At 40.0% G+C, this 247096-nt stretch overlaps 1 protein-coding gene, 1 long non-coding RNA gene and 3 pseudogenes across 6 annotated transcripts; 2 read left to right on the forward strand and 3 right to left on the reverse strand.

Moving 5' to 3' along the window:
* LOC112132312 (NADH-ubiquinone oxidoreductase chain 5-like) overlaps nt 1-2338 on the reverse strand; it is a 3061-nt pseudogene extending 723 nt beyond the window's left edge.
* Nucleotides 2339-4648: 2310 nt separating this feature from the next.
* LOC134759541 (ATP synthase subunit a-like) lies at nt 4649-5434 on the reverse strand (annotated as a pseudogene).
* A 28648-nt stretch (nt 5435-34082) lies between these two features.
* On the reverse strand, nt 34083-215088 carry EPB41L5 (erythrocyte membrane protein band 4.1 like 5). Of its 5 annotated transcripts, none has more exons than XM_024243164.3 (25): nt 214437-215088; nt 208377-208564; nt 185574-185678; nt 154791-154833; nt 153830-153908; nt 152488-152532; nt 152255-152307; nt 150925-151045; nt 150705-150792; nt 149453-149541; nt 140812-140881; nt 137540-137709; nt 136387-136493; nt 134792-134819; nt 127764-127806; nt 127240-127355; nt 94600-94763; nt 90759-90856; nt 79383-79511; nt 70105-70169; nt 52204-52297; nt 48247-48321; nt 45651-45692; nt 45163-45290; nt 34083-38289 (listed from the first exon to the last, which is right to left on the reverse strand). In XM_024243164.3, the coding sequence occupies exons 2-25, from the start codon at nt 208554-208556 to the stop codon at nt 38223-38225; spliced, it is 2199 nt and encodes a 732-aa protein (XP_024098932.3). In that variant the 5' UTR covers nt 208557-208564; nt 214437-215088; the 3' UTR covers nt 34083-38222. The 5 variants fall into 5 exon arrangements, with proteins under 5 accessions (XP_024098932.3, XP_024098931.3, XP_063568798.1 ...); XM_024243163.3 differs by having other exon boundaries at nt 45163-45293; XM_063712728.1 differs by lacking the exon at nt 185574-185678.
* Nucleotides 60168-83436, forward strand: LOC134759581 (uncharacterized). Its single transcript, XR_010135963.1, has 2 exons — nt 60168-60656; nt 80384-83436. It is a non-coding gene; the product is annotated as an uncharacterized LOC134759581 (long non-coding RNA).
* Nucleotides 215089-238324: 23236 nt separating the features above from the next.
* On the forward strand, nt 238325-238729 carry LOC100432576 (large ribosomal subunit protein eL27-like; annotated as a pseudogene).
* The last annotated feature ends 8367 nt before the right edge of the window (nt 238730-247096 follow it).

Raw genomic sequence — 247096 nt, forward strand, 5'->3', positions numbered from 1 at the left:
GCGCAGGTGCTGGGCGGGGCCAGCAGTGGGCGCGGTCTTTCCGGGCCCGGGATTGGTGAAGGCTCCGGGGCTGACGAGGCGAGGCCGGGGCACTCGCCAGTTTCCTGCTCTCCCGAGCCCGGCGGCTAGTCCAGGATACGGAGCCCGGCGGTCACGGGGGAGAAGGTAGCTGTCAGGCATTCCCCTGGCGCTGAAGGGCGGATTGCTGTAAGTAGGGTGGTAATAGCCCCTAGACATAATGTAAAGGTTTGGATTAATAGGTTATTTTCTATTAAAGAGTAGAAACGGATGAGTAGGAAAACTGCTACAACTACAGTGCTGGAGTGGAGTAGGGCTGAGACTGGGGTTGGGCCTTCTGTGGCGGATGGGAATCAGGGATGGAGGCTGAATTTAGCTGACTTTCCTGCTGCTGCTAAGTAATTAATGGAAGGGGGTCGGGGATAGGGTTTAGAATAAACGCTTGTTGAACGTCTCATGTGTTGGAGGATAAGAGAAATCATGCTATAGCTAAAATAAAGCCAGTATCGCCGATGCGGTTGTACAGAACTGTTTGGAGGCCTGCTTTTGTTAGCATCTGCTCGGCCGTATCATCAGCCAGTTAGACATGATTCCTACGCCTTCTCATCCGATAAAGAGTTGAAAGGGCCGGGCGTGGTGGCTCACGCCTGTAATCCCAGCACTTTGGGAGGCCGAGGCGGGCGGATCACGAGGTCAGGAGATCGAGACCATCCTGGCTAACGCGGTGAAACCCCGTCTCTACTAAAAATACAAAAAAATTAGCCTGGCGTGGTGGCGGGCACCTGTAGTCCCAGCTACTCGGGAGGTTGAGGCAGGAGAATGGCGTGAACCCGGGAGGCAGAGCTTGCAGTGAGCCGAGATCGCGCCACTGCACTCAAGCCTGGACGACAGAGCGAGACTCCGTCTGAAAAAAAAAAAAAAAAAAAAAAAAGTTGAAAGAGGTTGTTGGTGGTGACCAGAATTAATACTGTGATGAGGAAAATAAGTAAATAACTGAAAAATTGATTGTTAGGGTCTGAGTTTATGTATCATATTGAGAATTCTACAACAGATCAGGTAACAAATAGTGCTACTGGGATAAATATTGTGGAAAAGTAGTTTGAAGCTTAGTGAGGGTTTAAGAGTTTGGACTGTCATTCAATGTCAGTTTGAGATAATGACTTCTTGGTCTGTACGTATAAACATTGTTGGGATGAGGCTAATGGTGAAGGCGCATACGATAGATATTTTTACGTAGTTTGGGTATGAACCTTTTTTGCAGGGGTTGACTAAGGTGATAATAATTGGTAGGATTAAGGGGGATTAGGGCTGTTATAGTAGTGGAAAAAATACATATTTGTTACTTTTATTTGGAGTTGCACCAATGTTTTTGGTTCCTAAGACCAATAGATAATTCTAATTCTTTAAAAGTTGAGAAACCATGTTGTTAGGCATCGGGGCACAAGTTAGCTGTCCTTGAGTACTTTCTTGGTAGATAAGTTGCAGGCTTCTATTATTAGATCCACAATCTAATGTTTTGGTTATACTATAGCTACAGCATGTAAACCCCATAATAATTTTAGGGTTTAAGGGTAATACAAGGGTAGGTGCGACATGTATAAATATTAATGTATTTTCTCGTGTAAAGGAAGGTTTAATACTGTCAGTGTAATATGTGAGTGTCCCTTGTTGTATCATGATTAATACATATAGGGAGTAGAGGGCTGTAATTAGTATGTTAAGTCCTGTAAGCGTAATAGTGACATTTGATCAGGAGAATGAAGCTATGGTCACAAAGAGTTATCCTACTAGATTAATGGTAGGGCGTAAGGCAAGATTAGTGAGATTTGCTAGAAGTCATCAAGAGGCTATTAGTGGAAGCAGTATTTGAAGGCCTCAGGTAAGTAATATGGTTCGGGTATGGATTTGCTTGTAGTTCAAATTTGCTAGGCAGAATAATAAGGATGAAGTGAGTCCATGGGCAATTATAAGGGTGACTGCACCTGTAAAGCTTCAAGGGTTTTGGATGAGGATAGCTATGATAACAAGTGCTGTATGGCTTATGCAGGAGTAGGCAATAAGTGATTTTAGATTGGTTTGTCATAGACAAATAGAGCTTGTCATAACTATTCCTCATAGGGATAGTATGAGGAATGGGTAGGCTATATATTCTGTTAGGAGGCTGAGGATAAGGGTAAGCCATATTACACCGCAGCCACCTAGCTTTAGGAGAACTGCTGCAAGTACTATTGAGCCGTCAATAGGGGCTTCTACGTGGGCTTTGGGGAGTCACAGGTGAAGTCCGTATAGAGGTATTTTCACTATAAAAGCCATAATACATGCTAGTCATATAAGATTATTGGATCAGGAGGCTAATAGTTCTTGGGTGGTAAATATCATTACTAGCATATTTAGTGAAACTGAGGTATTTTGAATGTAGACAAGTGTAACAAGTAGAGGGACAGATCCTACTAGTGTATAAATAGGAAATATGAGCTGGCATTGAGGCGCTCTGGTTGCTTACCTCAGCGGGTGATGATAATCAGGGTAGGAATTAGTGTAGCTTCAAAGAGGATATAAAATATAATTAGTTCTGCGGCTGTGAATGCTATAATTAAAATCTGCGGGGAAACCAATATAGAAATATAGAGCTTTTTTTCATGGGGGTGATTCATTGGGCAGGTGATATTGGCTTGCTGGAGTTTGTAGTCAGGCTGTTAAGATTAGAAGGGGGGATGTCAGCGGGTCAGAAAAGATTAATGAGGAGTTGGGTGAGTTATCGTTGAGTTAGTTAAAAAATAATAGGGTAATGAGGCTGATGAGTAGACTGTGGGTAGTCATGTTGATTCAGATTATAGAATTTTCAGAGAATCATGTTATTGGTAACAGTATAATTGTTGGAATAATAATTTCTAGTATTGAAGTAAGTGCAGGTTTTGTATGTAATCTAGACCATATGTGTTAGAGATTGAAACTAGTAAGGCAAGAACTGCGGCTTCACAGGCAGCAAATACTAGGAGGATGATGGGTGTTACGGATGCTAGAAGGAAATGTATATTTAAAGTTGTAAGAGTAATTATGATAAATATTGATAGTATGATGCCTTCTAGGCATAATAGGGATGATATTAGGTGGGATCGATAGACTAATACTCCCAGTAGTGCTATGGTATATGCCAATATGATATTGATATAAATAGAGGGCATTTGGTAAATAAGGCCTATCATAATCTAATGCGTCAAAATCATTTATTTTGACTTAAACTACTTACCAATTCAACTCAGTCTAATCCTTTTTGGGTTCATTCATAAGTTAAGCCTAGGATTAAAATGATAACTAGTATAAGGGCTATGCTGATTGTTAGTGTCAGGTTGTTTGATGGGCTCATGTTAGGGGCAGTAGTAGAGCGATTTCTAAGTCAAAGAGGAGAAATGTGATGGCTACTAGGAAAAATTTTATGGAAAAGGGGAGGCGGGTGGAGGTTATTGGGTCAAATCCGCATTCATAGAGGCTATATTTTTCTATATAAGTGTTAAGTTGTGGGAGCCAAAACGTAATTATTATTAGTAATAGGGCCAGTAAGATGTTGGTTACTAGGGCTAGTGTCAGGTTAATTACTCTCTTTCGGATACTATGGAAACTAGTTGTTTGGAAGTCAATGGTACTATTTATACTAAAAGAGTAGGATCCTCATCAGTAGAAAGAGACATATAAGAATAGTCATACTACGTCTATGAAGTGTCTGTCAGGCGGCGGCTTCAAAGCGAAAGTGGTGGTTGGATGTAAAGTGGAATTTTAATTGGCGGAGGAGGCAGATAGTGAGAAATGTTGATCTGATAATAACATGAAGTCCGTGAAAACCTGTGACTATAAAGAATGTTGGGCCAGGCACGGTGGCTCACGCCTGTAACCCCAGCACTTTGGGAGGCTGAGGCAGGTGGATCACGAGGTCAGGAGATCAAGACCATCCTGGTTAACACAGTGAAACCCCGTCTCTACTAAAAATACAAAAAGATTAGCAAGGTGTGGTGGCGGGCACCTGTAGTCCCAGCTACTCGGGAGGCTGAGGCAGGAGAATGGTGTGAACCCGGGAGGCGGAGCTTGCAGTGAGCTGAGATCGCGTTGCTGCACTCTAGCCTGGGCGATACAGTGAGGCTCCCTCTCAAAAAAAAAGAGAATGTTGAGCTGTAGATTCCATAAGAGATAGTAAAAGGGGTCTCGAAATATTCTGAGATTTGTAAGAGGGTGAAGTAAATACCTAAGGTGACTGTGATGGAGAATGCTTGAATTATTTGCTTTCGATTACCTTCTATTAGGCTGTGGTGGGCCCAAGTAATTGAAACTCCTGATGCAAGTAATACAGATATATTTAGGAGGGGTACTTCTAAGGAGTCGAGGGGAAAAATGCCTGTTGGAGGTCAATGTCCCCCTAATTCTGGAGTCGGGGCTAGACTTGTGGTAGAATGCCCAGAAGAAACCAGCAAAGAAGAATATTTCTGAGATCATAAATAGAATTATTCCCTATTGGAGGCCTTTTTGGACAATTGTTGTATGGTGGCCTTGGAATGTACTTTCTCGGATAATGTCACGTCATCACTGGTGTATAGTTAATGTGTTGATTAGTAGGCCTAGGGTTAAAAGAGTGATAGAATTAAAGTGAAATCACATGGCCAGGCCAGATGTTATTAGGAGGGCTGAGAGGGCTCCTGTCAGTGATCAGGGGCTGGGTTTGACTATATGGTAGGCATGTGTTTGGTGGGTCATTATGTGTTGTCATATAAAGGCTTAGTAGTAGTGTCAAGACATAAGCCTGAATAAGGGCTATGGCGAATTCGAGAATGGTTAGTAGTATTAGAATAATGAAAGCAATTGAAGCTATGGGAAGACTAATAGTTGATAGTACCAGTGTGGGTCCTCCGATTAAACGTATTAGCAGGTGGCCGGCTGTAATGTTGGCTGTTAATCGCACAGCTAATGCTATCGGTGAATGAATAGGCTAATGGTTTCAATGAGTACTAGTATAGGGATAAGTGGCATAGGTGTGCCTTGTGGTAAAAAGTGAGCCAAGGAGATTTTTGTTTTAAAGTGGAAGCTTGTAATTACTGCACCTGCTCACAGGGGATTGCTATACCTAGATTTATTGATAATTGAGTAGTTGGTATAAATGAATGGGGTAGAAGCCAGAGGAGGTTGGTTGAGGCAATGAAGATAATTATGGATATCAGTATAAGGGATCAGGTTCATCCTTTAATGTTATGGGTAATTATTATTTGTTTTAGTGCAAGTTGAATTATCATTGTTGAATGGAAATTAATCGATTACTAATTAGATGACTGGAAATTGGAAACAGTATGGCAGGAAATAGAATGATGAATATTTCCGTGGGTTGACCTAGAATCATCGGGGTAGTAAAAGAGGTGAATAGATTTTTGTTCATTTTAATTCTCAGGGGGTCTTATGCTTTTGTGTTTTGACTATTTTTGGTGCAGGGGTAATATGATAAATGAAATTTGATAATTTTAACTGAACAATGGAGAATAAATTTATGACAAGATAATAATGGATCATGTGGAAGTGTCTAGTTGAGGCATTCACTGCAGAGAGGTATAGATCCCTTCAGTCTTTAACTTAAAAAGTTAATTATTCAGGGCCTAGCAGGGAAGGAAAAACACAGGTGACCGTCCTTATTTCTGCAACATAGCACAGGACAGCCTCTCTCCACTCCTGATCCTTGTCCTCTGCAGCACCTCAGTTAGTCAGGTCACTGAACACAGCAGGATAACTCACACCTTCATTTGGGCGTCCTGAGCCCTTTGCTGGTCCTGTTGGCATCTTCCATTTAATCTCAGCACGAGACATGGATGTTCTCAGAGGAGCCTGGGGGATCCCCTGGAAGCTGGCCATGAGCCTCTGTCTTTGTTTTGCAGTGGCAACGCTATTTCCCCATGATGGTCTGTCAAAGGGGGAGGTGGGGGTTTTCCCGTGGGCTGGGGTAGTTGATCCTGACTACCACGGGGAAACAGGTGGACAGTCACACCCAAAGCCCACTGGCCACCTTCTCTGTTTTCAGGATGTCCTGTTTGTTAAACAGCGTCACTGCGGGGAAGGGAGGGTGGAAGTGGGTTTTGAAACCTTCCTCCACCGCAGCAGCTCTCTCGCTCCCTCCCAGTCCCTCTGCCTGTACCCCTGCTCCGCCCCTGGCTCTGGAGCCCCGGTACCCTGTGGTGTGGCCGTGTTGGCCCCTCGAAGCTGGGCTGTGTGCTTCCAGCAGCACATCAGCAACACTCTGGGACAGGATCTTGGACCACATGTTTCATCATGTCTCTTGTCCCCTCCCAGCCCTGTCATAGGCCTGCCCTCTTGGACGTGTGGCTGCCTTCCTTCTTCTCTCCACACCAAGGCCCCCTACACTGGCCCCCTCTTGGCCTGAGCAGCAGAGCTGAAATATGACTGGCCACTCATGTATGGCAGAAGTCCCATCCCTCACGGCCATGCTGGCATTTTGACCTGGCCCTTTCAGGCTTTAACCCAGTGCCAGGAGTAGTGTGGGAAGTTCAGACTCATTCACCAGCCTGAGACCCTCCCAGGCCAGCCCCCTACACACTCCATAACCAGTAACCAACGAGAACAGGCCAGGGTTCCAGGCCAGTGTGACACATCCAGCCAGGGCTTCCCCTCAGGACCCAAACCCCCACCACCCAGCTGCCCACCACTCCCGCCACCCCACCTCCCACTCTGCAGCCTGTTTAGTGACAGGGCTCCCTGGTTGGGGCTCTTGCTGTCTTGAACATCACTTAAGGTTCCTTGCTGTACTCAAGGCCTGCCCTGCCCTCCTCTCCTCTGGGTTCCAGCTGGGCTCAGCCTCACATCCAGTCCTTGTTCCCTGCCCACTTCTTATCCCCTTGGATGGGACACCTGAACCTGGTCTCCCAGCTGACCCTGAGAATCAGACTGGACTCTGCTCTAGCCCAGAGGTGCATGCTATGACCCACAGGGGCTCTGAAAGTGTTAACCACACTCTCAACAGCTGAGGGATCAGCTGGGGCCACCTAGACCCAAGCCTCAGCCTCGGGAGGCCAGACAGGGCCAGGGTGTCTGGTCTAGCATAGTCCCTGATGGCTACCATCCTCCCAACAGGCATCAGGCAGAAGCCATTAGTGGGAAGGAGGGCCTTGCCTGGGAGGTCCCTGGAGAACTGTTTGAGGGCCCTTGGCAGAATTTAGCACAAGCTGAGACATTTCATGCAGGCCACCCAGGGGTCCATGGCTGGCCTGTCCAGAAAGGAAAAAGGTGCAGGTGCGGCCCTCAGGAGGGCAGCCAGGCCTGTGAGCCTCCAGTGATACAAGTACAGTGACATGGGAGGGACCACCTGGAACCAGGCAGGACCTGTGGACAGCTGCCTCAGGGAGGAAGAAGAGGTAGTGCTTCAGTGTGAGGTGAGCTTGGTGCAGAAATGGGGTATCACAGCATGGGCAGGCCCAGGACAGTGGAGATGGACGATGAACGCACCAGTCAGGCTGCCTTTGGAGATCACTGACAGTGACTTAAACAATAAGGAACGTTACAAGAAATCCAGAGGCAGAGTGGCCAGTGAGCAGGGTTCCTTGTTCAATAATTCTCCAGGGGTCTCAGTGCTGTCTCCCGCCTCTTTGTCATGTCACCCTCATCCTCAGCTGTTGGTGATAGCTGCCCAAGTCATCTGACACAGCTGCAGGTGTCCCCTACAGATGAGGGGATGGCCAGTAGAAGGGAACAGTTTACCCAAGCATCTCCTTTAATCAGGGAGGAAAACCCTCCGCAGAACCCCTGGGGATTCTTCCTTTATTCCCCTAGGTTGAAGTCAGGGCTCAGACAAATCCCGGCAAATGGGGTACAGCCGCCACAAGGGTGCAGGCCTGCCATGGTTCCCACCTGACGGTGTGGAAGATGAGCTCCCAAGCTGAGGGCTTCCACGCATGGCAGGGGAAGAGTGGGGACTGCCAAAAAAAAAAGGAAAAGAACCTAAATGCCCAGGAATTGGGGATTAGTTAAATATATTATACACACATATGCTGGAATTTTTTGTTTGTTTGTTTTTGAGTCAGGGTCTTGCTGGAGTGCAGTGGCACAGTTATAGCTTACTGCAGCCTGAAACCTCCTGGGCTCATGATCCTCCCACCTAAGCCTTCCAAGTAGCTGGGTCTACAGGCACGTGCCATCACGCCTGACTAATTTTTGTCTCTCTGGTAGAGACGAGGTCTCTATGTTGTCCAGGCTGGTCTTGAACTCCCAGGCTCAAGTGATCCTCCCACCTCAGCCTACTGAGTAGCTGGGACTATACCACTATACCCAGTTAAATTTTTATTTTTCATTTTTTGTAGAGACAGGGTCTTGCTTTGTTGCACAGGCTGGTCTCAAACTCCCGGGCTCAAGCGATCCTTCTGCCTTGGCCTCCCAAAGCATTGGGGTTACAGGTGTGAGCCATCGTGCCCTGCCTAGGCAGTCTTTTAAAAAGATGTTTTACACAGAACTTGGTAAATTCTTTGAATATTGAATATTGAGTAAATTCTTTGAATACTGAGTCCAAGAAAACTCAATATTATGCTAAGTGCAGCTGGGGGTGGCAAGACGGGCGCTAAGGAGGGAAATGCGGGCTAAAACACTTTGTTAAGGTGTGTGGGAAAAAGAAGTCTGGAAGAAAATAAGCCAAAGTGACACCAGTGCTTTATTTTTCTACTTTTCTGTATTGAACCGTTTTTCTATAATGAGCGTGTCTTAACTTTTATATTCAGGCAGGTAGTTTCTAGAATGACTGCTCCAAGGCCAGAGAGTACACAGAGGAAGAAGGTCTGAGCCACGTGTGTGGCAGATCTAATAAGGTGGAGGGGGCAGGGTGTGAAGAATGAGGAATTTAGCACAAGCTGAGACTGAGATGTGACCCAAGTGCTGAGGCGGGGGACAATTCAGGAGCACATCCTGGTGGGGAGGCAAAGGGGCCTCCAGAGGGACCACCTGCAGGAGGGCAGAGGGCAGCAGCAGCCCCGCCCCAGGCCCCCGGGCCCTTGGTCCTTGCCTCAGGCTTCCCCTTCCGCTCACAGCAGGGCCTTCCTCTCCCCCTGCACTGCGCCTGACACAGCCAGCCCCCTGGTGACAACCTGCATTCATTTTTCTTAAATTCTTTTGTATTAATTTTTAGTAGAGACGGGATCTCCCTATGTTGCCAAGGCTGGTCTTGAACTCCCAGGCTCAAGATATCCTCCCACCTCGGCCTCCCAAAGTGCTGGGATTGCAGGCATGAGCCACTACGCCTGGTCACAGCCCACATTCAATAGCTGAAAGGGGGTCTCCCCATAGGCCCCATTACTTCCTGTGTGGTGTCACCTGGAACCTGAGCCCACCCTGAGCAGCCTCAGATTCTTACAAGCCCTGTGGGCATTGGCCCCCTGCCCCAACAAAGACTGCTCCCAGGTCCAGCCATGGGGCTTGTTTCGGCTCTGGAGGAAGTGGCTGCCATGGTTGTCAGCACTTTCGGAGTGAGAGAATCCAGGGCGTACGGTTCTCTGGTGCAGACTGGCTGTTCCCCTCCATTCACTCTGGCACTTTGAAATCACACAGATGTGGCTATCAGAATGCACTGGCACCATCCTAGAGCCAGAGCCAGAGCCAGAACACACCTTGACAGCAAAGGTCCCGGGAAAAAGAGCTCTCTGCTCAGGGAATGAGACCTGGGTTTAAATACCCACAAGGGAGCTGTGCCACCCAGGACAGGCCACTGACCACTCCCAGGGTCATCTTTGAGGGGTGAACTTTGTGAAATCACCAGCGTGGTCACCATTGTGAGCAAAGACGGCCTGAGACACAGAGGAGCCAGGCTGAACTCCGATGTTCCTGAGTGGGGTTGGATTACCCCAAGGGTTTCCCACCAAGCACCCCCAGCCAGCCTTACAGGCATCCCCTGCAGCTGTGCCGGCCCTCAGCTTGCAGCCACCTTGGTGGCCCATGATGCCCTGGGTCAGAGCACCCCTGCACTTGCTCACAGGCGCCCCCAAGTGGCTTGCCCTGGGTGGACCACAAACATCACAGGTTTTCTCGTGCTCTCCTCCCCCAGCCTGAGTGTCAGCTGGGCCCTGCCTGTTTATAACCCCACTGTGCCTGGTGCCTGGTAGGTGATCAACAAATGATTCCTAAGCAATGGAAGCAAGCACTGGGTGTGGGCCCCCAGGTGACAGACACACCCCCAACCCCTGGCTGCTAGGACAAGGGACAGAGGCACAAGCCAAAGGCAGTTCACCCAGGGATACAGTGCGTTGGTCTCCTGTAGTGGCCACAGCAATACCATAAACTGGGTGACTGAACACAGGTTTGTTCTCCCACAGTTCTGGAGGGGAAAAGTCCAAAATCAAGGTGTCAGCAAGGCCCTGCTTCCTTGTCAGCCTCTGGACGAGGGTCCTCTCCCGCTCTCTCCTCGTTTGTGGTGGCGTCTGCCAATCCTTGTCCTTCTTGCCTTGTGGCTGCAACACTCCAATCTCTGCCTCCGTCCTCACATGGCCTTCTCCCCCCATATGTCTGTATCTGTGTCCAAATCTTCCTCTTATAAAGACACCAGTCTCTAAATTAGGGCCCAAACAAATCCAGTATGACCTCATTTTACCTTGATTATATCAGTAAAGACCCCATTTCCAAACAAGGTCACAAATGTAAGTATCAGGGGTTAGGACTTGGATATATCGTTTGTTGGGGGTGAGGAGGGAACACAATTCAACCCCAACAATAAGGGTCACAGGGCAGCTGCCCTAGAACCTGGCCACCCTCAGCCCTACCTTAGCCCAGGAGGAGTGAGCCTAAATCCAAAGCAGGAGGATTCCTGCCAGCCTGGGGACACTTTCTCAGCCACTGGAGCAGCCACTGCCCTCCACGGCCATCTGGGAGCCTCCCTGCTGCCTGTCAGGACTTCTCTCCCAGACTTCGGGCCAGGGTGACCAGGGTCCTTCTGCTGCCAAGAACCCCTCGTGGCAGTGTGGGGTCACAGAGCGCTGAGCGGGAGGCTCGCCTGACGGAGGAATGCACAGCTGACCCAGAAACCCCCTGACTGGTCCCTTCCCCAGGAGTCAGTGACTGACGGCAGCGTGTCCACAGAAGCTCTGGAAGCACCAGAATGGAAAAGCGCCGTCACACTCATCCCCAGCACCACTCGGTGCCAGCGGCAGTGGGAGCTTCTGTTGGCAGAGGGAGGAGACGCCCTCTGAACTCTTCCTCCTTGGGGTTCTCAGCAGCCTCTCCCCTTTGTGAATGCTGGCAGCTTCCAGAATCTGGCCACGCCTTCAAGGACCAAGCTAAACTTGCAGTCCTCACCCTAGTCCATCTCTCTGTTTGGGGTTCTATGAAGGTCTGTAGCTGATGGTAAAATTCCTGCTCTTCCCTCAAGTCTTAGTTACAGTGCCACCTCCTTCAGGAGGCTTTCCTTGACACCTCCGATCTCATGGGGATGGATGGGTGGTGGGGGGGTCCCTGGCTTCCATCTCATAGCCCTTACCCTGCGGCCTCAGCACAATCTGTTTCTACGTCTGATTCCGTCACAGGACTGTGACCTTGAGGGTTGGGCTGCGCTGGTTTTCCCTGGTTCCCTGATAGACCTGGCATATTGTAAACGTAAGAAAAAAGTGGATGGGTGAATGAGTGTGTCTGCCCATCCTCCTGAGCCAGCTTCTGGATTGTCCAAAGGGGATAAGGGGTGAGACTCTAGAGCATAGAGAAGGGAAGTTGGTGGCCAGCTGGGGCGTGGGTGCAGTGACAAGCACCCGGAAGCCCCTTGGCAGGGAAGTTGGGCTGGGCAGCCACAGCAGGGCAGCTGCTGGGAGTGGCAGCGGAAGGGCAAAGTTTCCAAGGCCACGGAGAGAGACAAAGCCCAGCCAAAACCACTGTGCTTGCTGGACCATGGACACATACGTGCTGGGCACAACCAGGGGACCTCATCCCATGGCTGAGGTCAGAGGGTGCAGAGCTGTAGCCAGCATGGCTCTGGACCCTGGGGCTCACTGCTTCTACCCACAAGAGGCCAGCCAGAAATAAAAAGCTCTGTTCCACACCCACAGTAGACAAAGCCCAGTGCCCTCTTGGCATGGCCCAGATCTTCCCTCTCCCTGGACAGTGCAGTCTGTGCCAGAGGGACATACACCCTTTCAGCCAGAGGGAGCTGTGGCTGGGGCCATGAGCTGAGCTGGCCCTCTGACCAGCAGGAGCCTGGCCTGGACAGCGCAACCCAGTCCTCCAGAACGCGCCATCCACCTGTTAGCCATGGCTGAGAACTCCTGAGCTCTCCAGCCCAGGGTGGCCTGAGGCTGCTTAGCTCCCCCAGCGGCGGGTCCTGGCTGCCCTCAAGCCCTGGGGCTACCTCTTTGCCTTCCACCCTCTCTAGAGCAGACACAAACTGTCACCCTCGCAGGCCGAGCACCTTCGTTTCCCAGTGGCCCTCTCATCCCAGAAGTACCAGGAGGCTGGAATCATGGAATCCTGGCTCAGTGCAGTGGTGTGGGGACCTGGACCGACTGCAGCAGCCCCTCCTCACTCCAGTGCTACCCCAGGGGGACCTACTATACCCTCTTTGGGCTCACAGGCTGTCCTGAAGTGTTTTTATGTGGCAGGTTGGGCTCAGGTCAAAGGCACAAGCAAAGCATGGGAAAGTGATGGCTGGGATCTAGAAAGGGAGGGAAAGGCTGTGTGTTCCCCACCACACAAGCCCAGGCAGGAAGTCCTGCTGCCACCTGTGACTTGGAGGGGCTGGACTGACTTCCTGGTCACTGAGGCAAGTTCAGGACAGAGGCCCTTGGCTAACCTCAGTCTTTCCCACTTCGGCCAGGGGAGGCGGGTCAGTGCCTGCAGTGGAGGGCTAAGCAGCGGCACTCCTGGGCAGCTTCCTGTAGCCTAGAGAAACAAGATGCCCCAGAGCCACTCAGCCCTGTCCAGGTGCCCGGGTCCCTGTAATGATCCATGACGCTCACGCTAGGAAGGTACATAATTGTACTTCATCCGCGGGGTGCCCTATAGGTTCTCTTTCTGGAACACTCTTCAGTCTTTACCATAATCACTTGTGTAATTTCTGACTTCCCCCAAAGTCACTCTGGGAATGCAGGGACTGCTTGCTGCTTTGGAAAGACTGAACATTGGGTGAAAATTCATTTCTTTTTCACGAGTTCAGAAGGGACTTGAAGTTTCTGCCAGAATTGTTTCTGCCCCTCCCCTTCTAACTGTGCTTTTCTGACTGCAGTATGGATTTCTTGGTTTGGAGATCTTTTTTTTTTTTTGATGGAGTCTTGCTCTGTCGCCTAGGCTAGAGTGCAGTGGTGCGATCTTGGCTCACTGCAAGCCCCACCTCCTGGGTTCACGCCATTCTCCTGCCTCAGTCTCCTGAGTAGCTGGGACTACAGGTGCCCACCACCACACTCGGCTAATTTTGTTTGTATTTTTTGTAGAGACGGGGTTTCACCATGTTAGCCAGGATGGTCTCAATCTCCTGACCTCATGATCCACCCGCCTCAGCCTCCCAAAGTGCTGGGATTACAGGCATGAGCCACCGCGCCCAGCCTACACATATTTTTTTAAAACTGCTTTTGGTTCATTTTCTAGGTCATCTCTCCTTCGATACATCCAAACCCAAGCTCCTACCCCCTAGCCATTCCTTCTGGGGCCTAAGCTTGCTCATTCTTCCTCTCCATTCTTTGGGGCCTTGCCAGAGGGCAGTGCCAGGCTTTCCTGAAGAAGGGACTTGGCCTCCAAAGCATCTTCTTCTAATGTTGTATACACTTGCTTTTTTTTTTGTTTTTTTTTTTTTTTTGAGACAGTCTTACTCTGTTGCCCAGGCTAGAGTGCAGTTGTGTGACCTTGGCTCATGGCAACCTCTGCCTCCTGGGTTCAAGCAATTCTCCTGCCTCAGCCTCCCGAGTAGCTGGGACTACAGGGATGCACCACCACGCCCAGCTAATTTTTGTATTTTTAGTGGAGACGGGGTTTCACCCTGTTGGCCAGGCTGGTCTTGAATGCCTGACCTCAGTTGGTCTGCCCGTCTTGGCCTCTCAAAGTGCACTTGCTGTTTCTTTTGATGGATTTTGAAGGTTGCTTTGGTTGCAGCTACTTGAAATAGGTTTTCATTCATCTTCTTGATCTGGTAAGGTCAGACATCAGACCAATTTGTCTAAATATTTGGATTTCTCATCTTTCAGGTTTTTTTTCTAAGTTCTCTATTTTAAGCTTAAGTAAAGAGTTGGACTTCTTGAGTTCTTATTTTTATTTATTTTTGTGAGTCAGAGTTTCGCTCTGTCTCCAGGCTGGAGTGCAGTGGCGTGATCTCAGCTCACTGCAACCTCCGCCTCCTGAGTTCAAGCGATTCTCCTGCCTCAGCCTCTCCTCAACAGGAGAGACCATGTCTCAGCCTCTCATGTAGCTGAGACTACAGGTACATGCCACTACACCTGGCTAGTTTTATTTATATTTTTAGTAGAGACAGGGTTTCACCATGTTGGCCAGGATGGTCTCGATCTCTTGACTTCGTGATCCGCCCACCTTGGCCTCCCAAAGTGCTGGGATTACAGGCATGAGCCACCGCGCCCGGCCAAGCTCTTTATTAATTGCCTCCAACACTTCCTTTTTTTTAAATAAGAAAATCATCTTATGAAACTATAAAGCCCAGATAGGACTGACTTCATAGCAGTCCACTGGTCCAGTAGCATTTTTTGTTTTTTTTTAATAGGATCTTGCTGTGTCGCTCAGGCTGGAGTGCAGCAATGTGATCATGGCTCACTGCAGCCTCAACCTCCTAGGCTGAAGCAATTCCCCTACCTCAGTATCCCAAGTAGCTGGGACCACAGGTGCATGCCACCATGCCCAGCTAATGCTTTTGATTTTTAGTAGACACAGGTCTCACCATGTTTCCTAGGCTGTCCAGTAGCTCCATGCATCCTCAGGTACCCACATCTATCTGTCTGTGGCTTCCTGTTGGCTTAATTCTTAGTCTGTTCACAAGATGGCTGCAGCAGTTCCAGAGGCCAGGTCCAGAGAAACAGGAGACACCATGTCTCATCCATCAACTCACACTAGGAACGAGGAAACATTCCCCAGAAGCCCTTAGTCGGTTTCTCCCATCTCACTGGCCTCAACTGAGTCACATACCATTATGCGTGCATGCGTGTGTGTATTTTTATTTATTTATTTTTTTTGAGATGGGGTCTTGCTCTGTCACCCAGGCTGGAGTGCAATGGCGTGATCTTGGCTCATTGCAACCTCTGCCTCTGGGGTTCAAGCAATTCTCCTGCCTCAGCCTCCCGTGTAGCTGGGATTACAGATGCGTACCACCACACCCAGCTAATTTTTTGTATTTTTAGTAGAGACGGGGTTTCACCCTGTTGGCCAGGCTGGTCTCGAACTCCTGACCTCAGGTGATCCACCCGCCTCGGCCTCCCAAAGTGCTGGGATTACAGGCATGAGCCACTGTGCCTGGCCGAGTAGTTTTATATGTACACACTCATGTATACATGTATACGTGTGTGTGTATATATAAAATTACAAAATTTGCCATTTTAAGCATTCTAAGTGTATAATTCAGTGGCATTGATTATATTCACATTGTTGTGCGACTATCAACACTATCCACTTCTAAAACCCTTTCATTATCCCACACAGAAACTGGGTTCCCATCAAACAATAACTTCCCATTCCCTTCCTTTCCCAAACCCTGGTAACCTCTATTCTACTTTCCATCTCTATGAATTTCACTATTCTAGATATTTCAGACATGTGGAATAATACAGTATTTGTCATTTTGTGTAAGGTTTATTTCACTTAGCATAATGTCCTCAAGATTCACACACATTGTAGGATGTAAATGTGGTATATCCATTGTATATTTATCCATCCATCCATTAATGGACATTTGGGCTGTTCTTACCTTTTGGTTATTATGAATAATGCTGCAATGAACATTGACATACAAGTATCTGTTTGAGTCCTTGTTTTAAATTCTAGTGAACATATGCTTTGGGGGAGGATTGTTGAATCATATGGAAATTCTATGTTTAGCTTTTTAAGGAACTGCCAAACTGTTTCCCACACTGGCTGCACCTGCACCATTTTACATTACTACCAGCAATTTATGAGGTTTCCCATTTCTCCACATCTTCATCAACATTTTCCTTTTTTAAAATGTGTAGCGGCTGGGCCTGGTGGCTCACACCTGTAATCCCAGCACTTTGGGAGGCCGAGGTGGGCGGATCATGAAGTCAGGAGATCAAGACCATGTTGGCCAACATGGTAAAACCCCGTCTCTACTAAAATACAAAAAATTAGCTGGGCATGGTGGCGCGTGCCTGTAATGCCAGCTACTTGGGAGACTGAGGCAGGAGAATCACTTGAACCCAGGAGGGAGAGGTTGCAGTGAGCTGAGATCACGCCACTGCACTCCAGCCTGGCAACAGAGCAAGACTCCATCTCAAAAATAAAATAAAATAAAATGCGTAGCTATCCTAGTAGATGATGCAGTTGTATTACTGTGGTTTTGATTTGTATTATCCTAATGATTAAGGATGTTGACATCTTTTATGTGCTTATTGGCCATTTGCATATCTTCTTTAGAGAAATGTCTATTCAAGACCTTTGTGTTTTAATTGGATTGTTTATCTTTTGTTGTTGAGTGTTGTTCTTTATGCATTTTGGAGATTCATCTCTTATCAGTTACATATTTTGCATATTTTATCCCATCTGTACTTTGTCTTTTAACTTTCTTGGTAATGTCCGTTCATGTACAAAAGTTTTTAATTTTGATAAAGCCCAATTTTTCTTTGTTGGTGTTGCTCATGCTTTTGGTGTCATATGTAGGAACCCATTGCCAACTTCAAGGACGTGATTTATCCCTATGCTTTCTTCTAGGTGTTTTAAGTTTAGTTCTTATATTTAGATTGCTGGTCCATTGAGCAACAATTTTATGAACATTTTATTTACATGATTTTATGAACCAGGTAGGGGAGAGGCCAACCTCATTCTTTTGCAAGTGGAAATCCAGTTGTCACAGTACCACTTGTTGAAGAGATAGTTCTTTCACCATTTGGCACTCACGTCAAAAATCAGTCATAGACATATGAGCTTATTTCTGGACTCTCAGTTCCATTGGACCATACATCTATCCTTATGCCAAACCTGTTTTGATTATTGTAGATTTGTAGTAAGTTCTGACATTGGGAAGTGTGAGTCCTATGACTTTGTGCTTCCTTTACAGATTGTTTTGGCTACTTCGAGTTGTGTGTGTGTGTGTGTGTGTGTGTATGTGTGTGTGTGTGTGTGTTTAGTGCCTTGCAGAGATTTTTTTTTTTTTAATGAATTTGAGAATGAGTTTTTCTATTTCTGCAAAACCACTGTTGGTATTTGAGTAGGATTGCACTGACTCTGTAGATAGCATTGGGTAGTACTGACAACAATATCAAATCTTCCTATGACCATGTGATGTCTTTCCATTTAATTAGGTCTTCTTTAATTTCTTTTAGCCATTTTTAAAAGTTTCACTGTGTAAGTTTTCATCTTCTTGGTTAAAGCCATCTTTTGGATAAAATTTGTTTCTAGGTATTTTATTCTTTTAGGTGGTATTATTAAGTAAAATTATTTTCTAAATTTCATTTTCAGATTGTTCCTTGCAGATATATAGAACCACAATTGATTTTTGTATGTTGATCTTGTACCCTTGAACTTTGATGAATTCATTTATTAGCTCTAGTGGCTTTCTTATAGATTCTTTGGGATTTTCTATATATGGAAGCTGTTGTCTGCAAATCGAGTTTTACTTCCTCCTCTCCAATTTGGATGCCCTTTATTTCTTTTTCTTGTCTAATTGCTCTGGCAAGAACTTCCAGTACATTGTGGAATAGCAGTGGTAAAGTGCGCATCTTTGTTTTGACCCTGATCTTAGAGGAAAATCTTTCAGTCTTTCACCATTGAGTATGATGTTAGCTCTGGGTATTTCATATATGGCTTTTACCATGTTGAAGAAGTTTCCATATACTTCTAGTTTTCTGAGTAGGTTTTTTTGTTTGGTTGGTTGGTTTTTTGAGACAGAGTCTCACTTTATTGCCCAGGCTGGAATGCAGTGTTGTGATCTTGGATCACTGCAACTGCTACCTCCCGAGTTCAAGGGATTCTCATGCCTCAGGCTCCCAAGAAGCTGGAATTACAGGCAAGCGCCACCATGCGTGGCTAATTTTTGTATTTTTAGTAGATACGGGGTTTCACCATGTTGGCCAGGTTGGTCTTGAACTCCTGACCTCAAGTGATCTGCCTGCCTTGGCCTCCCAAAATGCTGGGATTACAGGCGTGAGCCACCGTGCCTGGACTTCTGAGTGTTTTTATCATGAAACGGTGTTAGCTTTTGTCAAAGGCCATTTCTGTGTCAGTTGAGATGATTCTGAGGTTTGTTTTTTTTTTTCATTCTACTAATGTGATGTACTACACTTTGATTATGTTTCTGATGTTGAACCACCCTTACATTCTTGGATAAATTCCACTTAGTCATTGTGTGTGATCATTTTAATATGCTGTTGGATTCAGTTTGCTAATATTTCTTTTTTTTTTTTTTTTTCTTGAGACAGAGTCTCGCTCTGTCACCCAGGCTGGAGTGCAATGGCGCGATCTCGGCTCACTGCAACCTCCGCCTCCTGGGTTTAAGCGATGCTCCTGCCTCAGCCTCCTGAGTAGCTGGGACTACAGGTGTGTGCCACCATGCCTGGCTAATTTTTGTATTTTTAGTAGGGATGGGATTTCACCATGTTAGGCAGGATGGTCTCGATCTCTTGACCTCGTGATCTGCCCACCTTGGCCTCCCAAAGTGCTGGGATTACAGGCGTGAGCCACCGTGCCCAGCCTCAGTTTGCTAATATTCCTATGAGGATTTTTGCGTCTATATTCTCAAGGGATATTGGTCTGTAATTTTCTTATGATTTTCTTTATCTGATTCTGGTATCAGGGCAATGTTGGCCTCATAGAATGAGTTAAGAAGTATTCCCTCCTCTTCTATTTTTTGGAAGACTTTAGAAGGACTAGTGTTAATTCTTCTTTAAATGTTTGATAGAATTCAGCAGTGACACCATCTGATCCTAGACTTTTCTTTGTTCTTTTCTTTATTGTTTCAGTCTCTTATTAGTTGTAGATCTATTCAGATTATCCATGATTTTCTTCATGATTCACTTTTGAGGAGTTGTGTGTTTCTAGGATTTTGTCCATTTCATCTAGGTTATCCAGTTTGTTGGCATACAATTGTTCATAGCATTCTCTTATAATCCTTTGTTTAATTAGGTTGGTAGTAATAGAACTGTTACTGTTCCCACTTTCATTTCTGATTTGTTATTTGTGTCTTCTCTCATTTTTACTAAGTCTAACTAAAGGTTTACCAATTTTGTTGATCATTCAAAGAACCAATCTTTGATTGTGTTGATTCCCTCTATTGTTTTATTTATTTATTTATTTATTTATTTTTTTGAGACAGATTCTTGCTCAGTCGCCCAGGCTGGAGTGCAGTGGCGCGATCTCAGCTCACCGCAAGCTCCGCCTCCTGGGTTCATGCCATTCTCCTGCCTCAGCCTCCCAAGTAGCTGGGACTACAGGCGCCCACCACCATACCCAGCTATTTTTTTTTGTATTTTTAGTAGAGACGGGGTTTCACCATGTTAGCCAGGATGGTCTCGATCTCCTGACCTTGTGATCCACCCACCTCGGCCTCCCAAAGTGCTGGGATTACAGGCGTGAGCCACCGTGCCTGGCTAGGTTTTCTATTCTCTTATTTATCTCTACTCTAATTCTCATTATTTCCTCCCTTCTGGTAGCTTTAAGTATAGTTTTTTCTTCTTTTCCTACTGCTTCAAGCTATAGAGTTAGGTTATTGATTTGAGATCTTTCTTCTTTTTAAATGTAGGCATTTACAGCTATACCTTTCCCTCAGAAATTCTAATTTCCCTTGTGATTTCTTCTTTGACGACTGGTTGATTTTAAAGTGTTTTAATTTCCACGTTTTTACATTTTCTTCTATTATTGATTTTAGCTTCATTCACTGTGGTCAGAGAAGATATTATTTCAGTATTTAAAAAGAATTTTAAGAGACAGGGTCTTGCTCCATCACCCAGGCTGGAGTGCAGTGGCACAATCATAGCTCACTGCAGCTCAAACTCCTGGGCTCAAGCAATCCTCCTACCTCAGTCTCCCAAGTAGCTGGGACTACATGCATGAATGCCTGGCTTGATTTAAATATTTTTAAATTTACTGAGATCTGTTTTTTTTTTTGCCTGTCGTAGTCAGTTTGAATTGCTATAACAAAGGACCATAGACTGGGTGGCTTTTACGCAACAGAAATTTGTTTCTTACAGTTTGGAGGCTAGAAATCTGAGATCTGGGTACCAGCAAGGTTGGATTCTGGTCATCTAAGTTGCAGACTGACTGCCAAATTCTCATTGTATCCTCACATGATGGAAAGAGGGCTAGCTAGCTCTCTAGCTCTCTGGTCTCTTCTTGTAAGGACACTTAATCCTATTTATGAGGGCTCCACCCTCATGACCTAATTACCTCCCAAAGGCCTCACCTCCAAATATCATCACACTGGGATTAAGCTTTCAGCATATGAATTTGGGAGGAACATTCAGTCAACTGCATGGCCTAATATATGGTTTACCTTGGAGAATATTCCATGTGTACTTAAGAATGTGCATTCTGCTGCTGTTGAATGGAATGCTCTGTATATGTGTGTTAGGTCCTATTGGTCTATTTTGTTCTTCACATCCTCTGTTTCCTTATGCTATTCTGTCTAGATATTCTATTGTTGAAAATAGAGGTTTTTTTGTTTTGTTTTTTGTTTTTTGTTTTTTTGAGACAGAGTCCTGCTCCGTCGCCCAGGCTGGAGTGCAATGGCGCGATCTCGGCTCACTGCAACCTCTGCCTCCCAGGTCCAAGCGATTTTCCTGCCTCAACCTCCTGAGTAGCTGGGATTACAGGCATGCACCACCACGCCCAGGTAATTTTTTGCATTTTTAGTAAAGACAGGGTTTCACCATGTTGGCCAGGCTGGTTGCAAACTCCTGTCCTCAGGTGATCCACCTGTCTCAGCCTCTTAAAGTGCTGGGATTACAGGCATGAGCCACCACACCCAGCTGAAAGTAGAGTTTTCTTATTGCTATTCTGTCCAGTTATTCTACCTATTACTGAAAGTAGAATATTGAAGTCTCCAATTATTATTGTAGAATTTTTTACTCCCGATTATTCTGTCAGTGTTGCTCCATATATTTGGGTGACCTCTTGTTTGGGGCATATATGTTTATAGTTGTTATACTAATATATTCTTGATGAATTGACCATGTTATTAATATATAATGTCTTTGTCTCTTGTAACAATTTGCATTTAAAGTCAATTTTTTTCTGGTATTAGTATAGCCACCCCTGCTCTCTTTTGGTTACTATTTGCATGAAATATCTGTTCCCATCATTTCAATTTCAATCTATTTGTGTTTTTGAATCTAAAGTGACTCTTTTGCAGATAGTATATAGTTGAATCATTTTTTTAATCCATTCTGCCAATCTTCTTTTTGACTGGAAAGTTTAAGCTATTTAAAGTAATTATCGATAAGGAAGAACTTAATTCTGCCATTTTGCTATTTGGTTTTGTTATATCTTATATCTTTTTTTGTCCTTCATTTCCTCTATTACTGCCTTCTTTTGTTTGGTTGACTATTTGTAGTGAACCATGTGATTCCCTTCTCATTTCCGTTTTTGTATAATTTTTAGATATTTTCTTTGTGATTAGCATGGGTATTACATTTGGCATCCTCAATTTATAACAGTCTATTTTTAAATTAATACCAACTTAACTTTAATAGCATATAAAAACTTGGCTCCTAGAGAGCTCCATTCTGCCCTCCTTCATGATGCTGTTGTTGTCATCACAATTAACATGTTTATATATTGTGTGCTCAGTATTGATTTATAATTATTTTTATACATTTAAATTCTACAGGAAATAAAAAGTGAAATTACAAACCAATGTTATAATAATACCTACTTTTATATTTGCCCATATATTTACCTTTACTGGAGATCTTTACTTCTTCATATGACTTTAAGCAACTGTCTGGCATCTTTCCTCCCTGTCCCCCACTTTATTAAGGTATAATTAACAAACACAAATTTTGTATATTCACAGTGCACAAGGTGATGTTTTAATATAGCATCTTTTCCTTTTAACCTGAAGGACTCCTTTTAGCATTTCTTGTAGGGCAAGGCTAGTGGTAACAAACTCCCTCTAATTTTATCTGGAAATATCTTAACTTCTTCCTCATTTTTGAAGGACAGTTTTGATCAATATAGAATTCTTGGATGACAGTTTTGTTTTTTTTTTCTTTCAGCCATTCAAATGTCATACTGCTATCTCTGGCCTCCATAGTTTCTGATGAGAAATTGGCCATAAATCTTATTCACATGGGCATAATGAGTCACTTCTCTCTTGCTGCATTAAAGACTTTTCATTTGTCTTTTGCTTTTGGCAATTTGATTATAATGTGTCTGATGTGGTCTTATTGAGTTTATCCTACTGAGAGTTCGTTAAGCTTCTTAGGTTTGTAGGTTTATGTCTTTCATTAAATTTGGGGCATTATGGGCATTATTTCCTCAAATATTATTTGACTCTTTCTCTCCTCTTTCTGGAATTCCTACTTGTTTTTTTCTTTTTTCAAAAAGACTAGTCAAGTACAGTAGTGGGAAGGGAAGAAAAAGTAGAACAAGGATTTCAATCTGTGACTGACTGTGAACAATCATTTGAGATGAATCACTACCTTCAGGCCAGCCAGGAACTCCTATTTGTATATTGGTCTGCTTGATGGAGTCCCATGGGTCCCTTAGGATTTGTTCACTTTTCTTCATTCTTTTTTCTTTCTGTTCCTCAGATGCAGTAATTTCAATTGTCCTATCTTCAAGTTCAATGATTCTTTATTTCATCTGTTCAAATCTGCTATTAAACACCTCTAGTGAATTTTCATTCAATTACTGTACTTTTTCAGCTCTAGCATTTGTTTGGTTCCTTTTTATTATTTCCACCTCTTTACTGATATTCTTATTTTGTATACATAGTTGTTCTGTTTTCCTTTAGTGTTTTGTCCATGTCTTTAGCTCTTGGAGCATATTTAAGAAAGTCTAGAATTTCTGATGTCTAGCCTTCCTCAGGGATAATTTCTGTTGTATATTTACTGCCTCTGAATGTGCCATACTTTCCTCTTCGTATGCCTTGTGATTTTTTTTCCTGAAAACTGGACATCTAAATATTATAATGTATTAACTCTGGATATCAAATTCTCCCCTTTTTCTTAGGTTTTTCTATTTTTGTTTTTTTTTAATTGGTGAAGGACATAGTAGTCCATTTGTTTAGTGACTTGCTCAAAATATTATTGGAAAGACTGTAATAATTCTTGTTGGGTGTGGTCACTTGTGTTCAGCTAGTGTTTTGACAGATTTCTTTGAATGCCAGGAGCTAAAACAAACAGACAAAAAGTATCTCTCCCAGGCCTTGTAAATTCACTGTGTCCTAGGACCCTCCTTTAATGTTTAGGCATTTTCTTTGCACTATGGCTTGCACTATGACTAGGAATAAGCCCCAGGTAAAAATTTAGGTCTTTTCTGAGCATGGGTCTTGCCCTGGGCACGTGTGTGGCTTTCTAAATTCCCCAGTATAAACGGCTGCTTTGAATGTCCTAATTAGTTTTGACACAGGCAGTCTATTATATGTTTCAACTATTATCTTTGACTCCAGGTGTCTGAGGGTTGTTAGTTCTGCTTGAAGAATTTCTGAGTGGTGCTCACTGCTCTTCTGGCCTGAATTCCAAGTTAGGTAAAACAGAGATGAGCACCTTACATCAGTCCCTCAGGTACTTTGTGTCTTTCAAGGAATATGTTGTTTATTCTAAGTTGCCAAATGCATTGGCATAAAAGGTTCATAGTACTCCCTAACTATCCTTATAAGGTCTGATGATTCTGTAGTTCTATCACCTCTCATATTCCTCATGTTAGTAATTTGTGACTTCTCCTTTTTTTTTCCTGATTTAACTCATGAGAGGCTTATGGATTTTATTGGTCTCAAAGAACCATCTTTGGCTACTTTTATTTCCTCTATAAATTTTCAGTTTTCTTTTTCACTGATTTCTACTCTTTAGTGTGTCCTTATTTCTGCTTATTTTGGATTTCATTACTTTCTCATTTTTCTGTTTTCATAAGGTAAGAGTTGAGGTCATTGATTTGAGACCTTTCCTAATATAAGCTTTTATTGCCATAAGTTTTCTTCTGTGTACTACTTTAGCTGCTGCCTGCAAATTTCGAGATTTTTGTGTTTTTATATTCATTCATTTCAAAAATACTTTTAATTTTCCTTTTAATTTCTTCTTTGACCAGTAAGTAATTTAGAAGTGGGTTATTTCATTTCCAAATACCAGAGGATGTTCCTGATACCTGTCATTGATTTCTAGTTTAATTCCATTATCATTAGATAATATACTTTGCACGATATGAATCTTTTAAAAGTTATTGAGACTTGTTTTATGGCCCAGAACACAATCTATCTTGGTAAATCTTCAATGTTTACTAGAAAATGATGTGCATCATAGTGCTAGTAGGTGAAGTGTTTTATAAATGTCAATTAGGTCAGGATGATTGCTAGTATTGCCCAAGTTGTCATATCCTTACAGATTTTCTGTATATTGAGAGGGGTGTTGAAGACATTTCTGACTATAATTGAGAATCTGTATATTTTTCTTTACAATTCTATCAGCTTTTGCTTCCTGTATTCTGAAGCTCTTTTGTTTAGTGCATACCCATTTGGGATTATGTCGTCTTGGTGAATTTACTCTTTCATCATTATGTAATGTCTGCCTTTCTTCCTGGTAATTTTCCTTGCTCTCACTTCAGTGTTTTTGTATTATTGAGGTAAAATTCACAAAACATAAATTATTTAAAAGTGTACAATTCAGTGGCATTTAGTACATTCACAGTATTGTACAGCCATCACCTCTATCAAGTTCCAACACAATTTCATCACTGCCAAAGGGGACTCATTAAGTACTTGTTCCAAATTCCCCACACTTCTGCTTCTGGGAACCAGTAATATACTTTTCTTCCTCTATGGATTTGCCTACTTTTCATATGTCATATTATCAGAATCATACAATATGTGACCTCTTGTGCCTGGCTTGTTTCACATAGCATAATGTTTTCAGGGCTTATCCATGTCGTACCATTTATCAGTACTTCATTCCTTTCTGTGGCTGAATAATAGTCCATTGCAGATACATCAGATTTTGCTTATCCATTTATCCAGTGATGGACATGTGGGCTATTCTGACCTTTAAACTATTGTTAATACGGCTGCTATGAACTCAGGTTTAATTTTGGTGCTTGCCTATCTCAGATTGTTTCTATTTTATGAACTTCAGTATCCTCATCTGTTTCAAAGTCTGTCCTCTATGATACTTTACCAAGACTGCCCTCCCTTCACAAGGCACCAGGTTTCAATATGGCCTGATCATCGCCCCCCCCACCAACCCCCCATCCCTACATAACCTGTGTCTACATGCAGGCCAGGGAAGGGCTTCCTCCTCCAGTGGAGTGGAACTTTGTGTGTCACCCTAAGGCCATGTCATCCAGGAAATAACTGATGAAAGAAGAGCCTTATTAAGCCAAGTAAATCTTTAGCTTTATGGCCTTTTAAGCAATGTGACAACAGTGAAAATTCCACACACTTCTGTGAGCAGCTGTTTTGACCCTTTTGGACTCAAATTCCATAAAATCTGTTTTTCAGAGCTGTTTCCATTTTTCCGATTCCAAATCTTCACTTCAGGCTCTCTCAAACCCCCACCAAATGGCAGTGGACTCCTCTTACAGCCTGGTGCCATTGCTCTTGATTTGCCCCAAGGTGCCCAGTTTTACCCAACATTGTTTTTGTGCTATCAGTGCAAATGTCAACAAAATGAAGGAAAAATATATTTCATTATGCTAATAAGTTCCACCTCCCATATCCCCAGTTTCTCTGAACTAATCTCTGGAAAATAGACTGAAGCATCTCAAAGCCAGTGACAGGATTGTTCTCTCAAAATCTTAGCATGTCTTGGAAGCCTCTTCCATCTTGTGCTCCAGGCGTCTCACTTATTTTACCCTAGACCTGGCCCTGCACAGGAGAGGAAGTCAGAGAATACTGTGAAGCCATGTGCACATACTCTTATGCTGAGCTGCAAAGCAGGTTATCTGAGTGGGTTCAGTGGAGGCAGGACTTTCTATAGTGTCTCAGAAATGGACCTGGTGGAGAGGGCTGGTGTGAATGCAGGCAGTTTTCAGTTGATGGGAAGTGTCAAGGCAGAGGTCAAAGAGCTCAGGACAACAGCTGTAGACCATATTTGAGAAAAAGTCAGATGGAGAGTTCCAAGGCTAGCCCAAATCAACCTAGGCCTGCCCAAGAAGCTATGCCCATGCTTCTGGCCTTGCCTGAGATAGACCATGGCTGACCCGGGTTCATATACTGAATGTGATAAGCACCATCCATGTTGCCCCGGACAAGCAGCTTACCAACTGTCCCCCCCTGCCCCCAGGTTTAGGTTGCTCATCTATGTCTTTGTGATAACCACCTTTGTGGAGTGGCTGTGACCACTGAAAGAGCTAATCTACGTATCATAGCAGGCACAGTGCTGACACTCCAGCTACAGAAGGGGCTAGCACAGTGCTTCTGCAGGAGAGCTCAGAAGCAGGAAGGAAAAATAGTTCACGGGCCTGGGGCAGTGCATGGGTTGGCCAGGGTTTCCCAGAGTGTGGCAAGCCAGCCCCTGGGGATGTTTGAGATGGTTTTATGTGATATACAGATGGTTTTATGTGATATACAGATGAAACATTTTTCATTTTAATAATTGTTTTTAAATGCATATTAGAAAAAATACAAATAGCCCATTAAAAGCTGCAATTTACATTTTAGGGTGAGGCTATATGAAAGCAAGTTGATAAAATATAAAAATATGGGCCGAGCGCGGTGGCTCACGCCTACAATCCCAGCACTTCGGGAGGCCGAGACGGGTGGATCATGAGGTCAGAAGATTGAGACCATCCTGGCGAAACCCCGTCTCCACTAAAAATACAAAAAAAAATTAGCCGGGCATGGTGGCAGGCGCCTGTAGTCCCAGCTACTCAGTAGGCTGAGGCAGGAGAATGGTGTGAACCCAGGAGGCAGAGCTTGCAGTGAGCAGAGATCACGCCACTGCACTCCAGCCTGGGCGATAGAGTGAGACTCTGTCTCAAAAAAAAAAAAAGCAAAAATATAAAAATATGAACATTAAGTAACTAACACATATGTGGCAAAGATTGTGATGGTGGTGAATAGAGTGACAAATGGTCCCGGGTATGCCCTGGACATTCCTGTTTTTGTGTGTGTTGAAAGTCCCATGTCCCAGGAACCCTCTCAGCCCAGGGGAAATCAGGATAACTGCTTACTTATGTGTGAATGCCTGATGTTTGAGAAATGCTGAACTCAGGCATTAGAGTCAAACAGACCTGTTCAAATCCTGGTCCAACACCTACTGGCAGCAAGACTTGCTGGCACTTTGTAAGCACCTAACATGTTTTGATAAAGAGTACCAAATGGGGAAACCTAAATTAAGTTCCTAGTAGGAAACAAAGAGGAACATAGTGAGTGCTTAATCAATTCAGCATTCATTTGACAAATATGTGAGCACCAACTGCATGGCAGACAGTGTGCTGGGTACCCAGATGCTGCAATGGATGAGCTTATATGACTGAGGAAGACAGTTAAACAAGTAACAATTGCAAAGGGGGACAGGCTGATATTGGGGTGCTCAGAGGGACGTCTGGAGAAGTGACATGTGACCTGACCCCAAAACAAGGACCCTTGAGGGTAATACCTTGGAGAACCAAGTTCTTGGCAGAATGAGGAAAGGCCCAGTCATGAGGGAGAGCTGTAGAACATGCCGTGGAAGCCATAGAGAGTCTGGATTCTGTTTTCAAGGCAATGGGAAGCCACTGAAGGAGTTCAAGCAGAGGAGGATCATGACCTATTTCTGGCTATAGACTGGAAAATGGATTGGACTGGCTGAGTGCAGGGAGACCAATGGGAAGGTAACTGCAGTAGCTCAAGCCAGATGCTGACTTACTCAAGGGATGTAGCTGCAGAGATAAGGAGGTATTTCAGAGACAGACTCAGTGGGATTTGAAGACTGATCAGACAGGGGAGGAGAAACACAAATCAAAGTCAGTTCAGATAGTTCAATGAGATCAGGCCACTGAGAAGTAGCAATTTTGGCAGGTGGAGGGGAGGGGGGCTTTGGCAGAAGTCTTTTAAGTTTGGCTTAAGATATACTGAGTCTAAGGTGCTTTTGTGAAATCCAAATGGAACTAGGTAGGAATGGGAATCCAGGCAGAGATCTGGGTAACAGGGATTTAGGAGGCACCAGCACATGGATGGATTTGAAGCTTCAGGAGTGTGGGAATGAGAACAGGTAGGACCGAGAATGAGGGTCCCTAGCTTTGAAGGAACAGGCAGAAGAGGAAAGTCAGACAAAGGATACCAAGTAGTGGTCAGACTGGCAGAATAACCAGGAAAAGTTGGTGTTAAACCACATGTAGGATGCTATATTACTTTACCAAAATGGTCAGTGCCCTGCCCACCTTTTGAACTCAGACACACCCAAGTGATTTGTTCTGGCCAGTAAAATGCAAGCAACTGTGTTGTGTGTCACTTGTAGGCAAAAATGTGACAAGCCCGAGTGTGGTTCCTTGTCTCTGAGATCATAAATACACGTCAAGTCTCTTGGCATGGGTCTCTACGTGGCTTTGAGCGGAAAGCCCTCTTGTCACTTGCAGTGGAAATGTGGCAGGAGAAATGAACTTCGTCGTAAGCAGAGCTGGCTCTGTGGATGTCTGTCACTGAGAAGGGTCTTGGGTTTGGTTTAATGCTCTGCTGTCACCGTCTTGAAATCCTCAGTAATTTTTAAATAGGGCTCTGCATTTTCATTTTGCAGTAGGCCTTGCAAATGACATTGTTGACGCTTGTAAGCCACTGAGATTTTCTAGGTCATGACTACAGTGTAATCTACCCTCTCCTAACCAATAAACCAAGAAAAGAGGGGTAGTTGAAAAGAGGACATTGAATGCTGTCATGAGGCCAGGCCAAGAAGGCCTGAATACTGTGGCTGTACTCAGGACAGCGGGTAACCCATTCAGGAAGTGTGGCTGTGAAGGAGAGAACACGGAGGACACCAGAGGGAGCTGTGAGAAAGAGAACTTTCTTTTTTTTTTTTTTTTTTAATTTATTTTTATTTATTTATTTATTTTTATTTTATTTATTATTATTATTATTATTATACTTTAGGTTTTAGGGTACATGTGCGCAACGTGCAGGTAAGTTACATATGTATACATGTGCCATGCTGGTGCGCTGCACCCACTAACTCGTCATCTAGCATTAGGTATATCTCCCAGTGCTATCCCTCCCCCCTCCCCCCACCCCACAACAGTCCCCGAAGTGTGATGTTCCCCTTCCTGTGTCCATGTGTTCTCATTGTTCAGTTCCCACCTATGAGTGAGAATATGCGGTGTTTGGTTTTTTGTTCTTGCGATAGTTTACTGAGAATGATGATTTCCAATTTCATCCATGTCCCTACAAAGGACATGAACTCATCATTTTTTATGGCTGCATAGTATTCCATGGTGTATATGTGCCACATTTTCTTAATCCAGTCTATCATTGATGGACATTTGGGTTGGTTCCAAGTCTTTGCTATTGTGAATAGTGCCACAATAAACATACGTGTGCATGTGTCTTTATAGCAGCATGATTTATAGTCCTTTGGGTATATACCCAGTAATGGGATGGCTGGGTCGAATGGAATTTCTAGTTCTAGATCCCTGAGGAATCGCCACACTGACTTCCACAAGGGTTGAACTAGTTTACAGTCCCACCAACAGTGTAAAAGTGTTCCTATTTCTCCACATCCTCTCCAGTACCTGTTGTTTCCTGACTTTTTAATGATTGCCATTCTAACTGGTGTGAGATGGTATCTCATTGTGGTTTTGATTTGCATTTCTCTGATGGCCAGTGATGGTGAGCATTTTTTCATGTGTTTTTTGGCTGCATAAATGTCTTCTTTTGAGAAGTGTCTGTTCATGTCCTTCGCCCACTTTTTGATGGGGTTGTTTGTTTTTTTCTTGTAAATTTGTTGGAGTTCATTGTAGATTCTGGATATTAGCCCTTTGTCAGATGAGGAGGTTGCGAAAATTTTCTCCCATTTTGTAGGTTGCCTGTTCACTCTGATGGTAGTTTCTTTTGCTGTGCAGAAGCTCTTGAGTTTAATTAGATCCCATTTGTCAATTTTGGCTTTTGTTGCCATTGCTTTTGGTGTTTTAGACATGAAGTCCTTGCCCATGCCTATGTCCTGAATGGTAATGCCTAGGTTTTCTTCTAGGGTTTTTATGGTTTTAGGTCTAACATTTAAGTCTTTAATCCATCTTGAATTGATTTTTGTATAAGGTGTAAGGAAGGGATCCAGTTTCAGCTTTCTCCATATGGCTAGCCAGTTTTCCCAGCACCATTTATTAAATAGGGAATCCTTTCCCCATTTCTTGTTTTTCTCAGGTTTGTCAAAGATCAGATAGTTGTAGATATGTGGCATTATTTCTGACGGCTCTGTTCTGTTCCATTGATCTATATCTCTGTTTTGGTACCAGTACCATGCTGTTTTGGTTACAGAACTTTCTATTGCCTGTCTTAAAGGGGGAAATATTTGGTAAGGTGTCAATTTTATAGTGAAACGGTGTTTAGGGAAGCATAGCATAACGATACAGGAGACAGGAAAAAGATCCACAGAGTAAGTCCCCTTAGAAGGGAGATGGTCAGGGACCCAGGGCACAAGCTGTGGAATGAGCACGTCCATTTGAACAGGGAGGGAAGAGGAAACGTGGGTGCAGACACAGGAAGGGCTGCTGAGAGTGCTCCCACCTGATACTTTCTGCTTTAATCTGCAAGGTAGACATGAGGTCATTTGCTTAGAGTGTGAGGGGCCCCTGAAGAGGGACAGAGTGGAGACTATGAGACAGCTGCCATGGAGCCCTGGAGTACAAACAGACCAGGCAACCGAGTCCTGGAGGTGAGGTGGATCCAAGAAGTTGTGACCAGGAATCCACTCTGTGGGTGCTTTCCCTCCTGCAGCTGAGACCAGGCCCTCAGAAATGGTGGCTGGATCTCTCCAGCGATGGTTAATTCACCATTTGGGTGGGAAGAACGCAAAGAAGTTAAGATTGGCTAAGAACAGACCACCACCACCATAAATAATGGCAAGAGCTCACACTCAAAACATTTGTTAGCACTTTTACTTATAAGCACTCTGCAGTATTAACTCACTTAACTTCCCACACTGTGAGGAAGTATTAGAATCATCCCCATTTTACAGGGATAAGGCAGAGGGATTAGTGGATGGAGTTCCAACAGGGTGTAGTATGTTGTAATTCAGTACTAATTCATATAAAATGGCTGGCCTAAAAGTGTTGTGTGCTTTAATCTTTTAGGCAGAGAACTTTTTATGTTTTGAAGGCTTCACTGAACATGCGTTTCTTGATCGTCTATTACTCACCAAAGCTAAGAGGAGTTGCCAGCTGCCCCAGAGGGCTGCCTGTTTCTCTGTCCACTCCATCCCAACAGCTCCTTGGCCTGACATTCTTGTTGTTAGTCCACTGAGCAGGGCTTGCAACCTGAGAATCCCTGGGGGATCAATGAGTACATTAATTTTTTTTTTTTTTTTTTTTTTTTTTTGAGACAGGGTCTCACTCCATTGCCCAGGCTTCAGTACAGTGGATTACAGCTCACTGCAGCCTCGACCTCCTGGACTCAAGCGATCCTCCCAGCCTCCTGAGTAGCTGGGACTATAGGTGCTCACCAGTATGCCTGGCTAATTTTTGTATTTTTTTGTAGGGATTATAGGTGCTCACCAGCATGCCTGGCTAATTTTCGTATTTTTTTGTAGGGACTATAGATGCTCACCAGCATGCCTGGCTAATTTTTGTATTTTTTTGTAGAGACAGGGTTTCACCATGTTGCCCAGGCTGGTCTCAAACTCCTGGGCTCAAAAAATCCACCCACCTTGGCTTCTCCAGAGTGCTGGGATTACAGGTGTGAGCCACCATGCATGGCCGAGCACATGAAATTGCATGCTTCTGTATTTGCAAGAGTTCCTAACCTGGAACAAGATTAAGAATCAGCAGCAAACCAAGTGAGAGTTTCCAGGGAGATGGTGCAGCTTTCCCGTGAATATCTATGAATTCACCACCTAGATGGTACTCAGAGCTCTTGAGGGGACAGCACAAGGTAAACGGAAAGATCATTCCAAGGTAAAGGGTTATCAGCTACAACCCAGGCAAGAGGAAAGGCTATTTCAGGCCCTCGGGAACCCTGAAGGATGGCAGAAGCTCCCTCCAGATCCATGTTATGCTTTTCTTCTCCTTTGGGAGGCACTGCTCGGAGCCATGAGGGTTTGAATAGATTAATTTCCCCTGTGGAAATTCTGGATGCAGGCTGGAAGGGCCTTGGGGACATGGCAGATTCAGACTACTCTTTGCTGCAAGTCTAGTCTAGGGAGCCAAGACAAGCAGTGCTGAGGGAAAATGTCCTGGATGCTCAGACTTGAATTTCCATCCCTAGACGTGTGACCTAGGGCAAGTTCCTGTCCCTCTCTTGACCCGTTTCCTTATCTACACACTGAGGGGCTGGGACTGGTAATCTTGAAAATCAGTTCCTGCCCTAACATGATTTGCTAGCTTGAGAGCATGTGCTGACTGTTATCCTTGCCTGGTGCACTTCAAGTGTGAAGGATATGCCAGCCTGGGCTGCAGAGGGTTCCCTGCTGTGGGGGAGGGGCTGCTCTGCCACCCCGCTGGTCTCTCCTCAGGATGAGCCTGGGAATCTAAGCACAGTGGGCTGACCATCTGCTGGGACAAGGATGGGGCCAGAGACAGATCACTCTGACTCACCACCCTGCCACCAAACTAATGGTGAGTTATTTTTCTTGGGCCTGACAATAACCTTAGTGACCTGAGATCTGCACCCTCTTAGCCCCTCCAGGCCTTTCTTGGTGCTGGCCACAAAAGCCCATTGTGGGTGACATAATGGGTTTATTTTGTGGTGGTTTTGGTAGCCCAGTATCCATTCCCTTCTGGGGAACCACAGCCTGGCCAGGGTGCCCTCTAAGGCAGCGCCTGTGGAGACACCATCCACACTCCCTCCACCTCCACTGCTGCCCATCTTCCATCTTCCTGTCAGTCCTTATCTTTCCAGTGAGTTGTTTTCGCTACTTATTGGTGGCTTTCATTACTTATTGCCAAAAAATTCCTTTTAGAAGAGCTCCTGGTACAGGTGATTGAATCTGGGTTCTAGCCTCTCTCCATACATCTCCAAAAAGCAGAGAAAAGCTCCTTAGTTTCCAGGGCCCAACTGGGCCTCTCTCCCAGGCAGAAAACAGAGGGGAGAGGGAAAGAGAAGACTTTCAACTTTTCTCAGCTTTGCCAACACCCATATGGTGCAGTATGACTCTGCCCAGCAGAAGTCCTGAAACCAACCTAGGTGGCACTGTTCCTCACTGGATGGTGCAGTGCAAACCTACATAAGGCTGGGGGCTGGTGGGCGCCAAGGGAAGGAGAAGTCAACCCCTGCATACTCTCTACTACATGCTGTGACACATACTTCACGTGCCATTTCAGACAAAAAACCTGAGGTATTAAGCAGTAGAGCCCAGATCCGATGCCCAAAGCTGTGGTGATACTGCAGCATGCCGCTCCTTGGAATGACCACTGTGCCTTCCAGGATATGCTGGGGATGACCAATGAGGTTTTCAACCTTTGAAAATGCCCCTACTCCCAAATCTACACCACAAACACGGAAATCAACCTAAAAACAGTGCAGCTGCTTCTGCTCACTCCCTCAGGTTCGTACCAACAGTGGATCTGGTCTAACAACTCTGTTGAGGTCAGCATGTAGGAATCACAGTTCCAAGAAACAGAAACAGTGCACAAAAACATGAATGTCTCACGAAGTTTTATTTGAACTGAGTTACATCTAGACTTCTCATTTCAGTGTACAAACAACTCAGTGCAGTGTTTCTAATACAAGTCATATAAAACTGGAACACACTAAATGAATAGTGCACTTGATAGAAAAATAAATTACACTTTAAATGCTACTGCAAAGTTTTACACATATTAAAGGTAAACACAAAATAGTTAGTGAGACCCTCATAACCACTTATCATATCCAGATAAGGAGATAAAAGGGGCAAAGGGATCTGTGCTATAAAAAAAAAAAAAATCTCTCTGAAGAGGAGAAATCCTGACAAGTAACTGAATGATCATTTCAAGCAATGTGGTGACACAGGGACTTACAGATCCTATCTCTTAGAACTGGGAAGGAATCATAGCTCTACCAATGTGTTAACACAACCCAGTTCAGCTCAGGGCAAATTTCTATAATTCAAACAAATGTCCTCATCCTAACGCCTAATATGTAGGAAAAGTTTCCAACTTTCTTCTGACCACTGAAGAGGTACAGTGTTTAAATTTTTGAGAGGATAAAAAGGACAAATAATCTAGAAATGTGTCTTCTTCAGTCTGCAGAAGACCCCAGGTTTCCAAGCAACTACATGGCCAAGGGCATGAATAATTAAAAATCAGTGGGAACTCACAAAGACTCTCAGAGCTGAGACACCCACAACAGCACCTCGTTCAGCTGCCACATGTGTGAATGAGGATGCAATGTCCAGAAGTGTTGGCTGCCTCCAAGTGACAGGTAACACTGCAGAACCCATCTGAGTACCTGTTAGCCTCCCGTTTCACGCAGCCACTCTGCTGCTCTACAAAGTTTCACATCAGGGGTCAGCAGCTTTGTAAAGGAGACTCCATAGGAACACAGCTGTGCTCAGGCTGCTGCTGCTGCTGTGCTGCGCCAGCAGAGCTGAGTGGGACAGTATTTACCATCTCTGGTCCTTTACAGAACAAGACTGCTGACTCCTCTCAATGACAAGACAAAAACTCTACTTCTTGAGACTGTTACTTAGAAAAATAGCAGATTTTTCTCTCTGTGACTGATAAATAATTCTGCTAGCAAGACTTCTGAAGGAAATCTTCATTTTTGGGGCTTAGCTAAGAGAAGAAGAGGTGCAAGTTTTAGCCAGAAGTGAGAAGCATAAGATAACAAGTAGTCCAGATCCAAAAACCCAAGAACAACTCAGGGCTTTCATCCTTAAATCTCCATAGGATATCTGTGATTGTACAAAGGCAAAGGCTAGAGACAAATGTTAGGAGACTATAAGAAATATTTTTAAAAGTTTTTTCTTAAAATAATGTATAAATGTTAAGGAAGTAAGCACACAAGGAACAGAATCATTCCTCTGTTCAGCAGTGTCTCCTGAAGAGCAGGAATGAAATGACCATGACCTCCTGTGTGTCAAAAGATGATGCTACTGACATGTTACAAATTAGGTCTCACTGATTCATTCACAAGTTCTCAGGCAAAGTCTAGAGAAGATAACTGAAACCTTCACATCTTATTTTAAACCACCCTGTCAACTCCCACTTCCCCTATCAGGGCTACGAAATGGACTGAGTTGAGGTTCCTCTCCTGTCTGCCCGCAGGGAGGCAGCACTATCTGCTCCCCGCCACCCCACCGTGCTCAGAGGCGTGCACAGCAAACCCTCAGCAGTGCTCCTGGCTGCCTCTTCTCCAACCTCAGCCCAGTCTCACCAGCCTGCTTCTCACCCACTATCATCTCCAACCTCTCTCTTTGCCAGCATCCTTGATGGGTTCACACATGCTTCTCTCTGAAGAGACAGACATCTCCGCTTCCCTACCTGCCACATTCGTAGACCTCCTCAGCCCTGCCTCTCCCCACCACACTGTTCTCAGGGGAGCAGAACAGGAAGAGCTGTTACAGCAGCTCTGGGCATGGCAGCAGCAGCAGCTATGACAGGAAACCAATCCCCGACAGGCATCTAATCTGTTGGGACCAATTCAGCATTCAAGTATTAACTTCCGTGTTCGCCACTTCATGTCAGCGCATGAGACAAAATTTCCTCTTAGCTTGAAATTCAAGTGAATTTTAACAAAGTCCCTATCAATATTCTAACTGTCAAGAATACAGGTATCCAAAGACATAAAGGTCACAGACTATGTCCAACTACCTAATTCCTAATTTTATGAAGTTTAAAATAAGGATGATGTCACCTCCTGAACTGGATGGGAAATTTAGGTCTTCCAAGCCATAATGCCTCAGCTGCTCTGTGGTTAGCAGCACAACGGTAATCCTGCAGGACATCTACGGTTGCCAAGACACTGAAAATGTGATGCTCATTCCGTCAAGTCCTGGGTCAAGCCCCTGGTTCTAGGTGACACTTTCAGCTTTGAGAATATATGTCCTATAATTAAGAACTGGCAAGAGCCCCACCAGTGAAACTCAGAAGCTGTTTTTAGCGTAATGGCTAAGGGGAGGCAGCCAGCAATAAGTGTTGACTTTCCTTCTGCAAAAATGTTTTGTGCAAAAGTGGGTTCCAATCACTACAGCTCCCTGGGAAACAGTGCAAGATTAAAATTCCTGAGCTTTCCAGTCAGACACTAGCGTGTGTTTGCCCGGACACATGATTATGTTATAAGGAGCCCAGGAAAGTCCAATCCATGAAGTTTTAAAGATCTAAGACTGGATGTTCTTTTACGCTAAGCAGTACAAATTAGTGCTTAATTATATACATATTGCAGGACAGAAAACTAGAAAGCAAATTCCAGGAGGTACAGCTTAAGATCAGTTCTCCATAACAAAGGATTAACAACTTTACCAATATGGTTTCTACATCATCCTTCTTCCCCATGGCAACTGAGGTTTGCCTTGTTCATTCGAAAATTATAAAGCTAAATAGTGTTATTTCTGGGTATTAGAATTACAGATGGACATTGCTATACTTTATTTTTCTGTGATGAGTATATATTATTTTAACATCCAGAATTTCTTTGTACAGGCCCAAAGGGATGGGGAAGTTTTAGAGATCTCTTTTAAACTAACACAGAATTCCTAGTGCAATGCAAGTTCTTTCGGTATATGCTGTGTATAGCTGCTTACATGGTACGTATTTGAGAAACAACATCCCTTCACCCCTGTTCCTATTCCCTATTTTGGTCCTGGTGTATTTATTTTGTTTCATTTTTCTTTCCAGTTTGAAAGCTCTAAATTTATTCAGCTTATACTGAAAGGAAATAAGTCTATGTCCAAATAGGAACCAATGTGGAGTACAGCTGTGCTGTGCCTTCATTACCTGAGACTACAGCAGCCTGCATTCCCCACCGGGCTCAGAGGAGTGCAGATGCCTGAGGTAAATACCCCAGGGTCTCTTCAACAGTAACCCACCCCACTGATAAGTTACACGATATGTGTGTGGTGCCTGTGAGTGCTTCCTGTGGAAAGGCAGGCTGAAAAAAATATGACAGGATTTTATTTGATTTCTCTGTAGTTCTTCTCAGGGTTTATCTTGCGTAAACTTGAAATATTAAGATAGCCAGTACAGTAAGAAATCAAAAGAATGGGAGACATTTAAAAACTCTCTATATTCTAAACTTCTCTTTAGTATTGTAATAATTGTAAAAAAAAAAAAAAAAAAAAAAAAAAGTTGGCCCTAAGTCTGCCTTTATAGTGTCCACATTAATTTCCTAAATTCTTGATTTCTAGGTAAGTCAGGGAAAAGTGCAATTTCTCTAACAGGCAACCAGATCAAGGATGCTCACCCTGATACTAGATGGAAATAGCTTTCAAAAGGCTGTTGACTACCAGAGGCAGGCTTGTTATGAAGTTGTTATGAACAAATAGAACCGCTAGGTGGAGCCAAGAGTTTGAAGGAAACCCCAGAAAAAGAAATTCCCTTGTTTCAGGAATTTGTAACATTTATAAAAGTATAGAAAGTTCAAGACCAAACACTCTCGTTTGGGCAGCTATGCAGTGTGATTCAACACTTCCAGTTGGACGGAAAATACAGCTGTCTTTTTTACGGAGTTGAAGTCAAATCTACGTGCAGCTTTTTTTTTTACCTACAAATAATGGACAAGCTCCTGAATCCAACATATTCTAGCTGAAATGGATCCCAGGACGGAATGCTGGAGAGATGCGTATTCCAGTTACAGGCCCTTAGAGCTCAGTGGTCAGTAAACACTTCTGCTTCAGGACAGCTTCTTCCACCAAAGTGGGATCAGAGCTGAAAGGAAGAGAGAATGGGTTACTCAGGGAACCCCTGGGGTTTGGGGGAGGACATTCATGTCTCCATTAGTGCCACACAGAGCATTTTGAGGGTACAGCAGATTACAGACCTAAGTCAATATGTAGTAACACCTAACCTGGCAATGAGATAGTCCATAGAAGGGAAATTTCTGGATAAACACTGCTTATTTCATTTTGAAATAAAATATAAAGATAGCACAATTTCTCCTTCTTAGCAAATATGCTAAACACACACTTAACCATTTCTTAATGAGTCAAGGTTAGTATGAGTATCAAGAACAGTGCTGTGCTGAACACAAGGGCAACACACTCAGGCTGTTCTCTGCTGCTGCTGCTCCTTTTTTTTTTTTTTTCTGTGAGACGGGGTCTTGCTCTGTCGCCCAGGCTGGAGTGCAGTGGCATAATCACGGCTCACTTGCAGCCTCAGCATCCTAGGCTCAAATGATCCTTCCACCTCAGCCTCCCAAAAGTAGAAGTAGCTGGGACTATAGGCCTGTGCCAACATGCCTGGCTAATTTTTGTATTTTTTTGTAGAGATGGGGTTTCACTATGTTGCCCAGACTGGTCTCAAACTCCTGGGCTCAAGCCATCTGCCCTCCTCAGCCTCCCAAAGTGCCGCGATTACAGGCGTGAGCCTCTGCACCCAGCCCTGTGTTTCTTTACATATTCCTAGATGGCTGTGTCTGTGTTCCTACCAGTTAATCTATTTTGTTAGAGCTGCGTGAAAAATAAAAAGACATGGGCTCTGCATGAGGGTTCATGAGTTTCTGCTATCAGTGAACTGCTGAGTTTAGATGCAAGGAAGTAACGACATCTAATTTGGTTTCATAAAAACTTAAAACATGCTGGGTAAGGTGGCGCACGCCTGCGATCCCAGCACTTAGGGAGGCAGGAGAATCGACAGACCAGGAGTTCGGGACCAGTCTGGGCAACAAAGTGAGATGACGTATTTACAAGAACAACAACAACAAAAATAGCCAGGTGAGGGTGGTATATGCCTGTAGCCCAGCTACTCAGGAAGCTGAGGCAGGAGGGTTGTCTTAGCCCAGGAATTGGAGGTTGCAGTCAGCTATGATCATGACACTGCACTCCAGCCCAGGTAATGGAGAGAGACACTGTCTCTAAAAAAAAATGTTTAAAGACATAAAACGATATCAAAGTACCTAATACAAAGGACATAATTTAAAATGTCAAAAGTGGTAACAAGATTTATAAATGAAACAGCAGTCACCTGTACCACTCTCTATTCCTACTTCGAGGGACAAACACTTTCAACTGGTTCTTTTCCTGGTATTTTCGTTCACTTTTCTGTGTCCCTAGTTCTCAAAGTGGGGTCTCTAGAATTTGGGAGAAATGCAAATTCTTAGACTCCACCCCAGATATACTGAATCAGACTATGAGGGTGGGGCCCAGCAGCCAATGTTTAAACAAACCTGCCTCCAGAGATTCTGCCTCACAACCCCCCAAAGTTCTGACTGTTCTGGGTGATGTGTTTATACAATGACTTCCTCCTATGGACTATGAAGGCTTACCTTTCTTCCACCCTCTCCCCAGCCCCACAATCCTGCCTTCTTATCTTTTCAGCACAGCTATAAGACCAATTTTGATGATGTTAAAATTCAGTGTTTGTTGTAATTACGTAAATATTTTCACAACTATCAGTATATTTCATGATTTATGCAACTTTTATTTTCCCTGAATAAGTGCCTCATTTTTTTGTTGTTTTGACGGCTTAGTGGGTTTTTTTGTTGTTGTTGTTGTTGTTTAGAAATGAAGTCTCAGTATGTTGCCCAAGCTGGTCTTGAACTCCTGGTCTTAAGCGATCTCCTTGCCTCAGCTTCCCGAGTACTTCTCAGTTTTCTATACAAATCTCTCATCTATCCCTAACCTCTCAGGTAAACCATGGATCTCTTCTCAGTACATTCAGACATGTAATATAATTTTTTAAAAACTGGAGGGTGAGGAGCCTGTTTGTGTTTTTCTTGGCAAACTCCTTTCTGCAACTCTATATCCTCCTTTTTGAATCTGGACAGGTTCCTTTCTAGACCCATTGGGCAGCTACCATCTTGGAACTTCCTTCACCTTTCTCTGGGTAAATCCCTGCACCTCTCTACTGCCTCCTGGGTCCCACGACTTCTTTTTTGGATAAAAAAGAGGAACATATCTTCCATTTTAGATGGAACACATCTTCCAGTAGCTTCCTGAGGAAGGCTACGTGGAAAGTATATATTTTAGGGAAACTGTATGTCTAAAAATGTATTCTAATCTCACACTTCACTGATAGTTTGGGAAAACTCTGGGTGAGAAATTATTGCCCTCCAGAATTCAGAAAGCACACTGCTCTATTATCTCCAGCTGTCAGTAAAGCCTGCTGCCATTCTGATTACCAATCCTTTGTACGTACTCCATTTTTCCCCTTTGCTGGAGACTTACATCCTCTCTTAACTTTGACCTCCTAAAGATTCATGACGTTCCTTGGTGCAGTCTATTTTCATTCTGTGTTGGGTACTCAATAGACCCCTTTAATCGAGAAACTCAAGTCCTCTGTTCTGAGAACGCGTGATTCCTTTCTTTGACAATTTCCTCCCTTCCATTGACTGTAATCTTTCTAGATCTCCTATGATTCATATATAGGATGTCCTAGGCCAATCCTCCAATTTTCTTTTCTCTCCCAGTTTTCATCTTTCTGTTCTACACATTTTGGGAGATTGTCTCAATTTTATCTTTTACACACTCTTTGGATTTCATTTTTAATACAGTTAATAATTTCTAAAAATGCTTCCTTGTTTTCTTTTTTTTTTTTTTTTTAGTTTCCTGTTATTGTTGCATGGATACAGTGTCTTCTCTCTAAATTTAGATACTATCATTTTGTGACCTTTTCTTTTGCTATTTACATTGCCTTTTTTTCCTACTTCTATTTGTCAAAATTCACATTGCCTTTATTTCCTTCTTTTTCAGTTTACCTGTTCTGGTCTTTCCTCACATATCTGACAATCGTTAGCTCTCTTTGTATTTCAAAGAAAAGCTCTGGAATCTGTCTGGGACCTGTGTATATATGGGCAAAACTCATCAACGAATGGGTTCTCTGGTGATTATTTGGCAGATTCCTGGCAATTTCATCAGAGGATCCACAAATGAATGTGCAGGCCTTTTTCTCTTTGGTTGGCTGGTTTCTCCAGAGAATAAGCCTCTTACTTTTTCAACTCAGACATTTACACTTAGCTAACAGCATTCAGAAAACTGAGAAAAGAAGGAACGTTGGAAATTTCACCCTTTAGTGTGTGGACTTTGAGTTAGTCTTCCCGTGTTCAGTCTAGAGCCTTACTCCAAATGGAAATTCCCAGATCCAGAGCCTCTCTGGCCTGGCTCCTCCCGAGGGAAAACTTCAGAATTATGCTAAAATGGGCAAGGGTGGTGGGATGGCAGATGGGTGAAACAGGCATAAATACTTTCAACCAATCCCCATATTCTCAGCCCCACCTTGTACCCCATCTTCACAAGTATCTGGTACCTACAATTTCGTTGCCTTTTCAGGGTTCTGCAGTGTGAACTGGCTTGCTTTTTATTTTCTGTTTCTACTCCCCCCCATTCAGGCTTAGATTTTATTTTACTCCACTCTGCTAAACTGGTTACTACTTATCATTTAGCTGCTTCCCAAAACTTGTTGAGGTCTCTTAATTGCTGATGTCTCCTCTCCTGTTCTTTGTCCTCATGATTTGATGCCTTTGAAACACAGTATCACACAGAGAACCCTGCAAAGTAAATCTAAATCTGCGGAGATGGGACCCAGTCATCATTTTAAAAAATTACTATAACATCCATATATTAAAGCACATAAGGCATGAGTTTACAGCTTGAACAACTTTTTGCAAATTGAATACACCTCTGTAATCAGCATGTAGACTATGAAACGGAACACTACTAGCACTCCCAAAGCTGCTTTTGGGCTCTCTTCTATTCACTAGCACATCAAGGGCAACCATTATAGAGTTGTGCTTCTGTTTGAACTTGATTTTGTTTATCCTTATTACAGTGAAGAAACTCCAAGATGAACCCCAAACCCAAAGATCTCCATCTCCAGCTGTTCACACTCCTATGTAATCTCTAGCCCTTGGGTGTGGAAAGGACTTGTGACTTGCTTTAACCAACAACAGAATATAGCAAAGGTAAAAGGATGACATTTCTTTGATTAGACTATACAAGATTGTGACTTCTGTCTTGCTAGCAGACTCTACTGCTTTCTCAGTTTGCATGCTAGAATAAAGTAAGCAACTACTTTGGAGAGGCCCACATGGTAAGGACTGAGGGCAGCTTCTTGCCAATCACCAGCTAGGAACTGAGTTCCTTAGTCTAACAGGTCTTCAGATCCTGAATCCTGCCAAGAGCCCTGGCTGGTGCCTCTTCTTCCATTGAGCCTTCAGATGAAAACCTGGCCTTTGCCAATATTTGACTGTAGCCTGTGAGAGACCCTGAAGCAGAGAACCCAGCTCAGCTACATCCAGATTCCTGAGCCACAGAAAATGAGATTATAAGTGTGTATTGTTTGAAGCTGTTAAGTTTTGTGGTAAGTTGTTGCACAGAAGTAGAGAATTAATACAATTATGTTTATGTGATTCATCTATACTGCTATATTTTAGTTGTAGTTATTAATTTTCACTGCTCTTTTCTAATATTTATCTAGTCAACTGCTAATGTGCAGTTGGAAGGTTTTCAGTTTGGACTATTATGAATATAGGTGCTATAAAAATTCTTGTACATGTCTTTTGATGGACATATATTCATAGTTCCATTGGGTATTTACATAAAAATAGAATCACTGAATCACTGGATATGTTCAGCTTTAGTAGATATTGCCAAACCTACTTCCAATGTGATTACTCCAATTTACAGAGTTTCAGTTGCCCCATATCTTCACCAACACTTGGTACTATGTGTCTTTCATTTTAGCTGACTCATTTTAGCAGACTCATTTACTCATTCATTTTAGCAGACTCATTACTATGTGTCTGGTGATAATGTAGCACTGTGACATGGTAGTTTGAATTTACATTCCCCACAGACTAATCAAGTTGCACACTGTCTAGAATGCTTACTGGCCATTTGGATATTGGTTTGTGAACTGCCTATTCAAGCTTTTTGCCCATTTTTCTATTATGCTGTCTTTAGCTTACTTATTTGGAGGAGCTCTTTCTAAATTCTAGATATGAGTGGATCCTTTGCCATACAAAGTTAAGACTGAGGTTGGGGAGGAAGGAGAAGGGAAGGGGTGAGAGAGGGAGACAGAGACAGAAGGAAGGATGGAGAACAAATGTTTTCTCCTATTCTGTGGCTTCCCCTTCCATAATATCTTGAAATTACATCTTTTGATGAACAAAATTTCTTGATATAATCCAAGTGATTTTTTTCCTGTAAGACTAAAGCTCCTTGTGAGCTGTTTAAAAGATCTTTGCCTATTCTAAGGTCACAAGTAAGTTCACTCATATTTTCTTCTGTAAGTTTATTATCTGATGTTTCATATTTGGATCTGCAATCCATCCAGAATGGATTTTTGCGAATGGTATGGAGTTGGGTCAAGATTATTTTTTTTCCCCCACAGGGACAACTATCTGTCCAGCTGATTTACTAAAAGACCATTCTTTCCTTATAGCATTGCATCATCATTTTTTTCATAAACCAGAAAACTGTATAACGTATGAGTTTGTATCCAGACTCTATTCTGTTCCACTGGTTTATTTGTAATTTTTATGTCTTTAAGCCCTTTATTACTCCTTTCCATGAGTTCTAGGAAGAAAGAGATAAGCTCTGCTTTCATCTGTAATTTTTAATTTGAAAGTCCTTAAGAGCTCACATTTTATTGTGTAAATTCATTTACAAAGGATTACCATCGGGTTCTCTGTATGCAGCTCTATTTTTACAGTGATCATTATTAGGCACACAAATGCTTAGAAAAATAATCCATTACATTTGTATAAAGTGCTCTTTTACTAGATGTAAGCTTCCCAAATGTAGGTCTCTCATCTGTCTTGTTCACTGTTATCCTTAGTGTCAGATATCAATCAATGCCTGGTACATCACAGACATTCAATAAGTGTTTGCTGAGTGAGTAATATGCTACTTTGAACACTGTGGAGACAAGAGAACAATTTTGAAATTAAACTGAATTTCTTTCAAGTTAATGATCTCTAATAATTCACCCCACCTTTCTCTAATTAGGAAAGCATGTATTTCAACCAACCCACATTTTCAAGGAGGATATGTGAAACGTGGGATATATTCAGAAAAAGGGTCTGAGGTAGGAGTGAAGGCAATTCTAAATCTTTGGTAAAACAGGTGCAGTTATGGTTCTAGCAATCAAAAGTTGAAGAACCAGATGCTGAACAAAAAGCTCTAGTTTGAGTCTAGTTTCTGTCTGTAGCAAGCAACGCGTTGCAATGAGCTCACAACATGTATCGGTAAAGCCATCTCAGGGCTCTCACCCTGGGAGTATCCTAACTTACCCATTTATACTGCACCTCTTCACCTGTGTTGACGGGCACCATCATTCATCACTATTACAGTAGGCATAATCATAATAGTAAAGCATCAAAGGAAACAATACAAATTGATTTTAAAACAAATATTACAAAGATAAGCCTGTTAATATCTTTAGCAAAGACTTGATAAAGAAACGCTAATACAATCTACTTCATAATTTTGTAGAAAATTGCTACTGACAAGACAAAGCCACTACACTAAATAACAAACAGAAAAAAGATTTGTCCAATTTCAATATAGTTCAGTTAGGGAAGAAATGACATTGCTGCTTTAGAGATGATGCCTAAGAACTGCAATTGAGAAATAATTTTCTCACCTGGTCACAGCATCTACCAAGAATGGCGCTGGGGGAGAGATGAGTGAGAGTCCATCCTTATTACCATGTCCCTCCTTCCCTGCCGAAAGCACTGCACATCCCGCAAGTCCATTAGACATGGCACCACTCTGCTGTGGGGATACACACATCTAAATACAGAGGTAACAATACCTGCCTGGTCAGCACTTCAGCTCCAAATCAAGCTTCACTAATGACTATTAGATTAACGAAGATGGTTTTGATAATTATGACTGTTTTGTTTTCTTAACTATTCTTCATCTGAGACTTTTACTTTTGTTTCTGCCAGCATCCTGACAAACATTTACAACCAGAAAGGGTAAGCCACTAGCTTGAAGCCATTAAGTTCAATTAACAAGGCTTTGATAACAACCCTCATGTTTTTAAGGAAAAACAAAGAACCTAGTAATCCTTTAGGCTTTACCCTGAGAAAGTAGCCAGAAGAAAAATCACAAATAACATGAACTTACCGGAACAATCCACCGGGGTGTGATCATGGATGTGGAAGACACCTAAAATAATTTTATGTATGTATTTACTTTTTGGAAAGACTGACTTATTTTCATACTTATAATACTTATATCTATTATGAAATCCATTCTAGGAGGGCAATTCTTAATTCTTAATGGTGGTCCTTGAGCTGACATGAACTTCTAAATCCAAGACCCTTTTCTATTATACAACACAGATGCCATCCCTCACCACTTAAGAAAGTGTCATAACTTTGAGAATCTCTTATCTAAAAATTTACCATTCAAGAATCTATTACTACTTTCAGTTCACTTAATAGGACTGCCCCTACCCCACACCCAGTATTCAGTTTAACATTTTCTGAAATTTCAGTTAATTACAAATAATGATAGCCTTCTTGATAGCAGCCTGAACAATGGATTGTGACCAATCCAAATAAATGGCAACAAGAAAGTACACAGAAAAATAATCTGTTTAGATACAGATCATTCTCTAATTATCATGTATGCATGAAGATAGCGCAATAAAAACACCCATATTGCTCCTGGTTCACAGGGCCTTTGATATATTATTTTTAAATGTTTAACTTTCTATTATAGGTCATCTATGTGTAGAATTATAAACTAAGGAAACCCACCCATTTTACTAGTAATTTAGACTAGTCCTTGCATTGGTGGCCTTACATACTCATAAGAAAAAACTAGTGTTAAGTCCAGGTATTTATTAATAAATTAGATAACCACCAAAAGAATAAAAACACAGGCTGGGTGCAGTGGCACACGCCTGTAATCCCAGCATTTTGAAAGGGCGAGACGGGCAGATCACGAGGTCAAGAGATCAAGACCATCCTGGCCAACATGGTGAAACCCTGCCTGTACTAAAAATAAAAAAATTAGCTGGGAATGGTGGCATGCGCCTGTACTCCCAGCTACTCGGGAGGCCGAGGCAGGAGAATCGCTTGGAGGCGGAGGTTGCAATGAGCTGAGATCGCGCTACTGCACTCCAGCCTGGCGAAAAAGCAAGACTCCATCTCAAAAGCCCCACAAAATATGACTTTCCTACCAGTACTTTTTAGATGCATGTTAACAGTAGGAAATGAGAGAAAAAACATCATCAATAGTAAACGAAAAATAGTTTGACAGACTTTTCCACACTTGCAGTTAATTCTTATCCTTGGTGAAGTCTTTGTTTATTAATCTAAGCTGGTCATTCCCAACGGGTGGTTCCCAGACCACATCTGCACCACCTGGGAACATGTTAGAAACACAACTTTTCAGACCCCACCCAAGATATACCAAAATTAGAAACTTGGAGGTGGGGCCCAGCAATCTTGTGTGTTAACGTCCCCTCCAAGTGATTCTGATATACACAAAAATTTGAGAATTAATGATCTAAGCAAACATTCAGTACCACAGAAAGTATCATGTGTATTTCCAAGCCTTCAGGATGGCATCTAGCCCCTACAGCAATTCTCGTCATATCACTCATAAGGTATAAAGTTAGTCATTTCTGGTTTTTTTTTTTTTGAGATGGAGTCTGTGTCGCCTAGACTGGAGTGCAATGGCGCTATCTTGGCTCACTGCAAGCTCCATCTCCCAGGTTCCAGCAATTGCCTTGCCTCAGCCTCCCGAGTAGCTGGTGCTACAGGTGTGCACCACCACCCCTGGCTAATTTTTGTATTTTCAGTAGAGACAGGGTTTCACCATGTAGGCCAGGCTGGTCTTGAACTCCTGACCTCAAGTGATCTGCCCGCCTCAGCCTCCCAAAGTGCTGGGATTACAGGCATGAGCCACTGCGTCCAGCAAAGTTAGTCATTTCTATCTCTCTCATCCCTGGAGGGAAGGAACTGTTTCAGTTGGCCCTCCATATCCATGAGTTCTGCATCTCTGGATTCAACCAACTGTAAATCGAAAATTTTTGGAGGGGGAAAAAAAGGATGGTTGTGTCTGTACTGAACATGTGCAGATTTTTTTTCTTGTCATTATTTCCTAAACAATACAATATAACAACTGTTTACCAGCATTTACACTGCATTAGATATTAGAGGTAAGCTAGAGATTATTTAAAATATACTAGAGGATATGTGTAGGTTGTATGCAAACGCTACACCATTTTATATGAGATTTAAGCATGCGTGGATTTTGGTATCCAAGGGGAGTCCTGGAACCAATCCCCCACAGATACTGAGGGACAACTATACTTAATACAGTATCTTCCAGACTGTAATAATGATTGATATGTTCAATGCCATTCTTACGCTCTCATCTTTCTATAAAACTTTTTTAAAAATTAAATATATCCTTATTGTCTTAAGAAACTGCTTGATCCCCATGTTTTCTCTCATGTTATTTAATATGATGTTGAATTATAAAAGGCTTATAGAGACATGTGATTTCTATACAGTGATACACAAATTCAAAGTGGTAAAATTTTAGGACAGAGAGAGAGGCAATGCTAAGTGGTTATTAAAACATAAACTCTTATCAAATGAAAAGTTTAACTGCGAATTATTAAAAAGGGAAAAACTGGAATCTAGCAGGAACATTTTTCAAAACAGAAATTTCTTTCCATCATACTATTTTAAAGCATATTTACCTGAGGTGCAACTGTGTGATCAATTAGATTCTCAGTTAGAGATGCAAGCAAGGCATCCAATTCATCTGTAGCTTCCTATGGAAGACAGGAATCTAGAGTTGTTAAATGACCCTTTATCATCAGATGTTAAGTTTTTTCCATATCCTCTCAATTTATAATTCTGACACAGGCCTGATTAGTGTTAATCCTTTAAACACACAGGGACACTCATAAATCATGGTTGTTAATGATTCCACTTCTGCATGGAGGGAAACCTGTACTACAATCAGGATGTGAAAAAGCTAAAGTGCTATGTAAATTTTCAAATAGCTATTCTCCTTTGGTAAGACAAAACTTGGGTACGGTTATGACTATTCTGGCTCTTAACTTTTTCTTTTTAATTACAAAAAAATTTTTTTGGCTGGATGCAGTGGCTCACACCTGTAATCCTAGCGCTCTGAGAGGCCAAGGCGGGAGGATCCCTTGAGCCTAGGAGTTCGAGATCAGCCTGGGCAATATAGTGAGACCTCATCTTTACAAAAACTGAGCAAAACTAGGTGGGCACAGTAGCACTCAGCTGTAGTCCCAGCTACTCAGGAGGCTGAGGTGGGAAGATCACTTGAGCCCAGGAGGCAGAGGCTGCAGTGAGCCAAGATTACACCACTGCACTCCAGCCTGGGTGACAGAGCAAGATTCTGCCTCAAAACGAATTTTAAAAAAGTAAATACAGCCGGGCGCTCCTGGCTAACACGGTGAAACTGCGTCTCTACTAAAAATACACAAAATTAGCTGGGCGTGGTGGCGGGAGCCTGTAGTCCCAGCTACTTGGGAGGTTGAGGCAGGAGAATGGCGTGAACCCGGGAGGCGGAGGTTGCAGTGAGCCGAGATCGTGCCACTGCACTCCAGCCTGGGTGACAGAGCGAGACTCCATCTCAAAAAAAAAAAAAAAGTAAATACAATAAAAATAATTAAAAAAAATTGAGACAAGATCTTACCCTGTCCAGGCTGAAGTGCAGTGGCACAAGCATAACTCACTGCAGCCCCAAAATGCTGGGCCCAAGCAATCCTCCCACCTCAGCCTCCCAAGTAGCTGGGACTACAGGTGTGCACCACCATGCCCAGTCAATTATTTTTTTATAGAGACAGGGTCTCACTTATGTTGCCCAGGCTGGTCTTGAACTCCTGGGTTCAAGTGATCCTCCTACCCTGGCTTCCCAAAGCACTGGGATTACAGGTGTGAGCCACTGTGCCCAGCCTTTTAACTTTTAGACTAGATGAGAATGGCACTACTCTGTATGGTAATATCACACTTTGAACTTAAAAAAAACAAACAAACAAAAAAAACCAGTAACAGGTTCAGCACAGGAGATAGTGGATAAAGGAGGTGCCTAAATTCCAAATGCTCCTTTATCTAGACTTACGGGTGCTTCTGTTTGTAAAATAATACAATATGAACCCTCTCCCTGTAAATGTTAATTAATACTTTTTGTTTAACCAGTATTTGAAGTACCTTATAAAGGACACAGTTCTCTACTGTGAGGAAGCGGGTCTGGCAGAATTTTAAAACAACAAAAGATAAAATGCCAATATGGCAATAAACAATAGGAACCTAGGGCATAGCACACAACAAAAACGGGCCCTTCATTCATACATTTCTTTCTTTTTTTGGGGGGCGGTGGGCAGGTCGGAGGGACATGGTCTTGCTCTGTCACCGAGGCTAGAGTGTAATGGTACAATCATAGCTCACTGCAGCCTGAATTTCCTGGGCTTACACGATCCTCCCACATCAGCTGCCCAAGAAGACAGGACTACAGGCATGCAAAACTATGGCTGGCTAATTTTTAAAAAATTTTTGTAGAGACGGGGTCTCCCTATATTGCCCAGTCTCATCTCAAACTCCTGGCCTCAAACCATCTTACCGCCTTGGCCCAAAGTGCTGGGCTTATAGGCGTGAGCCACCACACTTAGCCACCCATTTACACATTTCCATTTCTGCCTATATGCCTTCAGGTCTTGGAGAATGTCCTATTCATATTTCAACATGCAACTTAATTTAAATCACAAAAACATGAAAAATTGTTCTCTCCTCTCGCATCTTCCCACCCTGCTGCCTGGACTAAGTGCACCATAACAGCTTGTGCAAGTCTACCACAATGTATTATGATTCTCTCTCCCGCTAGACTATATGCAGTTAAGCTGAGACCACGTTTCATTCATTCATTTTTGAATCTTTAATGCTTAACAAGTTGTCTGGTGCATACTATATATGCAATAAATCTTTGAACTAAATGTCCTTCTCTGCTTCAAAAACATCTCAGGTTCTGCTTAATGATTTCCAATGATTAGTCAGTGTATCTTTTCATATTTTCATCAGCAGAAAAGAAATGCCTGATTGAAGATATTTTAGGTTGGGTTTTCTCTTTAACCCTAAAAATCTGAAAGATACTTATATACCTAAATACCAACTATACACTTTCATTGAGTAGTGAGAATACAGGTGATCTTTAATTTTTCCTTTTTGTGAAGTATTTGGCAAATTACAATAGATGTACATTATGCAATAAAAGAGACAAATGGTAAGTGTTCATGCAAGGGCAATTTTCAATTTAACTTGCAAATTAAAACATTCATTGGCAATAAACTGGGTTTCTATGATTTCCAAATTGTTAAGGGTTTAGCAAGTGGATACAGAAAAGGCAGAAGTTGGGATGAGGTGGTTATGCTGCAATGCAATTAGTGATAGGTCCCTGTTATTTCAAAAAGTTTGTTTCAATCAACAAATATTTAGTGCCTACTAGGTACCAGGTACTATTTGAGACACTTAGGCTGCCTATAATCCCAGCACTTTGGGAGGCCAAGGTAGTAGAACTGCTTGAGGGCAGGAGTTTGAGACCAGCCTGAGGGATACAGCAATGAACAAAACAGGTCAAGTCTCTCACACAGCTTACATTCCCTAGAGCAGCAGTCCCCAACCTTTTTGGCACCAAGGACCAGTTTTGTGGAAGATAATTTTTCCAAGGACCAGGTTTGGGGGTGGGGTATGGTTTCGAGATGAAACTGTTCCACCTCAAATCATCAGGCATTAGATCCTTATAAGGAGTGAGCAACCTAGATCCCTCATGTGCACAGTTCACAGTAGGGTTTGCACTCCTATGAGAATCTAACACCACAGCTGATCTGAGAGGAGGTGGAACTCAGGCGACAATGGTTGCCTGCAGCTCACCTCCTGCTGTGTGGCCCAGTTCCTAACAGGCCATGGACCAGTACCGGTCTGAAGCACAGGGATTGGGGACCCCTGCCCTAGAGTAAATGAAACTACTAATTCAACAAGATCCCTTAATTCTTTCATCTAAGAAGCACTTAGTCACTATTTGCATGCAACACTGTATCTTAAAAGGAAATATGAGTGGAAGCATAGCCAACATTCAAAACCACCCCCAAAATATAAACAAAGTACATACAAACTGGAGAAGAAACCCTAAGATCCTCTTGTGAGTGGTGTGGCAACAGGATTCTCCCTAGAGAACTGTGGCTCAATGCTTTTATCACTTTTTTTTTTTTTTTTTTTTTTTTTTTTGAGACAGTCTCACTCTATTACTCAGGCTGGAGTGCAGTGGCGTGATCTCAGTTCACTGCAATCTCCACCTCCCAAGCTCAAGCGATCCTTCTGTCTCAGCCTCCTGAGAAGCTGGGACCATAGGCACATGCCACCATGCCCAGCTAATTTTTTGTATTTTTGGTAGAGACAGGTTTTGCCATGTTGCCCAGGCTGGTCTTGAACTCCCGAGCTCAAGTGGTCCGCATGCCTCGGCCTTCCAAAGTGCTGGAATTATAGGTGTGAGCCCCTGTGCTCGGCTGCTCTTCTCACATCTTAAGTCCCAGTGTCACTCAGTAATCACTAGATGCCCTTGGTTATACTGCAAGATTCAATTCAAAACTGTCTTTGGCAAAAATTTTAAGAAGTAAAAGTATTCTTACCTTTAGAACAGAACCACTGTCAGCAGGTGTGATAAGCGTCAGAGTCTCAAGAGACTCTTTGGGGAGGGGCACATTATTCTCATTTAACACAGCACTAGGAAGAAAAAGATAAATTCACATCATGTAGGACCTGTACAGGTACAGGCAGGATTTTCAAAGAAAGGGCTTAGGAAACAAGTGCAACAAATTCATGTAGGGGAAGGTATATGAAAAAATGCTCAACATCACTAATCATCAGGAAAATGCAAATCCAAACTATGATGAGACATCATCTCACTCCAATTAAAATGGTTTTATAATAAAAAAGATAGGCAATAACAGATGCTGGTGAGGACCCATAGAAAGGGTAACCCTCTTACGCTGCTGGTGGGAATGTAAATTAGTACAGCAACTTTAAAGAACAGTATGGAGGTTCCTCAAAAACTAAAAAGAGAATAACCATATGGTCCAGCAATTCCACTACTGGGTAAATATCCAAAAGAAAATCAATATATCAAAAAGACATCTGCACTCCCATTCTCATTGCAGCTCTACTCACTACAGTCAAAATATGGAACTGACCTAAGTGTCCACCAAGTGCTTAACGTATTGTCACATGTACCCTGAAACAAAGTACATCTATAGTGCATCAATATTTTAAAAAGTTAAAGAAAACCATGGACAAAGTAAAGGAAACCAAGAAAACAACGTACCAACAAATACAGAATATTAAAAAAATTATAAAAAGGAATTAACTTTGAAGCTGAAAAGTATAATTTTTTTGTAACTTCAGAGGTACATGTGCAGGTTTGTTATATAGGTAAACTTGTATCATGGGAGTCTGTTGTACAGATTATTTTGTCAGCCAGGTATTAAGCCTAATACCCATTAGTTATTTTTCGTGATCCTCTCCCTCCTCCTGTGCTCTACCTTCTGACAGGCTCCACTGTCTGTTTTTCACCTCTATGTGTCCATGTGTTCTCATCATTTAGCTCCCACTTCACGCAATATTTGGCTTTCTGTTCCTGTGTTAGTTTGCTAAGGATAATGGCCTCCAGCTCCACCCATGTTTCTGCAAAGGACACAATTTCATTCTATTTCATTCTTTTTTATGGCTGCATAGTATTTCAAGGTGTGTACATACCACATTTTAAAAATCCAGTCTGCCATTGATGGGCATTTAGGTTGATTCCATGTCTTTGCTACTGTGAATAGTACTGGAATGAACATATGTGTGCATATGTCTTTATGATAAAATTATTTATATTCCTTTGGTTACATATCCAGTAATGGGATCGCTGGGTTGAATGGTGTTTGTTTTAGGTCTTTGAGAAATCACCACACTGTTTTCCACAATGGCTGAACAAATTTACACTCTTGCTCTCCCTCTCCCTCCTCCTTTTTTCGGTCTCCCTCTCCTTTTTTCAGTCTCCCTCTGTTGCCGAAGCTGGACTGTACTGCCATGATCTCGGCTCGCTGCAACCTCCCTGCCTCGGGCTCCTGTGATTCTCCTGCCTCGGCCTGCCGAGTGCCTGGGATTGCAGGCGCACGCCACCACGCCTGACTGGTTTTTGTATTTTTGGTGGAGATGGGGTTTCGCCGTGTTGACCGGGCTGGTCTCCAGCTCCTGGCCTCGAGTGATCTGCCCGCCTTGGCCTCCCGAGGTGCTGGGATTGCAGACGGAGTCTCGCTCACTCAATGCTCAATGTTGCTCAGGCTGGAGTGCAGTGGCGTGATCTCCGCTTGCTACAACCTCCACCTCCTAACCGCCTGCCTTGGCCTCCTAAAGTGCTAAGATTACAGCCTCTGCCCTGCCGCCACCCCGTCTAGGAAGTGAGGAGCGTCTCTGCCTGGCCACCCATCGTCTGGGATGTGAGGAGCTCCTCTGCCCGGCTGCCCCGTCAGGGAAGTGAGGAGCGCCTCTGCCCGGCTGCCCCGTCTGGGAAGTGAGGAGGACCTCTGCCCGGCCACCCCGTCTGGGAAGTGAGGAGCGTCTCTGCCCGGCCACCCCGTCTGGGAGGTGAGGAGCGCCTCTGCCCGGCCACCCCGTCTGGGAGGTGAGGAGCGCCTCTGCCCGGCTGCCACCCTGTCTGGGAGGAAGTGAGGAGCGCCTCTGCCCGGCCGCCCCGTCTGGGAGGTGAGGAGTGCCTCTGCCCGGCCGCCCCGTCTGGGAGGTGAGGAGCGCCTCTGCCCGGCCGCCCCGTCTGGGAAGTGAGGAGCGCCTCTGCCCGGCCGCCCCGTCTGGGAGGTGAGGAGCGCCTCTGCCCGGCCACCCCGTCTGGGAGGAAGTGAGGAGCGCCTCTGCCCGGCCGCCCCGTCTGGGAAGTGAGGAGCGCCTCTGCCCGGCCACCCCGTCTGGGAGGTGAGGAGCGCCTCTGCCTGGCTGCCACCCTGTCTGGGAGGAAGTGAGGAGCGCCTCTGCCCGGCCGCCCGGTCTGGGAGGTGGGGAGCGCCTCTGCCCGGCCGCCCCGTCTGGGAGGTGGGGAGTGCCTCTGCCCGGCCGCCCCGTCTGGGAGGTGGGGAGCGCCTCTGCCCGGCCGCCCTGTCTGGGAGGTGTACCCAACAGCTCCAAAGAGACAGCCACCATTGGGAGCGGGCCATGAGGACGATGGCGGTTTTGTTGAAAAGAAGGGGGGAAGTGTGGGGAAAGGAAGGAGAGATCAGATTGTTGCTGTGTCTGTGTAGAAAGAGGTGGGCATAGGAGACTCCATTTTGTTCTGACTAGAGAAGTTCTTCTGCCTTGGGATGCTGTTGATCTATGGCCTTTCCCCCAGCCCCCTGCTCTCTGAAACATGTGCTGTGTCAACTCAGGGTTAAATGGATTAAGGGCGGTGCAAGATGTGCTTTGTTAAACAGATGCTTGAAGGCAGCATGCTCTTTAAGAGTCATCACCACTCCCTAATCTCAAGTACCCAGGGACACAAACACTGCAGAAGGCCGCAGGGACCTCTGCCTAGGAAAACCAGAGACCTTTGTTCATGTGTTTATCTCCTGACCTTCTCTCCACTATTATCCTATGACCCTGCCATATCCCCCTCTCCGAGAAACACCCAAGAATCATCAATACTTAATAAAAAACAAACAAAAAAAAACAAATTTACACTCTTACCAACAGTGTATAAGAGTTCCTGTTTCTCTGCAACTTTGCCTGTTATTGTTTGATTTTTTTTTTTTAATAATAGCCATTCTGACTGGTTGAGATGGTTATCTCACTGTGGTTTTGATTTGGATTTCTCTAATGGTGATGTTGAACATTTTTCTTTAAGCTTGTTGGCCACATATATGTCTTCTTTTGAAAGATGTCTGTTCAATTCCTTTGCCCACTTTTTAATGGAGTTGGATTTTTTTTTTCTTGTAAATTTGCTTAAGTTCCTTACAGATGCTGGATATTAGACCTTTGTCAGATGCATAGATTACAAAAATTTTCTCCCATTCTGTAGGCTGTTTACTTGGCTGAGTTTCTTTTGCTATAGAAGCTCTTTAACTAGATCTCATTTATCAATTTTTGCTTTTGTTGCAATTGCTTTTAGCATCTTCTTCATGATATCTTTGCCTGTTCCTATGTCCGGAATGGTATTGCCTAGATTGTCTTTCAGGGTTTTTATAGTTTTGGGTTTTACATTTAAGTCTTTAATCTGTCTTGAGTTGATTTTTGCACATAGTATAAGGAAGTGGTTCAATTTCAATCTTCTGCATATAGCTAGCCAGTTATGCCAGCACCATTTATTGAATAGGGAAGCCTTTCCCCATTGCTTGTTTCTGTCAGCTTTGTCACAGATCAGATAGTTGTAGGTGTGTGTCACTATTTCTGGGCTCTCTATTCTGTTCCATTGGTCTATGTGTCTGTTTTTATACCAGCAACATGCTGTTTTAGTTACTGTAGCCCTGGAGTACAGTTTGAAGTCAGATAGCATAATGCCTCCAGCTACCTCTTTTTCCTTAGGATTGCCTTGGCTATTTGGGCGCTTTTTTGGTTCCATATGAATTTTAAAATAGTTTCTTCTAGTTCTGTGAAGAATGTTATCAGTAGTTTAACAGAAATAACATTGAATCTATAAATTGCTTTGGGCAATATGGCCATTTTAATGATATTGATTCTTACTTTTTTTTTTTTTTTTTTTTGAGACGGAGTCTCCCTAGGTCACCCAGGCTGGGGTGCAGTGGTGCGATCTCGGCTCGCTGCAAGCTCCACCTCCCAGGTTCACTCCATTCTCCTGCCTCAGCCTCCCGAGTAGCTGGGATTACAGGCGCCTGCCACCACGCCCGGCTATTTTTTTGTTTTGTTTTGTTTTGTTTTGTTTTTTTAAGTAGAGATGGGGTTTCACCATGTTAGCCAGGATGATCTCGATCTCCTGACCTCGTGATCCACCCGCCTCGGCCTCCCAAAGTGCTGGGATTACAGGAGTGAGCCACCGTGCCCAGCCAATATTGATTCTTTCTATCCATGGCCATGGAATGTTTTTCCATTAGTCTGTGTCATCTCTGATTTCTTTAAGCAGTGTTTTGTAGTTCTCCTTGTAGAGATCCTTCACTTCCCCAGAAACCAAGAAAATCCTAGGTATTTTATTCTTTTTATGGCAATTGTGAATAGGACTGCATTCCTGATTTGGCTCTCGGCTTGACTATTGTTGGTGTATAGGAATGCTAGTGATTTTTGTACACTGATTTTGTATCCTTAGACTTTGCTGAAGTTGTTTATCAGCTTAAGGAGCTTTTAGGCTGAGACTATGGGGTTTTCTAGATATAGAATCATGTTGTCTGCAAACAGGGATAATTTGACTTCCTCTCTTCCTATTTGGATGCCCCTTATTTCTTTCTCCTGCCTGATTGCTCTGGCTAGGCCTTCCAATACTATGTGGAATAGGAGTGGTGAGAGAGGCTATCCTTGTCCTGTGCCAGTTCTCAAGGGGAATGCTTCCAGCTTTTGCCCATTCAGTATGATGTTGGCTGTGGGTTTGTCAGAGATGGCTTTTATTATTTTGAGGTATGTTCCTTGAATATTTATTTTATTGAGAGTTTTTAACCTGAAGCATGTTGAATTTTGTCAAAAGCCTTTTCTGCATCTATTGAGATAATCATGTGGTTTTTGTCTTTATTTCTGTTTATGTGATGAATCACATTTATTGATTTGCATATGCTGAACCAACCTTGCATCCCAGGGATATAGCTACTTGATTGTGGTGGATTGATGTGCTGCTGGATTCAGTTTGCCAGTATTTTGTTGAGGATTTTTGCATTGATGTTCATCAAGAATACTGGCCCGAAGTTTTTTTTTTTTTGTTGTGTCATTGCCAGGTGTTCGTATCAGGAAGGATGATGCTGGCTTCAAAGAATGAGTTATGGAGGAGTCCCTCCTCCTCAATTTTTTGAAATAGTTTCAGCAGTAATGGTACCAGCTCTTCTTTGCACATTGGGTAGAATTCAACTGTGAATCCATCTAATCTTGGGCTTTTATTGTTTGGTAGGCTGTTTACTACTGATTCAATTTTGGAGCTCATTATTGGTCTGTTCAGGTTTCAATTTCTTCCTGGCTGCCTTGGGAGAGTGTGTGTGTCCAGGAATTTATTAATTTCTCCTAGATTTTCTAGTTTATGTGCACAGAGGTGTTTGGTAATATTCTCTGATAGTTATGTGTATTTCTATGGGGTCAGTGGTAATATCCCCTTCGTTGTTTCTGATTGTGTTTATTTAGATCCTCTCTCTTTTCTTATTAGTCTACCTAGCGGTCTATTATTTTTTCAAAAAGCAACTCCTGGATTCATTGATCTTTTGTGGGTTTTTTTGGATTTTTTTTTTTTTTTTTTTTTTTTGAGACAGTCTCACTCTGTTTCCAGGTTGGAGTGCAGTGGTGCAATCTCGGCTCACTGCAACCTCCGCCTCCCAGGTTCAAGCTATTCTTGTGCCTCAGTGTCTGAAGTACCTGGGATAACAGGCGTGTGCCACCCCGCCCAGCTAATTTTTGTATTTTTAGTAGAGATGAAGTTTCACCATGTTGGTCAGGCTGGTCTTGAACACCTGGTCTCAAGTGATCCGTCTGCCTCCACCTTCCTAAGTGCTGGGATTACAGGCGTGAGTCACTATGCCCCGCCTCATTTTTTGAATGTTTTTTTTGTGTGTCTTAATCTCCTTCAGTTCAGCTCTAATTTTTTTTTTTCTTATCTTCTGTTAGTTTTGGGGTTGGTTTTCTCTTGGTTCTCCAGTTCTTTTAGTTGTGATATTAGGTTGTTAAATTGAGATCTTTCTAACTTTTTGATGTGGGCATTTAATGCTATAAATTTCCCTCTTAACACTGCCTTAGCTGTGTCCCAGGGATTCTGGTACATCATATCTTTGTTCTCATTAGCTACAAGTAACTTCTTGACTTCTGCCTTATTTTTATTATATACCCAAAAGCCATTCAGGAGCAGGTTATTTAATTTCCATGTAACTGTATGGTTTTGAGAGAATTTCTTCGTTTTGATTTCTAATTTGATCGTGCTGTAGTCTGAGAGAGTGGCTGTTCTGATTTCAGTTCTTCTGCATTTGCTGAGGAATACTCTATGTTCGATTATGTAATCAACTTTAGAGTATGTGCCATGTGGCGATGAGAGGAATGTATATTGTTGTTTTTGGGTGGAGAGTTCTGTAGATGTCTATTAGGTCCATTTGACCCAGTGCTGAATTCAGGCCCTGAATATCTTTGTTGATTTTCTGCTTCGATGATGTGTCTAATACTGTCAGTGGGCTGTTGACGTCTCCCACTATTACTGTGTGGGAGTATAAGTCTATTTGAAGGTCTCTAAGAACTTGCTTTACGAGTCTGGATGCTCCTGTATTGGGTGCATATATATTTAGGATAGTTAGTTCTGGTGTTGAACTGAACCTTTACCGTTATGTAATACAGGTCTGTGTGCTTTCTCTGTGCACTGCAGGCAGGGGTGGTTGCTCAGGATGGGGGAGAATCTGCTGTTCTCCACGCCTATTTTCACTCCTGCCACAGTGCTGGCTGGCCCTGTGCTTGCCAAGGTTGTGACTGCAGTGGCAGTTGGTGGAACATGGGAGAGACCTGCCCTCCTGCTGCAGCAGTGGCAGGGGAGGGTGCATGGACATAGGTGCACTGGTGGGGCAAGGAAACAAAGCCAGCCCATGCACACACATGCTAGCAAAGCAATGTGGGGCATTGCTGTAGCCCCAGGGGGAAGCTGAAGTGTGGGGAGGGTGTGGGCAGGCTGGTGCATGGCCGTGGGGACCGCCCTACAGGAACTCTCTGCAAGTCAGGCACAGTCTGCCAGTGCAAAAGCCAGGATGCTGGCTCCCAGGGCACCAGAGGCTTCCCTGCAAGCAGGTATGGCCAGGCTGGGGTCCCGAGGGACCAGCAGACCAAGGGGTGCTCAGTTCAGAGCAGCCCTGCCTGATGGACAAGATCGCCCTGCAGAGTTCAGGTCTGACAGTTCTCCTTGGGCTAAAGTTTCCTATGGGAGCAAGTTGACCCTAGCGGGATGGCTGTCCTTGGCCATGCTCCGCAATAGATGCTCCTGCACCAAACCCTCTCGGCTCCACATCAGCTGGCTTGCTGCCCCACTGCTTTTCTAAGCAGCTCTCCCTGCAACTTGAGTGTCCATGGTGGTGGGGCCTCTTCCTGCCAGGATTCCAGAGGCCCAGGGTGACAGCAGATTGCTACTTGCCAGTTAAATTCACTCATCCCCTTGGAGTCATTGGGGGCTGGGAGCAAGCCCCAGTGTGTGGAAGCCCCATGGGGGGTGCCCAGCTTCTGTGTCTCCATTTTTTTTTTTAATAAAAAAATCACTAGAGGATTTCAATAGCAGATTCAAGCAGGCAGAATAGTCAGTGAACTTAAAGACAGGTCAACTGAGATTACTGAGAATCAGGAGGTGAAAGAAAAAATAATGAAAAAAATGAACAGAGCTTGAGACACTTGTGAGACATAATCAAGCATATCAATATATGTATTATGGGAGTTCTATAAGGAGAAGAGAAAGGGATAGAAAGATTATTTGAATAAATAATACTTGAAAATTCAACAGGTTTGATAAAAGACACGAATCTACACATCTAAGAAGCTCAATGAACTCCACATGATAAACTCAAGAGATCCCCAACAGACATATTAATTAAACTGTCGGACGACAAAACAATGAGAGATTCTCAAAAGTGGCAAGAGAGAAATGACTCATCATTTACAAGGATCCTCATAAGAGTAATAGCCATCTTCTCATTAGAAACCATGCAGACCAGAAGGCAATGGGATGACATATTTAAAAGCACTGAAAGAAAGTACCCTGTCAACTAAGAATTCTATATTCAACAAAACTAACCTTCAAGAATGAAGGCGAAATTAAGACATTCTCAGATAAACAAAAGCCAAGAAAGTTTCTTACAGGTAATCTTCAAGCTGAAAGAAAAGAATACTACCCAGTAACTCGAAACCATATAAAGAAAAATAGAGAAAATTACTGTTAAAGGTAATTATACAGGTAAGCATAAAAGTAAGTATTTTACAATTTGGGTATAACTTCTCTTTTATTCCATTATTATTTAAAAGATAAATACATAAAACAACAATTACAAATTAACTTTAATAGGCCCACAATGTGTAAATATGTAATTTTTTGTTTGTTTGTTTTGATACAGAGTCTTGCTCTGTCACCCAGGCTGGAGTGCAGTGGCATGATCTCAGCTCACTGAAAGCTCCGCCTCCCAGGTTCACACCATTCTCCTGCCTCAGCCTCCTGAGTAGCTGGGACTACAGGCACCCGCCACCACGCCCGGCTAATCTTTTGTATTTTTAGTAGAGACAGGGTTTCACCATGTTAGCCAGGATGGTTTTGATCTGACCTCGTGATCTGCCCACCTCAGCCTCCCAAAGTGCTGGGATTACAGGCGTGAGCTACCACGCCTGGCCCATAAATATGTAATTTGTGACAATAACAATATAAAGGGACAGAAACACACACAGGAGAACAAAGGTTTTGCAGAGTATTGAAGCTATATATAGTATTAATTCAAACTAGGCTGTATAAGATGCTAATTTGATTCCAAAATAACCACTAAGGGATAAATTTTTAAATATAGGGAAGGAGGGGCTGGGCGCGGTGGCTCACGCCTGTAATCCCAGCACTTTGGGAGGCTGAGGCAGGCAGATTACCTGAGGTCAGGAGTTCGAGACCAGCCTGACCAACATGGAGAAACCCTGTCTCTACTAAAAATACAAAAAAAAAAAAAAAAAATTAGCCGGGCATGGTGGTGCATGCCTGTGATCTCAGCTACTCGGGAGGCTGAGGCAGGAGAATTGCTTGAACCCGGGAAGCGGAAGTCGCGGTAAGCCAAGATTGTGCCACTGCACTCCAGCCTGGGCAACAAGAGCAAAACTTGGTCTCAAAAAAAATAAATACATAAATAAATATAGGGAAGGAAATGCAAAGGAAATCAAGGGGTATGCTCATGAAAAAAACATTAAACACAAGAGAAGACAGTAATGGAGAAATGAGGAACAAAATTGACAAAAGACATACAGAAAACAAATACTACAATGGAAGAAGTCCTTTATCAGTAATCACTTTAGATGTAAGTGGATTAAAGTACAATTACGATGGTAGAGAGTGGCAGAAAGAATTTTTTAAAATGATCCCTCTGTATGTTATCTACAAGCCTCACTATGATCCAAACGTGAATAGATTGAAACTGAAAAGACAGAAAAAGATATTTAATGCAAATAGTAACCAAAAGACAGCTGTGGTTGCTATACTAATATCAGACAAATAGACTTCAAATCAAAAGATAAAGGACAAAAGACAAAGAGAAACATTATACATTGATAAAAGATTCAATCCATCAAGAAGATATAACAATTACAAACATATACACAACTATCAACAGAGACCCAAATATATGAAGCAAAATATGTAAAGAACTGAGGGGGAAAAATAGACAATTCTATAATAGTAACTTGATATTTAAATATTTCACTTCCGTTCATCATTATGGGTAGAACCACCGGAGAAAAGATCAATAAGGAAATAGAATTAAACAATAATATAAACCAATGAGCCCTAATGAACACATATAGAACACTCCACCCAATAACAGCGGAATGTACATGTACATTCTTCTCAAGAACATACGAAACATTCTCTACCAGACTGCATGTGTTAGGCCACAAAACAAACCTCAATACATTTAAAGAGACTAAAGTCATATCACATATCTTCTCTTACCATAATGAATGAAATTATAAATAACTTAATTGGAAAACTGGAAAATTCATAAATACAGAAATTAAATAAAACACTCTCAAAAAACAAAGGAAGAAATCACAAGGGAAATTAGAAAATATTTTGAGATGAATGAAAAAAACACCAAAATATTTGAAATGCAGCAAAAGCAATGCTCAGAATAAAATTTATAGCTGTAAATCCCTACATTTAAAAATAAGATCTTAAAATCAATAACCTAACTTTACACCTTAAGGAACTAGAAAAACAAAGAACTTAGAAAAACTTATATCCAAAAGTTAGTCCACTGAAAGATCAACAAGATTGACAAATATTTAGCTAGACTTATGAGGAAGAAAAGAGTCAACTAATTTTAGAAATTAAAAAGGGTGAAACCTCTCAGTAAAAAACAAATAAAAAGGATTTGAAGAAAATACTATGAGCAATTTACTCCAGTAAATTAAATCGCCTAGGTGAAATGCAAACATTCCTGAAAACAAATTACCAAAACTGACTTAAGACGAAATGGAAAATCTGAATAGACTTACAACAAGTAAAGAGATTGAATCAGTAATCAAAAACTTTCCAACAAAGAAAAGCCCAGGACCATAGCTTCACTGGTGAATTCTACCAAACATTTAAAGAATTAACAATAATCCTTCTCAATCTCTTCCAAAACACAGCAGAAGAAGGAACACTTCCTAAACCATGCTATGAGGCCAACATTATTGCCCTGTCACCAAAGTCAAATAAAGACATTGTAAGAAAATTACAAACCAGCCAGGCATGGTGGCTCACAGCTATAATCCCCAGCAATTTGGGAGGCTGAGGTAGAAGGACTGCTTGAGGCCAGGAGTTGGAGAAACCTACAGACCAATATCCCTTATGAATATATATGCAAAAGTCCTAAAAAAAAAATGTTATCAAACTGCATCGAGAAGAATATTATTAAAAAGCTTACATAACATGACCAAGTAGGATTTGTTCTAGAAGTGCAAGAGTGGTTCAACATCAGAAAACCACACCATATTAACAGAAAGAAGGAAAAAATCTCAATTGATGAGCATCTCAATTGATGCAGAAAAAGCATATAACAAAAATGCAACACTTTTTCACGATAGAAACAAACAGAATAGAAGGGAATTTCCACAGTATGGTAAAGGGCATATATGAAAAACATACAACACTCAATGGTGAAAGACTGAAAGCTTTCCCTTTATCCCTTTCAGGAATAAAATAAGAATGCCAGTTTTTGTCTCTTCTGTTCAACACTGTACTGGAAGTTCTAGCCAAAGCAATCAAGTAAGAAAAAGAAATAAAAACTTCCCAATTGGAAATAAGGAAGTAAAACTATCACTATTCACAGATGCCATAGTCATGTATAGAGAAAATCTTATAGAATGCAGAAAAAAATGGCTGGGTGTGGTGGCTCACACTTGTAATCTCAGTACTTTGGGAGGCCGAGGCGGGCAGATCACCTGAGGTCAGGAGTTCAAGACTAGCCTGGCCAACGTGGTAAAACCCCATTTCTACTAAAAATACAAAAATTAGCTGGGCATGGTGGCAGGTGCCTGTAATCCCAGCTACTCAGGAGGGTGAGGCAGGAGAATCACTTGAACGCAGGAGGCAGAGGTTGCAGTGAACCAAAATCACGCCATTGCACTCCAGCCTGGGTGACAAGAGCAAGACTCTGTCTTAAAAAAAAAAAAAAAAAAGGGCCAGATGCAGTGGCTTATGCCTGTAATCCCAGCACTTTGGGAGGCCGAGGTGGGTGGATCATGAGGTCAGAAGATCGAGACCACCCTGGCTAACAAGTGAAACCCTGTCTCTACTCAAAATACAAAAAATTAGCCGGGTGCCTGTAGTCCCAGCCTCTTGGGAGGCTGAGGCAGGAGAATGGCATGAACCTGGGAGGCGGAGCTTGCAGTGAGCCAAGATCACGCCATTGCACTCCAGCCTGGGCAACGGAGCAAGACTCCATCTCAAAAAAAAAAATAATAATAATGCAGAAAAAAGCCTATTAGATCTAATAAACTCAGCACAGTTGTAGAATACAAGATAAATACACAAAAATCAGCTGTGTTTCTATACACTAGCAGTGAACAGTTCGAAAACAAAATTAACAACTATATTACAACAGCATAAAAGATTTAAATACCTAGGAAACAATTTAACCAAGGAGACAAAAGACTTGCACACTGAAAACTACAAAACACCAATGAAATTAAAGAACACCTAAATAAATGGAAAGACATCCTACATCATGTATTTGAAGACTTAATACTGTTAAGATTATAGTACTAACCAAAGCAATCTACAGGTTCAACACAATCTCTATTAAAATCCCAGCAGCCTGTTTTGCATAAAGGGAAAAGCTGATTCTAAAATTTATACAAAATGGCAAGAGATCCTTAATTTTCAAAAGAATCTTGGAAAAAAAGTTGGAAGACTCACACATCCTAATTCAAAACTTACTACAAAGCTACAGTAATCAAAACAGCGTGGTACTGGCATAAGGATAGACATATAGATCAATGGAATAGAACTGAGAGTCCAGGACCAGAAGGAAATGGCCAATTGATTTCGATAGGACTGCCAAGATCTAGGACAGAGATACCCATTTAGCCACAACCAAAAGAATGAAGTTGGACCCCTACCTCACAGCATATACCAATTTTTTTTTTTTTTTTTTTGAGACAGGGTCTCGCTCTGTCACCCAGGCTGGAATACAGTGGTGTGAACATGACTCACTGCATCCTCAACCTCCTGGCTCAAGCAGTCCTCCCAAGTATCTAGAACTACAGGTATGCACCACCATGCTTGGCTAGTTTTTTTTTTTCTTCAATTGTAGAGACGGGGTCTTGCTAATGTCGACCAGGCTGGTCTTGAACTCCTGGGCTCAAGCAATACTCCCACATCAGCCTGGATTACAGGCATAAGCCACCATGCCCAGCTGAAAAAATTAACTGAAAATAGACAGAAGATCTAAATATAAGTTTCCTATACTGGAAGTTGTAGCCAAAGCTATGCAACAGTTAATCATTATGATCTTGAATTTGGCAATGGTTTCTTATATAAAACACTAAAAGCACAGGCAACCTAAGAAAAGTAGATAAATTAGACTTCATGAAAACAAAGAATTTTTATGCATCAAAAGGCTGATCACTAAGAAAGTGAAAAGACAATCCACAGAATGGGAAAAAATATTTTCAAATCATATATCTGGTAAGAGTCTAGTATTAAGAATTGATATTCAATCAAGGACTCCTACAATTCAACAATAAAATAAACCCAATTTAAAAATGGGTCATCTGTCACGGGATTAGAAAAAAAAAAGAAATAAAAATAAATGGGGTGGGCAGGCACAGTAGGTCACAGCTATAATCCCAACGCTTTGCAGGGCCAAGGTAAGAGGAGTGCCTGAGGCTAGGAGCTTGAGACCAGTCTGGGCAACTTAGTGAGGCTCCATCTCTTAAAAAAAAAAAAAAAAAAAAAAAACTTTTTTTTTTTTTTTTTTTTTTTTAAATTAGCTGGGCAGGGTGGTGTGTGCCTGTAATCCTATAATCCTAGCTACTCAGAGGGCTGAGGCAGGAGGATCACTTAAGCCCAGGAGTTCAAGGTTACAGTGAGCTATGATTGTGCCACTGCATTCCAGCCTGGGTGATTGAGCAATAATGTCTCTAAAAAATAAGAAAATAAAATAAAAAATGAGCAAAGGACTTGAATAGACATTTATCCAAAAAAGTTACACGAATGGCCAACAAACACATGAAAAAATCCCCAACATTCTTAATCATTAGAGAAATGCAAATCAAAAGTACACTGAGGCTGGGTATGGTGGCTCCCACCTGTAATTTCAGCACTTTGGAAGGCTGGGATGGGAGGATCGCTTGAGCTCAGCAGTTCGAAGACCAGCCTGGGCAACATAGTGACACCTTGTCTCTTCCAGAAATGAAAAAAAACTTAGCTGAGCATGGTGGCATGTGCCTGTAGTCCCTGCTACTAAGGAAGCTGAGGTGGGAGGATCATTTGAGCCTAAGTTTGAGGCTGCAATGAGTTGTGCTCGTGCCACTGCACTCCAACCTGGGTGACAGAGCAAGACCCTGTCTCAAAAAAAAAAAAAAAAAAAAAAGTATGGTGAAATACCACGAGAGTGTAAAGAAATAAAAACCCTCACTCATTACTGGGAGGAACAGAAAATGGTGCAGTGGTTGTAGAGAACAGTTTGGCAGTTCCTTAAAAGGTTAAAAACAGAATTACCGTATGACTCAGGAATTCTACTCTAGATGTGTAACTGAAAAACAGGTGTTCAAACAAAAAATTGTACATGACTATTCATAGCTGCAATATTCCTAACAGTCAAAAGGTGGAAACAATCTAAACGTCTATCAACAGATGAATAAACAAAATGTGGTATATCCATACAATGAAATATTATATAGCCATAAAAGGAAATAAAGTCCTGATACATAACAGTACAAGTATGGACGACCCTGGAAACATTATGCTAAGTGAAAGAAGCCAGACACAAAAGACCTCATATTACAGAGTATCATTTATATGCAATGTCCAGATAGGTAAATCTATAGAGACAGAAAGTAGAAAAGTGCTTCCTCAGGGTTAGGGGAAAGGCAGTGCAGGGTAGATGGGGTTCCAGTTAAAGAGCAGGGGATTTCTTTTTGAGGTGACGAAAATATTCTGAAATTTGTTACTGATGGTGGTTGCATGTACTAAATACAGAATGTACTAAATGTACAAAAATGTACCAAAAACTATTGAATTGCACACTTTAAATGGATGAATTGAGTGGTATTTGAATCAAATTTATCAATGAAGCTGTTACTACAAAAATAAATGATCTGAATAGACATTTCCCCAAAGAAGACATACACAAAAGGATGTTCAACATCATTAGTCCTTAGGTAAATGCAAATCAAACCACAATGAGACAAGACACACTTTATACTCACTAGGATGAGTATAATAAACAAGGAGAATAATAAGCACTGTCAATGACACGGAGAAATTGGAATCCTCATACATTGCTAGTAAGAACGAAAAATGTTACAGCCATTTTGGAAGACATTTGGCAGTTCTTAAGAAAGTTAAATATAGAGTTACCATATGACTGAGGAGAAATGGTGTTACTCCTAGGTATATACCAAGGAGAACTGAAAGTATATTTACAAAAAAAAATTTGTATGCAAATATTCATTTCTAGCTTTGTTCATAATAGCTAAAGAGTGGAAACAACTCAAATGTCCATCAACTGATATATGGATAAATAAATGTGGTATATCTATATAATGAAATATTATTTAGCCATAAGGAGGGACAAAGTACCAATATATGCTACAATATGGACAAACCTACAAAATATTATGTTGAATGTAAGAAGCCAGACACAAAAGGACACGTATAATTCCATTGACATAAACTGTCCAGAGTAGGTAAATCCACAGAGACAAAGTAGATTAGTGGTTGCCAGGTGCTGGGGAAGAAGCAGAATATGGAGTGACTGCTAATGGGTAAAGTGTTTCCAGACCTTAGGTAAGGTAGAAACCTTCATACTCACTATAATACTCATCCTAGTGAGTATGAAGACCTTAGGTAAGGTAGAATGAGGATGAGTATATATGAGAACTAGGATGAGTATTATAGTGAGTATGAAGGTTTCTACCTTACCTAAGGTCTGGAAAGGGTAAGGAGTGAGGGTAAGGAGTTTCTAGACCTATGGTATTTCTAGAACATTCTCAATGTTCTAGAATGTATTATAGTGGTAATGGTTGTACAATTTTGTAAAATTACTGAATTGTGTATTTTTAAAGAGTGAATTTTGTGGTATGTGAATTATGTCAGTAAAAAAAAGACAAATGATCTAAATCTATTATGGTAAAATGTTAAGATGTGACAAAAGCTTGATATCTGGTATACAGGTATGTATTATATACTTCTCCATAGTGTCTCCGTGCCTAAAATATTGCATTTTCAAAAAGGAGGTACAGTAAAACAAAACAGTGTTGTATAGCATGGGAAAATAGATTAACAGAGAAGGAAAAGATCTAGAAATAGACCATGTTTATACAAGAACCTAGTATATTTCAAAGGATGCATTTGAAATCCTAGGGGAAAAATAGGTTATTTAAAATATGAACAGGCATTTAGAAAAATAATCTGGATATATGTTCTAGGCTCCTTCCAGCTTCAAGAGTTCAATGAAACTCCTGATGAACATGGGGCAGTCCTGTTCCCATCATCCTTCTCCTGGCAAACAAAAAATTTTATTCTGAAAGACTTCAATAATAACAATAGTACTAAAAATGTTATTACTAACAGTGGTTATTAGAATTTTCTTTCCTTTTTTTTTTTTTTTTGAGACAGAGTTTCGCTCTGTTGCCCACGCTGGAGTGCAGTGGCACGATCACGGCTCACTGCAACCTCTGCCTCCTGGGTTCAAGCAATTCTCCTGTCTTGGCCTCCCCAGTAGCTGGGATTACAGGCGTGCGCCACCACGCCCAGCTAATTTTTGTATTTTTAGTAGAGACGGGTTTCACCATGTTGGCTAGGCTGGTCTTGAACTCATGACCTCAGGTGATCCAAAGTGCTGGGATTACAGGCGTGAGCCACCGCGGCCTGGCCTCTTAAAAAAAGAAACCAGGGTCTCACTCTGTCACTCAGAATGAAGCGCAGTGGTGCGATGATAGCTCACTGCAGCCTCAAACTCCTGGGCTCACGAGATTGTCCCTCTTCAGTCTTTTGAGGAGCTAGGCCTATAGCGTGGATCACCATGCTCGGCTAATTTTTTATTTTTAATTGTAGAGACAGGATCTCACTATGTTGCCCAGGCTAGTCTCAAACTGCTGGCCTCAAGTGATCCTCCTGCCTTGATTTCTGAAAGTGCTGGGATTACAGGTCTGAGACACTGTGCCTGGCAATTAGAATTAGTTACAAGGTCAAGTTGTAATTCTAGCTTTACCCTGATCACCAGTTAGTACTTTTGTTGAGTACTAACTAGTATAATATAAAGTGCTATATACTACGCATGCTATGTGCAGTACTATGTTGATTACGGTATCTGGAACTGAATATGATTAATCATAAAACCCTTGACTGAATAAGTTTTGAACAGTAAAAAAAAGAAACAGCATTTATTTGCTCAACATTTTTTAACACTAAGCAAAGAACATCAGATTCACAGTGATGAAGAAAGTCAATGGCCATAAAGCGTGGAATAAAAGCCTAACTAACAAGACAAATAAATGCCAAAATACTCATTAAAGGGAAGAAGGGCAGAAGAGACTTGGAGGGAGTAGCAAAGAAAGTTAACTCAGTTACTGTGAGAACCCATGGCAAGTAAGTTGATAAGAACAAGGCCATTGTGATAACAGGATGACATGAAAGTTTACTGTAAGAGAATAATACACACTCCTTACCAGGTGACTGAAAAGATTACACATATCTTTAAGATGGTTTCTGCTCTGTTGGTTCGGATCAGTTGAAGATAAATGGGAATGTTGGGAGACTAATTAGGAACATCTTCCAATAATATAAAACTAGGTACTAAGTGGTCTGTAATGGATACAATAGAGTGAATTCAAGCTATCTTTCAGACAGACATCCTGAAACCATGTAGTGACAGACTGAGAAGAAAAAAAAGACAAAAAAGATAGTAGATAAGAACATCAATTTAATTGTCTACCCAGAACTGTACCTGTTTGTGGCAGCATCCTGAACATTGGCATTTTTATGACTTAATAAGCTATCTTCTTTTGTAACCTAAGGAAAAGAAATATTAACAAAAGTAAATCTTTATTGAGGATACTAAAGTAACAAGAAATTTACATTTCTTTCTGGTAAAAATAGAAATACCAGTTTGCTTTAATTAAAGTAAGAGGTAATCATACCTTATCTATGGAAATATCAGCAGTGTACCTAGTACAATCTTACCCCATACCTAAATTAATAATCAAAGATTCATTTTTTTTATTTGGTATACAAATTCACACGATCTTACTAGATGGTTCTCAATAATGCACCCACTTTTTATTTTTTTTGAGATTGAGTCTCACTCTGTCCCCCAGGCTGGAGTGCAGTGGTACAATCTCAGCTCACTGCAACCTCTGCCTCCCAGATTCAAGTGATTCTCCTGCCTCAGCCTCCAGAGTAGCTGGGATTACAGGTATGTGCCACCACACCTGGCTAATTTTTGTATTTTTAGTAGAGACATGGTTTCACCATGTAGGTCAGTCTGATCTTGAACTCTCCTGATGTCAAGTGATCCACCTGCCTGGGCCTCCCAAGGTGGTGTGATTACAGGCATGAGGCACCGCACCTGGCATCAATAATGCACCAATTTTTTTTAAAGTACAGTTCAATAAATTTTTTTTAAAGGCATACAAGTGTTTAGCCAACATCATGTAACATTTCTACTATCTCCCCCACTCCCCGCCTCAATATTCCCTTGAGGCTTCCCACATAATCCCATGAAAAAACCCTTATTTGAGGTAAATGATGATCTATACTTTACACAGTTTCATATAATTGGAATCACAGTACCTATCCTTTCCATCTGCTTCTTTAGAGCAGCATGGAGATGTCTTTGAGATTCACTCATGTTGTTGTATCAATCACTAATTTATTCCTTTTTATTCAGACATTTCATTGTATAGACACATCACAATCATCTGTTTTTAGCTATTTCAGATAAAGCTGCTAGGAACATTCACGTACTAACATCTGTGTTAACCTGAGTTTTGATTTCTCTTGGGCATATATCTAAGAATGTAATTGCTGGGTTAGATGATATGTGTATGTTTGGTGCATTGCCAAACTCTTTTAAAGTGTTTATACCATTTTATGTTCTTACCAGCAATGTATGTGCACCGCAGGAGCTCCACCATCACCAACACAGGGATGGTCAGTGTTTAATTTTAGCTATTTCAGTGGACGTGCCTTTCATCATTAATTATGATGTTGTAGATTTTGTTCAAAAATGCTCTTTATCAAACTGAAGGAGTTTCATTCTATTGCTAGTTTGCTGAGAGTTTTTATCATGAATAGAGTTTTTATCATGAACAGGTGTTTCATTTTATGAAATGCCTTTTCTACATGAGACAATTTTATGTATTTTTTAATATGGTGAACTATATCTTGGGTTTTTTTTTTTTTTTTTTTTGTGATTATAAATTATTTTATTTAATATCCTTCACTTTTGTTTTCTTTTTTTTTTTCTTTTATTATTATTTATTATTATTAAACTTTAGGTTTTATGGTACATGTGCGCAATGTGCAGGTAAATTACATATGTATACATGTGCCATGCTGGTGCGCTGCACCCACCAACTCGTCATCTAGCATTAGGTATATCTCCCAGTGCTATCCCTCCCCCCTCCCCCCACCCCACAACAGTCCCCAGAGTGTGATGTTCCCCTTCCTGTGTCCATGTGTTCTCATTGTTCAATTCCCACCTATGAGTGAGAATATGCGGTGTTTGGTTTTTTGTTCTTGCGATAGTTTACTGAGAATGATGATTTCCAATTTCATCCATGTCCCTACAAAGGACGTGAACTCATCATTTTTTATGGCTGCATAGTATTCCATGGTGTATATGTGCCACATTTTCTTAATCCAGTCTATCATTGTTGGACATTTGGGTTGGTTCCAAGTCTTTGCTATTGTGAATAATGCCGCAATAAACATACGTGTGCATGTGTCTTTATAGCAGCATGATTCATAGTCCTTTGGGTATATACCCAGTAATGGGATGGCTGGGTCGAATGGAATTTCTAGTTCTAGATCCCTGAGGAATCGCCACACTGACTTCCACAAGGGTTGAATTAGTTTACAGTCCCACCAACAGTGTAAAAGTGTTCCTATTTCTCCACATCCTCTCCAGCACCTGTTGTTTCCTGACTTTTTAATGATTGCCATTCTAACTGGTGTGAGATGGTATCTCATTGTGGTTTTGATTTGCATTTCTCTGATGGCCAGTGATGGTGAGCATTTTTTCATGTGATTTTTGGCTGCATAAATGTCTTCTTTTGAGAAGTGTCTGTTCATATCCTTTGCCCACTTTTTGATGGGGTTGTTTGTTTTTTTCTTGTAAATTTGTTGGAGTTCATTGTAGATTCTGGATATTAGCCCTTTGTCAGATGAGTAGGTTGCGAAAATTTTCTCCCATTTTGTAGGTTGCCTGTTCACTCTGATGGTAGTTTCTTTTGCTGTGCAGAAGCTCTTTAGTTTAATTAGATCCCATTTGTCAATTTTGGCTTTTGTTGCCATTGCTTTTGGTGTTTTAGACATGAAGTCCTTGCCCATGCCTATGTCCTGAATGGTAATGCCTAGGTTTTCTTCTAGGGTTTTTATGGTTTTAGGTCTAACATTTAAGTCTTTAATCCATCTTGAATTGATTTTTGTATAAGGTGTAAGGAAGGGATCCAGTTTCAGCTTTCTACATATGGCTAGCCAGTTTTCCCAGCACCATTTATTAAATAGGGAATCCTTTCCCCATTTCTTGTTTTTGTCAGGTTTGTCAAAGATCAAATACTTGTAGATATGTGGCATTATTTCTGACGGCTCTGTTCTGTTCCATTGATCTATATCTCTGTTTTGGTACCAGTACCATGCTGTTTTGGTTACTGTAGCCTTGTAGTATAGTTTGAAGTCAGGTAGTGTGATGCCTCCAGCTTTGTTCTTTTGGCTTAGGATTGACTTGGTGATGCGGGCTCTTTTTTGGTTCCATATGAACTTTAAAGTAGTTTTTTCCAATTCTGTGAAGAAAGTCATTGGTAGCTTGATGGGGATGGCATTGAATCTGTAAATTACCTTGGGAAGGATGGCCATTTTCATGATATTGATTCTTCCTACCCATGAGCATGGAATGTTCTTCCATTTGTTTGTATCCTCTTTTATTTCCTTGAGCAGTGGTTTGTAGTTCTCCTTGAAGAGGTCTTTCACATCCCTTGTAAGTTGGATTCCTAGGTATTTTATTCTCTTTGAAGCAATTGTGAATGGGAGTTCACTCATGATTTGGCTCTCTGTTTGTCTGTTATTGGTGTATAAGAATGCTTGTGATTTTTGCACATTGATTTTGTATCCTGAGACTTTGCTGAAGTTGCTTATCAGCTTAAGGAGATTTTGGGCTGAGACAATGGGGTTTTCTAGATATACTATCATGTCATCTGCAAACAGGGACAATTTGACTTCCTCTTTTCCTAATTGAATACCCTTGATTTCCTTCTCCTGCCTAATTGCCCTGGCCAGAACTTCCAACACTATGTTGAATAGAAGTGGTGAGAGAGGGCATCCCTGTCTTGTGCCAGTTTTCAAAGGGAATGCTTCCAGTTTTTGCCCATTCAGTATGATATTGGCTGTGGGTTTGTCATAAATAGCTCTTATTATTTTGAGATACGTCCCATCAATTCCTAATTTATTGAGAGTTTTTAGCATGAAGGGTTGTTGAATTTTGTCAAAGGCCTTTTCTGCATCTATTGAGATAATCATGTGGTTTTTGTCTTTGGTTCTGTTTATATGCTGGATTACATTTATTGATTTGCGTATATTGAACCAGCCTTGCATCCCAGGGATGAAGCCCACTTGATCATGGTGGATAAGCTTTTTGATGTGCTGCTGGATTCTGTTTGCCAGTATTTTATTGAGGATTTTTGCATCAATGTTCATCAAGGATATTGGTCTAAAATTCTCTTTTTTTGTTGTGTCTCTGCCAGGCTTTGGTATCAGGATGATGCTGGCCTCATAAAATGAGTTAGGGAGGATTCCCTCTTTTTCTATTGATTGGAATAGTTTCAGAAGGAATGGTACCAGCTCCTCCTTGTACCTCTGGTAGAATTCGGCTGTGAATCCATCTGGACCTGGACTTTTTTTGGTTGGTAAGCTATTGATTATTGCCACAATTTCAGCTCCTGTTATTGGTCTATTCAGAGATTCAACTTCTTCCTGGTTTAGTCTTGGGAGGGTGTATGTGTTGAGGAATTTATCCATTTCTTCTAGATTTTCTAGTTTATTTGCATAGAGGTGTTTGTAATATTCTCTGATGGTAGTTTGTATTTCTGTGGGATCGGTGGTGATATCCCCTTTATCATTTTTTATTGCATCTATTTGATTCTTCTCTCTTTTTTTCTTTATTAATCTTGCTAGCGGTCTATCAATTTTGTTGATCCTTTCAAAAAACCAGCTCCTGGATTCATTTATTTTTTGAAGGGTTTTTTGTGTCTCTATTTCCTTCAGTTCTGCTCTGATTTTAGTTATTTCTTCCCTTCTGCTAGCTTTTGAATGTGTTTGCTCTTGCTTTTCTAGTTCTTTTAATTGTGATGTTAGGGTGTCAATTTTGGATCTTTCCTGCTTTCTCTTGTGGGCATTTAGTGCTATAAATTTCCCTCTACACACTGCTTTGAATGCATCCCAGAGATTCTGGTATGTTGTGTCTTGGTTCTCGTTGGTTTCAAAGAACATCTTTATTTCTGCCTTCATTTCGTTATGTACCCAGTAGTCATTCAGGAGCAGGTTGTTCAGTTTCCACGTAGTTGAGCGGTTTTGAGTGAGATTCTTAATCCTGAGTTCTAGCTTGATTGCACTGTGATCTGAGAGACAGTTTGTTACAATTTCTGTTCTTTTACATTTATTGAGGAGAGCTTTACTTCCAAGTATATGGTCAATTTTGGAATAGGTGTGGTGTGGTGCTGAAAAAAATGTATATTCTGTTGATTTGGGGTGGAGAGTTCTGTAGATGTCTATTAGGTCCGCTTGGTGCAGAGCTGAGTTCAATTCCTGGGTATCCTTGTTGACTTTCTGTCTCGTTGATCTGTCTAATGTTGATAGTGGGGTGTTAAAGTCTCCCATTATTAATGTGTGGGAGTCTAAGTCTCTTTGTAGGTCACTCAGGACTTGCTTTATGAATCTGGGTGCTCCTGTATTGGGTGCATATATATTTAGGATAGTTAGCTCTTCTTGTTGAATTAATCCCTTTACCATTATGTAATGGCCTTCTTTGTCTCTTTTGATCTTTGTTGGTTTAAAGTCTGTTTTATCAGAGACTAGGATTGCAACCCCTGCCTTTTTTTGTTTTCCATTTGCTTGGTAGATCTTCCTCCATCCTTTTATTTTGAGCCTATGTGTGTCTCTGCACGTGAGATGGGTTTCCTGAATACAGCACACTGATGGGTCTTGAGTCTTTATCCAGTTTGCCAGTCTGTGTCTTTTAATTGGAGCATTTAGTCCATTTACATTTAAAGTTAATATTGTTATGTGTGAATGTGATCCTGTGATTATGATGTTAGCTGGATATTTTGCTCGTTAGTTGATGCAGTCTCTTCCTAGTCTCGATGTTCTTTACATTTCGGTATGATTTTGCAGTGGCTGGTACCGGTTGTGCCTTTCCATGTTTAGCGCTTCCTTCAGGAGCTCTTTTAGGGCAGGCCTGGTGGTGACAAAATCTCTCAGCATTTGCTTGTCTGTAAAGTATTTTATTTCTCCTTCACTTATGAAGCTTAGTTTGGCAGGATATGAAATTCTGGGTTGAAAATTCTTTTCTTTAAGAATGTTGAATATTGGCCCCCACTCTCTTCTGGCTTGTAGGGTTTCTGCCGAGAGATCCGCTGTTAGTCTGATGGGCTTCCCTTTGATGGTAACCCGACCTTTCTCTCTGGCTGCCCTTAACATTTTTTCCTTCATTTCAACTTTGGTGAATCTGACAATTATGTGTCTTGGAGTTGCTCTTCTCGAGGAGTATCTTTGTGGCGTTCTCTGTATTTCCTGAATCTGAATATTGGCCTGCCTTGCTAGATTGGGGAAGTTCTCCTGGATAATATCCTGCAGAGTGTTTTCCAACTTGTTTCCATTCTCCCCGTCACTTTCAGGTACACCAATCAGACGTAGATTTGGTCTTTTCACATAGTCCCACATTTCTTGGAGGCTTTGCTCGTTTCTTTTTATTCTTTTTTCTCTAAACTTCCCTTCTCGCTTCATTTCATTCATTTCATCTTCCAGGGCTGATACCCTTTCTTCCATTTGATCGCATCGGCTCCTGAGGCTTCTGCATTCTTCACGTAGTTCTCGAGCCTTGGTTTTCAGCTCCATCAGCTCCTTTAAGCACTTCTCTGTATTGGTTATTCTAGTTATACATTCTTCTAAATTTTTTTCAAAGTTTTCAACTTCTTTGCCTTTGGTTTGAATATCCTCCCGTAGCTCGGAGTAATTTGATCGTCTGAAGCCTTCTTCTCTCAGCTCGTCAAAGTCATTCTCTGTCCAGCTTTGTTCCGTTGCTGGTGAGGAACTGCGTTCCTTTGGAGGAGGAGAGGTACTCTGGTTTTTAGAGTTTCCAGTTTTTCTGCTCTGTTTTTTCCCCATCTTTGTGGTTTTAACTACTTTTGGTCTTTGATGATGGTGATGTACAGATGGGTTTTTGGTGTGGATGTCCTTTCTGTTAGTTTTCCTTCTAACAGACAGGACCCTCAGCTGCAGGTCTGTTGGAGTACCTGGCCGGCCGTGTGAGGTGTCAGTCTGCCCCTGCTGGGGGGTGCCTCCCAGTTAGGCTGCTCGGGGGTCAGGGGTCAGGGACCCACTTGAGGAGGCAGTCAGCCCGTTCTCAGATCTCCAGCTGCGTGCTGGGAGAACCACTGCTCTCCTCACAGCTGTCAGACAGGGACATTTAAGTCTGCAGAGGTTACTGCTGTCTTTTTGTTTGTCTGTGTCCTGCCCCCAGAGGTGGAGCCTACAGAGGCAGGCAGGCCTCCTTGAGCTGTGGTGGGCTCCACCCAGTTCAAGCTTCCAGGCTGCTATGTTTACCTAAGCGAGCCTGGGCAATGGCGGGCGCCCCTCCCCCAGCCTCGCTGCCGACTTGCTGTTTGATCTCAGACTGCTGTGCTAGCAATCAGCGAGACTCCGTGGGCGTAGGACCCTCTGAGCCAGGTGCGGGCTATACTCTCCTGGGGCACCGTTTCCTAAGCCCGTCGGAAAAGCACAGTATTCGGGTGGGAGTGGCCCGATTTTCCAGGTGCCCTCTGTCACCCCTGGAAGGGGAACTCCCTGACCCCTTGCGCTTCCCGAGTGAGGCAATGCCTCGCCCCTGCTTCGGCTGGCGCACAGTGCGCTCACCCACTGACCTGCGCCCACTGTCTGGCACTCCCTAGTGAGATGAACACGGTACCTCAGATGGAAATGCAGAAATCACCCGTCTCTGCGTCGCTCGCGCTGGGAGCTGTAGACCGGAGCTGTTCCTATTCGGCCATCTTGGCTCCTCCCCTATCTTGGGTTTTGAATGATAAACCAACATTTTCCCCAAGATAAACCCTACTTGGTCATGATGTATGATCCTACTTATAAAGTTTTGAATATATTTTGTTAAGAACTTTTAAGTTAATGTTCAAGAGGAGTAGTAGTCTGTAGTTTCTTGTAATTTTTTTTCTGGTTTTGGTATTGGGGTGACACTAGTCTCATAAGATGAATTGGGAAGTGTTCCTTCCTCTTCTATCTTTTTGAAAAACTTTGTAGAACTGCTAATATTTCTTCCATAAATGTTTAATAGATTTCACAGTGAAGGTATTTGATCCTGGATTTCTCTTCATGAGAAGGTCTTTTCACTGTAAAATCAAATCCCTTTTCTTTAGGGTTACTCATGTTATTTCTCTATTCTTCAAGTCAAGAAAGATCCAAAATGATAACTGAAATGTAAGGTAATGATTTCTTAGTCCATTCAGGCTGTTCTAACAAAACAACATAATCTGAGTGGCCTATAAATAACAAATATTTATTCCTCGCAGTTCTGGGGGCTGAGAAACCGAAGATTATGGCACTGGCAGAATTAGTGCTTGGTGAGGGCCCATTCCTCATAGATGGCACCTTCTCACTGCATCCTCACATGGTTGAAGGGTTAAATAAGTTCCCTCTAGGTTCTTTTATAAGAGCACTAATCCTACTCTTGGGGGCTCTACCAAAGGCCCCATCTGTTAATACCATGGCTTTGGGGATTAGGTTTCAACATAAAAATTTTGCGGGGGGATGCAACCATTCAGACCATAGCAAATAATAACTATTACTACTACTGCTACTATAACTATTGAGGGTCAACACTTTCTAAATGCTCATTATGTGCCAGGCACTATTCCATGTCCTTTAATTACCTTATTTCACCTTTACAACCCACCTTAAGGTAGGTACTACCATTATCCTATTTTATACATAATTAAACTGTGGCTCAGAGAAATTAACTTGCCCAAGTCACAAAGCTAGTAGGTGATAGAACAGAAATGAGATTCTAGAGTCAATACTATCATATTTTATATTTATTTTATATATAAATATGTTATAAAACATGTTTATATTCTAGGGAGAAAATGGATAAAGAACATGAACAATATTCCTAAAGTCCAATCAGGTCTCTTCAAGGCTTGTACTTGAGGACAGGATGGGTAAAGTGCATCTTCTCAATAACAGGTGAATTTGAAATCCTGGTTGACAACTGACTTAGTGAGGCAGGCTTCTGTCCTGGTTTTAGGACAGAATGTAAGTTTGAAAGTCACAGAGAGCCAAGGAAAAGCTGATTTTGAGAACAAGGCTGCCGCATCTCTCATGGAAGCTAGTCCCTACCCACTCCATCCTTCACCATGGCACAGCTCACTCTTCACCTTGTACCTCACTCTTTTTGCTAATTACATAAACATATTGAGGGTAGATGGGTTGTGGGGAAAAGTGGATGGATAAAGACAGCCCTAGAATCATAGATTTAATACTGAAATAAGGCTTTAAAAATCACAAGGCTTTCTGGCTATCAAAGTGGCAAACATTGAAGGCTCACTTCTATACAAATTTGGCTTTTTTAACCTTCGTATCCCCCTGAGCAGCTTTACTCTTATTTTTTAATGCCCTGACTGCACCCTTAATATAGCTTGATTAGAATTTAGAGTTGGGGAAGGCAACTCTCTACATCCCATGCTCTTTTCACTTCACCAGGGCTATCTATCAAAGGCAGCTTACCTTATGCACTGCTTCTACTTGAGCCTTCAAAATGTTACTCTTGAAGTCAGGAGGAACTCTCATGGCATTCAATCCTGGGTTCTCAATGACATTATTAAGGCATTTCTCAGTCAACTTCACCACTTCCTCCTAGATATTTTAAAAATATACTGTAATCAACTCTGATGCACTATAGTTATATGGAAATAGGAAATAGACTGATGAAAGTTCATCTTCAGACAATCAGGAAATCATGTGTCTTAAGCAGCCATATCTTATTTCAGGCATAAGCAACTCTTAGAATCACCTATCTGTGAAGAGCTCTGGATTTAAAGGGAACAGCCTCTGTAGGGCCTAACCTAAAATTGTAGCAAACTATAACCCAAAGGGCAAATCTGGCCAACCACCTGTCGTATAAACACAGTTTACTGAAATTCAGCCATATTCACTCCTCTGTGCTGCTTTCATGCTACAACTGGCAGAGCTAAGTAGCTGTGAAAGAGACTACGAGGTTCTCCAAGACTAAAATATGTACTATCTGGTCCTTTACTGAAATAATCTGCCAACCTCTGGTCAAGAGAACAGTCTTCATGCCCTACTTTTCATCTTTTAGACCAAAAATACTAGTTGCTAAAGGTCACATATGCCTTAATTGCACCCACTGTCCTCGCTGAATGCAGTTGAGATTCTGTTCCTTTATGCTTTTAAAACAAAGTACTGCTCATCAAAGAACAAGAAAAACTGATTCCTGAAATAAAATTTGAAGATAAAGAACATTCTGAATTGCCTTAGGAAATTAAGGGGAAGGAAGTAATTGAAAAATCTATAGATCTTGATATGGCATAAATCCTAAAGGATTTCAGACATAGGTCAAGAGAAAACCGAAGTCTGGAAGGGGATAATGAAGGAGACAAATAAGTAATATAAATGTATTTATTACCACTGAACAATACACTTAAAAATGGTCAAGATGGTAAATTATATATGTATATTTTACCTTTTTTTTTTTTTTTTTTAAAAAGAGAAAGCACAGAGACTAAGTTGCAGAGAGGAGGAGGGATGAAGAAAGAGAAGAATCTTGACAACTCCTAGAATCACAGCATCTCAAAGTTGGAAGTTAAGAGAGTCCATCCAACGACCAAAATACTTCAAGAGGTGCGTAATTTTTAGTCCTAGCCTGAGAAACATCACACACTGGAGAACTTGCTACTTCCTTGGTCAGATGACTGTTAGGAAACACTTTCCTGTGTTAAGGTCAAATCTGCATACCTCTAACATATCCATTGACCTTAACTCTTCCCTGAGGCCATTAAAAAGCAAGTCACATTAATTCCTCTTTCACATAATAGCTCTTCATATATCTAAAGATGGTTAACATGCTCCCTCCTGAGATTTCTATGTGGCAATCATCTAGCTAATAATCCCAAATTGTAACTTAGTTTCAAGACCCTTCACCATACAGATCCTTCTCTTCTCAAACTGCCACTTTTCTATATCATTTTTAGAGTGCTATCCAGAAATGAAAAAAATAGTTGAAGCTCCCCTTCTGAACCCTTTGAATTAAGACAACATAGCTCTTTTGCAGCTGATTCATATTTCATTTACATATTCTTACTTTTTAAATACATGCTGCTGTAATATTCTAGTCCCCTACCCTAGCCGTGTACTTATGATGATTTGTCAGTCTATGTTCTTAAACCCAGTCTGTCATTCCAATCTATTCAAGCCTTCATGGATCCTGATTTTGTCTTTCAAAAACTGTGCTTCCCAGCTGTTATCATCTGAAAATTCAATTAGCATAATAGACCTGGGAAAGAAAGTCGTCACTGGAGATGGCCATTTGCAATATTAACTTCTGTGGGCTTTAGACAGGGCTAAAGTTTCCTGAGGGCCAAGAACTTGTCATTCGTCTGCGAATTCCACACAGTATTTATTATTTTATCTTACAAAAAGTAGGCAATAAACACATTTTTAGAACTGAACCAACAGTACATAAGGCATGTCTGGTGACTGTATAAATCCTGCATAATGCAGGCCGGATGTGATCTCTCTACAATGGGCTCTTACAACACTGTCAACTCTGCTGTCAGTAGTGCTAGTCTGAGCCTTAAGATTAGGTTGCTGGCTAAGACATTCTCAGTTCTTAGGGCAAGTCATCCAACAAATCATGCTTTACTTTAGAATCATGTATTTTATTTTCAGTAGGTTTTCTTCCTAAAATTACTTTAGTCAGGCTGACATTAAGATTAATTTGCATTCCTTAAGCAAACAACAACTGTTGATAGTAGAGGTAGAGAAATCAGCCTTTATTAAAAATGCATCACATTAATAAAACATGAATCAACTTTTTCACAATACAGGTTGTGCATCCCTTTTCCAAAGTGCTTGGGACTAAAAGTATTTCAGATTTTGTATTTTTTCAGATTTTGGGATATATGCATTATACTTACTGGTTGAGCATTCCTAATACGAAAATCCAAAATAAAAAATGCTCCAATGAGCATGTCCTTTGTGCATCACATCAGTGCTCAAAAAGTATTAGATTCTGGATCATTTTGAATTTTAAATTTTCAGATCGGGGGGCTCAACCTCTACTCAAGTTGACTAGAGTTAAGGCAAGGTAGTCAGATGTCCTTTATTAGTAGTACAATACTGAATTCTTCCTTCTATTCTTTATAGAAAATCTTTTCTATTTTTATGGGTACATAGTACTTGTATATATTTATGGGGTACACGAGATATGTAGATACAGGCATACAATGTGTAATAATCACATCAGGGTAAATGGAGTATCCATCACCTCAAACATTTATCATTTGTGTACAAACATTCCAATTATACTGTTATTTTTAAATGTACAGTAAGTTATTGACTGTAGTCACCCTGTTATGCTATCAAATGCTATATCTTATCCATTCTATCACTCTAACTATACTTTTGTAGCCATTAACCATACCCACTTTTCCCCACACCCTCCATACTACCCTTCCCATCTGGTAACCATCTATCTCCACAGATTTAATTCTTCGTTTTTTGGCTCCCATAAATGAGTGAGAACATATGAAGTTTGTCTTTCTGTGCCTGGCTTCTCTTAACATAGTGTTCTCCAGTTCCATCCATGTTGTTGCAAATGATAGTATCTCATTCTTTTTATGGCCGAATAGTGCTTCATTGTGTATATGTACCAGATTTTCTTTATCTATTCATCTGTTGATAGATATTCAGGTTGATTCCAAATCTTGGCTACTGTGAACAGTGCTGCAATAAACATGGGAGTGCAGATATCTCTTCAATATACTGATTTCCTTTCTTTTGGGCATATATCTAGCAGTGGGATTGCTGGATCATATGATAGTTCCATTTTTGGGTTTTTGAGGCACTCTGTACTTGCTGTACTAATTTACATTCCCACCAACAGTGTACAAGGGTTCCTTTCTCTCCACATCCTCGTCAGCATTCATTATTGCCTGTCTTTTGGATAAAAGCCATTATAACTGGGGTGAGATGATATCTCACTGTAGTTTTGATTAGCATTTCTCTGATCATCAGTGATGTTGAGCACCTTTTCATAAACTTGTTTGCCATTTGTATGTCTTCTTTTGAGAAATGTCTAGTCAGATTTTTTGCCCATTTTAAAATCAGATTATTAGATTTTTTTCCTATTGAGTTGTCTGAGCTCTTTATATATTCTGGTTATTAGTCCATTGTCAGATGGGTAATTTGCAGATATTTTCTACCATTCTGTGGGTCATCTCTTCACTTTGTTGATTGTTTCCTTTGCTGTGCAGGAACTTTTTAACTTGATGTGATCTCATTTGTCTATTTTTGCTTTGGTTGCCTATGCTTTTGGGATATTATTCAAGAAATCTTTGCATAGACCGATGTTTTGGAGAGTTTCTCCAATATTTTCTTTTAGTGGTTTCATAGTTTGAGATCTTAGATTTAAGTCTTTAATCCATTTTCATTTGATTTTTGTATATGGCAGAGATAGAAGTTTCATTCTTCTGCATATGGAAATCCAGTTTTCCTAGCACCATTTATTGAAGAGACCGTCCTTTCCCCAGTGTATGTTCTTGGCACCTTTGTCAAAAGTAAGTTCACTGCAGATGTATGGATTTATTTCTGGCTTTTCTATTCTGTTACATTGGTCTGTGTGTCTGTTTTTATGCTAATACCATGAGTTTTGGTTACTATAGCTCTGTCGTTATAATTTGAAGTCAGGGACTATGAGTTCTAAAGTTTTGTTCTTTTTTCTCAGGACGGCTTTGGCTATTCTGAGTCTTTTGTGGTTCCATATAAATTTTAGATTTTTTTTTCTATTTCTGTGAAGAATATCATTGGTATTTTGATAGGGATTAAATTGAATTGGCAAACTGCTTTGGGAAGTATGGACATTGTATCAATACTGAGTCTTCTAATCCATGAACATGGAATATCTTTCAAATTTTGTGTCCTCTTCGATATCTCGTACCATTATTTTGTAGTTTTCATTGCAGAAATCTTTCACTTCTTTGATTATTTTTATTCTTAGGTTTTCATTTTATTTGTGGCTATTGTAAATGGGATTACTTTCCTGATTTTTTCTTCAGTTTGTTTGCTGCTGGCATGTAGAAATGCTACTGATTTTTGTATGTTGATCTGTATCCTGCAACTTTACTGAATTTATCAGTTCTAATAGTTTTTCTTTTTCTTTAGGTTTTTCCAAATATAAAATAGTATCATCTGATGATAATTTGAATTCTTCCTTTCCAATTTAGATGCCCTTTATTTCATTCTTTTGTCTGATTGCTCTAGCTAGGTCTTCCAGTACTACACTGAATAACAGCAGTGAAAGTGGGCATCCTTACCTTTTTCCAGATCTTAAAGGAGGCCTTCAGGCATGATACTAGCTGTGGGTCTGTCATAACATGGCTTTTAGTGTGCTGAGGTATGTTCCATCTATACCCAGTTTTTTTAGAGTTTTTTTTTTTTAATCACAAAAGGATATTGAACTTTATCAAATGCTTTTTCAGCAACAATTGAAATGATCATATGGTTTTTGTCCTTCATTCTGCTGATATAAGGTATCACCTTGATTGATTTACATATGCTAACCCATCCTTATTACATCCTGGGATAAATCCCACTTGGACGTGATGACTTATCTTTTTAATATGTTGTTGAATTCAGTTTGCTAGTATTTTATTGAAGATTTTTGCATCAATATTCATCAGAGATACTGGTCTGCAGTTTTCCTTTTTTGAGGTATCTTTGTCTGGTTTTGTTATCAGGGTAATACTGATCTCATAAAATGAATTTGGAAATATTCTTTCCTCCTCTATTTTTTGGAATAGTTTGAGTAGGATAGGTATTAGTTCTTCTTTAAATATTTGGTAAAATTCAGCAGTGAAGCCATCACGTCCTGGGCTTTTCTTTGCTGGGAGACTTTTTATTACAGCTTTGATCTTGTTACTTGTTATTGGTCTACTCAGGTTTTGGATTTCTTCTTGGTTCAGTCCTGGTAGGCTGCATGTGTCTAGGAATTCATCCATTTCTTAAATGTTTTCCAATTTATTGGCATATAGTTGCTCATACTAATCCCTAATGAGCCTTTGATTTTTGCAGTATCAGTTATAGTCTCCTTTTTCATCTACAATTTTATTTATTTGAGTCTTCTCTCTTTTTTTTCTTAATCTGGCCAAAGGTTTGTCCATTTTGTTTATCTTTTCGCAAAACAACTTTTTGTTTCATTGATCTTTTGTATTTTTTTTGTTTCAATTTCCTTTATTTCTGCTCTGATCTTTATTATTATTTCTTTTCTTCTACTAATTTTGGGTTTAGTTGGCTCTTGCTTTTCTAGTTCCTTAAGATGCATTATTAGGCTGTTTATCTGAAATTGTTCTACTTTTGTGATGTAGGTGCTTATTGCTATAAACTTTCCTCAGTACTGCTTTTGCTGTATCCATAGATTTTAGTGTGTTTTGTTTCCATTTTCATTTGTTTCAAGAAATTAAAAAATTTCCTTACTTCTTCATTGACCCACTGGTCATTTGGAAGTATATTGTTTGATTTCCATGTGTTTGTATAGTTTCCAAAGTTTCTCTTGTTATTGATTTCTAGTTTTATTCCATGTGGTCAGAGAAGATACTGGAAATGATTTTTTTTTTTGAATGTTCAGACTTGTTTTGTGACCTAACATATGGTCTCCTTGAGAATAATCTGTGTGCTGAGGACAAGAATGTGTGTTCTGCTGCCACTAGATAAAATGTTCTATTAGGTCCATTGGTCTACACTGATTAAATCCAATTTTTTGAGTTAATTTTTCTGGATTATCTATCCTCTGCTGAATGTGGGGTGAATTTTCCAGCTACAATTATACTGAGGTGTATCTCTCTGTAGCTCTGATAATATTTGCTCTACATATCTGGGTGCTCCAGTTTTAGGTACATATATTATTTGTAATGTTATATCCTCTTGCTCAATTGACCATTTATCAATATATAATGACCTTCTTTGTCTCTCTTTTTACGGTTTTTGTCTCAAAATCAATTTTATCTAATATAAATAACCTGCTCTTTTTTGGTTTCCATTTGCATGGAATATCTTTTTCCATCCCTTTATTTTCAGTCTTTATGGGGTCTTCATAGGTAAAATGTGGCATCTTGTAGGCAGCTGATCATTGGGGGCTTTTTTTTTTTTTTTAAATCCATTTAGCCACTCTGTGTTTTGATTGGAGAGTTTAGTTTATTTACATTCAATATTATTATTGATAAGTAAGGATTTACTATTGCCATTTTGATCTGTTTTCTGGTTGTTTTGTGGTCTTCTCTTCCTTCTTGCCTGCCTTTTTGTGAAGGGTGCTTTTCTCTGATGGTATGTTTAAATTTCTTGCTTTTTATTTCTTTGTGTATCTGTTGTAGGCTTTTTTATTTGCGGTTACCATGAGGTTTGCAAATACCATCTTGTAACGTGTTATTTTAAACTGATGACAACACTGATAGCAAAAAAAAAAAAAAAAAAAATTAACAAGCAAAGAGAAAACTAATAAAAACTCTATACTTTAACTTCAAACCGCCACCCCCACCCCCAGCTTTTTAACTTCTTGTTGTTTCTATTTATGGCTTATTATATTATGTCTAGAAAAGTTGTTGTAGTTATATTTTTGATAGTCTTTTAGCCTTCCTACTCAAGATATGAGTAGTTTATACACAACAATTTCAGTGTTATAATATACCATATTTGTTAGTGTAGATACCATTACCAGTGAGTTGTGTACTGTCAGATGATTATCTTATTGCTCATTAACATCTTTTCCTTTCAGATTGAAGAACTCCCTTCAGCATTTCTTATAAGACAGGTCTGGTGAAATCCCTCAGCTTTTGTTTGTCTGGGAAAGTATTTCTCCTTCATGTTTGAAGGGTATCTTCAAACAAGGATATACTATTTTAGGATAAAAATTTTTACTTCACTTTAAATATGTCATGCCACTCTCTCCTGGCCTGTAAGGTGTCTGCTGAAAAGTCTGCTTCCAGACTTACTGAAGCACCCTTATATGTTTGTTTCTTTTCTCTTGCTGCTTTTAGGATTCTTTAACATTGACATTTCCCTCGTATGTTATTTGTTTCTTTTATCTTGCTGTTTTTAGGATTCTTTAACACAGACATTTGGGAGTTTGATTATTCAATATCTTGAGGTAGTCCTATTTGGGTTAAGTCTGCTTGGCGTTCTATATCCTTCTTGTACTTGAATATTGATATCTTTCTCTAGGTTTGGGACATTCTCTGTTATTATCCCTTTGAATAAACTTTCTACCACATCTCTTTACCTCTTCTTTAAGGCCAATAACTCTTCGATTTGTCCTTTTGAAGCTATACTCTAGATCTTCTAGGAGTGCTTCATTTTTTTCTTGTCTCCTCTGACTACATTTTCAAACAGTCTGTCTTCAAGCTCACTAATTCTTTCTTCTGTTTGATCAATTCTGTGGCTGAGAGACTCTGATGCATTCTTCATTACATCAATTGAATTTTTCAGCTCTAGGATTCCTGCTGATTTTTTAAAATTATTTCAGTCTGTTTGTTAAATTTATCTGATAGGATTCTGAATTCCTTTTCTGTGTTACCTTGAATTTCACTGAGTTTCCTCAAAACAGCTATTTGAATTATCTGCCTGAAAGGTCACATATCTCTCTCTGTCAATCTGGGATTGGTCACTGGTGCCTTATTTAGTTTGTTTGGTGAGGTCATGTTTTCTTGGATGATCTTGGATCCTTGTTTATGTCTGGGCATTAAAGAGTTGGGTATTTATTGTAATCTCTGCAGTCTGGGCTTGTTTGTACCCGTCTGTCTTGAGAAGGCGTTCTAGTTATTCAAAGGGAACTGAATGTTGTGATATAAGTTTTTGGTCACTCCAGCCATATCTGCATTAGGGGGAACCTCATGCCCAGTAAGGCTGTGACTCTTGCAGGCTTGTTAAGATACAGCCTTGGTGGTCTTGGGTAAGATCCGGGAGAATTCCCTGGATTACCTGGCAGAGTCTCTTGTTCTCTTCCCTCACTTTCTCCCATAGTCTCTCTCTTCTCGGTGAGCGGCATGCAGTTGGGGGAGGAATGACACAAGCACCCCTGTGGCTCCCCACTGACACTGTGCTGAGTCAGACCTGAAGCCAGTGCAGTACTGGGTCTCACCCGAGGTATGTGGTGACTATTGTTTGGCCAACACTGATGTTTATTCAAGGCCCAAATGTTCTTCCGTCAGCAAGTGGTGAATCCAGCCAGACTTGTGCTTTTCTCTGTAAGACTGCAGGTTCTCTTCTGGCTCAGGGCTGGTTCAGAAATGCTGTCTAAGGAGCTAGCGCCTGGAGTTGGGAACTGTAGGAATCTACTCAGTACTTTATTTTACCGTGACTGAGCTGTTACCCAAGTTGCAAGACAAAGTTCTTTTTATTCTTCCCTCTCCTTTCCTCAAGCAGAAGGTGTCTCTCCCATGGCCACCACAGCTGAAAATGCCCTGGGTCACACCTGAAGCCAGCATGGTACCAGGTCTTGCCCAAGGCCTATGGCAAGTACTGCCTGGAAACCACTGACCCAAGGATTCTTTTGTCAGCAGGTGATAGATCCTGCCAGGACTGGATACTTTCCCTCAAGACGGCAGGTTCCCTTCTGGCCCACGGTATGTCTAGAAATGTCATTGGGAGGTGGGGCCTGAAATGGAGGCTTTAGGACTCTGCTTGGTGCTTTATTTTACTGTGGCTACACTGGTATCCAAGCTACAAGACAAAGTCTTCTTTACTCTTCCCTCCCTCACCTTTCCTCAAGTGGAAGAAGTCTCTCCCAGAGCTGTAAGCTCCACTGCCTGGGACTGGGAGAGGGTGATGCAAGCACTCCTTTGGCTCCTCCAGCTAGTATCTCTCTAGGTCATGTGTATCCCAGGTCCACTGGCTCTGAGCCCAGCACAGTACCAGGATGTGCCCAGGAATTGTAGTCTTTGTGGCCTAGACTATCTTTCAAATTTATTTAGGACCTTACAGCACTTTAGCCCACAGCAGTGGGCTAGCTGGAACTCAGGTTCCAATTGCTGGGATGGATGATTCTTCTCTGGCTAGGGCTGCTCTAAATGCAGCCTCTGTGGGCACCAGCGAAATTGTGCCCTGTGTTGCTTTCCATTCTGACAGACAGACCAACAGACACTGAGTTCCAATACAAAGTGCCATAGTCACTGTGCTCTCCCTCCCCCAAGCACAGATTCTCTCTCAGCGCCACCCTCCTCCATAGGGGAGGGGTGGCATCAGCCATTCAAGACTGTCTTTCCTACCCTCTTCAGTGCCTCTTTCCTTGGTATAATGTTAAAACCAGGTACTATGATGGTTCACCTGATTTCTGGTTCTTATGAAGGTGCTTTCTTGTATGGAGAGCTATTTAATTTGGTGTTCCTGCAAGGGGGATGATCACTGGAGGGTTATATTTGGCCATCTTGCTCCATCCCCTCCTTCCTTCTATTCTTGTCTGGCATAGAGTAAACCCTCACAAAATATTGTTATTCTTCCTAGCTATATGATCCCCCAAATGTTCTTTGATGGCACTCTGTCCTTCACCTAAAGTGCTCCTTAACTCTCCTATCCTGAACCTACACTCCTTCTCATCTTTTCAAGGCTTCAAAACTAATGCAGCAGACTCTCTGCCTCAGAGGATCAGTTATATCATAGCGAGATATGCAGGACATTTTACAAAGGAAACAAGTAGCTGTTCAATAGATTTCCATGAACTCTGAGCACAGCCAACAATCGCCGCCCCCCACTCCTCCCTACCCCCAAGTTTTACCAGACTTCATTCTTTAGGGTCATTCCAGTCCTCCACTAAATTTCCATTAGTTATTAATCATTTAAAGCTTTTATCTAAAGTTTGCAATTTATCCTTCTGTCTCTGGCCCTGCATTCCCCTACTTTACAGAGCTATATTTAAAAACTGACACCATGAAAGCAAACAGACAAGTGGGATAGAATACTGAAAAGTCAAGAAAATGGAAAGCTATTTCTAAGAAAAAATATATTAGAAAGAAAGGGGGAAAAAAAGGCTTGGATCCAGAAAGACAGTTTTAATAATAACAGTGCAAGACAGAAGAAAATCACTTTCTACTCTATACTGGTCTCTAAAGAAATTCCAGTTAGTTATCCAAGAATGGAAGAACACTGTGAGTCAGCCGTTCTCCTTTCCTCTTTAAAACAAAAACAAAATTCATCTTGGTCATGTTATTAGTTGTCTACATGTAGAGAAAAAAGGCCATTTCCAGATCATTACCTAAAATCAACTCTTCCATTTAGTGGGGCCATCTGGTAGCTGATATGATTAATTCTAAAATTTCCATCTCATTCAATTTATTTTAGCTCTTTATGTAAGTTACTTAACATAGAAATAAGAAAATCATAGTCAAACTATAAATTGAAGCTAGATTGGTGTAACCGGTATGTATCCCCCACCCCACAACAAAAAAAATTCAAAGGGGACAGGGGAGAGAAAGGAATGATAGATGAAGTTAAAGCATCTGAAATTCTATTCTCTTTCTTGTTTATACCACAGAGCAGCTCTCTTTAAAACAAATCCTTCTATAATTTCAAAAGGCTTCAGCAAGTCTTCCAACTAGACTGGGTGAATCAAACGTTTAACGCTCATCTTGACTGTGTTGTTTTTTTTTTTTTAAATCATGAAATCAACTTACAATTCATTTTGCTGTGCAAGTTTCCCCCTTCCCTCCTAAAGATCTACATATTTCACCCTTTAAAATGAGAAAACAAGTTTATAAGAACTCAGCACAGACAGATTTCCCAGCTAAAGAAAAAAGAAAGTACTGTCTTTGGAAAGAAAATATTTCTGGGAGCTTTGGAGGAGATGTGTAACAGGTGTATACCCAGGGGAAATCTGAATACCTGGCTGTTTATGTTAACATCGATGTTGGATCGAGGGGACAGCAAAGGACTGTTCTCCATCTCAAGCTGTTTGAGCTTCTCTGAGGTGTCTTTTAATGCTGAAAAGAAAAAAAAAAAAAGGCAAAATAACCCCTCAGTCTGCCAGGCTGTCACAGCTAGCTGTGTGAGGGTATGGTTTTGTCTTGTCTTCTCAACATCAGTTATCATCAACTAAAAGTAATAAACACAAAATAAATATATTTTCTTTCCATAACCAGCTATCTGTCCATTAATTTGACTAAGAGTTAATCCTAAGTAGAAACACCACCCTATATCTGCAGCACTCCTAAAAAGCAAGTAGATGTGAAATCTCCATAGCATGTGTGGTTAAGAAGGTTTACCTAGCCAAGAGACTCAAAAGGCACAGAACACTTGTGACATGATCCTTTTCTTTCATAATCACAACCCAGGCTCATGTCTAACCTCAACACTTTGCCATCTTTGTTGCTTGGCCCTGACTACTGCCTAAAACTAAATTTATGTGGAACAAACTGATGAAGAATATATATTTATTCATTCACTGATTCAACATATTATATATTGGTACCATCAGGTGTGACGCAAGACAAGCATTTTGTCTTCATAATGTTCTTCCTCGTGACAAAATACATTACAAAGTCCTCTAACCACTGAAAAGATAATACATTAAACAAACACAATTCATCTTTAAATGAAGACTTTTAAAATTAACTGTCCTGAAATAATCATATTTGGCAGAGATTAATTTGATGTGCGCATAAAATTTTACACTGTCACTTGACAAAAAATGTTGAATGCCTAATAATTTCTATATAATCAGAAAGAAGAAAAGAGGAGAAAACTTTGAAATCATATCCTCTGGGTCGAAGGGATCTTCTAAAAGTGGCCATCAATTAACTGAGTGGAGGCCCTGGCTACACATTAAGAATCAGCTGGAGAGCTTTCAAGAAACACTCATTCCCAGGGCTCACACAAGAATAATTATAACAAAATCTTTTGAGGTAGGATTCTGGCACTGGTAGTTTTTAAAACTCTCCAGGTGATTTTAAGTACAACCAAAGCTGAGAACCAGTAATTCAACACTGGTCTTCTCAAAATCTTCCCTATCCATTTACTTAATTGCCATCTCCTGGTTTTCTTATGCTTCAAGTTACTCCATCCTGAATACTTTTTTTGTTGTTGTTAAACCTTTTTCTGCTACATTTTTTTGTCCAAGGAACATCCTGCCATGCAGCACAAGCTATTTTGGTTACCATTTGTAACTATTTACCTATGTGAATCAGGATTTTGACATTACAACCAAAATAAAATACACAATTGGATATCAAGACTGATGACCTTAAACTCTTAACATAAAAATGTTCTAATTATTCTCACTGATTGATTTTGAGCAAATGTTATAAGTCTGAATGGAGTAGGTCATATGAATTAAACTCCCACACTATGCAAGAATTTCCTCTGCCACAACCTCGACAACATTCAAGCTCCACTTTAATACCTTCTGTAATGAGGTGCTCACTAACTCTTAGGAACCTTTTTTTTTTTTTTTTTTTTGAGATGGAGTCTCACTCTTGCCCAGGCTGGAGTGCAGTGGTGTGATCTCAGCTCACTGCAACCTCTGCCTCTTGGGTTCAAGTGATTCTCCTGCCTCAGCCTCCTAAGTAGCTGGGATTACAGGCGCCTGCCACCATGGCCGGCTAATTTTTGTACTTTTAGTAGAGACCAGGTTTTGCCATGTTGGCCAGGCTGGTCTCGAACTCCTGATCTCAGGTGATCCACCTGCCTTGGCCTCCCCAAGTGCTGGGATTACAGGTGTGAGCCACTGTGCTTGGCCAGGAACCTATTTCTATTATACAGCATAAACAGTTAAAAAACTTCCCCTTACTGATCTACAATCTATTTCCCCATACTTGCAAATTGCTCATCCAAGGTTCACCAATAAAATGCCATAAAACTAATTCTTTGATATATCAGATTGCCAAATATTTGGAGAGTTATATTTCATTTGATCTTTTTTAAGCATCCCTAGTCTATGTAAATCCTAAGCTAATATATTTTGCAAAAAGTATGTACTCAATAAGGGATACTAATACAACACTATTACAGCACTGAAAAAAATAAACTTTGTGAATTAGTGTAATGGATATCAAATGGAATGTAAATAAAATCAATACTGCCATCTCTATAAAGGAGACTATTTTTATTTTTAACCCTGGAAATACTCTGCATTAAGATAGTCGTGGTTCTGGCTGAATCTAAATCCTGATGGCTTTGCTATGGTCTCAATTCTTTCTAGAAACAAAAAGAAAATTTCTTTTTTTAATTTTAATTTAACTTAATTTTTTCTTTTTTTTTTTGAGACAGAGTCTTGCTCTGTGGCCCAGGCTGGAGCTCAGTGGTACAATCTCAGCTCACTGCAACCTCTGCCTCCCAGGTTCAAGCGATTCTCATGTCTCAGCCTCCTGAGTAGCTGGGATTGCAGACATGTGCCACCACATCCAGCCTAATTTTAATTTTAGATTCAGGGAGTACATGCGCAGGTTTGTTATAAGGGTATATTACGTGGTGTCATGGTTTCGGCTTCTACTGATCTCATCTCCCAGAAAGTGAACACAGCACCCAATAGGAAGTTTTTCAGCCCTTTCCCACTCCATCCCTCCTTTAGGAATCCCCAGTGTCTACTGTTCCCATCTTTATGTCCCTGTGTAGCTTCCACATATAAGTGAGAACGAGAGCAAGCATTGCTAACAAGAAGTGGAGTCCAGGGCAAGGCTGTCAAAACTGGACTATTTGAAATAAATTACTACAGAGAAAGTACATAAGAAATAGTAATGGGGGATATTTTCTTAATCTAATAACAGACTACTACCTTAAAAAATCAAATTACTTTGAAATTACCAATGTAATAAGTGAAATTCTTATTTCTCTGATCTGAGACTAACAAGCACAATTTAAACATGTTAGATGTCAAAAAAAAAACCATGATGTACCAGAACATTTGTTTGTAGTGATTTCTTAGGAAATAAACAAATTTTTAGCACCACTTATCAGTAATACTTCAACATGTTCTATTAATCAGAAGCACTGTGTGACTTTTCACTAACATTTATTTCTAAATTACTAAATACTATTGTTGTATTCTACAGTCTCAGAGACAACAGCATACTTAGGGCAATTTTCTGAGTTGTTTAATGATGGTGGCTAATTTTAGCCTCCAATAGAAATCAAATTGTCAAGAGCCAAATAAATACAAGCTGCTTTAAAATGAACACGCATTACAGTCAGATTCAACCGGAAACTGCTGTTTATAAACAAGTTATGCTTTCATATCAAACTAAACTCACAAATACATAGACATTTTCAATGAGAGATTTACTGTCTCCTTTTAACCTTCAAAAATGTGTGTGTGTGTGTGTGTTTTAAAGCATCATTCTTTCTGTGTTATTTCTTTTTGTGGGCCTAAGCAATAATAATCCTCATTAATAACAAAATACTTTCTAAGAGCTAATGGGATGTTCAAACATTCATTCAATCCTATGCCCTAGAAAATGTTTCCATTCTAGAAAAAAAGCAAAAAGCAAGTTTGAAGACTCTTAAATGTTTAATGTCTTATAAATGACACACATGTTTAATGACCTCAATTATGTTATCTTAAATATTTCAGTGTTCCCTTAAGTCAAAAAGGCAAGAGGGCATAACTCTTCTGACTTAAATTTAAAAGTTGAACTAGGACAAAAAATATTATTGGAGAAGCTGATTTAAATATCTTATTTCAAAGGAAGATAAAAAGGTATTACTGACGTATAATGGAACATTTACTTACTCTCATATTCAACTTCAGGTTCCCCTAATCCAGGAAGCCTGGTGGCTACATTAACGTCATTCGGTGCTCGGGATGTTTCCATAGTGTCAGATGCCCCAATTACATCACCAATCGTTGTTTCCAATAAGTCTGGGCTATTCAGCAAATCAATATTCAGAGGAATGCTGCAATGGAAATAGAAAATTTACTTAGACCAAGAAATTTAACATGAAAAAATTGAAACACTACTCACCCTCTGTATCTGCAAGTTCCACCACATCTGTGAATTCAAGCAACCATGAATCAAAAATAAAACAAAAATTAAAATTTAAAAAACATAAAAAAATATAGTTTAACAACTATTTACATAGCATTTATATTGTATTAGGTTTTCTATGTAATCTACAGATGATTTAAAGTATATGGGAAGACACATGTAGGTTACACGCAAACACGACACCATTTCATATAAGGCACTTGGGTATCTGTGGATTTTGGTATCTCAGGGAGGTCCTGAAATCTATCCTCCATGTATACTGAGAGACTATACTAACAAGGTCTTTGTTGGAAAAAGATTCATGGAAAAGTTTTTATCTCAAATGGTTTTATTCATTTCTCACAACCCTTTGAGTAGACTTCTCCTCCCAGCCAAAATGGAGTGAAAGGGACTGGTTTGCCCTCCCAGCTGAAAACCTAAGGGAGAAAAATAACCTTAATAAGTAAGGTTAAATAAATAACCTAAATAAATAAGTTCCACAAAGTTGCAGAATACAAGATCAATATAAGAAAAATCAATTGTATATCTATACATGAACAATGAGTAAACTCATGAGGAAACTGAAGTTATGTAGACAATTTCATTCACAGTAACATCAAAAGGGATAGAAACTTAGGAATAAATTTAATAAAGGATATGTAGGACTTGTACACTGAAAATCACTTATAAAGGAGATCTAAATAAATAGACTTTTAATGTTCACAGATTGGAACACTTAATATTCAAGATGGCTTCTCCCCAAACTGATGTGTAAATTCAATGTATTCACTATCAAAATCCCAGCAGGATTTTTTTTTGTAGAATTGACCAGCCAATCCTAAGATTTATGAAAGCCAAAGCAGCTAGAATAGCCAAAACAATTTCAAAAATGAATGTACACTATTGAATTTGAAAACTTACTAGAAAGCCACAGTAATCAAGACAGGCTGATATTGGCACAAAGACAGGCATGTAAATCAACAGCAGAATTGAGAGGCTATATTATGGAATATAAGGAACTTTTGACAATATAAGGCTTTTTGACAAAATAAATCAGGAGAAAAGACAGACTTTTTAACAAATGGTACTAGGACAACCAGATATCCACATGCAAAAATATTAATTTAGACCCTATCTCACACTATACATAAAAATTGAATCAAAATGGATAAGCGACCTAAGTGTTAAGAGTAAACACTGTAAAACTTTAGAACAAATATAGAAGAAAAAAATCTTTGTGACTTTGGGTGGGTAAAGTATTCTTAGATATGATACCAGAATATCCATAAAAGAAAAACTGAAGATGAACTTCATTACAACTAAAAATGTTTCAGTGTCAAAGAACCATTATGAAAATGAAATGCCACAAATTGGGGGGAAATTTTTGCAAATCATGTATCTGGTAAGGGGCTAGTTATCCAAAGCATACAAGGAACTCTCTGTATATATATTAGTATAAGTTAATATAGTATACATATATTACTTACTATATTAAGTTGTAGTTAAGTTAGGATGAGGTGATACTACAGTAGGGTGGGCAGCTAATCTGCTATGACTGATATTCTTCTAAAATGGGGAAACTTGGACACAGATACACATAGGGAGAATGCTATGTGAAGACGAAGGCAGATATCAGGGTGATGCATCTACAAACCAAGAAACACCAAAGACTGCCAGCAAACCACCAGAAGCTAGGACAGAGGCACAGAATAGAGTCTTTCTCAGAGTCCTCAAAGGAAGCAACCCTGCCAACACCTTGCTCTTCGACTTCTAACATCTTCCTGAGACAAAGTTCAGTTTGTGGTACCTTGTAACAGTAGTCCTAGCAAACCAATACATCTCATATTCTAAAGACCTGCACAGGACTAAAGGAGAGCCTTAGAGCAGCACATCAGACCATAAAAGAAAAGACAAAAAAATCCCAAAAGGCATTCCATGAGGGAATTCAAAGGACTAAAAAGAACTGTGACTTTTCTCCTTCCTTCCCCAGGAGAATGGGGCATTGTAAAATCACATCAGGTAAATGGAGGCTCTAAAAGAACCTGTGAAAGTGGAGAAAGGCATCTTACTCTGTGGTGGGGGATTACTGAGCGGCAGAAACTACCAGGCGTATGTCAGGTGTGGGTGGCACAGGGAGTGTTCTTAGGAAGATTCAACATATGAATCTGCACATTTGGGAGCATATGTAAATATATTTCCCATGAGTTAAATGCCTCCCTTAGCAACGAGAGGTCCAAACTCAGTAAGTTGACTGGAGCCAACTTTACCAAGGGAGGAAAAAGGCCAGCAGTTGGACAAGCGGCGTTTCCACTGTTTGGCAGGGCAAGAATGCATAGACTCCCTAGAGGACGAGTTTGGAACAAGCTGCACAACAAAATGCATAATTACAGAAATAGATAATAACATGCTGAAAAAATCCATGAGTCTATGCTGACAACAAATTATTTCTTTTCAAGGTGGGAGAAAAAAGGAAAGTTGTTCTTTACAGAAGAAAACCAACTTCTCTCTATAGATGACAGAACATCACCATATTATAAATATCAAGTTAATAATGGATACAGGCAAAAATTATCAATGAATGCTAAAACTACAGGGTAAAAGACTGTTAGGGAATAAGAAATCCATTCGGTCTTAAAATGACACTCCACAGATTACACAGGAAAAAGTACTTTTACAAAGAACTCTGGTGATATCACCTTAACAAAACATTAGTAAAAATGTTTAACCTCAATCTCATCATGAAAAAACGATCACACAAATCTAAGTTGAGAGGCATTCTACAAAAGAACTGGTGTAGACTCCTTTAAAAAAAAGTCAAACGTTGTGAAAGGTAAAAAAAAATAGGCTGGGGGAACTGTTCATGAATAAAGAAACATGAAAAATGAACTGAAATCTTTATTATACGCTGGATCAGGAGGAAAAACAGCTATAAAAGGTATTGAAACATTTGGGAAAATCTTAATAGGTACTGTATATTAGGTAACAGTATCATACCAATGTTAAATTTTCAGAGTGTAACATAAAAAAACATATCTTTGATTTTTGGAGATTCATGCAAAAGTACACAGGAATGAAGTAATGTCATGTCTGCATTAGGATTCTCATTAGCCAGCCAAGAAAATGAAATAGATGCGAGCAAATATGGTAACATATTAAGTTGGTCAATCTAGTGGAAGGGCATATGGTTATTCACCCACCATTCATTCAACTTTTCTGTAGGTTTGCAGTTTTCCAAAATAAAAAGTTGAGAGGAATAAAAGAATGCATGTACTTCCCCTGGGCCAAGTGTTAAGTCCAACTTTAAGCCCAATCAATGAAACTCCAAAATGTACCAAGGTCAGATGATCTAAACAGTAAAAGGGTACTTGTGGGCAGGAGCTGAGCCAGAAATGAGGGGAGTGAAGAATGGTTTCAGAAGAGGTGAAATATGAAGTATATTGCCTGTGTTGGGGAAGTAACTGGTTCTGTGATGGCCTCTGAGAAAACACACTAATGAGAAGCACGAAAGAGCAAGCATTTGCACATACGCCATCACTGGATTACCAAAGAACCAACCAAGTAAGTCTTTGCCCCCTTTCCTCTTCTTTATTCTTCATCCCTCAATGTGAGCACCATAAGAGTAAGGGGAGAAAGTAAAGACTAAAAGAACAAACAGGCCAGGTGCAGTGGCTCACGCCTGTAATCCAGGCACTTTGGAAGACCGAGGTGGGAGGATTGCTGGAGTCCAGGAGTTTGAGACCAGCCTGGGAAACATAACAAAACCCCATCTCTACTGAAAACAAAAAAATTAGCAGGGCATGGTGGCGCACACCTGTAGTCCCAGCTACTCAGGAGGCTGAGATGGGAGAATCACCTGAGCTTGGGAGGTGGAGGCTGCAGTGAGGCGAGACTGTGCCACTACACTCTAGCCTGGGCAACAGGAGTGAGACCCTGTATCAAAAAGAAAAAAAAAAAAAGGGACAAACACTCCCCATCCCCATTCACCACTGCACCACTGTACATTTCGAGAATGGGGAAAGGGGAAACTGTTAAATTAGAAGTGGACTTTTTGTAATTTAAAGTATGTTTCAATGATTACAAGTAAGATGGTTCTTATATCTATAAATGATGAGCTAGAAATGGGGGAAAAGTTAGCTTTATATGGATCAATACAGTAAGAGACAAGTCAAGTGGGATATTCAGCCCTTTCTAAAAACAAGTGATGAACTCCTAGTAATGAAGTGTGGCTCAAGCGAGGGGGCACGTGAAGGGCTGAGAGTGAAAACAGGCACCAGGGTCAAAAATCCAGCACTGGGGAAAATGAAAACCAAAACACCTCATGTGAGGAGGCAGTGAACAACAGTCAGATGCACTACTTGAAACCAGGGGACCAGGTTTTCTAGACAGGAACAGGGGCTGAAAAAGTGCTATTTACAAGTTTAGAGTTTTAGAGTTTCAAGTGAAAAAAAAAAAAAAAACAACTTTGTCTGCAATGAAGGGAAGAATTAGAAATATCTGTGCAACCAACAATCAGACCCACCATATCCTGGGCTCAAGGACTGAAGGTAATTTTTCTAAAAGATCCTACTATAAAACCTTCAGAGCTGAGGATTTCAAAAAGTGAGGCTGAGGAAATTTCAAAACTAACTTACAGGGCAGAAAAAGCATGGCAAGAAGGAAAGAAAACAAACAAATCTGTTTAACATAAGACAATTTGAACTCACAAACAAAAAATTACAAAGCACATGTATCTGATGCTAAGACAGACAACCAACAAACCCAAGAAACAGGAGCATTTACAGTAAGGAAGTAGAAAGGATATAACACAGTCTAAAAAGGAATTTAAGTATATTAAATGTGCTGAAAGATATAAAGGAGGGATAGAATAAAACAGGAAAGCAGGCTGTGAAACAACAGCAGATTCTGAGAGGTGTCATCAAATTAAACATTGAAAAAAAAAAAAACACAGCAAGCTAGACCAAACATAACTGAATTAAAAGATATTAATAAAAATTAGGGAAATCACTAAGAAGGTAACAGAGATAAAGACATAGTAAACATGGGCCGGGTGCGGTGGCTCACGCCTATAATCCTAGCACTTTGGGAGGCTGAGGCGGGTGGATCACTTGAGGTCAGGAGTTTGAGACTAGCCTGGCCAACATAGTGAAACCCTGTCTCCACTAAAAATACAAAAATTAGCTGGGTGTGATGGTGCACGCCTGTAATCCCAGCTACTCCAGTGGCTGAGGCAGGAGAACTGCTTGAACCTGAGAGGCAGAGGTTGCAGTGAGCCAGGATCATGCCACTGCACTCCTGCCTGGGTGACAGAGCAAGATTTCATCTCAAAACAACAAAAACAAAACAAACAAAAAAGACATAGTAAACATGAAAAATAAGAAATACAGAAATTGACATGAATTGAAAGCTGCAACATACATTTAATAGAAATTCTAAAAGGAAAAACAGAAATGATGAAAGAGAAGCAATATTAGAGGGGATAATGATTATCCATTATAATCATGATACTGATTATAATTACCAAAAGAGAAGACATTCATGAGTGATTAAACATTGAATAATGAACACACAAGTTTGACTTCTTTCTCATAAAACTACTCTAGTGTGACAGTATAAGGACAAAAAAGAGCAGAAGAGATTTTTAAATATCTTCTGAAGGCAGTGAAACACATTAACAAGTGGCCATTAATTAGAAGGACTGAGTTAATCTATATCTAATCAAACAGTAGGGAAAGCTTAGAAAAAAGACAAATTTCTGTACAGAACAAGAAAAGTTGCAAATACTTTCCTCCCAATCCATGGGCTGTCTTTTCACTTTCTTGATGGTATCCTCTGAAATACAACAGTTTTAATATTTGATGAACTCTAAACTTAATCAATTTTTCTTTTGTCACACATGTTTTTAGTGACCTATCTAAAAGAACATTACTCTAAAACTTTCATCACTATTAAATTTACATCTGACTGCTTCTCTAAGTGGAACCCTGATCCATTCCTCCTCACTGGGTGGGGCCTCCCTGTGGGGGGGCTTCAGCCACTCTAGCCAGGGTTATACGGACAGAGCTCTAATATCTCCCTGGGACGGAGCTCCCAGGGGGAGGGGCAGCCACCATCTCTGTGGTTTGATTGACTCAGCTGTTCCAGCCTGCCAGCTCTGGAGAGTACAAATGGTCCAGATGAGGAAGGGTCCCCAATGCAGCACAGCTGCTTTGCTAGATTGTGGCCAGACTGCTTCTTTAAGCAAGACCCTGATCCATTCCTCCTCCCTGGGCAGGACCTCCCTACAGGGGCTTCAGCCACTCCAGCCAGGGTTATACAAACAGAGCTCTGATCTCTCCCTAAGATGGAGCTCCCGGAGGGAGCCATCTCTGTGGTTCAGTCAACTCAGCCATTCCAGCCTGCCAGCTTTGGAGGGTCCAAATGGTGCAGAGGAGGAAGGGTCCCCCGCAATGCAGCACACCTGCTCTACCAAAAAAGCAGCCAGACTGATTCCTTAAGCATGTCCCAGGTCCCAGATCCCATTCCTCCTGACTGGGTGAGACCTCCCAACAGGGGTCTTCAGACACCTCCTACAGGAGCATTTGGGCCAATAACAGGTCAGTGCCCCCTGGGACAGAGCTTCCAGAGGAAGGAGCAGGCTGCCATGTTTGCTGTTTCATAGCCTTCGCTGGTGATATTTCCAGGTATGAGAAAAACCAAGGCAACTAGAGTCTGCAGCAGACCCCCTGTAGCAGCCCTATGGAAGAGTGGCCTGACTGTTGAAAGAAAAACAAACAGAAAACAACATCAACCAAAAAGACCCCACAAAAATTCCATTCAAAGGTCAGCAATCTCAAAGACTGAAGGTAGATAAACCCACAGAGATGAGAAAGAATAAATGCAAAAATGCTGAAAACTCAAAAAGCCAGAGTGCCTCTTCTCCTCCAAATGACCACATCACCTCTCCTGCAAGGGCACAGAACTGGGCAAAGGCTGAAGTGGCTGAATTGACAGAAGTAGGCTTCAGAAGGTAATAATGAACTTTGGTGAGCTAAAGGGGCATGTTCTAATCCAATGCAAAAAAGCTAAGAATCATGATAAAAAGGTATAGGAGCTGATAGCCAGAACAGTCAATTTAGAGAGGAACATAACCGACCTGATGGAGCCGAAAAACACAATAAGAGAACTTCACAATGCAGTCACTCAATCAAAACCGCTCAACTACATGGAAACTGAACAACCTGCTCCTGAATGACTACTGGGTACATAACAAAATGAAGGCAGAAATAAAGATGTTCTTTGAAACCAATGAGAACAAAGACACAACATACCACAATCTCTGGGACACATTTAAAGCAGTGTGTAGACGGAAATTTATAGCACTAAATGCCCACAAGAGAAAGCAGGAAAGATCTAAAATTGAAACCCTAACATCACAATGAAAAGAACTAGAGAAGCAATAGTAAACAAATTCAAAAGCTAGCAGAACACAAAAAATAACTGAGATCAGAGCAGAACTGAAAGAGACAGAGACACAAAAAACCCTTCAAAAAATTAATGAATCCAGGAGCTGTTTTTTTTTAAAGGATCAACAAAACTGATAGACTGCTAGCAAGACCAATAAAGAAGAGTGAAGAATCAAGCAGATGCAATAAAAAATGATATAGGGGATATCACCACCGATCCCACAGAAATACAAACTACCATCAGAGAATACTATAAACACCTCTACACAAATAAACTAGAAAAATCTAGAAGAAATGGATAAATTCCTGGACACATACACCCTCCCAAGACTATACCAGGAAGAAGTTGAATCAATAGACAATAACAGGCTCTGAAATTGATGCAGAAAAGGCCTTTGATAAAATTCAACATCCCTTCATGCTAAAAACTCTCAATAAATTAGTTATTGATGGAATGTATCTCAAAATAATAAGAGCTATTTATGACAAACCCATAGTTAATATCATACTGAATGGGCAAAAACTGGAAGCACTCCCTTTGAAAACTAGCACAAGACAAGGATGCCCTCTCTCACCACTCCTGTTCAACACAGTGCTGGAAGTTCTGGCCAGGGCAATCAGGCAAGAGAAAGAAATAAAGGGTATTCAATTAGGAAAAGAGGAAGTCAAATTGTCCCTGTTTGCAGATGACATGATTGTATACTTAGGAAACCCCATCATCTCAGCCCAAAATCACCTTAAGCTGATAGGCAACTTCAGCAAAGTCTCAGGATACAAAAATCAATGTGTAAAAATCACAAGCATTCCTATAAACCAATAACAGACAGAGAGCCAAATCATGAGTGACTCCCATTCACAATTGCAACAAAGAGAATAAAATACCTGGTAATACAATTTATAAGGCATGTGAAGGACCTCTTCAAGGAGAACTACAAACCACTGCTCAGAAATAAAAGAGGACACAAACAAATGGAAGAACATTCCATGCTCATGGATAGGAAGAATCAATATCGTGAAAATGGCCATACTTCCTACCCATGAGCATGGAATGTTCTTCCATTTGTTTGTATCCTCTTTTATTTCCTTGAGCAGTGGTTTGTAGTTCTCCTTGAAGAGGTCTTTCACATCCCTTGTAAGTTGGATTCCTAGGTATTTTATTCTCTTTGAAGCAATTGTGAATGGGAGTTCACTCATGATTTGGCTCTCTGTTTGTCTGTTATTGATGTATAAGAATGCTTGTGATTTTTGCACATTGATTTTGTATCCTGAGACTTTGCTGAAGTTGCTTATCAGCTTAAGGAAGAACATTCCATGCTCATGGGTAGGAAGAATCAATATCATGAAAATGGCCATCCTTCCCAAGGTAATTTACAGATTCAATGCCATCCCCATCAAGCTACCAATGACTTTCTTCACAGAATTGGAAAAAACTACTTTAAAGTTCATATGGAACCAAAAAAGAGCCCGCATCGCCAAGTCAATCCTAAGCCAAAAGAACAAAGCTGGAGGCATCACACTACCTGACTTCAAACTATACTACAAGGCTACAGTAACCAAAACAGCATGGAACTGGTACCAAAACAGAGATATAGATCAATGGAACAGAACAGAGCCGTCAGAAATAATGCCACATATCTACAACCATCTGATCTTTGACAAACCTGAGAAAAACAAGAAATGGGGAAAGGATTCCCTATTTAATAAATGGTGCTGGGAAAACTGGCTAGCCATATGTAGAAAGCTGAAACTGGATCCCTTCCTTACACCTTATACAAAAATCAATTCAAGATGGATTAAAGACTTAAATGTTAGACCTAAAACCATAAAAACCCTAGAAGAAAACCTAGGCAATACCATTCAGGACATAGGCATGGGCAAGGACTTCATGTCTAAAACACCAAAAGCAATGGCAACAAAAGCCAAAATTGACAAATGGGATCTAATTAAACTAAAGAGCTTCTGCACAGCAAAGGAAACTACCATCAGAGTGAACAGGCAACCTACAAAATGGGAGAACATTTTCGCAACCTACTCATCTGACAAAGGGCTAATATCCAGAATCTACAATGAACTCCAACAAATTTACAAGAAAAAAACAAACAACCCCATCAAAAAGTGGGCGAAGGACATGAACAGACACTTCTCAAAAGAAGACATTTATGCAGCCAAAAGACACATGAAAAAATGCTCACCATCACTGGCCATGAGAGAAATGCAAATAAAAACCACAATGAGATACCATCTCACACCAGTTAGAATGGCGATCATTAAAAAGTCAGGAAACAACAGGTGCTGGAGAGGATGTGGAGAAATAGGAACACTTTTACACTGTTGGTGGGACTGTAAACTAGTTCAACCATTGTGGAAGTCAGTGTGGCGATTCCTCAGGGATCTAGAACTAGAAATTCCATTCGACCCAGCCATCCCATTACTGGGTATATACCCAAAGGACTATAAATCATGCTGCTATAAAGACACATGCACACGTATGTTTATTGCGGCATTATTCACAATAGCAAAGACTTGGAACCAACCCAAATGTCCAACAATGATAGACTGGATTAAGAAAATGTGGCACATCTACACCATGGAATACTATGCAGCCATAAGAAATGATGAGTTCATGTCCTTTGTAGGGACATGGATGAAATTGGAAATCATCATTCTCAGTAAACTATCGCAAGAACAAAAAACCAAACACCGCATATTCTCACTCATAGGTGGGAATTGAACAATGAGAACACATGGACACAGGAAGGGGAACATCACACTTCAGGGACTGTTGTGGGGTGGGGGGAGGGGGGAGGGATAGCATTGGGAGATATACCTAATGCTAGATGACGAGTTGGTGGGTGCAGTGCACCAGCATGGCACATGTATACATATGTAACTTACTGCACATTGGGCACATGTACCATAAAACCTAAAGTATAATAATAATAATAATAATAATAATTACAATAAAAGAAAAAAAAAAAAAAAAAAAAAGAAAATGGCCATACTGCCCAAGGTAATTTATAGATTCAATGCCATCCCCATCAAGCTACCAACGACTTTCTTCACAGAATTGGAAAAAACTACTTTAAAGTTCATATGGAACCAAAAAAGAGCCCACATTGCCAAGACAATCCTAAACAAAAAGAATGAAGCTGGAGGCATCATGCTACCTGACTTCAAACTATACTACAAGGCTACAGTAACCAAAACAGCATGGAACTGGTACCAAAACAGATATATAGACCAATGCAACAGAACAGAGGCCTCAGAAATAACACCACACACCTACAACCATCTGATCTTTGACAAACCTGACAAAAACAAGAAATGAGGAAAGGATTCCCTATTTAATAAATGGTGCTGGGAAAACTGGCTAGCCATATGTAGAAAGCTGAAACTGGATCCCTTCCTTACACCTTATACAAAAATTAATTCAAGATGGATTAAAGACTTAAATGTTAGACCTAAAACCATAAAAACCTTAGAAGAAAACCTAGGCAATACCATTTAGGATATAGGCATGGGCAAGGACTTCATGACTAAAACACCAAAAGCAATGGCAACAAAAGCCAAAATTGACAAATGTGACCTAATTAAATAAAAGAGCTTCTGCATGGCAAAAGAAACTACCATCAGAATGAACAGGCAACCTAGGCAACCTACAGAATGACAGAAAATTTTTGCAATCTACCCATCTGATGAAGTGCTAATATCCATAATCTACAAAGAACTCAAACAAATTTACAAGAAAAAACCAATCCCATCAAAAAGTGGGCAAAGGATATGAACAGACACTTCTCCAAAGAAGACATTTACGCAGCCAACAGACACATGAAAAAATGCTCATCATCACTGGTCATCAGAGAAATGCAAATCAAAACCACAGTGAGATCCCATCTCACACCAGTTAGAATGGCGATCATTAAAAAGTCAGGAAACAACAGATGCTGGAGAGGATGTGGAAAAATAGGAATGCTTTTACACTGTTGGTAGGAGTATAAATTAGCTCAACCATTGTGGCGATTCCTCAAAGATCTAGAACTAGAAATACCATTTGACCCAGAGATCTCATTACTGGGTATATACCCAAAGGATTATAAATCATGCTACTATAAAGACACATGTATACTGCGGCACTATTCACAACAGCAAAGACTTGGAACCAACCCAAATGTCCATCAATGATAGACTGGATTAAGAAAAGGTGGCACATATATACCATGGAATACTATGCGGCCATAAAAAAGGATTAGTTCATGTCCTTTGCAGGGACATGGATGAAGCTGGAAACCATCATTCTCAGCAAACTATCACAAGGACAGAAAACCAAACACTGCATGTTCTTACTCATAGGTGGGAATTGAACAATGAAAACACTGGGACACAAGGCAGGGAACATCACACACTGGGGCCTGTTGGGAGGGGGACTGGGGGAGGAATAGCATTAGGAGAAATACCTAATGTAAATGACGTGTTGATGGGTGCAGCAAACCAACATGGCACTGTATACCTACGTATCAAACCTGCATGTTGTGCACATGTGCCCTAGAACTTAAAGTATAATAAAAAATATATAAATTTTGGAGGGAAAGGGTGCAGCACAAACTTTCAGACCATAGTAGAGTCCCTTCAATGGCTTTACCATTTCAACTGGACAGATATTTTAGATGGAGTTTTTTAGATGGAGTTTTGCTCTTATTGCCCAGGCTGGAGTTCAGTGGCACAATCTTGGCTCACTGAGGCCTCTGCCTCCCGGGTTTGGGCGATTCTCCTGCCTTATCCTCCCCAGTGGCTGGGATTGCAGGTGCCGGCCACCACTCCCAGGTAATTTTTTGTATTTTTAGTGGAGACGGGGTTTCGCCATGTTGGCCAGGCTGGTCTCGAGCTCCTGACTTCAGGTGAACTGCCCGCCTCGGCCTCCCAGGGTGCTGGGATTGCAGGCGTGAGCCACTGCACCTGGCCTAAAATAATTTTAATTGAAGGAGCAATAAGAAGAAAAAGCTGGGACAGTTTCTTTCCCATCTCACTTGCAGTTTTTCAAAACTTACAGTTCTCAATCCCCTCATTATTTTAATCTTTAACCCCAAACAATACCATATGAAGACCTTCTTGGGTTTTTTTGAGCTTCCAGGTGTAACAGCCTAGATGGTCACCTTCTTTCTTTCTTTATACTAATTTTATGAATGAGAGGTTTTTTTAAAAAAGCACCTGCTTACATGTCTATGTTCACATCAATTGTGATTAGAATTAAACAATCCTAGGGTGTATGTTCCATTTTAGCAAACTTTTGGTAACTGCTTCTACTTGCCCACAGCTTTTTTTCTTTTTTTTTTTTTTTGAGATTGAGTGTTGCTCTGTCACCCAGGCTGGAGTGCAGTGGCGCAATCTGAGCTCACTGCAACCTCTGCCTCCTGAGTTCAAGCGATTCTCCTGTCTCAGCCTCCCATGTAGCCGGGACTACAGCCATGTGCCACCACGCCTGGCTAGTTTTATTTATATTTTCAGTAGAGACAGGGTTTCACCATGTTGGCCAGGCTGGTCTCGAACTGCTGACCTTAGGTGATCTACCCACCTCAGCCTCCCAAAGTGCTGGGATTACAGGTGTGAGCCACTGGGCCCAGCACCCTGTCACATATTTTTATCATATCCATCTCAGACAACTGAAGTTTTTCTTTTCCTCAAAAATCCAAGATGAGAGGTTATAATAAATACAGTGGAGCATATTTATTTGTATTCTAAACTGGTCAAATAGTCATGTAGATGGAATCTTAGAGGAAAAATTATGAAAGATTTTAAAATTAAAAATGCTTACTCATCTAGCGTACTCTACTGAGTTTTCTTAGCTTTTTATTGTCTTTGAGCTTAATATAATTTATTATGTAAATTATATTGAGCTGAAAATCATGCAAGTGCTTTTGCCCACAGAAATGCAAATTAATTGTCTCAAACAGACATGTATTTGATTATGCTATTGTGGATGTTGACTTGTTTTCATCTCTGTAAATTCATCACAGGTTTTTCTGATCGCCTACATTTATGTACGTTTTTAAATTCTCCTTTGGATGGGTTACACCGTCTTGCTGATTCTCTCTTAACTAAATAAATCTTCAGCATGTGTTAAAAAAAAAAGAAAGAAATGGAGAAAGGACTCCATATTTCATAAATAGTGCTGGGATAACTGGCTAGCTATAGGCAGAAAACTGAAACTGGACCCCTTCCTTATACCATATATAAAAATTAACTCAAGATGGATTAAAGACTCAAATGTAAAACCCAAAACTATAAAAACCCTAGAAGAAAATCTAGGCAATACCATTCAGGACAGAGGCATGGGCAAAGATTTCATGACGAAAATGCCAAAAGCAACTGCAACAAAAGCAAAAATTGACAAATGGGATCTAATTAAACTAAAGAGCTTCTGTACAGCAAAAACAAAAAACAAAAACAAACAAAAAAAAACTGTCAGCAGAATGAACAGACAACTTACAGAATGGGAGAAGATTTTTGCAATCTATCCATCTGACAAAGATAATATCCAGAGGCTACAAGGAACTTAAACAAATTTACAAGAAAAAAAACACATTAAAAAGTGGGCAAAGGACATGAACAGACACTTTTCAAAAGACATACATGCGGCCAACAAACATAAAAAAAAATCTCAACATCACTGATCATTAGAGAAATGCAAATCAAAACCACAATGAGATACCATCTCACACCATGAAGAAAGGCTATTATTAAAAAGTCAAAAAACAACAGATGCTGGTGAGGTTGTGGAGAAAAAGGAATGTTTTACACTGTTGGTGGGAATGTAAATTAGTTCAACCACTGTGGAAGACAGTGTGGCAATTCCTCAAAGACCTAGAGGCAGAAATACCATTTGACCCACCGATCCCATTACTGGGCATATACCCAAAAGAATATCTTTCCATTGTAGAAATACATGCACGCATATGTCCATCACAGCACTATGCACCTAAGACATGGAATCAATCTAAATGCCCATAAATGACAGACTGGATAGAGAAAATGTTGCACATTTACACCATGGAATACTACGCAGTCATAAAAAGGAATGAGATCATGTCCTTTGCAGGGACATGGATAGAACTGGAAGCCATTAAACTAATGTAGAAACAGAAAACCAAACATGTTCTCACTTATAAGTGGGAGCTGAATGATGCAAACACACGGACACAAGGGAGGGGGAACAACACACACTGGGGCCTGTCGGGGGTGAGGGGGAGGGAAAGCATCAGGAAGAATAGCTAATGGATGCTGGCTTAATACCCAGGTGATGGTATGATCTGTGCAGCAAAACGCCATGGCACACATTTTCCTATATAAACAAACCTGCACATCCTGCACATGTACCCCTGAGCTTAAAATAAAAGTTAAAGAAAAAATAAATAAATAAATAAATAAATTTAGATCTGAGACGGGGGTACAATTTTATTCTTTTCTATGTGGACATACAGTTGCCTCAGCACCATGATGAATTTCTTGAAAAGTGGGGTTGACATAATTGGAAAGCCATCTGGAAAATAACAAAATTAGATTTCATTACTCCTATCTTAAACCAAGTTTCAAAATGGATCTGAGATTCAAATGTAAGAAAATTAACCCATACAGTGCTGGAGGCAAGGATAGCTGAATTCCTCTAAAATGTAGCAGTGAGGAAAACTCTATTAAATTCCAGAAACTATTAAAGAAAAAAATGGATCAATCTGCTTATATAAAAACTTTTAAAACTTTTTCATAGCAAAAATACTAAAAGCAAAGTAAAAAGTGAAAAACTGAAAATATATTTTTGCAGCTTAAATAGAGAGTTAATATCCCAATTGTCCATAAAAAAAGCTTCTTAAAAGTAGAGAAGAAAAAGGCCGATGGCCCTGTTTAAAAATGGGGAGCGAGCAGGGAGAGGGGAACAAGCAATTTACGGAAAAAAATGCAAATGGCTCTTAAATATACAAATATGCTACTGAGAGGGATTTAAATGAAAACTACATGGAACATATTCATCATGAATCTTGATTATGGTGTTGGTTTCACGGGTGTGTGTCCAAACTCAAAACACTTTAAAGATGCACTTTATTGCATCAAGTGTACCTCGATAAAGCTCTAAGGAAAAAAAAAAACACACTTAGATACCATATATTGTTTTTCAGATTGGCAAAAATCTCAGTCTTTCTTGATCCTTTGTTGGTGAGGCTATGAGAGGTATGAGCACTCTCATACTCTGCTGGTCGAATGTAGAATCCTCAATGAAGGAGAGTCAGGCAATATCTAGAAAAATTAAAATTCATCTATGACCAAATAAATACCGTAATCACACTGAGGGGGAAAGGGAACTAATCCAAGTAAATTTAAATGCAATACTTCAATTATATACTCTGTCTAAAAAGGAGAACCATGAAGAAATACTAAACGTCACTTAGATTTGTTGTTGACAGTGGCATGGGTATAGCAATTCTGAAACTGTGTAGCACATATTATCCAAATAGAAGCCAGGTTTCTCGCAGGGAAGAAGGGAGATAGGAATAAGGAATTAGGGAAGGCAATGAACCCTGGGAATTCACTTGGGAGTTACAGTGTTGGCATAAATTTGGATTAAGAGAACAGAAGAACTTCTAAAGAAGTGGTAATTTCTATTTCTTAACCCGAAGAAAGATACTCAAACTGGAACTATGTTTTATAGACTTTTCTCTATATATTTATTTCACAATAAATTTTTAAAATAAAGGGCAAATGAAAAATACTTTCAAGGGTAACATCCAAGATGTTTTTATTATTTTCTAGTAGAAGCTTTAAAGGGAAAAATCCTTTTGGATTTTTATATTATGCAAATTCCTAGTTGGTACTGTTTTCACAAATACACTAGTCTATTTTGACATTCATTCTTTTTTTCCATAGTAGCATAAAGACTTACTACATTTAGGTAGATGTAGCGGCTCATGCCTATAATCCCAACACTTTGGGAGGCTGAGGTGGGAGGATCACTTGAGCTCAGGAGTTCAAGACTAGCCTGAGCAACACAGGAGACTGTATCTCTACAAAAAATAAAAAAAAATAAAAAAATTAGCCAGGTGTGGTAGCATGTGCCTATAGTCCTAGCTACTTGGGAGGCTGAAGTGAGATTACTTGAGCCTAGGAGATTGAGGCTGTAGTGAGCCATGATCAAACCACTGCACTCCAGACTGGAAGAGAGAGCAAGACCCTATCTCAAAAAACAAAACACCATTCATCATTACTTTTAAGAAAATTTTCCTTCTTTTGGCAAGAAACATTATTTTCATGTTTAAGTTTCCAGTATAAGGCTTTTCCTAATCTTCCTAAATTTGAGGGTAAGAACCAGATTGGTGCATAAGACTCAATTACCTCCTTCAATCATATAGGAAAAGGAAAGCGCACTGCAGAATCATTGTGAAAGCTGGAGGAAATTATGAGAATACTGGAAAAATGTTTTTTCTAAATTTTAAATCTATGTTGATGGGCATACAATGCACAGAGACATATTCTGTATGAGAAAAACAGCACAAAGTGGGAGACAAAGCTCTACAGAAGCAAAGTTTACATGTACTACTGACATTAAATTGGTATTTAATGTCCAATTAATCCAAACTAGATTGTTTTAAATGAAAATGTTAATTGTAGGCTGGGCAGTATGGCTCATACCTGTAATCCCAGCACTTTGGGAGGCTGAGGCGGGCAGGTCACTTGAGGCCAGAAGTTCAAGACCAGCATGACCAACATGGCAAAACCCTGTCTCTACTAAAAATACAAAAAATTAGCTGAGTGTGGTGGTGCATTCCTACAATCCCAGCTACTTAGGAGGATGAGGTATGAGAATCACCTGAACCTGGGAGGCAGAGGTTGCAGTGAGCTGAGATCGTGCCACTGCACTCCAGCCTGGGTAACAGTGCAAGACTCTTGTCTCGAAAAATAACATAACACAACATAACATAACATAACATAACATATCACATAACATCAGATCACAACATAACATAAAATGTTAATTGTAATCCCCAGGGTAACCATTAAGAAAACAATGTTTTAAAATAGTTAGAGAGGGCCAGGCGCGGTGGCTCATGTCTGTAATTCCAGCACTTTGGGAGGTCTAGGCGGGCGGATCACAAGGTCAGGAGTTCGAGACCAGCCTGACCAACGTGGTGAAACCCCGTCTCTACTAAAAATAAAAAAATAAAAATTAGCCAGGCATGGTGGTGGACACCTGTAATCCCAGCTACTCAGGAGGCTGAGGCAGGAGGTGGAGGTTGCAATGAGCCAAGATGGTGCCACTGCACTCCAGGCTGGGTGACAGAGTGAGACTCCGTCTCAAAAAACAAATAAATAAAATAGTAAGAGAAGAAAAAAGAACTGAAATGGTACACCAGAACATATCTACTTAACACAAAAGGCAGTAATGGAAGAAGTGAGAAACAAAAAAAGACATGACACAGAGAAACAAATGAAACGGCATAAGTCCTTCCTTATCAGTAAGTACACTGAATGTAAATGTTAAACTGTCCAATTAAAAGACAGAGATTGGCAAAATGAATTAAAAAACATGATCCAACTGTATGCTGTCTACAAGGGATACACTTCAGATTCTAACACACAAAAAGACTGAAATAAAAAGGAAAAAATACACCATCCAAACACTAACGAAAAAAGGGATGAAGTGGCTATACTAACATCAAGCAAAAGAAACTATAAGATAAAAATTGTTGCTAAAGACAAAGAAGGACATTTTACAATGACAAAAGGAAAATCATCAAGAAAATATTACAATTATAAACATACATGTAACTAAAACCAGAGTCCCCAAATACATAAAGCTAAATCAGAAGTTTAGAGATAGACAACAATAGTTCTTTCACTTTATGAGCAGAAAAACTAGATAAGTTTATCTTCTGATCAATAAATAAACAGAAGATGAACAGTATTATAAACCAAAGACTGAACAGGCATATACAGAATGCTCCACTGACAGAATATACATTCATCTCAAGTACAAACGGAACATTCTCCAAAACAGACCATACTGCACAGAATAAAAAAATTTTCAAAAGTATATATCTGCTAATGGACTTACATCTTAAATATATAAAGAACTCTCACAATTCAATAATAAAAGGACAAATAACCAAATTTTTTAAATGGGCAAAGAATGAAATGCAGGTGCTCTTCAACTGATGATGGGGTTACATCCTGATAATGTAAATTGAAAATGCACTTAATACAGCAAACCTACAGAGCATTATAGCTTACCCAAGCCTACATTAACTGTGCTCAGAACACTTAACATTAGCCTGCAGTTTGACCAAATCATCTAACACAAAGCCTATTTTTAAACAAAGTGTTCAATATCTTATGTACCACATATTACAGCCCAGGAAAAGATCAAAATTCAAATTTCAACATTATGTCAAAATTACAACAGTTTCACACCATCATAAGTCGGAAACTCTTAAGCCATTAAGTTGGAAACTGTCTGTAGATACTTCTCTGAAGAAGATAAGCAAAAAGTCAATAAGCAGATCAAAATATACCAACATTATCCAGCTCCACAATACACTACTTCACAACTAGGATGCCCATAATAAAAAAGACAGGTAATAGTAAGTGTTGGTGAAGATGTGGAAAAACTGGAACCCACGTGGTGTGGCCACTCTGAAAAACAATTTGGCAGTTCCTCAACATGTTAAAAATAGAGTTACTATATGACCCAATAATTTCACTCCTATGGATATAACCATGACAATTGAGAACACATGTTCATACAAAACCTACACCTGAATGTTCATAGCATTATTCACAAAAAGCAGAAATTCAAATATCTATCAACTGACAATGGATAAATAAAACACTGGGCATCATAGAAGGGAATATTATTAAGCCATTAAAAGGAATCAAGTACTGATACATGCTAAAACAGATGACCCTGAAAACATACTAAGTGAAAGTCAGACACAAAAGAACACCCATTGTATGATTCTACTTTTAGGAAATTTCCAGAATGGGCAAATCTATAGAAACACAAAGTAAATTAGTGTTTGCCAGGAGATAGTAGGAAGGAATAATTGATAGTAACTGCTAATAGGAAAGAGGTTTCTTTTGGGGATAAAAATGTTATGGAATTAAATAGTGGTGATGGTTGTACACCTTTGTGAATAAACTAAACCCACTGAATTATACACTTAAATTTTTTTAAATGTAGTTACACATAATATTATTCATCTGTGGCTTTGGTAATGTCTTAGTTCATATCCATCTCTCAAGAATGTATAAAGAAATATGTGAAGACATTCTTTCTTCTACCTATTTCCTTACTTTTCATGGACACTTACCTGTGTAAACTGAAGCAGTTTTTCTTGTCTCCTTCCATACTTTGGAGTAATTTATTGTTAAAGTTGTGAATGATAGATTAGAAAAGCAATGTTACCCTCACCCACATTCTCTGAAAGTCTATTTATCTAGTTAGCTTCTTGTGTTTGTGTGTGCACTTACTAATATATACATGATTTGGTTGCTTTCACAAAAACAGGAACAAACCTCAGACACTTAACAACTTAAGTTTTAAACTCAACAGTGTCACTGATATCCTCTAGTAACAGTACATGAAAACTGACCTGATTCTTTAACAATTACATAGAATGGAGGCCGCATATTTTTATAATACAATCCAGTCTTCCACCAATTGGAATTCATTCTTCACACTGCCTCCTAAAATAGAATTATTACATTCCTTTTTACTCTCTACAATCTGGACCCCAACAACCTTTACAGAGTTACGGAGGCAGTACAGTAGCCAAGGCTGGGTTCTAGGACTAAGCTGTCTGAGTTTGAAGCCCAGTCTCATTGTTCTGTGCCTTCATTTCTTCACTAGCCTGAATGCCTTATAGATCCTCAAAAGGATTAAATGAGGATGCTTTGCTAGAGTGAATACTTACTGCTGTACCTCCAGAACAATGTCTGGCACAGAAGCACTCAAGTATTAGCTATTATCATCACTGTAACTTCCCATAAATTCTATACTCTTTACTCAAACCTGATTCATCATTCCTGGACTACATCTTGCACTTAGCTACTTTAGAATTTTCTTTTCCTATAGGTCCCTGGGCCTGTAATGATTTATCCATTCAAAACTCCTCATTCTGTTTCACTGGAAACCTGATGCAAATGCCAAGAAGGCTTCTTAACTTCAACCACTTCTATTCTTCTTGCTTGCTGGATTTAGCACTTCATCAGTTATTTGTAAAACTGTTTATCTCCACAGTTTGAGTATAAATTTCTTGAAGCCAAGAACAGTATTTTGAGTATTTCTGCATCACCAGCTGTGCCAAGACATGCTTGGTATTCATTCAATCAAATAATATATATGGAGTGTCTGAGGATACAGAAGAAAACAAAATAAATGCTCTCCCTTAACAGAGCGTACATTCTGTTGAAAAACACAGATACTCTGACTTACCCAATAGGGTTATGTCCTGAGAAACCCATCGTAAGTCAAAAATGCACTTAATACTCTGATAAACCCATCATAAAGTTGAAAAATCCTAAGAATCATCATAAGGGACTGTCTGTATAGAGAGGACAAACAAACACATACTAAGATGAAAGGAGTGAGAAAAAATAAAGCAGGGTAAGGCAGACAGGAAATAAAAAGAAGACTGGGCAGGGGGTGGGGAACATGATTATTTCAGAGTGGTCAGGAAAGGCTTCTCCAATAAGAAACCTGATGGTGCCGGAATGAACCATAAGAGATTGAAGGGAGGAATACTCAGGAAGCAGTAAAAGTACAAACATCCTGAGAGAACATGCTTGGTATGTTTGAGCAAGTATAAGAAGATGAGTCTTTGGATGTAAGCAAGGTCAGGATTGGTAGAAGATAAAGGGAGGAAAAAGCATGTTTCTATCAACGTGAGGAGCTGAGGTTTTACTCTGAGACAAGGACACTGGCAGATATAAGCAGAGAAATGACATGATCTGCTGTTATCACTATAGCTGCTGAAAGGAGTACCAGACAGTAGAGGAGCAAGGGCAATGGCTAAGAGGCCAGGTAAGAGGGCAGGGCTGACAACAAACAGAAACAGGATGGGTGCAGTAAAGATGGTAACAAGCAGTAGACCTGGATACATTATGAAGACAGAACTGACAGAATTTACTGATTCTGAAAGACATCTGGAGTATGAGACAAAGAGGAGTCAAGATGACTATAAGGTGCTCTGGTCTAAGTCAGTGCTTCTCAAACTTCAGTATGCATTAGAATCTCCAGGAGGGCATGTGAAACAGATTGCTGGACCTCACTTCCAGTGTTTCTGATTCAGTAGGTCTAGAGTAGAGCCCAAGACACGCTTAGCAACACGAAAAAGAGAAATGCCACTTACAAAGCTACAAAAAGCACAAAGATGGAAAAAACTGCAGGGGTCAGAAGATATATGTGGTCCAATTTTGAACATATTAAATTCGGGATGCCCAATATCACCTCTGCAGTATTTTCTCCCAAATCCGTGGCCTCAAACCAATCATGTGAAAATACCACACAAACCCAAATCAAGGAACATTCTACAAGACATCTGGCCAACCATGAAAAACATGGAATGGCTGTCACAGGCTGAAGGGGACTAAATGTAACATGGGATCTCGGGTCAGATCCTGGAAAATTTGTGGAAAGACTAGTGAAACCTGAGTAAGGTCCAGTTTAGTTTGTGGTATTGTACCAATGTTAATTTCTTAGGTTTTGTTTGTTTGTTTCTTCTTAGGTTTTGACAATGTTTTGTCAAAACTAAGAAACAAACAAAATCTAAGAAATTAACATTGGTACAAGTTATGGAATGTATGTGGAATGTTAACAACAGGGGGCCGGGAGCGGTGGCTCACACCTGTAACCAGCACTTTGGGAGGCCAAGGCGGGCGGATCAGGATCACTTGAGGTCAGGAGTTCGAGACCAGCCTGGCCAACATGGTGAAGCCCCGTTTCTACTAAAAAATACAAAAATTAGCTGGACATGGTGGCACACTCCTGTAGTCCCAGCTACTCGGGAAGCTGAAGCTGGAGAATTGCTGAAACCCAGGAGGCGGAGGCTGCAGTAAGCAGAGATTGCGTCATTGCACTCCAGCCTCGGCAACAGAGTGAGACTTGGTCTCAAAAAAAAAAAAAAAAAAAAAAAATTAAGGGAAGGCAGGGCAAGAGGGTGCGGGAATTTCTGTACTATCCCTGAAACTGTTCTGTAAGCCGAACATTACCTCAAAATAAAGAATTTTTAAAATAAGATGCCTATATTAGATGCCTAAGTAGAGATGTCAGATAGGCAGTTGGATATGTAAGTGTGGAAATTTAAAAGTCCAGGGTGATGATATAAACTGAGAAATTGCCAGTGTGTATAGACAGCATTTAAAACCATAATGTTGGATGATATTACAAAGGGAATGAATTGTTACAGTAAAGTTCCTTAAACAGAGTTTAGGGGTTGGAGAGATAAGTAGGCATTAGCAAAGGGGATTAAAAACAATGGCTTGTTAGAAGACAATGGCGTGTTAGAAGGGAGGTTAGAAGACAATAAAAAATAGTGGCATCTCTAAGCCAGGTGATGACAATTTCGTGAAGAAGTGAGCGACTGTTCTGAATGCTAATTGAGCTGACTAAAAGATGGACTGTGGGATTAGAAATATGGAGGTCATTTGTGATCTAATAAAGCTATTTTGGTGAAGTAGCAGCATAACACTATTAGCTCAAGGCAGAGCCTTTATATGGATTAAAACAATGCTCCTCTTAAAAGACACTTCCATCTCTTGCAAAATTGTCAAATACACTAATTTTTTGGAACAAGACACTTAGTGCCATCTGCTGGAAAATTACTGTCATAAATTATGTGAACATCATTCTGCTAAATGTGGCACTCTTGTACAGTATGCAATCTGCACAATCATACCCAGTCCTTTGTGTCAGGGACAATGTTTGATTAGAATGGGTTCAAGAGATTAAGAGAAAGAAGAGATAACAACTATAGACAATTCTTACAAAGTTTTGCTACCAGTGAAACAAAAAAATGGAGGAATTGCCAAAAGAGGTAGATTCAAGGGATAGTTCTTTTTTAAATGATGTGAGCTATCTTAGGAAGTTTTTGTTCTGATGAGAATACTTCAGTAGAAAGGGAAAACTGATGCAGTAGAACAAAAGGGAGGATTGCTCAAATGATGGTCTTGAGTAACTTGAGGTAAGGATCTAAATGACTAGTGAGGACCTGGGCCTTAGAGTATGGATGGTTCACCTAGAGTAACAGCAGGGAAAGCAAGGAACAAATTCCCAAATGCAGGTAAGTTCCCTGATAAAATGGTAGGAGTATAGAGAAGACCTCTTCTGATTGCTTATGTTCTCAATAAAGTAGGAAGCAAGGTCATCAGCTGAGAACAAAGAGTAGGAAGGGAGGAAGTGGTTTGTAAGAGGAGAAAGTCAGCCCAGCATTGTAGGAGAACAAATAGATTAAGGAAATGTAATATGGTATCAGGGAGCATTGAAGGCTCACTTGAGCTTAGTGGTCAAAATTTCAAGACCATTCAAAAATTTTCTGTGTATTTCACATTCACCATCTATATGCAGAGTATACAGAGTTGGATTTAACCAGACGCATACAACAGGAAGAGGGTCAAGAAATTCAGGGGTATGTGGAAAGGCATAATTATAAGTGGCTGTGTATAAAGAAGACCCAATGAGGTACTCTGGTAGGTGTTCAACAAATGAGATGAATCAAAAAAAGAGATATCAATACAAGACTCCTGAAATCTTTCACTGCAACAAATGCCCCAGGCCTCCTTACCAAATGTGGATGACTCAGACTGATATTCAATGCCTTTACTACTCAAATATTTTAATGTTATTACTCCAACATGATTGTGAAATTTCAAAGTGATAACCTCGATATTCCAGAGAACCGAATCTTCCCAGGTCTTTCTAATTATCCAAGAGTTTTGCTGATGATGTCCCCAAAAAGATTTAATGCGAGTTATTAAACACAGGTCTTATCTCCAAACTTCTACAGAGTTTATAATTAAATAATTCCTGAAGCTATTGGCGGAGCTACAAATACAGTTTTGTAATAAGAAACTCTTCTCTGTTAATGGGTATAAATTCCAATGGTATTGTGCATCCTCTAATGTTTTCCACAATTTATCTGAATACTCCTCTAACTAGTTCCACAAGGTAAATCAAGCCAGCAATCATCTTCCTATTATCATAACCTCTTATTTTTCATTTTTTAACTCTACCCCTAATAAGTTAAAATATTTTGCATTTATTATTATCAATGATTAGTCAAATCTGTAGATGTGAGTTTTATTAAGGAATCTGCAATTTCTTACAAATCTTAATCATATACTGGATCTCAATTCTTTATTAAAAGTAGTTAAAAACAAAACAAATGAAACTTCCTTCAACAACAAAAAATGAGCTACAGCTGTCAAACCTGTTTTTATGAGGAGGTACATTATTACACCATTAAGGAAGTCTTCAGTTACAACCCTTGGAAAACATTGTTCTCTGAATCAGATATCTCTTTTCCATGCCAATATAAACACAATGCTGGCCAGCTGTCAGGAACAAAATGTAAAATGTTCACTCAAGCACCACCACCTAGAACTGAGGCCACAGCTTGTAACACAGAAGCTTAGGTAATTATCTAATAATAATAAAATTGTGAGAACAATTCCTTCAGGAAGAACAGGAACAATTGTTTTTCTACTTCAGTATAAAAATAACAATAAAAAAGCCAAAGTTATTTTCCTTTCACCAATTTCTTTTAAAATTTTCTCTTCTCTTCATTGTTGAACAAAGACACTAGGTATTTCCCTTCTCACCAGCCCAAAGTGCTCAAAGCAACTGAAGTGCATTACTACATTAGCAATTGTTGAGAATTGATGAAAGAAATGAGGTTCCTTGACATATTTTACACTGAAAGTGACATGCTTCATGTCCTAATTTCTACCCCACCAAGGTTAACGTTAATGGAACAAGATTCCATTCTCACAATGTTTTCATGTGACTAAAGTAAAAAATTTTACGAACAGAGGATGAGAAAATTTTATGTTCTGCAAAAGGGGGGTAGAGGAAGACTACCGTATCTAAATCCACATGACTCATAATATCTGGAAAGGATCTGACAAATCACATTTTATACATGGGGGTAGGGGAAGAGGCCGGCATGGAGAAGGAAGGAGACAAAGTTGTTTCCCCACCACAGAATTATCTCCAAATCCTAGCCCTTATGTAAAAGCATCTCACATACAAGCATTCACAACAATCCTGGAAAGCAAGATATAACTGATGATGTGGTATAACACATATTAAAATTCAGGAAGGAAGAATGTGGTGGGAAAGAGATAAAATGTTATTGAGACAAGATGATTTTGTTTTAGCAAATCCATAAGTCCTAATACCAACCATAAAAAATAGTAACTGTAATATTTTCAAACCAATATTCAAAGACTAACACTAAAATAACAGCCTCTCAAAGCAATGAACTATGGTTTAGAAATGAAGAGTGTGCCCTGACCAAAGACAGTACCACGACTCAAACAACTGTAGCTCCCACCACTGGGACATGATGCACTAATAGGGGACAACCACCTTCAAACTTGTTCAGTTTACGCTGGTGAATAAAAAGATCCAACCTGGCGATGTACCTTTTGAACAATGAACAACAACAAAAAGAAATTTTTAAAAAAAGATCCAACCAAGTGTTATAAATAACATTTTTTGGCCAACACTTTAAATAAACTCCCCTGCAAAAAAAAAAAAAGATGACTTGAATTATACTGGTATTACAATATTAGTGTTTGTATACTAGGTGCTTTTCAAAACAGACATATTATACACATAGAAGGACAAATAAAACTTATTTTTCTCTGTAAATTCATTTAAAAGTATATTATCTATGATTATCCTATCAAGGTCAGAAATGTTAGGTCTTACTCCAAGATAGGTAAACGCCTTTGAAATGCAACAAAAAGAAACAATGATCTTATGAGCTCATTTATGTTCATGCGTGAAAGTGTGAATGTCACTAGCTTTGCTGTGTTTCTACAAGTTTCCTTGACTGTAAAAAGTCAAAATATAAACAACCTAATTCAAGATGTTAAATTAGTTATGTTAAATAAAATTAGCCAAAGCACTGTAAATTAAATGACATAATACTTAAGTTCTGTGCTGATGACACCCTTTGATCAAAAGGATGGTGACACAGTAAGGTGCTTCTGGAGGTTATTACTTCTCTAATTCCGAATTTATAATCACTGACTCTTTAGGCATAATAAAATGTAGAGTGTTAAGTAGGTTAGTGACAATTTATTTAATTTAGGTTGAGCTACTTGTAAATACCTGATAGCTCTGGAAACAACATATATATCCATCTTGCAAATATCAGTAAAAAGAACAAGTATTTGCAATATCTGATATGAAATTCTGAAGCATATGGGAACTTCTATAAAATAGACAAGTTTAATTTTACTACCATCCAGCCTTAGCCCTTTACTTTCCTCATCCCTATTGCTGCCTCCATCCCTAACACCCCTTCAATCCAGTTTCTCTCATCAGGAATTCACAAATCAATTCTTTACAACAAGGTTTTCAACAAAAGAAAAACCATGATGTGAATCTTCCCTTAAATGTAACAGTACTGATTAACTCAAATTATAAATATAGAAATGGCCACTTTCAATATGAACTGAAGATCTTACTCTTCAATTACAATCTGCTAAGATATATATGGGGCATTATATGAGCATCTGTCCTGCAGATTAAGAATAATTTTAAAGTGAGTGAAGTCAAACCTTACAACTTCATTATGCCTCTTTGGTTTTTATTATAGAAACAGTACTTTTTTTAATGATATACATACCCATGAAATCTTTTCTTGAATGGCACAACCCAGAGCTTCTGTGCTTAAAATATTATAATCCAAATTCCTCTTTTAAGAAAAAAAATCAGCCATGACAATATTTAGCAATTATCATCTGAGCTATTTTAAGTAAAGTCTAAAACAACTATAAGGGCCATACATTAGTGGCCATTTTTAAGCTTGCTAAACGACGATGGGCTTATAGAGGTGGGAGCTGGGCTATTTAAGATACAGATCTATTTATATTTAGAGGATGTGCTAAATACTTTTGAGTGGCCATCCTCTTACACATAATTATACTGAACTCAGATTGAAACCTGCCTACAAATTTCATTCTTTAAATATTAGTCAGTTCTGCTTATTTAGGTCTTCTATGGACAAACTGCAACCAACCATTCAGTATTAAACCAATAGTCCAGTATTAAGCCCTCTGAAACCTTAATCTTTGTCTGGCAGGAAGGATTTGAGATATAAAACCAACGTCTGTGTGAGCAGGATGCATTAAATGAGTTAAGCTGTTCATAATGAAGCTTCATTATCTTGAAGCATTATAAACTCTTCGAAATATAAAATATCTATAAATTTCTATGTATATAGTTTAAAAGTTTGAAAATTTTTCTAAAATATAAAAGAAAACTAAAAAAAGACAGAAGAAATGCTTCCCTTAACATGTTTTCCTATCAGAAATGGACTTTTTTCCAGCTAATTCACTTCTATTAATTAAACCAAGGAGCCTGAAATTCTAAAGTTCAAAAAGGATCAAAAATAGTAATACAATCTAAAAATCATATGGTTTTGGCTTCAGAATTTTATTTTAAAGGTTATACAGGATCAGATTATGAGACTGTTGTAAACCTGGGTAATCTGTCAGGTGTATGAGATGAAAGAGAAAAGCCAGTAAAATGAAAAGACAAAGTAAATACGTTTTTCATTTTATATAACCATTCAGTAGTAATGTAACCATTCAGTTAACCACTGGTTAACTGTTATGTTAACTGAATGTTAATCAGTTAACCATTCAAAACTAACCATTCAGATTTCTCTATACATGAGCCACATTATTTATGTGATCTCTAAATCTTTTGGTAAGTTAAAATATTTGTGTTTATTAAAAAGTAAAAGTGTTTGTAATTAAAAATTACATTAATTAAAATCTTAGGCACTTAAATTAAGGCATGTGTCACTTTAGACATATTAAAATAGTGTGTAAGAACAAGTTTTTAATAAATATCTCAAAAGGCTGATATATTATGCCTGGACATGCTTCCACTGTCTTTTTAGTGTGTCTGATTCTTTTAACCTCGATCTCTTTGGATGGCATGTGGCGGGGGAATAATGGGCACCTTGTTCACAAACATGAACCTTCTCCTGAGATACAGTCTGGTGATGTGTGAACATACTAAGATCTGAAAACTCTTCCAAAATCACAATGGTATACACACTCTTTTCAATACAAACATTTGTCATTATCATTGATGGTATATGGCTTCTTCGATTCCTTGCCCCTTTCATGGAAGAATTCAATTACAAACAGCACTAAACAACTAGCGACTCACTGTAAATTCTCCCAAATACTCCTAATGCAATCAATCCTTTATAAACACCAGATAATGTATACCATCAACTTGCATGACAAAGAGTCCCAATGCCTAAGAGGCTCAACACTCATATCTCAGTCATGGCTGTATGGCCAGGAAAATGAACATCATGACGGATTCCTGCATTCTTCACATTGTGCTCATAAACAAAGTCAGTGTAGTTTCTATGTGCGGTCTGGGGTGAGGGCAAGGCCCTTGTGTTCCACTGGTTTCCACCACGTTGACAGCAGTCGCTGGCAGCAGAGAGCCTGGATGGTTGGGGAGTGGGAGGGGAGCACAGTTAGTCAATAGGAATAGGAGAAAATGGATGTGTAAGAGATAGTAAAGGTGAAAGGTAATGTGACTAGCATGCACCGCTGCTATGAGTAGTTACCAACATCTACTCCATGCAATGATAACATTCAAGAATAACAAAGTGGGGGAAATCCACAAAGTTACATGTAATGAAAAATACCAATATGGAAATACATGTAAGTAATCTGAGTCAGTTAAGTGAATTAAAGAAGAAATTTCTCAGAAAGCAAGACACTCTGTATCTGTCCCTGATGTTGTTACTAATATTAAAAGCAGAAATGTTGTTAGGGGTAATCAGAAGAAAAAAATATTCATAATCTACTTGCTTCAAATATTTGAAAAAAGAACTCTACATAAGGACAAAAGCATATATGGAAAAGGAAAACTTTGAAAATTCTTCCTCAAATTATGGGATTTCACAGAACTGAAATCCAGGAAACAAAATTCAGAAACAGCACTAAAAATAAAAAATCTACCTTCAGAGGCCATGTAATTTTACATCAATGTTCCCAATTAGCAATAGAGAATCATCGCTCCTTATATAATCAAAGTTCACAAGACCTCAAAATGAAATTCAACAGGTACAGATAATGTGATGAGATGATACACCCTCTCCAAGAAGTAGTTTAGTAAGCATATTAGGCACCTTTTATCACAGTGCTATAGAAAAGACCTATAGAATTCTAAGAGTGAAACATGCATAGACACAGTTCTTGGTTAGAATTGATCAGAGTCCTCCAGTAGAAAGAAAGCAAATCAAAGTCTTGTGACATGGCAGAAAGGGCAGCACATATTTAAAATAACTACAAAGGAAAATACCGCCCCAAATATAAAATATGTGCAAAAATACATTTTCAGTAAGTGTTATCTTTCTAACTCAACCAAAACATTAATCTTCACCTTTATCCCTTAGGGAAACTGAAAATAAATTAACTAAAATAATTTTTCAAAACAAAATTGGAAGGCTTTTTTATAACAAAATCATCTTTCTTTTAACTGAAATACAATTTGTTCATCAGACCTGGCTCACGGAAATCACAACCCTCAAGTTATGGTCTCTAAAAATTTAGAAAACTAAATTAGGTTTATGTTCTCCCCTACCAATGCAAGATTTTCTAAACACCATTCAGTTTTGTTTCTGTTGTTGCTTACAAATGATTTATGGGTTTACAATACATGAATTGTTTCTCAAAACGTGAAATTTTAAATACTTGATTATTCTAAGCCACTGATACGCCAAATCATTCACTCTAATAATGGTGTCATTTAAAAGATACCAGCAAAAAAATGCTGAAGACTTGAACAGGGAGTAGGTTTAGATTAAACTGGTTCAAAGTTATCTGCCAGAAATAGAATGGTCCATTATTCTGCCCAATTGTTCAAACATAGGAAGCATTTCCAAATTTTAACCACTTATCACTTTCTAAAGGAGGACTGCTTTATATTCTTTTGAAAGCATTAACAAGAATCAAAGCATGCAGAAAAAAGAATGAAATGCAGAACATATGTGAAATTAAGGCGGGAGAGTCCATTATCTCCAAAACATGCCAGCTCTATATTCAGTTCCATGCCCTTGTTGACCTACACTGAGGCTTATTATGTTATAAAGAGCACTACTTTACTCTATTTCAGCAAAGGAGGTCTCAGCACAACCACATAAAGAAAGGAGAACACACAGCTCCAAATTTTTCATTTTCCTTAAAATTTAATAAATTCAATGCTCTTTCTAAAGGATGCATCAAAGAAACCAAGTAGTACCTAACAAATAAAATCAAACAGATTTAAAAAAGATTCAGTGTCATAATATAGTATGCCAACTAATCAGACTCTCACTCCATATTAATGTAAAAGGCAAACAAATAAAAGACACTTCTTTTATAGCTGAAGTCTCAGTACTATTTTTCCTTGCAAACAGAACTTGGTGGTAACATCAATGAGATAAAACATAACTGCTTACAGGAGCTGTGTTTTCCATAAGAAATTGAAGAAACTTTCTAAAAATGACTTTCAAAAATAAATTTGACATTTATAAGCCTCGCTCTTTACACTTTTAAGTGTGTCCCCAGATGCACACAAATATACACAAAGTATCACCACCACACACCCATGTAGAAAGAAAATAAAAAGGAGAAAATGGGGCCGGGGGAGAAGGGAACTCAATCTTATAAACTTATCACAAGTTATTTGGAACTGAAGTAAAAATATGCCCAAATATCAAGAGCAAGGCACCTTGCAGTTAGTTAAGCCAAAATAACAGTGAAAAATAATCACATAGCAAAGACTGAAAATAATCACCAACCACTGTTGACCCACCACCATGAAGGAAGAACTGGCTGCACAGAAAGCTGACCAAAACCTTGAGATCACCACAGAAATGCATTAGATTTCAGGTACTAAACAAACTAAGAGCAAGAGAAAAAGAGAAAAATCCTATGAATTATCAAAATTCATTTCACAAACAGACAAATAACTTGAACAGGTGATACACCCAACATGACCACTGAATCAAATAATCCCTAAGGAGCCCCCACCAAGCCACATATATTTATTTGGGAAAGGATAAACTCAAGTGATTAACTCCAATAAGACACAAAGTATCCATATTTGTATATTTACTATTAATCTAAAAAAAGAACCTGGAAGTCTAAATAATTAAAGTATCTTTTTCCTGTCATCAGATTCTCTCTCAGTCTCCTTTGGGTATCTCATGCTTTATCAGATTTTAATCATGTTTTGCTTCTGACTTTACCCTTCGTCTTTAATGAGAAAAACACATTCAAAGTAGCATCATGTTGTGTGGAGTAACAAGTAGTGGATATACTTTCTTTACGGACCTGGGAAAATATTCTACTGTCTTTTTCAGCAGAGAATCATCCACCACTACCACATCAAGCTAATAAGGGCAGATTTATTTTAAATGTATTAATGTTTTGTTTCAAATAAATAATAAGTAAGGACAGCTGTCTGATGGTCTTCATTTAGACAACTGCACTCCCTTTATCACCAACATCCTTATTTTCCCCATCTCAATATGATTATTTAATAATATGCTTTCCAGCTCACAAATATGAATAATTTGCTTTCAATCATATTTAAAGTACTTTAAGATTATGGCTTGGAATTCCAAATACAATTAACTAGGCGATATTTTATTTTAGTTTAAGGAATTAACAAACCATTTCCCGTCATGCTGGTCTGTTCCAGGATTCTGTGGAAGATTCTCTATCTCCACTGGCACAGGAGCAGAGGAAATGGAAGGACTCACAAGCAGAGCAGATCTCATCCCCCAAGCCTTTGGACAAAAATTATAAAAATTATCTATTTTGCCTCGATAACAGATCTCTTCACCAACAAATACTAAAATGGAGTACTATTTACAAAGCCAACAATTAAAATGTATACAAATGCTTGAATTTTATATACACCTTAGAGATAATGAATGAAATATTAGTAGTCAGTTAAATTATGTTCTTGGATTCACAGAGACATAAAATGTTTTATAGAGCACCTGTTTCCTTTACAAAATCTTAGAGAATAAAATAACAGGAAGTTATTACTGAACCACTTAAGGGAAAAGGAAAAGAAAAGGCACATAATTTGTGCAGGGTTACATACACCACTATGAAAATCCAATCAATACTACTACTGTTACCATAATTAACGGGTGATCCAGTGTTTTAGAAGCTTAGTGTTGTCTTACCTGTTGGGAGCCATTACTTTGGGTCGAAACATTATTGTGAACACTGTAATGGGAAAAAAAAAATCAATTAAAAACGAAATTTCAGGACTTCATTTTGTAAGACAACACATACACTAATAAAATATTTATTTTAAAGATATTAACGTTTTGTTTCAAATAAAGAATAAAACTACTGCTAGTACCTAAAATAAGAATGTCAGATACCTGAAAACATTTGTTCTTATAGGCAAATAACTTGCTTTTCTACAGTCGCTCATTTGATGTTTCCATATAACTATAGTTTAATCATGCCTTAGAGGTATACTTCACAACTAATGTTTATTCATTGGACAACAGCTGTCAAGGATGGCCTAACAAAGAAAGCAACACAATTCCACATAAACTTATCTGTCACTTCTTTTGTATGTTCCTACCCTCAAGATTTTCCAGTGTCGGCAACGACTCAGCATTTTATAACTCAAAAGGCTTTAGTATAAAAGGTTTAGAAAGTTTGAAACTTCTGTGTGTACACCTTCCTCTCCAAATGACTTATAAATATGTTCTAAAATTTTCAGTTTAGGCCAGGCACGGTGGCTCACGCCTGTAATCCCAGCACTTTGGGAGGCTGAGGTGGGCAGATCACAAGGCCACGAGACTATCCTGGCTAACACGGTGAAACCCCATCTCTACTAAAAATACAAAACATTAGCCGGGTGTGGTGGCAGGCACCTGTAGTCCCAGCTACTAGGGAGGCTGAGGCAGGAGAATGGCGTGAACCCAGGAGGTGGAGCTTGCAGTGAGCTGAGATCGCACCACTGCACTCCAGCCTGGGCAACAGAGCAAGACTCCATCTCAAAAAAAAAAAAAAAAAAAAAATTCAGTTTAGTTTGTACCCATCCCCACCCCGCCATCCCCACAAAAAGCACTTGAAAAAACCCTCAACCTTAATACAAAAAAAAAAAAAAGAAACTATAGAACAGCAGAAAAAAATTCAATAAAATAAAAACTCAAAGATGAACTATAACTCACAACAAAATGAGAAAAAAAGTTTCCTAATGTCAGACATTCTAAAACAAGGATAAATGGTATCCCTGAAGTAAGAAACTCAACTAATGTAAAAAATAATTCAAAGATATAAAAAAATTCCTTGAAAGTGAGAAAATAATTGACAGATTTAATGACAGCACTGTGTTTCAGGAAAATGAGACAGAAAATGAAATGCAATCAATCCTTTATTGTTCAGCCACTAATCTTCAAGGATAAGGAAAGAATACTTCGGGTACCCCGAATAGATTTAAAAGCAAATCACTACCAATTATCAGGTTGGCAAAGACCTCCCATAGCAGTAATCAAGAATATTATTTTATAAACAGCCAACATGTCATTCTACTAAGAGGAAACAGGCAAAGCTCTCAAGCACAACCTCTGAATAGAGGATCCAGAAGCCCTTCTAACAAGGTGAGAGCAAAAAACCACTACCTGATAATGAAAGCCAACCAGTTAAGAACCTAAGAATGAAGAGAGGCCCTGCTAAAAAGCTGGGGAATGAAGAGTGAACATATTTTATATTCTATTTTTTTAAGAACTACAGATCAATTACAAGTTGAGTCACCATAACTTGCACTATCACTGTCTGGGTTCAAAGCCAAGCTGTGTCACTAGGTCTATTCTGTACACCTTGGGTTACTCATTTGCATGAGACTGTTAGAACGACTAAATGAGTTAATATTAGCGAAATACAAATAACAGTGATTACAACAACAACAAAATACCTTTCAAAGAGATACTATTGGTGAGGCGTGGTGGCTCATGCCTGTAATCCCAGCATTCTCAGGGGCCGAGCCGAGGCAGGAGGACTACCTGAGCCTAAGACTTTGAGACCAGCCTGGGCAACAGAGCCAGACCTCCAACTCTACAAAAAATTAAAAAATAGCTACGTGTGAGGGTGCGTGCCTGTAGTAGTCTCAGATACTTTGGAGGCTGAGGCAGGAGGACTGCTTGATCCCAGGAGGTTGAGGCTACAGTGAGCTATGATCATGCCACTGCATTGCAGCCTGGGTGACAGGGCAAGATCCTGTCTCAAAAAACAACAACAACAACAACAACCAAAAAAAAACCCCACCCCACCCCTCCAAAACACACAAACACACACACACACACACACACACACAAAACAAACAATTTAGTGCAGATCCACTGCCATGGCAATTTTAAAGACTATACCCATCAGGCACAATTTCTTTTTACTAACCATGTTGTTCTTCCTAGAATACCCATGATCCTAAGTCTTAATGAAATCTCACCCAGCCTGCTTGGTACAGAAGTTAGACCTACTAGTCCATGGTTCCTTGGTTATTCTCTGAAGCTTTTCCTTTAACTAGAAATAACTTTAGTAGGTGATCAATAAGAATAACATGAGAACAAAATACTTATAAGTGATGTTAATTGAATCATAGCTTCCCGTTTTAAATTGTTTGAAATACAGAAAGCATTATTTTCTGATAATTATATACCTTCTTTCACTTCCATGAATATGAAGGAATTACTGAATTATTTCTCATTACTAACCTAGTTCAAGCTTCCCTTTTTAAAGGACTACATACAATAACTGACCCTTTTTGCTTTTACATAGTATACCTTCTACTCATTTGATTTCCTCTACCATTTTTTCTTTTCCTCTTTCCTGTCTTCAAGACTGCATATTAAGCCTGTATAAGAAGTACTAGTAATTGAAATGTCAACTATCCTTTAAAACATCACCTCTTAAAATACTTCATAGTATTCATGACTCACAAGAATAGTTAAGAGCTAAAACAGTACAAGAAAAACGACTGACATCAGCCAATTAAAAAATCCGTTATTCAAATGGGCATTTTACAAAACTGCAGAATACAAGGTTGAGAAACTTTTCAGGTCAAATAGTTGTGTCTTTTCAAACAGTACTGTTTTCCATGGTTCAATGGAGCAAAACTGTTCATACAAACAGAACTGGACAGGCAAGAGTGAAAGGGCATACAACATGCCAGTCTGAGCTCAGGTTTTCTCAAGCACTGCGATGGGTAGTGCTCAATAACCTCCAGGAGAGTTGGGTCCCCCCCACATCTCATTTCTAAAAGCTTAGTCTAAAAAAAAAATCATTCCTTAAATATACCATTTCTGCTATGTTTTCCAGAGCCAAAAGCATCACTAATGAAGAGACACTAACATTTAGCCATTAAAGTTAAATTAATCATAATTCCAAAACAGGCACTATATATATTCATATTTTACCACAAATGTGTTTCAGAACATCTTAAAGAAAAACCTCCTATTTTGCAAATAAAAGCCTTAATTTTTCAACTACGTACCATTGCTGAATACTTTGTTTACATTTCTGCTAACTTTAGCAGGTACTCACTTTTTACTTTAAGCTCTAATATTCCATATCCCAGCCTCCTTTTCAGGAAAGCAAGACATAATCCATTAAATAAACAAAATAGCTTCAAAGGTAAGAAAAATCTCAAACATTACTCCATTTTTCTTTTTCTTTTTTTTATTTGAGATGGAGTCTCACTCTGTCACCCAGGCTAGAGTGCAGTGGTGCAATCTCGGCTCAGTGCAACCTCCGACTCCAGGGTTAAAGCAATTCTCCTGTCTCAGCCTCCAGAGCAGCTGGGATTACAAGCACACGCCACCACGCCGAGCTAATTTTTGTATTTTTAGTAGAGATGGGGTCTTGCAATGTTGGCCTGGCTGGTCTCAAACTCCTGACCTCAGGTGATCTGCCTGCCTTGGCCTCCCAAAGTGTTAGGATTACAGGCATGAGCCACTGCTCCCAGCCATTACTCTACTTTTCTGAAAAACATAGCTTATAAATAAATCCAAGAAAAATAAAAGTATACAGCACAGAAAAGGCACAAAGTGTTGTTTTTTTACCTAATAAAAATTTCACGGAGAGAATTTCACAGAAATTTCAGTTCCTCCCTGTTATATTTATTTATTTATTTTCAACAGCCTATTGACAGCTAAAGAAACTTGAGGGGAGTCCTTGTTCAGAAAGCGGAGTGCTATTATAGTCAATCACTAATCATGGACTGGCTTTAAACAGCTTTCAAATTGAAAAAAAAATGGGCATTTCAAGGTGAGGCTGATGATACTCAATATCAACTGAATATTCAATTTCTTTTGAAAAAGGTCTAGTGAGACACCTGCCATATAAGAGTACAGAGAAATTCAAAAATAAACTAGATTTGTGGGTATGGTCTGAATCTTATCTTTAACAGGCATTCTAGGAGACTCTAATACATACCAATTATTAAGCATTACATGAGACTACAGATATAGCCTCATTGTAATAAGTAATATTAAAATTAATGGAGCCGGCTGGGCGTGGTGGCTCACACCTGTAATCCTAGCACTTTGGGAGGCCAAGGCAGGCAGATCACTTGAGGTCAGGAGTTCGAAACCAGCCTGGCCAACATGGTGAAACCCTGTCTCTACTACAAATCCAAAAAATTAGGTGGGCATGGTGGTGCATGCCTGTAATCCCAGCTACTTGGGAGGCTGAGGCAGGAGAATCACTTGAACCTGGGAGGCAGAGGTTGCAGTGAGCCAAGATCACGCCACCGCACTCCAACCTGAGCAATAGAGCAAGACTCCGTCTCAAAAAAAATTAATTAATTAAATTTAATTAATAGAGCCATCAGAAGCAAGACCTTCAGAATGGTAATTTGAAAACAAAAGCAGATACTTTCTCCAGTGAAACAAACATTTAAGTGGTTTAAAAAAAAAAGATCAGTAAGCTTGAGGACAGGTCAAATGAGATTATGTAGTCTTAAAAAAAAAAAGGTATAAAGAGAAGCAAACAGACTCAGAGACCTGCAGGACACCATCAAATGTAACAACTTACATGTTAATGAGAATTCCAGAAGGAGAAGAGAAAGACAGCATAAAGAATATCTAGAGAAATAATGGGTAAAAACTTCCAGACTTGATGAAAAGGTTATATCATGGAAAAGCAACCATATGAAAACTGGACTGGCAATATTTACATCAAATAAAATCAACTTTAAAACAAAAGTTACTAGAGATAAAAAGGAACAGTCCATCAGGATAATATAACAATTAACAACACATACATACCTACCCCTAATCCACAACATACATGAAATAAAAACAGAAAGAACTGAAGGGAGAAATAGACAATAGTTGTAGACTACAATACTCCACTCTCAATAATGGATTAAATCTAGGCAAAAGATGAACAATGAAACAGAAGATCTGAACGCAATAAACTAACAGACATCTATAAAACACTCCACTCAGAAACAGCGAAATATATACTCTTCTTAAGTACACATAAACTATTTTCCTGGGTGACTCATATGGAGGGGCCATAAAAAAAGTCTCAATAAGTTTAAAGAGATTGAAATCACACAAAGTATGTCCTCTACCCATTATGGAATAAAATTAGAAAAAAATAAAATTTTGACATTCACAAATACATGGAAATTTAGCAACACACTCCTAAGTAATCAAACAAGTCAAAGAAGAAATCACAAGTTAGAAAATAATTTGAGGTAACCAAAAAACAAGAACACAACATAGCAAAACTTACTGAATTAAAGCAGTGCTTGAAAGGAAATTTAATATCTTTAAATGTTAAAAAATAAAGATCTCAGATAACCTAATCTTCCACCTTAAATACTAGAAAAACAGCAAACCAAACCTAAAGCAAGTGGAAGGAAAAAATATTATAGAGCAAAAATTAATGAAACAGAAAAACAGAAAAATCAATGAAACCAAAAGCTTTTCTATTTGAAAACGTCAACAAAATTGACAAACCTTTTGCTAGACTAGTCAAGAAAAAAAAAAACTCAAAATACTAAAAATCAGAAAGGAATGAGGAGATATTACTATGGAACTTTCAGAAATACAAAGGAAAAGGGAATACAAACTGTATCCCCACAAACTAGATACCATAGATAAAAGAGACATAACTCTAGAAAGACACAAACTCCCAAACTGAATCAAGAAGAAAAAGAGAATCTGGGAGGGCCTGGCGCTGTGGCTCACGCCTGTAATTCCAGCAAGATGGGAGGCAGAGGCAGGAGGATTGCTTGAGCCCAGGAGTTTGAGACCAGCCTGGGCAATACAGGGAGGCCCCATCTCTACAAAAAATTTAAAAATTAGCCAGGCATGATGGCAAGTGCCTGTAGTCCCAGCTACTTGGGAGGCAGAGGTGGGATGATCACTTGGGCCTAGGAGGGTGAGGCTGCAGTGAGCCATAAGCCATGCTCAAGCTGCTGTACTGCAGCCTGAGTGAAAGAGCTAGGCCCTGCACGCCCCCCACCCCTGCCCCAACAAAAAAAAAAGGGAAGAAAAGAAAATCTGAATAGATCTCTCGTAAGAATTTTTAAGCTTCATATAAAGAGAAAGATGGCTTTAATGGTGAATTCTACCATACATTTAAATGATTAATACCAATTATTTACAAATTCTTCCCAAGAAATAGATGAGGAGGGAACATATACAAACTTATTTTGTAAAGCCAGTATTACTCACCCTACATAAAAAACCAGACAATGACATTGTAAGAAAACTACAGGCCAATATTTCTGATGAATAGACACACAAATCCAAAAACATACTAGGCTAATGAAATCCAGCAAGATATAACATAAAGAAGGACTATACACCACAACCAAGTGGGATTTATCCCAGGAAGAAAATTGCTTATTTGCAAATCAACCTTTCTCCTTTGTGCTCCTTGTGTATAAGGATCATAATTTATCTTTAGATCCTCAGCCACTTGCCAATAACAAACGTATGTCATTCTCTTTATGAATGGCTCATCTGCCCCAACCCCATTCTTTACTTCCTTAAACTGCTTTAATTTTTCATCATGTCAATTTTATCTGGCATTACATGTTCATTTATTCCCTGACATATCCCTGGTGCCTTACGGACAACTTGACATTTTGATAGGTCTTAAATATTTGTTTAATGATAGCAACTACATACATCCCAAACATTCTATATCAATTCCTAAGTTGCAAAACATTACTTACCTAAGTTCTTCAGGTTTTGTAGCACATGCTAACAGAAGAAAAAAGATAACGCCTCATTAGTTTCACCTTACATGATAAACTGCTGCACTATTCAAAGCAAAATTTTAACTAATTGCTTTACAAGCTGTGTTTCACAACCATAAATTTATTTCTTTGAGAAAGGGTCTTTCATGTTTTTGTAGAGATAGGGGTGGGCCTCACTACTGTTGCCCAGGCTGGTCTCAAACTCCTAAGAGTTGAGCTTTTGGGCTCAAGCAATCCTCTCACCTTGGCCTCCCAAAGTGCTGGGATTAAAGGTGTGAGCCATCACATTTGGCCTCAACCATAAATCTAAAAACCTTCAATTCACCAAAGTGTTTTGGGATTCACACCATAGAGTCAACAATGACAATTATTTTCATTTTTCAAATAAAGCAATACAATGCATATATATCTCCTCCTTTTAAACAGAACCGATCTGTAAGCCTCCAGAGTGAGCAGACTGATTATGAATTATCATCAGTGGAAACCAAGAGGAAACTTAGGGTTTTAAAATCATCACAATTCACTTATAGCTGTATATTTAATTTACAGCCACACCAAAACTTATGAGTATAAATCATTTTTATAAAAAAGTCAATACTGCCAAACATCAGATCATTACAGTTGTTTTTGGACAACTGGTGATGACTCTGACAGTGGAAATACTTAAAATTAAATTTGCATTTTAATGCAAATTCATTTTAATGCAAATTCAGTTTAAAACCGAACACAAGGTTTAATTTATTTGTCAAGGTAAACCGTGCTTTTTCTTATATAATTGACCTTAATCAGCAAGTAACAATTATGAATTAGGAAATGTCTATGTATAACAATGATGAATATATTTTAAAATAGTATTTAATAGAATCCTTAATATTATAATACAATATGAAATAAATTTTACTTAAAAAACATTCATCACAAGACAATGTTTTGGCCAGGAATGCCTGTAATCCTTTTAGGATTTGGGAGGCCAAGGTGGACAGATCACTTGAGGTCAGGAGTTCAAGACCAGCCCAGCCAACAAGGCAAAACCCCATCTCTACTAAAAATACAAAAATGAGCCTGGAGTGGTGGCGCATGCCTGTAATCCCAGCTACTCAGGTGGCTGAGGCATGAGAATCACTTGAATCTGGGAGGTGGAGGTTGCAGTGAGCTGAGATCATGCCACTGCACTCCAACCTGAGCAACAGAGTGAGACTATCTCAAAATAAATAAATAAATAAAAATGTTTTTAAAAATTCCTAAGGGGATTAAGGGATGTTTTAGAATGAGATCTATAAGTCAAAAAGGGAGAGAATATGTTGCTCTACAGAAACAGTTTTGTATACAAAAACTGAACATAACCTCAGACTATCATTTGAATTGGGATTAACATAAAGTTTAATCTCTGCTAACAATACAGGCAATTTTTCTCTGTGTATCCCATGAAATTGATTCTGCCAGAAAAGTACTTTAGTTGACTGGAACAGACCTGAGGAGGAGATTCAGGTAACTTCCTCTTATGGAAACACCACCAACACATAATTAATTGTCAAGGAAAAATAATCCGTTGAAAGAGGGTTGCACTTCACCTTTCATTTGTAGAGTTCGTCTAGAATATCGTTTGCTGGGCCTTCTTTCAAAGGATGTTGATCTTCTTGCTTTATTGGTTTTTGTGGTCTGATACTCCGTTTTCCCACTAAATGAGGCATAACAGAAGTAAGGGAAATTTTAAGTCTACAGTAATAAAACACACACAAATAAGACAGTCTACATTCAGGTTCTCCTTAAAAGACTCATCCTAAACTTCATCGCACAGGAACAACTACTAATACTCTTGATCTCTCTCTTTACCATATGCTTCTTTCACTCTTTAGGCTTTTGTGAAAGATGCAACAGATTATGTTGGTTTTATTTTTCTCGTATGCATGCATACCACCTAAGTACACATTAAATAAGTTTGGAATATCTGTCCTTTTATGGAAACTCCCTCTCTTTCCCATCTACATTCCTCAGTGCAAAGTGTGTAATTAAAAGAATATTTTCAGTTACTTTTTCTAATTGTGATATTCACTTTTCAGTATAATTTTCCAGAAATGTTTTTTAAGACTATTGTCTTATTCTCCTTGATTTCCATTTAAATTCTGTTCAGAAAATGCCTCCTTACTTTTAATATAAGTAGAATAAAATACTACTTCTATTAACGCCACATAATCAACTGGCCCCTTTATTGGTACAATCCATTCCTTCTTTAACTGATTTCCATGGCATGCAGAAAACTCACAAGCAATAATCCACTCTCCAGTAAACCAAAACATTTCTAACTCATGACAACAAACAAGGAGTCATGAGAATAATGACCTTCAGGTTTATAAAGGACCACAAATGTTATCCAGACTAATATCCCATTCAGTACAAGAAACCCTCTTCTATATGGGTATCCAGTGGTGGGTGGAGAGTCCATAAACCTCTTGTTAAATAGATAAACTGGGAGTGGGTTAATATATAAAGTAAACATCCAGAGGGATATAAAAGCCATTATACAATTACTGTTTCCCATCTATTCAAGAAATTATAACCAATAACAATACCATTTTTCTATTTTATTTTGGCCAGTGGAAGACTCTGGCAAACCACTTTATTCCTCTCTACCTTAGTTACCATATCTGTAAAAAAGAGAAGGTTGGCCTAAATTTTTTGGCCTGTATGCAATGAAAGATAGATAAAACAGCTATTAAAATTAACCTATATCTAAATCGTGATCCTAGTCGAATAAATCCTGATCGATGAGAACTCTTTTGGACGGGGCCTCGAAGGCGGAAGAAAGCATGATGCTCCACAGCACATTTCCATAAATGTTTGCATGCTTTTGGATGATCCAGTCTAAAGACAAATGTATGTTCCTGTTCTTTGCCCTGAAAAAGAAAAGTATATATAAAAGGATGATTACTAGCTCAAACAGTCCTATCTCCTATTCTGAGATACAAACACATCCATGAATAAAGGATCTAGTATGCTCCCTGAAATTGACACTCTTTATAGTATCAACATAATAAAGGCAGAGTTGAAATCAAGTTGCTCATTTCATCAGCCAATACAAAATTATTCCTAGGAGTTATTCCCCTCTACTTACATGATCTCATTTGTCAGAGAGATATAAAATGAGATTTCATCTGCCATTATTTGGGATAACTGTATAATTATAATTTGAGGAATCATATCAGATCTGGCAGTATGTATCAACAGCCCTAAATATGCTCACATTTTTGTCCTAGTAATCTCACTCCCATGAGTCTAATTATAATAGTTAACATTCATATAGAAATTTTTCTAAGGATTTCACATAAATTATCTCAATGAGTAGATACTATCATTAGCCCCATTTCATAGATAAGGAAACTGAGGCTCAAAGAAATTAAGCCCAAAATCACAAAGCTATTAAGAAAGAAAACCAGAAATGAACTTAACCATTAGTCTTGCTCCAGAATCCACACACACCTCTAACAACTAAGTTATACTGCCTCTCTGGGGAAAATTATTTCCTAAACATCAAAAGTTATATATGAAGATGTATATTTCCTCAGTCTCATTTATAATAGTAAAACTTGGTACAAACCCTAAACGTCCAAAAAAAGAGAAATGGTCAAGTAAATAGTGGCATATGTAAAAAATTATACAGAGGGATAAATGAATAAATGATGAATGAATGAATGTGCTATTGTTTATTCATATTACACAATAGCATATATATATGTTAGATCTACATAGGTACACGTTTAGATAAAACAGGCAAGCTGCAAATATATATAATTATGCAAGTTTTTAAAACAATTCTAATATGTGTTAATATTTGGAAAAAGTTACAAAATACATATAATACCCTCCAATATTGGTGACCAGGTACCAGAAAAAAGGGGGTAGGTAGTCAGGGGGTTAGACTTTAGTTGGTATTATTTATTCATGCACATAATTGTATTTATCTTTCTCTAAAAGGGATCTGAAGCAAAATGTAAAAAATGTTAAATCTAGATCATGAATAAGATGGTTATCTATTTTATAATTTTTAGTACTTTTCAGGTTATTTAAAGACACTATTAAGACAGTAAAGATGGATATGCTAACTACCCTGATCTGATAATTACAAATTGTATACATGTATCAAAATATCATTCTGTATGCAATAAATATGTACAATTATTACATGTCATCTAAAAATAAAAGCAGTGGAAAAAGGGCAAAACAAGGAGTAGACAATACTTGCAACACTAATATCTGACAAAGAATTAATATCCAGAACACACAAGGAATTTTTTCAATGAATAAAAGGCACATGACCTAATAGAAAAATGAGCAAAAGATTTGAGTAAGCATTTCATAAAGAAGATATCCACATATCCAATAACTACATAAATAAGTACTAAATCAGAGTCGTCATTAGGGGAACACAAACTAAAACCACATTCTACTCCACAAGAATGGCTACAATGAAAAAGACAGAATTCCAAACATTAGCAAAAAAGAAAAAAAACACCAATAACATTGCTGGCGGGAGTATAAACTCATATTAAATACTTTGGAAAGAGGTTTGGCAGTACCTACAAAAGCTAAATATACATACACCTTAGTGTTCAGAGCAGCACTCTTTTTTATTTTTTAACTTTTATTTTGGGTTTGGGGTACAAGAGAAGGTTTGTTACATAGGTAAACACGTGTCATGGTGGTTTATTGCACATGTTATTTCATCACCCAGGTATTAAGTCCAGTTATCTTTCAGTTAATTATCTTTTCTACTCTTCTCCCTCCTCCCACCCTCTCCACTCAAGTAGATCCCAGTGTCTGTTGTTGCCTTCTTTGTGTTCATAAGTTCTTATCATTTAGCTCCCACTTGTAAGTGAGAACATGTAGTATTTGGTTTTCTGTTCTTGCATTACTCTGCTAAGGATAATATCCTCCAGCTCCATCCATGGTCCCGCAAAAAAGATCTCATTCTTTTTTATGGCTGCATAGTATCTCATTGTGTGTTTAAAATGGGAAAAGTATAGCAGTCAAATTACTGAGCAGAGGAAAATGAAAGAACTGGATTAAAAAAAAATCTTTTCATCGTTATAAAAATGTTTAAACAAACAGAAAAACTGAATACCCATATACATAGTGTCTAGATTCAACAACTGTTAACATTTTGCTCAAATTGCTTTTATCTATATCCGTATGCATATGTTAAAATTTATTAATTTGCATAAAGTAAAATTCTTCTTGCCTTTTCTAAAGTATCATATAAATGCAGTCATTCAATACATAATTTTTTAAATCTGGCTTCTTGCATTAAAAACAATGCATGTGAGTTGCATCCATGCATGTATCAATTAAGAACTACACTGTAACTGATACAAAGGTAATCTTTAATTCAAAAGGCTTTATTATTATTAGGTAGATCTTTTTGATCAGTTAATAAAGAGATAAAGTTGGTCTGCCACAGTGGCTTACTCCTGTAATCTCAACATGTTGAGAAGCCAAGATGGGAGGATTACTTAAGGCCAGGAGTTTGAGAGCAACCTTGGCAACATACTGAGATCCCCTGTCTCTACAAATAAATGAAAAAATTAGCCAGGCGTGGTGGCATGTGCCTGCAGTCCCAGCTACTCAGGAGGCTGAGTGAGCGGGAGGATCACTTGAGCCCAGAAGGTCAAGGTTACAGTGAGCTATGATAGTGCCACTGCACTCCAGCCTGGGTGACTGGCTGGGTCACTTAAATGTAATTTTTTATACACCTCAGATATATGATCAATGAAGAAACAAGAAGACACTTTTATATTATTTTTTCATCCTAAGGGCAGAAAACCATATTTTTAGCATGGTATGACCCAAGTAAGGAAATTATTTAAAGCATTAATTATACTGTCTGCATTCTGTGGCTCTTTAAAACAATGACGTACATTCCCTCTTTCAGAGAAATACGTTACCACATAATACAGTCACTGTTAAATTAAACAAGTAATATAATATAATTTCATTCCTACCTGATCATCATCTTCTACAACCACCAAGGTTAATTTATTCTTCTTAAAATCCAATCTGGTTATCTTTGGCCTATAATATAATAAGAGAATAAAAGCCAAATTACAAACAAATGTTCTCTAAATATGAAAAAATTGTTATTTCAAATACATTTAACCATCTAACTCCTGAATTAAAAATTGACAGGAGGGTAAACATTACTTGCAATGCCCATGAAAAGACAGGAAACAGAAAAACACAGCACATATTTCAAAAGCAACATCTCTGACAAAATTGAGGCTGCACATATCAGACATTAAAAATGTTAACACAAACGAAATCTATGTATTTGATAGGTCTCGATTATGGTGTAAGAGATTCTTTAGGTCTAGGGAAAATTGTTTCAGTGTTAAAGCAGAGCAGCAGCACAGGAACTAGACATAGGAACGACCATAAAGCTTAAAAAAGAAAGCCATAAAGAAAAACACTGATGATGGATTTCAACTCTTTACGTTTGTTTGAGATAGGTTCTCCCTCCATCGCACAGGGTGGAGTGCAGTAGTGTGTTCATAGCTCACTGCAGCCGTGAACTTCCCAGACTCCAGTAATCCTCCTACCTCAGCCTTACTCCCACACCACACCAGGCTAATTTTTGTATTCTTTGTAGAGACAGCCTCGCTACGTTGCCCAGGCTGGTCTCAAATTCCTGGGCTCAAGTGATCCTCATACCTTGGTCTCCCAAAGTGTTGGAATTACAGACGTGAGCCACTGCAACTGGCCTCAACTCTGTTTTCAACGAGAATTTTGGTTTGAGAAAACACATCTTAATTTTTTTAACCTCGCTTTATGGCCCACTTTCCAACTGTATCTCCCACTTGTAAATTCCAAACCACCTACCACACATTTGAACTCTGTATTTCCATAAATTGTGAATGTCGAAACAATGTGACACTCTGATTGACTAATCTTTAAATATAACATATGAAATAGATGTAAAACATAACTTTACAAGAGCTTTACTAAAACAATAATGAATAAATAATAGCAGGAAAAGGAAAGGAAACAGAATCTCGCTCTGTCACAAAGGCTGGAGTGCAGTGGCGTGATCTCAGCTCACTACAACCTCCACCTCCCGGGTTCAAGCAATTCTCCTGCCTCAGCCTCCAGAGTAGCTGGGATTACAAGTGCGTGCCATCATGCTATGCCTGGCTAATCTTTGTATTTTTAGTAGAGACAGGTTTTCACCATGTTGGTCAGGCTGGTCTTGAACTTCGGATCTCAGGTGAGCCCCCCGCCTTGGTGGGGATTACAGGAGTGAGCCACCTGGCCTGCCCTAAGTATTCTTCTAAGTGCTTTACAAGTATTAATTAACTCTCAAGACAACTTTATAAAAACGTAGAAAAGGAGCCTTTATCTCTCTGCCTAAAGCATTCTTAGGCCTGGAAGCAGGTTCCATTTGCCCACAGGACAAGCTGGAGGTATGAGGGGATTTAACACCCAAGAAATTGTAAGATAATTGCCCAAGGTTCTTCACACATCAAGGGACAACTGTAAAGGTGTTCAACTCAAGCCTCTCACAGAGTCCCCAGCAAGAACACTCAGATGCAAAACTAAATGAAATACTACCTTCGAGAGCAGTGGTTCTCCCAGCATGGAGTTTGAGATCTGAGAACGGACAGACTGCCTTCTCAAGTGGGTCCCTGACCCCCGAGTAGCCTAACTGGGAGGCACCCTCCAGTAGTGGCAGACAGGCATCTCACACGGCCGGGTACCCCTCTGAAACAAAGCTTCAAGGGAAACAATCAGGCAGCAACATTTGCTGTTCAGCAATATTCACTGTTCTGCAGCCTCCGCTGGTGATACCCAGGCAAACAGGGTCTGGAGTGGACCTCCAGCAAACTCCAACAGATCTGCAGCTGTTGGAAGGAAAACTAACAAAAAGAAAGGACATCCACACCAAAATCCCATCTGTACGTAACCATCATCAAAGACCAAAGGTAGATAAAACCAGAAAGATGGGGAAAAAACAGAGCAGAAAAGCTGAAAATTCTAAGTCAGAGCACCTCTCCCCCTCCAAAGGAACACAATGGAACAAAGCTGGATGGACAATGGAACAAAGCTGGATGGACAATCACTTTGACGAGTTGAGAGAAGAAGGCTTCAGATGATCAAACTTCTCCGAGCTAAAGAAGGAAGTTCGAAACCATCACAAAGAAGCTAAAAACCTTGAAAAAAGATTAGACAAACGGCGAATTAGAATAACCAGTATAGAGAAGTCCTTAAATGACCTGATGGAGCTGAAAACCATGGCATGAGAACTACGTGACGCATGCATAAGCTTCAGTAGCTGATTCGATCAACTGGAAGAAAGGGTATCAGTGATTGAAGATCAAATGAATGAAATGAAGCGAGAAGAGAAGTTTAGAGAAAAAAAGAGTAAAAAGAAATGAACAAAGCCTCCAAGAAATATGGGACTATGTGAAGAGACCAAATCTACAACTGATTGGTGTACCTGAAAGTGAAGGGGAGAATGGAACCAAGTTGGAAAACACACTGCAGGATATTATCCAGGAGAACTTCCCCAATCTAGCAAGGCAGGCCAACATTCACATTCAGGAAATACAGAGAATGCCACAACGATGCTCCTCGAGAAGAGCAACTCCAAGACACAGAATTGTCAGATTCACCAAAGTTGAAATGAAGGAAAAGATGTTAAGGGCAGCCAGAGAGAAAGGTCAGGTTACCCACAAAGGGAAGCCCATCAGACTAACAGCAGATCTCTCAGCAGAAACTCTACAAGCCAGAAGAGAGTGGGGGCCAATATTCAACATTCTTAAAGAAAACAATTTTCAACCCAGAATTTCATATCCAGCCAAACTAAGCTTCATAAGTGAGGCAGAAATAAAATACTTTACAGACAAGCAAATGCTGAGAGATTTTGTCACCACGAGGCATGCCTTACAAGAGCTCCTGAAGGAAGCACTAAACATGGAAAGGGACAACCGGTACCAGCCACTGCAAAACCATGCCAAATTGTAAAGACTATTGATTCTAGGAAGAAACTGCATCAACTAATGAGCAAAATAACCAGCTAACATCACAATGACAGGATCAAATTCACACATGACAATATTAACCTTAAATGTAAATGGGCTAAAAGATCCAATTAAAAGACACAGACTGGCAAATTGGATAAAGAGTCAAGACCCATCAGTGTACTGTATTCAGGAGACCCATCTCACCTGCAGAGACACACATAGGCTCAAAATAGAGACATGGAGGAAGATCTACCAAGCAAATGGAAAACAAAAAAAGGCAGGGGTTGCAATCCTAGTCTCTGATAAAACAGACTTGAAACCAACAAAGATCAAAAGAGACAAAGAAGGCCATTACATAATGGTAAAGGGATCAATTCAACAAGAAGAGCTAACTATCCTAAATATATATGCACCCAATACAGGAGCACCCAGATTCATAAAGCAAGTCCTTAGAGACCTGCAAAGAGACTTAGACTCCCACACAATAATAATGGGAGACTTTAACACCCCACTGTCAACATCAGACAGATCAACAAGACAGAAAGTTAACAAGGATATCCAGGAATTGACCTCAGCTCTGCACCATGCAGACCTAACAGACGTCTACAGAACTCTCCACCCCAAATCAGCAGAATATACATTCTTCTCAGTACCACATTGCACTTATTCCAAAATTGACCACATAGTTGGAAGTCAAACACTCCTCAGCAAATGTAAAAGAACAGAAATTATAACAAACTGTCTCTCAGACCACAGTGCAATCAAACTAGAACTCAGGATTAAGAAATTCACTCAAAACCACTCAAATGTACATGGAAAATGAACAACCTGCTCCTGAGTGACTACTGGGTACATAACAAAATGAAGGCAGAAATAAAGATGTTCTTTGAAACCAATGAGAACAAAGACACAACATACCACAATCTCTGGGACACATTTAAAGCAGTGTGTAGAGGGAAATTTATAGCACTAAATGCCCGCAAGAGAAAGCAGGAAAGATCTAAAACTGACACCCTAACATCACAATTAAAAGAACTAGAAAAGCAAGAGCAAACACATTCAAAAGCTAGCAGAAGGCAAGAAATAACTAAGATCAGAGCAGAACTGAAGGAGATAGAGACACAAAAAATCCTTCAAATAATCAATGAATCCAGGAGCTGCTTGATTTTTGAAAAGATCAACAAAATTGATAGACCGCTAGCAAGACTAATAAAGAAGAGGAGAGAAGAATCAAATAGATGCAATAAAAAATGATAAAGGGGATATCACCACTGATCCCACAGGAATACAAACTACCGTCAGAGAATACTATAAACACCTCTACGCAAATAAACAAAAAATCTAGAAGAAATGGATAAATTCCTGGACACATACACCCTCCCAAGACTAAACCAGGAAGAACTTGAATCCCTGACTAGACCAATAACAGGCTCTAAAATTGAGGCAATAATTAATAGCCTACCAACCAAAAAAAGTCCAGGACCAGACGGATTCATAGCCAAATTCTACCAGAGGTACAAGGAGAAGCTGGTACCATTACTTCTGAAATTATTCTAATCGATAGAAAAAGAGGGAATCCTCCCTAACTCATTTTATGAGGCCAGCATCATCCTGATACCAAAGCCTGGCAGAGACACAACAAAAAAGAGAATTTTAGACCAATATCCCTGATGAACATCGATGCAAAAATCCTCAATAAAATACTGGCAAACCAAATCCAGGAGCACATCAAAAAGCTTATCCCCCAAGATCAAGTGGGCTTCATCCCTGGGATGCAAGGCTGCTTCAACATATGCCAATCAATAAACGTAATCCATCATATTAACAGAACCAATGACAAAAACCACATGATTATCTCAATAGATGCAGAAAAGGCCTTTGATGAAATTCAACACCCTTTCATGCTAAAAACTCTCAATAAATTAGGTATTGATGGGACGTTATCTCAAAATAATAAGAGCTATCTATGACAAACCCACAGGCAATATCATACCGAATGGGCAAAAACTGGAAGCATTCCCTTTGAAAACTGGCACAAGACAGGGATACCCTCTCTCACCACTCCTATTCAACATAGTGTTGGAAGTTCTGGCCAGGGCAATCAGGCAGGAGAAAGAAATAAAGGGTATTCAATTAGGAAAAGAGGAAGTCAAATTGTCCCCGTTTACAGATGACATGACTGTATATTTAGAAAACCCCATCATCTCAGCCCAAAATCTCCTTAAACTGATAAGCAACTTCAGCAAAGTCTCAGGATACAAAATCAATGTGCAAAAATCACAAGCATTCTTATACACCAATAACAGACAAACAGAGAGGCAAATCATGAGTGAACTCCCATTCACAATTGCTTCAAAGAGAATAAAATACCTAGGAATCCAACTTACAAGGGATATGAAGGACCTCTTCAACGAGAACTACAAACCACTGCTCAACAAAATAAAAGAGGACACAAACAAATGGAGGAGCATTCCATGCTCATGGATAGGAAGAATCAATATCGTGAAAATGGCCATACTGCCCAAGGTAATTTATAGATTCAATGCCATCCCCATCAAGCTGACAACGACTTTCTTCACAGAATCGGAAAAAACTACTTTAAAGTTCATATGGAACCAAAAAAGAGCCGATATAGCCAAGATAATCCTAAGCCAAAAGAACAAAGCTGAAGGCATCACGCTACCTGACTTCAAACTACACTACAAGGCTACAGTAACCAAAACAGCATGGTACTGGTACCAAAACACAGATATAGACCAATGGAACAGAACAGAGCCCTCAGAAATAATACTACATACCTACAACCATCTGATCTTTGACAAACCTGACAAAAACAAGAAATGGGGAAAGGATTCCCTATTTAATAAATGGTCCTGGAAAACTGGCTAGCCATATGTAGAAAGCTGAAACTGGATCCCTTCCTTACACCTTACACAAAAATTAATACAAGATGGATTAAAGTCTTAAATGTTAGACCTAAAACCATAAAAACCTTAGAAGAAAACCTAGGCAATACCATTCAGGACATACGCATGGGCAAAGACTTCATGTCTAAAACACCAAAAGCAATGGCAACAAAAGCCAAAATGGACAAATGGGATCTAATTAAACTAAAGAGCTTCTGCACAGCAAAAGAAACTACCATCAGAGTGAACAGGCAACCTACACAATGGGAGAAAATTTTTGCAATCTACCCATTTGACAAAGGGCTAATATCCAGAATCTACAAAGAACTCAAACAAATTTACAAGAAAAAACCCCATCAAAAAGTGGGCAAAGGATATGAACAGACACTTCTCAAAAGAACACATTTATGCAGCAAATGGACACATGAAAAAATGCTCATCATCACTGGCTGTCAGAGAAATGCAAATCAAAACCACAATGAGATACATCTCACACCAGTTAGAATGGCAATCATTAAAAAGTCAGGAAACAGCAGGTGCTGGACAGGATGTGGAGACAGAGGAACACTTTTACACTGTTGGTGGGACTGTAAACTAGTGCAGCCATTATGGAAGACAGTGTGGCGATTCCTCAAGGATCTAGAACTAGAAATACCATTTGACCCAGCCATCCCATTACTGGGTATATACCCAAAGGATTATAAATCATGCTGCTATAAAGACACATGCACACGTATGTTTATTGTGGCACTATTCACAATAGCAAAGACTTGGAACCAACCCAAATGTCCATCAATGATAGACTGGATTAAGAAAATGTGGCACATATACACCATGGAATACTATGCATCCATAAAAAAGGATGAGTTAATATCCTTTGTAGGGACATGGATGAAGCTGGAAACCACTATTCTGAGCAAACTATCGCAAGGACAGAAAACCAAACACTGCATGTTCTCACTCATAGGTGGGAACTGAACAATGAGAACACTTGGACACAGGAAGGGGAACATCACACACTGGGGCCTGTCGTGGGGTGGGGGGGGGGAGGGATAGCATTAGGAGATATACCTAATGTAAATGACGAGTTAATGGGTGCAGCACACCAACTTGGTGCATGTATACATATGTAACAAACCTGCCCGCTTTGCACATGTACCCGAGAACTTAAAGTACAATTAAAAAAAAAAAAAAAGAAATACTACCTTCAATTTTTTGAGAGAAATAATTTTCAACCTAAAATTCTATCCTCAGCCTAATTATCAAGAAAGAATAAAAGATAAAAAAATCATTTTAAGGCATTTAAGGATTCAAACAAATTACTTTTCTTAGGCAGTTACTTTCTTTACTTAGGCAGTTGCCGGGGGCAGGGAGGACAAAGAAAAAGGAAACCATGGGAGGACCACACAGGACCCTAGCTGAGAACACGGGAAAGGGAAGTCTCAAGATAAAAGCTGGAAAGCAACCTGTGCAGCAAACAGTTCCACGGGGAACAGAAGAACCATTTAATGTAACCCTTGATAACTTAAAAAAAGCTTGAGGAGAAGACAAAGGCAGGTAATTTAAAGGAATGTGTGGGGTATGTGAGATGGGGAAGCCAAGAACTCTAGAATAAAAACAAAAAGCTAAAAAGAAAGGAAATGTAATACCAGTTGTGAGTTCCAGGACTTCAGAGCTGATCAAGAAAATGTACTGCATAACAGGCTTTATTGAGCAGGGTTTGGAAAGGGTTGCCTGATAGGGGTGGTCCTTCATAGCAGGTGACCTTCCAGAGACAGCAGCTGCAAGGCTACCACCAGATGGGGAGGAGGGCAAGGAAACTCTCAGTAAAGAGGGGAATCTGAGAGGGGGCTTAAGTGCCTAGGGGATGGCATTCAGCAGTTAAGTGTGAGGGATCTGAGTCAGAGAACTCAGAAAGGCAGCAGTGGTTTTGGGGTCCTTTAACCTACAGAGCTTGACTTATCTATGGCCAGTAGATGTTAGGGTGCAGTTTCATGGGATATATAAAGCAGAAATGGCTAAAAATATACATAGCGGGCTATGTTTAAAGTAACCGGATGTGTCAGAATTTGAGTTTGATGCCAGAGGTCTTTGCACTAACAGTCCCTGTCTAGTGTACAAAAGTAAACACCTAAGCTCCGTACTATTCTGATAGAGACATCTTATTGTAAACATTACCCTGATTCTCAGCTTTTAGAATACCAGACAAAATCTGATGGACTTAATTATGGCCAAGAAATCCAAGTAAAATCTATCCTTGATGTAAAAGTAAAACATAAATGTAATTTAAAAGTATGAACGATAAAAGCTGGAACACTATAAGGAGCACAGCTTAGAGAAGGGATAAAAATATTAGTATCTTCCTCTTACACAATAGAGAGTAAAGGGATTGTGGAATAATAAATATTGAAAGCAATGACATGACTACATGGAGGGAGAAAGTGCCCATGTGAACATCTGATACATATAAAAATATAAATATTTATATCAAGATATAGATTGTGGTATACTTTGACACTAATGGGAAATACAGCTAGAAGAGTTTTAATAATTGCCTCTGGAGAGGAGGAATGATGCGTAATAGTGTGACAGGAGACAGTTGCTTTCACTGACAAGTTTTTCAAAACTATTTGATTTCCAAACTTGTTTATGTATTAACTTTATTTACTCATTAAAAACCAAAACAACAGTAAGTATCTTTGACAATAACTCTTGCTTACCAAAAAAATAAGCCAATTTTGGTATCTCCTTCAAAAACAAGGACTCCTGTTGGTGTTAGTCCCAAACTATAGTCATTCCCATCTCTAGCCTAATTAAGGGGAGAAAAATGTGTTAGCTTTATTTGTACAAAACAGGTTTCATATTGACACAACTTTTAAATTTTATTTTTGTATTGAATTGTATTAATTATATACAGGCTAATATTAATATATGAGATGTTTTCAACAATTAGAGTATCCATAATAACATTCTCAGAAAAATTTATGCATATATTTTTATTTCTAGTCACTGAAACACTAGAGTTTTAAAGTGTATCTTCATTGAAAGTGAAGTTACACTCCCACTACAAACAAAGCTGTTTCCACATTCTTCCCATATTGTACTTACCATTTAAATCACGTATTTTGGAAAAGACTGCTGATATGGTTTGGCTCTGCGACTACACCCAAATCTTGTGTCAAATTGTAATCCCTAGTATTGGAGGAGGGGCCTGGTGGGAGGTGACTGAATCATGGAGACGGACTTCCCCCATGCTGTTCTCATGACAGTGAATGAGTTCTCACGAGAACTGGTTGTCTGAAAGTGTGTAGCACCTCCCTCTTTGCTCTCTCTCCCTCCTGCCAGCCATGTAAAGATGTGCCTGTTTGCCCTTCACGTTGCCCCATGATTATAAGTTTCCTGAGGCCTCCTGAGAGGCAGAAGCCTGTACAGCCTGCAAAACCATGAGCCAACTGAACCTCTTTATAAATTGATGTCTTTATAGCAGTGCGAGAACGAACTAATACAACCACCTTTCTGGAAAAATGTTACTAGTTAAACTAGAAATAACTTAAATCACTACAAAGCTATTCCAAAGTTTATCAAAGTCTTTAAGCTATAAATCTTCAACTTTGCATCCTGAATTATTTTAACAGAGCCTACTCAGTGTAAGTCATGTAATAGGAAGTAAAAAGGATAACAAATGGCTCAAAAGCTTAAAACAATTTTTTATAGCAAAAAAATAAAATAACAGCTTAAAAGGACCAAGTACCTTGTTAGGGATGTTGGTTGCTTCTCTTCTTTCTTATAATGAACCTTTCTGTGAGATTCTAGTCATTCGGTATTTAATCTCAAACTTTTTAACCATACATCCAAAGTAACCAGTGCTAGCTTAAGCAAACTCCATGCCCTCCCTCATACTGAAAAATTCCACAGTCACTGTGAACCTCCAAAAAATAAATTTTTAAAAAAGCATCACAACACAATGCTTACCTTGACCACATGCATATCAACCCCATACATTTCTAGCCATTTGGCTTTATTCAGATAATTGGTTTCAGCCTGTGCTGGTGTTTGACCTCTGAAATTTAAAACAATGATTTTTAAAGTAACAATAAATATAAAATAAATTCTATACCAAGGATAGAAACAGAAGAAAATGAATATAACTGTTGTGATGATTTTAAAGAAAGTATGGTCAAATGCCAGATACCTGTATTCCTTCCATTTCTCAAAAATAGCCAGTTCCATCTCTTCAGTCTGAACAGGCACGAATCTGAACTCAGAGACAAGTTCAGGACTATGCTCAGCAAGATCATAGTCACCAAGTTCAGCTATAAACATAAGTTTCAAAAGTTACATGTATTTCCTGCTAAATCCTTCAAAAACCATTTCATTAATGAAAACTGCTAAGATTAGAAAGATTCTTTCTTAGGAATTTCTTACAAAAATTCATAATACTCAGACAAGTCTCCAAAAGTAAATGTAGCATATTAATCATACGCATATATCTCATATTTATTGTTGGTAGGGCATTTTTAATTACATATCTTTCTCTTAATGTATTCACACTTCAGTGCTTACTTAACCTTTGAAAACTGCTTTCTAGACTTCCATAAAGAAACACCTCTGACCTTATAGTGAATAAATGAAAAAATTTAGCTATCGTTAAAAGACAATTAACTGGTATCTATAAAGAATATTACTAAGGCTGGGTGTGGTGGTTCATGCTTATAGTCACAGTACTTTGGGGGGCTGAGGTGGAAGATCGTTTCAGGCCAGCCTAGGCAACATAGCAAGACCTCGTCTCTAAAAAAAAAAAAAAAAAAAGTACAAAAATTAGCCAGGCATGATGGCCTGTAGACCCAGCTACTCAGGCGGGAAGATCGTTTGAGCCCAGTAGTTCAAGGCTTCAGAGAGCTACAATCATGCAACTGCACTCTAGCCTGGGGACAAGAATGAGACCCTGTCTCAAAAAAAAAAACAAAAGAATATACTGATATACACTGAATATGACCCCATATACCAATCTAAATATAGTCCCTGTCTTCCAAAATTTTAAAATTATTAATCCTAAAGAAATAACTGAAAGGAACTAAAAAAAATCGGGGGGAGGAAGCAGCAGGGAAAAATCTGAACAATGCACAAACATGTATGTACCCATCTGTGGTTATTTCTCAACAAAATGTGGGTTTGGAGCAAAAGGACTGCTACGCTATATGGCTTCAGCAACAATTTACTCTTATATAACTGCATTTCTTTAAAGGAAAAAGTTAGCCGAAGGCCCATCTTAACATTTACAGACTTATCAGGTAGACTACGACGTTTCAACACTTTAGGTGGAAAGGGCGCAATTACATGAAAGAGAAGACAAAGAAGGCACTGTTCTAAAACAAGTAAAAGTCAGAGTTGGACACTGATACAAGTATATACAAAAACAGTGTTGTTTCTTTTCTTGCACATAATTAGAATCTTCTTTAACTAAAAACACACAAAAAAAGGATTATACTCGAGTCTTAACAGTCAACCTAAGAAGTGCTTACCTTGCAGATTATAAGCTGCCAACTGCACTGCTGTATCAAAGGGACAGTCTAATCTGAGACCAAAACACAAGTTTGTTAGACAAGCTGATTTCATAACCTTCATTTTAAGACAAATGAAAATAATACATGTTTTATGTTGACCATTTCTTTTTCGCAACTATAAACTTATTTTCAAAATAATTTTTCAACCACTCAGGAAAATGTGCATTTATCCTTAAATAACTAATACTCACTTTCCACTGAGAATATCTTGTTTTAACTGAAGAACAAATAAATACCTAAGAAAAATAAAAGGCACAAATTTAACCGAACAGCACAATCTACTGTGAAAGAAAATCTTACACTCCTAATTTGAGAAGTATTATTTCATTAAAAATTATTTGTATTAATGTATAAAAGATGTACATAGTTTGGGGATATGTGAAATAATTGAATACATTCATATAATTTATAAGGATCAGGTCAGTATATGTGGTGTATCCATCACCTTAAATATTTTTCTCTTCTTTATGCTAGAAATATTTGAATTATTTTCTTCTAGCTATTCTGAAATGTAAAATACGTAATTGTAAACTATAATCACCCTACTGATCTAACACTAGATCTCAGAAGTATTCTTAATTATAGGCCCGGCGCAGTGGCTCACACCTATAATCCCAGCACTTTGGGAGGGCGAGGCGGGCGGATCACTTGAGGCCAGGAGTTCAAGACCAGCCTGGCCAACATGGCAAAACCCCGTCTCTATTAAAATACACAAATTGGCTGGGGGTAGGAGCACGTGCCTGTAATCCCAGCTATTTGGGAGGCTGAGGCATGAGAACTGCTTGAACCTGGGGGAACAGAGGTTGCGGTGAACTGAGAACATGCCATTGCACTCCAGCCTAGATGTCAGAGCAAGACATCTACTTCTTATGTGAAGGGATACAGGCATGGATATAACTACAGATGATAGCTACAATCTCATTGTCAAGGTGTTCTAGAGGAAACCCTTCTAAAGGAACTCAAAAGCTCAACTTTTTCATTTAATAAATAGTATGTGTATATGGAGCAATGAATTTATAATACAGACCATGAATAAATACAAAGGAGGCAGGATAAAATTAAAATAAGTATATACAACATAAGGTTTATTCAAAACCATTCAAACCAATCAGAATCTAATGTTTTTCATTAATCAATGACATTTCAATGAGTAAAGAAAGTTGGGCGCCAATTTGAATAAACTCCCTGTGGCCAAAGATAGATTATTTTCAACATCAATAAATATAATATTGCAATGTACTGAAACATGTCAATCCTGTTAATATTCCTGAGCTGAGAGTGACACTTAAAAAAAAAGAACTCACTAGTCACCTTTGGAGGATGCTAAGGAACCAACTCTTCATTTTGAAAATGATAAAGGAAAAGAATCATACACTTAAAAAACACATCCCAAATAAAATTCTATTATTTGAGGTCTTGTTACCAGGGGACAGGAATCCATTTTATTAGCTGGCTATAAATTGGAAACAATATAAAGACAGTCTTTCAAAACTATCAAAATACCCCTGGCACAATTCTAGATAGTGTTCTTACCGGGTTAGCTCCTCACGAAGGTTATTTGGTTCTGAGGAATAAAACTTAACTCGAAGATGCAGACAATAGGGTGAACCAACTGTCATTTAAAAAAAAAAAAAGGTTTTAATAAAATAAACTACTTAAATAATACTTTTCAGCCAGAAAATTGGTCAAAAATCTACTGAAGTGAGACAAAAGATCAGGTTTTTATGGCATTATTGCAGGTTAGATCATAGGCTTCAATTAGATTGTTTTTTAATGTACCAAGCCATCATATTACTATTATCTCTCATCCCAAGAATAGATAGCTCTAGATTAATTCTAATAGTTCAGAGCCAAACGCATCAAATAAAAGTCTTGACTGTGCAATCTAACAGCCCTGAAAACCTGCTACACTGAAGAATGCCTATGTTATTAACTGCTCATGGTGAATCTTCCCACACAAATACACTTCAGCAAGTTCATTAACTTCTATAATCTCAGTGGTCTCATTATCTTGAGACAAGAGTTCAGGTGCCCTAATAAGACTGATAAAAAGTCAAGTTGGATAATGAATAAACAATGGTGTTCTCTATCTGAATGACACTAACATTTTATGTGAATTTTCATTTTTCTTAATTTTAAAATATTATCACGAAGTCTCAAAATACTTTCAATATTAGGACAGATGCCAAACAGGAAAATTCCAACACAAATAATTAGCAAATAACCATTAAGCATTTCGGGGAAAGTCAATCCCATCTGCAAGCTGCAAGGTTTTCTCCTGGAAAGGTAAGCTCCAATGCAGTTTAATCTAGATTAGTATCAAGCCTATATGACTTGGGGAGTAGCTCAGTGTATCAGAATAAAATGATTTCTAGAAAATGGAAATGCTAAAAAACTCATCTGAAACATGATTTCTTACGTCCTATTAGAAATCAGAATTTCTAATATATTCTATTTCCTTTCCCCCCCAACAAATAATTTTTTCTGCACTTACTTTTTACTTGCTTTTTGATGCTTTTTGTACCATCCAACCAATGCTGAAAAACAAAAACAAAAATTTAGTTAAGCAGATGACAGAACTTTAAAATTTGAATTACCGTAAGTTACTTTGCATTGTGCCTACACTGATAACCGCAAGGAAATACTTCACAAGAGAAAAACCAAAGTGAATGAGAAAAGAGGTGAGAAGGAAGAGTATCTAGCCAATATCCACAGCAAGCTTATGAGACACATGAACAAAAACGACCTAAAACCTGACAGATGACTTTTTTTTTTTTAAATACTTTAAGTTCTAGGATACATGTGCAGAACGTGCAGGTTTGTTACATAAGTATACACGTGCCATGGTGGTTTATTGCACCCATCAACACATCACCTACATTAGATATTTCTCCTAATGGTATCCCTCCCCTAGTCCCTCACCCTCCCAACAGGTGCCAATATGTGACGTTCCCCTCCCTGTGTCCATGTGTTATCATTGTTCAACTCCCACTTATGAGTGAGAACATGCGGTGTCTGGTTTTCTGTTCCTGTGTTAGTTTGCTGAGAATGATGGTTTCCAGCTTCATCTATGTCCCTGCAAAGGACACGAACTCATCCTTTTTTATGGCTGCATAGTATTCCATGGTGTGTATGTGCCACATTTTCCTTATCCAGTCTATCATTGATGGGCATTTGGGTTGGTTCCCAGTCTTTGCTATTGTGAACAGTGCTGCAATAAACATACGTGTGCACGTGTCTTTATAGTAGAATGATTTATAATCCTTTGGGTATATACGAAGTAATGGGATGGCTGGGTCAAATGATATTTCTGGTTCTAGATCTTTGAGGAATCACCACACTGTCTTCCACAATGGTTGAATTTACACTCCCACCAAAAAAAGCATTCCTATTTATCCACATCCTCTCCAGCACCTACCTGTTGTTTCCTGACTTTTTAATGATGGCCATTCTAACTGGTGTGAGATGGTATCTCATTGTGGTTTTGATTTGCATTTCTCTAATAACCAGTGATGATGAGCTTTTTTTCATGTGTTTGCTGGCCACATAAATGTCTTCTTTTGAGAAGTGTCTGTTCATATCCTTCACCCATTTTTTGATGGCATTGTTTTTTTCTGGAAAATTTAAGTTTCTTATACATTCTGGATATTAGCCCTTTGCCAGATGGATAGATTGCAAAAATTTTCTGTACATTGTACATTCTGTACATTGCCTGTTCGCTCTGATGATAGTTTCTTTTACTGTGCAGAAGCTCTTTAGTTTAATTAGATCCCATTTGTCAATTCTGGCTTTTGTGGCCATTGCTTTTGGTGTTTTAGTTTGAAGTTTTTGCCCATGCCTATGTCCTGCATCATATTGCCTAGGTTTTCTTCTAGGGTTTTTATGGTTTTAGATTTTACGTTTAAGTCTTTAATCCATCTTGAGTTAATTTCTGTATAAGGTGTAAGGAAGGGTACAAGTTCAGTTTTCTGCATATGGCTAGCCAATTTTCCCAACACCATTTATTAAATAGGGAATCCTTTCCCTATTGCTTGTTTTTGTCAGGTTTGTCAAAGATAAGATGGTTGTGGATGTGTGTTGTTAATTCTGAGGCCTCTGTTCTGTTCCATAGGTCTATATATCTGTTTTGGTAGCAGCACCATGTTGTTTTGGTTACTGTAGCCTTGTAGTATAGTTTGAAGTCAGGTAGCGTGATGCCTCCAGCTTCATTCTTTTTGCTTAGGAAATGTCTTGGTTATATGGGCTCTTTTTTGGTTCCATGTGAAATTTAAATTAGTTTTATTTCTAATTCTGTGAAGAAAGTCAATGGCAGCTTGAAGGGGATACCACTGAATCTATAAATTACTTTGAGCAGTACGGCCATTTTCATGATATTCATTCTTCCTATCCATGAGCATGGAATGGTTTTCCATTTGTTTGTGTCCTCTCTTATTTCCTTGAGCTGTGGTTTGTAGTTCTCCTTGAAGAGGTCCTCCACATCCCTTGTGAGTTGTATTCCCAGGTATTTTATTCTCTTTGTAGCAATTGTGAATGGGAGTTCACTCATGATTTGGCTCTCTATTACTGGTGTACAGGAATGCTTGTGATTTTTGCACATTGATTTTGTATCCAGAGACTTTGCTGAAGTTACTTATCAGCTTAAGGAGATTTGGGGCTGAGATGATGGGGTTTTCTAAATATACAATCATATCACCTGCAAACAGAGGCAATTTGACTTCCTCTCTTCCCATCTGAATATGCTTTATTTCTTTCTCTTGCCTGATTGCCCTGGCCAGAACTTCCAATACTATGTTGAACAGGAGTGGTGAAAGACGGCATCCTTGTTTTGTGCCGGTTTTCAAAGGGAATGCTTCCAGCTTTTGCCCATTCAGTATGATATTGGCTGTGGGTTTGTCATAAATAGCTCTTACTATTTTGAGATACTTTCTATCAATACCTAGTTTATTGAGAGTTTTTAGCATGAAGGGCTGTTGAATTTTATCAAAGGCCTTTTCCGCATCTATTGAGATAATCATGTGGTTTCTGTCATTGGTTCTGTTTATGTGACGGACTACGTTTATTGATTTGCGTATGTTGAACCAGCCTTGCAACCCAGGGATGAAGCTGACTTGATCGTGGTGGATGAGCTTTCTGATGTGCTGCTGGATTCAGTTTGCCAGTATTTTATTGAGGATTTTCGCATTGATGTTCATCAGGGACAGTGGCCTAAAATTTTCTTTTGTTGCTGTTGTTGTGTCTCTGCCAGGTTTTGGTATCAGGATGACGCTGGCCTCATCAAATGAGTTAGGGAGGAGTCCCTCTTTTCCTATTGTTTGTAATAGTTTCAGAAGGAATGGTACCAGTTCCTCTTTGTACCTCTGGTAGAATTCGGCTGTGAATCCGTCTGGGCTTTTTTTCATTGGTAGGCTATTAATTACTGCCTCAATTTCAGAACTTGTTGTTGGTCTATTTAAGGATTTGACTTCTTCCTGGTTTAGTCTTGGGAGGGTATATGTGTCCAGGAATTTATCCATTTCTTCTAAATTTTCTAGTTTATTTGTGTAGAGGTGTTTACCATATTTTCTGATGGTAGTATATATTTCTGTGGGATCAGTGGTGATATCCATTTTATCATTTTTTATTGTGTCTATTTGATTCTTCTCTCTTTTCTTCTTTATTAGTCTGGCTAGCAGTCTATCTATTTTGTTAAAATAGAGCTTCCTTCAGGAGCTCTTTACAAAAAATCAGGTCCTGGATTCATTGATTTTTTGAAGGGTTTTTCGTGTTTCTATCTCCTTCAGTTCTGCTCTATTCTTAGTTATTTCTTGTCTTCTGCTAGCTTTTGAATTTGATTACTCTTGCTTCTCTAGTTCTTTTAATCGTGATGTTAGGGTGTCGATTTTAGATCTTTCCTGCTTTCTCCTGTGGGTATTTAGTGCTATAAATTTCCCTCTAAACACTGCTTAGCTGTGTCCCAGAGATTCTGGTATATTGTGTCTTTGATCTCATTAGTTTCAAAGAACTTATTTATTTCTGCCTTAATTTCATTATTTACCCAGTAGTCATTCAGGACCAGGTTGTTCAGTTCCCATGTAGTTGTGCAGTTCTGAGTGAGTTTTTAAATCCTGAGTTCTAATTTGATTGCACTGTGGTCTGAGAGACCGTTTGTTATGACTTCTGTTCTTTCGCATTTGCTGAGGAGTGTTTTACTTCCAATTATGTGGTCAATTTTAAAGTGCGATGTAGTGATGAGAAGAATGTGTATTCTGTTGATCTGAGGTGAAGAGTTCTGTAGATGTCTATTAGGTCTGCTTGGTCCAGAGCTGAGTTCAAGTCCTAAATATCCTTGTTAATTTTCTGTCTCATTGATCTTTCTAATATTGACAGTGGGGTGTTAAAGTCTCCCACTATTAATGTGTGGGAGTCTAAGTCTCTTTGTAGGTCTCTAAGAACTTGCTTTATGAATCTGGGTGCTCCTATTTTGGGTGCATATATATATTTAGGTTAGCTCTTCCTGTTGCGCTGATCCCTTTACCATGCGCTTCTTTGTCTTTTTTGATCTTTGTTGGTTTAAAGTCTGTTTTATCAGAGCCTAGGATTGCAACCCCTGCGGTTTTTTTTTTTTTTTTTTTTTTTTTTTGAGACAGTTTCACTCTTGTTGCCCAGGCTGGAGTGCAGTGGCGTGATCTTGGCTCACCTCAATCTCTGCCTCCTGCGTTCAAGAGATTTTCTTGCCTCTCAGCCTCCCAAGTAGCTGGGATTACAGGCATGCACAACCTCACCCGGCTAATTTTTGAATTTTTAGTAGAGACGGGGTTACTCCATGTTGGTCAGGCTGGTCTCGAACTCCCAACCTCTGGTGAACCACCTGCCTTGGCCTCCAAATGTGCTGGGATTACAAGTGTGAGCCACTGTGCCTGACCAACCCCTGCTTTTTTTTAAACTTTCCAATTGCCTGGTAAATATTCCTCCATCCCTTTATTTTGACTCTGTGTGTGTCTTTGGCCATGAGATGGGTCTCCTAAATACAGCACACCAAGGGATCTTGACTTTTTATCCAACTTGCCAGTCTGTGTCTTTTAATTGGAACATTTAGCCCGTTTACATTTAAGGTTAATATTATATGTGTGAATTTGATCCTGTCATTATGATATGGGCTCCGCCCAGTCCGAACTTCCTGGCGGCTTTGTTTATACTGTGAGAGGAAAACCGCCTACTCAAGCCTCAGTAATGGTGGATGCCCCTCCCCTCACCAAGCTTGAGCGTCCCAAGTCGGCTTCAGACTGCTGTGCTGGCAGCAAGAATTTCAAGTCAGTGGACCTTAGCTTGCTGGGCTCCATGGGAGTGAGATCCACTGAGCTAGACCACTTGGCTCCCTGGCTTCCTGCAGCCAGCTCATTGTCTGCCCAAACGGCCACCCAGCTTTGTGCTTGAAACCCAGGACCCTTGTGGCGTAGGCACCTGAGGGAATCTCCTGGTCTGCAGGTGGTGAAGACCATGGGAAAAGCGTAGTATCTGGGCCAGAATGCACCGTTTCTCACAGCACAGTCCCTCATGGCTTCTCTTGGCTAGGGGAGGGAGTTCCCTGACCCCTTGTGTTTCCCGGATGAGGCGATGCCTCACTCTGCTTCGGCTCGCCCTCCATGAGCTGCACCCACTGTCTAACCAGTCCCAATGAGATGAGCTGGGTACCTCAGTTGGAAATGCAGAAATTACCCGCCTTCTGCGTTGATCTCACTGGGAGCTGCAGACTGGAGCTGTTCCTATTTGGCCATCTTGCCAGCCATCATGGGACTTCTTAAAACACTTCCTCTGCTCCCTCAGCAAGAAGGCTGACATTCTAAATTTTGCCCTTACTTCCCTCACTATTCCCAAATAAATGACTCTTGCAAAACTGTTAAAATTAGAGAAAAAAGTATCCCCATATTCCAGTGCCTGATTCATTCTTATAATAAAATGTAAAATTTATTAGCAGATTATAACCAAAAATTAGGTGAAACAATGTCCCCCAAATTTTACAAAACAGATGCTCCTCAGAGGTAGTACTCTTTAAAAGAACCTTCAGAGTAAAATTAGATCTTTCTCATAATCAAGGTTCTATTAAATAAAGAAGTCTTTGTTCCACAAATAAAAAATGTTAACATTGTGACTATGAGACTTCAAAATGTCCATGACACGAATAGACCTAAAAACCTATTCCAGATATTTCCACTGATAAACCATTCCCAGCTCACTTCTCATTATTAATTCCTTTATGCCACCAAGTCCTAACAGTGACAGGACACTCTCAACCAACTAAGATATACGTGACTGTGTTCTCTCTGGCATGCTTTCAATTCCAAGCACTCTAAAGGAAGGCTAACTAGTTCATAGAGCCAAGGAATCCAATTTCAGAAACGCAGATAGGCAGAGTGGGTAAACAAAGCTGCACTGTAACTGTTTACTTTTCTTGCCAATTATTTGCCTAGCTGCTTCTCTCCATTCTCCAAGATCCAAAAGTGCAATTCACTGAACTATCAGTGTGGCAGCAAAATACCTTTCCGTGTTTAAATAAAATGTTCAGCAAATATTTTTTAAATGCTATGCAATATTTTCTTGAGATCTCAAGTGCGTGGGCTACTGTGCCATCTCTCATCTTTTAATAAATTCAGTTGGACATCTACTTTTAAGCCTATTTCAATCTAGCAATCTTTAATCTTTCAATCTAGGCTGGCAAGATGGCCGAATAGGAACAGCTCCAGTCTGCATCCTTCCATTAACAGAACACTAGGCCTGCCAGTAGGCAAAAAACAATTCAATTTTCTTTCAGTAGAAAATTCTTCAACCTACAGCAGTAAACAGTTCATCCATCACTGTCCAGCCCAGAAATCCAATATCCAAATATTCCAGACTTAACTGACACAAATACCTACTACAGCCTGATGCAAATCATATACTGAGTAAGAGAAAAAACTAGTTTTCATACCCCAGATTTTCTCCCCAAAACCATGGAACTGGGAGTTGTCCTATCTTCCATGGCTGGTCACCTGGGCACTATTTCATGTAGCCTCTCATCCACCATAGTGAGTGCAAATGAGCACAACCCTTCCAGGAAGCAATTTGACTAGACAGTAGATAATGTCTCAAAAATAACTATGTGTCTTCAACCCAGCAATTCTACACCTAGAAATCATTATGGATGTGTGTAGATTTACCTACAAGAAATTACACCAAAGAAAATTAGGACAGCCTATGTATCTAACAAGAGTGAAATGGTTAAAGTATTTTAATATAATAGAGTATTATATATCCACGAAAAATAATGAAAGCAAATACTTAAGAATTTGAAAAATTACTTATATTGTTAAATTTTAAAAGGCAGGTTATAAGATATTATAAATTGTTTTGTCAAGATATACAATTTTGTATTAAATACATATTTTCATTCACAGAGATAATCTGTAATAATAATGTAACAGAGATGTTATCTCTCGGCTGGTTGCAATTGCTAGTGATTTTTTTTTCTTCCTTGTGCTTTCCTATATTATCCGCTTACTCAACAATGAACATATATTACTTAAGGCAATAATCATGGACCCCCTTATTTTAATGTTTTATGTAGGTAATATATTCAAATGGTTTAATTTTTTGGTAATATTAAAAACTATATGGTCATCAGTTCCCCCAAGGCTCTGTCCCCTATTACCCACACTCCATACATAACACAGGCACTCCTCCTCCCCAAGATGTTACTGTTTTCTCTTGATTCCTTCCAGAGTTTCCTCAAACAGAGAAGAAGAAAATTTTTCAAGTGTGTGAGTATGTGCACACACGTGTGTTGGCAGAGTGAAGAACATTATCAGTAGACTGAAAATTAATAGGCTAAATATAAATTTTGACAGAATAAGTTTTCAGGGATATAAAAAGAAAACAATTTTTAAAAAAATAGAACACTATTTCAAGAACAATCTCAGCCAGGTAAGGTGGCTCACACCTGTAATCCCAGCACTTTGGGAGGCCAAAGCGGGCAATCACCTGAGGTCAAGAGTTTGAGACCAGCCTGGCCAACATGGTGAAACCCCGTCTCTACTAAAAATACAAAAATTAGCTGGGCGTGGTGGCAGGTGCCTGTAATCCCAGCTACTCGGGAGGCTGAGGCATGAGAATTGCTTGAATCCAGGAGGCGGAGGTTGCAGTAAGCCAAGATTGCGCCACTGCACTCCAGTCTGGGATAGACTGAGCGGACTCCATCTCAAAAAAAAAAAAAGGAACAATCTAAAGTCTTTCTTAGACAGTTAAAACTTAAATTTCTCCCTGTTTAAAACTATTTAGGACTAGTCTCACAAATATACCTTTCTAGTCTAATTTGTCACAGTAGCTCTTGCTTATAATCACAGCTACTCAGGAGGCTAAGGCAGGGGCATCATTTGAGGCCAGGAGTTTGAGACCAACCTGGGCAACATAGTAAGACCGGTCTCTAAAAAAAAATTTTTTTTTTAATTAGCTGAGCATGGTGGCATGTGCCTACATTCCCCGTTATTTGGGAGGCTGAGACAAGAGGGCTGCTTGAGTCCAGGAGTTTGAGGCTTCAAGGGAACTATGATACTGCACTCCAGCCTGGGTGACAGAACAAGATCCCATCTCTAAAACGTTAAGTACGTAAATAAACATAAAATCACCCTAGTGAGAAAAAGGATCATAGTTATCTTCCAGGCAGGCATTTTCATCTCTTTTCTATTTATATATAATAGTTTCTAATACCTGCACTCCCTTAAGATGACCCAAAACTCAGATAAAGCATCAAACACATTTTAAAGTGAGCTTTAGGAGCTGTGGGAGTTCTGGGTGATGTTCTTCTGGGAAAGGTCTGAGTTCATGTTTGCATATTCTCAAGTCTGTTTTCTTTCATCTCCTCCACATTCCAAGACCGAGGCCTGGAAAATTCAGGCCTCAGAGACAGGCACTGATAGTGTTTTCCTTGAATCAGGGTCTTTAGGAGTTGTTTATATTACACTAGAAGATAAAAGTGAAAGCACACAGATATAGATTACTAGTAAGATTCTCCTTCTTCACTGTACCTTAAAAAGGAGACAACTTCCCTTCTATTTCCTACTTTTAAAGTTTAATTGATAAAGATATATCAAAGGATGTAGAAAGCTACATTTCTTTCCATCCTATTGAACTAGGCATGGAAGAACAATTATCTACTTGTATCTTAAAATATAAATAATACATAACCACAAACATAACAGCCATAAGTAAACCAAACAAAGAATCACCTAGGGAGTGTCCATAAAACACTAACATACACATACCCTCACCCCAGACCCTATCGTCAAATATGGTCTGTAAATAGCTCTTCAAATGAATGACTCCTGCCTTCTAACCACTTAACCTACATGCCTCTAATAAAGAAATGCACCACCACTACTCTTGCTCAAAGACCAAAGAGCTTATAGCAGAGAAATGTTAACCATCTTTCAAACCAATTGCCTCTGCAAAAAGTATTTCTGTGAGTAGAGGTTTATGCTCTGAACTAAAGAATTATTTTAAAACAAATTTTTACATTTTGAATAATCTTAAAAGTTAAAAACCTACACTAAGAAAAGAGAGGATGGATACATAGCATTACTGTGTTCTAACTGAAAACACTTCAATTTGATCTAGATTCCACTATAAACTTCCTGAGTGACTACTTTTTTTGAGTTAACAGTCTGTATTATAAGACATTCCAAATGAAGACTTAAATCACCATTAAAATATATCTTTCACTGTGCCTTTCTGCATATTATTAGTATGCTCTAAGGATTTTTGTTTCTTTTTTCTTTTTTTTTTGAGACGGAGTTTCACTCTTGTCACCCAGGCTGGAGTGCAGTGGCGCGATCTCGGCTCACTGCAACCTCCGCCTACTGGGTTCAAGCGATTCTCCTGCCTCAGACTCCTGAGTAGCTGGGATTACAGGAGCCCACCACCACGCCCGGCTAATTTTTATTATTTTTAATAGAGACAGGGTTTTGCCATGTAGGCTGGACTTGAACTCCTGACCTCAGGTGATCCGCCCATCTCGGCCTCACAAAGTATTGGGATTATAGGCGTGAGCCACTGCACCCGGCCAGGATTTTTTTTTAACCTTTATTTTAGATTCAGGGGTGTATGTGCAGGTTTGTTATACAGGTAAATTGCATGTCATGGGGGTTTAGTATACAGGTTATTTTGCCACCCAGGTAATAAGCATAGTACACTCTATAGGAGTAATATGGTCGTTTTTTCACGAGTTATGTTATATATTCACTTTCCAGAGACAAAGTACATAATCTATTTTGGAAATACACTTTAAAAAGGGAGGCAGCTTGCTGCCAAAATTGCATAGGAGCTCACTAGGTTTTGACGGTCATTTTTACACTTAATTCACTTTTTTTTTTTTTTTGAGACCAAGTCTTACTCTGATGCCCAGGCTAGAGTGCGATCTCGACTCACTGCAACCTGCGCCTCCCTAGTCCAAGCAATTCCCAAGCCTCAGCCTCTCAAGTAGCTGGGACTACAGGCGTAAGCCACCACGCCTGGCTAATTTTTTTAAATTTATTTTTAGTAGAGACAGGTTTTCACCAGGTTGGCCGGGCTAGTCTTGAACTCCTGACCTCCTATGATCTGCCCGCCTCAGCCTTCCAAAGTGCTAGGAGTACAGCTGTGAGCCACCACACCCAGCCCACTTATTTTATTTTGTTCAACTATGTATCTATTCACAATATAGTCAAACTCACATTCTGACCACTTCAAAATACCCTCTATTTTAAAACAGCTAAACACATTTTTAGAACCCAGTAAAAGTTCATCAGAGCCTTATATGATCTTATTTCCCACACTCCTTATCACTATTTTTAAACAGAATTCTCTGTGTTATTCAGTCCATATCTTAATCTTAAGAATCAAAATACATAAATTCAAATCCAGTCTCTAGAAATCACTAGACCTCACTTAAACATTTTATTCTCCACAGGAGATTTTTCTGAGGATCAAATTAAAAAACTATTGCCTCAAACCCCATAATTATTGAACAAATAAAATGAATTATATCTACATTTCTTTAAATGAATTATTGAATATTCATAATACAGCATTTTATAATGTAGCAATAAATATTAATTGAAACAAAACAACACTATCTAGATAAAAGAAAACATACCGTTACTTTCATACACTGATAAGTTTAATTTGTAAATATAATCAAACAGCTTTAAAGTCTATCTCTTTGACCTGATGATTCCATTCCTTCTAATTTATTTTAATTTTTTAAAAATCCAGAATACTGACAAGGATTTACAAAGATGATCAACTTCAGAATATTATTAGCCATAAATTATAAACAATCATTATTGGGCAGCAGTAAGATCAGGAGTTTTCCTGAAAAATTCAACAAGGTCATCCTTCTCTAGACTTACTCTTTCAACTTTTTAGTTCTTCCTTGTTCAGCAAATATGTGTGTTACAATATACACATATATACATTTAACATGTTATTTATTTCTATGTTTTTCACCTCCTACTATCTTACTGAATCCTATTGTGTTCTCCGTTGAATCCCTGAATACAATGCAATCATTTGCCAGTGATAATTTTATTTCCTTCTAATCTTTATAATTTTCTCTTCCATAGCTGCATTTGCTGGTACTTCTACTATGAAATTAAGTAGCAATGGTAATAGTAGGCATCCTTGTCATCTTCTTCTCTTTATTAGAAGTGCTTATAATATTAATCTAGGGATCTCAAAAAAATCAAAATCCAGTATAAAAAATAAAAAATGGAGAGCTAGTGAGCAACTACCAGCTCTATTCTCCACAGGTGCCACATGTTGGACCATCTGTCTACCCATGCTTACATCAAGAACCAAGGAAGTTTTGAAAGAAAATTACAGAACATAAACAAGCTTTCCAATCAATTTAAGAAAAAGACAAAACATAATTAATGCTGACATCTTAAAATTCTTTAAATATTTATGAGAAATGCTATCTATGTTTTCCTTTTCTAAAAGCATAATATACAGTATCATGTTATACAAGATACACATGATGCATGATACCTACCATCTAAGTAACTTATTTTTCTTTAAAAACTTCACTGAATAGGCCGGGTGTGGTGGCTCATGCCTGTCATCCCAACACTTTGGGAGGCCGAGGAGGGCAGATCACCTGAGGTGAGGAACTCGAGACCAGCCCAGCCAATGTGGTGAAACCCTGTCTCTACTGGGAAAAAAAAAAAAAAAAAATTAGCCAGGCATGGTGGTGCGTGCCTATAGTCCTGGCTACTCGAGGAGCTGAGACAAGAGAATTGCTTGAACCCGGAAGGCAGAGGCTGTAGTGAGCTGAAATCACACCATTGCACTCCAGCCTGGGCAACAGAGTAAGACTCCTTCTCAAAAAAAAAAAAACACTTCCCTGAACCAGTTAAAATTCTAATCTCTAAATATAACCTTTTCAAACTTCACCAAGCACAGATATATATTTTTGAGGATTAAATTTTGCTCCCAAGACATGGTTTGTTTGTTCCAAGCTATGTTTATTTTTTAAGGTTTTATTATGAAATAATTAGACATTCACACAAAGTTGGAATGATAGTAAGAAGAGGCCCGGTCCTGTGTACACTTCTGCCAATGCTTACATTTTAACATAACTACAGTACAATATTAGAATCAGTAAACTAACATTGGTACAATGTGCATGTATAGTTCTCTGTCATTTTATCACATTTAGATTCCTATCCTAATACCACAATCAAGATAAAGAAATATTCCATTATCACGAAGAACTCTCTCATATTACTCATTTATAGTCACCACTCCCCCAAGTCCAATATCCCTAACCCTTAGCAACCATTAATTTGATCTCAATCTCTATAATTGTGTCATTTCAAGAATGTTACATAAATAGAATCATATAATATACAACCTTTTGATACTGGCTTTATTTCCTATTCAGCATAATGCCCTCTGAAATCCATCCAAGTTGTTGCGTATCAATAGTTTTTTCTTTTTATTGCTGAGTAGTATTACATGGTATGATTGTGCCACTGTTTAATCATTCACTTACTGTAGGACATTGTGGTTGTTTCAAATTTTTTGCTACTACAAATAAAGATGCTATGAACAATCATGCTCAGGTTTTTGTGTGGAAATAAGTCTTCATCTCTCTGGGATAAATGGTCAGGCATACAACTGATTAGTCATATGGTTTAAGGATATGTTTAGTTTTAAAAGAAACTGCCAGATTATCTTCCAGAGTAGCGATATCACTTTACAATCCCAACACCAATGTATGAGAGATCCCATTTCTGCACATTCTCACCAAAATTTGGAGTTGTCACCATGCTTTACTTTAGCTGTTTTAATAGACGTGTAGTAAAAACATCTCACTGAGGTCTTAATTGGCACTTCCCTGATGGCTAGTCTAACATCTTTTCATGAATTTGTCATCTGTATATCCTCTCAGGTGAAATGTCTCTTCATGGGTCTTTTGTTCATTTTTGAATTAGATTGTTTGCTTTCTAATTGTTGAGCTGAGGAGCTTGTTTTGTTTTGTTTTTGGTTGAGACACGGTTTCGCTCTGTCGCCCAGGTTTGAGGCGCAGTGGCTGTCGCAGCTCACAGCAGCCTCCACCTCCCAGGTTTAAGCAATCCTCCTGCCCAGCCTCCCAAGTAGCCACGACACCAATCTTTTTTTTTTTTTGTAGAGACAAGGTCTCACTATGTTGCCCAGGCTAGTCTCGAACTCCTGAGCTCAAGTGATCCTCTTGCCTTGGCCTCCCAAAGTGCTGAGATTACAGGCATGAACCCCTGCACCCAGCTAGGCATTGTGTATATATGCTAGACACGAGTTCCTGGTCAGATGTGTGATACATAAATACTTTCTCCCAGTCTGTAGCTTAGCTTCTCGTTCCATTAACAGGGTCTTTCCCAAAGCAAAAGTTTTTAATTTTTATGAAGTCCATTTTATCTTTTTTTTAAATCATCCTTTTGGTATCATGTTTACTAGTAACTCTTCTCTAAACTCTAGGTCCCACAGATTTTCTCCTGTTTATTTGTCTGTAAGTTTTATAGTTTTACATTTTATATTTAGGCTCATTATCCATTTTGAGTTAATTTTTGTATAGGTATAAGGTTTAGGTCAAGGTTTTTTTTGTTTTACAGCTATCCAGCTGCTCCAGCACTGTTTTTTGTTTGCTTGTTTGTTTTTCCTTCTTCCACAGGTTCTAATCCAGCACCATTATTAAGACTATTCTTCCACTGAATTACTTTGGCATCTTTGACAAAAATCAGAGGTCATATTTGTGTATGGCTATTTCTTTCCATTGATCTACATGTCTGTCGCTTTGCCAGTACCACACAGTCTTGATTATGAAAGCTATATAGTAAGTCTTGAAATTGGGTAGCATGATTCCTCCCATTTTATTCCCTCTTTTTAAAATTACTTTAGCCATTCTAGTAGTCCTCTGTCTTTCCATATAAATTTTAGAATAATCTTACCCATATCTACAAAAGATCTTACTGGAATTTTGAGAAAAACTGCATTAAACCTGTATATCAATTTGGGGAGAACTGGTATCTTTGTTGAGTCTTGCATTCAATGTAGAATGTCTTTCCATTTACTTTTATCTTCTTTGATTTCTCCATCAGCCACGCTATTTTTAAAAATATGTTTAACAACTTTTTAAAAATAGACAATTTAACCTAGAAATCTGGATTTCAGCTTTTCTTGAAATACCTGAAGAACCAGCAATGCTGGTACAACAAACCTATTTAACAGCAAATGCCTAGAGCTAGGTGGTAGTTGCCGTATACTCTTTTGCAGGTAAAGGAAATATGCTTCCCACTTCACCACATCCCCTCCATCAATCCTTTTTGATCCTCTACAGTCTGCTGGATATCAGCTATGATTTATCATCACGCTATCTATATTTCTCTATCTCTATACCTATCAAAAATGAGAAAAAGGCTGGGCACAGTGGCCCACACCTGTAATCCCAACACCTTAGAGGGCCAAGGCAAGAGGATCACTTGAGGCCAGGAGTTCCAGAACAGCCTGCGCAGTCTCTACAAAATTATTATTTTTTAAATTAGCCAGGCATGGTGGTGCACACCTGTAGTCCTACCTACTTGGGAGGCTGAGGTGGGTGGATCACTTGAGCCCAGGGAATCAAGGCTACAGTGAGCTCTGATCATGCCACTGCACTCCAGCCTGGGCAGACACAGACAGCAAAACCCTGCTTCTTTTGTTTAAAGATAAAATAAAATGAAGGAAAATACAAAACATAACAAGTATGCAGCAAGATTTTTTTTTTAAATGAGAGAAACCATATTTCTTCTTGGAAGTAAATAACCATGCAAAATCTTTAATGTGCACACCAACCTGCTTCCCTTCTTTTGCTCTCCTGCCTGGTCCATGTAAACATTTGATTTTAAGACTGAAAATTGTTCCTTCAAAATGTATCAAACGTGTTCTCCAGGAAATCGGTACAGTTAATTCTCCAATTATTTTGCAAAGTCTTATTGTACCAACCTAAAACCACTCAATATCAAAATTAAAAATATATTACTTCTACTGTGGAAAGTCCTGTATACAAGAAACTACCCAAAATTGTCACTTTTTTAACCACTAATATTGGCAGTGCTCCTGTCATGGGTGGCTTTGCTACACATACTATTTTTATGACAGCAAAAAAAAGTGTTTCCCTAAGCCTTCTTCAAGAAAGAATATATTACCATAAAAATATCTGTTTAGTTATACAACAAGATTTAATAACAAAGTTGTACCAACAGCAAAAAAAAAAAAAGAGATTATAAATGTTTGACGGCATAACTGTCTTAAAGATTTAAACGGAAAAACTCACAAATTTATACCATTATCCATCTTCCCTTAAGCTGTCGGTTATTCATTTGCTAAAGAAGGGTTACTAAATTGGAGAATTCATAGTTGGGCTTCGGGGATATCTGAATTACTATGTATAGACAAAACGTTATGTGTATGTGCATTTTTCTAGGGTAAGAGTCCATAGATTTCATAACTCTAAGTTTAAGATCATCACTGGACTATATAAAAGGATATTAAATTACATTTAGATTTTAAAATAGATGATGGGGTAGTATTCTGCAGTCCACTAAAACAAAGATGACCATATATTCTGGTTTACCAGAATAATACTGGCGGCTTGTGCCTACTATCCCAATCCCTCATTCATTAAGTACCCCTTTTACTCTCTAAAGTGGCCTACTTGAAAAACTGACAAAAAACAAACAGAAAACATGGCCAGACGTGGTAGCTCACACTTGTAATCCCAGCACTTTGCGAGGCTGAAGACGAACTTGCATCCAGGAGATCGAGACCAGTCTGGGCAACATGGTGAGCCCCCATCTCTACAAAAAAATAAAGAATTAGCCAGGCATGTTGCGTGCCTACAGTCCCCGCTACTCAGGAGGCTGACATGGGAGAATCGCTTGAGCCTGGGAGGTTGAGGCCACAGCGAGCTGTGATGGCATCACTACGTGACAAAGTGAGACCCTGTCTCAAAATGGAAAGAAAAGAAAATCTGAATACACCTGTAACAAGTAAAGGAATGAGTCAATAATCAAAAACTTCTCACAAGCAAAAGCCCAGAACCAGATGGTTTCAATGACAAATTCTACCAAATGTTGCAAGAATTAACACTAATCCTTCACAAGATTTTCCAAAAAAATACAAAAGGGGGGATGGTTTTCCCACCTCGTCTACAAGACCAGCATTACCTGACACCCAAACCAGAAAAAAAAAAAAAGTCACAAGAAAACTACAGACTAATATCATTTATGAATACAGTACCAAAATAATCACCAAATACTGGCAAACCAATGGTCAGGTGTGGTGGCTCACACCTGTAATCCCAACACTTTGGGAGGCTGAGGCAAAAGGATCGCTTGCATACAGGAGTTCAAGACCAGCCTGGACAACGTGGCGAAACCCCGTCTCTACTAAAAATACAAAAACTAGCTGGGCACAGTGGCGCTTGCCTGTCGTCCCAGCTCCTTGGGAGGCTGAGGCAGGAGAATCGCTTGAACCAGGAGGCAGATGTTGCAGTGAGCCAAGATCACGCCACTGCACTCCAGCCTGGGCAACAAAGCGAGACTCCATCTCAAAAAAAAAAAAAAGACTATAAACCATGACTAAGTGGGATTTATCCCAAAAATTCAAGGTTGGTTTAACATTAAAAAGAAAATATCAACATAACATACCATATAAACAGATTTTTTTAAAACTTCATATCATCCTCTCAATAGATGCAGAAAAAGCAATTGACAAAACCCAACAACCCTTCATTACGAAAGCATCAACGAACTAGGAATAGAAAAGACCTTCCCTCAATCTGATTAAGGGCATCTATAAAATTCCCACATCATACTTGATGGTAGAAGACTGAACATTTTCCCCACTAAGATCAGGAATATGTCAAGTGTGTCCACTCCCACTGCTTCTATTCAACATTTTATTGAAGGTTCTAGCCAGGGCACTGAGGAAAGAAAAGGAAAGAAAAAAAGACAAGACATCCAGATTCTAAAGGAAGACATAAAACCATCTTTTTGCAGATGACATGATCTTATACATAAAAACACACTAAAACTAATAAAGATGTTCAGCAAGACTACAGCATACAAAATAAATATACAAAAATCGGTTGCAGTTCTATACGCTAACAATGAACAATCCAAAAATGAAATTATGAAAACAATTCCATATAAAATAGTATCAAAGGAATAAAATTTAACCAAGGAATAAATTTAACCAAGGAAGTGAGACTTCTATAAACTGAAACGATAAAACATTGTTTTAAAAAATTAAAAACCTAGGAAGGCTGAGCCAGAAGAATGGCGTGAACCCGGGAGGCAGAGGTTCCAGTGAGCCGAGATCGCACCACTGCACTCCAGCCTGGGCGACCCAGCAAGACTCTGTCTCAAAAAAAAAAAAAAAAAAAAAATTAAAAACCTAATACATAGAAAGACATTCCATGTTCATGGATCAGAAGACTTTACATTGTTAAAATGGCAATATTCCCCAAACTGATATACAGATTCAATGCAATCCCTACCAAAATTCCAACTGCCTTTTTTGCATAAATGGATAAGCTGACCCTAAGATTTATATGGAAATGAAAGGGACTCAGAATAACCAAAAGAATACTGAAAAAAGAAGACAGCTGGAGAACTCACACTTCCCAATTTTAAGACTTACTACAAAGTTACCATAAGCAAGACACTGTGGTACTGGCATAAGGATCAACATAAAGATCAATGGAACAGGCCGGGCATGGTGGCTCACGCCTACAATCCCAGCACTTTGGGAGGCCAAGGCAGGTGGATCGCCTGAGGTCAAGAGTTTGGGACCAGCCTGCCAACATGAACAAACCCCATCTCTGCTAAAGGTGAAAAATTAGCTGGGCATGGTGGTGCATGCCTGTAGTCCCAGCTGCTTGGGAGGCTGAGGCAGGAGAATTACTTGGACCCAGGGAGGCAGAGGTCGGCGGTGGGCCAAGACCGCACGATTGCACTCCAGCCTGGGCAACAAAAGTGAAACTCCGTCTCAAAAAAAAAAAAACATATATATATATATATCAATGGAACAGAAGAGGGAATCCAGAAATAAACCCACGTATCTATAGTCCGTAGTAAATAGATTTCCAAGCATGCAACAAGACCCTTCAAGTCATTTTAACATGTGGTGTTAGGATCACTGGATATTCACATGCTAAAGAATGAAGGTGGACCCCAACTTCATAGCATATACAAAAATTAACTCTAAATGAATCAGATGCCTGTCGTCCCAGCTACTTTGGAGGCTGAGGCAGGAGAACTGCTCGAACTGGGAGGTGGAAGCTGCAGTGAGCCGAAATTGCACCACTGCACTCCAGCCTGGCGACAAAGTGAGACTCTGTCTCAAAAAAAAAAAAAAAAACTTTTAGAAGAAAACGTGTAAATCTTTATGACCTCAGAATAGGCAATCGTTTCACAGGTATAACACAAACAGCATAAGCAACCAAAGTAGGTAAACTGAATTTCATTACAATGTAAAACTTTTGTCAAAGGACACTATCAAGAAAGTGAAAAGTAGGGGAAAAAAATTTGCAAATGTATCTGACTAAGGCTGAGTACCCAGAAAATATAAAGAACTCTTACAATTCAACAGCAGAAAGGCAAATAACACACTTTAAAAATCACACAAAGGATCTGAATAGACATTTCTCCAAACAAGATACACAAATGGCAAACAAGCACATGAAAAGATGCTCAACATCATTAGTCATTAGGGAAATGCAAATCAAAACCACAATGAGACACCATTTCATACCAACTAGGATGGCTAAACCAAAAAGAAGGGGAAATCACAAATTGGCAAGGATGTGGAGAAACAGGAATCCTCATACACTGCTGGTAGGGAGTGTGGAATAGTGCTGTCACTGGAAAAGTTTGGCACAAGCAATCCTCCTACCTGAGCCTCCCAAGTAGCTGGAACTACAGGCACACACCACCACACCTGGCTAATTTTTGTATGTTGTAGAGACAATGGTTTTGCCATGTTGCCCAGGCTGGTCTTGAACTCCTGGGCTCAAGCAATCCGCCCATCTCAGCCTCCCAAAGTGTTGGGATTACAGACCACCATGCCCAGCCTTCAGAGCAGCATTATTCATAACAGCCAAATAGCAGAAATACTTCAAATGTCCATCAATGGATGAGTAAATAAAATGTGATATATCCATACAACAGAATATTTATTCAGCAATAAAAAGGAATCAACCACTAAGATATGCTACAACACGGATGAACCGTGAAAACATTATGCTAAGTACATTTCCAGATTCCAAAGCCACATATTACATGATTCCATTCAAATGAAATTTTCAAAATAGGCAAATCCATAGACAGCGTTTGCCAGATGCTGTGGGAGGGGTAAATGGGGAATGACTGGTAACGTGTAAGAGGGTTTCTTTGGGGGTGATGAAATGTTCTGGAATTAGTGATGATGGCTGCATAATTCTAAACATACTGAAAACTCTGAATTGTACAATCTAAAATGGTGAACTTTATGGTATGTAAATTATGTCTCTTTTTTTAAGTGGCCTACTTTACAGAAAAAATGACATCGTCATGCTAATTAAAACCAACTCCTTCTTTTACTTAAGCATGCCTTCTCTCTTCTCTTTAAGCCTCCTACTCCAAACCAAATCTCTGAGGTAATAACTCTTCAATACAATTGTCAAACGAGTGCTTTACGTTCCACTGTGTATTTGTAAGGTGACAAGTTTCACAATCCCTTCTTTTTTTCAAATAATTCAGTCCATCCAAGATCAAAGAAACAGGAAAAAATAAAAATAAAAAATAATAACTCAGTCCAGAAATAATTAGGTTGTCTGAGCAAGACCAGCATCTACACAGGGAGAGGCTAGAGACTGGTTCCATACATGCTGAGTGATCAATATAGTAAACCTACTGGTGATAATCATAGCCTGGTTTCTATAGAAGAGAACAACAAATATGGAAAGAGAAAAAAAAACTACAAGAAGCCCTGTAGTGTTAGACTGGAATTTCAATTATTTATGGGTGTTGAAGTTATGGTATTCATGGTATTCGAGAGAGAGATATGGAGAAATAAACATAAACACATATTCCCTAAATCTGGTCACAAGACTCATTGGAGAATTGGCTAATTCCAGGGCTGGAGTAGGGCACTGCAAGATGAACATGGCATACCTTCATAAGCCAGAAAGTAAGGCAGAGCTCAAATAATGAAGGGGCCATGTCAAATGAACATAGAAGCCATCTTGAAGCAGCTCCCATTAACCATACTTGGGAAAATTTGAGCAACAAATTAAATGATAGTAACAGGTACAACCCATTGAATTAAAACAGGAATCTATTAGTTCATAAATAAATAGAAAGTTTGATGAGGAAGAGTCTCAACGTAACTGCCCACAAAATAGTTAATGACAAAGGGAAAAAAGAATAACTTCATAGTGGTGAGGCCTAGCAGACACCATCTTAATCAAGGGATCAAATTTAGTATCACTAGTAATGGGACCAAATGAAAGTACATGACACCCAACAGGACAGAATGAAACACAGAATCACTTCGGCTATTTTTCTGCCAAAGGTGCCAAGATTAATCTACTTTATAAGGGAACATCAGACAAACCCAAATTGAGGGATGATATACAAAATAACTGTCCTGTGTCTTCAAAAGCTTCAAAGTCATGAAAGTCAAGGCAAGACTGAGGAAACCACACTATTCCAGGTTAAAGGCAACTAAAGAAACACGAAAATTAAATGCAAAGCATTGCCAGGTATGGTGGCTCACACCTGTAGTCCCAGCACTTTGGGAAGCCAGGGTGGGCAGATTACGAGGTCAGGAGTTCAAGACCAGCCTGGCCAATGTGGTGAAACCCTGTCTCTACTAAAAATACAAACATTAGCCAGGCATGGTGGTGTGCACCTGCAGTCCCAGCTACTCAGGAGGCTGAAACAGAAGAATCACTTGAACCTGTGAGGTGGAGCTTACAGTGAGCCAAGACCACGTCACTACACTCCAGCCTGGGTGACAGAGGCAAGACTCTGTCTCAAAAAAAAAAAAAAAAGCAGGAGGTTCCAAGATGGCCGAATAATAACAGCTCCAGTCTACATCTCCCAGTGTGAGCGACGGAGAAGACAGGTAATTTCTGCATTTCCAACTGAGGTACTGGGTTCTTCTCACTGGGGCTTGTCGGACAGTGGGTGCAGCCCACCGAGCAAGAGCCAAAGCAGGGCGACGCATCGCCTCACCCAGGAAGTGCAAGGAGTCAGGGAATTCCCTTTCCTAGCCAAGGGAAGCTGTGACAGGTAACTCCCAACCTAATACAGGCGGCACCTGGAAAATCAGGTAATTCCCAACCTAATACTGAGCTTTTCCAACTGTCTTAGCAAACGGCACACCAGATTATATTCCGTGCCTGGCTCAGAGGGTCCCACGCTCACAGAGCCTCACTCATTGATAGCACAGCAGTCTGAGATCAAACTGCAAGGTGGCAGCAAGGCTGGGGGAGGGGCACCCACCATTGCTGAGGCTTGAGTAGGTAAACAAAGCGGCCAGGAAGCTTGAACTGGGTGGAGCCCACCGCAGCTCAAGGAGGCCTCCCTGCCTCTGTAGACTCCACCTCTGGGGTCAGGGCATAGCGGAACAAAAGCCAGCAGAAACTTCTGCAGACTTAAATGTCCCTGACGGCTTTGAAGAGAGTAGTGATTCTCCCAGCACACTGTTTGAGATCTGAAAATGGACAGACTGCCTCAAGTGGGTCCCTGACCCCCGAGTATGGGAGGCACCTAACTGGGAGGCAGACTGACACCTCACAAGGCCGGGTACCCCTCTAAGATGAAGCTTCCAGAGGAACAATCAGGCAGCAACATTTGCTCTTCAGCAATATTCACTGTTCTGCAGCCTCCACTGGTGATACCCAGGCAAACAGCGTCTGGAGTGGACCTCCAGCAAACTCCAACAGACCTGCAGCTGAGGGTCCTGACTGTTAGAAGGAAAACTAACAAACAGAAAGGACATCCACACCAAAACCCCATCTGTACGTCACCATCATCAAAGACCAAAGATAGATAAAACCACAAAGATGGGGAGAAACCAGAGCAGAAAAGCTGAAAATTCTAAAAATCAGAGTGCCTCTTCTCCTCCAAAGGAACGCAGCTCCTCGCCACAAATGGAACAAAGCTGGATGGAGAATGACTTTGACAAGTTCAGAGAAGAAGGCTTCAGATGATCAAACTTCTCCGAGCTAAAGGAGGATGTTCGAACCCATCACAAAGAAGCTAAAAACCTTGAAAAAAGATTAGACGAATGACTAACTAGAATAACTAGTGTAGCCAAGTCCTTAAATGACCTGATGGAGCTGAAAACCATGGCACCAGAATGACGTGATGCATGCACAAGCTTCAGTAGCCGATTTGATCAACTGGAAGAAAGGGTATCAGTGATTGAAGATCAAATGAATGAAATGAAGTGAGAAGAGAAGTTTAGAGAAAAAGAGAGTAAAAAGAAACGAACAAAGCCTCCAAGAAATATGGGACTATGTGAAGAGACCAAATCTACATCTGATTGGTGTACCTGAAAGTGAAGAGGAGAATGGAACCTAGCTGGAAAACACACTGCAGGATATTATGCAGGAGAACTTCCCCAATCTAGCAAGGCAGGCCAACATTCACATTCAGGAAATACAGAGAACGCCACAAAGATACTCCTTGAGAAGAGCAACTCCAAGACACAGAATTGTCAGATTCACCAAAGTTGAAATGAAGGAAAAGATGTTAAGGGCAGCCAGAGAGAAAGGTCAGGTTACCCACAAAGGGAAGCCCATCAGACTAACAGCGGATCTCTCAGCAGAAACTCTACAAGCCAGAAGAGAGTGGGGGCCAATATTCAACATTCTTAAAGAAAACAATTTTCAACCCAGAATTTCATATCCAGCCAAACTAAGCTTCATAAGTGAAGGAGAAATAAAATACTTTACAGACAAGCAAACGCTGAGAGATTTTGTCACCACGAGGCATGCCTTACAAGAGCTCCTGAAGGAAGCACTAAACATGGAAAGGGACAACCGGTACCAGCCACTGCAAAACCATGCCAAATTGTAAAGACTATCGATGCTAGGAAGAAACTGCATCAACTAATGAGCAAAATAACCAGCTAACATCACAATGACAGGATCAAATTCACACATGACAATATTAACCTTAAATGTAAATGGGCTAAATGCTCCAATTAAAAGACACAGACTGGCAAATTGGACAGAATCAAGACCCATCAGTGTGCTGTATTCAGGAGACCCATCACACCTAAAGAGACACGTGCACAGGCTCAAAATAAAGGGATGGAGGAAGATCTACCAAGCAAATGGAAAACAAAAAAAAGCAGGGGTTGCAATCCTAGTCTCTGATAAAACAGACTTGAAACCAACAAAGATCAAAAGAGACAAAGAAGGCCATTACATAATGGTAAAGGGATCAATTCAACAAGAAGAGCTAACTATCCTAAATATATATGTACCCAATACAGGAGCATGCAGATACATAAAGCAAGTCCTTAGAGACCTACAAAGAGACTTAGACTCCCACACAATAATAGTGGGAGACTTTAACACCCCACTGTCAACATTAGACAGATCAACGAGACAGAAAGTTAATAAGGATATCCAGGAATTGACCTCAGCTCTGCACCATGCAGACCTAACAGACATCTACAGAACTCTCCACCCCAAATCAGCAGAATATACATTCTTCTCAGCACCACATCGCACTTATTCCAAAATTGACCACATAGTTGGAAGTAAAGCACTCCTCAGCAAATGTAAAAGAACAGAAATTATAACAAACTGTCTCTCAGACCACAGTGCAATCAAACTAGAACTCAGGATTAAGAAACTCACTCAAAATCGCTCAACTACATAGAAACTGAACAACCTGCTCCTGAATGAATACTGGGTACCTAACGAAACGAAGGCAGAAATAAAGATGTTTCTTTGAAACCAATGAGAACAAAGACACAACATACCACAATCTCTGGGACACATTTAAAGCGGTGTGTAGAGAGAAATTTACAGCACTAAATGCCCACAAGAGAAAGCAGAAACGATCTAAAACTGACACCCTAACGTCACAATTAAAAGAACTAGAGAAGCAAGAGCAAACACATTCAAAAGCTAGCAGAAGGCAAGAAATAACTAAGATCAGAGAAGAACTGAAGGAGACAGACACAAAAAACCCTTCAAAAAATCAATCAATGCAGGAGCTGTTTTTTTGAAAAGATCAACAAAATTGATAGACCGCTAGCAAGACTAATAAGAGAGAATCAAATAGACACAATAAAAAATGATAAAGGGGATATCACCACCGATCCCACAGAAATACAAACTACCATCAGAGAATACTATAAACACCTCTACGCAAATAAACAAAAAATCTAGAAGAAATGGATAAATTCCTGGACACATACACCCTCCCAAGACTAAACCAGGAAGAAGTTGAATCCCTGAATAGACCAATAACAGGCTCTGAAATTGAGGCAATAATTAATAGCCTACCAATCAAAAAAAAGCCCAGGACCAGACGGATTCACAGCCGAATTCTACCAGAGGTACAAAGAGGAGCTGGTACCATTCTCTCCGAAACTATTCCAATTGACAGAAAAAAAGGGAATCCTCCCTAACTCATTTTATGAGGCCAGCATCATCCTGATACGAAAGCCTGGCAGAGACACACAAAAAAAGAGAATTTTAGACCAATATCCCTGATGAACATCGATGCAAAAATCCTCAATAAAATACTGGCAAACCGAATCCAGCAGCACATCAAAGAGCTTATCCACCATGAGCAAGTGGGCTTCATCCCTGGGATGCAAGGCTGGTTCAACATACCCAAATCAATAAACATAATCCATCATATAAACAGAATCAATGACAAAAACCACATGATTATCTCAATAGATGCAGAAAAGGCCTTTGATAAAATTCAACAGCTCTTTATTTATGCTAAAAACTCCCAATAAACTAGGTATTGATGGAACGTATCTCAAAATAATAAGAGCTATTTATGACAAACCCACAGCCAATATCATACTGAATGGGCAAAAACTGGAAGCATTCCCTTTGAAAACCAGCACAAGACAGGGATGCCCTCTCTCACCACTCCTATTCAACATAGTGTTGGAAGTTCTGGCCAGGGCAGTCAGGAAGGAAAAAGAAATAAAGGGTATTAAATTAGGAAAAGAGGAAGTCAAATTGTCTCTGTTTGCAGATAACATGATTGTATATTTAGAAAACCCCATCATCTCAGCCCAAAATCTCCTTAAGCTGATAAGCAACTTCAGCAAAGTCTCAGGATACAAAATCAATGTGCAAAAATCACAAGCATTCTTATACACCAATAACAGACAAACAGAGAGGCAAATTATGAGTGAACTCCCATTCAATTGCTTCAAAGAGAATAAAACACCCAGGAATCCAACTTACAAGGGATGTGAAGGACCTCTTCAACGAGAACTACAAACCACTGCTCAACAAAATAAAGGAGGACACAAACAAATGGAGGAGCATTCCACGCTCATGGATAGGAAGAATCAGTATCATGAAAATGGCCATACTGCCCAAGGTAATTTATAGATTCAAAGCCATCCCCATCAAGCTAACAATGACTTTCTTCACAGAATTGGAAAAAACTACTTTAAAGTTCATATGGAACCAAAAAAGAGCCGATATAGCCAAGATAATCCTAAGCCAAAAGAACAAAGCTGAAGGCATCACGCTACCTGACTTCAAACTACACTACAAGGCTACAGTAACCAAAACAGCATGGTACTGGTACCAAAACAGAGATATAGACAAATGGAACAGAACAGAGCCCTCAGAAATAATACCACACATCTACAACCATCTGATCTTTGACAAACCTAACAAAAACAAGAAATGGGGAAAGGATTCCCTATTTAATAAGTGGTGCTGGGAAAACTGGCTAGCCATATGTAGAAAGCTGAAACTGGATCCCTTCCTTACACCTTACACAAAAATTAATTCAAGATGGATTAAAGACTTAAATGTTAGACCTAAAACCATAAAAACCCTAGAAGAAAACCTAGGCAATACCATTCAGGACATACGCATGGGCAAAGACTTCATGTCTAAAACACCAAAAGCAATGGCAACAAAAGCCAAAATTGACAAATGAGATCTAATTAAACTAAAGAGCTTCTGCACAGCAAAAGAAACTACCATCAGAGTGAACAGGCAACCTACACAATGGGAGAAAATTTTTGCAATCTACCCATTTGACAAAGGGCTAATATCCAGAATCTACAAAGAACTCAAACAAATTTACAAGAAAAAAAACAAACAACCCCATAAAAAGTGGGCAAAGGATATGAACAGACACTTCTCAAAAGAACACATTTATGCAGCCAACAGACACATGAAAAAATGCTCATCATCACTGGCTATCAGAGAAATGCAAATCAAAACCACAATGAGACACCATCTCACACCAGTTAGAATGGCCGTCATTAAAAAGTCAGGAAACAATAGGTGCTGGAGAGGATGTGGAGAAACAGGACGACTTTTACACTGTTGGTGGGACTGTAAACTAGTTCAACCCTTGTGGAAGACAGTGTGGAGATTCCTCAAGGATCTAGAACTAGAAATACCATTTGACCCAGCCATCCCATTACTGGGTATATACTCAAAGGATTATAAATCATGCTGCTATAAAGACACATGCACACGTATGTTTATTGCGGCACTATTCACAATAGCAAAGACTTGGAACCAACCCAAATACCCATCAATGATAGACTGATTAAGAAAATGTGGCACATATACACCAAGGAATACTATGCAGCCATAAAAAAGGATGAGTTCATGTCTTTTGTAAGAACATGGATGAAGCTGGAAACCATCATTCTCAGCAAACTATCATAAGGACAGAAAACCAAACAACGCATGTTCTCACTCATAGGTGGAAACTGAACAATGAGAACAATTGGGGACGGCGAGCATCACACACCAGGGCCTGTCGTGGGGTCGGGGGATGGGGGAGAGATAGCATCAGGAGATATACCTAATGTAAATGACAAGTTTATGGATGCAGCATACCAATGTCACATGTATACATACGTAACAAACCTGCATGTTGTGCACATGTATCCTAGAACTTGAAGTATAATAATAAAAATTTTAAAAAAAGAAAAAAACGCAAAGCATGATTCTGCGGGATCTTTTGGGTATAAAAAACATACCAGGAACAGTTAGCATTATCTTAATACAGTCTAAGGAGACAAGATGGTGGTACTATCATTGTGTTAATTTCCTGGTTTTGATGGCTGTATTGAGTTATGAAGTGTGCTTGCTTACAAGAAACACACACTAAAGAATTCAGGTGTGACGGGACATCTTAACTATAACTCTCTCTCACATGGTCCCAGAAAAATGGTTATTTATACCATCCTTGCAACTTTCTGTAAACATGAGATTGTTTCAACTATGAAATTAAATATGTGTACATGAACATAAAATAACCCAGTCTAATAAAAAGTAAACAATTTTAAAAACAGGGCTCAGATTATATGTCTATATAAGAAGAAAAGTGAACTTTGGCTTCATCAATTTACTAATTTTGGTTATCTCCATGACGACTCCATAATTCTATAGTCATAGACGTTTTGGACTGATCTATAGTGACCAATAAACTAAAATGTGGCACACTAACTTTACATATATGGACATGCCATATGCTGAAGGTGAAATTATAGCATGTAATTCCTTGGTCGCTTTTTACGCTGCCCCTCACCCCACTTTGGTTTCATTTCATTCTGAGGTTGAATATGGCCACACAACAAGCTGATTGTTTGTTTACGTCATGAGACCCATGGATTCAAGTGAGTAAGAACTTGAAAAATTTAGCTTATCTGGAGTTCATTTTTAATATCTTTAATCTACTAACTCTTCTTCCAGCTCAACTCATAGTTTAGTGTTTTAATGAAGGAAAAATAAAATGAAGTAAAAATAAGCCTATAAGTTTAATTTTAACACCTAGATTTCTGGTTACTGGAAGGAATAAACTAGAACTAAAGAGTAGGGATTAAATATCCTAATCCTGGCTTTACCAAAAATTTATTATTATGACAAGAAAGGCACTATATGTGTATCAAATGAGAGAAAAAAATCAGTATGGAATTCAGTAATTGCTGATATTAGCAAAGAGCTAATAATACAACTTAGTAATGACTGCATGTTTCTTTCCACAATTACTTAAATATTAAGTACCTCAAACCTAACTTTGGCATACTTTTGCTTTCTTTTCCCTCACACTGCCTCAAAAAACAGGAAGTCACAGATTGTTTATCCTTAATATCATCTGTTCATTCATCTGATTGTAAGGCTTTACTATTATTCTAGAAGTGAAACCTGAATGATATTAAAATTAATAGGCAACCAAGATTTTATCAAACTAAACAGAAGTCCAGAATTAAATTCAACAAAGGTTTTGTGTGCCTACTACCTGCTGGACAGAGGTATGTAAGACTAATTCCCTACCATTAGTGAATTTAGTCTAATAAAAGAGAATTAAAAACATTAGAAAGAAAAATAAAAGAAACATCTCCTACACTAACGTCACCAAGAGATCAGAAACTCTGAAACTATGAAAAATAGTTTCATAATTCTTTCATGTATATGCATGGCCATATATCCTTTTTTTTTTTTTTAAGAGACAGGGTCTTGCTCTGTTACCCAGACTAGAGTGCAGTGGCATGATCACAGCTCACTGCAACCTTGAACTCCTGGGCTCATGTGATCCTCCCACCTCCCAAGTAGCCAGGACTATAGGCATGCACCACCATGCCTAGCTAATTTTTTTATTTTTGTAGAGACAGGGTCTTGCAATATTGCCTAGGCAGGTCTCAAACTCATGGCCTCAAGTTATCCTCCCTCCTCAGCCTCCCAAAGTGCTGGGATTACAGGCATGAGCCATTGCTCCCGCCCCAGATTTTTTTAAAAAATAGAAAAATTCAATTATACTGCTTTATAATCCTTTATGACTACTTCTACCACTCCATATCAATTAGCATATTAATACTTAAAAATCACCATTTTGTTTTGTTTCAGAAATAAGGTCTCACACTTTGTCACCGAGGTTAGCAGTGCAGTGGTGCAATCACAGCTCACTGCAGCCTCCAACTCGAAGTTCCTGGGCTCAAGGGATCCTCTTGCTTCAGTCTCCCAGCTAGCTGGAACTAGAGGCATGCACCGCCACGCCTGGCTAATTTATTTATTTATTTATTTTTTAATAAAAATCACCTTTTTGTTTTGGTTTTTTTTTTTTTTTTTTTTTTTGAGACAGGGTCTCGCTCTGTCACCCAAGCTGGAGTGTAGTGGTGCAATCTCGGCTCACTGCAACCTCTGCCTCCCGGGTTCAAGCGATTCTCCCTGAGTAGCTGGGACTACAGGGGCACGCCACCATGCCCAGCTAATTTTTGTATTTTTAGTAGAGAGAGGGTTTTGCCATGTTGGACAGGCTGGTATCAAACTCCTGACCTCAAGTAATCCTCCCGCTTCAGTCTCCCAAAGTGCTGGGATTACAGGTGTGAGCCACCACACATGGCCAAAAACTGCTATTTTTAATGAGCTGCATAGTATTAATTTCAAGGACGCACCAAAATTTGCCTAACCAATACCCTGCTGCCATATGCTCATGGTTACTTAATTTGGAGGCATGATGGGAAGGGCTGTCATGAAAAAAATGACAGCTAAAATTATTCACAGCTGTAAACTTAGCCCAGATGCTTTATAAAGTCAGCTAGGAGTTCCCCTCTAAACACACACACACACACACACACACACACACACATTTCCAGAAAAAAAGGCTTAATGCCATGATATCCTTATCATCTGTGGCCTCTTCCTCTGTCTCCTACTGTCCAGGCCTTAATATTACTTTTATCCTAAAGTATTTGTAATAACTTTCCCTGACTTCAATCTCTGCCCATTCCAAATCCTACATATCTCTACATAAAACTTCCTGAAGGAAAATAAAACCTCCCTGCTTGAAGACTACCTAATCCCAATTATTTGAGAGTAAATATTGCCAATTTATTATTTAATACTTTGGGCATTCAGTTTGAATGATATAACCACTAAACCACCTCCCAATGTTTTCATCTGCCACTTTCTTTCAAACATCCTCCAGTAAAATCCTAATATAGTAATCAGTTATTTGAATAGCCACCAACTTTCTACTCTATTATGCATGCTGTTCTCTCGTCAGAAATGCATGTTGAAGTACCACTATTTATAGACACAGAATCACAGATCTGAAAGGGAACTTAGAGCTGTCCTAGTCTACTTATCTTAATTTGCAAATTAAAAACTACTATTGTTTACCAGGAGCCCACGAAACTCCCATTCTAGCATTCTTTCCAGTACACAGTGTTTCTCAAATTCTTGTGTGCCCAAAAATCCAGATAAGAGTTATCTTATATTACAAAGATTCTGGAGCCCCATCCTGAAAACTTTTGTTCTTGTAATTCAGGTTAGGAAATTAGGACCAGAACTCACATTTTTTAAAACAAGTACTTCAGGTGATACTAAAGCAAGGGGGTGTGGGGAGGGAGCGGTGTCAAAGCTTTGTATCACAATAACACATCGAGAATATGAAGCCTTACAGCAATTAGTATATCATCTGAAATTTCCTGTTTCTTCTCCTTATGCTAAAACTTCCAAAAAACAGTTACTCACTGCTACTTGTGCTGAATCCATAAATCTCAGACCAAAATAGTCGCTTTCAATAAGGTCCAGGTGGTACATAATCTGATCAAACAACTCTTGTCCTTTGGCTTTTTTCTGAAATGGCAAGAAAATAGGTAAATCAATAAGTGGTTTATAAGATCAACAAGCCTGAACAAAAGAAGGTTTTAGTTACACAAGATCTCTTGAAGAAAGGAGGACTTGCAATACCAAAAGTATTAGCATGTGGCAGATAATGGATAAGACATTACAGTTTTCTAATAAATCACTTAAGGCCAAAAACAAATTTGTGATTTATATGTTTTCCTGGAGAGTGTTACTTCCAATCAACCAACGAAAATTACCTATTTTGAGATACAAATATTTGTGTGCGTGTAAGGATAAATTCTTGTGTTGTCATCAATTTTTAGAGTCCCTACTTTAAAAGGGCCATAATGTCATTGGAAAAAGAAAATACAAAAAACTTCAGAGTACTTTAGTACAAAATATGTGAAACTACACTTGCAAACAGATTTTAGAGAAAAGACAGAAACTAGAATAATCAATGAAGGCTTGATGGAGAAGAATCAGTCAAACTGGAAGAGAATGTAAGGCAAGAAATAATAAAACTGGGAGGTAGGGGGAATATGAGATCATAAGAAAAGTACTGTGATGATGTAGAAGACACCAGATAGTAGGGTAATAAATAGCAAAGAAACTTTGTATGGAAAAAGCAGTTCTCAAAATGTGGTCTCAAGATCACCGAGGGTTTCCAAGACCCTTTCAAAAGATTCATGAGGTCCTAGGTTTCTTATATACCTGAAACAAAACAACACATTGCAACACAGTGAACACAGAAGCAGATAAGAGAATCCAAGTACCTTCTATTAAACCAGACATTAAACAGATTTGCAAAAGTGCTTAAAACAATGCCACTTTTCTAAGCTCTTTGTTGTTTTAGACAATATTTTTATAGTATGTTTTATATTACGTTAACATAAAAGGGATATGTTGTTGCTATATTAATAGACAATCAATTATTGATTAATCAGTTAATCAATAAATATTTAAAATTTTTTGTTTTAATTTCTAATACTGTAACTATTGGTAGGTATAATCCACATAAGCAAAAGCATTGTTGGGATCCTCAATTTTCATAACTGCTCATCCATGCCTCTCCCATCTGTAGAATTCTAAATTGTGATTTATAGTATTTTCCTATTAAAAAATGAACATATAGTTGGTTTATCATATCAATCTCTGCCTTTTAACTGACAAGTTTATTATTTCAACTGTCCTTTGCTTTTTTAGATAAGTAAATTTGTCATCTGTATTTCCTTTCATCAAGACAAGAACTTGACCATGCCTTCATGTCCTCTAATCTCCCCTCCACCCAATTCCCATCAAGTTTTATAGACATACCTCTATTTTTTCTTTTTTATTCTTAGCTAACTTTTTAAAGACAACAACTTCTACTTGGGTATTTCAAAAATGTACATGTCTTACATGTGTACATTACATGTCTTGTAGCATCTGCTAGATTTGCAAATACTCATTTGAGTTCTTTCTCCAAAAATGTTTCCCATGTGGCTGTTGTATGGCTTACCTTCTAAGGCTTTGGCCTTCTATATTTGAGAATATTTTAATCATGCCCTCACTCGAATGACAGTTGGATGGGTAGAAATGTCAAGGTTCACAGTTTCTTTCAATACTTTCTCCAATACTCAAAAAAAAATTATTCCATTATCTTCTTGCAGTCAACACGGATACTGGTAAGTGTGATGTCAATCTCAATTTTCTTTCTTCGTAATGTTACTTGTTCACTTTTAGATTCTTTAATTTCACTGTACTGTGTACAAGTGTGAGTTTTTCTTAATCATATTGCATTCTATATGGACCTCTTCAACCTGAGATCTTTCATATTTCTTTAATTCTAGACGTCAACCTCTATTGTTTTCTCAAATATTTCTCCTTTGCCATTTTAAGTTTCCTACGTCAGTGCTGCCATCTTTTCTTAGCACACATTACCTATCCATTTAAATATATATATATCAAAAACACAGACAAAAGTTCAGAAAGCTTTAGTAATATGACAAAATTACATTTAAAACAATGACAAGCCTAGAATTTGAATTTTGCTCTATCTTCCAAGTTCAAATTCACTGAGGAATACATACCTGATCTAGATTTCACCTGGAATGTCACCTGAGATCAGTAAGTCAGATACCCCACTTCTTAAACAACTTCTTCTAGCTTATTCACAAAATTACTTTCTTTTTTTTTCTGAGACGGAGTTTCACTCTTGTTGCCCAGGCTGGAGTGCAATGGCGCAATCTTGGCTCACTGAAACCTCCGCTTCCCAGGTTCAAGCAATTCTCCTGCCTCAGCCTCCCGAGTAGCTGGGATTACAGGCATGCGCCACCACGCCCAACTAATTTTGTATTTTTAGTAGAGATGGGAGTTCTTCACATTGGTCAGGCTGGTCTCAAACTCCCGACCTCAGGTGATCCGCCCAACTTGGCCACTCAAAGTGCTGGGATTACAGGTGTGAGCCACCGCGCCTGGCCACAAAATTACTTTCAATGCCTAAGTTCTCCAACCACATGCGGAATTTCCAGTACACTGAACCCAACTTCACAGACATCAGCCTCACTTCTCCTTTTTATAAAGTATAACACAATTTGCCATTTTAACTATTTTTAAGCATAAAATTCAGTGCCATTGAAAATATTCACCATGTTGTACAACTGTCACCACTATCCATTTCCAGAACTTGTCACTATCCCAATCAGAAACACTATACTCATTAAAAAAATCATTCCCCACTTGCCCTTACCATTACCCCTAGTAACCTCTCTCCCATTAATACTTTCTGTCTCTAAGAATTTGCCCATCCCATGTATCTCACATAAGTAGAATCATAACAGTATTTGTCCTCTTGTTTCTGGCTTATTTCACTCACCCTCTCTCCTACTTTCTGTCTCTATGAATCTGCCTATTCCATGTATCTCGCATAAGTAGAAGCATAACAACATTTGTCCTCTTGTTTCTGGCTTATTTCACTCATAGTATTTTTAAGGTTCATCCGTATTGCAAAATACATCAAAATTTCATTCCTTTTTAAAGCTGAAAAATATTCCATTGCATATAAATACCATTCTGTTTACTTCTTCAAGTGTTGATGTACATTTGGGATTTTTCCACCTTTTCAGTTTGGAATAATGCTGCCATGAACACTGGTGTGTAAGTATCTGTTTGAGTCCCTGCTTTCAACTCTTCCTGGTATACACCTAGGAGTAAAAGTGCTGGGTCATATGCTAATTCTGTGTTTAACTATTTATATATTTTTTATTTTTTCTGAGATACAGTCTCACTCTGTCGCCCAGGCAAGAGTGTAAAGGTGTGATCTAGGCTCACTGCAATCTCCATCCCCGGGTTTCAAGCAATTCTCATGCCTCAGCCTTCGAAGTAGCTGGGACTAAGGTGCACAACCATGCCAGGCTAATTTTTGTATTTTTAGTAGAGATAGGGTTTTGCCATGTTGGCCAGGCTGGTCTCGAACTCTTGGCCTCAAGCATCCCAAAGTGCTGGGATTACAGGAGTGAGCCACTGCACCCAGCCGTATGTTTAACTTTTTGAGAAACCATCAAACTGTTTTCTACAGCAGCAACACTATTTTACATTCCCTCTAAAAGTGTATAACAATTCCAGTTTCTCCACATCCTTGCCAACATGTTAATTTCTCTTTTACTTTTTAAAAACAGCCACTTGATAGGTATGAATAAGTCTCTCTCATTGTGGTTCTGATTCAAATTTCCATTCTGATTAGTGATGTTGAAAATATTTTAATGTGCTTATTAGCCATTTATATATTTTCTTTGGAGAAATGTGTAAGTTCTATGCCTTTTTTCAAATTGGCTTTTTGTTGTTGTTGCTGAGTTGTAGGAGTTCTTTATATATTCTGGATATTAATCTCTTATCATATATCTGATTCGCAAACATTTTCTCACATTCTGTGGGTTGTCTTTTTACTCTCTTGGCAGTGTCCTTTAATACACAAAAGTTCTGATGAAGTCCAACTTATTTGTTGTGCTGCCTGTGCTTCTGTTATCATATCCTACAAAATCACTGCCATATCTAATGTCATGAAGATTTTTTCCCTGTTTTCTTCTAAGAGTTTTATAGTTTTAGCTCTCTATGTCTTTGAGCCATCTTTACATTAATTTTTGTATATGGTATAAGGAAAAGGTCTGACTTCTTTCTTTTCCATTTGGGTATCCAGTTTTCTCATCGCCATTTGTTGAAAAGACTGTCTTTTCTCCACTGAGTGGTTTTGGCACCCTTGTCAAAATCATTTTACCATATTTACAAGGGTTTGTTTCTAGTCTCTCTATTCTATTCCATTGGTCAATGTCTGTCTGTATTGCCAGTACCACACTGCTTTTTTTTTCTTTTGTAGAGATGGGGTCTTGCTATGTTGCCCAGCCTGGTCTTGAACTCCTGGTCTCAAGCAATCCTCCTGCCTCAGCCACCCAAAGCACTGGAATTACAGGTGTGAGCCATCACACCCAGCCCCACACTGTTTTTGATTCTGTAGTTTCGTAGTAACTTTTGAAATAAATCAGGAACTGTGAGTCCTCTAACTTTCTTCTTCCTTTTCAAGATTGTTTTGGCTCTATTTGGGTTCCCTTCAGATTCCATATGGATTTTAGAATGGGTTTTTCTATTTCTGCAAATAACATCGTTGGGATTTTGATAGGAATTGCATTTAATCTATGGATCACTTTGGGTAGTACTGTCTTCTTAACAAGATTAAGTCTCCAAATTCTTGAATGTGGGATATCTTCCTTATTTACATGTTCTTTCATTCCTCTCAGCAGTGTTTTATACTGCAAGTCTTTTGCCTCCTTGGTTAAATTTATTCCTAAGCATTTTATTCTCTTAGATGCTATTATAAATGAAATTGTTTTCTTAATTTTGTTTTCAGATCATTGCTAACTTATTAGCACCATAAGGTTTTTTTTTTTTTTTTTTTCCGCAAAATCTTTGGTTTTCTACATATAAGACCATGTCATCTTAAATAGAGATAATTTTATTTCTTCCCTTCCCATTTGGATGCATTTCTTTTTTCTGCTGAACTGCTTTGGACAGAAGTTTCAGTACTATGTTGAACAAACGTGGCAACAGCAGATATCTTTATCTTGTTTCTGATCTTAGGGGAAAAAGGAACTCCTACTTTTGAATTTCATTTATTTCTTAATTTTTATTTTATGCTTCCTATTATATCTTTTCTTTCCTCCTAGGGAAAGAATTCCTAAATATGATCTTCCAACTCACTAATTTCTCCTTCACCCTAACTGATCCTAATTTCATCCCATCAAATGTGTTCTATAGATTATACTTCTTATACCTAGTATTTTCCTTTGGTCCTTTTAAGTAAGTTTTTGTTCTTGTTTCATGTTGTTAATATCTTTTAGAAAATTTACTAGACTTTTCTTTTTATTCCATCTGCCTTTGCTTCTACTATATACATAAAGATATTAATAACATAAAACAAGAAAACACACACATACACACAGTTTGTTATCTTTTACTTGCCTTTTGAGGTGCTTGCGCTCATTTGTCTCCTTATTTTGGACATATTCATTTGGGAACATGAGTTACTTTCTCTAGATTATGTGTAACAAGAGAAAGGCCTGACTCTAGTCTGTATCAGCAACATTTAGCACTGAGAAACCCCTGGGGGAACAGAAGAATTCTAGGGAGGAGAGCCCTAACAACGAGAAAATCACAGTTAATCACTTTCCATTATACAAACAACTCCCTCAGGTTAATAATTCATTCTTTGTCCACAGATGAAAGTAGCATTGGGAAGGAGGTATTTTCTATAATAATAATTCACTGCCCTCTAAGAGTTTGGTGGAGAAAGGGTAGGAAATTTAGGTAAGGGAATTTTAGGGATAAGGATTTTTAGAGGTGAGAAACTTTTTAGGCAGTGCTATTATGATTTATTCTTGAAGACACTTCCACCCACTGTCTGAGTTATTGCTATCACACCCCTTAAAAGAGATACTAATTATCAAGACAAACTTGGAGCAGGGGGATAAGACCTCCATCCAAACTGCCTTTTACCTCAATTATCCTTCCACAGCCACAGTAGCAGCCCCCTAAACCAGACTGCAGCCACCATTACCACACACACACTCCAGTACCAACACTCCTTACCTGGGGCTAATTTTTCTGTCTTAAGTTTTATGATCATTCATGGGTTAATCTTAGGAGAAGACACTAGAAGCCTTTATTACTTCAATATCTTGTCCCAAACAGGGCAAGAATTCTCATTAAAAATGTATGATTGGGAATGATTTTAACTTCCTTCAGGGATGAATTTCTTTTAAAATTAAAGGTCTGTTTCAAATACTATTCCTAATTTGATTTATTCAACAATTTTTTTTAAGAGATGGGGGTCTCACCATGTTGCCCAGGCCGGAATTCAGCGGCTATTCACAGGTGTGAAGACAGTGCACCACAGCCTCAAACTCCTGGCCTTAAGCAATCCTCCCACCTCAGCCTCCTGAGTAGCTGGGACTACAGGCACTCTGTCACTGAGGTTGGTTTATTGAACAAACATTAATAGAGCACTTACTATGTGCCAGGCACTGTTCTAAGCAACTAAACAGGAAAACAAAACAGGTAAGCCCCTGCCTTCAAGAAGCTCATATTCAATTAAAGAAAAAAACAGCCAGGCATGGTGGCTCATGCCTACAATCCCAGCACTTTGGGAAGCCAAGGCAGGAGGATCACCTAAGACCAGGCGTTCCGAGACTGGCCTGGATAACACAGCAAGACCCTATCTCTACAAAAATTTTTTTTAAAAAATCTTTTTAGAAGAAGCTTACATCCTAGCAAGAGAAGAAAATATTATGCTAGCTAGTAATAAAGGTTATACAGAACAAGGTAACTATGGGAAATGGTGTTTACATGGGGCCCATAATAAGGGAGATTTGAAAAAAGACTGAGTGACATAACTATGTAATTATCTAGAGAAAACAAATCCCAGGCAGAAATTACAACAAATGCAAAATTCCCAACTGTGTTTGTGTGTTTAAATAATAAAACAAACCAATTGAATATTTCAACATATTTGTTCTACCAACACAATGGAAAAGGAGGAGAAAGTCATTATTGGAAACAAAAAAGAAAACTACTGGTTTTAAACAATGCTTATAACAACAAAGTACTGCTAACAGTTTGACTGACTGACTGATTTTGAGATGGGGTCTCGCTCTGTTACCCAGGTTACAGTGCAGTGGCACACATAGCTCACCACAGCCTTGACCTCCAGGTCTTAAGAAATCCTTTCGGCTCAGCCTCCCAAGTTGCTAGGACTACAGGTGTTCACCATGATGCCTGGCTAATTTTTGTGGTTTTTTTTTTTTTTTTTTTTTAACAGGGTTTTGCCATGTTGCCCAGTCTGGTCTTGACTGCCTCAGCCTCCCAAAGTGCTGGGTTATTGGCGTGGTCACACTGAGCCCAGCTAACAAATTTAATTATGCTAAAATTTGCTAATGGAAATCACTACACTACAAGTATTTTTATTCTACACTACAAAATATTTCTACACTACAGCAGAAAGCCACACAAGTCTTCTGCTGAATTCATCTATCTGGTACCAAACTTACATGTTTCCATTACTTTCATTCTAAGGCGTATCTCTAGAATCAATTTCATATTCCATCAACATTCTATATTTGCTTCAAGACCAAAGGAAAGCATTGCTTTAAAAATAACTCTCCCCCTTATTCTGCCAAAGCATCATTTGCTAGACTCTTGAAATACAACAGTTGTGTTCTAAGGTGAGAAAGAATGGGCCTCTGCCAGCTAGACAGCTGCCTCCTCAGAACAAAAACCTTTTCAAGGTTATACATTGACTCCTCCTTAACAGATGCTAGTTCTAAGACAACCAATAGTGAACACAAGACATTTATAGGTTCCTGAAGTAAATGATACATGATTTTATTTTTTCAGACATGACAACTCTGTTGTCCAGGCTGGAGTGCAGTGGTGGGATCTTGGCTCACTGCAGCCTCAAACTCCTGGGCTCAAGCAATCCTCCCACCTTGGCCTCCCAAGTAGCTGGGACCACAGGTGTACACCATCATAGCTGGCTAGTATTTTATTTTTTCTGTAGAGACAGAGTTCTCACAATGTTACCCAGACTGGTCTCAAACTCCTGGGCTCAAGCAATCCTCCCACCTCAGCCTCCCAAAGTGCTGGGATTATAAGCATGAGGCATCACACCTGGGCAACAATGCACAATCTATTTTAGGTTGGTACAAAAGTAATTGCGGTTTTTGCCATTAAAAACTATTGCAAAAACCATAATTACTTTTTTTTTTGAGATGGAGTTTTCCTCTTGTTGCCTGGGCTGGAGTGCAGTGGCGTGGTCCCAGCTCACTGCAACCTCCACCTCCCCAGGTTCAAGCAATTATCTTGCCTCAGCCTCCCAAGTAGCTGGGATTACAGGTGCCTGCTACTACGCCTGGCTAATTTTGTATTTTCAACAGAGACAGGGTTTCACCATGTTGGCTAGGCTGGTCTCGAGCTCCTGACCTCAGGTGATCTGCCCACCTTGGCCTCCCAAAGTGCTGGGATTACAGGCATGAGCCACCATGCCTGGCCCATAATTACTTTTGCACCAACCTAATAACAAAATTCTGATATCCCAAAAAAGAATTTCTCAGAACATCTTACTTTTAGAGATAGCATGTAATTTTTTAAATACTTCATTGAGTCTAGCCTTCCCGAGAAAAAACTATACCATTTCATGAAAATAAGTCACAGATAAGAAGTAAATGCAGTAACTGTAGTATGCTGGTTTCAGGAAGATTTCTGATTCTAACCCAGAAATAAAATGTTATCATTGATAAGATGGAAAGCATGGTCATGATAATATTATTCTGGGTGACTGAATACCTGACTCAATCATAATTGGAGAAATAATTATCAACCTGCTAGTATCAACCCTAGAAATGGTGTTCTAAATCAATTGGTTCTGTTCCATTCTATATTTTCAGAGTTTTTAATTTCATTACGCACTTAATACATACAGGAAAATTTTCATTACAGGAAAAATACATTTTTGACATAATATTCAATTCCTAGACAGACACCTATTATGGGTTAGATGCTAGTTATACAGATGAATATGCTTATATTTGCCCTCAAGCAATCACAAGGTTCTTAACTAAGAATAAAATTATAAACAACTACTTTAAACACAATAAACGTGAATGTTACTCTTAAAGTATAACAAAATGCTAAAGAAATGAGGGTGAGTTGTTCATTCTGCCTCACATATTAAAGGCTTCAGAAGATTCTATACTCAAAACTGGGCCTGGAAATGTGAACAGAATTCTGTTAACCTAGATAAAAACAAAATAAAGATCTGAAATCTTGACAGTATAAGGAAGGGTTTAGCAAAGAAAAGACAGTAGGCAAGAGTCAGAAGACAAAGTGACAGAAGCTGCCAATGGACTGTGATCTGCCTAAAACTGCCACACAGAATGTCACTCTGTTCTTTAAAATCCTTTAATCATTCCTCATCATCTACAGACCAATGTGCAAACTCCAGGCACAAAACAGTCCTTCCTAGCTGCTCCTTGCTTATTATTACATATCACAGCCTATTTCCTCTATCATTTCAGCTTTTTTGTTTGTTTGTTTTTGAGACGAAGTTTCACTCTTGTTGCCCAGGCTGGGGTGTGGTAGCATGATCTCGGCTCACTGCAACCCCCATCTTCCGGTTTCAAGCGATTCTCCTGCCTCAGCCTCCTGAGTAGCTGGGATTACAGGCGTCCACCAGGCTGAGCTAATTTTTGTATTTTCAGTAGAGACGGAGTTTCACCTTGTTGGCCAGGCTGGTCTGGAATGCCTGACCTCATGATACGCCCACCTCAGCCTCCCAAAGTGCTGGGATTACAGGTGTGAGCCACCGTGCCTGGCCCATTTCAGCATTTTTATCTGCTTATAAGCTCCCCAATAAGTCATGCCTCTGAACCCTTGCAAAATGCATTTCTTTCTGCTTAGAATGTCCTTTATGCCTCTAATGAACTTAAAAAATTTTTTTTTTGTAGAGATGGAGGTCTGGCTACATTGGACAGGCTGGTCTCAAACTCCTGGCCTCAAGCAATCCTCCCACCCCAACCTCCCAAGGTGCTGGGATAACAGATGTGAGTTACCACACTGGCCCCTTCTAATGAACTCTTGATTCTGGTTTCTCAATAATCAGTATATCAGTGTTGCCTTCCAATAATCCCACAGAGAATAAATCCTGCTTCCTCTGTACTATCTTGTACCTATAATTCTAATTAGTATAAAGCCAGCATAGACTTGTAATGGGTCTATCATGTTTAGGCAACAGTAGGAAGGTCCAGGATGGTCAGAGTGTGTAGAATATGGATGTGAGATCTTGACTACAGGTTCAATGTCTTGTTTATTTTCATAAATTAAAAATAAAATGTTTTTCTCACCTTGTAGCTATTGAAAATGAACAAACTGGAAACAGGAAAGTGAAAACAGACCCACAAAGCTCTGGCCCACTACAAATTCATTAGTCATCTGTATCTACACCAGTACCTGCTACTTATGTTCTTTATCCCCACCTAACAAATTTATTTCAGGTCACCACCTCTTTCAGATCCAGCCCTCACTTCACCTCCTCTTTGCAATGATTAAGTTCATCAAGGTATTGTTACCACCCAATGGGTTCACCTTGCCCATTGCCTAGACAGAAGCGATTTATCAAGACAGGGGAATTGCAATGGAGAAAGAGTAATTCAAGCAGAGCTGGCTGTGCGGGAGACTGGAGTTTTATTATTACTCAAATCAGTCTGAGCATTAGGGGATCAGAGCTTTTACTGATAATTTGAGGCTGGGGCCAGGAGTAGTGGCTCATGCCTCTAATCCCAGCACTTTGGGAGGCCGAGGCAGGTCGATCACCTGAGGTCAGGAGTTTGAGACCAGCATGACCAACATAGTGAAACCCTATCTCTACTAAAAATTAGCTGGGTGTGGTGGCGGATGCCTGTAATCCCAGCTACTCAGGAGGCTGAGGCAGGAGAATCACTTGAACCTGGGAGACGGAGGTTGCAGTGAGCCGAGATCACACCACTGCACTCCAGCCTGGGCAATGAGAGCGAAACTCCGTCTCTAAATAAATTAATTAATTAATAAAATAAACATAATTTGAGGCCAGGCACGGAGGCTCACACCTGTAATTCCAGCACTCTGGGAGGCAGAGGCAGGCAGATCACCTGAGGTCAAGAGTTCAAGACCAGCCTGGCCAATATCGTGAGACCTCATCTCTAGTAAAAACACAAAAATTAGCCGGGCATAGTGGCATGCGCCTGTAATCCTAGCTACTCGGGAGGCTGAGGCAGGAGAATCACTTGAACCCGGGAGGAAGGAGTTGTAGTGAGCCAAGATTGCACCACTGCACTTCAGCCTGGGCAACAGAGCCAGACTCCGCCTCAATAAAATAAAATAAAGATAATTTGGCAGGTAGGGGCTTGGGAAGAGGGGAATGCTGACTGGTCAGGTTGAAGATGGAATCATAGGGGTCAAAGTGAGTTTTTCTTGCTGTCTTCTGTTCCCAGATGGGATGGCAAAACTGGTTGAGCCAGATTACCGATCTGGGTGATATCAGCTGATCCATCCAGTGCAGGGTCTGCAAAATATCTCAAGCACGGATCTTAGGTTTTACAATAGTGATGTTATCCTCAGGAGCAATTTGGGGAAGTTCAGACTCTTGGAGCCAGAGGCTGCATGACCCCTAAACTGTAATTTCTAATCTTGTAGCTAATTTGTTAGTCCTGCAAAGCCAGGCTGGTCCCCAGGCAAGAAGTGGGTCTTTTCGGGAAATGGTTATTATCAATTTTGTTTCATAGTCAAACCATGAACTGAATCCCTTTCCAAAGTTAGTTAGGCCTACGCCCAGGAATGAACAAGGACAGTTTAAATGTTAGAAGCAAGATGGAGTCAATTAGGTCTGATTTCTTTCACTGTCATCATTTCCTCAGTCATAATTTTGCCAAGGCGGTTTCAATCCCTCCCTTTGTGTTTCATAGAACCTTATTCTCAAGGTGTGGGCGACGAAGAATGGAAAAAGCCGTCGATAACTCTGGCTTCTTCCTGCTGATAGGGGGCGTAGTGGAAATAGGAGCTGACCCTAAGGTGAGAGGAGTGGAACAGCTTTGCAGCTGAGTGTATGCATGCAGGCAGGGCTGGGATTCCAAGGCTTGCATGACAAAGGCAGTAGTATTTTTATCTATAGTTTTAGTACAGCATTTAAACGGACAGTGTACTATAAGGTAAATAATGAGTTTTAGGTTAAGGAGTACAATTTCCAGTTTTAAAAGTAAAGGTCTGAAAGCATTAGTTTGGGGACTTACAGTCCACAAAAAATTTAGGATTTAGTCTAAAGAGAAGAAAAATAAAAACTCAAAAACAACAACAGGTGTATTATAGGCAGTTTCAGTATTATCTTTTCATCAGCTTTCTGTCTTTCTCAGCAGAAGGTATTTCTCCTAGAATGTTCTTCCTCCCATCTCTACCTATGTATATAAAACCAATTACCTATAATCCCAGCACTTTGGGAGGTTGAGGCAGGTGAATCACTTCAGGTCAGGAGCTCGAAACCAGCCTGACCAATGTACAAAATACAAAATTTGTATATTGTATATACAATACTAAAAATCTCTACTAAAAATACAAAAATTAGCTGGGCATAGTGGTGGGCACCTGTAATCCCAGCTACTTGAGAGGCTGAGGCAGGAGAATTGCTTGAACTGGGGAGGCAGATGTTGCAGTGAGCCAAGATCATGTCACTGCACTCCAACCTGAGCAACAGGGTGAGACTCCGTCTCAGAAACAACAACAACAAAAACCGCAATTACTGAGGAACGTTTTTCCTACTCATTTAAAGACACTCAGATCTGCCCTAACCAGCCATTCTCCAGCTGCCATGCTATCTCCTTCCTTCCATCTATTGCCAAATCTCATAGCAATCCTGCGTTTTCCCTTCAGGCGCTTCCACCAACTAATCAATATTAAGCACCTACTATGGGCAAGGGACTATAAGAGGTCCAAAAAATATGACCGTCTCCAATAATTCCTTTTGGAAATTATTTTCCTTTTGGAAAATCTGGCTTTCAAACACACCATCCCACCAAAACTGTTTGCTTCACTTCCATCCTTTTTCTCTCTTCATGACAGCAGACTATCTTCTCATGATCTTTGACATAATTGATACACCCACCTCCCATCAGAGTTAGAACTGTATTTTACTCATCTTTATTCCCTCCCCACGCTATATCCAAGTAGTAAGCACTAGTCTTCACTCCCCTCCCGCCAACCATATCCATGTACTAAGCAGGCACTCTTTCCTATGCAGCCTCACTGTCACTGTAAGTCTGCAGCCTCATCATCTTGTATCTATATTACCGTAGCAGTCTCCAGGCATGATTTTTTCTTCTGTAACAAATCAAGCATTATCACCTCTAAATTAAACCTATATATCTTTCTTTTGTTGTTTTTTTCTCTGTTGCCCACACGGGAGTGCAGTGGCATGATCATAGTCCACTGCAGCCTCTACCTCCTGGGCTCAAGCAATCCTCTCACCTCCAGCCTTCTGAATAGTTGGGGCCACAAGTGTCCACCATGACACCTGGCTAATTTCTTTTCTGTTGAAACGGGGTACCCCTGTGTTGCCCAGACTAGTCAAACTCCTGGACTCAAGCTATTCTCCCACCCTGGCCTCTCAAAGTGCTGGGATTACAGGCATGAACCACTATACCCAGTCATGTTTCTTACTACTAAAAAATCTTGAGTGGAATAAAATACAAATACACAAAAATCAATGCATTCTTTTTTAAAAAAAAAAACTTCCGGCCGGGCGCAATGGCTCACGCCTGTAATCCCAGCACTTTGGGAGGCCGAGGCAGGAGTTCAAGACCAGCCTGGCCAAAATGGTGAAACTCTTTCTCTACTAAAAATAACAAAAATTAGCTGGGTGTGGTGGTGGGCACCTGTAATCCCAGTGACTCGGGAGACTAAGGCAGTAGAATTGCTTGAACCCAGGAGGTGGAGGCTGCAGTGAGCCGAGATCGCGCCATTGCAATCCAGCCTAACAAGAGCGAAACTCCATCTCCAAAAAAATAAAAAAATTTAAAGAAATTTAAAAAAATAGCTTCATTGAGCTGTAAGTCACATACCTTCACCCATTCAAAATAAACAGTTCAATGGATTTTAGTATATTCACAGATATATACAACCATCACAAAAATCAATTTTAGAACATTTTCATCACCTCGAAAAGAAACCCTAAGCCAGGCACAGTGGCATGTGCCTGTAGTCCCAGCTACTTGGGAGGCTGAGGTGAGTGGTGCATCACTTGAGCCTAAGAGTTCAAATCCAGCCTAGGCAACGTAGCAAGACACCATCCCTAAAAAAAAGAAAGTCCATATATTATAGTTGTCAACCCCTACCACCCTGTCAGTTCCCACTCACTCAGGCTGCCCTAAGCAAGCACAATCTATTTTCTTTCCCTTACAGATTTCCCTCTTCTGGAACTTCACATGAATGGAATCACATGGTCTTTTGTGACTGCCTTCTTTTAACAGAATAATGTTCTCAAAATTCATCTATGTTTTAGCAGTACACTTCATTTCCTTTATGGCTAAATAACATCCCATTATATGGATATTACAGATTTTATTTATCCATTTACCTATTGATGAGCATCCAGGTTGTTTCTACTTTTTAACTGTTATGAATAATGCTGATATGAACATCCGTTACAAGCTTTGGTGCAACATGTTTTCCATTCTCTTGGAGATATACCTAGAAATGTAACTGTTGGGTCAGGTGGTACTATTTGAATAACTGCCCCACTATTATCCAAAGCAGCTGTGCCATTTTACATTCCTACCAGCAGAGTCTGAGAGTTCTGATGTGTCCATATCCTTACCAACACTTAATATTATCTGACTTTATTTCAGCCTTCTTAGTTGGTGTAAAGCTGTATCTCACTGTGGTTTTATTTTGCATTTCTGTGATGACTTATGATGTTGAGCTTCTTTTCATGTGTTTGCTGGTCATTTATATAACCTATTTGGAGAAATGTCTATTGAGATCCTTTGCCCATTTTTAAATTGGGTGTTCTTTATATATCCTGGATACAAGTTCCTTATCAGATATATAATTTGCAAATACTTTCTCTTATTCTGTGTGACAGTCTTGTAACTTATTTGATGGTCTCCTTTGAAGGCTAAATGAAAAATTTTTCATTTTGACGAAGTCCAATTTATTTACTTTTTCTTTAGTTGCTCACGCTTTTTATGTCATATGTAAGAAAGTGGTGCCAGGCCGGGCGCGGTGGCTCATGCCTATAATCCCAACAATTTGGGAGGCCAAGGCAGGCGGATCACTTGAGGTCAGAAGTTCAAGACTAGCCTGGCAAACATGGTGAAATCCCGTCTCTACTAAAAATACAAAAAATTAGCCATGTGTGTGGCAGGCGCCTGTAATCCCAGCTACTCAGGAGGCTGAGGCAGGAGACTTGCTTGAAGCCAGGAGGCAGAAACTGCAGTAAGCTGAGATCGCACCACTGCACTCCAGCCTGAGCAACACGGCAAGACTCCATATCAAAAAAAAAAAAAAAAGAAAAAGAAAGTGGTGCCAAATCCAAGATCTAAAGATTTACTCCTAAATGTTTGAGGTGATGGATATCTCATGTACCATGATTTGATCATTTACACATTATATACATGTATCAAAATAGCACTATGTACCCCCAAAATATGTACGACTACGATATATCAATAAAAAATTCCAAAAATTATGCCTATTTTTTTTCTAAGGATTTGTAGTTTTAGCTCATACTTTTAGGTCTTTATTCTGAGTTAATTTTTGTATACAGTGTGAGAGCCCAATTTCATTCTTTTGCATATGGCAATCCCACTTCCCCAAGTACCGTTTGTTAAAAAGACTATTCTTTTTAACATCTTGGCATCTTTGTCAAAAATCATCTGACCCATGACCGCATGGGTTTATTTCTGGGTTCTCTATTCTGTTCCACAGACCTATGTGTCTATCCTTGTGCCAGTCGCACACCAACTTATTGTTGCTTTGTAGTAAGTCTTAGAATTGGAAGTGTGTGTCCTCTTAGTTATTATTTTTCAATATTGTTCTAGCTATTAAGAGTTCCTTACAATATCTTAAGAATTTTAGAATCAGCTTGTAAATTTCTACAACTAGGTCAGCTGGAATTCTCATGGGGACTGCACTGAATGTGTAAATCAATTTGAGGTGTACTGCCATCCTACCAACCTTAAGTCTTCAAATTTATGAACATGGGATGGTGTTCATGTATTTAAAAGTATAACTATACACAGTCTTACATAATTTAAAGCCTTTAACATCTCTACAAGAAAGTAGGTATATAAAAATTGTTATCTATTAACCTTAAATGTAAATGGCCTAAACGCCCCAATTAAAAGACACAGACTGGCAAACTGGATAAAGAGTCAAGACCAATTGGTGTGCTGTATTCAGGAGCACCATCTCACCTGCAAAGACACACATAGGCTCAAAATAAAGGGATGAAGGAACATTTACCGAACAAATGGAAAGCAAGAAAAAAAAAATAGACACAATGAAAAATAATAAAGAGGATATCACCACTGATCCCACAGAAACACAAACTACCATCAGAGAATACTATGAACACCTCTACGAAAATCAACTACAAAATCTAGAAGAAATGGATAAATTCCTGGACACATACATCCTCCCAAGACTAAACCAGGAAGAAGTCAAATCCCTGAATAGACCAACAACAAGTTCTGATATCCAGGCAGCAATTAATAGCCTCCCAATCAAAAAAAGCTCAGGACCACATGGATTTACAGCCGAATTCTACCAGAGGTACAAAGAGGAGCGGTACCATTCCTTCTGAAGCTATTCCAAATAACAGAAAAAGACCCTCTCTAACTCATTTTATGAGGCCAGCATCATCCTGATACCAAAACTTGGCAGAGATAAAACAAAAAAAGAAAATTTCAGGCTAATATCCCTGATGAACATCGATGCAAAAATCCTTAATAAAATACCAGCGAACCGAATCCAGCGGCACATAAAAAAGCTCATCCACCTTGATCAAGTCGGCCTCATACCTGGGATGCAAGTCTGGTTCAACATACGCAAATCAATAAACATAATCCATCATCTAAACAGAACCAATGACAAAAACCACAGGATTGGCCAGGTGCGGTGGCTCACGCCTGTAATCCCAGCACTTTGGGAGGCCAAGGTGGGCGGATCACGAGGTCAGGAGATCAAGACCATCCTGGCTAACACGGTGAAACCCCGTCTCTACTAAAATACAAAAACAAAATTAGCTGGGTGTGGTGGCAGGTGCCTGTAGTCCCAGCTACTCGGGAGGCTGAGGCAGGAGAATGGCATGAACTCAGGAGGCAGAGCTTGCAGTGAGCCAAGATCACGCCACTGCACTCCAGCCTGGGCAACAGAGTGAGATTTCGTCTCAAAAAAATAAACAAACACACACAAAAAAAACCACATGATTATCTCAATAGATGCAGAAAAGACCTTTGATAAAATTCAACAAGGCTTCATGCTAAAAACACTCAATAAAGTAGGTATTGATGGAACATATCTCAAAATAATTTAAGAGCTTTTCATGACAAACCCACAGCCAATATCATACTGAATGGGCAAAAGGTGGAAGCATTCCCTTTGAAAACTGGCACAAGACAAGGATGCCCTCTGTCACCACTCCTATTCAACACAGTATTGGAAGTTCTGGCCAGGGCAATCAGACAAGAGAAAGAAATAAAGTGTATTCAGATGGGAAGAGAGGAAGTCAAATTGCCTCTGTTTGCAGATGACATGATTGTATATTTAGAAAACCCCACTGTCTCAGCCCAAAGTCTCCTTAAGCTGATAAACAACTTCAACAAAGTCTCAGGATACAAAATCAATGTGCAAAAATCACAAGCATTCCTATACACGAATAATAGACAAACAGCCAAATCATGAGTGAACTCCCATTCACAACTGCTACAAAGAGAATAAAATACCTAGGAATACAACTCACAAGAGATGTGAAGGACCTCTTCAAGGAGAACTACAAACCACTGCTCAACAAAATAAGAGAGGACGCAAACAAATGGAAAAACATTCCATGCTCATGGATAAGAAGAATCAATATTGTGAAAATGGCAATACTGCCCACAGTAATTTATACATTCAATGCTATCCCCATCAAGCTACCACTGACTTTCTTCACAGAATTAGAAAAAACTACTTTAAATTTCATATAGAACCAAAAAGGAGCCCGTATAGCCAAGACAATCCTAGGCAAAAGAACAAAGCTGGAGGCATCACACTACCTGACTTCAAACTATACTACAAGGCTATAATAACCAAAACAGCATGGTACTGGTACCAAAACAGACATACAGACCAATGGAAAAGAACAGAGGCCTCAGAAATAACACCACACATCTACAACCATCTGATCTTTGACAAACCTGACAAAAACAAGGAATGGGGAAAGGATTCCCTATTTAATAAATGGTACTGGGAAAACTGGCTAGCCATATGCAGAAAACTGAAACTGGACCCCTTCCTTAACACCTTATACAAAAATTAACTCAAGATGGATTAAAGACTTAAATGTAAAACCTAAAACCATAAAAACCCTAGAAAAAAACCTAGGTAATACCATTCAGGACATAGGCATGGGCAAAGACTTCATGACTATATCACCAAAAGCAATGGCCACAAAAGCCAAAATTGACAAATGGGATCTAATTAAACTAAAGAGCTTCTTTTTTTTTTGCCCAGCAAAAGAAACTATCATCTGGCAACCTACAGAATGGGAGAAAGTTTTTGCAATCTATCCATCTGACAAAGGGCTAATATCCAGAATCTATAAGGAACTTAAATTTACAAGAAAAAAACAAACAACCCCATCTAAAAGTGGGTGAAGGATATGAATGGACACTTCTCAAAAGAAGACATTTATGCAGTCAACAAGCATATGAAAAAAAGCTCATCATCACTGGTCACTAGAGAAATGCAAATCAAAACCACAATGAGATACCATCTCATGCCAGTTAGAATGGCCATCAATAAAGTCAGGAAACAACAGGTGCTGGAGAGGATGTGGAGAAATAGGAACGCTTTTACACTATTGGTGGGAGTGTAAATTAGTTCAACCACTGTGGAAGACAGTGTGGTGATTCCTCAAAGATCTAGGACCAGAAATATCATTTGACCCAGCCATCCCATTACTGCATATATACCCAAAGGATTATAAATCATTCTACTATAAAGACACATGCACACGTATAAAGACACATGCACACGTATGTTTATTGCAGCACTGTTCAAGATAGCAAAGACTGGGAACCAACCCAAATGCCCATCAATGATAGACTGGATAAGGAAAATGTGGCACCTATACACCATGGAATACTATGCAGCCATAAAAAAGGATGAGTTCATGTCCTTTGCAGGGACATAGATGTCACTGGAAACCATCATTCTCAGCAAACTAACACAGGAACAGAAAACCAGACACCGCATGTTCTCACTCATAAGTGGGAGTTGAACAATGATAACACATGGACACAGGGAGGGGAACATCACACACCGAGGCCCTTCAGGGAGTAGGGGGTTAGGGGAGGGATAGTATTAGGAGAAATACCTAATGTAGATGACGGGTTGATGTGTACAGCAAACCACGATGGCACGTGTATACCTACGTAATAAACCTGCACGTTCTGCACATGTATCCCAGAACTTAAAGTATAATTTTAAAAAAGGGAAAAAAAATTGTTATCTATTGGTTAATTGACCAAACATTTCCTAATTTAAAACTTAGAAAGGTTTTACATTACAAGCTATTTACCAATACTAAGCTCTTAAATTAAACAAGTTTACTGTCGTATTTTCAAAGAAAAAATTAAAAGTTAGATAGAAATTTCTACCTGATACCTTTGTCATTCACTGAAAGGCCTTCTCACCCTATTTAATTTTTTTTCTTTAAAGGAAGAAGATGGCTAACCATAATCACTAGTGACCCTTATCCTAATGGGAAATGAGTATGTGCTTCATTCAATTTCTAAAATCAATTCTAAATCTTCTCCCAGAATTACAGTAGACTGGTTGAGAAAATAAATCTGAAAAGGGGAAATCATTTCTTCTTTTTTAGAAATTATTATTCTTCTGGCCTATTTTTTCCTTTAGTGACAATTTAGTAAAACAGGCCAATGACCACTTTATATCCATGCATGTACCTAGAGTTAGGTTAATAAGTACGATTTCACCTACAGAATTGGAAAGACAGTTGTTCCTTTTTTTTGAGACGGAGTCTCGCACTGTCACCAGGGCTGGAGTGCAGTGCTGCGAATTCAGCTCACTGCAACCTCTGCCTCCTGGGTTCAAGCGATTCTCCTGCCTTAGCCTCCCAAGTAGCTGGGATTACAGGTGTTTGCCACCACGCCCAGCTATTTTGTATTTTTAGTAGAGACGGGGTTTCACTATATTGGCCAGACTGGTCTCAAACTCCTGACCTTGTGATCCGCCCACCTCGGCCTCCCAAAGTGCTGGGATTACCAGCTTGAGCCACTGCACCCAGCCCAATTGTTCCTTTTTTCTTTTTTTTTTTTTGAGACGGAGTCTTGCTCTGTCACCCAGACTGGAGTGCAGTGGCGTGATCTCAGCTCACTGCAATCTCCACCTCCCAGGTTCAAGTGATTCTCCTGCCTCAGCGTCCTGAGTAGCTGGGACTACAGGCGCATGCCACCACGCCCAGTTAATTTTTGTATTTTTAGTAGAGATGGGGTTTCACCATGTTGGCCAGGCTGGTCTCGAACTCCTGGCCTAAGGGGTCTGTCTGCCTCAGCCTCCCAAAGTGCTGGGATTACAGGCAAAAGTCCAATCTATAACTCCAGCTGTTTCACTACAATTGTCCCCATGAGAGACTGGCTAGTTTATAAATTTGATCAAGCATCACATACACCCAGCTAAGCATACAAAGTTTAGGAAACCATTCCAGATCAGTAACTAGCCATTTGTTCCACTACTTTAAAAGCTAGTGTTGTTTCTCCTCCACACTGCACTGCGTTTTTAAAAAGCTTTTTGTTTTTTTACAAATTCTACTCTCCTACTATCAGCTTATCCATCAACAACCCTGAGACTTCATACTTCAAACATTAGGTAATAAGAGATTTCTTTCCAGTCTCTTACACAGCAATCTCAGGCTCTCAGGCTTTTCACCACATATCCAATGATATTTTAATGAAATAGTAAACAAAACTCTTAAGATTCTTATCAAATAAGAAATGAGTATGAAAACTATCCTCACAAAATATCTCATGTTGGAATGTCTGATAAACCCTCAAGAAGCACTTACAGGAAGAAAATTTAGATGCTTTCAAGTTGTCCAGAATCAAAAACCCTAAAAATATACATTCTTATAGACAAAGATAACAAATACACGTAATGATGACTTCAAAACACTTCAAGAAATCCTGAGTCTTTGATTAATTTTACCATATTCTAATATTTTAAAATGTATAATGTACATATCTAATACATTGCAAATTATTAAGTTAATCAGAACATCCATTTAAACAAACTCTCCAATTCCTTATACTCTCACTTGGTGAGTTTAAGGTCTTCCCGAGCTTATTCAATTATGTATTACAGCAGCATGTAGGCTATCACTTTGCTCGAAGAGACTTTTTAAATTTAATTTTGGGTAGATGAGTGTGTACTAAAAAGACTGTGGGGAGGAAAGACATTAAGGAATATCCTATGAAGCTCACATCAAATGACATAATTTACCGTTAAGTCTTTGAATGCAGAACAAAGACATGGGAAAGAGATTTGGTATTAGTAAGCAACTCAGAAAAATATTCAACTGCCCAAAACCAAAACGCCAACCTTTTCTTCCCCTCCTCCACCCAAAAAGTCCTGTAAAAAAATAAGCTAACCCCTTTCAAACATGTCGGATTGTTTCACACTGAGTTATGATTATGCATTTCTGCAAAAAAAAAAAAAAAAAAACAAAAACCTACCCAAAATGCAAATATAATTACAACAGCCTGTCTTGAGATAAAGACTACAGTGTATGAAAAACCTACAATGCAAAATACTTCGGGAGCAAAGAGACAGGCAGTCAGAGCTGAGGGGTATCAAGAAAGTCCTTTTTCTCACTTCACCTCATTAATGTCTGCAAGTAAACCAAATTGTGGGGAAATATTTATTTAGAAGAAAGTAAGGAGAGTTTTAAAAAATACAGAAGTGCATAGAAGCTAAAAGTCTTACAGTACACATTTAAGTGTTGTTATTCTCAAAGATTCACAACGTTTTAATAATGGTTCAACAAGAATTGTCAGAAATCCACTAGACTACATCATGTGCTGCCATCACAAAGAACACATAGAAACACACACGAAACAGACTCATGCCAATAACTGCCCTATCATTTAAATGTTTCAGGTAATTGCCACTAATTCCAAAGAGAAATACCACCAATCCAAGTATTTTTGGTCTACCGTTATCTGATCCATGTACTTGAATGTTACAGCGCCTGATCTATACTAACCCATAATACTTTTATCTATTTCCATCCAGAAGTTATCAATACAAAGCTTTTAAACAAACAAACAAACAAAGACAGTAATCGCAAACAGAATTTGGAGCTCAGCAAGACCTACTTACTGGTAAGTCCACACTAACATCAGTACCATCCAGAAGGGACACCCGACACGTGATGATGGACTTAGAATCTCCAGCTGCAGGAATATGTGTGGCGGCGCGTTGTGCTTCTCGGAGTCGTTCCTTCTCTGCATGTTTACGCATAGACCGACGCCCTAGTGTTCTACGGAAGAAACTCAGCATTTTTGTCACTATAACAACAGAGAGAAAAAGACGGCATCAGGAAAAAAATTATATTCTCCACAACTTGCAGTCAGTCAAATGGCATTATTTAGTCAAGTCCTGTGGACATTAGTAGAAATGCTGCTAAAAACGATGCCTGGGCTGGGTGCAGTGACTCACGCCTGCAATCTCAACACTTTGGGAGGCCTAGGCAGAGGGACTGCTAGAACCCAGGAGTTCAAGACCAGCCTGGGCAACATAGTGAGACCTAATCACTACTAAAAATAAAATTAGCCAGGTGTAGTGGAGCATGCCTGTGGTCCCAGCTACTTGAGGGGCTGTGAGGCAGAAGGATCACTTGACCCCAGGTAGTCAAAGTGGCAGTGAGCTGGGATTGCGCCACTGCATTCCAGCTTGGGCAACAGAGCAAGACCCTGTCTCAAAAAATAAGTAAATAAAATAAAAAATAAAAAGGGCTCCTGGTCAAGTAAATTTGAAAAAAAAAAAATATCATTAAAACCGGCTGCTTTTTATAAATATTTCAAGACATATTATACATGATAAATATACACAATTTTTATTTGTCAATTAAAAAGTAAATTAACTAATTTAAAAAGCTGGCTACTTTAATTCAAAGTTTTAAAAGACTTGTATGTATAAGACACAGCCACGGTTTGGAGCTTTCTAAATTTACCGGACCATTTTATCAGGAACTGATCTGGCAGGAGAAGGCAAACATTCATAAAGTTCATCAGGTCTTCTAAATAGATAAATTATATGTACAACATCTTGTATATCCCAAGATGATGTCAGACACTAAGGTATCCTTTGATGATCACAAAAATTCTGAGAAGTGGCTGGGCGCAGTGGCTCACGCCTGTAATTCCAGCACTTTGGGAGACCAAGGCAGGTGGATCACGAGGTCAGGAGATCGAGACCATCCTGGCTAACATGGTGAAACCCCGTCTCTACTAAAAAAAAATACAAAAAAAAATTAGCCGGGCGTGGTAGCAGGCGCCTGTAGTCCCAGCTACCGGGAGGCTGAGGCAGGAGAATGGCATGAACCCGTGAGGTGGAGCTTGCAGTGAGCTGAGATGGCGCCACTGTACTCCAGCCTGGGCAACAGAGCAAGACTCCATTTCAAAAAAAAAAAAAAATTGGCCGGGTGAGGTGGCGGGTGCCTGTAGTCCCAGCTACCGGGAGGCTGAGGCAGGAGAATGGCATGAACCCGGGAGGCAGAGCTTGCAGTGAGCTGAGATGCACCACTGCACCTAGCCTGAGTGGCAGAGCGAGACTCTGTCAAAAAAAATCCTGAGAAGTTCCATTTCTTTTCTGAGCATTCATAATAAAAATATAAAAACAATCATCTATTTCAGCTAAAATGCAAATATAATTCAAATTTCCTAAGTTCTGTCAAATATTCTATTACATACAGATTTTAAATAACTACTTAACACAAATCTTTTTAATATCAAAGTACTTTAATGCTACTTTTTTCCTTAGCTCTATAAAGAACATTAATGTTAATCAAAACAGTTAAAACAGGTTTTAAAACATAGCACACTAAATGGAAACACAAAATCAAAGTCACTTTGCTATTCTAATGTGTTTCATTTGCACAACAGAGAGTTTAAGTACACATAAGCCAACAAATAAGCCAAAAAGACTATTAATTCCAAAGAAAACAAGAAGCTGTGCAGAAAAAGAAAAGTAAATCACAATACACTACATGACTCAGCTGCTAATGATTTAAACGTCAAATACTAAATACTGATCAAACAATAACTACAACAGAGAGGAGGTATATAATAAGAGGTAGGGGATACAAACATGGAAAGAGCTAATTCCTCATCATGCGTAACAGCAAGCCAACAGGTCATTACTAAAATTAAAAAATCAAGAATTAGCAGTAAGAGCATTTGATTTAAAATGTGAAAATGATTGCCTCAGGAGAGGGAGCAGAAGAATTCAGGAGAATGCTGTTTATCCAGAGAAGCCTTCAGATTCAATGACTTTTTCAACTAGATTTATTTATAAACCCGATAAAATCCAACTTTTAAGATACTACCATATTAAAATGTCCATACACTGAAGATTAACCTACACATTTTACACATGTATACTCTTGTGTAATTAGGTAAACTAATCCCAAGGAAATAACTAAAATTTTAGTTAGATAACTTTCCAGTGTTCCAAACACTCATATATAATACCTGGTCCCAGTCTCTTTCTCCAGATTTTTTTTTTTCCAGATATTTCTCCCTTTGGAACTTGCTATCCAGTCTCATTTCAGCTGCCTAAGACTGTACTTGTTATCCCAGATTTCTAAAATCCTGTGTCACAGAATCCCTGCATATTCCTTTTAACTCCACCAGTATCTCCCAAGAAACATTTTATGATATCCCACCACTGCACTCCAACCTGAGTGAGTGAGACTCTATATCAAAAAAAAGAAAAAAGAGCAAGACACGAAAAAGTCCTAAAAGATAATTTAAAAGATGTTCATAAAAACGAACACCTTTAATTTTAACAGTATCCAAGAAAATCCAAATAAAAAAAATAACATATTGTCTGTTATTTAAAGACTCAAGATAGTGTTAAAAATAATGTGAGAAAAAATAATCCTCATACATTGGCCTTTTTTGGAGGGAGACTTGACCATGCTATTAATATTTTTTTAATTTTTTTTTTTTTTTGAGACAGTCTCAATCTTGTCCCCCAGGTCGGAGTGCAATGGCACAATCTCGGCTCACTGCAACCTCCGCCTGCCGGGTTCAGACGATTCTCTTGCCTTGGTCTCCTGAGTAGCGGGGATTACAGGCACCAGCCACCACGCCCAGCTAATTCTTCTACTTTTAGTAGATACTGGGTTTCACCATGTTGGCCAGGCTGGTCTCAAACTCCTGACCTCAGGTGATCTGCCCGCCTCGGCCTCCCAAAGTGCTAGGATCACAGGCGTAAGCCACCTCGTCGGGCCAATATTAAAAATTTTAACATGCATACTCCTTACTCAATAGTTCTATTTCTGGAAGGACAACCTAAAGAAAAAAAATCACACATGTGCTTTAAGTTGTAGGAACAGGATTTTTCGGGGCATAACTGATTTAAGAAAATTTTAAATGTGTTCATCAATGTGCAAACAGTTCAACAAGTTATGGTACACACAGTGGCATACAATACAGTTGTTTTATTTTTATGTTTTTTTCTTTTTAGAGACGGTCTCACTCTAGCACCCAGGGCTCACTGCGGCCTTCATCTACCATGCTCAAGGGATTCTCCCACCTAGGGCTACAGGCACGTGCCACCCCACCGGGCTAACGGTTTTTTAAATGATTTTTTGTAGAGACAGGGTCTTGCTACTTAGCCAGGTTTGTCTCAAACTCCTGGCCTCAGGGAATCGGATTCCTCCCACCTCAGCCTCCCAAAGTGTTGGGATTACACGCATGAGGCACCAAGCCCAGCCATAATACAGTTGTTTTAAATAAATAGTTGACTTAGATATGACAAAATTTCCAAGTGAAAAATCAAATCACGAACACTGAAGAGAGTTTTATTCTACACTGAGATGGGATACATGCACACACACAGAGACACTAAACACACACGTAAACTGTTGAGATTCTCTCTGAAGAGGGACATGTCAGAGGCCACAACAAGAATATATGGCTGGGTACAGTGGCTCACGTCTGTAATCCCAGCACTTTGGGAGGCTAAGGCGGGACTGTTGGAGGCCAGGAGTTCAAGACCTGCCTGGGCAACATAGCAAGACCCCACCTAATTTTTTTTTTTTTTTTGAGACGGAGTCTCGGTCTGTTGCCCAGGCTGGAGTGCAGTGGTGCGATCTCGGCTCACTGCAAGCTCCGCCTCCCGGGTTTACGCCATTCTCCTGCCTCAGCCTCCCAAGTAGCTGGGACTACAGGTGCCCGCCACTATGCCCGGCTAATTTTTTGGTTTTTTTTTTAGTAGAGGCGTGGTTTCACCGTGTCAGCCAGGATAGTCTCGATCTCCTGACCTCGTGATCCACCCGCCTCGGCCTCCCAAAGTGCTGGGATTACAGGCGTGAGCCACTGCGCCCGGCCTAATTTTTTTAACGGAAAAAAAAATAATATGAATGGGTCATTAAAAGCTGTGGGTTTTTGTTTTTTTTTTAATGATTGTGAAAAAAGTTTTCTCATACTCACTTTTCCCTTCCCACATGCACTCTTCCAATTCCACTCTTCATGTTGCAGCCACTGGATTTTTGGCAACCACAAATCTGATCCCTGTTCTAAAATCTTTAATGGCCCTGGTCCTAGATGCAGCTCCTCCTACTTGCCTGACCCATCTGTCAGCCTACTCCCCTCTGTTTGCTCTGCTCTTGTACTCTTTCTGCTCGGCCCGAGAGTCTTTTTAATTCTGGCCATTTTTCATTAGCTGTTTCACCTTTCTGGATTGCTCTTTTTCCACTTCACCTCTCTTCCACCCTCTCCCACTTCACTGGACCAAGTTCAGACTTATGGTTGAAATGTCTTATTCTCAGAAAAGCAATCTCAGACTTGTGAGTCTAAATTCGATGTCCTTTCAGTACTCTTAGCCTTTTCTTTATAACAAAGAAATTGTAATTAAATATCTGTTAATTATTATTTTTTTACTGGCTACCTCCCCCACTCACACACAAGGACAAAGACTTCATCTGGCTTGTTCACTACTTTGGCCCAACAGCTGGCTTAACCCGCATCTCGCCTGACACACTAGAATGACACAGTGGAATTTTTGGATGGTAGGTTTATCGGCTTCCAAAAAACAGTAGTTTCTACTCTAGTTCCTAACTAGAAGGATTTCCTTTAGAATCATAAAATGCAAATGTAAGCAATCCTATCAGAAGTTGGTTAAAAAAAGTATCCAAAACCCAAAAGCTGGTCATGAAATATGTATACTCTTACATGACTGGTGGCCACAATATGGTTAATTGCTTTTTGATAAAGCAATATAACAACATACAGCAAATGCCATGAAGGTAACACTATATTTTGCCCCAGTGATCCCAATAAAGAAAATGCAAGCGAGTAATTCAACAGCAGTTACGCATATCGTTTTCGAATAATGTTAGCCTATTTTCTAAAGCCTGCACACCATCTTATATGCACAAATAATCCAACAAGGTTAACTAGACCTCAGCAACGGGTTATGTTAGAAACTGAGTTAATGCAGTCGTGGGTTACATTAGAAATGTACACGGTTATGGGAATTTTCCCCGTAATTCTTTAAAAACTTGTAATATTAGTCTAAAATATTGCCAAACGTTTTAAGAGTTGGGTCTCGCTCTTAGGTAGAATTCGAGTAACCACAGAGACAATTAACATTTACACACGAAAGAACCCATCATTAGCACGACAACCGTCCCGGGTGGGGGCGGTGCGGGCCCTTCAGACTTCGTCTTTCATGGGAACACACCTGCCTCTCCGTTCCCAAGAGACTGAAGTTTTTCTCAAATACAAGTTAGCTCGAAAAATCCACCAAGACCGTGACACAAACTCAGTTCGTTTTTCCCCTTCCCTTGCGACTTTTGTCTCTCCCGTTGGACTGCAGCCCCGCGGACCAGCGAGGGGTGCCTGCGGCCCGGGGAGCGCGTCCGCTCGGCAAACATTAACCCGGCTGCCCCGGGCCCTCCGCTCCGGCCCGTCGCGCGGTATCGACCGAAACTCGATGGCCCTGCCTCATTGGCCGCCGCCGCCCCTCCCTCCGGCGGGATTAATGCCCTGCCGGCCCGACGAGCCAGGGCCCGGCCGCCCTAGGGTCTGGGTGCGGCCCCCGCCCGCCTCCCCGGGTACAAGGCCGCCACCGTAGGCGCGGGCGAGGAAGGGTCCACTCAGCTAGGAGGGCAGCGGGCTGTACCGCGGCGCCGCCGGGCCTCGCGCTTACCTGAGCTGGGGACGGCGCGGCCCCGGCGACCAGAGGGGAAAAGAGCCCAGCAAGGCTGAGGAAAGTGCGGCTCCTCGGGAGACGCCGAGAAATGGCGCCCACAACGAGCCCACCGGCTCTAATCCACGGAGGACCCCCGGCCTCCCGCCCGTCCGCCCCTTAAAGCTCCCTCCCAGCTCCGCCCCCAGGGCGGAGCGCTCCGCTCTTAAACGGGCGATGACACCGCCCCGGAAACTGGCCGGCAGGGCGGCTGGAGAAAAACCGGCGAGGCCGGGCTCGGCCGGCCTGGAACTAGCGCCAGCAGCCGGGCATCCGCTGCTGATTTAATGGGGCGCTGCCGAAACCCAGCTCCCGCTGCGGTCCTCCGCCCGCGGAGGAGGCGCACGGCCGCAGACAGACCCCAGGTTAGTCCTATCACGAAGGAGGCTGGTGGAGCTGGCTGCTAGATTCATTCATCCATTCGTTCAAGAGATTAATTCCTTCGCAAATACTTACTGAGAGCCTGTCACGTATTTCCTCCCTTTTTCTCCTTTGTAGGGATTAAAATACATTTAAATCTCTGCTGTTAAAGTAACTTTCACTCTACTGGGGAGAGAAACAGTAAACAAATAGGTGTCAAAAGGTGATTAAGTGTAAATGAGGAAAAATAAAACTGGGAAAGAGAAATAAAAGATTACTGCTTAGCAGTGTGTGGTCGGGGGGTACTCTAACAAGGTGACATTCAGTCCGTTCTTTCTACAGGTAATTTATTGAAGTGCCTACTTACTATGAGTTGTGTGTTCTAGACACGAGATACGGCAGACAACCAAGACAGACAAAAATCCTTCCTGGAGTTTACGTTATAGCAGGAACATAAACGAGACATAAAATAAATTAGTGAAATTAAATACTGTCAGACATTGGTAAATGCTAAAGAGAAAAGTACAAGTAGGGAATAACGACAGGCAGTGAGGGTTTGCGATTTTACATAGACAGCAGGTCTCAATAAGAAGGTGGCATTTGGCTGGGCACGGTGGCTCACGCCTGTAATCCCAACACTTTGGGAGGCCAAGGCGGGCGGATCACGAGGTCAGGAGATCGAGACCAGCCTGGCCAACATTGTGAAACCCCGTCTCTACTAAAAATACAAAAATTAGCTGAGCATGGTGGCGTCCGCCTGTGGTCCCAGCTACTCAGGAGGCTGAGGCAGGAGAATCGCTTGAACCCGGGAGGCGGAGGTTGCAGTGAGCCCAGATCACGCCACTGCACTCCAGCCTGGTGACAGAGCCAGACTCAGTCTCAAAAAAAAAAAAAAAAAAAAGGTAGCATTTGAGTGAAGACCTAGAGGAGGTGTGGGAGGAACCCTGTGGCCATCTGGGGAGAACCGAAGGGAACAGCAAGAGCAAAAGGCCCTGCAAGGGGACAGGTCTGTCTTTTCAAGGAAGGCCAGTGTGGCTAGAAGTGAGGAAGCAAGAAGAAGAGGAAGAAGAGGTGACAGTCAGAGAGGAAAGGGGTAAGATGTAGGGCCTTGTGGGCCCTGGCCAGAGCTCTGAGAGAGGTGGGGGAGCCACCGGAAGGTGTTACCTTGAGGACCCTCCACTCGCTGAAATGAAAACAGACAAATACTCATTGAGCGTCTTGTCGGGATTTGGCACTGCCCACTCCTCCACCACCCCAAAACGTAGTAGACAGGCTTGGCAGCTCATCTCTGCCCCATGTGGTGTTGGCTGGGCAGCTCAACAGGTGCTGGAGCTGCCAAGGTGGTTTCACTGGTCTGTGTGGCATCTCCGCTGGGGTGGCTGAAAAGAACAGCTGAGTTCTGCCTGGGCTACTCTCTTGCAGGTCTGTTGGTGTGGCAAAACAGTGAAAACAGAGGCCTATGAAGGGCTATGCCCAGCAGTCACAGAGCGTCCCTTCTGCTGCCTGTTAATGGTTTAAGCAAATCACAGAGCCCGACCAATTTCAAGGAGATTAAAGAGACTCTACCTCTTTTTTTCTTCAAATGTTAAAATAGAGAAATTTTCCTTCTCCACCTTTTAAAAACATCTTTATTGAGATATAATGCACCCACTTAAAGTGTACACTTCCATGGCTTTGGGTATTTTCACAGAGTTGTAGAGCCACAACCACAATCTAATTGTGGAATATTTTCATCACTTTTCATGAGAGGAGCAGCATGGGTGTTCAGGGATGGGAGGAATTGTTGCTGGTCATCTTGCATCTTTATCTCAACAAAAAAACGAAATGATACAGCAGGGGGAAGCAGCAATGGTATAGATGAAACAAGAATGGGCCATAAACTGAGACTGGGTGATGGGGACGGAAAACTATTCTATCTAAAATTTTTCATAATAAAGTCCCTTAGACGGAGTGTGGTGGCTCATGCCTGTAATACCAGCACTTTGGGAGGCCGAGGCAGGAAGATCACTTGAGGTCAGGAGTTCGAGACCAGCCTGACCAACATGGTAAAATCCAATCTCTACTAAAAATATAAAAATTAGCTGGGTGTTGTGGCACGTGCTTGTAATCCCAGCTACTAGGGAGGCTGAGGTAGGAGAATCATTTGAACTCGGGAGGTAGAGGTTGCAGTGAGCTGAGATTGCACCATTGCACTCCAGCCTGGGCTACAGAGACTCTGCCTGGGAAAAAAAAAAAAAGTATTTAAAAAAATACCACCTGGACACCTGTAATCCCAGCACTTTGGAAGGCCAAGGCTCAAGAGTTCTAGCTCAGGAATTCGAGATTGGCCTGAACAACATGGTGAAAACCATCTCTACTAAAAACACAAAAATTACGCAGGCGCAGTAGCCTGCACCTGTAGTCCCAGCTACTTGGGAGGCTGAGGCAGGAGAATCACGTGAATTCAGGAGGTGGAGGTTTCAGTGAGCTGCTTTCTCTGCACTGCACTCCAGCCTGGGCAATGGGAGTGAAACTCTGTCTAAAAACAAAACAAAACAAAAAACAAACAAACCAACCCACCTGGGCCAGTTACCCCTGAAAAGCATTCCTTCTTCCCAGGGGTCTGATTAGCCAGTTGGAAAACTGCAGGGTCTTCAGTGCCATCCCTTCAGCCTGTCCAGACTGTCTCTCTCCATGTTTACCTGATGTTTACTCATTTGAAAAGTTCTGGTTTATCTCATTACAGATCAGAAATGGAAGCGAATTCTGTCAATACTTATAAACATATCTTATTCTTCTAAATTGTTGGAAAGCATACCAGTTTTGAAAAACAGTGTCCTCTTCATCCATCCTGCTCAATCTTTTTTTCTGTCCCCTATCAAAGATGGAATTGGGGCTGGGCACGGTGACTCATGCCTGTAATCCCAGCACTTTGGGAGGCCGAGGCAGGTAGATCACCTGAGGTCAGAAGTTCGAGACCAGCCTGACCAATAAGGTGAAACGCTATCTCTTCTAAAAATACAAAAATTAGACAGGCGTGGCAGTGTGTGCCTGTAGTCCCAGTACTCGGGAGGCTGAAGCAGGAGAATCGCTTGAACCCAGGAGGCAGAGGTTGCAATGAGCTGAGATGGCGCCACTGCACTCCAGCCTGAGTGACAGAGCAAGACTCCATCTCCAAAAAAAAAAAAAAAAGGTGGAATTGAAGGAGGCTGTGGATGAGGTTAGAGAAATCCGTTGAGAAAGATGGTTATAGGCTAAAGGAAATATGAAGACTTGAGGAAAGGAGGATGAAACTTAAGGGCCCAAGTCATAGAAAGTTGTTCATGTTCTAATTATGTGAAATTATTCCTAATAACAAATCATTGTCTCCCCAAATCCTCTCTTCTAGACATAGGGACCCTCTGTAACACATGTTTTGTGATAAATTCACCAGAAAATTGACTTCCACCAGACAGAGAAAGCCCTCTCCTTAAATATAGCTGTATCAAGGAAAAAATGCATTTGGCTGGAAGTAACGGGAAATTTTAACTGTTATTTGAAAAATAAGGAGTTTATTTTTCTCACATAAGTAATCTAGAGGTAGGCAGCTATTAGTACTGGTTCTGCTCCTCAAGAATGCTGTAAGGATCCTAAACCCCTTTACCATTTCTGCTCTGCCACCCTTAGCATGTTGACCTTGGTTTTCATGCTTCTAGCCTACTGGCCACAGGATGGATGCTTATCTCCAGCTTTCTTGAGTTTCAGGAATAAAAGGGAAGGGGAAAAAGACCTTTACCTGAAGCCTTGTCTTTTAATTCAGAGAAGAAAGTACCAGCACCCCCTCTCTCCGGCCAGAACTACACTACCTGCCCTAACTCAGACCAGTTAAAGGCCATAGGGAAAGAGAATAACATGACTGGCTTAGACCAGTCAGAATTCACCCTTGGGAGCTGGAGACCAAGGGCTCTCCTTAACTTTTTGAACAAATCCAAATTCTATTAGCCTCAACGAGGGGATGTTGCTGAGACAAATAACTGTGTGTAGCTACAGAAGGTGCCTACCAGCCTGGCACGGCAGCTCACGCCTGTAATCCCAGCACTTTGGGAGGCCGAGGTGGGTGGGTCACGAGCTCAGGAGATCGAGACCAGCCTGGACAACATGGTGAAACCCCGTCTCTACTAAAAAAATACAAAAATTAGCTGGGCGTGGTGGTGGGCGCCTGTAGTCCCAGCTACTTGGGAGGCTGAGGTAGGAGAATCGATTGAACACCGGAGGTGGAGTTACAGTGAGCCGAGATCGTGCCACTGCACTCCAGCCTGGCAACAGAGTGAGACTCCATCTCAAAAAAAAAAAAAAAAAAAGAAGGTGCCTACCACAACCCACTTCCTGGTGGCATTGTCTTGGCCCATGGAAAGATTTTCTTTTACTCAACTAATATATTGAACAGATACCCTCATGTGAGATTTTCACTTCTATCCTAGGTCCTGGTTTGCTCTCTGGTTCCACACAGAAAGGGGTATATCCAGTTTTTGTGAAACTCATATACTGTAATTTGGTGGTGGGGGAGGAGGTCTTTAGTTGAAATAACACAAATTTAAAGATTCAAAATTAGGTACAGCGTCTTGGAAGGAGGCCACACAATAGCCCTAAAGCTTAAACCAGATTATCTTCACAGTAAATCTACCTCTACCCCTAAGAAAAAACATAATCTCTCTTTCACATCACAACCCTTTAAATAATTGAAGACACTTGTCCCAAGCCTGCAAAATCTTCTCTTGTTCTGATTTCCAGGCTCTTTGCTTCCTTGGTCAGCCTTCTCTGAACTGGTCCACCCTGGTGAGGCCATTCATTCGTGTCAAAGTATTCTGAACAGATTGGCTTAGAGAGAATTCCAACATAAGAATCAGTTCTCTTGGAGACTGAAGCGGTCCTGCATTCCAAAAGAACAGTGATGGCCATGATGATACGGTAGGGAGGAAGCAGCGAATGTACTGGTGAAACAAGAATAGGCCACGAAAAGAAAATACCCTCAGAAGAGTGAGTATCATGAAGAATTTGTTTCTCAAACACTGAATCTAGGAGAGCATTATCTATTCAAAAAATGTGTACAAATAAAATAAATCAACAAACAAAACCAGGCTGGTCATTGTGGCTCATGTCTGTAATTCCAGCACTTTGGGGAGGCCGAGGCGGGTGGATCACGAGGTCAAGAGATTGAGACTATCCTGGCCAACATGGTGAAACCCTGTCTCTACCAAAAATACAAAAATTAGCCGTGTGTGGTGGTGCGTGCCTGTAGTCGCAGTTACTCGGGAGGCTGAGGCAGGAGAATCGCTTGAACCTGGGAGGCAGAGGTTGTGGTGAGTCTGAGCCAAGATAGTGCCACTGCACTCCACCCTGGCAACAGAGCAACACTCCGTCTCAAAACAAAACAAAACTAAACAAAACAAAACTAAAACCAGTCATAAGAAACTCCCATGGCCAGGCACGGTGGCTTACGTCTATAATCCCAGCACTTTGAAAGGCCAAGGCAGGCGGATCACCTGAGGTCAGGAGTTCAAGACCAGCCTGACCAACATGGAGAAACCCTGTATCTACTAAAAATAAAAATTAGCCGGGCATGCTGGTGCATGCCTGTAATCCCAGCTACTTGAGAGGCAGAGGCAGGAGAATCGCTTGAACTCAGGAGGTAGAGGTTGCGGTGAGCCCAGATGGCGCCATTGCACTCCAGCCTGAGCAACGAAAGCGAAACTTCATCTCAAAAAAAAAAGAAAAAAAGAAATGCCCATAAGAGAGACAATTTTATTAGCATATTACAAGGAGCCCGGAGTTTGGTTCAGGAGCTAAAAGGCCCCAAACAACTTTAAGTCCTGTAAAATGAAGATGATGCCAGCTTCCCCACAGAATAGTTATGAACCTTATACAAAATAAATTATCTAACATGTTTTCAAAATCATGCAATACTACATATAAGACAATGCAAATTTTACAGACCTAGGAGCAAAGATAACCTTTGTGCTACGAATGGAAGACTAGAATCTCCTGAAATGGAGCCACGGCCCAAGCCTACTTTCACGTGATTTGGTGGCTCCCTTTACCCAGCTAAATCTTTCCTGAGCCAGAATCGCATGTTTGAAATTCCACCCTTCCCTTCTTTGCAAATATTCCTGGAAGGAGTAAGACCTTAAACTAATTCATACTAAATGATTAGCCACATTGGCTAATTGAAGGACACACTAACAGAATGGGGGAAGGCAGGGGTTGGAAGTATGCAGAGAAGAGACACAGAAGGATGAATTGGAGACAAGTCATTTCTTTCTCCAAAGCCTCCAGGCTTTCCCCCTGCTTCTGGCTACTCAGGGCAAAGGACCTAATGCAACATTTTGTTCAGAATTATCTGGAACAGTGTCTTACTTGGTAGCCTATACTCTTTATTTATACTGTTAGGAAGAAAAAAAAATCAGAAAAGCTTTGATGGCTCCAGGCAAGTTCATGATATTGAGTAATAGGCAGGAGTGAAACTATTTCACCACTGGTTTTGCCTGCTGGTGAAACCATGATGAGACTGAGACTCAGGGGAAGAAAAAGGTAGGAGCCAAGGCTCAATGCTTCTAGAAGTTAATGTGTATATGAGTCACCGGGGGATCTTATTAAAAGGTTTAAGCCTGGGGTGGGGCCTGAGATTCTGCCCTACAAACAAGCTTGCAGTATGTTGACAGTGGACATTAGTGGTCTAAACATTGAGTAACTTGGTCTTTAGGTGACTGTTCCCATACCTGTGACTACTGCTTGACACCAGGGCCAGGGAAGGTATTAGGAGACCATGTGGTAGAAAGATCAGTGGCGACCACCTGCTACTGACTCATTTGGACAAGGCATCATCTTTTCTGGCATCAGTTTTCTCGTGTGTAAATGAGGTAATTAGGCCGGGCGCAGTGGCTCACGCCTGTAATTCCAGCACTTTGGGAGGTTGAGGCAGGCAGATCACTTGATGTCAGGAGTTCGAGACCAGCCTGGCCAACATGGCAAAACCCTGTCTCTACTAAAAATACAAAAAAATTAGCCAGGCGTGGTGGCAGGTGCCTGTAGTCCCAGCTACTCGGGAGGCTGAGGCACAAGAATCGCTTGAACCTGAGAAGCGGAGATTGCAGTGAGCCAAGATTGCACCACGGCACCCCAGCCTGGGCGACTGAGCGAGACTCTGTCTGAAAAATAAAAAATGAAATAAAATGAGGTAATTAGAAGAGAAGATTCTAAGATCTCTTCAAGATCTTAAAACTTATTATTCTAAACCTGTTCCTATACATAAAGAAGATTTTCTTTAATGTTACATTAATCTCAGATACAAAAAATCTGGGTTTAGAGATTATTAGAGTTTTGTTAAAAATAACTCAAACCTCAAGTTTCCTTGAAAGAAATAATTTTATCACACTTTAAATGCCCATTTTCCAAAATGTGTTGGAGAAATATGAGGTGCAGGTTAAAGTTATGACAATACTTTTTCAAACATATAAATTGGTATAGTTCCTTTAAAAATAGTTTCTCTCAAAGAATATTTAATTTGGCTTTAGAGTCAGACAGACCTTCATTCTGGTCTCTGCACTCCATATACTAGCTATTTAACTTCCAGAAGGGCACTTAAACTCTCTGAAGCTCAATTTCCTCATTTATAAAATAGAGATAAAAGTTGAAAGAATGAGCTGGGCGTGGTGGCTCAAGCCTGTAATCTCAGCACTTTGGGAGGCCGAGGTGGGTGGATCACCTGAGGTCAGGAGTTCGAAACCAGCCTGGCCAACATGGGGAAACCTCATCTCTACTAAAAATACAAAAATTAGCCGGGCGTGGTGGTGGGCACCTGTAATCCCAGCTACTAAGGAGGTTGAGGCAGGAGAATCACTCGAACCTGGGAGGCGGAGGTTGCAGTTAGCTGAGATTGCGCCACTGCACTCCAGCCTGGGCGACAGAGTGAGACTCTGTCTCAAAAAAACAATAATAATAATAAATAAAAAATAAATTTAAAAAGTTGAAAGAACGTAATGCAAAGGTGGAAACTGTGTAGTTTAGGGACATTATTCTTAGTGCCGTTAATGCCAGAGAACAAGGGAAGAGTGGTGGGAGATGAAGCTGGGTACTTAGGCAGAAACTACTTCACAGGGCTCTGGATTTTCTCATTATAATCTTTATCCTCTGAGGATTTATTTGGTTTCCTGGCAACAGCCAATAGTCAATCAGAATACCATTCAGTGAGTGTGTTGAAAAATAAGGTATCTAAAAACAATGTATTGAGAGAAGTTGGTGGAAATGGCAGAGTAAAAATCTCTGAAAATCATCACCATAGAAGCAACAAAATGCTGTAAAAAATGTTCAGTATCAGTTTTTTCAGAACTCTGCATATTAGCCAAAGACATACAACAATCTGGCAGATGTTTATTCAGGAAAAATGGCTGAATCTTGATAAGAGCAGTGAGTTTTAGGGCATTTAAACTTGCACTATTCTAATCTCCCCTTTCTAGTTCCACGACAGCCTTAAAAAAGGCAGCCTGGCAGCCCCTGGAGGAGGTAGAACACAGTAGCAGCTTCTTCAAAGTCCTATTCCCAGAGAACTGTCACTACATGATGTCTCGTGGTGCCCTAGAAAACCCCATGGACAAAACTGTCTTTATTTGATGTGACTCAAAGCTCATTCAGGTGGCCGGGAACAGTGGCTCACACCTGTAATCCCAGCACTTTGGGAGGCCGAGGTGGGCAGATCACTTGGGGTCAGGGGCTTGAGACCAGCCTGGCCAACATGGTGAAACCCTGTCTCTACTAAAAATACAAAAATTAGCCAGATGTGGTGGCACACGCCTGTAGTCCTAGCTACTCAGGAGGCTGAGGCACGAGAATCTATTGAACCCAGGAAGTGAAGGCTGCAGTGAACTGAGATCGTGCCTCTCACTTCAGCCTGGGCCACTGAGCAAGACTCTATCTCAAAAAACAAACAAACAAACAAACAAAAAACCAAACCTCATTCAGGACAAAGCACTTTTTTCCTCAGGGTATTTGCTGAAGACAACATTATGGATGCCTGAGGCAGCTGAGTAAATAATAGGCCAACAACAACAACAAATAAGCTCAAAATCAAAAGTTGGGGATGAGATGTCCTTAGGGTCTTTGAAAAGCTCTGATATATTTAAGGGAATCTAGAAGGCCCCTTGTATGCAAAGGGCTATGAATGTGACCAGTGCTATAAAGATGGTCAAGAAAGATCTGAGAACACCCTGAACCCCTAGTGAGCAGGAAGTGAAAAGCTAAGCCAGAGTTTTAAACTACCTGGCTAAATGTTGAAAGGTCGGGCGCGGTGGCTCATGCCTGTAATCCCAGCACTTTGGGAAGCCAAGGTGGGCAAATCGCTGGAGCTCAGGAGTTTGAGACCAGCATGGGCAACATGGTGAAACCCTGTCTCTACCAAAAATACAAAAATTAGCCAGGCGTGGTGGCATGTGTCTGTGTTTGTGGTCCCAGCCACTCAGGAGGCTGAGGCAGGAGGATACCTTGAGGCAGAGGTTGCAGGGAACCGACATTGTGCCACTGCATTCCAGCCTGGGTGACAGAGTGAGACTCTTGTCTCTAAATAAATAAATAACGTGTGCCCCAGCAAACACATAAAGCCTTTTAGCAAAGACTGGGAGAATTACTGCTTCCAGGCATTTAGGGAAATCTCTATCCGGTCATCGGGTGATCACTAAGATAACTGAACAAAGACTTCCGTAGTTACATACAATAAAGAATACAGACTACACAGAATTAGCTCAGGAAAGTTGTGAAACAAACAAATGACAACAACAACAACAAACAGCAACAACAAAACACCCTAGAGAAGGGGAGATTGTAAATGCCAAAGTTTTCACATTGTATTCTTTTTTTTTAAATTTTGCTTTAAGTTCTGGGATACATATGCTGAACATGCAGGCTTGTTACATATGTATACATGTGCCATGGTGGTTTGCTGCACCCATCAACCCATCAATCCTTCATCTAGGTTTTAAGCCCAGCATGCATTAGGTATTTGTCCTCATGCTCTCCCTATCCCTGTACCCCACCCCCCGACAGGCCCCGGTGTGTGATGTTCCCCTCCCTGTGTCCGTGTGTTCTCACTGTTCAACTCCCACTTATGAGTGAGAACATGTGGTGTTTGGTTTTCCGTTCTTGTGTTAGTTTGCTGAGGATGATGGTTTCCAGCTTCATCCATGTCCCTGCAAAGGACATGAACTCATTCTTTTTTATGGCTGCACAGTATTCCATGGTGCATTTCACATTATATTATTTCAAATGACCAGTTTTCAAAAAGAAAACATTAGACAAGGAGCAAGAAATTATAGCCCATACACAGGGCAAAAACCAGTCAATAGAAACTGTCCCAGAGGAAGTCCAAACACTGGACTTATTAGACAAAGAAGTTAAATCAGCTGTTTGGTTGAAAAACCAAATGAGGGTCCAGCATGGTGGCTCAGGCCTGTAATCTCAGCACTTTGGGAACCAAGGTGGGGAGTCACTTGAGCCTAGAAGTTCAGGCCCAGCCTGGTCAATATAGGTAGACCCTGTCTCTACAAAAAAAATTAAAAAGTTACCCAGGCATGGTGGGAGGTCAATGGTGCAATGAGCCGTAATCATGCCACTGCACTCCAGCCTGGGAGACAGAGCAAGATGCTGTCTCAAAACAAAACAACAAAACACACACACACACACAAACAACAACCAAGGAAAACAAATGTAAATTACTAAAGAAAACTATAAGACTGATGTCTTAAACAGAGAACACAGAAAAAAATTATACAAAAAGAAGTAAATAGTAATTCTGAATATGCAAAAGTACAATAACTGAAATAAAGAATTCACTAGAGTAGATCATTTGCAGATTTGAGCTGGCAGAAGAATCAGTGAACTTAAATGTAGGTAAATTAAGACCATCCGATCTGAGGAACAGAAAGGGAAAATAATGAAGAAAAATGAACATAGCCTCAGTGATCTGTGGGACACTGTTATGAGTTGAATTGTATTCCCCCAAAGGTATGCTGAAGTACTAACCTCCAGTATCTGTCAGTGTGACCCTGGAAAAGACCCTTTAGAAAGGGTCTTTACAGATGTAATCAAGTTAAGGTCTAATGACTCGAGGTCATTAGAGTAGACTCTAATCCAAAATGACTGCTGTTCTTATAAGAAAGAGAACTTTGGACAAACAGACAGACACGCCCAGAGAAAAGACTATGTAGATAAAAACAAGGGGAAGACTAGCCATATGACAGACAGAGACAGAGATTAAAGTGAAGCATCTAGTAGTTAGAAATTCCCAGGATTGCCATGGAACACAAGAAGCTAGAACAGGCAAGGAAATATTATCTACTGGATACTTCAGAGAGAGCATGGCCCTCCCCACACCTTGATTTAGGACTTCTAGCCTCCAGAAAAGTGAAAAAACACATTTCTGCTATCTTAAACCATTCAAGGTTGTAGTCTGTGAAACGTTGTTATAGTAACCTTAGAAAACTAATACAGACATTAAGTGTAACAACATATGTACAATCGGAGGTGCAAAAGAAGAGGAGAGAAAAAAGAGTAGAAAGAGTATTTGAAGAAATAATGGCTGAAATTTGCCAAATTTGTTGAAAACATTAATATACATGTTTAAGAAACTCACTGAACTCCAAGAAGGATAAATTCAAAGACATCTACACCTGAGTATGTCATAATCAAACTATCGAAAGACAAAGACAGAGAGAGAATTTAGAAAATAGCAAGAGAAGCATGACCCATTACATACAAGACACCCTCAATAAGATTAATGGCTGATTTCTCATCAGTAACCACAGAGGCCAGCAGGCAAAGGGATGACATATTGAAAGTGCTGAAAGAGGCCGGGCCCAGTGGCTCATGCTTATAATTCCTGCGCTTTGGGAGGCCGAGGTGGGTGGATCACCTGAGGTCAGGAGTTCGAGATCAATCTGGCCAACAGATGAAACCCCGTCTCTACTAAAAATACAAAAAATTAGCTGGGCGTGGTGGCGGGCACCTGTAATCCCAGCTACTTGGGAGGCCTGAGGCAGGAGAATCACTTGAACCCAGGAGGCAGAGCTCGCAGTGAGCTGAGATCTCACCACTGCACTCCAGCCTGGTCAACAAGAGCAAAACTCTGTCTCAAAAAAAAAAAAAAAAAAAGGAAGTGCTGAAATAAAAAACTGTCAACTAAGAATTTTCCATCCAGTGAAACTGCCCTACAAATGTGAAGGATAAATTAAGATACTCCTAAATTTTTTTTTTTTTTTTTTTTTGAGACAGAGTCTTGCTCTGTCACCCAGGCTGGAGTGCAGTGGAGCGATCTCGGCACAGTGCAACCTCCATCTCCCGGGTTCAAGTGATTCTCCTGCTTCAGCCTCCCAAGTAGCTGGAATTACAGGTGTGCACTACCATGCCCAGCTAATTTTTGTATTTTTAGTAGAGACAGGGTTTAACCATGTTGCTCAGGCTGGTTTTGAACTCCTGACCTCAGGTGATCCACCTGCCTCAGTCTCCCAAAGTGTCGGGATTACAGGCGTGTGCCACATGCCCAGCCAAGATATTTCTAAATTAAAACAACAAGGAGCCAATTTCTCACTAGCAGACCTGCCCACAAAAAATACTAAACGTTATCTTTTAGGATGAAATGAAAGAACACTATATAGCAACTCATATCTGCAAAAAGAAATAAAGAGCACTAGTAAAAGTTACTCATAGATAACCATAAAACACAGTGTATATTCATTTTTTGTTAACACTTGGTCTCCCATCTAACTTAAAAGACACCTGCACAAATAGTTTATGTTATCTATGCTGATACGTATACACAGTATAAATATTTCATATAATGACACAGCACAAAGGAGGGGTGAGAAAATGGATAAATATAGAGGCCAAATTTTTGTATCCTATTGAAATTAAATTGGTGTTCATTCACACTAAATTACTATACATTAAGCTGCCCATTATAATCCTTAGGGAAACCACTAAGAAAACAATAAAAATAATAAAAATACATATAGTAAAATAAATGAAGTAATTAAAATGGCACATGAGAAAATATCTAGCACAAAATCAGGTAGTAATGGAAGGAGAGACAAAATAGACACAAAACATATTTAAAAAAGTAGTTAAGTGGCAGATTTAATAGTATTTTATCAGTATTACATTAAATGTAAACGGGTGGCTCACGCCTGTAATCCCACCACTTTGGGATGCCAAGGTGGGAGGATCACCTGAGGTTAGGAGTTTGAGACTAACCTGGCTAACATGGTGAAATCTCGTTTCTACTAAACATACAAAAAATTAGCTGGGCGTGGTGGTGCACACCTGTAGTCCCAGCTACTTGGGAGGCTGAGGCAGGAGAATCCCTTGAACCCGGGAGGTGGAAGTTGCAGTGAGCTGAGATCGTGCCACTGCACTTCAACCTGGGCGACAGAGTGAGACTGTCTAAAAAAAAAAAAAGTAAACAGATTAAACATTTTAATGAAAAGAAAGTGACTTGTAGAAAGGAATAAAAACATTTTTTGCATAAGCCCTAGGCAGGTTCTGAAGATGACTACCTATAGAAATTCTGATCATCACCTTCAATATTGAAATAAATGCCTGGCATCTATACTTGACTATTTAGGACAGTGCTCATTCAGATATGAAAAATGGTAGCATGTCAATTTTAAATGAATGAGTCCTAAGCCAGGCGTGGTGGCTCACGCCTGTAATCCCAGCACTTTGGGAGGCTGAGGCGGGTGGATCACAAGGTCAGGAGTTCAAGACCAGCCTGGCCAAGATGGTGAAACCCCATCTCTACTAAAAATACAAAAAATAGCCGGGCATGGTGGCAGGGGCGCCTGTAATCCCAGCTACTCAGGAGGCTGAGGCAGAGAATTGCTTGAACCCAGGAGGCAGAGGTTGTAGTGAGCTGAGATCGCGCCACTGCACTCCAGCTTGGGCAACAGAGCGAGACTCAGTCTCAAAAAAAAGAAAAGAGTCCTAATTCAGGTGAGATTTGATGACACAGAAATTGGACATGCATTACTTTCCTGTGAAATGTTACCAAGTCAGAAGTTCTTTCATCTACTTCTTCAGTAACCCAGCTGAAGTATGGTTACTGAGGTAGCAACCCAGACCCAAAGTTACCTAAGATGAACATAACAGTACAGATCAGAAAATCTAACTTGTGCTACTTCCCATAGTCATGTGAACATCATCAACTCATCTACTCCCTGGGTTCATTTTCAGGTTAAATGATTTCAGCTCCTGTTTGTGCTAGCATGTGAGAGATCTGAGAGTCTTTTGTATATGTGAACATTACCACATAGGTAAGGTGAGTTAATGAGTTTTGGAAATACTGGTTTTAGGCTTTTCTGTCCTGCTGAATTCTCTGTTTAATTTCCTAGTGAAGCTTCAAGTTTGCCTTACCCAATCTTCTGGGCCAGCGCATCTTTGTTAGGGATAAGCTAGATCTGTAAGATGCCAAATCTGTATTTGAACCAATGACATTTTAGTATCAGAATGAAATATGAAAACTGCCAGTTGATAGGGTAAAATATGAGTCATTTCTTTTCTTTTCCTTCTTCTTCTTCCTCCTCTTCTTCTTCCTCTTCTTCTTCTTCTTTTTTTGTGACACAGGGTCTTGCTGTGTTGCCCAGGCTGGAGTGCAGTGGTGGAATCACGGCTCACAAGCCTCAATCTCCCGGGCTCAAGCAATTCTCCCACCTCAGCCTCCCAAGTAGCTGAGATTACAGGTGCAACCACCATGCCTGGCTAATTTTTATATTTTTTTGTAGAGATGGGGTTTCATCATGTTGTCCAGGCTTGTGAGTTCAAGCAATCCTCCTGCCTTGGCCTCCCAAGGGCTGGGATTATGGGCATGAGCCACCGTGCCTGGCTATCTATTTCATATATAGTTCAACCTAATAATTAGTATTTTCATTTAGGAGGTTTATTAAACTTAGTACGACAACCTGAACTCCTGCTTTCCTCCAATTTTTTTCTTAAGGAATCCTCATGGCTTACACTAAGTGAAAGACATTTTTAAAAAACACTGTGAATATAGGTTTTAATATTCCACTTAACATCAACGTTTGCTTTGTATTCGAATACATGGCTTAGAGAAGACAAAGGAAAAGATTGGGTAGGAGTCTTCCTAGGTTTGGAAGAAGTTACTTTTATTCATGATAGTCTTTTAAATTCAACCAATTTTCACTTATTAGCCAAATTTTATCTAAGATAGTAAACCCCACTGTCTACCAAAAAAGCATCAGTTTGGATTTAATCAGGAAAAAGAATTTTAGGCCACAAAGATAATCTTCAAGATAATATTTTCAAAAAGGATAATCTTTTCTAAACAAAGAAAAGTGAAGAAACAAAATCCGGCAGCACATAAAAAAATAAAACACTGTAAAGAAAATGGGGGATCACTTACGGAATTTTTTTTTTTTTTTTTTTTTTTTGAGACAGAGTGTCACTCTGTCACCCAGGCTGGAGTGCCATGGGGCGATTTCAGCTCACTGCAACCTCTGCCTCCTGGGTTCAAGCCTCAGCCTCAGCCTCCCCAGTAGCTGGGACAACAGGCATGCGCCACCATGCCCGGCTAATTTTTGTATCTTTAGTGGAGACGCTTGAACTCCTGACCTTAAGTGACCCTCCCACCTCGGCCTCCCAAGTGCTGGGATTATGGACATGAGCAACCCCGCCCAGCCAGAATGTAAGGAACTTTCAATTACATGAAGTCAATAAAATGTGGGGAAAATTCACACGATTATTACAATACATGCCCCCAAATAACACTTTATTAAACTAAATAGCTATTTGTGATTAAAAAATGGTGAACTATGATAAAAAGTTCTTTAAAACAGTGAACAGTATGAATCAGAAAATCAATGAACAGTATGCATCAGATAATCAACAGAAAACATCATACAAAAACTTGAAACACCATTAAAGTAGCACCAACATACAAATGTTTCTTAGCATGGTTATTATTCAATAGTTTGCTGGTTGGCCTAGGTGGCCAGAAATAGAGAAAAAATAAGTAATCAATATTGAAAAGGAAGAGACCAAATCATTATTTTTACATATAAAGTCAAAAGGAGCAAATAAAAACCTATTTAAAATTAACAAGCGGCCAGGTGCAGTGGCTCATGCCTGTAAATCCAGCACTTTGTGGGGCCAAGGTGGGCGGCTCATCTGAGGTCAGGAGTTCGAGACCAGCCTGGCCAACATGGTGAAACCCCATCTCTACTAAAAAAAAAATAAAAAATTATTTGGGCGTGGTGGCAGTTGCCTGTAATCCCAGCTACTCTGGAGGCTGAAGCAGGAGAATCACTTAAACGCAGGACACGGAGGCTGCAGCAAGTGGAGATCGTGCCATTGCACTCCAGCCTGGGAGACAAGAGTGAAACTCCCTCTCAAAAAAAAAAAAAAAAAAAATTAACAAGCCATTACCAGACTGAAGAAAATTTAAAAAATCAAGTTTTCCTTTTTATCATAACAATAATTTATTGGGAAATATAAGTTTAAAATTCCATTTATAATATCAACCACTACTTTCAGTATTTAGAAAAAAACAATATTTAAAACTTAAGAAAATTACTGAAGGACATAAAAGAAGATTTGAATACTTGCAAAGATGTTACATGTTCTTTTAAGAGGATCCTCATTTTGTGTAAATGTCGTTATAAATCTACAGGTTTAATGTAATTCCAATAAATAAATCTCAAAAGTATTATTATTAGGGGGTGTGGCTTTTTGTGGAAAGATAAGAAAAACCACGAAAACAAAGCACAGAAGACTTACTTGTCTATCAATACTTTATTACGAAGCTACAGGAATGAACATAAAGATAAAAGGAACAACTTCGGGAAATCTTTATATGTAAGAGAATTTATTTTATTTATTTATTTTACTTTACTATTTTATTTTATTATTTTAGAAACAGAGCCTTGCTTTGTCACCCAGGCTGCAGTTGAGTGGCACTGCAGCTCACCAGCTCACTAGTGGCACTAGCTCACTGCAGCTTTGAACTCTTGGGCTCAAATGATCCTCTCATCCCAGCCTCCCAAGTAAGTGGGACTACAGGCACATGCCACTGCCTCCAGCTAATTTGTTTTATTTTAAAATTTTTATTTTGTAAAGACTGTGGTCTCACTTTGTTGCCCATGCTGGTTTTGAACTCCTGGCTTCAAGCAATCCGCCCGCCTCAGCCTCCCATAGTGTTGAGATTATAGGCATGAGCCCTCATGACTGGCCAGGGAATTTATTATACAATAAAATATCTTTCATAATTATTGGGACAATCAGAGTCTTTTTTTTTTTTTTTTTTGAGATGGAGTCTCGCTCTGTCACCCAGACTAGAGTACAGTGGTGTGATCTCAGCTCACCGCAACCTCTGCCTCCAGGGTTCAAGTGATTCTCCTGCCTTAGCCTCCCGAGTAGCTGGGACTACAGGTGTGTGCCACCATGCCCAGCTAATTTTTATATTTTTAGTAGAGATGGGGTTTTACCATGTTGGCCAGGCTGATCTCGAACTCTTGACCTCAAGTGATCTGCCCATCTTGGCCTCCCAAAGTGCTAGGATTATAGGTGTGAGCCACCGCACCCAGCCTGAATCAGAGTCTTAACCTGACACAAATGGATAGGCTTCCAAAGATTCATAAGAACCCTGATGTTTTATGCAAAATTTTGTATGTGTGATGTACATATTTTGGGGGAGACTGTCCACAGTTTTCCTTCCATTTTTATTTATTTATTACCTTTTTTTTTTTAAATTTTTTCAAGACGGAGTCTTGCTCTGCCACCCAGGCTGGTTGTGGAGTGCAGGAGCGCGATCTCGGTTCACTGCAACCTCCGCCTCCTGGGTTCAAGGAATTCTTCTGCCTCAGCCTCCTGAGTAGCTGGGATTACAGGCACCTGCCACCACGTCTGGCTAATTTTTTGAGACATTTTTAATTGTTCATAGAATCAGCTTGTCAATTTTAGGAAAAAAAAACTGCTTGGATTTTGATTGGGATATTTTGAATCTATACATCAGTTTAGAGACTACAATCTGAACACTATTGAGTTTTCCAGGCCATTTATTTACGTCTCCTTTAATTTCTCTCAATAATGTTGATAGCTTTGTGTACAGATTTTGCACTTGACAGAATATGAAGCCATTTATGGTGAAAACTTTCAGGATAGTAGCATTAGAAGGATACTTCTTCAACGTGGTAGAGGAAAGTCTAAAAAAATGCCTACAGCTAATATTACATTTGACAGTGAAAGAATGAACACTTTACCTCTAAACTGTAGAACATAGTAAGGATGTCCACTCTCACCACTTCTATTCAAAATTGTAATGAAGGTCCTAGTCAATAAAATAAGGAAAGAAACGGGAAAAAAGGGCATTTGGATTCAAAAGCAAGATGCTAAAGATGTTAAAGACTCTATGAAATGGAAATTAGAACTAATAAGTGATTTCAGCAAGTTTTCAGGGCACAAGATTAATAAACACATCAATTATATTTCTACATACTGGACACAAACCATTTAAACTTGATATTTTAAAATACTAGTTATAAAAACATCAAAAAAAATTAAATACCTTGGATAAATTTAACAAATATGTGCAGGCAAACTTTTCTAAGAAATTATTTGCCTCCAATAAGCTGCACCCATTTAAAGTGTGCAATTCAGTTCCTTTTTTTTTTTTTTTTTTTTTTTTTGAGATGAAGTCTCACTCTTGTCGCCCAGGCTGGAGTGCAATGAATGGCATGATCTCGGCTCACTACAACCTCCGCCTCCTGGGTTCAAGCTATTCTCCTGCCTCAGCCGCCCGAGTAGCTGGGATTACAGGCGCCCCTCACCCTGCCCAGCTAATTTTTGCTTTTTTGGTAGAGATGGGGTTTCGCCATGTTGGCCAGGCTAGTTTTGAACTCCTGATCTCGTGATCCGCCCGCCTTGGCCTCCCAAAAGTGCTGATGTGTCCGGAATTGGTGGGTTCTCGGTCTCACTGACTTCAAGAATGAAGCCGGGGACCCTCGCGGTGAGTGTTACAGTTCTTAAAGGTGACGTGCCGAGTTTGTTCCTTCTGATGTTCGGAGTTCCTTCCTTCTGGTGGGGTTCGTTGTCTCGCTGGCTCAGGAGTGAAGCTGTGGACCTTTGCAGGTAAGGCAGCGCGTCTGGAGTTGTTTGTTCCTCCTGGTGGGTTCGTGGTCTCGCTGGCTTCAGGAGTGAAGCTGCAGACCTTCGCAGTGAGTGTTACGGCTCATAAAGGCAGTGTGGACCCAAAGAGTGAGCAGCCGCAAGATTTACTGCAAAGAGGGAAAGAACAAAGCTCCCACAGCGTGGAAGAGGACCCCAGCCAGTTGCCACTCCTGGTTCTGGCAGCCTGCTTTTATTCTCTTATCTGGCCCCACCCACATCCTGCTGATTGGTCCATTTTACAGAGAGCCGAGTGGTCTGTTTTGACAGGGCGCTGATTGGTGCCTTTACAATCCCTGAGCTAGACACAAAGGTTCTCCAAGTCACCACCAGAGTAGTTAGATACAGTGTGTGGATTGGTGCATTCACAAACCCTGAGCTAGACACAGGGTGCTGATTGATGTGTTTACAAACCTTGAGCTAGATACAGAGTACCAATTGGTGTATTTATAATCCCCTAGCTAGGCATAAAGGTTCTCCAAGTTCCCACTAGACTCAGGAGCCCAGCTGGCTTCACCCAGTTGATCCTGCACTGGGGCTGCAGGTGGAGCTGCCTGCCAGTCCCGTGCCGTGCGCCCACACCCCTCAGCCCTTGGGTGGTCGATGGGACTGGGCGCTGTGGAGCAGGGGGCGGCACATGTTGGGGAGGCTCCGGCTGCACAGGAGCCCACGGAGGGGGGTGGTAGACTCAGGGCTCAGGCATGGCGGGCTGCAGGTCCCAAGCCCTGCCCCACGGGAAGGCAGCTAAGGACCGGTGAGAAATCGAGCGCAGGGCCGGTGGGCCGGCACTGCTGGGGGACCCAGCACACCCTCCGCAGCCGCTGGCCCGGGTGCTAAGCTCTTCATTGCCCGGGGCCGGCAGGGCGGGCCAGCCACTCCGACTGCTGGGCTGCCGAGCCCACACCCACCCAGAACTCGCACTGGCCCGCAAGCACCACGCGCAGCCCCAGTTCCCGCCTGCGCCTCTCCCTCCACACCTCCCGGCAAGCTGAGGGAGCCGGCTCCAGCCTCGGCCAGCCCGGAAGGGGCTCCCACAGTGCAGCGGCGGGCTGAAGGGCTCCTCAAGTGCCGCCAAAGTGGAAGCCCAGGAAGAGGAGGCGCCCAGAGCGAGCGAGGGCTGTGAGGGCTGCCAGCACGCTGTCACCTCTCACTGGGATTACAGGTGTGAGCCACCGCACCTGGCCAATTGAATTACTTTTGATAGTTTTATATGCCCGTAAAACCACCATGATCAAAACAGAACAGTGTCACTGCCAAAAGATTCCTCCTGTTCATCTTTGGACCGTCCCTCCCCTTACCACCAGCCCCAGCAACCTCTGATCTGCTTTTTTAAAGACTATTTATATTTAATATGATTATCAATATAACTGGGTTTCAATATGACATCTTGCTATTTGTTTTATCTGCTCCTGGTTCCTTCTTCTTTCCTTGATTAATATGGAATTTACTGAATATTGCTTAGGATTCTGTCTCCACTTAGGGTACTGAATATTGCTTAGGATTTTATCTCCACTACAGGCTTTTAAAAAAAACGGGCCTACTGGAGAAGGAAACATATTGTGATAGCATATTCTCAGTGTTTGCTTTTAAAAATGCCTTCCTGTGTCAAACTTTGAGTCACTAAAAGAAAACAGTTTATGATGCAACCTAAAGAAAGCATGCTTACATTTGCCTTTTAAAGCTGGATATTGTTGTTGGCACAATATAATATAGTGCATAATGGGGAAAGAAAAAAGGTTCTAATAACCTAAAGTTTTGCTTAGAAAGTATCTTATTCATGCCAGGCGTGGTGGCTTACACCTGTAATCCCAGCACTTTGGGAGGCCAAGGCGGACGGATCACGAGGTCAGGAGATGGAGACCATCCTGGCTAACACGGTGAAACCCCGTCCCTACTAAAAATACAAAAAATTAGGCGGAGCTTGCAGTGAGCTGAAATGGCGCCACTGCACTCCAGCCTGGGCGACGACAGAGTGAGACTCCGTCTCAAATAAATAAATGAATAAATAAATAAATAAATGTATCTTATTCATCAAGCATTTCCATTCACTGAAAGAAAACAGTTAATGATGGATCTTTAAGAAAGCAAGCTGCGGCCGGGCATGGTGGCTCACGCCTGTAGTCCCAGCACTTTGGGAGGCTGAGGTGGGCAGATCACGAGGTCAGGAGTTGGAGACCTGACCAACATGGTGAAACCCCGTCTCTACTAAAAATACAAAAATTAGCTGGGCGTGGTGGTGCGCACCTATAATCCCAGCTACTTAGGAGGCTGAGGCGGGAGAATTGCTTGAACCCAGGAGGTGGAGGTTGCAGTGAGTAGAGATTGCACCACTGCACTCCAGCCTGGGTGACAGAGTGTCAAAAAAAAAAAAAAAAAAAAAAAAAGCAAGCTGGCCAGGCCAGGCACAGTGGCTCACGCCTGTCACGCCTGTAATCCCAGCACTTTGGGAGGCCAAGGTGGGCAGATCATTTGAAGCCTGGAGTTTGAGACCAGGCTGGCCGTCATGGTGACATCTTGTCTCTACTAAAAATACAAGAATTAGCCTAGCGTGGTGGTGTGTGCCTGTAATCCCAGCTACTGGGGAGGCTGAGGCACAAGAATCACTTGAACCTGGGAGGCAGAGGTTGCAGTGAGCCGAGACTGCGCCACTGTCCTTTAGCCTGGGCGACAAAGTGAGATTCCTCAAATAAAAAAAAAAAAGAAAGCTGGCCAGACGTGGTGGATCACTCCTGTAATCCCAGCACTTTGGGAGGGTGAGGCAGGAATGATCACTTGAGGCAGGGGTTTGAAACCAGCCTGGGCAACATGGCAAGACCTCGTCTCCACAAATATATGTATATGTGTGTGCGTGTGTGTATTAATACACATATGTGTGTATATATATGTGTTTTATGTATACACACACACACACACATATTAGCCAGGTTTTGTGGCACACACCTGTAGACCTAGCTACATGGGAGCTTGAGGTGGGAGGATTCCTTGAGCCCAGGAATTCGAGGTTACAGTGAGCTATGATGGCGTCACTGCACTCCAGCCTGGGGACATAGCAAGACCCTGTCTCTTAAAAGAAAGTTCTGTGAGTCACCAATAAGAAAAAACATTGTAGAAAAAAAGAAAGAAAGTTTACATTTACTTTTTACTGGTGGATTTCTCTATTGGCCTACTGGCGCCTATTAAAGAAACATCTTATCATATTCTCAATGTTTGTTTACAAATGCCTTTCTATGTCAGACTCTTCAATTCATTGAAATAAAATAGTTGATGAATCTTTCAGAACTAGCTTTAAAAAAATCACCAAAAATCTAAGGGGTTATATTTCAGGCACTGTTCTAGGCACTGGGGACACAGCAATGAGCAATACAACATCCCTACCTTTCTAAAGCTGATATTCTAGCACACAATTAGACTGTAAGCCAAAATAAATAAGTCAAATATATAGTATGTGAGGTCCACAAATAAAGCATGAGAAGAGGATGGGAAATGTTGGGGGTGGGGCTGCCTGTACATTTTTGATAATAGGCTTTATTTTTTTTGAGCGGTTTGAGGTTAACAGAAAAATTGAGGACAGAGTAGAGTTTCCATATAACTTCTACTCCACAGTTTTCTCTATTAACGTCTTGCATTACTGCTGTGCATTTCTTACAACTGATGAGTCAGTATTGACGTATTACTAAAGTCCATCAATTACCTTAGGTTTCACTCTGTGTGTGTTGCACATGCTATGGATTTTTGTTTTTTTTTTTTGAGATGGAGTCTCTCTCTGTCGCCCAGGCTGGAGTGCATTGACGTGATCTCTGCTGACTGAACCTCCGCCTTCCAGGTTCAAGCGATTCTCCTGCCTCAGCCTCCCGAATAGCTGGGATTACAGGTGCACCACCACACCTGGCTAATTTTTTTTGTATTTTTAGTAGAGACGGGTTTCACCATGTTGGTCAGGCTGGTCTTGAACTCCTGACCTCAGGTGATCCACCTGCCTTGGCCTCTCAAAGTGCTGCGATTACAGGCGTGAGCCACCACGCCCGGCCTACATTCTATGGATTTTGACAAACATATATAATGACGTTTATCCACCATTATAGTAGAGAACAGGATAGGTTCACTGTCCTAAAAATCCTGTGTTCTGTCTATTCATCCCCATCTTCCTCCTCACCTATCACTGATCTTTTTATTATAGTATCCCCATAGTTTTCCTTTTTCTAGAATGTCATACAGTTGGTATAGTACAGTGTGTATGTAGGCTTTTCAGATCCACTTTTTACACTTAGCAATTAATATGTATTTAAAGGCTGTAGGTCTGAGTGGTTGCTGCTGAAATGAGCAAGTTCATGAAAACCTGGGAAAGTGGTGTTTGTCCTGGCCATACGCTACTCTGGATGCAAAGCCGTCATCGTGAAGAACATTGATGATGGCACCTCAGATCGCCTCTACAGCCATGCTCTGGTGGATGGAATTGACCACAATCACCGCAAAGTAACAGCTGCCATAGGCAAGAAGATCCAAGAGGTCAAACATCAAGTCTTTTGTGAAAGTTTATAACTACATCAAATCACCTACTGCCCACAAGGTACTCTGTGGATATCCCCTTGGACAAAACTGTTGTCAGTAACGACGTCTTCAGAGATCCTGCTCTTAAATGCAGGGCCCAAAGAGAGGCCAAGGTCAAGTTCCAAGACAGGAACAAGATGGGCAAGAACTAGTGGTTCTTCCAGAAGCTATAGTTTTAGATGCTTTGTTTTGGTCATTAAAAATTTTGAAAATATATGCATTTAAGGCTCTTCCATGTCTTTTAGTGACTCAATAACTGATTTCTTTTTGTTGCTGGATAATGTTACATTGTATGGATGCACCACAATTTATCCAATTACCTATTGAGAGAAATCTTCGTTGCTTCCAACTTTTGACAATTATGAATATAGCTGCATTTGTGTGCATGTTGTTGTGTAGATATCTTTTTTTTTTTTTTTTTGAGATGGAGTCTTGCTCTGTTACCAGGCTGGAGTGCAATGGCGCAATCTCTGATCACTGCAACCTCTGCCTTCCGGGTTCAAGCGATTCTCCTGCCTCAGCCTCTCAAGTAGCTGGGACTACAGGTGTATGCTATCACACCAGGCTAATTTTTAAAAATTTTTTGTAGAGACAGGGGCTCGCCATGTTGCCCAGGCTGGTCTCACATTCCTGAGCTCAAGCAATCCTCCCACTTCAGTCTCCCAAAGTGCTGGGATTATAGGCATGAGCCATCGTGCCCGGTTTAGTAGCCTTTTAAAGGTTCCACATATAATTAAAATTATGCAGTATTCTTCTGTGTCTAGCTTAGTCCAACCAGCATAATGTCCTCTAGGTTTATCCATGGTGTTGCAAATTCCTTTATCCATTCATCTGTCAACAGACACTTAGGCTGTTTCCATATCTGGGCTATACTCTGAATAATGCTGCTAAAACATGAGAGCGCAGAGATCTTTTTTTTTCCCTTTCTGTACTTTTTTTTTTTTTTTTTTGAGATGGAGTCTTGCTCTGTCACCAGGCTGGAGTGCAGTGGCACGATCTCAGCTTACTGCATCCTCCGCCGCCCAGGTTCATGTGATTCTCCTGTCAGCCTCCCGAGTAGCTGGGATCACAGGCATGCACTACCATGGTCGGCTAATTTTTGTATTTTTAGTAGAGAGAGAGTTTTCACCATATTGGCCAGGCTGGTCTTGAACTCCTGGCCTCAGATGACCCACCTGCCTTGGCCTCCCAAAGTGCTGGGATTACAGGTGAGAGCCACAGCGCCCTGCCTCTTTCTGTACTTCAATGGATGAAAACAGCTATCTTTATGATGTACTGATTTCACTGCCTTTTCGGAAGATATCCGGAAGAGAGATACTTCCTCTCTTATCTTTTATCGTATCTGGATCATATGGTAGCTCCGTGTTTATTTTTTTCGATGTAACTATGCTGTTTTCCATAATGGCTGTACCAATTGATATACTCCCACCAACAGTGTACAAGGGTTGCCTTTTCTCCACACCTTCACTGACACTTAATGATTATCTTAGTAAGTGTGAGGTGGTATCTCATTGTGGTTTTAACTTGCATTTCCATGATTAGTGATATTGAGCACATTTTCACATACCTGTTGGCCATTTTTATGCCTTCTTTGGTAAAATGTTCAGGTCCTTTGCCCATTTAATAACTGGGTTATTTATGCTATTGGGTTATTTATTTTTGCTATTTAGTTGTGAGTTCTTTATATATTTTGGATATTAACCCCTTATCAGATATATGGTTTGCAAGGCCGGGCTCACGCCTGTAACCCTAGCACTCTGGGAGGCCAAGGCAGGCAGATCACCTGACATCAGGAGATCGAGACCAGCCTGACCAACATGGTGAAAACCCGTCTTTACTAAAAATACAAAAATTTGCTGGGAGTGGTGGAATGTGCCTTAGTTCCAGCTACTCGGGAGGCTGAGGCAGGAGAATTGCTTGAATTGCCTGGGAGGCAGAGGTCGTAGTGAGCTGAGATTGCACCATTGCACTCCAGCCTCGGTGACAGAGCGAGACTCTGTCTCAAAAAAAAAAAAAAAAAAAAGATATATGGTTTGCAAATATGTCTCAAGTGTGGGTTACCTTTTAATTTCGTTAATTGTTTCTTTTGCTATGCAGAAGCTTATTAGTTTGATGTGGTCCCACTTGTTTTTGCTTTTGTTGCCAGACCTTTTGGTGTGATATCCAAAAACATTATTGTTAAGGCCAATGTCAGGAAGTTTTCCTATGTTTTCTTCTAGGATTTTTACAGTTCCAGGTCTTATGTTTAAGTATTTATTCAATTTTGAATTGATTTTTGTGCATAGTGGAAGGGTCTAATTTCATTGTTTTGCATGTGGATTTTCAGTTTTCCCGGCATAATTTGTTGAAAAGATGGTCTTGGCATCCTTATCAAAAACCATTTACCCATATCAGTGAAGGTTTATTTTTGGACTCTATTCTGCTCCATTGTTCTATGTGTCTGTTTTCACATCAGTACCGTAATATTTTGATGACAGCCTTGTAATATAAGTTGAAATCAGGAAGAGTGATGCCTCAACATTGTTCTTTTTTTTTTTTGAGATGGAGTTTTGCTCTTGTTGCCTAGGCTGGAGTGCAATGGTGTGATCTTGGCTCACCACAACCTTCGCCTCCCAGGTTCAAGCAATTCTCCTGCCTCAGCCTCCCAAGTAGTTGGGATTATAGGCATGTGCCACCACACCCAGCTAATTTTGTATTTTTAGTAGAGATGGGGTTTTGCCATGTTGGTCAGGCTGGTCTCGAACTCCCGACCTCAGGTGATCTGCCTGCCTTGGCCTCCCAAAGTGCTGGGATTACAAGTGTGAGCCACCATGTCTGGCCCAACATTGTTCTTTAAGATTGTGTTGGTTATTTAGGGTCTTTCTTGGTTCCATACACATTTTAGAATTTTTTTTTTCTATTTCTCTGAGTGATGCCTTTGGAATTTTCATAGAAATTGTGTTGAATCTGTATTCTGGATAGTACACAGGCATTTTAACCATTTTTCCAATCCATGAATATGGGATACATTTCCAATTTATATCTTCTTCAATTTCTTTTATCAATGTTTTATAGTTTTTATTGTACAGATATTTCACCTCATTGGTTAAATTTATTCCTATGTATTTTATTCTTTTTGATGCTATTGTAAATGGGATTGTTTTCTTGATTCCCTTTTCAGATAATCATTATCGCTGTGAAGAAACAAAACTGATTTTTGTATGTTGATTTTGTATCCTGCAACTTTACTGGATTTATTAGTTCTAATAGGTCTTCTTTGTGGAGTGTTTAGGGTTTTTACATATAAGAACATGTTACTTGCAAACAGGATAATTTCACTTCTTCTTTTTCTATTTGGATACCTTTTATTTCTTTTTCTTGTGTGATTGTTCTTGCTAGTTCTTCTAGTACTCTGTTGAATAGAACTGGTGAGAGTGAGCCTCCTTGCCCTGTACCAGACTAATGGGAACATTTTCAGTTTTCTCTCATTTATTTTGATGTTTCCTGTGGGCTTTCATTAATGGCCTTTTGCATTAAGGAAATTTCTTTCTATACCTGTTTTGTTGAGAGTTCTTATCATAAATGGATGTTAAGCTTTTATCCTTATTCTGTTAATGTGTATCACAGTGATTGATTTACATATGTTAAACCAATTTTGCATCCCAGGGATAAATCCCACTTGGTCATGGTATATAATCTTTTTGATGTGTTTTGAAATTCAGTTTGCTAGTATTTTATTAAATAATTTTCCATCTGTTCATCAGATATATTAACCTGTGGTTTTATTATCATGTCTTTGTCTGAATTTGGTATCTTGGTGATGCTGGCCTCATAAAATGAGTTTGGAGGTATCCTCTCTACTTCTATTTTTTAAAAGAGTATAAGAAGTGTTGGTATTAATTCCTCTTTGAATGTTTGGTAGAATTCAGCCATGAAACCATCTGGTTCTGGGCTTTTTTTGTTAGCAATTGCTACTTCAATTTCCTTATTTGTTAGAGTTCTGTTCAGGCTTTCTATATCTTCTAGATTAAGTCCTGGTAGGTAGTATGTTTCTGGGACTTTATCTATGTCTTCTAGGTTATCCAGTTTGATGGCATATAATTAATTGTTCATAATAGTTTATGATCCTTTTTGTTTCTGAGGAATCCATTGCATATCTTCTATTTATTTATTTGAGACAAGCTCTTGCTCTGTTGCCCAGGCTGGAGTGTAGTAGTACTGTCATAGGTCACTGCAGCCTCAACCTCCTGGGCTTGAGTGATCCTCTCACTTCAGCCTCCCAAGTAGCTGGGACTATAGGCACACGCCACCACACCTGGCTAATTAAAAGAAATTTTTTTCTTTTTTTTTTTTTTTTTTTTTTGTAGAGACTGGGTTTCCCTGTATTACCCTGGCTTGTCTCCAACACCTGACCACAAGTGATTCTCCCAACTTGGGCTCCCGAAGTGCTGGGATTACAGGCATGGGCCACTGCATCTGGCTGATATAGATTTCCCTAGAACTTTAAATATGGCATCTCACTGCCTCATGGCTTCTGTTGTTTCCAGTAGAAATCTGTTGCTAATCTTATTAAAGATTCCTTCTACCTGATGAGTCTCTTCTCTTTCTGCTTTCAAAATTCTTTGTCTTTGGGTTTTGATAATTTAACGTATCGGTGTGTTGAAGAGAGCTTATCCTGCTTTGTGTTGAGTTTTCTGGTTTTTGTTTTATTTTTGAGACAGGGTTCCACTCTGTTGCCCAAGCTAGTGCAGTGGTGCCATCAAAAAGCTAAGATGTTCTGAGACCAGCTTGGGAAACAAAGCAAGATCCTGCTCTACAAATAAATAAATAAATTAGCCAGGTGCAATGGCATGGCTGCTCTGGAGCTTGCGGGGCTCATATGGGAAGATTGCTTGAAACCGAGTTCAAGGCTGCAATGAGCTGTTGTTACCCCACTGCACTCCAGTCTGGGTGACAGAGACACCGTGTCTAAAAAAAAAAAAAAAAAAGAAAAAAGAAAAAAAAAGAAAATGTACAAAAGGATACTAACTATATCAATTTTAACTGCAAAAAAATTTAAAACTGTCTGCATATTTTTCAACAGAGAAATTGCTACATACATTGTAGAAGACCACATATCTGATGGGATCAGAACTAGTACTTGATTAAATTAAAAACCATTTAAAGGAGGAAAAAAACTACATGCATTTGGTTTTAGCTTAAAAAACACAAATGTATATTCGTGATTCTTTTCATGTACAGCCAAGGCTTTTATCAATAGGTTTAAGCCTCCTTGTAATCCCTTAGTCTTTCTTGCAAGCAAAACAAAAACAAAAACAAAAACAACCTTAAGTGTGTCACCTATATTTTTGTTAGTCTCTCATAGTTGTCTTGGTCATATCTGTTTTCAATAAATTAAAAACATTGATCCTTAGGCTGGGTGTGGTGGTTCACACCTGTAATTCCAGCACTTTGGGAAGCCAAGGTGGCTGGGTAGGTGGGTGGGTCACTTGAGCCCAGGAGTTCAAGACCAGCCTGGGCAACATGGTGAAATCCTGTCTCTAAAACAAACAAACAAACAAACAAAATTAGCTGGGTGTGGTGGCACACACCTGTGGTCCCAGCTACTAGGGAGCCTGAGGTGTGAGGATCACTTGAGCCTGGGGTACAGACATTGCAGTGAGCTGAGATCACATCACTGCATTCCAGCCTGGGTAATAGAGCAAGACCTTATCTCAAAAAAAATTTAATAATAATAATAGTAATAAATAAAGAAAAATAAAAAAATAAAAATCCTTAAAATTTTAATCACTCACTTTTAAACGCTTTCACAAAAGCCCAACCTTCTTTTCACACTCTCATTTCATTGGCTTATGTAATATAGAATTAAATGACATAATAAAGATAAATTTGTATGCATATGAAAGCACATAAGCACAACTGATTTTAGCAAGCTTACAGCTTAACTGGTGGAACTGGAAGAGCTCTAGCATAATTGAGAGCAGTCAACAAGGCCACGGAGATCAAAAGTAGAAAGCAGAGTATCAGTCTTCTGAGTTGGTTATTTGGATGGTGGTTAAGAAAGCTTCAGTCACAAATGGAATGTGACTAGGAACTAGAGTAAAGCCTTTGCAGGTATACACCAAAGTCATCAAGATTGGTATGTTTGTTTATACAAGCATTAAAAATGTCCTCATATCCCTCCCATCAGCCCCCAAAACAAAGTCAAAGCACAGTGGGTTTTTGCAACATATATGACTGACAAATGACTAGTTTCCTTAATTTCCAGCATCTTACATGATTAAAATGTCAAACAACCAAAATAAAAATGAGGAAAGGCAATCAATATGGAATGTAGTGTAAAAAATAGAAGGGATCAATAAAGCTACTCAACCTTACAGAAGAAATGAATGTCAAAATATTTCTTCTCTGAGATAAGCAGGTAAATTAAGTTTCATGAAATTCTAATAAAAATGTGGAGAAACAGACATTCTCATATGCTTTGGTAGAAGAGTATAAACTGGTATAACTGTGTCTGAGAACAATTAGACAATATTAGTACCTAAAAATGCAGGTGCCCTATGACCTAGCAACCCTACTGCTAAAAATTTACCCTATGCATACAGTTGCAACAATTAACAAAAATGTTTGTATGATTTTCATTGCAGCTTTGTTTGCACAGCAGAAACGGAAACCATCTAAGTGTCCATTAAGAAATTAGAGTATAACCATATGATAGAGTTCTAGGCAGTGGTGAAAAAGAATAAGATAGATCTGAATATGCTGATATATGTATCCCAACATCTGTATATATCCCAAGACGAAAAAGCAAGCTGCAGAAGAACTTACTGTACAACCTTGTTGGCTTTAACAAAATGTGTATGTACACGTACACACAAATGTAAGTACACATTTTTACCCCAGAAGAAAATACCAGAAATTGAATAGAGGTTGCCGTTGGTTTGAGGGGGCTTTTCTTAGGGGGGATATGAGGAAGAGGATGTCAAAACTCATTTTGATCTTCATTATAGTGTTTGAATTTTTATCATGTACATAAGAACAAAGGCATGGCATAATAAAAAATCACCTTTCTGCTTTATTACCTGTTCTCTAGGTACTTCTTTTCTTTCAGAGGAAAAACAGCATATCTAACTGCACTTAGGCAAACTGACTTCAGGGATAGAAGGAAAGGTCCTTTATTTTGCTTGACAAGGTCTTACCTTAGGATTACCAGAATAGAGGGTTGGTACTGGGAGAGGACAGGAGTCAAGCAATGGCCACAATTAAAGAGAAGCTTCTCTTCGGACAGTTTTTTTTTTTTGAGATGGAGTCTCGCTTTGTCGCCAGGCTGGGGTGCAGTGGCGCAATCAATCTTGGCTCACTGCAACCTCCACCTCCCAGGTTCAAGTGATTCTCCCGCCTCAGCCTCCTAAGTAGCTGGGACTACAGGCGTGCGCCCCCACCCCCAGCTAATTTTTGTGTTTTTAGTAGAGATGGGGTTTCTCCATGTTGGCCAGGATGATCTCGATCTCCTCATGATCTGCCCGCCTTGGCCTCCCAAAATGCTGGGATTACAGGCGTGAGCCACTGCGCCTGGCCTCTTCAGACACTGTTTAATCTTCTTAATCCCTTTTAGTTCCTCATCTACTCCCTTTCCTCAAATACAGCCACTATGTGAGTCAATAACTCCAGAAATAAATTTTACGCTTGTCATTCTCTCCATTCCTGATAACCAATTACTAAATATAACCACTGTTAGAAAAGCCCATGAAAAACTCCCATAAAATAATCTTCAAAACTTCTATACTTTAGATTACTAAAGCACATCTTTATTTTGCAATTGAACATTAAGAGTCATAGCTAGAGTTGTTTTTCATGTTTGTACCTGAACAACTGTTTCTCAAAATGAAATATGGCCAACAAAATATGTGTAACAGCATTTCACATGATATAAATTGCTCTTAAGACTAAAACAGTATTAATGCAAACCAGCATTTTTATCTTGTTTGCTGTAGTTATAATTTTTTGTACATGAATGGCAGAAATTCTAATTTTTTCACTAAAATTAAGACAAACACACAAGGCCTTTCAAGTATACAGTAAGCTGCAGTGACAAATGCAGAGTGATTTCAAATTATGCAGTGTTGACCAAATTCAAGCTTATACAAATTTTAAATAAACCCTTAGCTTCTTTGCCTCAATTATGAGAGCATATGGAAAGAGATATTTTTATGATACAGGGGGAAACGTAATCTAAAAAACTAAGGGACCAATTCTGTTTTGCCACTAGTTTAATAGAATCAAACATGAAATGTATAATTGTATTTTAATTATGACATAAGCTAGACTTTTAACTAAGTGACTTTTCCCCTTCATATTTACAAATAGCACCTGTTACAAGAAAAAAAATCCCAAATTAAAACACCCTCCACATAGAAATAATTATTTTTAAAACTACTACTTAAAAATATCAATAATGCAGATAGTAAATTATCGGTTCTAAAGTTAAGCCTACACTGTAGAGAATAAGGAGTAGCTTTTCTTATTTGAAAAGATTACAACATAGATTACAACTGTAATGT

The sequence above is a fragment of the Pongo abelii genome, chromosome 11 (assembly GCF_028885655.2).
Source record: "Pongo abelii isolate AG06213 chromosome 11, NHGRI_mPonAbe1-v2.0_pri, whole genome shotgun sequence".
In the NCBI taxonomy this organism is placed as follows: domain Eukaryota; kingdom Metazoa; phylum Chordata; class Mammalia; order Primates; family Hominidae; genus Pongo; species Pongo abelii.

Coding starts and splice junctions, on each gene's coding strand:
- EPB41L5 (XM_024243163.3), bottom strand. CDS start 208,556: ATGCTGAGTTTCTTCCGTAGAACACTAGGGCGTCGGTCTATGCGTAAA. Junction 79,512..90,758: donor ATGTTAACATAAACAGCCAG/GTATTCAGATTT, acceptor TAAAATATCTAG/GAGGAAGTGGTGAAGTTGAC. Junction 52,298..70,104: donor CAGGATGCTGCCACAAACAG/GTACAGTTCTGG, acceptor TTTTCTTCCTAG/TGCTGTGTTAAATGAGAATA.